General features: G+C 47.0%; 2 protein-coding genes and 3 long non-coding RNA genes across 7 annotated transcripts; 2 read left to right on the top strand and 3 right to left on the bottom strand.

Annotated features, from left to right (window-relative positions):
• Positions 1-65,749: 65,749 nt before the first annotated feature.
• On the bottom strand, positions 65,750-69,186 carry LOC138845169 (uncharacterized). Its single transcript, XR_011381975.1, has 2 exons — positions 68,095-69,186; positions 65,750-65,799 (listed from the first exon to the last, which is right to left on the bottom strand). It is a non-coding gene; the product is annotated as an uncharacterized lncRNA (long non-coding RNA).
• An 8,762-nt stretch (positions 69,187-77,948) lies between these two features.
• ANKH (ANKH inorganic pyrophosphate transport regulator) lies at positions 77,949-223,143 on the top strand. Its single transcript, XM_002713969.5, has 12 exons — positions 77,949-78,395; positions 164,133-164,349; positions 176,004-176,122; positions 179,722-179,805; positions 183,531-183,701; positions 185,094-185,228; positions 186,542-186,634; positions 190,106-190,204; positions 215,499-215,628; positions 219,304-219,427; positions 219,875-219,974; positions 221,715-223,143. Exons 1-12 carry the CDS (start codon positions 78,300-78,302, stop codon positions 221,826-221,828), a joined length of 1,482 nt encoding a protein of 493 aa, XP_002714015.2. The 5' UTR covers positions 77,949-78,299; the 3' UTR covers positions 221,829-223,143.
• LOC138845170 (uncharacterized) lies at positions 209,984-219,307 on the bottom strand. Its single transcript, XR_011381976.1, has 2 exons — positions 218,154-219,307; positions 209,984-218,104 (listed from the first exon to the last, which is right to left on the bottom strand). It is a non-coding gene; the product is annotated as an uncharacterized lncRNA (long non-coding RNA).
• Positions 223,144-240,645: 17,502 nt separating the features above from the next.
• OTULIN (OTU deubiquitinase with linear linkage specificity) lies at positions 240,646-280,894 on the bottom strand. 3 transcript variants are annotated; one of them, XM_051853562.2, is made up of 8 exons: positions 280,592-280,717; positions 271,836-272,034; positions 270,031-270,107; positions 265,335-265,429; positions 261,777-261,920; positions 255,833-255,958; positions 246,165-246,434; positions 240,646-242,457 (listed from the first exon to the last, which is right to left on the bottom strand). In XM_051853562.2, the coding sequence occupies exons 3-8, from the start codon at positions 270,095-270,097 to the stop codon at positions 242,263-242,265; spliced, it is 897 nt and encodes a 298-aa protein (XP_051709522.1). In that variant the 5' UTR covers positions 270,098-270,107; positions 271,836-272,034; positions 280,592-280,717; the 3' UTR covers positions 240,646-242,262. The 3 variants fall into 3 exon arrangements, with proteins under 3 accessions (XP_051709522.1, XP_051709520.1, XP_051709521.1); XM_051853560.2 differs by lacking the exon at positions 271,836-272,034 and having other exon boundaries at positions 280,592-280,885; XM_051853561.2 differs by lacking the exons at positions 261,777-261,920; positions 271,836-272,034 and having other exon boundaries at positions 280,592-280,894.
• Positions 280,895-281,043: 149 nt separating this feature from the next.
• Positions 281,044-287,724, top strand: LOC108177276 (uncharacterized). The gene is made up of 3 exons (XR_001794098.3): positions 281,044-281,386; positions 284,818-284,921; positions 285,516-287,724. It is a non-coding gene; the product is annotated as an uncharacterized lncRNA (long non-coding RNA).
• Positions 287,725-288,358: the final 634 nt, after the last annotated feature.

The following is a 288,358-nucleotide window of genomic DNA, read 5'->3' as shown; positions in this document are numbered from 1 at the left end:
CAAGGTGGCATATACCAATGCCATCTCACTAGTCCAAGTGATCAATTTCAGTTCACAATTGATCATAATGATAGGACTAAGAGTCAAAGAGATCACATAAACAAGACTAGTGCCTGCTAATACTAACTGATAGAATAAAAAAGGGAGAGAACAATCCAACATGGGAAGCAGGATACACAGCAGACTCATAGAATGGCAGATGTCCTAAACAGCACTCTGGCCTCAGAATCAGCTCTTAAGGCATTCGGATCTGGCTGAAGAGCCCAAGAGAGTATTATAGGCATGGAAAGCCAAGACATTCTGGCAAAAAAAAAAAATAATAATAATAATAATGACCTAAATGAAAGATCTCTGTGAGTGAGATCCCAGCGGAAAGAAGGGGCCATCAAAGAAGGAGGTACCTTTCTCTGAGGAAGGGAAAGGGGAGGGACAGAGAGAGAGAGAGAGAGAGAGAGAGAGAGAGAATCTTCTATCTTATGGTTCACTTCCCAAATGCCCACAACAGCAGAGGCTGGGAAGTCAGGGGCCAGAAACCCAAGCAATGTCTCCCATTCAGTTGGCAGGGACCCAGCACTTGAGCCATCACCACTGCCTCCCAAGTATGCATCAGCAGGAAGCTGCAGTAGGAAGCAGATCCAGGACTCAAACCAAGCACTCCAACATAGGATGCAGGCATTCCAACTGGCATCTTAACCACTGTGCCACATGCTCATCCCTGGTGCTATATAACTCTACATGCAACTTTGTATGATTGGTTATGGAGCTATAGGCTTAATAAATGCATGTGTTTTAAAGATTAGAATGTGGGCCAGTGCCGTGGCTCACTTGGTTAATCCTCCACCTGCAGCGCCGACATCCCAGATGGCTGCCAGTTCTAGTCCCAGTTGCTTCTCTTCCAGTCCAGCTCACTGCTGTGGCCCGGAAGGGCAGTGGAGGATGGCCCAAGTACTTGGGCCCTGCACCCGCATGGGAGACCAGGAAGAAACTCCTGGCTCCTGGCTTTTGATCAGTGCAGCTCCGGCCATAGTGGCCATTTGAGGAGTGAACCAGCAGATGAAAGAGCTTTCTTTCTGTCTCTCTCTCTCACTGTCTATAACTCTACCTGTCAAATAAATAGATAAATAAAAAGATTATAATGTTTCTCTTCAAGGACATCATTTATAGTTGATAAGTAAGGTATCTTATTTCCATGAAAAACTGAACAGCAACACAATTCCTTCTCAAATTAATATTTCAAAGTACAAATCACTCAGATAATTATCCCTTTCCTGAAATGCAAGCCCCTCAAGTGGTACATATGTATTAGTAAATGTCCATTTGAGTCTTGAACAAAAAAACTCATTTAAATTTAAGCTTCATGATTTTTAATTGATTTTAGAAGTCTACTAAATAACGTGATCTTGTCATTCTCTCATGCCAGGATTTGATAAATGTCACATTGACAGGCAAGGTGAAGAAACCCTACTATATTTAACATGACAGATGTAAGGTGCTGTCAGCTTGGGAATTTGAAGTCATGTAATCCTTTATTTCTCATCTCTGTGAATCCCTCATGATCATGCAATTCTCTTAAGACCATAAAATTAGAAGGAAAACTCTACAAATATGGGGGACATAATCAAACAGAGTTCAAGCTTTCCAATCATCTTAATCATATTTTTATTTGGTGCTGAACAGAACTAAAGCATAGAATGAAAGTATGTCGAGTGACCGTTCTCTCAATTCCTTCTTGTTGAATAGAAATGGGATAATGAATCTGGGAAGTTATTTTTGAACCATGCTGATGTCAGTTTCTAACCTGCTGAGCTGTCATTTAGGCTGAGAAGTGAGAATAGAGCCCAGAAATAATGTGTAAGATGAAAAGCACATTTGATTCGATAGGATGGGTTAGTTTTCCACAGAAAAGGAAGAAAGCTCCCTCCATGACTCTAGGCACCTGAGTCTGACAGCACAAGAGGTGAGTTTTTCATCTGGATGTGACCTCTTCATTTATCCACAGAGGTGCCGGGCAGAAGCAAAGCATCTGGGGACCGTGGCAGGATATTACACCAGATACTTTGCTTCTTTGTACCTTCAAGCCTTGTACCTTGTGCTCTGTGAGAAATTAATTTTCCCTTGATACTAAATATAAAGCTCAAAAGATGACTGCAGTCAATGAAAGAAATGTCTACCACTTTTATCTTCTTAATCTCAAAGCATAATGGAAGAATATCGTCTAGCAGAGATCTCTGCCTCTGTATTAAAAATGCAAGTCAAGAGACATCGCCTGAAGTTGAATTTGCAAAAATATTTTCACAGGAGCATATGACATAGCTGTCGTTCTCAACAGGGAGAAAAGTTATTAACAGTAACTACCTGAGTTAGGAGTATTTCAAATAATCTCTTTTGACAAATTCAGATAAACTCAAGCTCCTAATTTTGATTTCTTTATGGCATAATGTTACTGAGGACAGTATTATAGATCTTTTCAGAAGGACATATTCCAGTTTATACAAAGGAATTCTTTCCAGGCATTTTGAAATGAAGTTAGAGTAAAAGGTTCTGCAAAGCAAAGTAAACTACTCAATTGTTACTGCTAGGAAACACTGAGCTCATTTTTCCAATGAATGCCTTGGAGTCATTAGCCTTAGTTCCATTTAGATAACTGTTAGTCATGGTTCATGGTTAAACAATTAGCAGATATTTTTCTAGACAGTCTCTGTGCTTTGTCATAGGCATAATCAGTTATTCTTGCTGCAATATCAAATGTTCATTCAGATGTCAAAAATGGACAGAAGTCAGTAAAGGACAAAGCCAGAGGCTGAGTTGCAGTGGTATTTTACATCAAGGTCAGTCAATCAGGGAAACAAGTTACAAAGGGGATAGGGAGACTGAATAGACCAGGAATTTTCCAGAAGATTATTTCAGTTGAGAGTGGAAGCTCTGGACTCTCAAATATTCCTTTCAGGAGGCTGAATATACTGGTGTGGCTTGAATCATAAACACCATGAACAGCTGCTGTGGTAGGTTTATAGAACACATAAAACGAATAAAGTTGTGTCTTATTTCAACAAGCTGTCCTCAGGAAGAACACTTTCCATTGCACCAAAAGTATATAACATCTTGCCAACTACCCCTGTTGTATCATACAAGAACTGTTCCCTCTACCCAGGAACAGATAGGTATGCCTCCTAACTAGTTAGTTGTCCTTCTGAACTGAGTCATAGTATTCCAGTCTGGAATAACTACAGGCTGCTACAAGGTGACAGCTAGAACAGAGACATCAAATTTCCAGGGAGGAGATGTAGGGCTTCAAAGCTGCCATTTCTGTCTTGTCAAGACTTTGAGGCTCACTGTGTTGTGTAAAAGTCATTTTCAAGTACAACCAATCCTTTCTGGAATACTTCAGCTGTAACTTACCCCCTGCAAGTGCAAAAAGAATGTCTTAATGTCTTCAATTAAGATTGAAGAGACTTGGTCTAACTGAAAAACAGACATTGAGTGCATGACTTAAAACACATTACCGGGCCGGCGCCGTGGATCACTAGGCTAATCCTCCACCTTGCGGCGCCGGCACACCGGGTTCTAGTCCCAGTCGGGGCACCAGATTCTGTCCTGGTTGCCCCTCTTCCAGGCCAGCTCTCTGCTGTGGCCAGGGAGTGCAGTGGAGGATGGCCCAAGCACTTGGGCCCTGCACCCCATGGGAGACCAGGATAAGTACCTGGCTCCTGCCATCTGATCAGCGCGGTGCGCCCTGCAGCGGCCATTGGAGGGTGAACCAACAGCGAAAGGAAGACCTTTCTCTCTGTCTCTCTCTCTCTCACTGTCCACTTTGTCCAAAAAAAAAAAAAAAAAAAAAAAAAAAAAAAAAAAAAAAAAAAACCACACACACACACATTACCACGCCACTTTGTCCATCCACAGATGAGAGTCAGGCAGGTCCCATCTCACTTCCTACTTCTTATTTCCCAAGGAAACCATAAGTTTGGTGGTGATACAGAGCTAATTAGCTCAGTTATCTCCCTGACCTCTGCCCCACACATCACACCATAAAAAGACATTGATCTTACACTGCTTTTTCCATCAGGACTGTGCACCCTCTGGCAGACAGTACTAAGGGTAGGGATGGCAGGAGTAATCACAGTAGTAGAAATCATCAGTAGTTGGTTGATTTCCATAGGCCATCACTGAGCTAAAACCTTCCACAAATTATCCAATAATTTCACAGAAACTTATTAGTAGGTGTTATTAATATCTCTATTTTTCCAGCAGAAACTGAGGCACAGAGAAGCTAAGTTACATGCTTCAGCTCACATAGGCAGTAAGAATGGACCACGAGGATTTTAACCTAAGTAAATGAACTCCAGCATACCCCACTACACCACTTTTGACAGTTGAGATGTACTAGTTTGAGCAAATTAAGAAATGAAAGGAAGAGGCGCCTACAAAGGGCTCTTCTCAAGGCTTCCCTGGCTATCTTCAGTGTTCTTTGTGCTTCCAGGGTCTCAGCATTGACGAAATATTGTTCACACGAACACTCAAACATTTTAGAGTTTCATACACATTTCTGGAAGCTAAGATATAATTTCTAAAAATAAAGTTTACCTTGAAATTTGTGTGCTAAATTATGGGAACAAAGGCATCTGTATCAGGATGAGTATTCCAATTGGAAAAAAATTGGAATTACTTCCCACCCTTCCCGTGCCTCCCCAGAAAAACTACATGAAAGCATCCAAAGACACTAATTAGTGTGGCAACAGAGCAGGGATTGCAGTGTAAGTTTCTTCACCCTGTTCACAAGCCTCCTTGGTGACAAGAATGCCAAGTTGCAAATGCTTTACCATCTCCACCCACCAAGCAGCCTTGTGAAGAGTCTACTTTGCAGAGTTTGAATGGAGGTTTCAGAATGTCAACTGTCTCAGTCCTCCTTTTCCACCTGTCTTATTGCAGTGGTCTTGGTGGTTGACCCACCAAATATGCTCTACCCAAATGATCAGCCATGGTGATCCCATTTCTTTTCCTGGCAATTAGTTCAGAGGAGGCATGCAATCTGATGCTGGCCAAAAAACTTCAGAGAATGTCCCTTCTTCCTGGGAATAATAGCCTGTATCATCTCTACGTGGAATTACAACCATGAGGTCAACACATAGTGAAGATCAAAGCAGACAGAATTGCCCAAAAGCAAACTTAGGACCCCGAGATACAACAGCAATAGCTGTTCTGTGTATGATTTTGTTTTTTTGTTTTGTTTTGTTTTGCTTTTCGTCTGCTGGTTTATCCCCCCGAATACCTGTAACAGCTCAAGTGGGATCTGGTAACTCAATGCAGGTACTCCAAATGGGTTGCAGGAACCTGATTACTTGAGCCATTATTGCTGCCTCCCATGGTCTGCCTTGGCAGGAAGCTGGCTTCAGGAGCCAGAGCTGAGAATCAAACCTGGGTATTCTGATATGGGACAGACATCTTAACCACTAGACTGAACGTCCATTCCCATCCCTATGAAATCCTTGTTAAGTGAAATAAAAAAGTTCCCTTTATTTCTTGATGTTTAAGTAAATTTGAGTTGCAGATTTCTATTATGTAAAACCAAAGTGATACTAACAGTTTCACTTAATACTTAAGATCTCAGGGATTCTTAATAATACCTAAGGACAATAGGGTGCATTCAGAATTGTGCTATACCGCTAACGATTAATACCTGCAAACAACTAATAAAGTAGCCAACTAAAGGCACCTCCATAGAAACTACTTTGAAAAGTTGTTTATGAAGAATGCTTGCGGGAGTGGGCATGTGGCATAATGGTTAAGACACCAAATCCCAAATCACAGTGCCTGGGTTCAAGTCCACTTCTCATTCCACCTTCCTGCTAATGTGCAGCCTGGAAGGCAGCAGGGAACAGCTCAGGCACTCGGTTCCTACCGCACAGTTCCTGACTCCTAGCTTCAGCTTGGCCCAGCACTGGCTATTACAGGTATTTCCGGAGTAAATCAGCAAATGGAAGAGTTCTCTCTCTCTCCCTTTCAAATAAAATAAAAATAAAATTTTTAAAAAGTAATAAAGTTCTTATATGCATATTTATTCTTAAAAAAAGAAATACCTACAATGAGTGAGGAAAAAATATCTATTATCCCTGTCTTCCACACATCTAAAACCAAAGGAAATTTAAAAAGTTAAAATATTTTTTCCTAAATGGACTAAGACACCCACCGTATTTTAAAAGACAAAGATAAAAAGTCAATCTTCTTCCCACACTCCTGATTCCCAAACCTGCTTTAGTTGTTTTGGTTTTACTTTTCCCTGAGCAACTATCCTCTTCTACATATACATAATGTAATTGTATATTATATTATTATTCATTCTCTGTATCTCCCCCTAGAATGTAAGTTCCACGGGGAAGAGGGATTTTTATCTTCTACACTGATTTATCCCACATTTCTAGAATAGTCTACAGGTACATGAATATTCATGGAATAAGCTAAAGAATTTTTAATTCTGGGTAGAGTATAAAATACACTTGAAACAATATTTTGCAGTTTTTAATTTCTTAAAGTAAAAAAATCTGCTTAAAAATAAAAATAATTTTTCCTAAAGGTCATGATACAAGGTTTGAAACTGAATCTTCTGATAATTTTCTTCACAGAGCATTTTCTTAAGACTTATTTATTTATTTGAAAGACAGAATTAGAGAGAGAGAGAGGTATTCCATGCACTGGTTCACTCCCCAAATGGCTGCAATGGCTGGAGCTGGGCCCATCTAAAGCCAGGAGCCAGGGTGCAGGGCTCCCGAGTAGTGCCATGAAATCCCCCAGTGTCCCACTGGTCTCACCTGGGTGTCAGTCATCCCTTTGTTCGGTGTATCCATGGCTGTAGATGTTAATAATCTGTCAGCCACCTAGCGCTTGTCTTGGTTATCAGATCAGTGGCCACACTATTGCAGTGCTGATGTCCCAGAGCAGTTATTTTACTTACTTAATAATGATGTCAAAGCACAAGAGTAGTGATGCTGGCAATTGGGATTTGCCAGAGGGAAGCTGTAAAGTGCTTCCTTTAAGTGAAAAGGCAAAAGCATAATAAGGCATTTTGAGAAAGAGAAAGAGAAAACACATTCATATAACTTTATTATAGTACTGGTCTATACTTGGGGCCCAAGGACTTGGGCCATCTTCTACTGCTTTCCCAGGCCACAGCAGGAAGATGGATCGGAAGTGGAGCAGCCGGGACTCAAGCCAGTACCCATATGGGATGCTGGCGCTGCAGGCAGTGATTTTAACCAGGACACCACAGTTCTGGCCCCCACAGTGCATTTTACTGAGACAAGTATTTCCTAAGTTCCATTTGGTTTTCATCACCATCCTGAGATTCAGGTAGGACTTGTCCTAACTGCCTTTAGCAAATGAAGAAGCCGTGACTCACCGTGATCATATGCCCTACCATTGTTGAAGACAAGTCTGTGCCCAGGACATAGGCCCCTGTTTTGTAACTCAGTGCCATTCTCATTATTTATAATGCCTGTGGTTCAAAAGAGAAGTGTGGCGGCCTCAAACTTCTCCAGCTCTGCTCCTCGCCACCACTAACTGACCCCATTACTTTAGGCAAACTACTTGTGCCTGGCACCTAACTAACGTTCACAGGTGACTTCCATTTCAGGAGACACCCCACTTACTGGTGGTGGATACTTTCTAAGACCCCTGCTGAACATCTGAAACTGCAATTAGTACCAAGCCCTATACTTACTACATTTGGGGCTTGGTATTATGTACCTATGATAAAGTCATCATGGGTATTATATACCTATAATAAAGTTTCATTTAAAAATTAGGCATAGTAAAAGATTAACAACAATAATAGTAAAATAGAACAATTGCAACACTGTACTATAATAAAGTTATATGAATGTGTTTTCTCTTTCTCTTTCTCAAAATGCTTTATTATGCTTTTGCCTTTTCACTTAAAGGAAGCACTTTACAGCTTCCCTCTGGCAAATCCCAATTGCCAGCATCACTACTCTTGTGCTTTGACATCATTATTAAGTAAGTAAAATAACTGCTCTGGGACATCAGCACTGCAATAGTGTGGCCACTGATCTGATAACCAAGACAAGCGCTAGGTGGCTGACAGATTATTAACATCTACAGCCATGGATACACCGAACAAAGGGATGACTGACACCCAGGTGAGACCAGTGGGACACTGGGGGATTTCATGGCACTACTCAGGACTGCATGCAATGGTAACAAATTCTTTGTAACTGAAATCAAGGAAAGCAAAAGAGTGGATTCTTAGTATTATTCCAATAGTCATCCTTAGCCATTTTGACTTTGTGATAGGGACCCAGATGCAATCACATACTGGAAAGTCATTATTTCCAGTGAGATCCTGCTGAAGTCGGGCAGGTAACCTTTAGAAAACGTGTACCTGACCTAATTTGTGTCTGATTTTAAGCATTATTACCTTTAGCCCTTGGAATCATAAATGACATTTACATGTTCATGTAATAGCTTTTATTATTTTGGTGATCGCTGTGAAATTTACTTATCAATGAAATGAAAGGGAATGAAACTGTTCCTAATGAGAATTATCCTGCTTAGTTCCTGATAATCCCTGGAAGCGAGTCCAGGGACAGCCAACTCCTAGGACCCTTCCACACTTTCCTGGCCCTAGTAAAACAGAGGAGGTCTCAGGCTGCCTCGGAGTGTGGGTTCTAAGGAAGCCACAAGAATGGCCCAGGAAATCTGGGCTACAACCTCCTCCTCATCCTGTGTGAACCCCAGCCCAGCAGGTAGCTGTCTTGCCTACATGCTCAGTATCCAACTGGTGCCAACACCAGAGGTGGTCACTCTGGAAAGAGCAGTCACTGTAACAGTGAACCTGACCTCATCTCCCTCTCCACTGAAAATCTTAGCATGGTTATCTCCCTGACCTCTGCCCCACACATCATACCATAAAAAGACATTGATCTTACACTGCTTTTTCCATCAGGACTGTGCACCCTCTGGCAGACAGTACTAAGGGTGGGGATGGCAGGAGTAATCACTGTAGTAAGAGATCATCAGTAATTGGTTGATTTCCATAGGCCATCACCGAGTTAAAACCTTCCACAAATTATCTAATAATTTCACAGAAACTTATTAGTAGGTGTTATTAATACTTCTATTTTTCCAGCAGAAACTGAGGCACAGAGAAGTTAAGTTACATGCTTCAGCTCACATAGGCAGTAAGAATGGACCACGAGGATTTTAACCTAAGTAAATGAACTCCAGCATACCCCACTACACCACAGGAAAAATGTATCCTGGTACACTATTGGTGGGAATGTAAACTGGTGCAGCCACTGTGGAGGACTGTATGGAGATACCTTAGAAATCTGAATATAGACCTACCTACCATATGACCCAGCCATCCCACTCTTGGTAATTTACCCAAATCCAAAGAAATCAGTATTTGAAAGAGTTATCTGTACCCCCATGTTCACTGCAGCACAATTCACAATAGCTAAGATATGCGATCAACCCAGATGTCCAGACCTCGCTAACAATTAAGAGTGGGAATGTGAGAGGGAGGAAGAGGAAGAGTTGGAGCATGAGCAGGAGGGAGGGTAGCAGGGAAATGTCACTGTGTTCCTAAATTTTTATGTATGAAGGGCCAGCACCGCGGCTCACTAGGCTAATCCTCCGCCTTGCGGCACCGGCACACCGGGTTCTAGTCCCAGTTGGGGTGCCGGATTCTGTCCCGGCTGCCCCTCTTCCAGGCCGGCTCTCTGCTGTGGCCAGGGAGTGCAGTGGAGGATGGCCCAAGTTCTTGGGCCCTGCACCAACATGGGAGACCAGTATAAGTACCTGGCTCCTGCCTTCAGATCAGCGCAGTGTGCAGCTCGCAGCACGCTGGCCGCGGCGGCCATTGGCAGGTGAACCAATGGCAAAGGAAGACCTTTCTCTCTGTCTCTCTCTCTCACTGTCCACTCTGCCTGTCAAAAAAAACTTTATGTATGAAATACAAGAAAATTGTATAACTTAAATAAAATTTCAAAAAAAGAAAAGTCTGACAGTTGGCTTTGAAGAATAAAAATGTATCCTTTTACTAATTTTTCTATGACAAAGCATTGGCAGCAACAAGAATAAAAACTCAAGTGGTCCTGATCATTTGACCTGGAATGACCAAACATCCGAGTTTGGCCAAGACAGGATGGTCTGCACCTCCATTTCTGGCATAATAAATAGTGTATACCTCCTTCCTCAAATCTTCCTGGTTTGGGCAATGAAGTATGTGGCCCCCAAGATTTAGGTGCTTGAGAAGTGATCTTCTGTTTACTGGTCTAAATATATACTGGTTGACAGGACAGGTGCTGTGGTGTAGGCTAAGCCTCTGCCTGCAGTGCCAGCATCCCATATAAGAGCCAGTTTGTGTCCTGGCTGCTCCTCTTCTGACACAGTTGTCTGCTATGGCCTGGGAGACCAGTGGAAGATAGCCCAAGTGCTTGGGCCCCTGCACCTGTCTGGGAGACCCAGAAGAAGCTCCTGGCTACTGGCTTCAGATGGGCACAGCTCCAGGATGTTGTGGCCATTTGGGGAGTAAACCAGCAGATGGAAGACCTTTCTCTCTGTCTCTCCCTCTCTCTGTAACTCTACCTCTCAGATAAATAAAGAAATCTTTAAAAATTATATATATATAAAATATGATTGAACTACTCAGTTACCCCCATGAAGACCTCTGTAGAAGAAAATCAGCAGCCCATATTCACAGGGATAGGTATTGTTATGTTTCACATCTTTTCTCTATCCCCCTCATCAGAAACATGGCCGATAAACTCTTTTAAAAGACTTTTATTTCATAGAGGGACTGATTTCCTTGGTATTGGCAAGGGATGGAATACTTCAAAAAATGTGGGGAGCAACTGGGAGCAATTCGGACTAGACTAAGTTACTGGAATTAAGACTTATTCTATGCATCTGCTCTCCCACAATATGGCGCTGGGAGAGGAGGAAACAGCTTCTACACAGCTGCCTCCAGTTCAACCAATAAACTGTAGGACCTGCTCCTGATTGGAGGAGAGCAGCACACTCGGCGTGTGGGTAGCAGAGTTGGGATTGGTGGAAGAGGACTATAAAGGAGGAGAGAGACAACATGCACCAGGAACATCTATCTGAAGGAACACCTGTGCAGCCCCCGAGAGAGCCGGCCGGCGGTGTGCCACTCTCCTGCGGAAGTGGGGAAAGTGGCTAGGGGGAACCGCCCTTCCACGGAGGTGGAAAGGACGGTAGCCAACCTGGGAAGAACCAGCAGCAAACCTGGGGAGGGCCGAGCAGACAAAAGAACAGCGCAGGGTCCTGTGTCGTTCCTCCACGAAGACGGGGAGCGACATAATGGTGCCGTGACTCGGATATGAAGCCTAGGCAGGGTTTAGTGTCGCTCCTCCACGAAGAGGGGGAACGACAAAAAAGATATGTACACATTCATGAACACTTTAATGATCCTTCATACACAATGTGACTATAAAAATCCATGAAAGTAAAACTTTTCCTTTGGAGAATCTATTAATTCTGTGTTGATAGCACTACTTGTGAAATGTCTTGGATGGGTTACACTAAGAGTAATTTGATCTTTCACCTAACTCAAGGTCATCATAAAAATCAAGTGCTCCCACTCCTCTCACCTGCACAGGAGGTGGGGCTGCAGCAGGGACGCCCCAGAGAGTGGGGTACAGGGCTGGGTATGGACTCAGTCTTTACACGAATTATTGATCACTCCATGGGGTGATGCAAGGATGCCAGGAGGGCCAAGAGGCACTGAAGAAATGGGCATTTAGCTTTCCTTTTACTGAATTCCTCTGAACTCTACTTCTGCTCTACATTCTCTTTTATTGCTAAAATTTCTCTGATTGTCAACTACTAGCAATTCCCTATTCCCAACCCCCCCCACACACACACATACTGACACTTTTAATTCATTATATATTATAAACTAAAAAGAGCCAGAAGCTTCAGGAAAATACCACCCATACTAAACCAGTGGCCCTGATTTTAGAAACAATTCTGATAATCTCTTATCAGAAGTAGATCGGGGAGCAGGGCAGATGTTTGTTTAGCCTCATGCTTAAGACATGGATCAAGATGCCAGTGTCCCATATTAGAGTGCTCAGACTGGATTCCTGGCTCTGGCTCCTGACTCCAGCTTCCTGCTAAAAATGGAGACCCTGGGAGACCGGGGTGATGGCTCCTGTGATTGAGTTCCTTCCGCTCATATGGACCAACTTCCTAGTTCCCACTTGCAGCTCTAGCCCAGTCCCAGCTCTAACAGGCATCTATGAAGTGATTCTGCAGATGGGAACAAGCTCTCCCTGCCTCTCAAATAAATAAATAAATATTTTTTAAAAAGTACCTATTGACCACTACAAAACTAAGACACATAGCATTGAGACAGTATTGTATTTCTAGGAGGAAATATTCTAATATTTCTGTATTTTAGATATGTGTATTTTCTATGGCAAGCTTGCCCAAAAGTCTAACTTCAGAAAAAATGGGACATTATTGAACCACTGACTTTATTTGTGCATTGGAAGAGATGAGATTTTTCTGCAAAATCCATTACTTTCAGTAGAGTGTTGAAGAGCAGTGGTGAAAACAAGTACCCTCATCTCATTCCCGGTCTCACCACTGCTATGCAACATTGGACTGGAGTCCTAGGCAGAGCAATTTGGCAAGAGAAAAATTTAAAAGTATCCAAATTGGAAGGGAAGAAGTAAAACTATATTTATCTGCAGATGGCATGATTCTATATATAGAAAATCCCCCAAACCACAAAAAACCTACAAAAGCTAATAAACAAATTCAACAAGTTACAGGGTACAAGATCAACACTCAAAAATAAGCTGTGCTTTTTATCCATCACCAATGGACAATCCAGAAAGGAAATTAGAAAGAAAAATAAAATTCCATTTACAACAGCACCCCAAAGAATAAAAATTGAGTAGTAAAGTTAACTAAGAAAGTGAAAGATTTGTGTACTGGAGACTACAAAATCTTAATGGAATAAGTTACAAAAGACCTAAATAAATGAGAAGACAAAATGTTCATGGAAACAAAGGCTTAATATCATTATAGGCTGGCATTGTGATGCAGATTAAGCGGCCAACTGTGACACTAGCATCCCCATATGAGTGCCAGTTCCAGTTCTGGGTACTCCACTTCTCATCCAGCTCCCTGCTAATGTGCCTGGGAAAGCAGCAGAAAATGGACCATGTACTTGGATCCCTGCCACCCACGTGCGAGACCCAGATGAAGCTCCTGGTTCCAGCCTGGCCCAGCTCCAGATATTGTGGCCATCTGGGGGAATGAACCAGCTGATGAAAGATGTCTCTCTCTTTCTCTCTCTCTCCCACCTACCTCACTCCCATTTCTCCCTCCCTCTCTGATTCTGCCTTTCAAATAAACAAATAAGTCTTTAAAATACACACACACAGACACAGACACAGACACACACACACACACACACATTGGTATGATGATGATACTCTGCAAGGCTATCTATGGATTAAATGCAATCCCTATAAAAATTCCAATTTTGCCTTTTTTTGCAAAAATGGAAAATCCAATCCTCAACTCCATTTGGAGTTACAAACAATACTGAATAGCCAAAATAACATTGGAAGAAGAAAAGAAAGAAGTTGGAGGATTCACATTTCCTGCTTTTAAAACTCACTTCAAAACTGTAGTTAGAGTGAAAACAGTGCAGTACTGATATAAAGATACACAATAAACCAATGGAATAGAATTAATAGTGCAGAAACAAGCTCAAACATCTATAGAAACTGCTTTTGAACAAGGGTACCAAGATCATGCAGTGGGGAAAGAATAGTCTCACAGCTCTGGAAATTCCTTATAAACAAATGCAAAGGAATACAGCTGTATCCTCATCTCACACCAAAGTCAAAATTTAACTCAGACAAGATAAATGACCTGAATATAAGAGCTAAAGATATCAAACTACTGAAAGAAAATACAGGGGTAAATCTTTATGACTCCAGATTTGGCAATGGACTCTTGGATTCGCCCCCAAAAGCATGAGCAATAAAAGAAAAGTTGCTTTGGATTTCATAAAGTTTTTGTGCATCGAAGAATGTTATTAAGAGAGAGAAAAGACAACCTACAGAATGGGAGAAAATATTTGAAAATCATGTATCTGATAAGTGTTTAGTTTTTGAAACAAGTGTTTCAAAACAAAAACAAAAAGGCATAAAATCTAGTTTAAAAAGAGTCAAAGAATTGCATAGATATTTATCCATTGAAGATATTCTAATGGCCAACACCACATAAAAAGGAAATATAAATCATAGCCACGTACTACTTCATACCTACTAGGAAGGCTAAGAGAGATAAGAAGGAAGAGGAGGAGAGAAAGGAAGAAAGAGAAGGAGGGAGGGGAGGGAGGGAACAAAGAGGCAGTGTTGGTAAGTATTTGAAGAAGCAGGAACCTTCATATATTGCTGACGGGAATTTAACATGTTACAGTTACTGTGGAAGACAGTTGGATATTTTCTCAAAATATTAAACACAAAATTATCATATGAGCTAGTAATTCCTCTCATAGGAATATACTCAGAATAGAAAATAGGTTCTCTTAAACAACTTGTTCATAAATGTTCAGAGCAGCACTATTCATAATAACCAGAAAGTAGAAATAACTCACATATCCATCACGGGATAAATGGATAAACAAATGATGATGTTTTCATGCAATGAAATACTATTCATTCATTAAAAATGAAGAAGTACTGACACATCTACAACATAGATGAATCCTGAAAACATTATGCTTAGTGAAAGAAACCAGGCTCAAAAGGACACATATTGTATGATTCCTTCTATGTGAAATATCAAAAATTTGCAAATATGTACAGACAGAAAGCAGATTAGTGGCTCCCAGGGGATGGGACAGGAGGGGAACAGGGAATGATGACTTAATTGTACAAATTGTTCTGAGGTAATGAAAAAGTCACACTTGAAAGAAGTGATGGTTGGGTGACGTCGGGAATGCAATAAATGTCACTGAATTGTGCATTTTAATATTGTCAGTTGTAGAGTTTATAAATTTCATTTCAATGTTTAAAAACAATAACTTTATTGGCAAGTGGCAATATATTTCTTAAATTCCAGCTCAGTGTTCCTAGGTCTCAAATTCTTTCACATTAAATAACAATCAAATCATTGGCTTTTAAAAATCACTTTTTGGGGGGCAGGTTTTATGGCACAGTGAGTTAAGCCACCACTTGAGACACCCACATTCCCTATCCTGCTAATGTGTCTGGGAGACAGCAGATGATGGGCCCCTGCTGCTCACATGGGAAACCTGGATAGAGTTTTAGGCTCTTGGCTTCTGCCTGGCCCAACTCTGGCTGTTGCAGGCATTTAGGGGTTAAACCAGTAGGAAAGCTCACTCACTTATGTGCACTCCTTCTCTCTGCTTCTGTGTGTGTCATTCTGTCTTTCAAGTAGATGAAAATAAGCAAACAGATGTAATTTGAAAAAAAAAATGAAAAGGAAGAGCATGAATAAGAAGTGTATATGGGAAACAGATTTCTTTCACAATAACTCACCTAAGTTACATATTCATTCCTTGTCTTCATTAAAATGCCTCCCAATTAAGTACAGTCCAGGAGGTTGAGGCAAAAATGTCTAACCCATTTCCTAAAGCAGGGATTCTGCTAGTTTACTGGAAATAATTTGGAGAAAAGCAATTTGGGTCAGATGACCACTGGATCAAGAGGATAAATTACTTGAAAACACATCTCCAGCTGAAGACTTTTCAACACTTTGGAGTTTGAGAGGCAACATGGAGTAATTTTTCTGGTTTCATTGTGGTAAATACATAGAACATAAAATGTTCCCATTTTAATAATTCAAAGTGTACCATTCACTGCTGCTTCACACATAAGCACATACACACTGTTGTGCAGCCATTATCACTATCAAGTTCACAAAGTTTTGTGGCTTTTTTTTTTTTACAATTTTTATTTATGTAATAGGCAGAGAGATAGAGAGATGGAGACTCTCCAAGAGTTTTCCTTACTCCAAAAGCAAACCCATTCTCACTAAGCAAACCTTCCTGTCACCTCCTTCAGCCCCGGGCAGCCAATAAGCTGATTTCTGTCTTGGATTTACCTGAGTAGTCTTGCTTTATCTAAGGTTTCCCTTTCTGAAGTTTCAGTTACCCAAATATTAAGTGGAAAATTCCAGAAATAAACAATTCATAAGTTTAAGATGGCATGTGGTTCTGAGCGGTGTTACGAAATCTTGCACCATCCCATCCTGCTGTCTGGGATGTGAATCACTGCTTTGTCCAGCACAGCCTTACTGTATAGACTACCTGCTGGTTAGCCCCTTAGCAGCTGTCCCGATGGCCAGACCCACTGTCATGGTGCCACTGCAAGGCTTATGAACAGTAACTTTTTTTAAGATTTATTTATTTATTTGAAAAGCAGAGTTACAGAAAGGCAGAGGCAGAGACAGAGAAGGGGTGGGGGGGATCTTCCATCCACTGGTTCACTCCCCAGATGGCCACAATGGCCAGAGCTGTACCCATCTGAAGCCAGGAGCTTCTTCTAGGTCTCCCACGTGGGTACAGGAGCCCAAGGAGGTGGGCTATCTTTGGCTGCATTCCAAGGCCATAGCAGAGAGCTGGATCTGAAGTGGAGCGGCTGGGACTTGAACCGGTGCCCACATGGGACTCTGGCACGGCAGGCAGCAGCTTCACTCGCTATGCCACAGCGTTGGCCCCATGAACAGTAACTCTTACCTAATACAGCAATTTTTTTTATCTTGTTATTGTTGTTGTTCATCTCTTACTGTGCCCAATTTATAAATTAAATGTTATAATACAAGGTATGCATGTATGCATAGGAAAAAACATAGTACACGAATATTGAGGTCTCAGCGCTATCTGCTGTTTCAGGTTTGCGCTGGGGTTCTTGAAATGTATCATCTACAGATAAGCAGGAACTGCCGTATTTAAGATACTATAAATAGAATCTTTCAATACATGATCTTTGGCACCTGGCTTTTTTCATTTGGCATATGTTTTCAAGGTTCATCTCTGTTGTAGCATGTATCACTATTTCATTCCTTTTTAAAGTTCAATATTTTGTGGTACAAATATACCACAATGTGTTTGTCCATTAATCCCTTGATGGGCATTTGAGTTGTTTGCACCATTTGACTATTGTGAATAGCAGTCTGAACGTTTCCTGTACAAGTGTTCATATGAACATCTGTTAGCTATTCTCTTGGGTCTACACCTAGGAATGGAAATGCAGGGTCATGCGGTAATTCTATGCCTAACTAACTGAAAACCACCAAACTGTTTCCCACAGCAGCTACACCATTTTATAACCCCACTAGCAATGCATGAGTCATGCTTTTTATGTCTACATTTAGGGGTTCATTTTATAGTCATTCAGGAAAGTTTTTCAACAAATATGATGTTTTCTTATGTTTCCTACCAATTATGCAAGTTCTGCACTAATTACATATCAAAAGGTGAAACAACTATAGGAGACTCTTTGAATCAAGCACAGTATATAATGGCATAGAAAAGGCATTTCAATTTTATTATTCTACCTAGTACTTTTTTATCCCAATATATATGAGTAACGACTTATCTCACCATGTCCCCAAGTTTATCTGACCAAGAAACACTCTTAAAACCTGATAGAAGCTGATATAAAGTACTCATTTGAGTTGACTATAAGAATTACCTCAAATTTAATTGAATTTGTAAACTTTTTAATAAAGAAAAAAAATGTGCTCCTGATTTTTTTTAGTTTCTTTATGCTTTTTTTTAAAGATTGATCAATTGATTGATTTGAAAGGCAGTTACAGAGAGAGGGAAATACACAAAAGAGAGATTTTCCATCCACTGGTTCTTCCAGCAGTTGAGCCATTGTCTGCTGCCTTCCCAGGCACATTAGCAGGAAGCTAAACTAGAAGTGGAGCAGCCAGGAACTGATACGGGATGCAGGTGTCCCGAGCTGTGGCTTGAGCCACTGCACCAAAAGTCCTGTCCCCAGCTCTGGAATTTTTCTAATCTATAAACAAGAAAACAGCAACTTAACAAGGCTAAATAACTTCCTTAGAATAAAAGTAAGTAGTTGGAATCTGAGTCTGAACTCACTTTGTCATACTAAACCCCTGGATCTCAACAACTGTGTAAACCTCCTTGTTTGTGTGTTTTGTCTTCACACAGTATAATAAGAAAAAGCCCGTTTCTGGGGCATGCATTTGGCAGCAGTGAGGCGCTGGTTGGGATGCCCTTCTTAGAGAACCTGAGTTCAATCCCAACTCTGCTTCCTACCTCCAGTTTCCTGTGACCACAGATCCTGGGAGGTAGTGCTGGTAACTCAAATAAGTGGATTCCTGCCACCCATGTGGAAAACCTGGATTGAGTTCCAAGCTCCACTGGAGGCATATGGGGGTAAACAGCAGTTGGGAACATTCTCGCTCTCTCTCCCTAAGAAAATAAATATTTTTTAAATCCTGGTTTTTAAAAAAGATTTATTTATTTATTCGAAGGTCAGAGTTACAGTGAGAAAGGGAGAGATAGAGGTATCTTCCATCCACTGGATCACTCCCCAGATGGCCTCAACAGCTGTTATTGGGCCAGACCAAAGCCAGGAGCCAGGAGCTTCTTCCTGGTCTCCCACATGGGTAGCAGAGGCCCATGAACTTGAGCCATCATCTTCCATTGCTTTCCCAGGCCATTAGCAGGGAGCCAGACTCTCAGAATTGGAGCATCCAGGACACAAGCCAGTACCCATATGAGATGCTCGCTTTCCAGGAGGCAGCCTTACCTGCTAGACCACAACACTGGCTCCTAAAGTCAAATACTAGCAAATGGCAAAGTGTGAACTGCTGGTGTGATACTAACATAATCGTGACTTAGGCTGCCTTAAAAATGTATTGTTTATCTTGAATAATTTTTACAGAAGCCAAAGACTATGATGACTAACATTCTGTTTAAAATATTCCCAGAGGCAGGTTTAGCACAGTGGTTAAGATGCCACATGGGACACCCACAACCTAATTAAGAGTGCCTAAGTTCAGGTCCCAGATCTGCTTCTGATCCCAACTTCCTGCTAATGTGCACCCTGGGAAGCAGTAGGTGGTGGTTCAAGTGGTTGTGTTCCTGCCACTCATGTGGGAAACAAGGGTTGAATTCTCTGCTCCAGTTTAAGCCCAGCTCAGCAGGCATTTGGGGAGTGAGCCAATAGATGGGTTCATTTCTCTCCCTCCCTCTCTGCCTCTCTCTCTCTTTCTCTCTCTGCCTCTCACAGATGGAAGTGTTCTCTCACTCTCTCTTTCTGCCTCTCAAATAAAAATAATTTTTAAACATTTAAATCATTCTGATTGCATCTCATTTATATTAGACATAGTTTGAGTGTCATAATATTCCACTTATTTGTTTTATTTTTCTGTCAGCTATACATCTTAGGAAATGGATATGTATAACATAGTTGTTTAGTACCCTAAGGGCCTGAAATAATGTGACTAACATGGAGTGAAGTTTTGGGCGACAGCGCATCATGTGGATCAATGGTCTTCAAAGAGAGGACTCATGTCAGATGGACAACAAGCCAATAAAAAGCTGTGCCAGCAACACTGAAAGATGGAATGCCACATGTGTTCAATAGTCTTATTAAATCTTATTACAGCTAATTTTAAAATACCATGGAGGGCCGGTGCCGCGGCTCACTAGGCTAATCCTCCACCTTGTGGCGCCGACACACCGGGTTCTAGTCCCGGTCGGGGCGCCGGATTCTGTCCCGGTTGCCCCTCTTCCAGGCCAGCTCTCTGCTGTGGCCAGGGAGTGCAGTGGAGGATGGCCCAAGTCCTTGGGCCCTGCACCCCATGGGAGACCAGGATAAGTACCTGGCTGCTGCCATCTGATCAGCGCGGTGCACCGGCCGCAGCGCACCAGCCGCGGCAGCCATTGGAGGGTGAACCAACGGCAAAAGGAAGACCTTTCTCTCTGTCTCTCTCTCTCACTGTCCACTCTGCCTGTAAAAAATAAAAATAAATAAATAAATAAATAAATACTATGGAGAAGGCAGAAAAATCCATGGCTGGTATTTCCTTTTAAGAATGACCTACGGCATCTCAAAAATCTCATTTGGGAAAATTTAATTTCAGTTAAAATCCTCTTTGAATCCTGGAGTGAGTCTCTGTAGCCGAGAAGCCATTGATGATGGGTGGTGTTGGGCAGGGAAATCCTATGGTGTCTCCAGCTAAGGTTTGCTTTCTTCTTTCACTGCAAACATAGTCATTAATTCTCACCTTTAAGGCTCTGTATTTCCAAATTTCCTTTATCTCACTCACCACCTCTATCCAGAAGATCCCATAAATAGAGTTGTTTGGAAAGCTCCAAGAGAAGATAAAAATGGAGTTCACTTTCTATTTTTTTAAAGGGGAAAAAAACATATAAATAAGTCATTTGGGTACATTCAGAATTTAATCTATTTACAGAGAAATTTAATTGCACATAAATCCTGATGGGTTGTCATAATTTGACATTATCCAGAATTAGAAGTCAATTTTCTTATTCGGGTAATGAAAACGTCTCAGGACAAACGAGGCTAAAAGTAGTTGAGCACCCCCTTCAACAACAGTCTCGGCTTTTAGCCATCTTCCCTAATAAGATGGTCAGACAACCTTACACTCAATTTGACCAAGATGACACCTATCCCAAAGGATATCTGACTTGAATGGATGCCAGCATCCCAAAAGAGTGGGTCTCTAATACAAAGAATTCTAAGTAAATAGAGGAGTGAGGCTGGAGAGGTAGAAAGGAAACACTGGAAGACAGGAAATCAGAAATTACTTGGACTTGACCGTAAGACTTTTTCCATCATCCATAAAGCAAGGGGTTCGGAGGGGATGGCTGAGCTCCCTTCTTATTCTAGCACAGGAAGACCCCAAAAGAACAGGGAGCCTTCCTAATGCTGGTGAACTGAGGTGGGGTGCAGCAGCTCTGCCTATGGAACAAAAATTCAGAGACAGGGGATGTGACTAGGTACCAAACACAGGGTGAGTCAGCCCAGGAAGGGCCAGCCAGCCGGAATACAGCCCACACTGGGTAGGGATGTGTGGGTGGAGGACAGCAACTCTCACACCAAACCTCTCACCACAGCTGGCTGCATTTCACCCTCCTGCCATCCTCAGGGATGAGACGCAGTGAGCAGAGAAACATTTGGAAGGCAAAGTGGTGATTAAGCCCTGTAATTACAAGGGGGACTCGACCAATGTCTACAACTCATTAGCTTTACCGTAGCTTCCCTGCCCCTTTTAAATAAATTTCTTGACTCCATGTCCATGATGCCATGCTTTCCATCCTGAGTCTAATGACCAATGCAGTAAAGAAAACGTTGAACAGATTCCCAGGTAATTCTGATTCTATTTCTTGCAAAGAATAAAGGAGAATTTTCTAAAAAAAAATTGTCAACCTCATCCATCATACACTACAAATTGTCCCTGTACTTGGAGAGCAGTGTTCAACATTAGCAAACCTCTTCACCTTCACACCTGCTTTTAAACTTAAGCTTAAGAGTAAAAAGCTGTATTATGTGCTTGTTTTTAATACTCAAATGTTTACAACAGTGGGTGAGTATTTAATACTTTTTGTTTGTAATGGAAGCCACTGTTAGACATTTAAAGCAAGTATAACGGGCTCCTTCCTGTGGTTAAAATGATAGGAAGTGATTTATAAACTGTCGTCAGAGCTAGCTCTAGCTAAGCAGTACTGGCTTTTATTGCATTTGGTTAGCATGGTCTTAAACTCTTGGCAAACTAAAATAAAAAGTGTGAACTTTATTCATCGTCAAACAACGAGATTCATAACCCCCGAAAGCCAAAACAAATGAGGATATGTAACCAATTTAAAATTTGGATTTATCTATGTAACCAAGAGTTAGGTATTAGTGGTTTATAGCTCAAATCCTTTGGGCCTAAGCTAATTGTTAGAGAGACCAAGGAGAGTTTGACAGTAAGAGGCTAATGCTATTTTACTAACCTCTAAAAATCAAATATGGGCTACACTTGAGTGCAAAATTCTATATGCAGTAATTGCAATGAAAGTTTTAATAAAACCATAAAAAACCATATTACTGAGCGGCCAGGCAGCCCAACTTTGAGAAGGCTCTCGGCACACCAGGGCCCTCAGGCACGTGGCACACACCTTCCCCGCTGCCAAGATGCCCAAGAGGAAGGGATGCCGAAGGGGTGCCAAAGGAAGAGCCCAAGAAGTCAGCACGGTTGTCGGCAAAGCCAGCCCCCATGAAGGTGGAAGCAAAGCCCAAGGAGGCTGCCAGGAACTATAAGTCACCAGACAAAAAGTGCAAGCAAAGGGGACAAGAGGGGCAAAGGGAAAACAGGCCGAGGTGCGCACCAAGAAGCTAAAGTGGACCTGCCTGCAGAAAATGGAGAACTAAACATGAGGAGCGCCCAGCTGCTGATGAAGCAGAAGAGGAAGGAGCCAAATCTGATTAATATCATACACCACGTCTTACCAGTGGTCCCTGTCTCCCTTCCTGTACAATCCAGAGGAATATTTTTTTAAAGATTTTATTTATTTATTTGAGAGGTAGAGTTACAGACAGTGAGAGGGAGAGACAGAGAGAAAGGTCTTTCTTTTGTTGGTTCACTCCCAAATGGCTGCAATGGCTGGAGCTGCGCCGATCCGAAGCCAGGAGCCAGGTGCTTCTTCCTGGTCTCCCACCCAGGTACAGGGGCCCAAGGACCTGGATCGTCTTCTACTGCTTTCCCAGGCCACAGCAGAGAGCTGGATTGAAAGAGGAGCAGCCGGGACTAGAACCGGCACCCATATGGGATGCCGGCGCTGCAAGCAGAGGATTAACCTACTGCGCCACGGTGCTAACCTATAGAGGAATATTTTTATCAACTATTTTGTAAATGCCAAGTTTTTTAGTAGATCTAGATACACTTTTAAGGAGGGATGCCTATTTTATCCCATTTTCTAAGTGTAAGTGATTTTTGCTAAGAGATAAAATCATTTGCTAGTTGTTTATATTTTGATAAAACCAGTAAATAGTGGCATATTGAATTATGGGAGGCTTTGACTGTCTTAGGTGTCAGCTTAACATTCCTTAAGTGGGGGTGGTTTTTATATACTATAATACAAGGCATACTAAATGGCAATTTGGAGTCTCAATTGTGTATTTAACGTCTTGAATATTTTCAATTACTTTTCCCATTTTTTGTTTTGCTTTTTATAAAAATATTTATTTATTTAATTATTTATTTATTTGAAAGGCAGAGTTACAGAGAGAGAGAGAGAGAGAGAGGTCTTCCATCCACTGGTTCACTCCCAAGATGTCACAATGGCCAGAGCTGTGCCAATCTGGAGACAGGAGCCAGGGCCCTCCTCCAAGTCTCAAATGCAGGTACAGGGGCCCAAGGACTTAGACCATCTTCTACCTCTTTTCCAGGCCACAGCAGATATCTGGATCAGAAGAGGAGCTGCAGGGTCTCAAACCAGCCCCCATATGGGATGCCGGTATTGCAGGTAGCAGCTCTATCCTCTAGGCCACAGGGCCAGCCCCTCCCATGTTGTTTACTAGAATTGCTTTTCTACAGAAAACCAATCCTTGTTCTGTCAGAACCATGTGTACTCTGTAACATCTTTGATTGTGGTTTCAGTTTTCCTAATGATTTTTTTTAATGTGTCATGAAAATTTGAAAATTTGAGTATGTCATGTATATGATATTAAATTGTGAATGGGTAGGATTTATTTTTTTAAAGATTTATTTATATATTTGAAAGTCAGAGTTACACAGAGAGAAGAGAGGCAGAGATTGTGTGTGTGTGTGAGAGAGAGAGAGGATCTTCCATCCACTGGTTCACTCTCCAATTGGCCGCAATGGCCAGAGCTGCGCTGACCCCAAGCCAGGAGCCTCTTCCAGGTCTCCCACATGGGTGCAGGGGCCCAAGGACTTGGGCCATCTTTTACTGTTTTTCTAGGCCATAGCAGAGAGCTGGATTACAAGTGGAGCAGCCGGGTCTTGAACTGGCACCCATATGGGATGCCAAGTGCTTCAGGTCAGGGCATTAACCTGCTGTGCCACAGTGCCGGCCCTAAATGGGTAGGATTTATGTAACAGCAACATCTGAAAATACTTGTACTTGATAGCCTCTTAAGGAGAAATTGCCTCCAAATTTGAAGCTGGAAAGTCACTGGAATAACTTTTAAAAAAGGAATGACAATTCACGGCTTTTTATATTTTTGGTATGTATATTAAGAATTGTGTACAAATTAAAATGTGTGTGCTGATTCTCAACACCAATAAAATCTCAATTATGAACCAAATAAAAACCATACTACCTTATGAATAGCAAGTCCATTTTCAACAATTGATTAATTCAAATAAAAGTCTTTACCTTCTTGATTTTAGCCCCTTTTAGCATTGCCACAGAAAACTGCACAAGTCCTAGTAAAGAACTTTGTGGCAAACAAGTAATGAAAGTAAAGTTTGTATCATATAACAGAGAGTCTCAAATATTTGTTAATTATTCTACAGTGTTACTGTACACCATTCACATTAACCAAGGAGTATTGTCTTGGCCCTAGAATAGAATAATGTATTTAAAGTCATTATAGGGGCTGGCGCTGTGGCCCAGCAGATTAAAGTCCTGGCCTGCAGTGCCGCCATCCTATATGGGCAGTGGTTCAAGTCCTGGCTACTCCACTTCTGATCTGGCTCTCAGCTATGGTCAGAGAAAGCATTGGAGGATGGCCTAAGTCCCTGGGGCCCTGCACCCGCATGGTAGCCCAAGAGGAAGCTCCTGGCTCCTGGCTTAGGATCAGCTCAGTTCTGGCCACTGTGGCCATTTGGGGAGTGAAACAATGGATGGAAGATCTCTCTCTCTCTCTCTCTCTCACTCTCTCGCTCTACCTCTGTCTATAACTCTGTATTTCAAATAAATAAAATAAATATTAAAAAAAAAAGTCATTATAGGGGCCTGCGCCATGGCTCACTTAGTTAATCTTCCGCCTGTGGCGCCGGCATCCTCATAGGTGCCAGTTCTAGTTCCGGTTGCTCCTCTTCCAGTCCAGCTCCCTGCTGTGACCCAGGAAGGCAGTGGAGGATGGCCTAAGTGCTTGAGCCCTGTACCCGTATGGGAGACCAGGAGGAAGCCCCTGGCTCCTGGCTTTGGATCAGTGCAGTGCCAGCCATAGTGGCCATTTGGGGAGTGAACCAACGGAAGGAAGACCTTTCTCTCTGTCTCTCTTTCTTACTGTCCATAACTCTACCTGTCAAATAAATAAATTAAAAAAGTCATTATAAGTAAATGGGAAAATGTAGAAACATTAACATCATCATGTAAATGAAATATAACTCCTGGGGCCAATGCTGTGGTGCAGCAGGTTAAAGCCCCGGCCTGAAGCACCAGCATCCCATATGGGTGCCAGTTCTAGTCCTGGCTGCTCCTCTTTCAATCCAGCTCTCTGCTATGGCCTGGGACAGCAGTAGAAGATGCTCCAAATCCTTGGGCCCCTGCACCCACGTGGGAGATCTAGAAGAAGCTCCTGGCTCCTGCCTTTGGATCAGTGCAGCTCTGGCCATTGCAGCCATCTAGGGAGTGAACCAGTAGATGAAAGACCTCTCTTTCTCTCTCTCTCTCTCTCTCCTCCTCCCTCTCTCTGTAACTCTGTCTTTCAAATAAATAAAATTAATCTTAAAAAAAAGAAAAAAGAAATGTAAATCCTAAACTTATTTGAAATACAGAAAATATAATAAGTTTTCAAATGACAGTGGCCAAATAACCATCTCCAAAAATCAGGAAAAAAATGAATGCTCAAAACTCTTGCAAGTGGATGAATGAATTATAATATGACACACAATGGAATATATCACAGTCTTTCGAAAGTGTAAAGAAGTAGGGCTGGCTTTGTGGCATAACTAGTTAAGCCACTGCTAGCAACACTCGCACCCCATATCAGAGCCCCTGTTTGAGTCCCAAGTGCTCCACCCACATGGGAGACTCAGAAGTTTTTTTATTTTTTTAATGTGACTTTAAAAAATATTAGTTTATTTTTTGAAAGACAGTTACAGAGAGAGAGAGAGTGAAACAGATCTTCCATCTGCTGGTTCACTCCCCAGATGGCCACAAGGGCCAAGGCTGGGCAAGGAGCCTAGAGATTCATCCCAGTCCCTGACATGGACACAGGGGCCTACAGACTTGGGCAATCTGCTGCTGCTTTCCCAGGCACATTAGCAGGAAACTGGATGAGAAGAGGGTCAGCCGGGACTTGAACCAGTGCCCATAGGGGATGGCAGCATTGCAAGTGGTAGCTTAACTAGCTACACCATAGTTTAGGCCCCTCAGAAAGAGTTCTTGGATCTTGGTTTCAACCTGACCAAGTTTGGTTGCTGTGGCCATCTGGAGAGTGAACCATTAGGTAGAAGATCTCCCCCTGCTCCAAACCCTGCTCTGACTTTCAAATAAATAAGTCTTTAAAAAAAAAAAAGTGAATAGGAATTATGACCATTAACTGGGAGAATTTGCAGGAGGTGGTAATAAGTACAAAAGATAAAATGCATGGTAGGCAGCTGTTAAGACATCTCTTGGGACACCCCATACCCTGTGAGAGTGCCTGGTTCAAGTCCCAGCTAATCTATTTCCACTCAAACTTTCTGCTAACACACACCCTAAGAGGAAGAAGTAATGGCTCAAATAGCTGCATCCCTTCCACCCATGTGGAGTGACCCAGATGGAGATCTGGGCTCCTGGATGCAGCTTGGCCCTGCACTGGCTCTTATGGGCAAAAAGAGAGTAAACCAGCAAATGAAAGAACACTCTCTCTCTTTCTCTCTCTCTCTCGCTCTCGCTCTCGCTCTCTCTCTGCTTTCAAATAAAATAAACATAAATAAATCTTGTCCCATCTTTGTAATATAAAAAAAAAACCTTGTAGGTGTATTTGCATATGTATGTGTCTAAATATTTGTAAGCATGTATAAGAGGTCTTTGAAATTGTATGGGCCGGCACCGCGGCTCACTAGGCTAATCCTCCGCCTTGCGGCGCTGGCACACCGGGTTCTAGTCCCGGTCGGGGCGCCGGATTCGGTCCTGGTTGCCCCTCTTCCAGGCCAGCTCTCTGCTGTGGCCCGGGAGTGCAGTGGAGGATGGCCCAAGTCCTTGGGCCCTGCACCCCTTGGGAGACCAGGATAAGTACCTGGCTCCTGCCTTCGGCTCAGCGCGGTGCACCTGCCGCAGCGCGCCAGCCGCGGCAGCCATTGGAGGGTGAACCAATGGCAAAGGAAGACCTTTCTCTCTGTCTCTCTCTCACTGTCCACTCTGCCTGTCTAAATAAATAAATAAATAAATAAATAAATAAATAAATAAAAAAGAAAGTGTATGAAAAGTGCCTATTATGGAAAAATCATGCATGGGTTTGAATGTTGATTTGCACAAAAAGAGACTAATTTTTTATTTCAATTTCCTATGATATTTTGAAGTCTCCTGTTCTGTGTACATGATTCACGTGCCTATATGCATAGTCATACGTGGTTACTTGCTATATAGTTATATAGAGAAGAATATCGAAGGGCACACACCAGCCTGCCAGTACTTTACCTAAGGAAATAAAGGGTGGGGTCATCCAGGGGAAAGGGAACAGGTATAAGGATAAGGAAAAATGGGACAGAACACAATTCTAGTTGTATAAAAGTATATATATATATATATATATACATACATACATACATACATTAAAGAAGCTAGAAAAAGGAGATTTCTATCTATAGACTTCTAAGGATGCCCTGGGAATGTTAACGTGACAAAGGAACGTGTCTCACATGATTCTCTCTTGTTTGCATTATGGGAGTCAGCTTTACTTTTTCCTTTTATAAAATTAAAACTTTCTCATTACAAAAATATATTAGAAAAATTGAGCAGCAGAAGGAACAAAGTCAAGATTCTCTATGATTCCACACCCAGTGCAACCACCATCAATTCCTGAATCACATCTTTCCAGGTCTTGTTTTCAAGGAAATTGGCATCGTGTATCCTCTATGATAATCGTCCTAGACCTGAGCAGGGGTTCCTTTCCCAGTGACTAGGCACATCCTCTTGGAATCTAAGCACATCCTCCCAAGCCCTTAGCCTGTGTGATCCATCCATGGGCTCTGGGCCCTCACAGTGGCCCTGTTACCACTGACTTGAACTGAGGAAATTTATTCCATAGACAACGAAGCATGAGGCCAATGAATGAGCAGATGAGAAGGACATTTCAGCATAGTTTGTTGAAAAGTGAAGAGATAGAAACTCCTACTACTGATAGACCAGGGTGGAGTCCCAGTAAAGGACTGAGAGCCCAATGTGTGTTCAGACTGGGGTTTTTATGGACTTGAGTATGGGTTCCCCATTTCCCCTCCCCCTATGCCCTCTCTAGCATTCTACTGGGTGGAGGACTTTCTGGGCACAGAATTCCTCCCAGAATATCTCAATAGTCACCTCCGTGAAAGGCAGATGAGATTCCACTGAGCTGCCCCCAGGGAGAGGGCTGAAACTCATCTAAAAAGGTTGTAACACAAGATCAATTACTAGCAGACCCCTCTGGACAATGACAGTAATTAAGATTTTTTTTTTTTTTTTTTTTTTTTTTTTTTTTTTTGACAGGCAGAGTGGACAGTGAGAGAGAGAGACAGAGAGAGAAAGGTCTTCCTTTGCCGCTGGTTCACCCTCCAATGGCCGCCGCTGCAGCCGGCGCACCGCGCTGATCCTGGCAGGAGCCAGGAGCCAGGTGCTTTTCCTGGTCTCCCATGGGGTGCAGGGCCCAAGCACCTGGGCCATCCTCCACTGCACTCCCTGGCCATAGCAGAGAGCTGGCCTGGAAGAGGGGCAACCGGGACAGAATCCGGTGCCCCAACCGGGACTAGAACCCGGTGTGCCGGCGCCGCAAGGTGGAGGATTAGCCTATTGAGCCACGGCGCCGGCTTAAGTAATTAAGATTTTTATCTATTGGAGAAACAAATAACCAGTACAGTGGTCAGACCCTTGTCCACCAAGGTGTATCACTTGCTCCAGTCAGTGAATTCCTTTTGATAAAAGAGAGGCAAGGCCACCTTGGGCTGAGACAGACCACAGGCTGAGTCCTGCTTTCAGAACTTGTTTCCTTGTTCCACTGCACCTAAACTTACTTTCTTTAAAACTTCTCATTTTCTTCAACCCCTCTTACACGTACAGGCTAACATCTACCTAGCAGCCTCAACAGTCCTTTGGACTGCCTTCAGCACCTTCCTGCCCACATAAACCCCAGAAGGCGAGGGCAATTCTAGGTGCATCTGTACCTTTCCAGATACAAAAGCAACTCAGATAAATTACATCCTGGCCCACTGTTTCCTGGTTTAACGTCAATGTGGAGTCTCCCAGTCTTACAAGGGAGCAGCCTGCACAGCTGGAGAGAGCCTCAAGCCCCGGGCATCCTCTTCAATTTTAGTGACTCTCCCCTTCCTCAGGATTCTCTCCTAAGTTTCAGTTTATAGCAGGTGTGAGGGGTGGGGGCCACACATTTGGAGTAGCTGTCCCGTATCACAGTGCCTAGGTGGGAATCCTGGCTTCTCTGCTTCCATTCTACTTTCCTGCTAATGCACACCCTGGGAGGCAGCAGGTGGTGGCTCAAGTACTTGGGTTCCTGCCACCCACATGGGAGACCCGGACTTAGTTCCTGGCTCCTGCCTTCAGCCTGGCTTAGCTGAGATATGGACTTCCAGAAGGGAAAGTTAAGAGTCCTCCTGGATCAAAGGGAAAGTTAAGGACTCTCTCAGAACCAAGGAAGGGAAATGTGGCCTAACCAGTAACTATGTACCTATGCACAACCTCATAGCTACTTTATAGCCATCCTGTAGCCTTAAAGTACCCAGTTGGAACAATGGAGACAAAGGAACTGAGATTGTTTATAAGACAATTCCTGCTTTGTTCAGGGCTCAGATTTTTGGATGTGAATCCAGTGGTCCTTATGCTGGCATAATTAAATCCCACTTCCTGCTAAAGCCTCGGTGTCGCATTTCCCTGTCCAAGTATCCCTCTCTCTCTCTCTCCCCCCCCCAATATCCAACTCTGTTTCTCTGCCTTTTGAATTAATAACATAAATAAAAATTGGTTTTAAAGCTGGAGTGAGGGCAAAGAGGTTTGCTAATGTCTTCAGTCACAAGGATGATTGAACTGTGATATGTTAGTGGGACTCTGCTCTTTGCAAAGTCTGGCTTGCAAACCTCCTGTTTGGCAGCAAAGTCTACTATATTTTAAGCAGTGATAGGTATTGTGGCACAGTGGGTGAAGCCATCACTTAGGGTGCCCGCATCCTACATTGGCAAGTCAGCTGGAATCCCCACTACTCTGCTTCTGACCAGCTTCCTGCTAATGCATCCCAGGAAGCAGTAGAGGATGGTTCAGGTTCTTGGGTCATCCTGTTAGGTAGTCTGGTAGACATTAGTCTATGTGTGTGAGGGGTGTGGAAAAAAAATGGGAATTTTTGTGTGGATGGATGAGAGAAGAATGTAGAAGCAAGCCTTCAGAGCAGATCAGCATTGCATATCTAAAGTCTTGCTCTAGTTCAGTAACCTTGATGGGTAGGTCTTTTGTGTGGTTGAATAAGGGAAGAAATATAGGGGCTGGAGTTTTAGTGTAGAATGTTAAGCCTTAGCCTGCAGTGCCAGCATCCCAAATGGGCCCCAGTTCAAGTCCCTGTTGTGCCACTTCCTATCCAGCTCCCTGCTAATATGGCTGGGAAAAGCAGTAGAAAATGGACCCTTGCACCTATGCGGGAGACTTGGAAGAAGCCTCTAGCTCCTGGCTTTGGCCCAGCCCAGTGCCAGCCATTGTGGCCATTTGGAGAGTGAACCAGCAGATGGACGATATCTCTCTCTCTATCTTTTTCTTTTTCTTTTTTTTTTTTGGACAGGCAGAGTGGACAGTGAGAGAGAGAGAGAGAGAGACAGAGACAGAGAGAAAGGTCTTCCTTTTTTTGCCATTGGTTCACCCTCCAATGGCCTCCGCGGCCGGCTCACTGAGGCCGGCGCATTGCGCTGATCCGAAGCCAGGAGCCAGGTGCTTCTCCTGGTCTCCCATGCGGGCGCAGGGCCCAAGCACTTGGGCCATCCTCCACTGCACTCCTGGGCCACAGCAGAGAGCTGTCCTGGAAGAGGGGCAACCGGGACAGAATCCGGCGCCCCGACCGGGCCCGACCAGGACTAGAACCCGATGTGCCGGGGCCACAAGGCAGAAGATTAGCCTATTGAGCCACGGCGCCGGCCATCTCATTCTCTTCTTCTCTCTCTATATTTTTGCCTTTCAAACAAATAATCTTTAAAGAAGAAGGAGGAGGAGGAAGAGGAGGAAGAGGAGAAATATAGAAGTAGACCAGCATTTATGTATCAAAAGTGTTCCCATAGGTTTAAGAGGACCTGTTTCTGAACACATGCTCTCTTGAGCTCTCTTATACTTTCTTACCCTCTCTTTCTCTTTCTCATCTTTCCCCCCTGGCTTACCCTACCCTACAATAGACCATTCCTCTAAAAAAAAAAAAAAAAAAAAAAAGTCTCACCAACCCCTCGCCAGGGAGCAGCTTAGAGGAATCTTCCCTACTGTACACTAAGGGGGCTATTGGGTCCATATGAAGCTCTAGGAGGAATTTTAGGAATTCCATGCCCAGGAACCACTCCACCCAGCAATATCCCAGGAAGGGTATAGGATGAGGAGAAATGAAAGACCCTAACTCACATCTATAAGAACTCCAGTCTGAATGCACACGGGGCTCTCAGTGCTTTCCAGAGATGCCCCCGGTCTGTCGAGTGTGCTCTCTTCTTTATTTCTCTTCATTTGACTTGGCTATTGTGCCTACTGCTACTCTGCCTCTTATCTGGATTCTTTCTTGTGTGAAGACAAGATTCTCTGGAGAGTTACCTCTGGTAACATTCCCTGTCACCCACGTGGGAGACCTGGAGGGAGTTCTGGGCTCCTGGCTTCAGACTGGCCCAACCCCAGCTGTTGTAGGCATTTGGGGAGTAAACCAGCAGGTAAGATTCTCTCTCTCTCTCTCTCTCTCTCTCTCTCTCTGCCTCCTTCCCTCCCTCCTTCTCTCCCTTTTACTCTGCCTTTCAAGTAGAAGAAAATAGACACAGGAGCCTTTAGAAATGAAGACACAAGAAAACAGGTAAATTTGTGTATTTTTCTTAATGCTGGTAACATGGAGGAATATGATTGGAAAAAAGAGACATGGTCTAATGGTAACTAACAGGGGAAACTTAGCAAGACCTGTTTTTCCTATTTTCCTCTGTTCTTGTGACTTCAGAGGGAGGGGGGTTTCTTTCCCTCAGGAATGGAGAGGACTCTGCTCATATCAGCTTGTCTCCCTCTGCTCCAGAGGTGAGGGATCTGGGGAGCTGAAAGTGTGGCCTCCTTACTTCTGTTTCCACAAACACTGAGGTGCTCAATTTGCAGGTGGCACCTCTTGAACCCCAACATAGTTAAGAAAACAGATACACTCCTAAAGTGTGGACCAATGAGTACAGCTTACATGAAAGGTGCAATCAAGGTAGTTTGATTCTTTGAATAAAATTTCTGGATTTAAATGGGGTTTTGAAATTCGACTAACAATGGAAGAGGCAGAATTTAGAAATCTCAAATTCCAGTGTGTAGTGATAGAAAGGTGCCCAGAGGGGACAAGGCCCAGCTTGGCTTTTAGCCACACAGAATTACATGGGGACAGTCAGGTCAAAGGACTTCCACTGCCTTGCAAGGATGTGAAGCACCACAGGACAAGAGTCGACAGAGACAGGCCAGAGCCCTGGACCCCAGGCCAAACCAGAGGGCACAGAGAAGTTCCAAGTCCTCATCGGTAAGGGGAACAGAAGTCTGCTCTATGCAGTGAGGTACACGTGGGAACATGTGCCAAGCTGAGGCCAGGAAGCCAGCACCAAAGCCCACATGGAGCAGAACAGCAGCACAAGGCTGGGCCTGAGCACAGAAAGCTTGTCTTACAAGATGCAAGTGCACAGAGGAAGGACGAAGTACATTCTTGGAAATGAATTGACCAGTCTGCCATCTGCCTCATTTTAAGTCATCTTTAGCAGGTAGGTGTTACCCCCCAGCCCAGCCCCAGGTCCTGAAGCCAATGGCAATTGCAGCAAGTGTCTGGGGAAGCTTCCTGGTTCTGCCCATGTCACTGGAGATGGTTGCTCCGAATTGCAAGACTTCAGACATGAGTATTCAGAGACAGCAGTAAGCATCTAGCCAAGTTTAAGGAAGACAATACATCTGCAGATAAGGAACTGAGAGCACAGTCTGCATGCAGACTGGAGTTTTTATGGATGTGAGTTGGAGCTCTCCATTTCTCCTCCCCACAAGCCCTTTCTGGGATCTTGTTGGTGGAGGGCTTTCTGGATGTGGAACTCTGGAAATTCCTCCCAGAACTTCATAATTGACCTAATAATGGACATTATGGAACTTCATAACGGACAGGCTCTTGGTGTAGGGACGGGAATGCCCCCCACACTGTGCCCCAGGAAGGGGTTGGGACCCTACTCACCGGTTATCAAACAATGGCAAGACTTTCTGGTACATCAGTCTTGGTCTACTTCTACACTTCTTCCCTTATTCAGATACATAAAGGACTCATGCAACAAGAGCAATCCTTTAGATAGGTAATGCTGGTCTGCTCCCAAGGCTCACTTCTACATGTCTTCCCTCATCCATCCACATTAAAAAAATCCCATTTTTCTTTGGCCCCTGTCACATACACAGACACACATATCTACCTAGCTACCTAACAGCCATGAAATAGTGACTTCTCAGGAGGAGCACAGGAATGTGTGAGAACCTGCCCACTGGACACCAGACATATTGAGTCCCTGCCAAAGCCACAAACTCCTGCAGCCCTGTGGATTAGGGTCAGGCAAGACACAAATGCATGTGAGGGTGCCCCTGAGTGACAAAGGTTTTCCCTTCCCAGCATTAGAGTTAGAGTTTGCAGAGCAGGTGCTCCTGAAATGTATGGAGTTATTCACAGCTAAAGGAGAGAGAAAAACAGAGACAGAGGAACTATAATGCTAGGAAAAGGTGGCAGTGACTTCATGGTGCAAATATGCTGAATTAAACATCAATTGAATGGGTCTCTAATAAGAATGGAAATACACTGTAGAACCCAACAGATGGTACTGAGAAATTCAAAAAGAATGAATACAGTGGTCATTCTAAAAAAGCCAGTTCCTAGCAATAGCTGGTGGCAGGCCAACATTCTCAGCTGGAAGCTATAACCTCTCTTTATTTGGGGACACCTCAGGCCTCGGGGCAGGATGTGAAGAATCCAGTAAGTGCTGGTGAGCCTCCCTACTAATATTTCCAGAACACCACACCTCCAAGCCCTGCTTGCCACCTGCATTTGAACCCTCACCCAGCTGGGCTCTCACCTGATTTACTGGAACAACTTCCCAGCAGGTCTAGCTGGGCCAAGGTCACCCCCACATCCCTGTCTCCGGATGGATGCCACAGAGCACTACTGGATCTTGAAAGTGACAGATGGCTAGACCAGGGACCCACCGAGAGCCCTCCCGTAGGTCCCGTGTGGGTGGGTCCCCCGTCCACACACTGAGCACTCATCCTGGAGAGGGGCAGAGAGGGAAATCATACAGGGTCCTTGCTGAGAACCTGCCATTCACATGGCCTGCTGTGGTCTCTCAGCCAACTGCCCTGGGGACACACTTGGCCTCTGCTTGGGGACACAGGATGGTGCTCATTAAGCACCTCCAGGCCTCGCCTGGCACGCAAAGCCTTTATTCATTAAGTCCTATCTCCCTGCCTCCCTGCCTCCTCTGTCCAGGCATTCACTTCATAAACATCAGTGAACACCTAACCTGAGTAAGCTGGGAGTTGGGGTTTCACACTGAGCAAATATTGAGAAGACTGTGAATGCTTTTATTCTGGGTGGCAAACTGCCACCACCCACAGCCTTTCTCCGCATGGTGACCCCAGAAATGCTTTCAACACAATGATGGTGGCATGCGGAAAGGCAGGACTACCTCACTACCGGCCTGCATCAACACTGCGTGTCTGCAGAACCCACTATGAGGGTTCACCCCTAGAGCAGGTTTTCATCCTTGCCTCTTGCCCTTGGCACCACAAACTCATCTCTGTTTTCTCCTGGTCCAACTGCAGGGGCCCTGGACAGTAGAGTCAGGATGTCTCTACCATCCGCTTCTGCCAGGCTGCTCCTGGTGTTAGCATTCCCTTTTTAGATCCCAAGGCTGTGTCAGGTCATCAAGTGGGCATCATTTACTTTTAATCATGATAGCTCTGCTGTGTCACCCTTTTCTGGCCAAAAACAAGAAAAGAGCTTTGACTTTGCACAGACTTGATTTCTAATCCCAATTCATTCCCTTGCTAGCCCTAGACAAGTTAATTTGCATCTCTGAGACTCCAAAAAGTGGTGCTTGTAAGAATTGTCACTAACATACAGTTTCTATTGTGCAAAGCACTGTTCTCAGCACTTTACATGTGCAGGGTTTGCCAAAACTTCATGAAAAATGCAGATTATGAAACTGCATGGATATGAAAAAAATTTTTGTGGAAAATGTATTTTTCACACACGCAGGGTTTTCAAAAAGTTCACAGAAGTGCAGATTGTGAGAAAACTATGCATGGATTCTGAAAATTTTGTGGGCCAAAATTAACTTCTCTTTTAATTCCCTTTTCCATAAACATGTTGCACGTCCTTGTCCATCAGCTAACAGCAGCCTCTTCGGATGCAGGTGCTTCTTATTGTTGCTTGACAAGTAAGGGACTGAGGCCCAGGGAGACAGGTGCCAGGGCCACACTCTTAGAAACTCCTCCCCTTCGCTGGCTTCTCAACCACAGGCTCTGAGAAAACACATGCAGAGACCCCCAGTGCACCTCATTCTGGGTACTGTCCGCCTCCCAGCCACCAGCCCAGTGGGAACTAATTGTCCAGGGCTGGGTCATCCTGTGGAATGCAACCTGCACTCAGATAGGCACCTGAGGAACACAAAAGATTGAACAAGACTTGCTTTTACCCTCCACATGGGAGCCTGTTGCCTTGTTTGCAGGCCGTGGAAAATGGAGCTCACCTCTGTGCATGCCGAGTGGAGGCTACCGTTTCAAGGCAGCTCTCCAGGAGTAAGTACAAATTATTGCTTTCATTATCCGTATCCCCTCCAGCTCTAAAATCCTGTGAATCATTGCACAGCGCGGCGAGGGGCTGCCTGGCAAGAAGGCTTCCTACCATTTCCTGCGGTGAAAAGTTCAGTCCCAGGATGTCGTGGCGTGGCGACTGCCAGCCATTACCATGAAGGATTGTCCTGCAGGCTAGTGCCAGGCCGTGACACCCTTGTGGTGGGTAATGACACACAGCCGTGCCTAAATCATAAGAATCAGTCCCACCTGGGAGGAAGGAACACAAAGAGAAGCGTTAGCCGCCATCGCCAGCTAGGATTAACCTCTCCAGGGTCGCTGAGCAAAGCCAAGAAGCCCTGAGTTCTTGAGCCCCCTCCCAGCAAACCCTGACCGGCAGCTGGTCTCGTGCAAGACTTAGGACTTTGGAATCAAACCGGTCTGGCCTCTCCTCCAGGTTTTCCCCAGGCAGGTGTGTGACCTTGGTCCTGTTACTTAACTTCTCTGAGCTCTACAATAGAGATAATAAAACTGGCTTTGTTAGGTGGCTGAAGATGAGAGGAAATGTGGTAAACAAATCATTACAGTGCCTGGGACGTGGTTGACTTTCAACAAATATTTCTGACTTTGCTGAAAAAGCACAAACTCCTTAAAGGGTAATTTTCTTGGGTCTCTATTAGTTACATTGCAGTTTGCATGAGGGTTCTTACAGTAGACACACAGGATTGTGGCAAAGTGTAAAAAGTCCTTCTCTCTCCTGCCCTTATTAACCAGACTTTCCGCACATCCTTGGTACGGTTATAATCATTAGTCATAGCATGACCCCTGAGACTCCACTGTCTAGTGTCCTCTGAATCATCCCCTAAACAGATCGAGTTATGTTTTCAATGGCACTTTTTCAGGCGCCTTTTATGATGGTGTTTTTTTGGACACATATTTGCCAAAGAGCCACTCTTCTCTGCTATTTGAAGACCCAGTGATATTACTCCTCCCCCGTTGCCTTTCTTGTTAATTTCTAATTACAGTCATTGAGAAAGAATACAATATGAATTGATGAAGTTGTCTCACTCATGCACCAGCGGAACAGATATGCTTGTTTAATGAGGGTTCCCACCTCGCCTGGCCCCACTCTGCAATCTCTTTCATTTGCCTTCCATCAGCTGAGCCTGACGGAAGACCTGACGGCTAAAGAGCCAACTTAGATGCCTCCAGGCATCTGGGCCCAGAACTTACTGGAAAAGGAAGAATGGATTCAAAGGGGTTGAGGAAGGACATTCAATATCACATTCAATATCACAATCTTAGCCCGCTACCCACACATGAGGGCGACGTGTGTGTGTGTGTGTGTGTTTTTATTGCCTCTAATGTGAGGGTTTTTCCTTGTTGTCAACAGAAAGTTAAAAAATAATAATGCTGTTAAGTGGATAAGTCACTTTCCATTTAACAAGCAAAAAATTTTTAAATTTTTTTCCCAGTTTATTTGAGAGGCAGGAAAAGAGATAAATAGCTTCCATCTGCTGGTTTGCTCCTCAGACGCCTGCAAAGAGTAGAGTTGGGTTAGGCCAAAGCTATGGCCCAGAAACTCAATCCAAGTATTCTACGTGGGTGGCAGGGCCCCAAGTATTTGAGCTTAGTGCCTCCCGAGGTTTGCAATAGCAGGAAGCAGCGGCAAGGAGTGAGGCTGGGACTGTAATCAAGGTACTCCAATATGGGGTGCTGGCATCTAATATGGGGTGTAGGCCAGACACCCACCCCCAGAAATAATTCTTAAGGCATTTCATTCACTCAGCAAGTCTTCATGTCATGTCTACTCAAGATGTGAACATTTCTGCTGGGTTACAACATCTACATACCTGGTCACACCTCACAAAAATCATGCTTCAAAATAACTGCCTTTATTGGAAAAACAAGATAAGACAGATCACTTCAAACTTCTACAGCTTTGTAAGCAGAGTCCTCCCCAGAATAGTAATCAGTTCCTGGGGAGGAAATTAGAACAGACCAGATTGGCAGCTGGGCCTGGTGGAAGTTGCCACTGGGCTATTAGAACTTGCCCCTGAAACAACAGGCTGAAAGTGTTGTCAATCCTTCGGTTACAGCCCAGCTGGGGTGCAGACTGGAGGGAAGCTCAGAGCCCATGCAGCCACCACCTTGAAGACAGGTCCAGAAGTCAACACATTCTAACCCAGCCCAGAGCTGCCTCTCCAAGGGAGGGGAACCCCGGACGCAGGACCTCACTTCAATTCTCTGAAGATGCAGCCAGAGGCCGCACCTGCTTGGCAGCAGCTGAACTGGGTTTTTCCCTCCCTAATCAACGTTGAAATTCCACTCACATTATCTATTCTGGCTTCCTTTGTGCAGGAAAAATAACCTGTGAACCAAAATGACTTCCGTGTTCTTCTACTGGCATCAGTTACCTGGAAAACAGCTGGGAGGCCAAGCTTGCAGGGTGCAGAGGGAGCTGGAAGGTGCAGCGTGAGAGCCAAGGCAGAAGCAGGAAGGAGAGAACACATTGCAGCTTGTGTGCCACCAGATGACCACAGCCTGGTCTCTGAGTCCCGGAGACCATCTCCTGTGAGCACATAGGGAACCCTGCAGCTCAGGAGACTGGGACTCAGAGGCACACGGTTGACTGCCAACATCTTTTCTCCTGTCCTGCAGAGTCTGCCTCCGTGGGCCTGGATTCAGCTTACCTCTGGTTGAGTCACAGCCTCACCCCGCCCTGCCCTCTTAGCAAACGGAAAACCAGAGCAGCTGAGGATCCAGCTGCATGGAGAGGCTGCTGCAGCTGCCACTGCTCCTAAGCCTGCCCGTCGCCAGTGCACCCGGGACCAGCAGCAGCACAAGCCGCCACTGAGGCCTCTTCAGCCAGGAAAGAGGTTCTGGGGGTGCTCAGGTGATTCAGAAAGATGCCAAAGTGGGTGCAGTGCTGATGTTATTCCCTCACTTACAGACTGTATATGAGCAACATTGGGTCCTAAAAGCCCACGTTACAGCAAAACAGCCATCAAGAAGCAGGTGCACTCGCCCCCCAGGTATTGTGTTCTCAACTACATAACAGGTTCCCAGGAGGCATCCCATAACCCCACCCACCGACCTACGCCTCAGCAGCTATGAGAACCATCTCGGTGCATGTCAGTTCATATCAGTCCTGCTGAAAGGCCCTCAGTGCCTCTCCAGTTCCTCGTGGAGGTCAAAGTCAGGCTTCACAGATCCCCGTGTGAGTGAGGGGCCTCTTCCAGGCAACCTTTCCAAATCAGCAAGTTTTCACAGATTAAAGAAAAATGAGAAGGAGGGAAGCAAATAAATTTGGGAGGGACAAACTAATGCAAATACTAAGGCATCTTCATTGCAGGACTTCTCAGGGCCTTTATGTGACCATGAGTGGTGATTTCTCCCTCTGTAAAACAATGACAACCGGCAGCGCCTCTCTCCCCAGACCCCAATATTTTAGATGAGATTAGCCTTTAAGACAGTGAACTTTGACCAAAGCAGGTTGCCCTCCATACACGGTGGGCCCCATCCCAGCAGCCTGAACAGAACAGAGCGGCCTCCCCAAGCAGCAGGGGATTCTCCAGCAGATGCCCTGGGACATCAGCAGCACCATCAGCTCTCCTGGGTCTCAAGCCCGTGGCCCACAATGCAGAACGTGGACTTGCCCAGTTCCAGAGTCACGTGGACAATACCTTATAAGCAATCTCTTTCTACACACACACTACCAATCCTGTTCTGGAGAGCCCTGACTCAGCCAGGAAAGTTACTCTCTCTCATGAAAAAACTGCTAACATTTTGTGAGACACTGGGGTTCTGAACAGAATAATGGGTGAGGGAAACGCCATGGCCATGGCCTTGTAGAAGATCTGTTGCCTGACAAGCACAGAATATTGGTACAGAGGAACTCGGAAGAGCTATTGTTATCTCCTTTGGTTGTCAAGCTTTCATATTCCTGGATTCATTCATGGGATAATTTTTACACCACAAAACAGTTGCTAACTCGTTCGCATACCTCTGAAAAAGGACTCGGAGCATGATGATAAACAGGATCTCTGCCATCTTTCAAAGAGGTTTTTCCTCCAGCACACCTGTATACCTATGCACACACATCGCAAGTTTTCTCTGCATGGTAATTCAGCGGTGTGGTGGCAAGAGCCCGTCTGTGACACACGGGTGCTGACAGAAGTTCCGTGTCGGTGCCGGGATCTGGCATGATTCACACACAAGTGCAGACTGCACTTCTATCCCTCTGTGTGCTGAAAGACAAGTTGCACAACAATTTTAAGTTGTCTTCCTTACCCACCAGCAACTAACAATGAGTCCCTGGGTCAAAGCCAGTATCAGTACCAGCTGGGTTACAACACCAGGACAAATATGAATCCTTTGCTAAAATGCATGACAGCATAAAGGACTTAAGGTATTTTGGCAGCACAATTACCAATAGCTTTATTCTTTTTTTTTTTTTTTTTTGAGAAGTAAGCCTTTATTTCCTTGTTTCGCAAATAAAGCTGGCTCCTTTGCAGTGATTAGTCGTGACAGGCAAAGTTAGACAGTGAGAGAGAGAGACAGAGAGAAAGGTCTTCCTTCCGTTGGTTCACCCCGCAATGGTTGCTATGGCCGGCGCACTGTGCCGATCCGAAGCCAGGAGCCAGATACTTCCTCCTGGTCTCCCATGCGGGTATAGGACCCAAGCACTTGGGCCATCCCCCACTGCACTCCCGGGCCACAGCAGAGAGTTGGACTGGAAGAGGGGCAACCGGGACAGAATCTGGCGCCCCCACCGGGACTAGAACCCGGGGTACAGGATTAGCCTAGTGAGCCGCAGCGCCTGCCACCAATAGCTTTATTCTAATCTTAAGCAAAAACTGTAACACTCTTTTTGCTACAGCTTGGAGGAAAGAGTGCTTCTCTGTTGGGATGGATTGTTTCAGGCACTGAAATCCTAAGAATAACTATGTAACTCTAAAATATTCTGAATCTCCAGGAAGTTCTTCCCATGGGCAGAGGGGGGAAAATTAAACGTTGACTCACGAAATGTTTTTAAGAAAAAAGACATTGCTTTGGAAAGCCTATTTTGCTAGGACAAGCTCTTTTCTGACTATACAGATAATTACTCGTGTATACCATGTGCTTTCCTCTCTTTACATACAATATTCAAAACTTCCTTGATACAAAGCAAGCTTAAATATTTTAAATAAAAGGTGCTGAAACTGCACAAGCATTATCTGAGCTCCAGGAGCATTGGGGGCCAGGCTGGAGAGTACTCAAGCCCAAGCACAAGGCTGCACTAGCTGTCAGGTCACTCCCCAAAGCAGGTATCTGCACTGGATTAAGCAGACCTGTGAGTAGATATGCTTTGCAATCTAGGGGGAGGGGGTTGACTCACAACGCTCCCCCAGCGAATATTCCAGGTCTCCCCAAAAGCCAGCAGCTTTCATGTAAGTGTAAGTAAAAGGCAACTGGGAAAACGTAGCCTTCAGAAGTGTTAGCCCACAAAGCCAGTCTGCAGGAGGGGTGCCTGTCGGATTAGACAGCTTGGTCATAACTTCCTCCAGGTCATTAAGCATCATATCATGCTCTTCCCAGGATGCTCTTCCTGCTCCAGCCCCATGCAGAGTGATCTTCAGCATTTCCCAAGGAGCAGCAAGCTGCTATTAAGACTCTGGGTACTTTCTTTGCCTATTATGTCTGGATTTTATTAATACAGCAGTAGTGTATTAACATAGTCACTGTATATCACCATATCTCACAATGGCAGAAATAGTCCTTGAATTGGAGTTTAAAATATTTTCAAAAATATTTTTCAAAAATCTTCAGTCTCCAGCAATGAAAGTAAGTACATAATGAGAAATGTATTATTTCAATTGAGAATCTTTTAGAGGAAAGGAATGGGTTTGGAAAGTCCTTAAGGCAAATAACTCTTTTCTGATAAAAATCACAAGTCTCAGAAAAAGCTAGAGAATGAGATTTTTCATTAAATAGCTTCTACTCAGGAAATTGGGCAAGTGTGATGAGAGGTCACTCACCTGTTGATTTCCATTAACATTTGGTTAAGATAATGCAAGAAAAATTAGACTCAAGAGTGCCTTGCCCTAAAATCTCTCACCCTGGAGAAGTTCTAGAATTTACCATTATCCATGAGACTGCCGCTGCAGAGGGGGAAAACGTGCCAACGAGCCAATCACCTCTTCAGTCTGGGGCACCTACCTGCTCTTGGCTAGCCAGGGCTGAGGGAAAGGTGTAGAGAGGGGATGGAACTCATCAAGGCAAATGACCATTCAGATGATGCCTGCCATTGAAAGTGAGCCTAACCAGGAAGATGATAATGCAGAGAAGGAGGGGAAGATCGATGATTTTATAGAATAGTCATGGCAGATGAGCAACTTGTCATGTGTCACTGACATACAAATGTTACATAAGGTATCCACCCAGAAAGAACACTCAAAAACAACTTTGAGGGTGGACTTTGGTACAGCAGTTAAGACACCTTTTGGGATGTCCGCATCCCATAGCAATGTGACTGTTTTGAGTCCTGGCTCCTCTTCCAATCCAGATTCCAACAAATGCACACCATGAGAGGCAGTAGGTGATGGCTCAAGTACTTGGGTCCCTGCCACACACATCGGAGACAAGGACTGAGTTCCCAGCCCCTGGCTTTAGTCTTGTCTCTCCCTCATTGTTCCAGGCATTTTGCGGAATGAACCAATAGACGAAGATCTCTGTCTCTCTGATTCTGTATTTATGTCTCTATGCCTAAATGAATAAGTTTTTAAGAAATTAGTTTATATATAAAATCTTTGAAAAACAACTTACATTCACAATTAAATTCAAGTTCACAGACGGCCTTGGTGCTCAGGATGTCTCCATGCACTGTGTTCGTTACTTGACATCGCTGGGATGGGGAAGGGCTGCCGTCATCCTTTGTCTGTTTGCCAGGCAGATGTTAGAGGAGAAAGTCACTTACACGAGCCCCAAGTTCAGCCGGCTTCACACTGAGGGTGCACCTGTTTGAACACTTACAAGTGTTTTTCTGCCTTTTTTTAATTCAAAATGTAATTTTGACTTTTTGGTGATTAAAACAAATTTGAAAATCATCTACCAAGCAGTAAAACCATAATGTCTATTGTTCCGTGACTGTTGGTACTTGAGGACATATTTGCCCCACAATAAAGAGATGGATGTAATTTGGCCACTGAAAAAGAAAACAGATGAGATTTGGAAATTATTTTTGTAAATAATTCTTAAGGGTGCCAAAAAAAAAAAAATCTGGGGCCATCATTGTGGCATGGCAGGTAAAGCCTCCACTTGCAATGCCAGCATCCCATATAAGCACTAGTTCTTGCCCTGGTTGCTCCATTTCTGATTCAGTTTCCTGCTCATGGCCTGAGGAAAGCAATGGAAGATGGTCTAAGTGCTTGGGCCCCTGACACCCACATGGGAGACCCAGATGAAGCTCCTGGTTTCTGGCTTCAGCCTTGCCCAGCCCTTGCCATTGCAGCCATCTGGGGAATAAACCAGCAGATGGGAGATCTTTTAGTCTCTCCTTCTCTCTCTGTAACTCTGACTTTTAAATACATAAATAAATTTTTTTAAAAAGTACAAAAAAACACTGCATTCACAAGAACATCTATAATTCATCGGATCCATAAAATGAAATATAGAAAGCTCAATAGCTACGTGGCTTACTAAATAATTTTCATAGGGCACCGTAAAATCTGTGAATTTCCACTTGGCTTAGAATACTCCTCTCTGACACAATCTGCTTGGAAGCTGGTAGAGTAGGCCTAGATTTTTTTTAAGGTTTATTTATTTATTTGAAAGTCAGAGTTACACAGAAAGAGAAGGAGAGGCAGGGAGAGAGAGAGAGGTCTTCCACCTGCTGGTTCGCTCCCCAATTGGCCGCAGCGGCCAGCGCTGTGCCAGTTTGAAGCCAGGAGCCAGGAACTTCCTCTTGGTCTCCTACGTAGGGGCAGAGGCCCAAGGACTTGGACCATCTTCCAGTGCTTTCCCAGGCCATAGCAGAGAGCTGGATCAGAAGTGGAGCAGCCGGGGCTTGAACTGGCACCCATATGGGATGCCGACACTGCAGGCAGCGGCTTTACCTGCTATGCCACAGCACCAGCCCCAGCCCAAATCTTAATGACAAGGTCATCCAATATCCCCATCCTACACCCCAGGAGCTGCCTAGGCGGTTGGTGCCTTGTCACGCTGGAGGCTGCATCCACATCTTTAAGCCAGAGCTGATCCTACCTTCGCCTCCTGTCCTCACATCCAAACTTGACCCACCCATCACACAGCAAAACCCCAGTATTGATGTAAAATTGTGCACCTGCTGCGGGCCGAGCATCCGGTGCTTGCATGAATGGACACACAGCTGAACAGCAAAGTGTGACAGCATCCATACCTCTCCTTCACCCATCAGAGGAAGGAAAGGCCACTGCACACCATCAAATTGGTTTAAAACAAGAGCACACAATGAGAGAAATGACAGTCGCAAAGGAAAGACCCTTTCATTGCACACGGTTTTTCTTCTGCAGATCTCATTCACATAACCAGTGATGGCTACCTCGTCACCACCCTTCAGCACCCGAGTTGAAACCCTCTAATAAGTTCTTTTTGTTGTTTCAGTTGCCAGAAAGAAATTTGCTCGTGTGTGTGTGTGCGCTATAGGCCTGTGTGACGGCTATGAAATAAAGACAAATAAAGCCCCCGGCTCTCAAGATCGTAGTCCAGAAGAGACACAGCTCTCTGCGTGTCTGATTGCACTCCAAAGTAAGGAAGTGTTTTCAGGATCAGCAGGGCAAGCCTATTGCCACAAGCTGAGAGAGGCGAGAATGCGGGAGATTATTCTAGAAATCGGAGGGGATTTAAGTTTGCCTGAATGGATGAGATTAGAAAAATACTGGGCCTGAGCAGAAGGGAGGCTGGCGAGTGGGAACAGGGACTTCAGAGAGCTTGAGAGGACCGGACCAACTCCTCCCTATGACAAGGGACAGCGCCAGGCTCCGGCCTTCCCGCCTCACATGAGGCTTAGCCACACTGCAGGAGAGCAGACAAGGCGAGCATGCCCAAGCACACCCGTGACTCAGACAGAGGACTCCGGGAACTGGACGCCCTGGCTCGTTTACGTGGACCTGGAGCAAGTCTGGACAGCTTCAGGGAAGAAGGTGTGGACACCGATGACTGCCGGGGCCCCGTGGTGGTCGTGGCCCTGGGAATGGCAGCAACTGCCTCCCAGGACAAACACAAGCCCACATTATTCCCCGAAAATGCAGAACAGACAACAATAACATCCTGACCACAACAGAGCAGCAGCCAGAGTGGGGGCCACCCAGCCGGGGCCTCCCTCCCTCCGCTGCTTCGCAAAGGAGCCGGAGACAGCCTGAGGAGGCCGCATCCACCTGCCAGCTCCAAGGGGCTTTGGTCAAATCCCTGCGTTAATCTACACTATCGACATCCATTGTGTGCTCTCTCTAACTGAATCCTAGGAGGGATCCAATGTGTAAGGAAAAGGAGACATGCGCTCCTTAGTGTTGGCGGGAACATACATCCCACAGGCTAACGACAAGCTGAGAGAAAGGAGTGATGATGGCATCCCAGCTCCCAGGGACTTGTCCCTTTGAGCAGTGATGAGCAGGCTTTGTGGTCGGTGCTTCCACATTTGGCCTGAATTCAAAGATGTGCTTTCTAAAAACATGTCAATATGCCTGAGAGTCGGTTGTGTTGCTTAACTAATATGTATGTTTACTCTGGGAGCAACAGTGAGGACTTTTTTTTAAGTATGATTTTTTCACTGAAAAGTTATGCAGCAATGGTCCAGTTAAGGTCAACCATGTCTTAGGTTGAAAGAATTGTGACAGTATCTTCCCCACTTTAAAATGAGATTGTGACCAAGGTGGTAAGGAGGTCTCATCAATAGGAGGTGAGAAAACCTGCTGGTCTGTTTTATAGCTGCTTCTCTTAATGGCACTCTTACACAGCATAAGAAATAATTTATCCCCTTGCAAAGAGATTTCATGCCAAGACACTTAACCACTTTACTGCCCCAACCAAGCCATCAGCCATATTGTGTCAGTCTCCATTTATTCGTTTATTAGGCATCGATTCGGCACCTGTCTGCCTGGCATTGAGCTTGAAGCTGTGCTTATGCTAGGAAGGAAAAAGCTCTCCCTTTCTGCACAGAGCATACAGCCAAAGGGAGAGACACACATCAAACCCCGACACCACAGATCAACATGGAACTACAAAGCCACACAAGCAAAACCACAAGATCCTATGGTGATATAAAGGACATCCCGTCATTGTCTGGGGCACTGGGGACAGGCTTTCCCGAAAATGTGAACTTCAGTTCATCTGAAGGGTTCCAGTAAGACTAGGGTGGGATCTGCCTGGTCAGGGGCAATTTCCAGGAGGAAGTAGACTATTCTAAGCAAAGGAAATGTGCATGTGCAAAGGCCCTGAGGCTAAGGGGAACATGCTAAGTCCAAAGCCTAGAAATGAGGTCTTGAGGGGGAGAGTTTGCATAAAGCAAAACCAGACAGGCTTGTGGCTCTGGGTGAGGATGTGGCTCTTTGTGATGAGGGAAATAGGAGGCAACCATGTTTTTATTTTAAAATGTCAAATTGGAGGAAATTTTATGGTGACAGTTGGGCATGCAAATAAGTCTTGCTTTACACAGGAGAATGGGCAGTTAGCCTAACCATTGAGATGCTCATGTCTCACTGAGTGCTTGTGTCTGATTCCTGGCTCTGGCTCCTAACTCCAACTTCTTGCTGATGCACACCCTGGGGATCGGCGGTTATGGCCTAAATAGCTGAGTTCCTGCCACCTCCATGTGAGACCTGCAGTTCACTCTGGTTCCCAGCTCTGACCCCAGTCCAACCCTGGCCATTGAGGGCATTTAGGAAGTGAACTGGCCAATGAACACTCTTTCTCTCTCTTTTCCACTCTCTCTCTCTCTCTCTCTCTGCCTCTCCAAGTAATTATAATAGTTAATTTTTTAAAAAATACAGTATTGTAAGATAAAAGACTCTTTTAAAATATTTGTGGCTTATGTCTACAAATACCCTTTCAATAAACATGTGGGTTATAACTAACACAGGAGTCCTTCAAAAAGTTAATATAAAAATAGAATTAAAAGATAGTACATGTGGTGGCTGTTTGAGTCCTGCCTCCACTTTCAATCTACTTTCCTGCTAACGTGCACCCCCAAAGGCAGTGGTGATGGCTAAAGTGCTTAGATCCCTGGGATTCACATGGGAGACCTGGATTGAGTTCTGGGCTCCTGGCTTCAATCTGGCCCAGTTCTGGATATTGTGGGCATTTAGGGAGTGAATCAGTGGATAGAAAATTCTCTCCATCTGCCTGTGTGTCTCTCTGCTGCTCTCTCTATCTCTATGCCTTTCAAATAAATTAAAATTTTAAATACTCATTTATTTGTCATTAGAGTTTTCTGACTTTCTAAAAATATATTTATGCATTTATATATTTGAAAGGCAACAGAGAAGAGATAGAGACAGAGAAAGAGATCTTCAATCCACTGGTCCAGCCCTCAAATGGCCACAACAGTGGAGCTGCACCAGGCCAAAGCCAGGAGCCAGGATTTTCATCTGGGTGTCTCACAGGGCTGTCAGGGGCCCAAGGACTTGAACCCTCCTGCAGTGTCTTCCTGGATTGGAAATAAAATAACCAGTACTTGAACCAACACTTCCAAATAAGATGTCAGCATCATAAGCAACAGCATAACCTGCCAAACACCAACTCCAGTCCCTAAATTTCTAACTTGAAAGGTAATGTGTGCTTTCCATGAACTTACTTTCATACATGCTACATGTGAATTAACAAGCCAAACCATTCATTCTCTTACTGAGCCATATGATACGCCCTAGCCCCTTCAGGAGAATCGATTTCAGATACTGAGAGGTCTTCCCTCTTGGAAAGGATGTTTGCCAGTTGTAGTGCACACCAGCACACCAGTGCTGAATTATCACTTTCAGAAAGGCACAGTGCTGGGGCTGGCGCTATTGTGCAGTGAGTTAAAGCCATGACCTACAGTGCTGGCATCCCATATGGGTGCTGGTTCAAGTCCTGGCTGTTCCACTTCCAATCCAGCTTCCTGCATATGCACCTGGGAAAGCAGCAGAGGACGGCCCAAGTCCTTAGTCCTCTGCACCCACATAGGAGACCCAGAAGAAGCTCCTGGATCCTGGCTTCAGCCTGGCCCAGCCTTGGTCTTGAGGCCACTTAGGGAGTGGACCAGTGAATGCAAGATCTCTCTTTGTCTCTCCTCCTTTCTCTCTGTAACTTTGCCTTTCAAATGAATAAATATATCTTTAAGAAAGAAAGGCACAGTCCTGGGCTGAATGGCCTTTCTTGCTGAGAGTGTGATCCTTGGCACCCTACCAACATCAGGCCTGGACAACCACAAAACAGCAAGCTGCCCTTCCCCTGTGCGGGAGGACAGCAGTGCATGATGAGCCACAGTGTAGGAGGTGGTGAGCAGGACAAGACGGGCGTTCAGCCCAGTGACTGGAAGTGACTGAATGGGCAGAGGGAGGCGGTTGGCTCTGAGCTTCCCACAGGAGCAAATATTAGGGAAATCACCCACCAACCCTGTCCTCCAGCCAGAAGCCACTCCCTTCCTGAGGACTGAACTACCACTGGGGGAAATCCAAAAGAAAATAATCCTGAGGACCAGCAAAAACAAATTCACCAAAGAGGTGGCTTCAGTTTAGGATCTTAATGTTCAAGTAAAGGACTTTAAAATCAGCAAGTTCCCATGCACTGCTGATAGGAAAACACATTGATCTAGTCTTTGGAAAACCAGTTTAGCAATGTGTAGCAAGGGCTGTAAAATCACCCATGCATTTTGAACCTATAGTTCTATTCCTAGAAATTTATCTCAAAAAAATAATGAGAAATACACAAAGCTCACAGCTTCATTCATTCCATTGACCAAAATTTGGAAAAGTGTATATATCCAGCTATGGACAAATGATACAACAAACTTTAGTGTGTTTGCCAAAGATTAACTATTAGCAGCCACTGTTAATAATATTTTTAAAGAACATTTAACCACACCATATGAGACATTGTTTTTAAAATGGGACAATGTTTTTTTTTTTAAAAAAAGACAATGTTTTTAAATGCTATAAGCATTTTACATAACTGTACATACAGTCAAATTTCAGTTATATCCACATCCACATCACTGTAGCAGAAATTGATGGTAGCAGTTCTATCAGAACACTATCTACTTGCTTTGGAAAAAAAATTTTATTTTCTGAATGACCATGCAAAGGTTTCAGAAATAGGGGAAAGTGGGCCCAGTCTTGTGACCAGTGGGTTAGGCCGCTGCTTGAGACACCAACACTCCATATAAGAGCGCAGGTATGAGTCCTGCTGTTCTGCTTCTGATCCAGCTCCCTCCAGATCACGCACTTGGGAAAGCAGCAGAAGATGGCCCAAGTCCTTGGGCCCCTGCCGCCCACAAGGGAGACCCACAGGGTAGAGTCCAGGTTCCTGGCTTCAGCCTGACCCAGTCCTGGCCATTTGGAGTGTGAACCAGCAGATGGCAGATCACTTTCTCTTTGTCCCTCTCTCCCTTTCCCCTTCCCTGCCTTTCAAGTAAATAAATCAATTTTTTTTTTTTTCAAATAAATGGATTCCTTAAAAAAAAAAAAAAAACGGGGGAAATTACTGGGAAGTAATACTTCCTGCCATAATGAACTGCTGTTTCAGTCGCAAGTATTTAAGAAAGGGAATGTCCCTCCTTCCTAGTGATGCAACCCCTGGGTCTGTGTGCAAATACTTTTCTATGCTCTCCTGCTTTGTGAACATCCCACAGTGTCAATATTGTGTTCTTCAAAAGTTACGTAAATCTTAGCACACTGCTGCTTTTCTCACTCAACAGTCGATTTTTAAGAGCCACTCAGGGTATCAGTTTGGACCCGATTCATCTATTTTAACTGCTGTATTCATCCAAAAATATGCCCTAATCAAAATATCCATTCTCTTATTCACAGCCATTTAGGTTGACCCCAATTTTTTTCCTATTCTAAACAATGCTGCGATGATTCTGGGTCTTCATAATCAGAGAAAAAGATCACGAAGGTCAGAACATCAACACTGTAGCCTGAGAGATGCTGCGGCTCCCGCTGAGAGTGCGGACACACTTCCACTTCCCAGACTCCGGCTTCTTACTCTTTGTCCCAGAGCCCCTTGGAGGTCACCTGCTCCTGGCTGTCTCTAGTGCTTTGACCCAGCCACCCCTGCCCTGCCCTGCCCTGCACCTGTATCTCTACCAGGAGAGCTTCCCAGCATTGCCCCTCCCAGAAGTTGCAGGCATTCAGATCATTTGAACACAACTAACTTATCTACTTGGCTAGTCCTCCCAACAAACTTATCACTGTGGTCAATCTTCACAACAACCTCATGACTCAGTACCATTGTTATTCCCATGTTTTTCAGGTGTGGGGGGTGAGGTACAGAGAGGTTAAGTAACTTGTTCAAGGTCACACAGCTGAGCAGGTGGAGCTGGACTCAAATCCGGACAGCAGGGCTCCAAAGTCCACAGTCCTAAGCCTCATGGGCCTCCCATATCTTCCATGGACTCACCCTATCCTATTTCCCTTTTGCAGCCCTGCTGTCTCTTCTGTCTCCCAGCGGGAAGCAAGGCTGTGCCCGGTCTATGCTCTGATTCCCCGGCCTCACTGCTGTGCAGCCTCTGTGCCTGAGTAAATATTAGTATTTACAATCCTGATCTTACGCCCTTTTGATATTTCTTGAGCCACTCAAACCCTAGGCGTCCTGGTCTCTTCCCCTCTGCCTCCAATGCTGTGCTACTAAAGCAATGGGGGATGAGAAGCAAAGTAAGGAAACTACAAACTTTCCCTGCTCTGCCCTGAGGGAAAGTCTCTAACTAGTACAAGAAGTCTTCCCCACCATAAAATAAATTCAAAACCTGCCAGCACACGGGAAGACATCGCCTGCTACCAACATCTGCCAGTGGGGTGCAGGGATTTTCCTGCAGTCATTCAGCTCATTGCTCTGTTTATGTCAGTAAGGTCAAATTGCAGTGCTCAAAAAAAAATTGTTTTTAATGTGGACTGAGTTAGATTTCCCGGCTTATTCCAGCAGCTCCTGGGAGAGCTGTGCAGTGAGCATCTGTAGCTGTGCTTTGTTCATCTCTTGCTTCGTGTAGCTTAACACTTTGTTAGCAGATCTGCACACGGCAGGATGGTGTGTTCCTGTCCAAGAGCTGCTTCACCAGTAAGAAATGGCCCTCTGCTCTGGTGTTCTTTGTCTTTAGAGAACTGGATATTCTTTAAGATTATTTATTCATTTGAAAGAGTGACAGAGGACGAGGGCAGGACCCACACACACACACACACACACACACACACACACATCTTTCTGTTGATTTACTCCCCAGTTGGCCACAACAGCCAGGGTTGGGCCAGACCAAAGCCAGGAGCCAGGAACTCTATCCTGGTCCTGCACATGGATGGCAGGGGCCCAAGCACTTGGGCCATCTTTTGTTGTCTTCCTACATGCATAGCAAGAAGCCACATCAGAAGCAGAGCTGCTGGGACTCGAATCATCACTCCAATAAGGGATGCTGGTATCACAAGGGGCAGTTTAACCCACTGTGCCACAATGCCGGCCCCTCTGCTCTAGTTTGAATGTGGTTTGTCCCCTCTGAACTTCACAGTGACATTTCTTCCCTATGAGGCAATATCACTAGGTGGAACTTTTTAGAGCACTCTGCCTTCATGAAGGAATTGGCTCATACCTGTGACTAGCAGGTGCATGGCTTATGTAGAGAGCCAGACTGCCATGAAAGCCAGTTTGGCCAGGTCTCTGCAGGCCCCTTGTATCTCCTCACACAATGTTCTGCACCACTTGGATTCTGCCATAAAGAAGAGACCTGATACAGTCTCTAGATGCAGCCTCACAACCTTGGATCTGGACCACAAGCCAAAATGAACCTTTTTCTTGATAATGGATCCAGTGTGTGCTATGGTGCATTATTAGTTGCAGAAAATGAACTGACATTGCCTCCTCTGACGGGTCTTCCCTTCAAGTCTACTCATTCTGATGCTCACATGGCCACAATCATCTTCCGCTGCTGGTGTTTGCACAGTGTATTATTGTCCATTTATTTTTATTTTTTATTTTTTTGACAGGCAGAGTGGACAGTGAGAGAGAGAGAGAGAGAGAGAGAGAGAGAAAGGTCTTCCTTCACCGTTGGTTCACCCTCCAATGGCCGCCGCGGCTGTGGCTGGCGCACCGCACTGATCCGATGGCAGGAGCCAGGTGCTTCTCCTGGTCTCCCATGGGGTGCAGGCCCAAGCACTTGGGGCCATCCTCCACTGCACTCCCTGGCCACAGCAGAGAGCCGGCCTGGAAGAGGGGCAACCGGGGCAGAATCCGGCGCCCTGACCGGGACTAGAACCTGGTGTGCCGGCGCCGCAAGGCGGAGGATTAGCCTAGTGAGCCACTGTGCCGGCCAACAGTGTATTATTGTCCATTTAAATATTCAACCCAAGCCTCTTTGTTTAGGACATCAGCGTTCAATGTGTATGTCAAGTTTGCTGAGGCTGCCGCTGCATATGGTCACAAACCTGGCAACTTGTGACAGCAGAATTTCATTTTCTCAAGGCTGGAAGTCCAAAATCAAGCTGTCAGGACGGCATTGGGCACAGGGGGTTAAACCTCTACCTGGGATGCTAGCATCCCATATAGGAGCCACTTCCAATCCAGCTCTCTGCTAACGCAGAAGATGGCCCACGTACATGGGCTCTGCACCTACATGGGGGACCTGGATGAAGTTCCTGGCTCCTGGCTTCAGTCTGGCCTAGCCCTGGCCATTGCAGCCATTTGGAAAGTAAACCAGCAGATGGAAGGTGTCTCCCCAACCCCTCACCCCTTGTAACTCTGCCTTTCAAATAAATAAATAAATCTTAAGCAAAAAGAAGAAGAAGAAGGAGGAGGAGGAGGAGGAGGAGGAGGAAAGAAATCCAGGTGTCAGCAGAGGCATGCTCCCATGGAAGGCTCTAGGGCAGGAACAGGGAACCTTGTCCTCTTTTCCTCCCAGGGGCATTTGGGTATTTATCACATCATTCATGAGCAATACAAAATCATCAACTTAAAAATTAACCTGTTAGAGATGTACTGAATTGTGAGTCCTGCCCACGGTCACCTTGGCAGGGTCAGGCAGATGATTTCTCAGGCCTTATACAGCCTGTGGGCCTGACATTCCCACCTCTACCCTAGGGAGAGTCCTTTTTCACCTTTTCCTAGATTCAAAAGGTTGTGGCAACCCTCCACAGCCCTGGGCTTGTAGCAGAGCAACACCACGCCCTCACCCCCCTGTGTGTTCTCTACTGAAATTTCCTCTGCTTTGAAGGGAAGAAGTCACTGGATTTGAACCCATTCCAACATGGCCTCATCATGAGTTGTTGACATCTGCAAAGAGCCTATTTCCTAGTAAGGCCATATTCACAGGTACTGGGGCTCAGGACTTGAATCTATCTTTGGGAAACACAATCCAGCCTCCTACAGTCTCCTTAGAGTTAACAGAATTACTGATACTGTTGATGGGGGACTCTGCCAATGGTATGGGTCAAAGTACATGGTGGGAACCTTCTGGTTGGCCACCTTCCTTGGTTAGTACAAACAATGATCGCGGAAGTAAGAAGCTATACTAAAACCCTTTAAGTTCTGTGGTGTGGTTAAGCTGCTCATTAGAATGAAGGAAATCAAAATGACTGTGTTATCATTGCAGTGTGGTCAGGATGTTATTGTCTTTGCAGTGTTTTGTGAAGGGACGTTTGTGTGTGTTATTTATTCTGGAAGGTTTTCAGTTATGTCTGATGGGTACTCCTCTTCACTTGCACTGCTTGGCTAGCTCCCTTTTGTACTATCTCCAGAGCTGTCCATAGAAAGGAGTGCGGTCTCATTGTCAAAGCTGCCTACAGTCTAAGTCCCTCCCATCTTCCAACCCAACACCCATAGGCAACCGTCTCTCTATTCCATCAACCCTGGACTACTCCATGGAGAAAGCCCTGTGCTTTCAAACTGTGCTGGTTCATCTCACAGAAATGGACTTCCCTGCATTTCCATCTTCCCCAGACTTAGTTACTGAGATCCTCTTCCTGGGTAAACACCTCATGCTCTCTGAAGCTGCCTCAATGAGCTCACCAGAGCACCTCTCCCCTCTCACTTTCTCTGCATCTCTCTCAACACCTCCTCTTCTACCTCCTTCCAGAGTTTTGCACTCACATGTCTAATACCCAGTTGATGCTAAGCTCCCTAACAGAGGCTCCATCTGACTTGCCAACATGCTGCCAAATCTCTCTTGCTTTCTGGAGAGACAGCCTTGGAGGGTTTTTGCCTGGTGTTTTGACTTGGTATCCACCTACATGTACAATCAATGACTATTTCAGTTCTGTTCTCCCCAACAAGTCAATAAAGACATTAATGCAAATGTATCTCAGTCCTTGGATCAGTGTTCTCACACTGAAGAATATTCCTGGAACATCTACTCCTTTCCAGAGGAGAACTCCTTGTCTCCTTATCATCACTGGAAAATTTATACATGAAAGCGCCACTAGATGTGATACCTGACCATTGCTAATTTTAACCATTATCTGGTTCAGCAAAAAGTCATTATGCAACAGATGTAATAAATCCATTACGTGGCAAGATAGTTCCAGGTGACTTCATCGCATGCAACCTTTCCGATGATGCTTAAAGCTTGTTATCTCATAAAGGTGACTTTGTAACTTTTGAGCTACTTAGTAGCAAGGGGTAGTTTTATTGCCATCATGGTGAATACCCCTGGTTATAAAGTGTGTTAAGAGTTTATTGGGTTCAGCAATTTGGGACTCACCCAAAGGCAATAAACAGGAGGCCAGCCACACACCAAGCCCTTTCTGGGGTCACAGTACATGTTTAATTGTGCATTTTATTTTGTGATCTGCCGCTTTATGCAGGGTGTTCTCTTTGTAGTTGTGGGTACCAGATCAATTCTGTTGTGTGAGGTAGAACACTGTGAAATGTGTGTAGGGAAAGGATTATATTTCCCTGTATTTATCATGTCAATCACGTGAATCACCAAATAATGATATGAATACAATACGACAGATTTTCCATGTGACTCTGCTCTTTCAGAATTAAAGCAACTATAAGAATTCCATCTCATCTGCCACTTCCATGTAGAAACTGGCCTGTTTCTGATGAGAGTTTTGGGGGACTTTTTGTTTGTTTGTTTTTGGTTTCTTTGGTTTGTTTGTTTGCTTGCTTTTATTTTGGTTGGAGTTTTTGCTTTGAAGTATATCAGTTGTAAAAATGAACCTCCCCAGTCTTTGTGTTTAACATCACTCTGGATACTCTCATTATTTAAGACTTGATTTTGGGTGGGCATTGTGGTCCAGCAGGTTAAGCTTCTACGTGGGATGCCCACTCACCACATCAGCGTACCTGCTTTGAGTCCAGGCTATTCTGTGGTTCTGATCCAGTTTCCTGATAATACACCTATGAAGCAGCAAACTGCACTTCAAGTGCTTGAGTCACTGCCACCCGCATAGAAGACCCAGAGAGAGTTCTTGGCTCCTGACTTCCATCTGGCCCAGCCCTGGCTGGTGCAGGCCCTTGGGGAGTGAACCAGCAGGCATAAGATCAATCTCTCTCTCTCTCTCTCTCTCTCTGCTTCAGTCACCCTGCTTTCATATAAGTAAATAAATATTTTTTGAACAGAGGATTTGCTCTCAGTCACCCTGTTCCCTCAGCTGCACCTGGCCTTCCTAGGCAATGCTCCATACACTCCCCCTTCTCATCTCTTCCATTTTCCTACCCAGAAATCCAAGCTGCCTTGCTCTAAGCCCTTAGACACATATGCTCTCTAGGCAAAAGTTTTCTAGCCCTAAGAAAATTAAGTAGCTTATATGCTCCAGTCTGAACATTTACAGCCCCTAAAACTATTCTATGGAAATCCTAACCCCCAAGGGGTTGTCTTAGAAGGCAAAGCTTTTAGGAGGTGATAGGTCAGGAGGGCTCCACTGTCGTGATTGGAATTGGTGTCCTTACAAAAGGGACCCCAGAGGGCTGGCCTGTCCCTTCACACGTGAAGATACAACAAGAAGGCACCCACCTCTGCAGAGCAGAAGGAGCTCTCAACAGACAGCAAATCTACCAGCAACTTGACCTTGGGCTTCACAGCCTCCCAAACTGTGAACAATACGTTTCTATTGCTTCCAATTAACTCAGTCTGGGCATTTGGGGAGTCAACCAATATATGGAATATCTCTGTCACTCTGCCTTTCATATAAATAACCATTTTTAAAGAGAAGAGAAAGAGGAGGAAGGCGATGCCTATGATGTCTGCATCCCACATGCAAAATGCCTGGCTTCAAGTTCCAGCATCACTTTTAATTCCAGCTTCCTACCCCTGTGCATCCTGTGAGGCACTGGCTGATGGGCCAAGTACCTGGGTCCCCCTCACATGTGTGGGAGACTCAGCTGGAGTTCTGCACTGCTGGCTTTGGCCTGGCCCAGCCCTGGTTATTGTAGGCATTTGGATGAATCAGTGGAAGGAAGATCTGACTGACGTTAGTGGACTCATCAGGTGTTGTGTTGGGGCTTCTCATGTCTGGACCACTTTGATTTCCCAGGGACAACCTGCATCCCATCAAGACTCCCATTTCAGAAATGACAAGTTTGGGGGCACCCTAAGGAAATTTCCAGGACCGCACAGCCGGTAGTTGGCAGAGCCTGTGTCCACCCAACTATGTCTGACCCAGAGCATACTCCCTTCACCAATCCCCCCCATGCTGGGGGACTCAGACCCCTGTAGGGAGGCACAAAAAAATGGGCTCTCTCTTCCTCTCTCTCCCAGAGTGGCTGTGAATGACTCTCTTGCCTTTGTTGTCTTCTCTCTCTCTCTCTTCTTTTTTTTTTTTTTTTTTTTTAAGATTTTTGACAAGTAGAGTTATAGACAGAGAGACAGAAAGAAAGGTCTTCCTTCTGTTGGTTCACCCCCCAAATGGCTGGTACGGCCGGCGCACTGTGCCGATCCGAAGCCAGGAACCAGGTGCTTCCTCGTGGTCTCCCATGGGGTGCAGGCCCAAGCACTTGGGCCATCCTCCACTGCGCTCCCGGGCCACAGCAGAGAGCTGGACTGGAAGAGGAGCAACCGGGACAGAATCCGGCGCCCCAACCAGGACTAGAACCGGGGTGCTGGCACCGCAGGCAGAGGAATAGCCAAGTGAGCCACTGTGCCATTGTCTTCTCTTGAATAGGGTTCTGTGAGTAAATGCTCACATCTACTGGGTAGAGAAGGCTACCCAGCTCCCCCACCCCCACCCCACCCAGACCTAACTCCTTCCCACCACTCCCAGGTGTAACACTACACGATGGGGTGAATGGTGGCCTCCAAAATACAGGTCCCAAACCTGTGCCTCACAACTTGTGAATGTGACCTTGTGACCTCGGAACAAAGGTATTTGCAGAGATAATTAAGTCGTCCATCTCAGGATGAGATCATCCTGGACTTAGGGCCCATCCTAAATTCAGTCACGATGTATTTCCACAGGAAAGGCAGGCGAGGTTCAGCACAGAGATACAAGGACCAGCTACGGGAAGCTGGAGCAGGAGACCAGGCCAGGCCTGCAGCTGCCAGGTGCTGAAAAGCCTACAGAGGATTCTCCCTCGAGGCCGTCAGAGGGAGCAGGGCCCGTTCACACTCGATTGCTCACCTGAGCCTCCAGAAGCGTGGGAGAATGAATCCTTGTGGTTCAAAGCCATCCAGTTTGTGTGAGTTTATTATGGCAGCCCTGGAAATAGTTTACACTGAAATGAAGACTCTTCCGCTTTGTAACTGTCACCTACAACAGTGTGTTGGCACCAAGAGCCTAGAAAACTACCCAACTTTGGGTTGGGAAGCCTGAATTGAGACTCTACAGTCAGAATATTGAGAAATTTTAAGAGTATGATGGTCAGACAATAATATGAAGTAGCTCAGTTCGCTAGCTACTTTTTTCCCTCAAAAAGATAAGAAAGATAATGTGTTCTCATGCAAAATATTTTGCAGTGAATAGACAGCATTATTTAGGGGTGAGGATATTTTATGCTATTTCTGTAGTATCCTAATGAGCTTTTCTTTAATGTGCATTCAGCTTACAAGAGAGACAATGAGAAAGAGCAAACATAAGAGCTTAGGTTTCCTCCACAAATCTATTCGGTGTTGCAGCCTGAGATCGCCCAGAAACAATGCAAGGTTTTTCTTATAAACAATTTCATTTTGAGCCTTCCCTCCCCACCCCACCAGCCATGCTAATCAGGAGTTTTTAAAGCTATAATAAGCTAAAACTAAAGAGAAATGACAAGGCGGGCTTCTCCTAAGTATTCTACATTAGCCTCCCTCTGGCCTCATTTCCAGTCATTCTCAGAAAATTCTGCAATAATCTATCATTCTTCAAATGGGGCTGAGCCAGGCTTCTTTGTGGGAACACTGTTGCTGCTGGTCTGGGAGCTGAGGTAAAAAGCCTGAGGACTGTGATGAGTATCGCGACGAATGAATGAATGAGACAACCCACATCAAGTAGACTCATCTCAATGAAAACACAGCCTGCTGTTGTGCCTCGTCTTTGGTTCATTATTATTTGTCCAGGAACTTTACACACCATGGCTTTCTTTAGACCTTCATTCAGCCTTGTCTGCCCTCCCACCAGCGTGCCCATTTTCTCCACTGGGAACCCCAGAACAGGAAGGAGAAAGAAGTAGAGATTACTGTGGCAAGGAAAACGTCTCTGGCCAACTCTCCTCTGTTGTAACTGAGCTTGGCTGTGCCAGGTGGCACACACAAGGAGGGTGGTAGGATAGAATGGTCTTCAAGTAGAGCCATCAAGTGGCCTGGATATATTTTTTGGACAACCTCCATTCAAATGAGGTGTTCTGTGATTTTTTTATATATGCCAGCCAAAACTTAAATATCTCTGCCTCCAATTATGTCTTCCAGACTAACTCCCAAAAGTAGCCTAAGTGTTATTTTTCATTCACAAAAAAAAAAAAAAAATCAACTTTAATGACTATTACACAAAATTGGAGATTATCCAAATTAAATATATGGAATTTTGTGGGGGAAAACATAAGCCCTGGGAAAAGAAAAACCAAACAAACTTGTACTAGTTGCACTGGAAACTGAGCTACAAATCAAACTTGTCAACAGTCTACACATTTTTTGAGCTTTGAGCTACATGTTGTGTGTGAGCACATCAAGGAGCAGCAAGCACACATTCAGCACATCTTTGGAAGTTTGCTGCAAAAGTACTTAAGAGAGTCCTCGTGAAACACTGGAGCAAGAACAAGATGCTTTTCTTTACCTGTGGGTTGGAGCCTCCCGCAGTCAGCTCCCATCGCCTGATCAGCCACCCAAGACAAGGGCTGTTGTTGGCAATGTGCATGGATACCTGCATGGCAACTGTGCTGACAGGGTTAGCATCAAGGTCACGGTTAATGACCACCTGTGGACCCCGTGCTGGGAGGGAAGAGGACTGGGTCTTATTCTAGAGGCGCCCGAGCCCTCATCCACACAGAGGGCGGAAGCCTCTTTTGGAGACAAGCCGACAGTGTTCTTAGACAGAAAGAGACAAAAATCGCTGACTCCAGGAAACCAGACACTCTCTGGAGGGGCTCAGCTCTTCAAAGTGTGACTGAAACATCCTTAGGTGGAGAAGTTCCCTGAAAAATAAACAACTTAGCACTTCATCTCCATCCAAAACCAGTCTGCCTGGGAGCAGTCCAGCCACTGCCTCCCCCTCAGACCTGACACACCTGATGGCTTTTCTGAAGCTCCAGTCTTTACCTTGGCCTCATGGGCCACACCCTGATTTGTCCCAATTCCTGAACTGCTCCTGGTCTAACCCTGTCTGCATGCAATCCCACCTCAAGCCAGATTAGCAATCCCCACCTCAGTCTGCTTCGGGAATTAACCCCAGCCCAAACCCTGTATCAATATGATCAAGCCAGAAAAAATAGAAGTGTATAGTAGATAGATAGAATGGCTATGGACTGAGAGAGATGGAAATACTCTTTCTACCATTTTTAAAAAGATTTATTTATTTATTTGAAAGTCAGAGTTATACACAGAGAAGGAGAGGCAGAGAGAGAGAGAGAGAGAGAGAGAGGTAGGTAGAGACAGAGAGGTCTTCCATCCACTGGTTCACTCCCCAGTTGGCTGCTATGTCTGGAGCTGTGCTGATCCGAAGCCAGGAGCCAGGAGCTTCCCACGGGTTCCCCATGTGGGTTCAGGGGCCCAAGGACTTGGGCCATCTTCTACTGCTTTCCCAGGCCATAGTAGAGAGCTGGATCAGAAGAGGAGCAGCCGGGACTTGAACCGGCGCCCATATGGGATGCCAGCACTGCAGACGGCTGCTTTACCCACTATGCCACAGCACTGGCCCCTCTACCATTTTCAAATGGGAGCAGAGCAGGGCTGCCTGTTGAGAGGCTAGAGAAACTTGTCTGCATTTGCACTTGGGGACTACTAGGTAGTGTGATCCAAAGACTCCACCTTGCCAGGCCATCCCCTGCACACCACACACACACACACACACACACACACACTTGTCAGAGAAAGAGGCTGTACTTGAATTCAACTTCCCATGGGACAAGGTACAAGCAGGCAGCTGGCCTTTCCCAACCTTCCTCTAGACAGCTGGGACATCGGTTTAGTGCTTCAGACAACTGAATCCAAGTTGTTTGTCCCTCTGGGCAAACACCTCCTTTCCCTATAAACACAGAGCCCTGGGTAGGGTCCTTCTATTGGGCCATGACCCCATAGTGTGTGCAATTTTACCCCGGCACAAAAGACACTCATCATGAGATGCAGAGAGAACAGGGAACCTGTGTACACACACAGGATTGTCAAGACCTAGTAGGGAAAAAAAAATGGAAATTGATCCATTGATATTTTTGTGTTGGATACATGTTCTAATAGTAATATTATAGATACATTCAGTTAAATAAGAGTATATTAAAATTAATTCCATCTATTTTGTTTACTGTTTTAATTTTGTTTATGTGAGAGGCAGAGTCAGACAGAAAGCTCCTGCCCACTGGTTCACTCCCCAAACACCTGCAATGGCTAGGGCTGGGCCAGTTTGCAGCTGGGAGATAGGAACTCAATCTGGGTCTTGCATGTGGGTGGCAGGACCCAGCTACTTGAGCCATTACCCGCTGCCTCCCACGTCTGCATCAGCAGAAAGCTGTAATCAAGAGACACAGCCAGGGCTCAAACCTAGGCACTGTGTTACAGGATGTAGTCGACCCAGGTGGAGTCTTAACCTCTGTGCCAAATGACTGACCCTGTTTTTACCTTTTTAATGGAAAGACTGTTTGTGACAGGCCAAATAATGCCAGTCAAAGATACCTATTTTCTAATCCCTGAAAACATCACCTTATTTGGAAAAAGGATCAATGTTCTCTCTCTCTCTCTCTCTCTTTTTTTTTTTTTTTTGAAAGGCAGAGTGGACAGTGTGAGAGAGAGACAAAGAGAAAGGTCTTCCTTTTCTGTTGGTTCACCCTCCAATGGCAGCTGCAGCCAGCGCACTGCTGCTGGCACAACCGTGCTGATCCGAAACCAGGAGCCAGATGCTTTTCCTGGTCTCCCATGGGGTGCAGGGCCCAAGGACTTTGGGCCATCCTCCACTGCCCTCCCAGGCCACAGCAGAGAGCTGGACTGGAAGAGGAGCAACCGGGACAGAATCCAGCGCCCCAACTAGAACCTAGAACCTAGGGTGCCGGCGCCGCAGGCAGAGGATTAGCCTATTGAGCCATGGCACCGGCCTCAATGTTCTCTTCCACATGAAAGAGGAGGAGATTCTCTATGGTCCCTGGTCCAGGACATCAATGTTGCAAAGACAGACTGGACATGACCTTGAGTCATCTTTTGTTGGGGAAGAGAGTGCTCATTTGCAGTTTTAGCTGGAATCACTGGGCTCTGATAGGCAGAGGCATCTTTGGAAAAATGTACACATGGGGTGGTGTGTCTGTGTCACACAGCCATGCGTCAGAGTGGTATGTTCAATCTGCCTTTCCAGTTGTCTGCTTAGCAGTTCCTCTCCAGGGTATCCAGGATTCACTACAGACAACATGACCCTCCGTCCCGTGACTCATCTGATTGAATCAGCCAGAGTGCCTAACCCAAGCCAAGGCACTTGGGTATCTTTGTTGAAATATAGACTTGAAAACAAAGCAGATTGAATATCTAAGCTAAGGAGCTATGGGATAGGCATTTTCTACTCTTCATCTAGACCAGGAAAGACAGAGGATAACAGAAAGGGGGGGGGGAGAGAGAGAGAGAGAGAGAGAAATATTAGAGATGCACAGAGTCCTGGAGTCCTGGCGGTAGTTCCTGGTCCCAATCCCTTCCTGAGGCCACTTTGCTTGCTGTCTTGGTTTATGGGACATGGCTACAGCTTCACCTACATCTTCATGTAACCTTTTTCAGGTTAGGCTAGTCCATTAGCCCACTTTCTGTTACTATAATAAAATACTTGAGGCTAGGTGACTCACAAAGAAAAGAGATTTATTTTGGCTCATGGTTCTGATCCAAAGTCGAGGAGTCATGTCAGTGAGGGCCTTCTTGCTGGCAGAATCTGAGGTGGCACAGGGAATCATTTGACAAGAGACAGAGCACACATGTGTCTCCTCTCTGCTTTTTTGTTTTCCACAGTGAGTCCTGTATAGTTACTTCATTTCTGTCTTAGACTTTAAGTTTTCATTGTTTGGGGGTTGTTTTATGTTTGTCCTTTTTTTTTTTTTTAATGTGGACTTCGTTGAGTTGATATTTTGATAATCTGCACCTGGATAATTTGTACTGCTAAAGTTTTAATGAACTTGAAATGAGAAAAACACTTTGGTGTAATACCGTGTGATGTGTTAAGCTATTTAAGGTGTGCAATTTTGTATTGCAGCAGTCAGCCATTAGTGTGGGGAGCAACTCGGACTAGACTAAGTTACTGGAATTAAGACTTATTCTATGCATCTGCTCTCCCACAATATGGCTCTGGGAGAGGAGTAAACAGCTTCTACACAGCTGCCTCCAGTTCGACCAGTAACCTGCAGGAGCTGATTCTGCTCCTGATTGGAGGAGAGCAGCGTACTCGGCATGTGGGTAGCAGAGTTGGGATTGGTGGAAGAGGACTATAAAGGAGGAGAGAGACGGCATGCACCAGGAACATCTAACTGAAGGAACACCTGTGCAGCCCCCGAGAGAGCCGGCCGGCGGTGTGCCGCTCCCCCGCGGAAGTGGGGAAAGTGGCAGGGGGAACCGCCCTTCCACGGAGGTGGAAGGGTCGGTAGCCAACCCGGGAAGAACCAGCAGCAAACCTGGGAAGGGCCGAGCAGACAAAAGAACAGCGCAGGGTCCTGTGTCGTTCCTCCACGAAGAGGGGGAGCGACACATTAGCATCAGATTTAATGATCATTGGAATACATTGTTTTAAAAAGTTCTTCTTTTCGGTACCTTTCTCTGAAGGGAGGAGAGAACTTCCACTTTGACTATGACCTTGTCTAAATATGATCAGAGTTGGTGAACTCAAAAGGCTTCCATAGCCTTGGCAACTCATGACAAGAGCCTAGGGTGATTACTGATGCCATAAACAAGAGTGTCAATTTGTTAATCAACAACAGGAGTCACTGTGCACTTACTCCTCATGTAGGATCTCTGTCCTTAATGTGCTGTACATTGAGATTCAATGGTATAACTAGTACTCAAACAGTATTTTTCACTTTGTGTTTCTGTGTGGGTGCAAATTGTTGAAATCTTCACTTAATATATGCTAAACTGATCTTCTGTATATAAAGAGAATTGAAAAATGAATCTTAATGTGAATGGAAGGGGAGAGGGAGCGGGAAAGGGGAGGGTTGTGGGTGGGAGGGAAGTTATGGGGGGAAGCCATTGTAATCCATAAGCTGTACTTTGGAAATTTATATTCATTAAATAAAAGTAAAAAAAGAATATTTTATTAATGTCAATGCTGGTGCATAAAAATAATAGGTTTAATCAGAGGAAGTTCAAAAGAGGGAACCTTCACAAACTGAGTAGGATTCCATGCAGATTAGAGCCTATAAGGATCAACAGTCCGATTGTTCATTTTGGGGATATATGGCTTCCACCTGACAATTTTCACTAACAGTTCTCACAATAAAAAGTTCAACTAGTCTTTCACCGGTCACATTAAATCAAAAATAAAGCAAGTAAAACAAAACTTCTTTAGTATAGGAAAGTGTGAGAACACTTGTTTTCTATGTACTTTCACATTCATTCAAATGTCTGCATTTGAAACTTTTTAAAGGTTATCTTAAGTTTTTATTTTAAAAATGATCATTTCAATGGATTTTCTTTTTTTTTTTTTTAAAGATTGATTTATTTATTGGAAAGTCAGAGTTACACAGAGAAGGAGAGGCAGAGAGAGAGGTCTTTCATCTGCTGGTTTACTCTTTAATTAGCCACAACGGCTAGAGCTGTGCCAATCTGAAGCCAGGAGCCAGGAGCTTCCTCTGGGTCTCTCACACTGGTGCAGGGGCCCAAGAACTTGAGCCATCTTCCACTGCTTTCCCAGGCCATAGCAGAGAGCTGAAGCAGAAGTGGAACAGCTCCGTCTTGAACCAGCACCCATATGGGATGCTGACACTGCAGGCGGTCTCTTTACCCACTACCCCACAGTGCTGGCCCCTGGATTTTCTTGAATCATAGATCACAGCAGCCTGGTAAACAATCAAGATGAAATTTGTACAAACATAATATCAGATGCTCTGAACAGATCTTAAGATATAGCATATGTGATGAATATTTCTCTTTGAATTTGTTTATCCTTTTAGGTAATGAAGAATACTCAATTTTTCAAAAAAAAAGATTTATTTTACTTATTTGAAAGACAGAGTTACAGAGAAAGAGGTAGAGCCAGAGAGAGAAAAAGGTCTTCTATCTGCTGGTTCACTCCCTAAATGGCTGCAATGGACAGAGTTGAGCTGATCTGAAGCCAGGAGCCAGGAGCTTCTTCCAGGTCTCCCATGTAGGTACAGGGGCCCAAGCACTGGGGTCATCTTCTACTGTTTTCCCAGGCCATAGCAGAGAGCGTGGTTAAAAGTGAAGCAGCTGGGACTAGAACCAGCGCCCATATGGGATGGCGGCGCTGCAAGTCAGAGCTTTAACCCACTGTGCCACAGCACTGGCCCCAGAATACTCAATTTATCTTACGCTGACAATGTAGCCTTTGATACCCTGGCTTAAATAGATCATAATGTGTAACTTTCAAAGTTTTCTCAGCAGGAGTTCAGTCCAAATAATCTTGCAAACACTTTTTTTCATTATATAATTATTATCAATGGGCTCTTATATTGACAGTTTGTCTTGGTTGTGGATTACTCCTGCAAAACCCTCTTTTCAGTCAAACAAATATGTAAGACATCTTCCCCAAGCAAGGAACATCATTTGGATGAACAGAGTCGTAAGCAGTGGGTATTTCAGGGTGTTCTTGAAAACAGACTTCAACAGTCCTGCTCCTTTTTTTCTGATGATTCTTTTCCTTCGTCATAACTATGCAGTCACTACTTTATTATTGTCTTCTATTCTGAAAAACAAGGTTTTTATTGGAGATCAAGTTTTGCATTGGCATAGAACCTATTTGGAACAAACCCCAAAGAAAATTGGGTATCTGCTAATGTCATATCCTCCCCTTTTGTCAGCATTTAGCTACTCTTTATCAATATTCTCGTTACAACTGTAGATTAGCAGGCACTTAGCAGGAAGCTGGAGCCAGGGATTGAACTGACACGCTCCAGTATGAGATGCAGGAGCCTAAACCCTTGTCTTACCTGCTAGGACGAATGCTTGTCCCTTCCACCTTTTTCAGACCTGACAACAAGGATTCAATTCTAGCATGAGTTTCACAGGGCACAGACCCCATTCAAACCACAGCAGCCACTGAAGTTGATGTCTCTACATTCTACCAAAAGAATCAGTCAACACTCCTACTCTTAGATCAGTCTTGTGAAGTGACTCTAATTGGTATGATGAGGACATGGCAAGCAATGCCATTCTCTGGAGCGGCTGTCTGTGCAATTACCATCAAGCCAATTTCATCACTGCTCCAGCTGGTGACCTGAATTTCCACTGTCTCTTCCTCATGCCTGCAGCATGGGCCCCAGCCCCCAGCTATCCCTCAAGTTCCCCTTTTTTTTGAGAGACCACTCCCATGGCTGGGCTTCCTCTAGGAACATTTTGCCTTTTCCTCTTTTTAAGCTATAGCTCAGGCTAACGTCATCTCTGCAATACTCCAAAGCCTTACTATTTTCTGATTTTGAATCTCTTTCATGATCCACATCATTCCCTGTACTTTAGCTGGACATGCTCTGGAATCTCGGCAGCATAGTCTTCATTTCTAAACAGCCCTCAGTTCAGCTTCACGTGCAAAGTATCCCCAGACAAGAGGCAGCCCAATGTAGTGGTTTGGAGTTAAACTCTCTGTAAAATGGAGGTGATGATGAATAGTCCTTGTCTTGGGGAGATGTCCTGAGGACTTCACATAACAGCACATGTGGTGAGCACAGTTCCTTTCCTGGTACACGGAAAATGCTCAGTGCACCTGTTGTTAGTGATAATGGTAATACAGGCAGTGCACAGTTTCACACAACAGTCTCTCCGTCTCCCTCATCCTTGTTGATCCTTCAGTGGTTACCTGTGTTCTCAACATGCAGCCACCAAAGCTTATCCCCCCAGCACCTTTCCTGAGCTCTGAACTCACTCTCCAGGACCTGCTTTTTCCCTTGACCCCCCGGAGTTTTGGTTTTCCCTGGGGAGCTCCTTCCCTGGGTGTTCTGTGTGGTCCCTTATATGGAGCATGGCCGTGGGTCTCACAGAAAGATCAGCCTTTTCAAATGTTGCCTCTTCCTGCCTGCTTGGCCATAGATCCTACCAGCCTCTCTTACAGCAATTACAGCTTCCCTTTATATCCATGGATAAGACCAGAAAACAGTTGGATTGGGTCCTATTGAGCGTCACTGCCACCTGGAGAGATCATTTTCCCCTGGTTAGAGTTACTGTCTGACATAGCATTTGCATATAGAATACTGTAGACAGAAGTTCCCTCTCCCCTTATCTGTGGTTTTGCTTTCCATGGTCTCACAGTTGCCCACGGTCAACTGCATTTTGAAAATACAGCACAGCAAGATAAGATATTTCGAAAGGGAACAAATTCACATAACTTTAATTACAGTGTGTTGTTATGATGATTCTATTTAATTGTTTATTTATTGTTGTTAAGCTCTGACTGTGCTTAAATCATAGATAGATATGTATCATGTGCTTTATCATGGCTATGTAGGTATAGGAAAAAGCATAGCATACTCAGATTTAGGGTTTGTACCATCCAAGGTTTCAGGCACCCCCTAGACGGACTGTGCATACACAGAACATGTGGTCCACACAGTCAGGAGTTCACACGACCAGCATCAGGATTTGGGTAGGTGTTTTATGGAAGCACAGCTCCCTAGGAGCTTTCCCCTATTCTACTCAATCACAGGCCATGCAATAACAGGAATGGTTCCATATTCTAAGTCAAGGTTAAGAAGCCCTGGCATGAAGAGTAATGTAAGTCATGCTTACCTGGGTTAGAACACCAAATTTGCTGCATATTAGTGTAAGACATTGGCCAATTTGCTTAATCTATGCATTTATGTATCTGTTTATACACACACACACACACACACACAGAGGAACAGAAGCAAATTCATTGGATTACTTTGAGGATGAAATGAGATGATGACAGTGCATCCTAAGGCCTTGCTAAGCTCATATATTGTTCTGGTAGCTTTCTTGTGGAACCTGTGACTAAAAGATTGTTTTTTCTTTTATTTCTTATACTTACCTGGTTGCACTGGTGAGGACCTCCACTTACAGTTTGGAATAGGAGTGGTGGGAATGCACATCTTCCCTTGTTCCTGGTACAAGAGGGATCATGTTTTGTTAAATACTGTAACATATAGAGCATCTTGCATCATGCTTGGCATACAGTAGGCCCTCAAAATAAATGCTGAATGAATTAAAACTAAGTTAACTGATCGCTATAGAGATAAAAATGACATTGGTTTCATAAGCATCTTGTCTAAACAATCCACTGAGTCAGAAGTAACATCCAGTAATAAGTAGGGGGATATCACCAACTAGGAACACTTGCAGGTATAAAAACCTCTAATGGGGTACAGCAATGTAGGGGTAAGCTACAAATCTAATGTGAAGGCGATATTGTACTACTCACTTGTCTGATGAATTGATACTTAGTCTAACCTAATTAGTAACATGGAAAAGAGAAGCAGGATTTGATTAAAATGCAGTAACAGTTCAAGGAATCATTGTTTGTTTACCTCTCCTCTGAGACAGAAAGTCTGAGAAGCAAGACAAGTGGATTTCTACATATTACCAAAACACTAAAGATGTCCAACAAGTATTAACCATATTACAAGAAGGATAATGCCCTTGTCAGCTTGGAGATTAGACATAAACACATTAACAACTAAGGAAAGCTCAATTCAAAACACCATTTAGTGTTTATTATTGCTCAGGGATGGAGGTGAGAAGTGAGGGGGTACAAAGATGTAACTGTACTGCTTCACATCAAGAAATTTAGTATTGGGGCTGGCATTGTGGGTCAGCAAATTAAACTGCCACCTGCGATGCTGGTATCCCATATGAGTACCAATTCCACACCTGGCTGCTGCACTTCTGATCCAGCTCCCTGCTAATCCACATGGAAAAGCAGCAGAGATGGCTTGAGTACTTGGGTCCCTGCCACCCACATGGGAGACCAGGACAGAGTTCCAGGTTCCTGTCTTTGTCCTGGCCTAGCCCCAGCAATTGTGACCATCTGGGGAGTGAACCAGTAAATGGAAAATCTCTCTCTCTCTCTCTCTTTCTCTCTCTCCCATTCTACCTTTCAAATAAATACAAAAAAATAAGTCTTTTTAAAAAATAAATTTAGTATTTCATATTTTATTTTTTTTTATTTTTTATTTATTTTTTTTTTGACAGGCAGAGTGGACAGTGAGAGAGAGACAGAGAGAAAGGTCTTCCTTTTGCCGTTGGTTCACCCTCCAATGGCCGCCGCGGCCGGCGCGCTGCAGCCGGCGCACCGCGCTGATCCGATGGCAGGAGCCAGGAGCCAGGTGCTTCTCCTGGTCTCCCATGTGGGTGCAGGGCCCAAGCACCTGGGTCATCCTCCACTGCACTCCCTGGCCACAGCAGAGAGCTGGCCTGGAAGAGGGGCAACCGGGACAGAATCCAGCACCCTGACCGGGACTAGAACCCGGTGTGCCGGCGCCGCTAGGCGGAGGATTAGCCTAGTGAGCCGCGGCGCCGGCAAAATTTAGTATTTCATAATAGGCACACTAAAAATAGAAACTTTTGCAGTTCTGACTCTGCCAAAATATAAAATGGGAGAGAGGTGATCAAAGTCAGTGAGAGCACAGGGATTATTTATAAAAGACATCGGATTGGACCCGGCGCTGTGGCATAGCAGGTAAAGCTGCTGCCGGCAGTGTCAGCATCCCATATGGGCACCGGCTTGAGTCTCAGCCACTATACTTCTGATCCAGCTCTCTGCAATGGCCTGGGAAAGCAGCAGAAGTTGGCCCAACTCCTTGGGCCCCTCTACCCATATGAGAGACCCAGAAGAAGCTCCTGAGTTCAGAACAACCCAGCTCTGGCCCTTACAGCCATTTGGGGAGTGAACCAGTAGATGGAAAACCTCTCTCTCCCTCTCTCTCTCTCTGCCTCTGCCTCTTTGTAACTCTGACTTTCAAGTACATAAATAAAATCTTTTAAAAAAGTTTTTAAAAAATAGACCTTGGATAAGTAGCAAGGATAATAATTTAAGTCTTATTAAATATTTTTATTATATGCTATTTGGGTCATTTAAATAAAAGAAGCAAAAAAGTTTGAAAATAAAAAGTAGCTCCAGTTTATGCTCAGTGACATCTGTCCAATACATTCTATTCCTGCAAAATTATCAAGACCTAAGTTGGTAGAGTAAGGATGAATTAGGTACATAATCACTTTTTTGTTTTGCACCATATTATAGAAGTTAGAAAATCATCAAATGCTCACCTGTGCAAAGTACCTGACTTCCAGAATCCTGAAAGTCAGAGGTAGTGGTGGTGTTACTTTTGTGTGACACAAACAAAATCCAGCCCCTGTCGCTCCCCCTCTTCGTGGAGGAACGACACAGGACCCTGCGCTGTTCTTTTATCTGCTCGGCCCTCCCCGGGTTTGCTGCTGGTTCTTCCCGGGTTGGCTACTATCCCTTCCACCTCCGTGGAAGGGCGGTTCCCCCTGCCACTTTCCCCACTTCCGCGGGGGAGCGGCACACCGCCGGCCGGCTCTCTCGGGGGCTGCTCAGATGTTCCTCAGGTGTTCCCTTTAGATGTTCCTGGTGCATGTTGTCTCTCTCCTCCTTTATAGTCCTCTTCCACCAATCCCAACTCTGCTACCCACACGCGGAGTATGCTGCTCTCCTCCAATAAGGAGCAAGATCAGCTCCTGCAGCTCAGTCAATCAAATTGGCGAGAGGCAGCTGTGTAGAAGCTGTTTCTCCCTTCTCAGCGCCATATTGTGGGAGAGCAGATGCATAATATAAGTCTTAATTCGAGTAACTTAGTCTAGTCCGAGTTGCTCCCCACAAGCCCCCAAATTACTCATTTTTTTTAAAGTTCACTTTTAGAGGTATAAGTAAGTTAATAATTATAGATACATTATGTCATCAGGTTTAAATAAAAAATAATATCATCAAGTTTCAAAATTGGCCTGGGAGCTGCCTCTCCAAATATTTTATTGTCTAGCAATTGTGGAGACATTGAAATCTATAAACATGCATAAGGCATATATCAATGTTCTGACTGAAGCTGCCTCAAATCCTTTCCTCAGAATAAGGGGAAAATAAACAAGAAAAAAATTTATATATTTGCTGTCCATGCTTTTTATTTTTTTTTATTTTATTTTTTTTTTTTATTTTTTTGACAGGCAGAGTGGACAGTGAGAGAGAGAGACAGAGAGAAAGGTCTTCCTTTGCCGTTGGTTCACCCTCCAATGGCCGCCGCGGCCGGCGCGCTGCGACCGGCGCACCGCGCTGATCCGATGGCAGGAGCCAGGAGCCAGGTGCTTTTCCTGGTCTCCCATGGGGTGCAGGGCCCAAGCACCTGGGCCATCCTCCACTGCACTCCCTGGCCACAGCAGAGGGCTGGCCTGGAAGAGGGGCAACCGGGACAGAATCCGGCGCCCTGACCGGGACTAGAACCCGGTGTGCCGGCGCCGCTAGGCGGAGGATTAGCCTAGTGAGCCGCGGCGCCGGCCTTGCTGTCCATGCTTTTTAAAATTTGTTTCTTCAGTATATAGAACATGAACGCTTCCAAGGCCAAAGGAGATAAGGTGCACTCAGGGAAGTCTTCCTCCAGCCCTACTCCATCCTGTTCTTCTCTTTCCCTCACAGATAAACATTTAATTAATTTTTGGCTTATCCTGCCAGGGTATCTTTTCACAAACACAGGCAGATTCACATGCACATTCACACCCATATTCATATTTCTCTCTTTTTGGCCCCCAAAATAGCACGCCATTTCACAGCTTGGCACCTTGCCTTTCTCACTTAAACTATTCTACAGATCTCTCCATATCAGGGTGCAGAAGGCTTTCCCATTGCATTGTGCAACACATTTTGAAGCATCTATGTGGTGGTCCCTTTAGAAGTCTTATTAAAGAAGTCATTAAAAGTGAGAATGATAACTTGGCAGAATTTAACCAGCTAACTGGAGCTCATCTGTGGAAAATGTCAATTTGGGGATGATGTACAAGCCACTCACCTCCTACCTTCAGCTCCTGGCTGGTGCTGAAATACACAGGCTGGTCTTGATAATTTGCCCAGAAAAATGATGACTATGCTTTGGACTAGAATGACACAGAGATGGCAACAATAAAATTTACAATGGTGGGGAGGGATGGTCGACTTATTTTTTTCTCCCAGGATTCCTAGAAATGATGACTTCATCAAGAGGGCAACGTTTATATGAATACAATTAAGTAGGCTGCAGCTGGAGGTGTCCCCTCATCACAGCCCCAGTGAACCACGGAGTTAGTCTACACTGAGCACAGGTGTAGAGCTGTAGGGCTTGAATTTACCTCTACTCTGTTTTGGGGAGCTCATGACTGTCTGGAAACTAAATACTAATCTCAGAGACTAAATCTTCCATCAAAACTGTTATATAAGTTGTTTACACTAAACATATGATACGGAGTAATTAAGTATGGCCTTCATAGGCAACTCTGTAATGCCGACTTACACAAATCTCTGTGGCATCTGCTTCCCAACATGTCCATCACTACAGTGTCAACCTGCTGTCACTGGGGCCCTCCGTTCACAAAGAAGGCCTAACTTCAAAGTTCTAGAGTTGGATCATCTGCGATGTGACTTTTTTATTCCAACCTTCGCAGCAAATGTTCCCTGAGAGTAATTTGAACCTACTCATTTAAGATCAATCCCAAGGGACTGGCGTTGTTGCATAGTGGAATAAGCCACCACCTGTACCACTGGCATCCCCTATGGGTGCCAATTCATTTCCTGGCTGCTCTATTTCCTACTAGTTCCCTGTTAATGCGCATAGGAAAGCAGTGGAAGATGGCCCAAGTATTTGGGTCCCTGCCACCCACATGAGAGAGACCTGGATGAAGCTCCTGGGTGCTGGCTTCAGCCTGGCTCAGTCCAGTCTGCTGTGGCTGTCCGGGGAGTGAACCAACAGATAGAAGACCTTTCTCTTTCTCTGTCTCTCCCTTTCTCTGCAACTCTTTCAATTTAAATAAATTTTTTTTAAATCTTTCAGGAAAATCAGACATGTCTGTAGCTCATAGTCTATTTTTTTTGGATTAGTTTTTCTAAACAAATTACTGGTCATCTATGAAATTGTTTAGCAAAAAGTAACTTTTTCCATACTCTGAAATCAATGCTACCTGCACTTACAATGAAGTTTTTTTAATTTAAAATATTTTTCATTTATTTATTTTATTTGACAGGCAGAAAGAGCTCAAGATAGGGAGCTCTAGATGAGAGCTGAGAGAGGAGAGAGAGAGAGAGACCTTCCTTATGCTGGCTCATGCCTGAAATACCTGCAACAGCCAGGGATGAGCCAGATAGAACTCAATCAGAACTCCCATGTGGGTGGTGGAGGCCCAACTACTTGAGCCATCACCTGCTGCTTTCCAGGGTGCACATTAGCAGGAAACTGGAATGAACCAGGAATTGAAGCCAGGCACTCTGATATGGGATGCAGGCATCCCAAGCGATATCTAAACCACTACACCAAATACCTGCCCCTATAAATATTTTTCCAGTATGTGTCCATTGTATGAAACACTAAAAAAATCTAAAAGGAACGCAGTGATCACCTACATGCCCGCCCCACAGAGGTAACTATTGTTGTTGTTTTTTTGTTTTTGTTTGTTTGTTTTTTGTTTTTTTTGACAGGCAGAGTGGACAGTGAGAGAGAGACAGAGAGAAAGGTCTTCTTTTTTACCGTTGGTTCACCCTCCAATGGCCGCCATGGCTGGCGCGCTGCGGCCGGCGCACCGCACTGAGCCGAAGGCAGGAGCCAGGTGCTTCTCCTGGTCTCCCATGGGGTGCAGGGCCCAAGCACTTGGGCCATCCTCCACTGCCCTCCCAGGCCACAGCAGAGAGCTGGACTGGAAGAGGAGCAACCAGGACAGAATCCGGCGCCCCAACTGGGACTAGAACCCAGTGTGTCAGCGCCACAAGGCGGAGGATTAGCCTAGTGAGCTGCAGCGCCGGCCCCAGAGGTAACTATTGTTACAGTCAAACCCACTCTCTTCCAGTACTTTTTCCTGTATGCATAGACGCATAACATTGATTGCAGGTCGGTAAATCTTGTAATGATCTTTGACCAAAAACAATAAAATCTAAGATTTAAAAATAGAAGATAAAGCTGTGCCTTCCAAACCTATCACCATCTGAATTTAGGTTTGGTAACTTTAGGATGTCTTTTTTGGTTTCGAGGTCATTTAGAAAACTTCCTTTTCATCAGCATCACTTACATTCTGGAGTTATCTTTTCAGATACTAAGGAGACAAAGATAGACCAAAACTCCTGTTGAAGTCTGTCCTTGATTTTGAGCCTTTGGCAGAAGAAAAAAAGTAATTAAATGTCCCATTCATCCCACGTTGTCTGGTGTTGTTGAAATACATAAGCCCACGAGGCCGGCGCCGCGGCTCAATAGGCTAATCCTCCGCCTTGCGGCACTGGCACACCGGGTTCTAGTCCCGGTCGGGGCGCCGGATTCTGTCCCCATTGCCCCTCTTCCAGGCTAGCTCTCTGCTGTGGCCAGGGAGTGCAGTGGAGGATGGCCCAAGTGCTTGGGCCCTGCACCCCATGGGAGACCAGGAGAAGCACCTGGCTCCTGCCTTCGGCTCAGTGCGGTGTGCCGGCCGCAGCGCGCCAGCCATGGCGGCCATTGGAGGGTGAACCAACGGTAAAAAGGAAGACCTTTCTCTCTGTCTCTCTCTCTCACTATCCACTCTGCCTGTCAAAAAAAAAAAAAAAAAGAAAAAAAAAAGAAAAAAAAAAAAAAGAAATACATAAGCCTGGGAACACGCTGGGGCACAGCAGGTTAAGCCGGCTTCTGTGATGCCAGCATTCCATATGAGTCCCAGCTGCTCTACTTCGGATCCAGCTCCCTACTGAAGCACCCGGAAGGCAGTGGAAGACGGCCTAAGTGCCTGTGCCCCTGCCACTTATGTTGGAGACCCACATGTAGTTCCAGGCTCCTAGTCTCAGTCTGACCCAGCTCTGGCTGTTGGGCACCATTTGGGGGGTGACCCAGTGGATAGACCACCTCCCTCTTGCTCTCTCTGTAACTCTGCATTTTAAATAAATAAAATAAATCTTTTTTTAAATTCATAGGCCTTTGAAATCTAAAAGTGCTCCTTATCATAATTAATAATGACTCCCCTAAATCACTCATGTAGAGGAAATACATGTTCAGAGTACTCACAGATGACGACCTTTCATGGATTCACCAGAGTTTTCGAACCATAGTCCTTGAAGACCAGACATGTGCGTCAGCTCAGGCAGCTGCAGGAGGCAGCAGTAGCAAATGAAGGAAACTGGGCTGGATGAGGATCGATCTGGGACCTCATCAATGCCACCACCTTCTAGACAAAGGTCAGTGTAATTACACTGCTTTATGTAAAGGGGCCTATGAACACCTAGAATAACAGAATGGATAAACCACATGGTGATATTTTCTTTAGAAAAGAACTCTTTCCCAGAGACTTGCTTTAAATAACAGGCTCCCAGGGCCGGCTTTGTAGCACAGCTGGTTAAGCTGCCATCTGCATTCTGTATGGATGCCAGCTGGAGTCCCGGCTGCTCCACTTCCAATGCAGCTCCCTGCTAATGCACCTGGGTAAGCAACAGAAGATGGTCTGTATGCTTAGGGCCCTGTCACCTACGTGGGAGATCAGGATGGAGTTCCAGGCTCCTGGCTTCAGCTTCAGTCAGCCCTGGTTGCACAGTGAACTGGCATATGGAAGATTCTCTCTCTCTCTCTCTCTCTCTCTCTCTCTCTCTCTCTCTCTTCTCTCTCTGTAATGCTATCTTTCAAATAAATAAACAAAACAAATCTTAAAACAACAACAAGCTCCCTCTGCAGACTTAAACCAGTGGTCGACTTTATTGAAATGCACTTTATGGGAACTGGCTCCCAGGAGTCTTGTATACAAAAACTTCCTGTTTTGCTGCGGAATCTTTTAAATATTTCTGTTTGACACATTTAACACAATATGTACTTACCAAAGTTTCATTTTAATTAGAGAGAAAATAACTGTCAGTTAAGAGAGGCAAGTTCCATTAGCTTTCTACCTCAAGGCCTTTTTCATCCTGTGTGGAATATAAAATGGTATTTTTAAAGGCATAAAACATGGAAATGCTGTATACTTTCAAAATAGTTGTGAAATGCCTGCACCCAGGAATTTCAGGTCTCAAGTTCACTAATTTTTTTTAATTTATTTTTATTTGCAAGTCAGAATTACAAAAAGAGTGAAGGAGAGGAAGAGAGAGAGAGAGAGGTCTTCCATTCGTTGGTTCATTCCCCTATTGGCCGCAAGGGCCAGAGCTGCGCCCATCAGAAGCCAGGAGCTTCTTCCGGGTATCCCACGCGGGTGCAGGGGCCCAAGGACTCAAGCCATCTTCTACCGCTTTCCCAGGCTGAGAATCCCGCAAAGAGCTGGATTGGAAGTGGAGCAGCTGGTACTCGAACCGGCGCCCGTATGAGATGCCAGCACTGCAGGCGGCAGCTTTACCCACTACGCCACATCGCTGGCCCCTTAAGTTTACTATTAACACAAGCTTCACAAAACTCATGCGAGGTAAAGTGTTCAATTCCTAGGCACAAAAATCCTTTTGTAAAAACTTACTTATTTGCAAGGCAGAGTTACAGAGTTACAAAGAGAGCAGCAGAGACCTCCCATCTGCTGGTTTACTCCCCCAATGAACGCAACAGCCAGAGCTGGACCAGGCCGAAGCCAGGAGCCTGGAACTCCACCCTGGTCTCCCTTGTGGGTGGCAGCGGCCAAAGTACTGGACCATCTTCTGCTGCTTTCCCAGCCGTAAGAAGTAAAGCAGCTGGGACTCCAATCAGTGCAGGAGGTCCAGCGGGCGGGTAACCCATTGTACCAGAACGCAGGCCCCTATTGGTTTTAATAATGAATCACTTTAATTCTTTATGTAATTTTATAGGCACAAAATAAGGCATGAAGGGTTACATAATTTGCCAGGCCCAGTACAAAACGAAAACGAAGGGGCCCTTGTTTCAGCAGAACTTCAGGAGGTCAAAGCAGAGACACTGCACAGGTCCAGAACCAGGAGGGTCAGGAGCGGCGCTCCAGCCAGAGGGTCTGCACATCCCCGGCCCCACCCCATAGCGTGCTGGGGGCCGGATGGATGTTGGCCTCTCAGCACAGCCACGGGTCACCCCCAAGTCACTGGGACACAGAACCATAAACCAGAACAGTTTTCTTTCCCTTTATTTAAAAAACACGGGCTTTAGGACGAGTTGCCTTACAGAAGCGGCACATGGTTGGCAAAGTGCTGGGGCCCCGGGCCTGGGAGCTGCAGGGGCCCCGTCCCTGTCGCCCTCAGGGCACTTCTCCCCAGGGACGCCGGTCGCCATCGCCCGTGGAAACCCTGAGAGAGATGTTGCCTTGCTGGAGACCTTTCCCCGGCTTCCGCCCGCCCAGAGCGGCACCTCGGGCTCACCTGGGCCCTTAGCTCCCCACGCAGGTCCCCAGCGCGTCCCTGCCAGCCTGCAGGCCGGCCGCCCGGCCCCTGCGCGCCCGGCTGCCTTCCCGCGGGCCTCGGCCTCGCTGTCCGCTCCGGGGGACAGCACCAGGACCCAGGACCCGGGCGGCAGGGTCCGGCCTCGAGGTGGCGCAGCGCCCCCGCCGCCCGGGTGCAGCCCGCGTCCCCCGCGCCCCGAGCCCCGCTCCCCGCTGCGGGCGGGAGCCGAGCCGCCGCCCCTGGAACGGCGGAAGCCCCGCGGCCTGAGCGTGCGCAGCGCCCCCCGCGGCCGCGCCCGGCCCGCGCGCCCCCTCCCCCGCCGCCGGCGGTGTCCGCGCCCGCCCCTGATTTCCTCCGCGCGGTGGCGGCGGTGGCGGCGGCGGCGGCGCCTCGTGAGCACGGTTATTTATTTATTTCCGGGCCCCGGAGCGCTTATAATGGAGCCGCTGTCAGCACAGCCTCCCGCCGCCACCGCCGCCGCCGTCCCTCCTCTTTTTTTTCCCGGCAGATCTTTGTTGTGTGGGAGGGCAGCAGGGATGGACTTGAGCTTGCGGATCGCTTGCTAGAGCAGCCGCGCTCGGAGAGGGCGCCGCCGCCGCCGCCGCCGCCGCCGCCGCCGCCGCCCGAGGCCCCGCCGGACGCGGCCTCCGTGCACTCGCGCCCTGCTCGCCGCTCGCCCCTCGCCTCGCGCACAGTCCCCTCGCGGCAGCAGATGTGTGTGGGGCCAGCCCACGGCGAGGACTATGGTGAAATTCCCGGCGCTCACGCACTATTGGCCCCTGATCCGGTTCCTGGTGCCCCTGGGCATCACCAACATCGCCATCGACTTCGGGGAGCAGGTAAGCCCCGGGCGCGCCGCCCCGCGCCGGAGCCGGAGCCCCAGAGCCGGCGCCGGGCGCGCTCCGCCTCGGCCTCCGCCGCCGGGCGCCGGGGGAGGGGGCGGAGGGGAGTCACCTGCTCCGAGTCCCTTTTCATCCAGGAGCGCCGGGTGGCCTTGGCAGCGTGTCTGGAGCGACTTTTCCCTCACCCCAGTCCCTTCCTTCCCCCCCAAGATTCCGCAGACTTTCCCAGCTCGCGCTGGAAAATGTTCAGCAGACCGGCTGGTGGGGAAGTTCGCCTATAGACGGATTCCCAGTGCACGGGAGTCTTATGTAATTTACAATTATGTAAACCGCAGGTCTGTGACCCAAACGTTGTTCCTGGGAGCTCCAGTGCTGGGTTTCTCTTTCCCCGGGGCGATGGTGATGGGGAGCTTTCGTAGTATCTTGTAGCCGAGTTGATTTCCCAGGTAGTTCTCATGAGATGTGTTTTGCAGCTAAAGTCAGCCAGTCTTGGGGGTGCCCCACGTGTGTCCTGATGAGCCCACCCCTGGTCATGTCTAGTTCGGGTTGCCTTCCCTCCCTATCTCCTTGAGCCCCCGAAGAAGGGGAGCAATGTGCGTGTGCGTGTGCGTGTGAGAGAGAGAGAGAGAGAGAGAGAGAGAGAGAGAGAGAGGTGCAGCCTCCCTGTCCTTGTTTCTTTTTCGCGTTTTCTCCATGTGGCGTCATTGCAAAGGCGATGCTGCAGGCTCTCCGGTGGCGGTGGCCCCCTGGCACTGGTACCCTGCACTCTGCCTCTAGGGACCGTTTGTTGCTGGGCCTCCGGCGGGATGCGGTTGCACTCCAAGGCCCAGGAGAGGATTTGGGTATGGGAGCTGCTTATTTTCACAAGTCTAACATAAATCTACTTTTTGCAAAGCGGTGCATTGCTCCTCTCTGCTGTGCTTCAAAGCAGTTGGCGTAAAATGCGGTATTCATTACGAGTTTTTACGGAGGAGTTCTAGACAGATGGACACAGGCAGGTCCTGCCACCGCGTGGGCAGGTGCGTTCCGCCTCCCTGGGAGTAAATGATGACTCATATGTCAGAAATTTACGAATCCTCAGGTGGAGAGGTGACACGGGAAGGCAAAGGTAAACGCAGCGTCTGGTTCTCATGCTTTGGAGCTGATTCAGAAAAGCAAAATGAAAAAGTCTTGGCTTTTAAGTCTCTGACTTGTCAGGAACAAAGGGGTAATAAAATCTCTTGAAATATTTCTTAGATGAGCTTTATTTTGTTATAAACATCACAGTTTTGTGGTTTCTTTATAAACCATGGAAAGAACTTTTAAAATGGAAATCCAGCTACATTCAAGATTCCACCACAAGTCCAATAAGCTGCATGTATTCCACTATGCAAAGGGATTACCTGCGAATGGTCCCAGAGCTATTAGTGTGTGTGTGGGTGGAGGGGGTGATAGGAAGCCCTGGTCTACCCACAGCCCCCTGATACTCTGCATGAATGGTGTCTGTTGGATACAAAATTCTGTCATTTTATCGCTCACTCAGGAAACCCATTCTTGCAAAACTAGCAACTCTTATTATCTCCTTTAAAAAAATGTTAGTGGTGGTAGTCTTTTGAGAGGGAAGGATGGAAATAAATTCTATGCAGAGAAGGGGGAAATGATATGGAATAGAATGAATAGAATAGAATGACCTGCTTTTTTTTTTTTTTAAGATTTATTTTATTTATTTGAAAGAGTTACAGAGAGAGATAGAGCCAGAGAGAGGTCTTCCATTCTCTGGTTCACTCCCCAAATGACTGCAACAACCAGAGCTGAGCTGATCTGAAGCCAGGAGCCAGGAGCTTCCTCCAGGTCTCCCATGTGGGTGCAGGAACCTAAGGACTTGAGCCATCTTCCACTGCTTTCCCAGGCCACAGCAGAGAGCTGGATCGGAAGTGGAGCAGCCGGGACTCGAACTGGCACCCATATGGGATGCCAGCACTGCAGGCAGTGGCTTTAACCCACTGTGCCACAGCGCCGACCCCAATGACCTGCTTTTAAAAAACATGAGCATCATAGAAAGAATGGGAATTATTGTAAAAACTAATATGTAGGATCCTATAGGTAGGTAAAACACTTTCTGATGATTGTATATATGGAGTTATCATTTTGTCTGCATTCTTACAGATTGAAAAATAAAAGTGTACATCGCTTGCATTCATTAGTCACCTAGTAGATGCGTGCAGTGTCCGAGCACAGGTTGCATATGAGGAAAGAATGAGAGGCCTAGCGATGGTGAGTCGTTCGCCCAGGATCACAAGTGGCACAGCCAAGGCTCGCCCCATCACCACCGGCTTCGTCCAATCACACTTATGTGCTGAGATCTGCCCAGGAGTTCTTAGAAACACAGGAATAAGTTCTGTCTTTTCTGATTCTCAGCCTGGGTTCAAATGTGATATTCACTATCCTATATTGAATTCTATAGACTCAGCAGATATGGGACAATCATAAGAAGGGCTCCGGGGTAAAAGGTGACCAAGAAGTTCTTAGGAGAAGAGCTGATTTGCCCAGGTAATTAAACCAACATCGGATCTTAATTTAACAAATGGGCAGAGCCCCTGATCAAGAGGAGAAAGAAAAGATAAGAGACAGCTGATGCCTCACAGGGACAGTATTTGGAAATCCTTTAGGCTTTATCATTGCAACAATACTGATTGCTGATGAAAGAAAGTGTCCTGAGATGTGTTTTAAACTGTTCATTTCCTTCACTTGTCTGCAAGTGTCTTTGTCATCTCACCGTGCTCACCTGTTGTTTCTGTTTAAAGCTGAACTTGGTACAAAGTCCCTGATTGCCTTAAAAGCCACATTTACTTTGTTTAAGGGTCTTGATGAGTCTTAAAATGTTAAAGACAGCTTTGGCAAGGAGACTGTGAAAAAGAGAAGAACATTGCTGCTGTTCTCGCTGAAGAAGAAATGTGTTGTGCCTGGTGCTAGCCAGTGCCCTCTGTCGCCCTCAGGTGATAACAGGATATTTCCTAGTGTCCTGGCTGATTCACTGACTTAGGTTGGGTCCAGTCTGGTAATTCAGGGACCTGCGGTGTTTATCTCTGATGGGAAAGTTTAAAAGTGTGAGTAGGAGTGTTAAAAAATTTCCCAGACTCCCCATTTCTATTTTAGGAGAGCCTTTTCTAGTTCAGTAAACCCAGATGTGGGCCTCTACAGTGTAAGAGGGTCTGGAATTTTAATATCACAAAATGTGAAAAAAATGAGAATCCCAGGAAAAGAGCTTAATAAACGTTCTTGTTTACCAAGTAGACACATGCACCTTCTTCCTCCCAAAATCAACCAAACCCAAATTTTCCACCAGAAGAGGAGTTATGGGAATAGAAAAGGGTGGATGTGCTTGGTGGCACTGAGGGAACTCTCTTTAAGGTCCTTCCTACTGGGAAGGGACTCCCCATCCAGGGCCACTGAGCTGGGAAGACAGCTCCCCAGGCCGCGCTGGCTTTGAATAATCAGTGTTTGTCATGTCCCACTTTCCAGAGTACTTAAAAATAGAAATGCAAAGGCTAAATTTCTAAGTAAATGTAGGGGAAACTCCCCCCACCAGTCTATTCTATAGCAATAGAATAAGCTTCAAAATTATTATTGTTTTTTTCCACTTATGAATTATTTGAAATTGTACATTTTTAAGATGAGTATATGTGTAGTGTGTGAACTATAATATATATAATGTGGTATGAATGTATATATGAAATGTTTCACAGAATAGGGAAACATTTTCCCCACGTCATTTAAAAGTATTTGAGCATGATTATAAATGGCAACCCTAAATTTGATTATATGAGCATATGGCAGTTCCTGTTGCTGCGTGTCACCCTATTGTTTAAACACTGAAGTATTTTGTTTGGTTTTTGCAATGGAGAATTTCAGTGGGCATCTTTGTGTGGTGAGTAGATAATGTGCTTTCTCCAGCTGCCTTAGGCTTTCTGCCTGGTGGACTTTGGTGCCTATTTCAGTTTGCCATTCATACACAGAATATGAGGTCACACCGTGTCAGTGTCCATATTTAGTCAAGGACACTGTGACCTCCTTGGTCCAGTTGATCCTCCTGTGCCTACTGTTTCCCAGTTGTCTTGAGACCACATGCCCACTTAGAGTACGTCTCTTGGGTGCTTAGGTAAGCAGGTTGTTTTGAGAACCGCAGAGGCTGATCTACTGCTTGTTGGCTTATTCAGTGAGGTGGTTTGGTGGCCAGCTTAAACACCACCTGTCCATAATGCTTCCTTCCAGGCACGTCTTTCATACCTCGAGACAATAACTATGTCACTTTCTAGTAATAGCACAAATTCTTTAAAAGTCATCTTAACATGTACAGTGTGATATTGCTTACAGTACATAGCACTTTTTTATTATTTTTCACATTTTCATTTATTTGAGAGGTAGAGAGAAAGAGATCTTCCTACTGCTAGTTCACTGCACAGATGCTCACAACAGCCACAGCTTAGTCAGGCTGAAGCCAGGAGCCAGGAATCTGTACTTGAGCCATCATCTCCTGCCCTCCCAGGATGCACACCGGCTGGAAGCTGAGGAGAAGCTATAGTGGGACTTGATCCTGGGTATTGTGATACGTATACACAGGCATCTCAAGCAAGAGGGTTGACCTTTCATACTGCAACGCCTGCCCCATTGCACCTTTGAGATGGAACAAGCCCAGTTTTACGTTAGTGGTAGGGAATTTGGTCTCCATGTCTTTCCATGTCTTCTCAGGTTTGAGATGATGGGTGGGTTATGTTTGGGTGAGAAGAAAGACCCTGGATGGAGAATCAATCCTCCATTGGCCTTGTAAACCCTGGCCTAACATATCAGACTGACCTGGGTGATGCCTACAGTTACCAAATAATAAATGTGTTTCTGAGCCTGTGTAACTCTATTATTTACTGTGAAAATGCAACAGAGAAAACAACACTTTTCTGTAGAATTATCTGGGTCTGAGCTACCCATAAGACTGAATGTGTTTGACAATTGAAGATTATGATTTTTTAATTTGAAAGGGAGAATTAGAGAGAGAGATCTTCCATATGCTGGTGCACTCCGCAATTGACTACAACAACCAAGGCTGGGCCAGGTGGAAGCCAGGAGCCTGGAATTCCATCCAGGTCTCCCAGGTGGATAGCAGGAGCCAAGTACTTGGTCCATCTTCCACTGGTTTCCCAGGCACATTAGCAGCATACAAAACATCATGAAACATTTGGGGGGTGGGGGAGGACTTGTGAATGTCTATCATTGTGCTATGCAATCATGTGACATTGAAAATACTTAAGAGAGTTTGGCACTGAGCAATGGGAACTGACTTTGTCCGGTCCTGATCTTGCAGAACCACCAGGCATATGGGCTTCTTGAGACCCATAGATGTGTGATACAGTTTTAAAGAGTTGTGTGTGGGCACGTCTGGCACAGCAGTTAACATGCTGCTTAGGACACCCACATCCCATACTGGAGTGCCTCGTTTCAAGTCCCAGCTTCTCTCCCTGTTTCAGCTTCCTGCTATTGTGTATCCTGGGAGGCAGTGCTGATGGCTCAAGTACTTGGGTCCCTGCTATCCATCAGGGAGATGTGGACTAAGTTACCAACTACTGGACTTGACCTGGTCCAACCTGAGATGTTGTAGGCAGCTGGGGAGTAAACCAGCAGATGGGAGATCTCCATCTTTCTGCCTTTCAAATGAAAATTAATTTGAAAAAGCCTTTTAGGTCATGCATCTGCTTTTATAATTTTTCTGCTAACCATTTGCCAGCCAGTATTCTCTTTGTGTTGCACAGAATGCCTAACAAATTCAGTAATAGTAACAAAAGTACAGTGAAAACAACCATTCATACCTTGAGTTCATGCCTTCTGGTTTGCTGCTTTGAATCTGCTCTGCACCCAGGAAGTGGAAATATATTAGAATTCCAGCAAAAATGAGGGAGAAACAATTTGGGGGGCCTCCTTTGGGAGGAGCATGTATAGTTTGTGATGCTTATTTTCCCCTGCTAATTTGTTTCTGACCTGGAGAGATTCTGGAGTGAGTGTCAGTGAAGTGACCTTGGAATGAAGGGAGGGAAGCATTGCCCTATTTGACACAGCCCTTGCCCTCAAATTGCTTAGATCCTCATTAAGAAAACACACACACAACACCTCTGCAATCAAAGCAGCACAGAGTGAAATGTCTAATTGGACAACACGGTTTAATAGACGGATGCTGGAGTGTGCAGCAGTTGCAGTGGAGCGGAGATGGGCCACAGCATCGTGTTTGCCTTAGTTCTTATCTGGATGTGGTAGCTCCAGCCTCTTCTCTGTAAATGTCCTTGTCATCTGAGTGGCCAGCACTGGTCCGCAAAGGTGAAGGCAGAGTCGCATTTAGGTAAACTAGCAGGGTTCATATCAAGTGGTACAAGCCAGGTTTGTTCCTTTGTTCTTGCGTTTTGCATGACTTTGGGATCCTTCAGTTCCTAGCCCAGCCACCAAATACCATGTCCTGATGCTTAGAATGACAAAGATGACATTTAAGAGTTATCCCGTCAACTACTAGGCTCGTGCATCACAGCTCACTGTTTCTCCTCCATGAGAGATCTTCAGAATGTTCATGGAAAAATGCATACTACAAAAAAACTGTGTATGGATTTCAAAAAAATGTTTGCACCAGAATAATCTTATCGTTGGATTCCATTTCTGCAGACTTTTGAAGTACCCCTTTATGGCTACCTCTTCATAGCAAAAATGCTTTGAAAGTCCATCCTGGGAAGGGAAATGTCTTGATTTTTTTTGTCAGAGCAAAGGAGGTATTTGTTCCTCTGAATAAAGAGTTATCTAAACAGCCTGTACCTCTGGGTAAATAAATAACACAGTGTCCCAGGGACAAATTGGGCAGCTTTAATTCTAGCTGGAGGGCCGCATTCTGCTTTGAGATAGTCATAGCTCCTAGCTGGGTTGGTTTGTGTGTGCATGTAAAATTTTATCTTTTGTCCATTTTATGTGATAAGCAGAGAGACAGAGGCAGAGAGAGAGAGATCCTCCACTCACAGGTTCACTCCCCAAATGCGTGCAACAGTCAGGGCTGGGCCACGCTACAGCCAGGAGCCCAGAATCCAATCTGAGTCTTTCCCAAGGGTGATGGTTGGGGACCAAAGCACTTGAGCTATCACCTGCTGCCTCCTGGGCTGCACATTAGCGGGAAATTGGAATGGCAAGCAGAGCTGAGCCTGGAATCAGACCCTCCAGTGTGAGATGTGGTCCTCTGAAGGGGCAACTTAAGCTGCTGCACCCACCTGGGTGCTGCCTTGATTTTTAAGAGTATTTCCATAGGACCAATTTGGTGAAGCTTTTGGTAACTGGGATGCCTTTGACACTGTGGAAGGATTGCTTTTCTGTATGGAGGTCACAGAGGTAAAATTTTTTTTTTTTTTCAGTAAGAATCTGCAGTCTTCTCACCAGCATGAGCTGACGTCACCATTTCCCAGCTTTGGGGAGCCCAAGACAGGGTGTGTGAGTGTGTGTGTGTGTGTGTGTGGCTCCTTATCCTGGAGCGCTGGGGAGGTACCGCCCATGTCCCCTTGTCATCAGTCTCTGCCATCTGCTGAGAGGTATGGCTCGTGGTGAGGACTTCGGATGCAAGATTGGGAGGAAATTCAAAGAAAGAGCAGGAATCCTTGGGTAGGAAGTGTTCAGGGTGACTCAGGACATTCAAGTGGAATGAGATGGCTGGGAAGCAGAATGTCTGCTTCAAGGGAGGACGTTGAACCCAGAGCAAGGAAGGCAAACGTCACCTTGTAATTATAATCTTCTGAGCCTGTGAGAAGCGAAGATAACGAATTCGACAGTGACTGATAAGGGGATAGTTTTGTGTGGAAGCTTCCAGGTTCCATCATCTTTGAGCATTTTGCTGGCAGAGCTGCTACTCCAGGTTATTGTCTTCAACCAGAATTATAGTGAGTCCATAGCAGTGGCTGAGCTTTTCAGAATCCCTCCTTCACTTTGTAAAATAGATCATTAGGTTAACCAAAGACTGAATCCTTGACTGTCATTTCCTTTTCTTCTTTTTTTTTTTTTTAAGATCTATTTATTTACTTGAAAGTCAGAGTTACACAAAGAGAGGAGAGGCAGAGAGAGAGGGAGAGAGAGAGAGAGGTCTTCCATCTTCTGGTTCATTCCCCAATTGGCTGCAACGGCCAGAGCCGCGCCGATCCAAAGCCAGGAGCCAGGAGCTTCTTCTAGGTCTCCCGTGTGGGTGCAGGGGTACTTTTCCAGGCTGAGAATCCAGCAGAGAGCTGGATTAGAAGTGGAGGAGCTGGGACTCGAACCAGCACCCAGATGGGATGCTGACACTTCAGGCAGCGGCTTTACCCGCTACACCACTGTGCCAGCCCCTCCTGGACTGTTTTTAAAATAAGAAGCTTGTGTGCTCTACACTGATGCACTAAACCCAAACCTGCAAGCTGTGAGCCACTGGGTCACACATTTTAATAGAGAGGAATAGTTGTTGTAGAGAAGCTAAAGTAGCAGATTCTGAGAATCAGAGATTTCCCTGACTTTTCAGCACTTAGAGTGGTTGGGCAGGAAATTCACCATGGCTGGGATGCAAGGCCTCCCATGACATGAACTTGATGGTTTAAAATAGAGACCAACTACACAATGGAGAGTAAGAAATAACCACACTTAATAAGAAAGAGATAACTCAGACCTCTTCCTGGCTCTTGCCAAGTTCAGTGCTACCAGAAGATAGTTTTACCAGAAGATAGTGTTACCAGAAGATAGTTTGTAGCCTGCCTGATAAGAAAGTCTCAAGGCATGGCCCTCCTCAACCTCAGAGTTGACATTGGCTTGTGATCTGACCCCTCGTGGCCTTCCAGAGACTTTGTCTCTTTGGGATTAGGTGATATTTTCAGATGCAGGCTTGCTTTTCATGGGAAGACTCCCATTCTGGACACTGACAATGTAACAGGGTGTACTAGGACCTCGTTTCTACTCCCACACCAAAGCCTTACACCACCCAGCACTCATGCCTATTGGGCTGTTTCCTAGTCTGGGCAGAGTTCCTTAGCATTAGAGGTGGTTGATCTACTTTGCATTTACCAGACCTTCCCAGGCCAGTGAACAGAGAGGAACTTGGGCTTAGATACAGGGACAAGGAGAGCCACTACAACAGTTGCTGGCAGTGAGCATCCCTTGTCAAACTGTGGTGTAGTAGGCTACACCTCCGCTTGTGGCACTGGCATCCCATATGGGCACTGGTTCTAGTCCAGGCTGCTCCACTTCCAATCCAGCTCCCAACTCATGGCCGGAGAAAGCAGTGGAAGATGACCCAAGTGTTTGGGCCCCTTTAGGAAGTGAATGAGCAGATGGAAGACCTCTCTCTCTCTCACCCTCTCTCTGTTTGTAACTCTGCCTCTCAAATAGATAAATAAATCTTCAAAAAAAAAAAAAAAAAACCCACAAACTGCAGAATCTCCTAGGTTTTTCTAAAACTACTATTGCTAATTTCCCTTAGACTTAAGGGGGATGGTAAGCCTGTTTTTCTTTTCTTTTCAAAAAGTATTGTATGATTTACATGTAATGAGCTCTATAGATCTTCAGTGTCCAGAACCATGAGTTTTGATGAATGGCAAAGGCCCGCCCTTACAAATGTAATTCAAACCTATCAGCAGAGGGGCCATTTGCTGTCTTCCTGACCCTCCCCCAGAGGCAGCCCCTGACCTTACTTCTGTATAGGCATTTAAATTTTCTCATGCAACGTGACTCAGCACATTTAGTCCTTAGATAATTGAGTTTGGGACCGCTAACAGGTTTTCAAAAAATTGTTTGAGAAACAGAGGGAGACAGAGGGAGAGAGGGAGAGAGAGAGAGATAGCAAGCTTCATTCAGTCTGCCCGTTCACTCCCCTGTTGCCTGCAATGACTGTTGCTGGGTGAGTCTGGGCCAGGCTGAAGCCAGGATTCCAGAATTCCATCCAGATCCCCTGTGTCAGTGTCAGGGATCCAGATCCTTGAGCTATCACCTGCTACCTTCCAAAGTCTGCCTTAGCAGGAAGTTGGAATCAGAAGTGGAGCCAGGAATCGAATCCAGGCGTCCTGACGTGGGATGCAGGCATTCCAGGTGGCATCTTAACTGCTGTGTCACACACCTGCCCCTTCTCATTACAGTGTATAGTATCAGTATCAGTTCCTTTCTGTTGCAAAATATATTTTAATATTGAGTATTTAATGGCTTTTGGGCAGGTGGAGCATTTGACTCTCTACATAGAAGAACTTTTCTCCTTAATTTATGCAATTTGTTGCTTTTAGTTCTTCCAGTACATCTTAAATGATAGGAACTGCTGATCATTCTGATATTCAGGCATGGTTAAAAATTAAAATTTGTTTAAAAAAATCATAAAACAAAACATGAGATGTTGATGCATTGTAAAGGGATGAAATTGTGATGTGTGCTACAACACAGGTGAACCTCAATGGCATCATGCTAAGTGAAATAAGCCAGATACAAAAGACAACTTTTTTAATGATTCCATTTATATGAGATACCTAAAAGAATCCAGTTCATGGTGATAGAAAGTGGAATAGTGGTTGCCAGGGCCAGGGTAGAGGGGGCTAAGGAGTTGTATGATGAGTATAGTTTCAATTTGGAGTGATGATGGAAGTTCTTGTGATGGCTGTACAATAATGTGAATTATTTAGTGTCACTGAACAGTACACTTAAATTGTTAAAATAATGTTGTGTTATCTCTATTTTATTAAAATTTTGAAAATTAGCTCCACCAGCTGCTGGAAAATCCTGTGGTTTTTGAAGAGGTTTTTTAGAAGATGGAATTTATTGATTTTATTCTAATTATACATGTAGTTTATTACATTGTAAAAAGAAGGGGAAAAAAATCAAGAAAAAGATAAGGGGCAGACATCTGGCCTAGAGAATAAGATGTCCTTGTCTCATATCAGTGTGCCTGCATTCAGTTTCTGGATTGAGTCCTGATTCCAACTTCCTGACAGCACAGACCCCAAGAGACCACAGTGATGACTCAAGTAGTAGTTGGGCCCCTGCCACCCATGTGGGCGTTGACTGTTGTAGGCAACTGGGGAATGAACCAACGGATGCAAGCTCTCACTTTCTGCTCTCTATGTTTCTGTCTCTTGGATAAATACATTTTTAAAAGAAGAAAATAAGAATCTTACACAAGCCCTCAACCTAGAAATGTGTGTCTTATTTTAGAGCATATTCTTCTAATCTCTTTTCTATGCATCTATTTTAGAAAAAAATGTAATCTATTTCCATTTTTATGTGATAGGCAATTTCCCTTGATTTTAAATATTCATTAAAAATGGGATGATTAATGTTCTTAGCATACTATCACATGAATATACCATCATTTATGTAACCAATCCTCTGTGGTTAGATGTTCAGGTTTTTTTTGTTTGTTTGTTTCATTCCCATTACACATAATGCTGTAAATGTTTTAGTATCAAAATCTATGACCACGGCCGGCGCCGCGGCTCACTAGGCTAATCCTCCGCCTAGCGGCGCCAGCACATCGGGTTCTAGTCCCGGTTGGGGCGCCGGATTCTGTCCCGGTTGCCCCTCTTCCAGGCCAGCCCTCTGCTGTGGCCAGGGAGTGCAGTGGAGGATGGCCCAGGTGCTTGGGCCCTGCACCCCATGGGAGACCAGGAAAAGCACCTGGCTCCTGGCTCCTGCCATCGGATCAGCGCGGTGCGCCGGCCGCAGCGCACTGGCCGCGGCAGCCATTGGAGGGTGAACCAACGGCAAAAGGAAGACCCTTCTCTCTGTCTCTCTCTCTCACTGTCCACTCTGCCTGTCCAAAAAAAAAAAAAAAAAAAAAAAAAAAAAAATCTATGAGCACATCTGATTATTTCTTGGGATTAACACCTAGGAACCCTAGTTGCATGTGTGCGGCTTTTCAAGGCTTTTTTTGAGTGACACAGCTTCTCTGTAGAGACTTGTTCCAGTTTCCCTTGAAGATGCAGAGTTCCCATGTGTTCCTGGCCCTGGCACACAGCAGGGGCTCCCTCCCTTGAAGCTATTTATAGCCCTGGGAGTTCTGCAGTGAGAATCTACATCTTAGTCTCTTTTCATTGTTGAACAATTAGCTAGGTATTTTCTTAATCTGATACTTTCAAATTCTCTGGACTTTCATTCTTTTCAATAAGCATATTTTGAACCAAGTGTGTATCACACATATGTGCTTTGTGGACATTTGGAAAGTAAACCAGTGGATGGAAGATCTCTCTCTGTGTCTCTGTTTCAAATAAATATACATAATTGAAAAAGAAAGATGGAGGAGCTACTGGGGTGACTGATGGCCAATGCATACCATCTTGTAGGTGAATATTTGGGATTGACAGTTTTCTAGAGAAATGCAGAGCTAGGGATATTTAAGAGAAATGGAAGGGAAATGGTCTCTTTCCTGTTATGTTGATCATGGCTTCTCCCAGGTACCCTGGTCTTGATGTTCATGGTCCACCTTGTAGAAAAGGAGCAAGAGAGGAGTGATGGAAATAACAGAGCCTTCTCCTTCCAAAGGGAACTGTTTCTGTGGCCTGTCGCCTGCTCCTGTGTGGCAGTGGTATGGGCTGATCACAGCATGGTGTACAGAACGAACACCAGCTCCTGATGGCCAGGGTCCCTGGGTGTGACTCTCACCTCCCTTGAGCCAAGAACTGGACCTGTGTGGCCAGTGGGGAAGAAGGGTTGATGTACCTTCTTCTGGAAGTGTAGACCAAGCAGATGGATGCTGAGTGCTTTGAAAGTGTGGAGTGCTGCATGTAGATGAGATAATCTCACTGGGACATGGAAAGCCTGCTATTCTGCTGCCTCACCTTTTCATCTTTTTATATATTCACCACCAGCTGACTTTTCTTGAGTGATTTGCATGAAGGAGATGTCTTGAGCAAGAGCCAGCCGGGTTGGGGCAAGCAGAAGCATGCACATGGCACATGCTGGGAATGCTTGGAGTTTGTAGCATATACGAGGAGGCCAGCTGCTGGTATTTTTTTCCCATTTTGGGCAAAAGATATTTAAGGTTGGATTTTCTCAGTGGTGGTTTTTTGTGATGGGACTTCAATTGCATGTGCTCTTTGAAATAAACCATGTTTAATTTTAATTACTGGCTACTGTTTCACATGGCCTTATGGGGACAGGGCTACCATAAACCGCAGACCCCTTCTCTAATGTAGATGTGCACGTGGGACCAAGCCCTTGTCAATTTTTTGACAATTATGACAGTAAAACGCACGACCTAACATTGTAATTAACTTCCCCAGGTGCTCCCTCTGCTGTTCTGGAGTTGCTTTCCTGTGGAAGAATGGAGAATGTGGAGTACTCAGGGCCAAAGTCTGTTCATGAATTTCTTCACCCAACAAATGTTTCTTAGAGACATAAAGCATTTGACATTGCTGGCCTGAGAGAATACAGGTTCTGTCCCAGACGCAGTGCTAGTCACTGAACATGGGTCTGGTAAAAGGCTCATGTAGTCCTTGCTTTCAAGTAAGTAGGCCAGCAGGCACTGAGCAAATCCTGGGATCTGGGCTTAGAGAGGGGAGAATGCTGTTAGCTTAGGGATCCTGCAGGAAGAACCTTTGAGCCCATCCTGCGGGTCAGGGGAGTTTTCCATTTAAGCTGTCACCTAAAGAGGGTAGGGTGTCCTGTCTCTGGAAAGCAGGAGGCTTCCAGGTGAGGAGGGAAGATGGTTAGCATAAGGAGCAGGGAACAGGACCCAGCAAGTAGCAGGTGAAAGGTGGCTTCAGACCAGGAAGGGCCCTTGCAGCCTGCACTAGACCCTGAGAGCAGCAGGGAGCTTCGTGGGTTCTAAGTAGGGTGCAGCATACTTGAATTTGCATATTTGAAAGATAAGCTTGGGTTCAATATGGGTGGTGAATTAGAGGGAAGTGAGTCTAGAAGCTGGAAGATCAGTTAGGATGCTGTTGCGGTAACCCACCAGAGAGGAGGTGGTGGTCTCAGTTAGGGTTAGGGTCTGGAGGGAGGGCCACTGGTGGTGGGGGTGGGCGGATGATGATGAGCCACCAACCTTGAAAAGGGCTGGGGCAGAGGGAGCAGCTCTGTTTCAGTCATGTTGATTTGTTAATTGATTTAGTGAAATGTTTTAAGTTGCTGCCTCAGAGAAAACAAACCATGAACAAACAGGAGGGAGCTACAGTGAATGCTTAAGTGCCTGTGTCGCTGCAGCAGCCTCAGTCTCTGGGAGCTGTTCGGGAGTTCATTTTTACCTGAACACAAATGACATGAATATTCATTTATTCTTTTAACATCATAAAATGATGTAATTTAATACAGTCACTTCTCACCCATGTGACTTAACAAAATGGAGAGATGGAAAATTCACAGTTGCTTGTGAATGTTTGGCATTGGAATCCGTTATGACGCTGGGGGAAGCAAATTTGTCTGCATCATCATTGCGCTGTGCTGACGGTGATGTTAGAGTTGGGCCAGGTGCCCGCTGACAGCAGAGCGATGCCATCTGGAATTAAATTTCAGGAGGCCTCTTGGTTTGCCCTGTCTTTCTGTATATTAAATGTTTGCTATGTAAACAGCAGCCAGTGGACTAACCTTGCAGTGTTTCCTTTTATGGTTTTATGTTTGTTTGTTTTCAGTGCTGTCTACAGCTTACAACCTGGTTGTAATTCATAACATTGACTTAGAAGACATTTTCCAGTAGACTTAGTATTATAAATGGTGGTTAGGTTTCCAGGCCACTCCCCCATAGTTATTTAACCACTTGTGTTATTATAATGTTATATATTTGCACACAGAATAGGAGAAAACTACAGTGTTAGAATAGCCACCAATCGGAAAAGCAGGATTGTTGGAAGGTATCATTTGTCTTGATGAATGGCACTTTAAGAATAGTTGGCTTAATTATGATGTGAGGCAGGTGATGGCAGTCTGGGGGCCAGGCTGCGTGCCCAGAGCCTTTGGGATGTCCTTAGTTAAAACCAGATGTCTTCTGCGTGCAGTACTCCTCATTATGGTTAGAATCATATGAAAACTCATAAATGAGAGGTGTGTGGGAGGAGGGCTTCTGGGGGTACCTTGAACCTGGAAACCAGGAGGGTGGATGTGAAACAGACCTCCTGCAGAACTGATGGGTGGGGTTGGGATGAATTTGCTGGGTGAGGTTGGGCCCGCTGCCGGATGCTGTAGGACTCCTGTTCCCGCTGGCAACTTGCACCAGCTCCCCTGTGCTGGCAGGTGGCTCAGAGGAGGACTGTGCCTTCCAGCATTTGCGTGTGCAAGACCTTCTTTCTGGGCATTGATTGTAATGAACTTGCTGGAATCTAAAGTATGGTAACAGTGAGTTATCTACTGCCAGGCCACATGGAGAGCAATTTTCAGTGTTTTCACATGGAAAGTAATTCTCATTTCTTTACAGTTAGGGAAGTACTTGTTCTGATTGTCACTCTCAGTAGCTACCTGCTCTTTAAAATTCATGTTCTCTGCCCTGTAATTTACTGTGATCTAACCCATGTCTTATGTGTCTGGCTAATTTCCAGGGGCCTTGTCATTTCCGTTTCAGGTTTCCTTTTCCTTATGAGTCTATAAGTGGCATTCAAATGCTATTTTTAAGTGGGTTACTGCTGTGTTTTCTACCGATAATAAAATTTAAAAACACCTACCTGTGCCCCTTGCTGTAGGCTTACCTGTACCTCCATTCAATGGATCTTTCTCGCAAAATAATGCACCATGCAGCATTGAATAGTGAGAAACCCCCCCAAGATGCTAGAAACTGAGCACTGAAATGAAAAATTGGGAAGTGAAGATGTTTTCTGTCACTGGACCATATCCATTGTGTAAAAGGATTATCTCTGAGTATTACATGCGAACGTTATTTGGGAGACTCGATCTTGTTGTCTCTGATGTAAGACGGATGCTTTAGATTGAGGGTATGGAAAATGCATGCTTGGTCCACTATCACTTCCTTTTCATTCAGCAGAAGCGGGCAGTTTGTTCTAAGAGGCGGCAAAACGGACATCGCCCTTCCCCGGTGCACGGTGTGAGTCCGCAGCCCTGGCCACCCTCAGTGAGCGTCCTCTTCCTGAGCCCCGGGGGCTGCTGCTTGGCAGGAGGAGCCTGGAGTCCAGTCTCTGGTCAGAGAACTGCCATGGGGCCCCCAGAACTGCAGTGAGAGCCTCACAGCCCATAGTGTGGCCAGTCTCCCCTTGCCGGGAGGGCGGCGAGGTGTCCTCAGCTTACACCTCTGTTGTCATAGTGACAAGGGTGCCTTGTGGGTCCCAGTAGAGCCTCAGCAGGCTTCAAGGTCGTCCCTGGGCATCACTCTCTTCCTCCACACAAAGAACAGGTGGTTGTGATCTGCTCCCTGCCTGCCCCCCCTCCCCCCTCCCCTCCCCTGCCCTCCCCTCACCCGCCCTCCCCTCCCTTGAGCCCTTGCCTGTTCCCTGTGCAGACCCACACCACAGAGGGGGACTTTCCTAAACTTTAATCATCAGGTAGAAAAGGAACACCTGTGCCTTCTGCAAACCACAGTCTCTGCTTTTCAGCGCCTCTTCATAAATTGGGGCTTTTTTTACAGATTCTGTTTTTTCTTCCAAGCATTCATCAGTTTCGGGTTCAGTTGCCCAGGCTGCTGCCCTGAGGGATCAGTTTCCTCTTCTTGGCAGCAAGCTTTCCAGGAGAGAGGGAGTCCACACCATGTCCATCCCTCCCCTGGAGGGAGGCACCAGGGCTGCTGTTGTCTCCAGAGTGGTCTCCTGTCTGTCCCCTGCTCCTCTTGCCATGAGCCCCCAGGACAGGGCTGCTGTGTAGTTCTGCCTGCTGCGTGCACTTCCTGGCTTCCTTCTCCTGCAGCCGTCAGCATGCGGCAGGAACTTGATAAGGGCTGGCATGAATAAGTGCATGAAGTGAACGAATGCCCGAAAACCCAAGTCTGTGTGATGAAGTGCACAGCGTTAGTGCAGGCATCCCCCCAGCTCCCGTCCACCTGAGCACATTTTTCCCTCTAACTGGAGTGATGGCAAGCTGACTTTATTAGGCTACCTTCTACACCCAGTACCTGGGTGCACAAATTGAGTGCAGGATATGCGACAGGGAAGCTGACCACACCTTGATGTGCAGCCGGAAGGCCTCCCTCGCACACCCACAGAGGAAGGCAGCTCCGCTCCGTGCTGAGTCTGGAACCACATGGAGGGAGTCGGCAGAGGCCTGGACTTTGAGGGGCAGGGCCAGCAACTGGTCATCATGTGGATGCCAGTGAGACCAGCTACCTTGAAAAGCAATTCTTGTGTTTGGTGAGAAGTGATTTTCCAGTGAAAGGAAGCGTGCAAAAATAGGCCATTAGTGTGAGATGATTTGACCCTAGGGAACAAAGTCGGGGTGATCTCAGTGCTGTAGAGGTGTTTCTGGGTCGGAGAAAGTCCTGGGAGGTCCATTGTCGGGAGGTGAGAGTATGAGGCGGCTCCTGAGCAGCCCTGGTTGATGTCCTCATCCCAGCCCCAAAATCCCCAAGCAAACCAGCTTCTCCTGAGGATGCCCGTCCATGTGACCAGGAAAGTCGTGACTTCCGGGATGGCAGTTTTGTTTGATGGACAAGTCTGTGTCTTCATCCATGGCAGAGGGACCCCCCTGCATGCCTGTGGTTAGTATGGACTAGACTGGATGTGAGGAGCAGCAGGCACGCGAAGAGCATTCTGTGCCGCACTCTGCACTGTGGATCATCCCAGTGGGCTGTGACAAACCCGAAAGCTTTCGGTGTCTGTCATACACCTGTTACGTTAGATGTCATGGCAAGCGGACCTGAGCAGTCACCCTGGAGGAATAGTTGGCTGGTTGCTAGCAAACAGTGTTGGTTGTTGAGCCCCTCCCTGCCTATCTAACAAGTGGTGTAATAGTCACAGCCACAACCACAGTCGAGGGACTGCTTATGTACCAGCAACGTCCTGGGAGGAAAAGCCCTGTCCTTAGGGATTCTGACTCTGTTTCCTCTCCTGTCATTACACCAAGGTCAAAAATAGAACCAGAACGCTCTCCTTCCCCCAGGTCCGGATGGGAAGATGGAAGAGAAAAACTATTGGGGGTTTCCTCACTCTACAAATCCCATCAAGCTGATACCTGTTCTCTAGTAAGGTTGAGGGGGCAAGTCCAGGGGAAAGAGTGAAAATAAGTGTGGTTTGTTTTAAAAACACAGCACCATTTTCAAAACTGAAGTCCTCCCCCACCCTAGACCAGAATTGCAATACCTCTTTGTTTGGGATTATTGTAAAACCACATGTTTCCATGTTGAGGTTATTACATCACTGATTACATAATCTTGGCAACGTTTTGATAGTTTTCTGTTGAGGGTTCCCTTAGCATGATTTAAAATGTTTACAGACTCTTTAAAATAAGTCAAATTATTTTAAAAATGGGATGGAGTTCAGTTAAAAAATAAAAAAGCAAAGAGGGCTGGTACTGTGACGTGGAGGGTTAAGCCACCGCCTGCAGCGTGAATATCCCACATGGGTGCTGGTTCAAGTCCCAGCTGCTCCAGTTCCAATCCTGCTCCCTACTAAAGCACCTGGGAAAGCAGTGGAGGATGGCCTAAGTCCCCAGGGCCCCTGACCCGACGTGGGAGACCTGGAAGAAGCTCCTGGCTCCTGGCTCCTGGCTCCAGCCTGGCCCAGCCCCAGTCATTGCGGCCATTTGGGGAGCGAACCAGCGGATGGCAGATTTCTCCCTCTCTTTCTCCATCTCTCTCTTTCTGTAACTTTTCAAATAAATAAATCTTTAAAAACAAAGCAAAAAACATAGTATTTATGGCAAGCCCGTGCTTTGCTGCAGTGGGGCTTCTAAAATAGTTTCCAAGCCAAACGAGAGGAAAGTGCAGTGCAGTTAGTTTTAATGGCTGCGGAGTCCATGCAGTGACAGGTCACTGTGGTTTCCCTGCATCCAAACACTCTGCTGAAGCAGGTGCCCTTGCTGTCTCCAGAGTGGACAGCTCCTAGGCGTGACAGCAGTTTTCTTCCTATGTCCTCCCTTTGAGGGTTTTGGTTTTGTTTGTGGGGCTTTTTTTTAATCTCTTGTTTTTGAGGGGATAGAGATGGGGGAATAATAGAGGAGAATAAATCACTTTCTTTCAACCAGTGACTAAAAATGTCCAGCTTACTTCTATCTCTTATAATCACAGTCCTCTTCCTAATCCTTATTACTGCGTACTGCCAAAAAAATAAAAAAGTGCAATAGTGATGTTGAAAGTTTTCTCCTTAGAGAAGAGTGTAAAACTTTTTTAAAATTTTAAAATCCTGGGGTCATTGTTGTGGTGTTGTGGGTAAGCCTCTACCTGTGATCCCATATGGGCACCAGTTCATGTCCCAGCTGCTTGCCTTCTGATTCAGCTCCCTGCTAATGGTCTAGAAAAACAGCAGAAGATGGCCCCAGTACTTGGGCCCCTGCCACCCACATGAGACCTTACTTTGGCCTGGCCCTGGCCTGGCTCAGCTTTGGCTATTGTGGCCATCTGGAGAGTGAACCAGCAAATGAAAGCATAACTGTAACTCTGACTTTCAAATGAGTAAATCTCATTTTAAAAATTAAAATTCCTTATTGATGTTCTAACGTCACTGTCCTAGTGTCTCATAATGACCAGTGGTTATTTGAGAGCATAAGGTGCTCCCATATTGAGTGGGAGAAAATCTCTTAGGGTTAGCAGGGAGCCTGGGTCCCTATGCACAGACTCAGAAGATGTAGATTCTGATTCTGCTCCACGCGCTGTGGCAGCCTGTGCAGTGGCTGTCACTCAGCTGACGCAGCCCCAAGCAGTTGTTCTGGATCTAAAGGACCTACAAGGAAAGTCCATCCCTGCCCGGAGTCAGTTCACAGGAGCAACGAAGAAGCCTTGATGTGTCGTCCCTCTGGACTGCAAGCCTTTGTTCATGTGGCAGCCCTGTGAACTCGCCGCTTGTCTGCTGGGCAGCCGGCTGGTCCCCAGGGAGGACAGAGCAGTTCCTGCCTTCCACAGCCAGGCATCTCACTCAGGGCGCCACCCCCACAGCCTGCGTGGCCAAGGTGACTTTCTTTCAAAACCAGCAACAGCTGCTTGTTTTTTTTTTTTCCTTTAGGGATCTCCGTGTCTTTACTGGCCACATCATCATGTCAAGGCATCTGCTTTGCTTTCCCTTCTTTCTTTTCCCCAGGAGGGGTGTAACTCTCCCAGCAACTTGTCAGGCTTTCCTGGTTATGGGCTGGGCTCCGCGCACCCTCAGAGCACTGTCCTGCTCTAGATAAGGCACTCTTCATCATCACACATGGCAGGAAGAGCCTTTGAAAACCACACGCTTGTGCTGCGTTCTCTCTCCCAGTGTCACATGTGTGTGCTCTGTCCTGAGGTGGTTGTGTGGACGGTGTTAAGTCTGCAGTGGGGACAGCCAGAGAGTCAGTGACTGGCTGCTTGTGGGATGCTTGGCCATCTGCTATCCAACTACCATTCCATTGCCCACAAATGGACCCATCTAAAAGTCATATAAATTGATTGTTAAACACCCTGCCGTCCATTTCTTGCCATAGTCTGCACCGTGCTGTATCTGAAGCTGTGTGTACTCTAACGTGGTTGTGAGCATGGTTTGCATGTCACCACTGTACGAGGCATGTCAGCCTCACAGGTTGTGTGGAAATCCAAGGGGAGTGGTGGGAATGCTCCTCGCACACCTGACTCGGAGAAGGGGTGGCATAGACACTGGGGAGACAGCCTCTAAGCTCCTCAAATTGTAACCCCTTCCTGGCCTCTGGACATGCTGCCTTAGAAATGATTTGCCCGAATATGCGCAGAGGTTGGAATTTTGGTTGCATCAAGAGTCTCTTATTTGGTGAAAAGCCTATGAAGGGATTTTCTGTAGCCACAGTTGGCAGCGCTGGCATAGGAATCCATTATCTTTCACTCACAACCAGTTAGTTAGACCCTTGGTCACCCCTGACCACTGTTGTAGGACACTGAAGCCCAGTGCCGGGAGGCCAGGTTAGGCTCTGCTGGCTCCCTCTGTGGACTGGATCCCGGGGGAACCCTGGTGTTCCCCATGTTGCTCCTCCAAGGCTGGACCCAGTGTCACTTCCCCTCAGGGCCTATCATCCTGAGTCCTTGTGTTGGGAGCTCAGAAGACCCTGTAAGCTTGTGGACGTATATGGTAAGGGCTGGAAGTATTCAGATCTTATGGGAAATGTCTCTGATGGCTCTTCCTGGACACGCACCCCTAACCACACACACCATATTTTTACCTTATGCTGTCTCCTTTTCTTATCCTTTCTTCCTGACATTGAAAAGTTCAAAAGCAAGCAAAACCCACCAGGTTTTCTTCTACCAACAGCCCTGTCTTCCACCATCAATATAATGCTTTTGAGCACAGGAAGAGAACAGCTCTGGACACATTTATTCCTCCAGACAAGACTCCTCTCGCACATACTTACCAAAGAAAGAAGTGAGACAATGATTATTTTTGTCCTTTAACAAAAGAGGAAAATGGAGCCATTCTTGGAGAGCACATTCCTGTCAACACCATTAATCTGGATGGTACATCGTCAGGTAGCTTCCTAAAGTCTTCTGGGAAAATTTTTCTAGAGAAAGGGCTTGCTTGCTTGCCTTTTTTCTTGCATGCTTAGGTAAACAGGAATAGAATCACAGGAAGAAAGTGATAATATGATAGGTTTGTAAGTAGTTTCTCCCTCTGCAGGAAACATTTTTGAGTAGAAAATTAATACTGCAGTTCCAAACCTTCCTGGAAGACGCTCCCAGGCATTTGAGAGTTCTCTGAGACCAAGAGAAGCAAAGAGCCCGTTTTTCATGAAGAAAAGAGGGGAGAGGGACTTGAAAGGCCCAAAAGAAGTCTGAGAAATCCTCAAGTCTGAGGAGTGTGCCAAGAAACCAACCCAGAACCGCAAACCCTTGTATGCCACCTGGGCAGAATGTTAGAGATTGTCCAAAGGGCTCATCTTCGAACAGCCACACGTGTCCAGATGGCTTAGCTTCCATTTGTGATTGGAAACTGAGAAGATTGAAGGCAACCCTTGACCTCTGTAGCTTCTGCAGAGTAATAAAATCTAAGTGGGCACATCGAAAGCTTTGCAAAGGGAGAGCAGCTCTCGAGCTGGACAGCTGCAGTTCACATGGAAATAGTGTTCACGTCTTCCTCTAGGTGAGACAGCCACCTGTCCTAAGTGGATGTCCCACGGCTGTTTTTGAGCTGGTAGCCAAGAAATTTGACAAAAGCACTGAAATCCTACATATTGCTAGAACCACCTTAGGCCAAAAGAGGTCAGAGGAACTTGGCCGCTGAAAGCTAACTTCAGTTTTTAAGAATAAGCCAGCCTCGGTGCTCTGTGTAGAGAAATGGTCTGTGGGAGAGGTGCAGAAGATACCAGCATTGTGCCAAGACTGCCAACCATGGGGGTCCTGACAAAGGGTGGTGTTCGGGGGGCTTATACCCAAGTGTTGTGCCAGGGAACTAAGGCACAAGGCAGGGTGGGACAAGTCGCTGCAATACAGCACACAACATTGTTCTGCTCTCCAGCCAAGTTGCTTGTTTGCTCTACTGCGACATGAACTTGGCTCCAGATGATGCAAGATCCCTTGATTCTTCCCATCTACCCTTCTCTCTCTCTTTTTTTTTATTTTTCTTTTTTTAGAACCCAGGCTCTTTTTTTTTTTTTTTTTTTTTTTTTACAGGCAGAGTTAGAGAGAGAAACAGAGAAAGGTCTTCCTTCTTCCATTGCTTCACCCCCCCCCCCAAGTGGCCACTACTGCTGGCGCGCTGTGGCCGGCACACCGTGCCGATCCAAAGCCAGGAGCCAGGTGCCTCCTCCTGGTCTCCCATGCGGGTGCAGGGCCCAAGGACCTGGGCCATCCTCCACTGCACTCCCAGGCCACAGCAGAGAGCTGGACTGGAAGAGGGGCAACCAGGACAGAATCCAGCGCCCCGACCGGGACCAGAACCCGAGTGCCAGCGCCACAGGCGGAGGATTAGCGTAGTGAGCCATGGTGCCGGCCTACCCTTCTCTTCTTACACTTAAAGGAGGAAGATGACAGTGTAGTGTCCATTACAGAAAAGTCTCATTCGGGGGTCTAACATAGCTCATGCTTATATTTGCACACCTTACGGGTCAAATGTGTTCCGTGTGTGTGAGTGGTGCTGCCTACGCTCAGGCTCAGAAGTCAGGATTCGCTGTTGCTACCCTTGCTTTACCCTTAGTGCTCCCCTTATGTGTTTCTTTAGGGATGACCCAAATCCTCCCTCACCCAGAAAATCAACCAAGAGTGAAGATACACTGAGGAAGCAAGTGGAGGCCATAGGAAAAAACTCACATTGAACTTGAATTTCCTCTCTTCTTCCTGCTCAGGTATAGTCTTCTGCCCGGCAGCCTGCTCTTGCTCCAGCATTGCCTGGTTCATCTTTTCTGCAGCTGTAGGCTGGAATCTCTTCTGCTGCCGTTCTTTTCGGCTGACCCCTGATGTTTGTTTGAGGTCTGATGAGTTATAGAAAGTGAGAACCCTGCCGGCTTATTTGTTTGGGAGCTGAATGGCCAGGGGGATGGGTTTTCTGCTACTTCTGAGCTGTAAGAAATTACCATAGTCAGGAAGCAGTGTCTGAAGATCTAATCAGCCCAGGGTATCTGGCCACAACGGGAAGCCCCTCTGACCTTGAAGCTCTGAAAACAGATTCTGCAGAACCACAATGGGAACAGAGCATGCCGAACGTGGATCGGCTGGGTGGAACAGGTGTTCTGTTGAGGAAGCGTCACATGCACTGCCAAGGTGATGGTCAGCACACTCTGCTCTGGTACTCTGAGAGAAGAACGGGAGGGCAGTCACCACTCACGGGTGACATGACTGCTTCTGCTGGCCTGGGAGTTCTTCGTGAAAGGACAAGACGCTTCTGCATTTGCCTTTCGGACTTTTACTCGGAGAGAAGGAAACTCCCCCCTGGACCCTCGTCAGCTTGGTCTGTTCCAAGTTCAGCTCAAGAAACTTAGCTGGGTGTTTTCTCAGGATGCAACACACTGGAGTCATTGATGTTCCACCGTCCTGGACAGTCAGTTCACTTTAGTTTTCCCAAGTCTTAGGCAGATGAAGAAATAGCTAGTCCCTGTAGAAGGCCCTAGAAAAGGTTTTATGTTTCAAATGCCAAACTATGCTAAGCCAAGACTGAACAATAGGACTACCATGGGACTCCATAAGACATTGTCCACCTGGTTTGGGCCCTCCAGACTGGTCTTGGTGTGTGGCTGGGTCAGAACTGGCCTCTTTCCTTGGCCTGTACATTTGCCATTGAGCTGAGCCTTTGGTGTATTTGCTGCTACCTGAAACACCTCAGTGGTCTTCAGGCCTGGCAGGTGCAAAAATGATTGGCAAGGCACTCAGCCAATAAGAAACCACAACCCCACCATCAACCAGCTCACAGGTGAGGCCAGTGTTAGAGAGATGGTGTTCACCATGTCTACCTTAAAGCAGGCTGAAACGATGTTTTGCACTGCCTCTCAGTAAATAGCCTCTTGTGCACAAAGGCACTTATTTAAAAATGGAAATAGGGATAAGCTTATTTTGGTGCAGAAAATCTTGAGATCCATCCATGGCTTTTTTATAGCATTACTTTTGTGAACTGTGAGAAAACCCTTCACATTTTTTTCATTTGCTTTTTTTAGCAAAACTTTTTTTTAGTTTTTCATCCTATTCTAATCATTTTGTTTACCCAGTGCTACTTAATAATTGTAAAACCTTGTAAATGCAGTAGCCACAATTAGTATCCTCATGCATGGTGGTCATACTCCCCCTCACCCAACCTTTTAGGACAGCTCCAGATGTAGATTGAAGGAGGCTACATCATGAAGGTGTTGGCCTGTCAAGTTCTAAACCAAATGGCATGCTAATGTGGGGCAGCTGTGAAATTCTTTCTCTGAGGTCCCACTCCGAAATCCCATTTTCTCATTCACTTACCATTTCCTTTTCTTTTTTTAGACATTCTTTTCCATTTTAATTTATGAGAGAGAGAGAGAGAAAGCACACCCTTTCACTCCTCAGTGCCTGCAGTGGTGGAGGCTGGGCGAGGGCTGGAACAAGGAACTGTAATCCGGTCTCCTGTGAAGGTGATAAAAACCAACTACTTGAGCTGTCACTAATGCCTACCAGGGTCTACAGTGGCAGGAAGCTGGAGTCAGGAGCCAGAGCTGGCAGTAGAAGCCAGCACCCCTGAGGTGGGATATGAGCATCTTACTCACTAGGCTGAACATCCATTCCCTTCATTTTCCATTTTCATAGACACCCTTGGACTCAGCTGCTAGGGTGTACCTTGGGTGCTTTTAGATATCAGAACCTTCTCCTTTTGGAGGGACAATGAGTCAGGCTGCCTGAGCATTACTAGAAACCTCATAAATCAGTAGAATTTTGAAGCAGGTAATTTGAAAATGCAGCCCGTATTGAATCAAATCACTTGTCATTTCTAGAAGTTATCTTATGAAACAGCTTTGTAGCAATCAACTTTATTATTTATTTGAGAGGCAGAGAAACAGAGAGAGAGGTCTTTCATCTGCTGGTTCACTCCCCAAATGACCTCAATGCCTGGGACTGAGCCAGGCCTAAGCCAGAAGCCAAGAACTTCATCTGGGTCTCCCATGCGGGTAGCAGGACCCAAGGGCCTGGGCCATCTGCTGCTGCCTTCCCAAGTACATTAGCAGGTATAGAAAGTGGAACAGCTGGGACTCTAACTGTTGTCATATGGGATGCTGGAATTGCAGGCGGTGACTTAACCCAGTATCCCAAAGCCAGCCCCTCAGGCGTGAATTTTGGAACTAAATGAACCATTAGAACACCTGTGATAATTCAAAAAGTAAATAAAATAATGGATGACTTACTTTACCTTCAGCCCAAGTCTAACATGGTGAAAACCAAACTAGAAAAATTAGATGGGGCCGGCATCATGGCGCACTAGGTTAATCTTCCACCTGCGGCACCTGCATCCCATATGGGCACCGGTTCTAGTCCCTGCTGTTCCTCTTCCAGTCCAGCTCTCTGCTGTGGCCTGGGAAGGCAGTGGAGGATGGCCCAAGCGCTTGGGTCCCTGCACCCACATGGGAGACCAGGAAGAAGCACCTGGCTCCTGGCTTCGGATCTGTGCAGTGCCGGCCGTAGCAGCCATTTGGGGAATGAACCTATGGAAGGAAGACCTTTCTCTCTGTCTTTCTCTCTCTCACTGTCTGTAACTCTACCTGTCAAGTAAATAAATAAAAATTTAAAAAAAAAAAAAAAAAGACTTTGGCTGGACTCTGAATCCAGAACAGAATAATCTAGGTTTTTTGTTTTTTGTTTTTTTGGACAGGCAGAGTGGACAGTGAGAGAGAGAGACAGAGAGAAAAGTCTCTTCCTTTGTTGTTGGTTCACCCTCCAATGGCTGCCGTGGCCGGCTGATCCGAAGGCAGGAGCCAGGTGCTTCTCCTGGTCTCCCATGGGGGGCAGGGCCCAAGCACTTGGGCCATCCTCCACTGCACTCCCTGGCCACAGCAGAGAGCTGGCCTGGAAGAGGGGCAACCGGGACAGAATCAGGCACCCTGACTGGGACTAGAACCTGATGTGCCGGTGCTGCAGGCAGAGGATTAGCCTATTGAGCCGCGGCGCCGGCCAGAATAATCTAGGTTTGTGATTGTTCTGTGTTGTTCCTTCCTAGAAAATCATGGTAGAAGTAACTGTCTTAATGTGGTTCTGTCCTGGTGAAAAATGGGTGATGCACGTATATTCCCTATGAAATAACCTAGCATTTCTTCTTTAACAACTATTGAAAAGCACCGTGGATGTAGGCATTGTGGCACTGCAGGTTAAGCTGCCACTGGGGACACCCACATTCCATACTGGGGTGCTGGATCAAGTCCTGGATACTCTGCTTCCCATCCAGCTCCCTGCTAACTGTGCCTGGGAAGCAGTTGATGATGACTCAGATGCTTGAGTTTCTGCCACACACATGGAAGATCTCTGATGGACTGACTGGCTCCTGGTGTCAGCCTGGTCCAGTCCTGGATGTTGTGGCCATTTGTGGCCTAGCTGTTGTGAACCAGCCAATGGAAGATCTCCCTCTGTGTCTGACTGTCTGTCTGTCTTTCTGCCTTTCAAATTAATAATCAAATAAATCTTTAAAAAAAGGCAGACCAGAAGGCACTGTGGAAATTCCTCGCCCTGACCACGAAGGAGTGTAGTAGTCCCTTCCTAAGCAGACCTGAGGTGTTTGAAGGCAGTGTGGGATGGGTGAAAGCCGGGTTATCCCTCATGGTTTATACAGCAAGAGGCCACTTTTGACAACACAAAGAACTTCTGTCTTCCCTTGGTTATTCTTAGAAGGTTTCTGTGATGTTCATAGAGAAGAGTAACTAAATGTCTTGGACAAAGTTAACCTGGGCATTTATTAGGTTCAATCACAAAAGGGTCAGATATTGGTACTTTTTATGTCACTGGCTAAATGGTCCTTTGCCAGTTGAAGTGAAATTTCTTTTTAAAATATTTATTTATTTATTTGAAAGGCAGAGTTACACACAGAGAGAGGGAGAGAGACAGATCTTCCATTGTTGGTTCACTTCCCAAATGGCCACAATGAGCAGAGCTGGGCAGATCCAAATCCAGGAACTGGAAGCTTATTCTGGTCTCTTACTTGGGTGAAGGGGTCCAAGGACTTGGGCCATCTCCACTGCTTTCCCAGGCAACAGCAGAGAGCTGGATCAGAAGGAGCAGCAGAGACTGGATCTGGTGCCCACATGGGATGCCGGCGCCACAAGCAGCAGCGTAAGGTGGTATTTTTACGTCTGATTGGGAATGTTCTTATATTTCATTGTTCTTATATTTCATTGCTTCCCAGGTCAAAATAAATACTGGAGCCCACATACATCCACGCAGTCATAAGGTTTCTTACTTATGGGGCAGTATTCAAACATTGAGAACAAAGGCTGAAATACTAGAGTGAGTGATACTGGAACTTTCATTCCGTCCTCTAGTTCACTGCAGTTTCTTCTAGGAAAAAGAAATCTAGGGCTTGGAATTTTGTTGTCTTGATTTCAGCCTGAAGGCAATAGGAGTTTGAAGTCTGATCAAAATCTACTCAGCCTTGGGGAGGAAAAAAAAAAAGAGAGAAAACAAAAAGCCCTTTTTGTCCTTAAGGGAGTGAAAAGGGCCTCTGTGGGTTTTGCTCTTAACCTGATCAAAGTGGCTCGTTCTACACTTAGCCTTGGAGGAATAGCAGGTGTGTGAGTGCTGTTCTTTATAGGAAGAACAAGGAAGTCATTTGGCCAAAACTCGGAATTTCAAGTTATAACATTATTTTCCTTTTTAATTTATTTATTGGAGAGGCAGGTACACACACACACGCGCGCACACACATACACACACACAGAGTGCTCCCCCAACTGCTGGTTCACTCCCAAAATGTCCACAGTGGTTAAGGTTGGGCCAGGCGAAAGGCAGGAGCCAGAAACTCAGTTTCTTAAACCATCACCTGCTGTCTCCCAAGGTCTGCATTAGCGGGAAGCTGGATTCAGGAGCCAGAGTTGTGTATCAAACCCTCTGGTGTAAGACAGCCTGTCTTTTTTTTTTTTTTTTTTTTTTTTTTTTTTTTTAAGATTTTTGACAAGTAGAGTTATAGACAGAGAGAGAGACAGAGAGAAAGAAAGGTCTTCCTTCTGTTGGTTTAACCCCACATGGCTGCAACTATGCCAATCCAAAGCCAGGAGCCAGGTGCTTCCTCCTGATCTCCCATGTGGGTGCAGGAGCCCAAACACTTGGGCCATCCTCCACTGCTCTCCTGGGCCACAGCAGAGAGCTAGACTGGAAGAGGAGCAACCAGGACTAGAACCCAGTGCCCATATGGGATGCTGGCGCCCCAGGCAGAGGATTAACCAAGTGAGCCATGGCGCCGACCCGAGACATCCTGTCTTAACCCATGTCTTAAACCACTTGGCCAAATGCCCACAAGTGCTCTCGCCTGCAAGTGGTGAAGTTGTAACCTCTTTATATTAACTTGTCTTCTCTGCTCTCAATGTTCAGGATTAGAATGAAAGACATTTCCTCCTCCTTGCCAGAAATGACCTAGTTTAATTCTTTCTGAATCCAGCCCTTTGGTTCAAGCCTAAGGACTCAAATCAGGTTGTGGGAAAATGCTAGAGCTGTGCTTGCTGCAGCCCCACTCCCATGCCACTCGCCCCTGTGCCCCACACTGCACTCTCAGGACCTTTCCCTCATTAAACGGACATGGCACTGGGCTCAGTTTGCAGAGTAAGGTCCAGATCTACAGGGATTTGGATAACTGGGTCAAAATCACTTTAAGGGTCTTTGCTAAGATTTTAATGAATTGTTCTCCACTTGGGTCATTGCTCAAAGAACCTAACGTTGTTCAAAAACACCTGGCTCCCCTGTGCTCAAGCCCTGGGTGGAGGGCTTTTTTTGCCTGCACCTGAGTAGGGATTTCACTCCTTGGCCAACTTAGGCACCATATTGTGGCAGGTGTGGGGAGCAATCCGGACTAGACTGAGTTACTGGAATTAAGACTTATTCTATGCATCTGCTCTCCCACAATATGGCGCTGGGAGAGAAGTAAACAGCTTCCGCACAGCTGCCTCCAGTTCAGCTAATAAACTGTAGGACTTGCTCCTGATTGGAGGAGAGCAGCGTACTCGGCGTGTGGGCAGCCGAGTTAGGATTGGCGGAGGAGGACTATAAAGGAGGAGAGAGACGGCATGCACCAGGAACATCTAAGGGGAACATCTAGCTGAAGGAACACCCGTGCAGCCCCCGAGAAGAGCCGGCCGGCGGTGTGCCGCTCCCCTGCGGAAGTGGGGAATGTGGCCAGGGGGAACTGCCCTTCCACGGAGGTGGAAGGGATAGTAGCCAACCCGGGAAGAACCAGCAGCAAACCCGGGGAGGGCCGAGCAGACGAAAGAACAGCGCAGGGTCCTGTGTTGCTCCTCCACGAAGAGGGGGAGCGACAGCAGGGACCTTGCTAGGATTTTATCTGGGCACACCTGCAGTTTGTGTACACTGGCAGAAAAATTCACAACACAGAGCGTTTTTGTCATGCTCATTCAGTGATTTATTGGAAAGATGAACTGTTTCTAGACTTCCCTCTATCAGAAAGCGTGCAGGCCGGCGCCGCAGCTCACTAGACTAATCCTCCACCTTGCGGCGCCGGCACACCGGGTTCTAGTCCCAGTAGGGGTGCCGGATTCTGTCCCCGTTGCCCCTCTTCCAGACCAGCTCTCTGCTGTGGCCAGGGAGTGCAGTGGAGGATGGCCCAAGTACTTGGGCCCTGCACCCCATGGAAGACCAGGAGAAGTACCTGGCTCCTGCCATCGGATCAGCAGCGCGCCGGCCGTGGCGGCCATTGGAGGGTGAACCAATGGCAAAGGAAGACCTTTCTCTCTGTCTCTCTTTCACTGTCCACTCTGCCTGTCAAAAAATAAAAAAATAAAAAAGAAAGCGTGCAAAGAGTCATCTTGCCAAAGCAAATAATCCCGCTGGAATTGAGCAAAGAGCCCCTTGGGGCTGAGTTGTTTGTGTTGCAGCTTGTACCACCCACCACCCCCACCCTGGCTCTGGAGCTGGGGCGTGGCCGCCAGCTGCTGGGGCTCACAGGGGCTCAGCTGGGCTTTCCGATTTCAGTCAGAGGCCTGGGAAGTTCATGGCTCTGGAGTCCGAGAGACCTGCAGTTCTCTGGAGTGGGAGCAGATCGCCTGGAGCGTGATCCTCTCAGGAGACAAAGAGGAGACTGGTGAAGCAGAAAAACAAACAGAAAAAGTAGCCAGCAGGAGCGTCTGCCAGGATCTGGCCAGCCCCAAATACACAGAAACACGGTGTCAGTCTCTGCACAGGAGAAGCCAGTCAAGGAGAGCTGAGATTCTCACTGCTTTTCCCGCTGCTGCACCAGTGGGCGATTGTAAAAATGGTTTTCAAGCCACCAGTGGTGGACATGGGGAAAGTTTGTGTGTGCCCAGCTGGCCACGGGCACCGACTGGCAGGCTTCCCTGGGGGTTCCTTGGTTCCTTTGACACAAGACAGGTTATTCTAATGATTAACCAGAGGTGCAAGTGCAACATTCATCTCTTAGCAACATTCACCCTTTAAGTCTCAACAGAATTATAAATTGGCATGGAAGCATTTTCAAACTTAACAAGCTTTGTGCAAACTTAAAAACAGAAAACCTTATGGAGATCGTATCACATAAATATAATGCGAATTCTTCTGGTATTAGAAGTAATGATGAGGGACAGTGATGTGGCACAGCATGTTAAGCCTCCACCTACAACACCGACATCCCATATGGGTGCCAGTTCGAGACTCAGCTGTTCCACTTCCAATACAGCTCCCTGCTAATGAACCTGGGAAAGCAGCAAAGGATGGCCCAGGTGCTTGGGCCCTTGACACCCACATGGGAGACCCGGGAGAAGCTCTAGGCTCCGGCTGTTGTGGCCATTTGGGGAGTGAACCAGCAGATGCAAGATCTCTCTCTCTCTCTCACCTCTTCTCTGTAACTCTGCCTTTCAAGTAAATTAAAAAGTAAAAATAAAGAAGTAATGATGGCTGTGGCTTCATTCATTAATGTTAGTGAAATAAAAACCCTTTCCTTTCCTACTTTGGCTGTCTTTGAGAACAGTGCTTCCGTTTATTTTGAGCAGTTCTACAGTCCAGACGATAGTCCTGGTGACTGCTCTGAGTTCTTTCTCTATAGTAACTGTGAATCTTCTGCATAGCCCTGGAAAATTGCTCCCGATATCATCTTCTTTCTCCAAGTAAGGAAGTCAAGGGGCAGGGTAATACGTTGACTTGCTCAAGATCACACAATAGACCTTTATATTTTTAAAGAAGCTCCAGAACTTCTCAGATCAATCCTCAGTGTCTGTGGGCTTTCTCTCCTGACATAATGGTGTCTTTCTCCCTGTGGTCTCTGACGATGCTTGCCTTCACTCAGTAGTGATAGTAATTATAGTAGCCCTCACCATTTCTGGAGGCCTTACTGCTCTAAACCAGAGGTGGGTAACACCCAGCCCGTGGGCCACTTAGGGCCTGTGAAATCATCTGGTGTGGCCCTGCCAAGCCAACCACAGGTGGAACTCAGAATTCAATAAATGAATAGCAGACTAAATTCTAAGTTGATAATTTTGTATGGCCTGTGAATGATGTCAAAAATATCCAAATAGCCCTTGGGAGAAAAATGGCACCCTACTCCTGCTCCAGCCCATGCACGGACCAAGCATTTTTAAAGTTTTTGATTGACACATGACAATTCCGGGTATCTTTGAGAAGAGAAAGCACTTCATGGATGCAGGGCCCGTGATCTCCATTTTACAGATAGGAAAGCTAAGGTTAAAGATGTGAGGTAACTCAGGCAAGCGTCAGATGGGTGAACGGTGGAGCTCATGTTCTCGACCATTTCAGTAGTTCTGCTCTCATGGTATTTTAGATTTTGTAGGAAATCCTCTAGTCTGCTTCACATTCCAAATGTAGGCCAGGGCATGGCAACGAGAATGCATGGAAGGAGGGACCTGTGTTTGGCTTTGGAATTCCTCTGTGCTTCTACTGTCTGAACAGAGACTCGACATGAGAGAGAAAAGGAAGGGCATAGCTGGAAGACTGCAGAGGCCCAGCAGTTCCTTGGCACTTCCGTATTTATGTGGCCAGAATAAACGAATGATATATCATTATGCAGGAGGAAGCTTTCTGTTCTGCATGGTAGTAGAAGCCAAGCAGGCAGGGTCAGCCTCGCTCTCCCTCAGGCCAACACAAGCAGCTCACAGAGAGTAGCACCTTGGCTGTTTTGAAGGCCTCTGGCAAATGTCACCACTTCCTGTGAGGTTGTACAGGCGCCTGCTCGATCCTGAATGCTCAGCCTAACCTTCACCCTTTATACTGTAGCTTTGGGACTGGACCCTGGACCTCACATGTGTCCCCAGACCAGGGCCAGAGCAGGCAAGAATCTTGTTATGACCTCTTTTGCTCCAAGTGTTACAAAGACTGGTATCTTTTTTTTTTTTTTAATTGACAGGCAGAGTGGACAGTGAGAGAGCGAGACAGAGAGAAAGGTCTTCCTTTTCCGTTGGTTCACCCCTCAATGGCTGCTGAGGCTGGTGCGCTGCAGCCAGCGCACCGCGCTGATCCGAAGCCAGGAGCCAGGGGCTTCTCCTGGTCTCCCATGTGGGTGCAGGGCCCAAGGACTTGAGTCATCCTCCACTGCCCTCCCAGGCCACAGCAGAGAGCTGGACTGGAAGAGGAGCAACCGGGACAGAATCCGGAGCCCTAACCGGGACAAGAACCCAGTGTGCCAGCACTTCAGGCAGAGGATTAGCCTATTGAGCCGTGGCGCCGGCCCAAAGACTGGTATTTCTGACAGCCCAGCCAGCCCTAGGGAGTCCATGAGAGCTTTTACTAGTCCATTGCCCAGAACCATGAAGAGCTAACATTTGTGTGTGAATGAAACCCCACCAAGCCTGAGCTGTGGAGGGCAAGAGTGTCAGATGACTCATTTTTTGTAAGATTTATTTATTTAGTTGAAAGGCAGAGTTATTGAGAAGGAGAGGCAGAGAGAGAGAGAGAGGTCTTCCATCTGCTGGTTCACTCCCCAAGTGTCTTCAATGACTGGAGCTGTGCCAATCTGAAGCTAGCATCCAGGAGCTTCTCCAGGTCTCCTACATGGGTGCAGGGGTCCCAGGACTTGGACCATCTTCTACTGTTTCCCAGGCCATAGCAGAGAGCTGGATTGGAAGTGGAGCATCTGGGAATTGAACTGGTGCCTATATTGGGAGGCCGGCACTACAGGAGGTGACTTTACCCACTACACCACAGCAACAGCCCCAGATGACCTCGTTTTAATGAGTGTGTTACACCTGTTCTTCCTTTCAGTCTTAATTCTCTGATTGGATTTCCAGTATGTATGGCCATGCTATGATGTAAGAATGTGAGTCTACTTGTTCAGGAACATCTGAAGATAGAACCCCCTGCAAGCCTTCACAGGAGCCTCGGGATGTGCTTGCTGCCTTACAGATCCATCCTAGATGGAGGAATAATGGTCCAAGCTGATGTCAGCCTCCCCTGTGGGGCAGGCTGGCCAAGCTTGGAGCTACCAAAGCAGCTCTGTCAGGAGGTTAAAGCCATACCAAGCACCAGAAATTGGTGCTCATCCAGTTGTGACTTACTGCATTTTGTCACTTAGAAGGGAGGCTGGAAATAAGTTATGTAGACTAAATTTCTCCTTTGCAGGATGGCTAGGGGGTGGTATGTTTTGCAGTATCTTGAAAGCCATATTCTTTCCAAAGTTTTCAGGGCTTTTCTAGTGGAACAGTTATTCTTACCCTGTCCTTACCTCAAATGGTATAAAGGTTGGAATTTGCAGTAGCCCCAAAAGCTCTACAGGGTAATAGATAAGAGCCTGAAAGCTAGGAATGGAAACATGAATAGGAATTAGTTATTTAATCTTTGTTGGAAACCTACCTCCTCCAACTCCTTTTCAGCCATTTTTAAATAAACCTGTTAGAATTTACTTTTGGTTCTTGTTTTTAATTAAGAATGCTTTAAAATGTTTATTTATTCACTTTTTAAAAATTCATTTAAAAGGCAAAGTGATAGAAAGAGAACAGTCATCCACTAGTTCACTCCCCAAGTGCCCACAATAGCCAGGGCAGGGCCAAGCTAAAGGCAGGAGCCAGGACCTCCATCCATGTATCACACTTGGGGTGTTATGGACTCAAGTACTTAGGCCATCGTCCTCTGCCTCTCAGGCACGTTAGCACAAAGCTGGACTTAGAAAGTGGAGGTGAGACTCCATCCTAGACACTCTGATACAGGATACAGGCATCCCAGGTGGCAGCTTAACCCACTGTTCCACAACACCCACCCCTAGAACTTGGTTTTAACTCTCATACTCTTTTTTTTATTAGATGACTTGAACAATTCTATAATCACATTTGCTGAATATAATTTGCTTATTTTATTTCCCCTTGGATACCATTAACTAGGAATTCAATCATTGACTTTGGTTATTGATTTTTTTTGGAAAGGAGACTGCTTGTTTACAGCCCAGCAATATTTCCCCCTCATTGCAACTACTTGAGAAGCTTATAAGTTGCAGTGCGGGAATAATTTATATTTTTATGTGGAAAACAGTAAGAATTGCCACTGAGCAATAAAATGTCTGCTTCAGGAACCTTTTAATAACTTCTAAATATTTTTGTTAATGTTTTTGGTTTTTGAATTCTGTTTTGGAAAGATAATTGCTCAAAGACTGATTTCTTTTTTTCTTAAAGATGTATTTATTTATTTGAATGGCAGAGTGACAGGGACAGGGAGAGTCACGGAGATGGAATGAGGGGTGCAAGGTCTTCCATCCCTGGTTCAATCCCCATGTAGCCGTTACAGCCAGCGCTGGAGCAAGCAGAGGCCAGGAGCCTGGAACTCTGTTCTGGCCTCTGATATGGGTGGCAGTGGCCCAAACACTTGGGCCATCACTTGCTGCCTACCCAGGTGTGTGTTGGCACGAAGCTGAATGGGAAGCAGAACAGTTGGGACTTGAATTGGCACCCCAGTATGGGATGCCAGCATTGCAAGTGGCATATTACCACAACGCTGGCCCCAAAATTGATTACTTAGTATGATTTTCAGGCCAATAATCAAAGGCAAAAATAAACTAACAAACAAAACAAAATAAAAACCTACATTTGGATGTTATTAATCTAAAAATTAATTTTGAGTAGGGTGTGTCTGTTGATACTATGAACTGTTTGTTGGGAAATACTGTAGACAATTGGATATTTTACTGGGCAAGAATTTCTACCCCCACCATCTCCCAAAAAAGTGGGGAAAGTTTTAAAAGCAAAACATCTTTCATGAATTATTAGTTTTTGTTTCTTAAGGTTATTCCTTTTCTCTTTACTAGTCCTTTGGTGATGAAGAAGATTCCTGTATGGGACGTAGTCTATGGTTTTCTAACTGCTTTTGCTTATTCAGCAAGATTATTTGTTTTCAATTCTGCAAAGCTCTTACATGGGCAAGTTTCCCCAGATATGCTATGGGATAAGAAGAAGTCTTAGGGTGAAAATCAGGCCCCTGTGACCATGACTTTGGGCAGTATTAGGTTGAACACAATGAAGATGGATTCCTATCGTGGGGCTTCTCGGGGCTGGATACTATGCAGGACACTCTTGGGCCTTTGACTGTGAACCGCTTTTGCCCCGTGGTTAAACAGGAGCCTAATTTCCTTAGACACCTCCGGGGGCTTATGGAAAACGTGTGATACAGCTTCGTAAAAGTCATTCTCAAGACACCTGCGAGCTCCATTGTAGCAAGGTACAAAGAGATGTGAGGGTCACAGGAAGTTGTTCCTTGTTGGGTATTAATTGAGTGACAAGAGAGGCAATAAGAGTAATCAGTAACAAACTGTGGAATGTTTGGACAGCTTTATACTCAAGCAGGCCCCTGTACAAGCATCCATGATTGAATAGTTGTTGAAACTGCAAAACCCCTTTGATTAGGAGTTAAGAGGGTTGGCTGACCATCCTTTTGGGTTCTCTTTATTCTTGGGATCCAGTGCCAAAGCCAGGCAAGTCCTAGGCAAATCTGCATTTCATTTCATGAAGTTTTGTGCCAACCTAAACACTGGACTTTGCTAACATTAATTCATTCCTCCAACCATCTTAGAGATAAACAGTAGATAAGTGGCTCTTCCCCCAGAAATTGCAAAGCCAGGGTCAGAAATCACTTGTCAGTAATTCTGGTTAATATCACATGGCTCACTTGCTACTGCTGAGAGTGATCATTTTAGAGACTGGGTTGATGTATTTCTGGGTGAAATGACTATTTAGTTAGGAAACAATGAACTCTGAAAACACTGACCTCACCTGTGTATTGTGTCTTCCACTTACCCTAAGCATGGCAAGTCCAACTTATAGAGGACTTCCCAAAGTTCACAGAAACATGGAATTTGAAGATGTCTGTTTTTGTGCAAAAAGAATTAAAATTGTATATATGAGGGGTCTTCCAAAAGTTTATAGATGTGTATTGATAAAAAAAAAAAAAACTAAACCTATGCATTGGGATTTCAAGTTTTTCTGCACCAAAATCAACTTAACATTTAACTCCATTTTTCTGTGAATCTCCTGAAGTACCCTTATATTTGTCTCAGGGTCCTACCTAAATAAAACACAGAAAGAATGCAACAGCCCTTTGTGTTTCCCCTGATTTTGTGAGGCCCCCTCCCCCGTTCTGGGTCTCCCGACACACGTGATGTTCCGTGGCTGACAGCACCAGGCCTGGCAGAGGGAGTTCTGCCTCTGACGTCAGGCGTCCCTGCTGATCTGGCGCACGAGAGCTGGCAGCTTGCCAAACAGATCCCTCCCAAGCGTTTGGTAGCTTATTTATGAAGCGTACGGGTTTGACACTGTTCCCTTTCGTACAGCCAAGCCTGTATTATTTGTAGAACCTTGACGTTTTCCAGGAGAAACAGAATCCTAACAGCACCACACATTCAGCTTTTGATCATTTGATGGATTAGAGTCGTGCATCACTTGTTAGACCTCTAATATGCATAGATTTCAAAATTTTTGCACTCAAATAAAATGATCTTTTAATTACATTTCTCCATGAACCTTTTGAAGTAATCTCATAGAGTGCACTTACACAAACTAAGATGGCCATAGCCTCACTAGGAGATATTGTCTTAGAGGACCACCATTGTGTATGCACTCAGTTATTCACAAAACATCTCATATACAGTGTATGACTTGATTTCTGGGAATCTGACCACAGTGAAAGAGGAAATGAGAGGGGCTTTGGGCATCTGTGTAGCTGCTCCTACACAGTTCGGTAGTTGTTACAAATCAATTAGCCTGGGCCAGCGCCGCGGCTCACTAGGCTAATCCTCCGCCTGCGGCACCAGCACACCGGGTTCTTGTCCCGGTCGGGGCACCAGATTCTGTCCCGGTTGCTCCTCTTCCAGGCCAGCTCTCTGCTGTGGCCCGGGAGTGCAGTGGAGGATGGCTCAAGTCCTTGGGCCCTGCACCTGCATGGGAGACCAAGAGAAGCACCTGGCTTTCTGGCTTCGGATCAGCACAGTGCGCCAACTGCAGTGGCCATTGAAGGGTGAACCAATGGAAAAGGAAGACCTTTCTCTCTGTCTCGCTCTCTCACTGTCCACTCTGCCTGTCAAAAAAAATAATAATAATCAGCCTGAGTTCAAGACCTGGCTTTACCACCCGCTAATAATGTGACCTTGGGACTTAACTTTTCCCCACCTGCTTCCTCCTCTGTAAAGTGATGGCAAAGAGGTGAATTTTTGACTAGATAAGGTGAGTGGAGTGCTCTCCTGGTGCTAAATCAGTCCTCTGGATTCTGCTGACTCCTATTGTCTGTTACAATGAAGAGAACATCAGCTAACTGCAGTCACAGTGAAGATCCCGAGTTTGAAGCTGCTCCTCCTGAATGATTGCCGTATCAGGAAGTCAGATCTTCAAGACAGGCGCATTTGACCCGGGGCAAAGTCCTCCCAGGCTTACTCTCTGCCCCTGATTTCAGTGCCCTGAAAAGGGTTGTGCCTTATTGTAATAAGCTGATATTATCCAAGAGCTCATGTAGAGTCCAGGCCATGAGGCCTTTTCACAAGTGCATTCCGTTTAATAAAATCCTCACTGGAAGGCGTATTGCTGATGGTTCTAGTCTTCTTGCATGTAGGAGTACAATCAGGAGACATAGAGGTGAGCAGGAAAGCAGGATTTATTGAAAAACATAGGACAGTATATACTCAGATGTGGAGGGAGAATTGCCCTGCTCAAGTGGGGCTCCTCATTTTATAGAATAAGGGGTGGTGCTCAGGGTAGGGCTTGATTGAAGATTCAAAGGAGGCAGGGTTTGGGGGTGGGGCTGCAGCACACATGGTCTCCAGGAAGGCATCATGGCATCTGGTGCATGATGGGCAGTGAGGTTTAGCAGCATGATGAGGAGTATGTGTGCCAAGACATGTTGCATCAGCACAGAAGGTGATGGGATTTGGGCAGTGCATCTGGCTTGGATATGGCCAGTCCTTAGCTCCTGGCAGCTCACTAGCTACCTGCATACCCATGGTAATTCCATGGTGTGGGACCATTGACTACATATCATTCAAACAAACAAACAATGCTTTTTTTAAAAAAAAATTACATATTTATTTGAAAGGAAGAGTGATGGGGAGTAGAAGCAGGAGAGAGAGAGAGAGAGAGAGAGAGAGAGACAGAGACACAGAGAATATGAATTAATATTCCATCTGCTGGTTCACTCTCCAGTTGGCTGCAATAGCCAGGGAATGCAGAAGCCAGGAGCCTGGAACTCCATCCAGGTCTCCCAAGTGGATGACAGTGGCCCAAACACTTGGGTCATTACCCAACACCTTCTAGAAGCTGAATGGGAAGCGGAGCAGCCAAGGCTCTAACCAACACTCCGATATCGAATGATGGTGTTGCAAGCAGCAGTTTAACTCACTGCACGACAACACTGGTCCCACCAAACTTGTTAATGTTAGATGTTATCTTTGGGTGGTGTCCACGCTGACTGGTCATGTCCTGCTTCTTATCTAATTATGTGAAGAACTCGCCACGGTTCCTTTTTCTAACTAACATGAAGTAGAGGGTAGTGCTTAAAGCAAGGGATTGCAGCATCAGTCTAGCAATGATACAGTGTGCTTTACACTTTGTAATTAATGTGCTTTATCCTGTGCTAGAATAGGTGCCCACATAGTATAATCTGGGGTATGCCAGTAGCTCTATAATCAAACAAATGTGGCTCCTACACTTGCCTGGGGATGTTGGGAGCTCTTGGCAATCACATGACCGTTTCCAGTGATGACATTGTGTCCCCCAGGCTGTGCTGAAAGATCATCTGAGGGAAGTAGGGCTTCGCTGTCATGTATCATGTTGCTGAGTTATCAGCTTTCAGTGAGCTGGTTCCAGCTCTCAGTGAGCAGGACAGAGCAGTTGTGGTGGAAGGTGAGATGAAACAGCAGTCCAGAGAGTTGAATGCTGGCCCCCAGGGCTCCTGAAGTTGGGAGCCCAGGAATCCAAGGGAGGTGATGCGAGACCTGATTGCATGCTGATGAGACTTTGGTTGACAGTGGAAATGGGGTGTGTTAGAAGAAAGTGCTTTGAGGATCCCTTATTGACAACCAGCTTTCTTCTCAACTCTGCCTGGACTGATCCCAAAGGGGTATGAGTGGTACATGTGCATTTTAGAAGTCAGTCTAGCCCGGCGCCGTGGCTCAATAGGCTAATCCTCCGCCTGCGGCACCGGCACACCGGGTTCTAGTCCCGGTCGGGGCGCCGGATTCTGTCCCGGTTGCCCCTCTTCCAGGCCAGCTCTCTGCTGTGGCCCGGGAATGCAGTGGAGGATGGCCCAAGTGCTTGGGCCCTGCACCCGCATGGGAGACCAGGAGAAGCACCTGGCTCCTGGCTTCGGATCAGCGCGATGCACCTGCCGCAGCGCACCAGCCGCGGCAGCCATTGGAGGGTGAACCAACGGCAAGAGGAAGACCTTTCTCTCTGTCTCTCTCTCTCACTGTCCACTCTGCCTGTCAAAAAACAAAGAAGTCAGTCTAGACTAGCAGGTGTGGGTGTAGACCCTGGGGCTGGACTGCAGACTGCACCCTAAACCTGGTTTGGCTGACCTTGGCTATGTACCGTAGAGAAATTCCTTCAACTCTGTTTCTCTTTCCTTATTTGCAAAAAAATTCCTGGCTCACAGGGTTGTAGACAGAATTAAAAGTGCTAAGATGTATGTCAAGTACTTCCAGCAGTGTTTGGCACATGGTAAAAGTACTGGCTGTTTGAAAGATGTTAGCATTGTGCCTAAGGAAGGGAAGGAAGGGAAAAGGAAGATTAGAGTTGGTGATTTCCAGAGCACACAGTGCTGGTTTCTCAGTCACTAGCATACTAAAGGTTTCTCAGTGAGGTGACCTCATGCAGGCATCCAGGAATCTAGCTCCCTTTGATCTAAAAGTTCTGCTGTACCATAGGACCTCTAAGATCCTTATTGATTTTCAGCCTCCCACTGGCCAGTGAAGAAGAGAAAGTTTGCACAGGAGTTCTTGGAGGCCAGACCACTCCCATATTCCCACATAGCCACATTCTCACATCTCCACATTGCCGTGTTTCCTCTCTACTTCATTGCTTCTCCCATTGGCCAGAACTGATCACATGGCCCAACCCATAAAGGATACTGGGAAATGGAGTTTAGCTGTGTACCTAGGAAGCAGGGAAGACTGCACATTGATGATTTTGACTTTGGTTTATGGTTTTGCTATGAAACAAAAGGATTTTTTTAGATTGATTTTAAAAATTAATAGGAAAATCTACTCTTATTTGGTATGCAACATTTAAATTCTAAATGCAAAAATTCAACTACATTATCATTTCTGAAAAAATGATGAAAATTGATGTCTATGAAGCATTGACTTTGCACCAAAATATTAAGCATTTTATATTCTTAGTTGATCTTACTTGATAAGATGAAATTATTTAATTCCCACCATCACCTCTATGAGGTAGGTACAAGGATCAGCCACATTTGATGGATGAAGGAACTTAATTACAGAAAAGTCATGGATCCAAATGAACAAACAGGAGTTGATAAAGACTCATAAACAGGATTAGCAAAATTGCTAGTTGGTCTTTTTCACTGTCCCTTTAGCCCATTACCTGACAAAATTTGGTCATTTGCATTGGGAGACCAAGTCCAGACAGACATACTGCTGAAGAGACTGAATCTAGCACAGGGTGTTCAGTGTATCTCATACAGCACCCATTACTCTCTCATGACCTGGGTAGTTTGTCAAGAAAACTGAACCTGCGTGTGCACGGGAAAACACACATCAGTGTGCACGTTGTCATCTGATGTACTGTATTTGCTTCGAGAAACCTGTGCTTATTATTGGGTTAGCCGTGCATGCACTGCATTAATCTGGAATAATGGCTTTAATGATCTAACCTTTGGTACATGTTTCATTATTCCTTGAAAAATCAATTAGGTCCCTTACTTGGATGTACAGTTAGTATTTTGATCATAGAGGTTAAATGACCTGTTGCCTTTGGTATTTTTGGCTTTACTTTTTGAATATACCATCATAGAGAAAAAAAAGTACAGGCACAATTTTTCCAGCACCTGTAGATGGACAGCATGAAGACTGATCTTTAAATTAGGCACTTATTTTCTTAAGCGATTTGCCTGATTGGTTAAAATGAGTCAGCTCATTAACCATCTTTATCAGTTCTGTAGATAAAGAACTAAGAGCTCTCTGTGGAACTAAGAAATGTTTGCAAAAGCTTTGAGAAGTAGAAATTTAAACAGATGTCAGATGGAAGCCACCACAGATGGGTGATGGTACAAAGAACACTGATAGGCCCTGGAATAGCTGAGTAGTTAGTCTTTCTGTGTGCAAACGTATTTACTTAAACACTTTCGACCAAACCACAAGGTGGTTGGGTGTTTTGCCCAGCTGCCTGTGGCCTCATCTGCCTTTTGAAAATCTCAGCAGTGGCAACAGAATGAAGAAAGGGCCTATCTTCACTATGTGTTCTGCGGCTGTGTGTGTTTTGGTTTCCACGTTACTTTATTTTGGTTTTATAAAACCATAAGGAGCAGCTAGGCAGACCATCCAACCTGTCCTTGACTAGCAGGTGATAATGCCTTGTTCACCTTTAAATCTCAAAGCATTTTCACTGTGCAGTTATAGTCTCTTATCACATTTGTTCATCACAGTTATTTTCATTGAGTTGAGAAAATGATACTGCTCACCTTTCAGGGTGTGTGACTCGAGCCACAGGGCTCCAGTATGACCTTTCACAGGCCAAGCTTAGGTTAGGAGCCAGGCAGAAAATAGAGGTCTCTGGGGCCAACCTTTGGGCTATAACGGGGGTAATTTAGAAAGGACCTTGCACTTGGGACCTCATCCTTGTCAGCCAGGTATTCTTTTATCCGGGTGTTGGCAGTCACTCAAGTCAGCTCACAAACTGCTGGTCTTTCCTTTTGTTTCTGTTTAAAAACTTATATTTCTTCTTTTCTAATCTGGATTTTTTTAAGATATTTATTTTCATCTACTTCAAAGGCAGAAGGAAGGAGGGAGAGAGGGGGAGAGGGAGAGAAAGAAGGATGGGAGGAGGGAGAGGGAGACATATATCTTTCATCTGTTGGTTCCCTCCCCAAATGCCCATAGCAGCCAGGGCTGGGTTAGGCTGAAGCCGTGAATCTAGAACTCCATCTGGGTCTCTGATGTGGGTGGCAGGGTCCCAAGCCCCCATCATCGCAGCCTCCCAGATGCATCAGCAGGAAGCTGGATCAGAAGCTGAGTAATGAGGACAGGAACCAGCATCAGATCGGAGACGCAGATCTCCCAAGTGATAGGTTTAACTCAGTGCGCCACAACACTCGCCCCTGCAGCTCTTTTCACTGTATTAAGTAACTCGTGTTGTTTCAGAAATGACTGTTTACTTTGATTATGATTAACATAGTTATTCTCATCCCATGCACCATAGACCTATGTTATCATTCCTTCCTAAATCAAATGCAGCATGATTTTAACATCTAAAATGTCTCCATTCTTGGAGGAAAACAGTACCAAAGCAGTATTGCCCTGTTGGCTTCTAGTCCAGTTGTGGGGTTTTTTGTTTGTTTGTTTGCTTTTTAATGTTTAAAAAAAATTTGTTTGAAAGGCAGAGTTGTAGAGAGAGCAAGGTGGGAGAGGCAAAGAGAGAGAGAGGGAGAGAATTTCAATCTGCTGGTTCACTCCCCAAATGGCCGCAATGGCAGGAGCTGGACCAGTCAAAGCCAGGAGCCAGGAGCTTCATCTCAATCTCCCATGTGGGTGCAGGGGCCCAAGTACTTGGACCATCTTCGACTGCTTTCTCATGTGCATTAGCAGGGAGCTGAACACTAAGTGGAGCAGCCAGGGCTCAAACCAGCACCCGTGTGGGATGCTGGCACCACAGGCTGAGACTTAACTCACTATGCCGTAGCACTAACCCCCAATTGTGGTTTTGATTTCCAAACAAGAATAAGTTGCATGCAGCAGACAGATAACTTCTGGGTAAGATCAGCTGGACTGTCTTTCTCTCCCCATCAGAAATCTGAAAAGAAATCCATTTCCAGCACTTTTTAATTTTTCCCTCTTCATATTTTATCAGAACTGATCATTTTTCCCTCTTTCAAGGAAGGGCGAACCTGCTGGAAGCAGAAGGTTCCAGGCCGTGCATCTGTGAAGCTGAAACATGAGGGAGATGGTTTTGTCCTGTAAGCCAGGTGACAGTGGGTTCTGCAGGCTCTTGGTCAGGGTGAGATATTCTTGCGCACCGCCTACTCGTTTGGTGGGTTCTGTCCACTGCCTGTTTATCTGGGCAAGCACCACAGGAAGAGAGGAATGTTTAAATGTGGAACTGACTTCTTATGCGTCAGAGGCTATGAACTTGAAAATCATTTGTGTTTTGATCTCCATTTTGCTTGAAAACACCCACTTTTCCTCTCAGTCCCCCAATGACTGCATTGTTGAAGGATCGATCACTCAAAGTGATCGTCTTTTCACCATAAAAACGGAAATTGTTCACTTCCATAGAAAGTTTCCCATGTTATAAACAGGACTTCTCCTTTTTAAAAATTACTTTTGCTTTTTTACAAAAAGATTTTATTTATTTGAATGGCAAGTGTTACAGAGAAAGGGGAAGAAATATGGACCTTCCATCTGCTGGTTCACTCCCTAGATGGCTGCAGTGGCCAGGACTGGGCCACGCTGAAGCCAGGAGCGCAGAACTCCATCCAGATCTCCCACGTGGATGCAGGGGCCCAAGCACCTGAGCCATCTTCCACTGCTTTCCTGGGCACATTGGCAGAGTGCTGGATCAGACTTAAAGCAGCTGGGACTTGAGCTGGTGCTTACATAGGATGCTGGTGTTGCAGGCAGAGCACCACAACACTGGCCCCACTTTTACTTTTTAATTATTGTTCTTCCCAGGGTTCTGGGAGGTGGACACACTGACACTCAAATGAACCACAGTTTAAAGCATTTAGGACCAAGAAAGTAAATGAACTAAGGTTATTTTCTTATAATATAGGCAAAAAAATAATGTAGCTCCTGCTTGCTGATGACCTAGGCAGCTGTTAGCAGCAATCCCTGAAGTTTGTCCTTTGTCCTTTGCAACAAATCTGATCAATGTCAGATGTGTTATTTAATGCTGGGTTTTACTTGGTGTTGTAAAATTACGTAATAGTGTGCTTAATATCACCAAACCCAGGTAATCTCAGGCTAATTATGATAGTGGTATTGAATAGCAGGTAATTAAGGTACAAGAAAAGCACAGAAGTAGTGTTCATGTGTTTCTTGGACTTGAAGATATGTGGTCGTGAAATTCCCGTCGTTCGTCGGCAGAGTCTTTGCTATTGCAGCCAGCATTGCTGTGGAATGTGTGCTGTCTCTCATGAAAAATGAAGGCCACTACCTCTTACACACAGTAAAAAGATGGTAAACCAGAGCTGAATCCATATCTGAGCAGATGGACCCGTTGCAGGTCATTATGTGAGTTTGCCGGGTGCTATTTCTGAAGTGTGAAATACTCGTTCTGTTCAGATGGCTTGGAAAAACAGCCTCCCCCAAGGAAGTGTCTCATGCAGCACCATCCAAAGATATGCAACAGGAGCCACATACGTAATCTTAAATCTAGGCGCCCATTTAAAAAGTAAAAATAAACAGGGGAAATCAGGTGTAGCACTGTATATTATTTAACTCAGAATATCAAAAACACTATCATTTTTTTTTTTTTTTTTTTTGACAGGCAGAGTGGACAGTGAGAGAGAGAGACAGACAGAGAGAAAGGTCTTCCTTTTTTGCCGTTGGTTCACCCTCCAATGGCCGCCGCGGCCAGCGCGATGCGGCCGGCGCACCGCGCTGATCCGATGGCAGGAGCCAGGAGCCAGGTGCTTTTCCTGGTCTCCCATGGGGTGCAGGGCCCAAGCACCTGGGCCATCCTCCACTGCACTCCCTGGCCACAGCAGAGGGCTGGCCTGGAAGAGGGGCAACCGGGACAGAATCCGGTGCCCCGACCGGGACTAGAACCCGGTGTGCCGGCGCCGCAAGGCGGAGGATTAGCCTAGTGAGCCGCGGCGCCGGCCCAAAAACACTATCATTTTGACATCATCCGAAGTAAAATTATTATGGAGATACTTCTTAATTTGGTGCCTGACAAGTCTTTTAATTCAGCGTGCATTCACACTGACAGCACATCTCGGTTCAGGAAAGGCACTTCGAGAATGCTTGGTAGCTCCTGTGGTCAGGGGTTGCTGCATTGGAAAGCACTGGCCTGATGTTTTCATCAATTAAGTCCATTAATAGTTTGATTGCAACTTCAGGTAGGGAGAGAGGGAGTGTATGAAATGTCTCTTCATTCATGGAAGAACACATGTCAGTTCTTGAAAAGGGAACCATTGACATGACTTTCTGGAAACTTTATTTCTGATGTTTGCACAGGTCAAATGCTGTTCCGTAGCAGATGGACTTTATTTTCATAAGGAAAGAAACACAATGATTTAATGTTAGTCATTTCCTAGAGGAAATGAAACATCCACATCAGAGAACCTTAATGTAAAAGATGTTTTTTATTTTTTCCCACTCATTTATCCAGGTCTGCTGTTGCCATTGCCACATGGATGAGATACAGAAGAATTAAAGTCCCCACTTAGGGTCACAATGCTTTCTTTAGTTACTGGATTGCTTTTCAGCTAGAGCCTGCGCCTACTGTATTGGGTATTCTCCCTTGAAAATATGGAAGTGTTGCTTAGTGAATGTCTGCGCTTTCGTTTGGTTTGGCCAAGGGAAAGATGGCATGTTGGTGCCATTTCAGATGCTTTGAAGCCTCCATGGAAAGTATAAACCAGAATTAACAGCAGTCAGTGGTAGCGCATAACCAGAATGGGTCATGGAGTCTTCATCTCATCTGATTTCCGCCCTCAGTGCTTTTCTGGAATGTGGGCTATTTGATGTCTTTCCATTTTCAGAGTAAGAGCTGTCTCGCTCTGTCTTACTTACTGTCCGCTGGCCAGTTGAAAGTGTTGTCATCAATCAGATGACCGTCATTTTGAAGAAGCCCTGGCCTGTGGTTTTTCACTGTTGTAGATGGAGATTTTGCTAGATGATTACTCTCAAGGGATTGGTAATAGAGACACGTGCTGGGAAGGCAGCTGCTAGAGCTCTCTCTAAAGTCTTGACGTGTTTTTGAACTTTAATAACTTGAATTTGTCATAGGGTAGAAATTGACAAAGGTTCTCTCCTTGACTGAAGTGAAGTTTTAATTGAACTGAGCCCTTTCCTGAACCTCTACTCTCTGTATCAGCGTGTGCCTGGCCTGCATTTGGCAGACATCCTGCTGAGTCAGTTTCATGAGAATGTCCCCCACCCCTAGTATCTGATCACATTCTTCACCCACACACCCCACCCCACCTTTGATGTCCGGCCTTTGGTCCACCTTCAGCTAGACTCCCCCTCCCCTTGATGACTTCTCTTAGAGTTTTCCATCTGCAGACCCCTCCACCTGCTCATCGGCTGTGAATCCCTCCTCATCTGGTGCACAGAGCTGCACTCCCTCTCGTTCCCCTGATGAGGTGGAATTGGTTCCTCCTGCAGTACTCCTCAGTGGAGTCTTTCTCACCATTTAAACAAACACCAGAATAGCTTTTGCCTTGAATGAAATAATCAACTGCATAGAAAGCCCAGGTATTAAAACTTTAGGACAATTTTGTTGTAGAGTGATACACAGTAAATTCTTAGGTCATCCCATTCCAGAAACTAAAACACACTACCTTATGTAGGTTAAACTAAATTCTACAGCTCGAATTGAAATTCATACTTAATTAAGGACATTTGTTTGCTATTATCATATTGTCTAATATTTTCTGATGCTTACAACTAAAGTGTAAAAACTGACCTAAACCTATATGAAATATTTATTTATAAAATATAAGCATACTTCAGAAAATTAATGAAAAATGAAATCAAATGATACTTATGCAAAAATTTTTGAAATCCATAGCTTTTTTCATAATATTTGTTTCTAGCAACTCTTTGAAGACCCCTCGTGTGCATGTATTTCAAAAATTTTTGCATCCAAATAAACTTACCTTTTTATTCCATTTTTGTGAAATTTTGGAAGTACCCTTGTACTGAAATCGCCTATTCTGAACAGCATCTGCAGGACTCTTGTTTTCTCAGTCTATACCATGACATTTGACTCAACACAGGTGAGTGTGTGTCTCTCATTGATGCTGTATGTTGAGTAGCAAAAGTTGTTAGACATTAGGCCTAATGGATTTGAATCAGTTTACAGGTAGTCAGTGGGAGTGTGCATGGAGAGTGGTCTCTCTCTCTGGCAGAAATAAGCCTGCAGAAATGAAGGTGACAGGGGTTACATTGCAAGCTTATTGGACTCTTACTGCAGAGAGGTCCTCCCTGTGCAATGCCACACCCCTGGAGAGGGTTTATTTTATTAGCACGGACAGCCCTGGCCCTTGTAGTGGATTTTCATGACCCATGACAGTGGCACGGTCCCATATGGATGCAGACCACTTTGGATCAGCCTCTTCCCTCCCCAAATCTGTCTCCTTGGTGTTGAGGCATTTCTCAAGTTAGGCAACAGAGAGAGCAAGGTGGAGATAACAGAATAGGAGGTAGTTTTTGCATTTCCTTTTTCTGACAGTGACAGTGACAATGACAATGACAATGAAAAACCTCCAGACAGTCCCTTTACAGGACAGCGTGGGCTCTTCCTGGGCACTCTCCCAGGGTGTGGCCTTTTCCATATATGAGTCTGCATCACTCTCCACCAGACCCAGCCAGGGGAGAAAGTTGGTTCCCCTTTTACCTCTTCCTGCCCTTCTGATGCTGTTCCATCAGCTTCCTTTTTGTTTTGTTTCTGTTTTTGTTTTTCAATGGAATAGAAGCAGAAAAGGATCACATTCAAGTAACTGCCTCTGTGAAAATTGGCTTCCACACTTCCACTGGTCACAGTGGAAGAGAATAGAAACTGTAGCAACTCTACCCTGGATTCTTTCCCAGAGAAATAAAAAAAGCCACTCTGGAACATTGTCATTCCGTTTTAAGACTTTCTGAGATAGGCACACGATGGACACTTAGCAAGGGATACCTTCAGCAAAGGCCTTAACCCAAAACGTACATTTAATTGCTTCTGAAGAGCTACTTTTGGAAAGAGCCAATTTATTTAAGCCATGAAATACTGTATTCTAAAGACTATTGTACAGAAGTGTATCGAGGTTTGAACACAGAGATTGGAAGTGGCTTTGCTATCAGGTGCTAAAGGCTCAACTCTGAGTATCGAATGACTGAGATAATAACAAGATAGCTAGCAAACTGTGCCTAGCCATGGTTTCTCTAAATCTTGCTCTCTTTGCATCCACTTTTACATTTTAATAGTTAGTTAGAAAGAAAAACAGAGAAAGAGGATCTCCTATTCACTGGATCACTCCCCAAATGGCTGCAACAGCCAGGTCTAAAGCCAGGAGCCAGGAACTCCACCCTGGTCTCATTCATGGTGGCAGAGTCACAAGTACTTGAGCCATCTCCCCCACTAGCAGGCACATCAGCAGGAAGCTGGGTCAGAAACACGATAGCCAGCATCCGAAATGGCAGCTTAAACTGTGGCTCTACCATGCTGTTCCCTACTTTACATTTTACATCTCCCAGCTTCTATTTTTTTTTTTTTTTTTTTTTGACAGGCAGAGTGGACAGTGAGAGAGAGAGAGACAGAGAGAAAGGTCTTCCTTTGCCGTTGGTTCACCCTCCAATGGCCGCTGCGGCCGGCTTGCTGCGACTGGCGCACCGTGCTTATCCGATGGCAGGAGCCAGGTACTTATCCTGGTCTCCCATGGGGTGCAGGGCCCAAGGACTTGGGCCATCCTCCACTGCACTCCCTGGCCACAGCAGAGAGCTGGCCTGGAAGAGGGGCAACCAGGACAGAATCTGGCGCCCCGACCGGGACTAGAACCCGGTGTGCCGGTGCCGCAAGGCGGAGGATTAGCCTAGTGAGCCGCGGCGCCGGCCCCCAGCTTCTATTTTCATGCGCTCTTTATTTTTTATAATGAAAGTGTGGGTTAACATCTCTATGCAGCTGACATCTATCTCTGCTGAATGTATGTTATAGGTTACACAGCCATGTCAGAGACAGCACTGCTACCAGAGAATGGTCCCAGGCAGAATACCCAGAGGAAGAATAAGCAACCATTGGTTGTTCACACTGAGAGCCTAAACACGGAGGTGACGGCGGCTGTCAGACTTTGGGAAGCCACGTCTGCCTCTGACTGGCTCTGCCTACAACACGACAGCAGAGGAGGAAGAAAGCTGCTGAGACAGTCTGGGGAATGCAGAGCACGTGATGGGGAGGAGAGAGCACGACACATGGATTCTCCTATTCTTTCTTAAAACTCATTTCTTTTTTTGTCTTTTGTTTCCTTTTCATCTTCCCATTTCACTCATTTCCACTCATACTGGACAGTTGCCATCATGTTTGCATCTCACATAGAAACATGTGCAGACAGTCCATGACACAGCTCACACAGGGCTGCCAGGACGCACCCTGGACCTTCGAGCGGAACCCGTGAGCTTTGCCTCGTCTCTGTACCATGGCACCCAATCCTAGATATGAACGAGACATCCTTTCCATCTGCCTGTTTGGCAAAAACAACAGATAGGAGAGCTCAAGTCTAAAGCAATTGAAGCATTCTTTTTTTTTTTTTTTTTAGGATTTATTTTTAATTTATTTGAAAGGCTGAGAGAGAGAGAGAGGGAGAGAGAGAGAGCGAGAGTAAAGCAAAGGTGGAGAATCTTCCATCCACTGGATCATTCCCCAAATGGCTGCAATGGCCAGGGCTGTGCAAGGCCAAAGCCAGGAACCCAGAATTTCTTCCAGGTTTCCTGCATGGGTGCAGGGGCCCAGGCACTTGGGCCATTCTCCGCTGCTTTCCCAGGCACATTAGCAGGGAGCTGCATTGGAAGTGGAGCAGTTGATCTCAAACTGGGGCCCATATGGGATGCCCAAGTCTCAGGCAGCAGTTTAACCTGCTATGCCACAGTGTCAGCTCCAATTGGAACATTTTATCCAGTGAAATATCTAAGTTTAGAAGACATGCTACTAAACCATCAAAGAAGACTTTATACGATTTTTAATCGTATCCAGTAGACACTCGTAACAATACTAGTAGACAGACTGAGATCCACAGAATCAAGTAAAAGCACAAGCTGCAGGCCTGTGCCCCTTTCTTTCATCACATTGTAAATGAGTGCTTTTCTCGTCCCTGTGGGGGAGTTTGTTTGCCATCCCATTGCTTGTGGACCAAAGCCCATGGCATGGCTTGCAGTGTTGGCTGCCCTGCCTCTTAGCTGGGTGAATGGTTGAGAAGCTTTTCTTGGTGCCAGAGCAGCCGATTACAGAGACTCAACAGAGGAACAGGCAAATGCACTCGACATTAAAGTGCCAGAAAAAGACAGCTCTTGAAAATATCAAAAAGACAAAATCCTGGTCAAAACCAAATTGAAACCTTTAGTGGGAGCCCCAAGTTGTCTCCCAGGCTTTGCATCTTATTTGCAGACAGTCATGATTTGGTCTCTTCTAAGTTTGATGATTTTTAAACAGAACGGTTCTGTTCCTCCCCTGCTGGGACCTGCTCCTGCCTTACTGCCCCAGTCACTGTCGTGCCAAATCTGATTTGGGAGTGAGAGTATTGTAGGAAAAAAAATCACCAACACAACCATATGAGGTTTAGACGAAATCTTAGAGTTGTTTAGAGTAGTTTCTCTCCCCCTTCTTAGCGTGTCTACACCCTCTTCTATTTTGTATATGAGGAAACTGGGGCCTGGGGGATACTCAGGCAGCACACTGAGACGCGGCAAATCCAGAAGCAGACGTCCACTCTTAAACAGTGGCATCCTCCCTCCAGCCACTTGAGTGAAGTCCAAGGTTGGCAGGTTTAGGAAAGAAAGAAACCAAGCGTAATGTGCTCTTCACATTACAATGACGACTGGGGCCAGGCGTGCTTTTTGCCTGATTTGTCCCGAGTGCATGATCAAAAACTACCTTCAGCTGGAAACCAGAGTGGGCTGTCTAGTGGCTGGGGATGTGCAGACAGAAAAGGGAGCTCAGAACTGGGCATTCCCAGCAGCACACACATCTACCCTGGGCCGTGTGACTGGCCTATTGGCCAGAGCCCTTGATCTTTATGTTAAGAGTGGCTAGACTCAGGCAGGCATCCTGTCTGACTTGTGTTCAGCCATATAGTTGGCCTTCTGCAGCTGTGAATTCAACCATGTGCAGTTCTAAAGTATTTGGGGGGAAGAATTGCATCTGTGCTAAACATGTACAGACTTTATTCCTTCAACAATACAGTGTGACAATTATTTGCATGGTGTTAGTATTATGAGTAATCTAGAGAAAATTGCAGTTATATGGGAAGATATGCATAGGTTATATGCAAATGCTGTGCCATTTCACACAAGAGACTTGAACATCCATTGATTTGGGGTCCTGGGTGGGAGATGTCCTGAAACCAATCTGAGGGATGGCTGTATTTGATCCCTGCATCTGCCAGTGGCTCTGTGCCCTTGGACACTTGTGGTCACTATGTCTGTCTCCTTGTGGGCCCACCTCTGTGGATATACTTAACATTCTTTTTCTGTTTGTCTGGAATAGGCTTGACCTTTGTTATTATCTTATAAAGCAAGAATACTCCTCAGTAGGGGCTGCTGACTGGTTTGCCATCCGTGGGAACTAACCTGGGCATGAGAAGCAAAGGACTGGCATGACACCAGTCGCAAGGTTCTCTGGAGATTGCTGCAAACGTCAACATCTCTGTGCTTTTATAATGATCATTGGGAGAAAGTAAGATAGCCGAGACTGTGAATGATGAGCAGTTCAAGGCGGTAGCTGGGTCCTTGTTATGCAGACACACGTGTACACATACAGGTGCTCACGCATGTGTATGGATGCTCCTCAGCGCAGGCACCATTCATCAGTAAAGGTACAGGGAAGAAAAAAATGCCTTCCATTACAGCACGACAGGCATCGATTTTTCAGTGTTGGCCTGCAGTATAACCCAGGAGTCTCAGAGTCGCTCTCAAAGACGTCAGCCCCGAGGCCCTGCAACAGCCCGGGAGATGTCATTAGGTGGAAGATACTGAAAGTGAAACAAAATGTTCCCCCGCTTTTCTAGAAAGCCACAGACCTGGAATACTGTGCAGTTTATCTCGGTAGAATTACAAAATTTCCGGAGAAGACAGCAGCAAGATGCCGGTGTTTAACAGTGTAGTTCCGCGGCTCACTAGGCTAATCCTCCGCCTTGCGGCGCCGGCACACCGGGTTCTAGTCCCGGTCGGGGTGCCAGATTCTGTCCCGGTTGCCCCTCTACCAGGCTAGCTCTCTGCTGTGGCCAGGGAGTGCAGTGGAGGGTGGCCCAAGTGCTTGGGCCCTGCACCCCATGGGAGACCAGGAGAAGTACCTGGCTCCTGCCATCGGATCAGCGCGGTGCACCGGCCGCAGCGCACCGGCCGCGGCGGCCATTGGAGGGTGAACCAACGGCAAAGGAAGACCTTTCTCTCTGTCTCTCTCTCTCTCACTGTCCACTCTGCCTGTCAAAAAAAAAAAAAGAGTATAGTTCCAAGGTTAGGACACTTCAGATGAGAAAGGCCGAAGCTCTGTTACACCTCCCAGTTCTGTTTCTAAGAATGGGGGGAGGAAAATGTTCTTGTTTAGATAATACTGGGGCTGTCAAATTAGGGTCCCCTCCAGCCCAGTGAAATTTGAAGGAGTACGTTTTTATTTAAAGAGAAAGGTGGGAGTGGAAACTTAAGGGAACTCAGTGATGCCAGGAGGTGGTACAGGTTCAGAGTATGTGATGCCCATGTAGATTACTAATTACTTGACACTGAGACCGAGTAAGGAAAGCCGTAGATGCAGACTATTGAGCTGTGATAACAATAATGTGATCTGACTTAATAGATCCATCCTGAGGTCCATTCATTTACAATTTTTAGATAGTGCTGTTGGCCAGAAGCTGAGCTTGTACATTGATGTCTCCTAGACTTCTGGTGTTGCAGGCAAACCTCAATACCTAACTTTATAAAGCTACACAGGGAAGAAGCAAGTGTCATAATGTCTAAGCGTTGTCTTGTGAAAGGCATGGCTGATTCTGGGGTGAGAGAGGGGAAGGCAGCCTCAACAGCCTTAGCCTCCAGACTTCACCCTGAAGGGTGAGAGGGACCAGGATAGAGCAAGTGGAAAATGAGAGGAATTGATCCCAGGAGAACGGAAGTAGCAAGTGTGATACGCAGGGCTGGCAGGAAGGCAGAGAGAGACAAATGGGATGAGAAACTGGAAGAATGTGGCACAAATCCTCCATGGGCAGGAGTTTGCATTTATGTTGTAGGCAGTGGGAGTCCCTCGTGGGTTTTTGACAGAAGTGGCAGTAGTGTCCATGTTTTAAAAAGATGCTGGAGCAGTGTGGAGAAGCCATTGGAGAGCCAAGAGGTTAGAACTAGAGTTGAGATGTTAGAACGGAACAGATTGGAGGCCAAGTCCCAGTGAAGCTCAGTCTTTGGGAAGTGGCCCCAGCAGGGGCCCACGGGGAGGGTCCAGGCATGGGTGGTCTTCCTGGAACACATCAGCACACACCTTCTTCCCTTTCACCTTGGCCGTTTCCAGAATGACATGGAACTTTGTGACCAACTCAGTACAACAAAGCTGAGGACACTGTTCAGACATTTTAATTTCATTTTCTCGTTTCTTCTTAAGACTCTTCTAAATTTACCTTTTTGTACAAAATAACTCTTTAATAGCCACCTGAATGCAGCATTTCCCTAGGTAATCCAGGTGACAGTTTGTATTATAAATCTGCATAGTGGTTTTGCGAAAATTCATGCTGCTATCTGTGGATCTATTTTTAACACTATCTGGTATCATCCACTGTAAAACCTTTACATGCTCTGAAAAATGGGTTATGCTAATAAGGACCTATTCAGCCCTATAAAAATAGTACCAGCATGATCACACCACAATAAAAATAAGATACAGCACTGCACTTGTTCTGTCACTGTAGGGGGCAGTCCTTTTCATGCTGCCTTGCAGTCATGTTGCTTTATTGCATGCCTGTGTCTAGACAGACTGTCCACAGCTTGAAGGAAAGAACTGTACCTTAGTCAACGTTTGATTGTCCCTGGTGTTAAAGGGAAAATTATCTGACACCTATTAAAATGATAAGAAAGGGAATGAGTATTTAGCCAAACAGACACTTGTATTCCATATCAGAGTGCCTGAGTTCTATGCCCAGTTCTGCTCCTGACCCGAGCTTTCTGCTAATGCAGACTCCAGGAGGCAACAGACACAACTCAAGTTTTTGAGTGCCTACCGCCCTCGCGGGACACCTCAGTCGAGTTCCCAGCTCCCAGCCATTGCAGGCATTTGAAGGATAAACGAGGGGATGGGAGCTCTGTCTATTTTTATTTCTCTGCCTCTCAAATATATTTAAAAATAAAAAGCAACTTTAAATAGTGAGGAAGACTTTATTCAAGAATGTGCCATAGGTGTCAAGATTATCCCAGTAGCAGAGAGAGATGGGGCTCAAGTCCAAGCCAAGGAGGAGTGGGGATTTACAACCAGCAGGCAGCATGAGTGGCTCCATGATGGAAAATGACTAAGAGGAGACATCAGTGGCAGGGGATCCTTGCTAAACCAACCTAGCAGGAACTCTTGCTGAAGGGCTTAGGCATGAGGAGAAGGGGATCGGGAACGTGACCAGATATTGATTGAGGTGGTCCAGTGTCAAGGGTGAAGAATTGCTACACTGACTTAGAAGGATTCTTGCCCCAGCTGGACTAAGCAGGCTGAAGTCAGGGTCCAGGGTCAAGAGGGCTCAGAGGAGCCTGATCGAAGGTTGGTCCGGGAGAGAGTCTTTGTCCTTTGTAAGCCCTAGAACTGCTTGTTTGGTTACAAAACTGGGAGGCACGTAGAGCAATGCTCCTGGGTGAGCATGCTCTTTGAGGCCCACCTGCAGTCTGTTTCCACAGCAAGAGAGGCCGGCAGAGTTTATGTCAAGGGGTGCTCAGTGTTAGGAGGCAGCGGAACCTCACAGGGCACCTGGGGTGGGGTGGGGGGGCAATCAAAAATACTGGCCCCAGTCTGCCTGCTCCATTTACTTACATTTCAGTTTTAAAGATGTAAATTTGGATTTGGGGTGTTTTTTTTTAATTATTTATTTATTTTTGAAAGGCAGAGAAGCAGAGATAGATCTCCCTTACGCTGGTTCACTCCCCAGATGCCCACAGTAGCTGTGACTGGAGCCAGCAGAAGCCAGGAGGCAGGAACTTAGTTGGGGTCTCGCATGTGGCTGAGACCACACCACTCATCACCTGTGGCCTCCCAGGGTGTGCATTAGCAGGAAGCTGGAATCAGAGCCAGGCAATCCAGTACGGAATCCAGCGCCCCCAAACACCGGGTCTTAACCACTGCATAAAATGCCTTCTCTTGGTTTTAATTTGAGGCAACATCAACACCAGAAGAGAAATCTGTTTTCCCATGTAGTTTTCAAACTTCCTGGAACCTTTTCATTTCTTTTTTTTTTTTTTTTTTTTTTTTTTTTTTTTTTTTTTTTTTTTAAGGCAAGTACTCTAACAGAAGCGACAACCTGAGGATTAAGGAATTAAAAGCATCCCAGCAAGACATTTGTAGCGGCAAGTAGAGAAGGAAGGATGGACCATGATGATATCATGGATTGACCCAGGCAAATGTCCTCTTTTCTATATTCAGATTTGGAAAAGGGCTTCTGATGAGCCGTAGGGGAACCGTTTATATGTCTTGTGGTCTTCCCATCTTGAAGAATTAAGAATCAAAGAAAAAACTGAAGTAGGGTGGATTATATTGAGCATACGCTCCTTATGAAAAAGTAAATGAGATAGCCACACCCCAGGGCCCAGCCACCGTGGCTGATTCGGATGTTTAGCTTGGAAAAGGATTAATAGCACTCAGGAATCTGTTTAGCAGAAAACAGGAACTCAGAAGAAAGTGATAAAGTTCCCCTTTGAGTTAGACCCTAGGGATTCCAAGGAAGGAGGATTTGAGAGTTCATCTGACACAGAAGTGGGTTAGAATATCAGGAACCTGACAAGTGAGTGGATTGAGCATGGGAGTTTCAGTACTCTTTTTGTTGTTGCTTTATCACACAAGGTTGATTGCTTGTATTTGGGATGATGTGGAACATAATCAGAGTGCTCTTAAGCCGTTGGTTCCAATGGCACACACCCACAAGGCCATTCAAAAGGGTCCACTGCACACTGGGGCTTTTATGAGCCGGAACCAGCGAGCCTGCCTCCCACGGCCAGCGTGCAGTTGTACACAGCAGGCAGTTGCACACACAGCCTTCATCTGGAAATCACAGCATCAGAGAGGCGCGTCCTGGTATCCAGCGAGACCACAGGTTTCTCCTCTCTTCCTGCTTCCTCTGTCTCTGGTGCTGTCGTCCCTGGTCAGCCCTGCTTCTGTTTTGGTTTGTTTTTAGCCTGTGAGAACAGGTAAGAAGTGGCTGAGCTTGTTTCATGAGCAGAACTGGGGTTTTGAAAGCCAAGTGACTGTTTCCAGCCACAGCACAGTGTGTGGAGTGCACGCAGCCTGCGCTTGCCCTGGGCAGTGGGGCTCTCATGTAGGAGGCTGTGTGGGCTGCACCAGGGGGTCACGAGCTGCACTTGCACGCGTGTGATTCACCCTTTGCTTTTTTAACACCTGCTTCTTTCCCACCCACGCTCCTCACCCCCACGGAGCCTTGTTAAAATCATAATTCTCCCTGAGACACTGTGTAGGGTAGACTCTGGACTTGAATGAGTGCACCAACCCAGCCAGTAGCCCAGGTTAGAAGAGGCAAAACATGGCTTTGACAAGAATTTACAAGTTGGAGCTTCTGCTAAGTCTTCTTTCTCCTTTTTCTGTGGAACTTTATGAGCAAGAAGTTCATCCTGGAATGCTAAGTCAGGGAGCCCGGGTCCTGCAGTGGCTTCCGGGAGACAGAAGGTAGACCTGACAGACGGCAGCCGCGGTGGTGTCCTAGTGCCACACGACCCGTGACCTGGCAGTGCTGGGAGCAACCTGCAGGCAGTTGCTTCAGAGTGACTGTGCTTCACTGCGTCACGTGGCTTCTTTAAACTCAAAATCAAGGGAGGTGAATCCAGGACCGACTTTCTGATTTGCAAACCTTACTGTTGACAAATATGCCCACCGTTAGTCTACGCCACACTGTGAAAGTTACTGATTGTCATGCTTTCGGAATCGTTACTTCTCTCATGAAATTCAGAATTGCACCTTGCTTCCTCCTTCCTTCCCTCAGAGGGACTGAGCGCTGTTGGTGGCTCACAGCACCAGGCCCCAGACTCACAGGCACCAAAGCAAACAGAGAGTGACAACCAAGTCCCTGTCTGTGGCTTGAATTCTGCCGGCGTCCAAAAATGGACTTCCTGCGTAGACTCCTTTCTGAGCATAATCTTGGTTTCAGATCTGAATTCTCAGTTTTGACTTCAGGAACTCGGCACCCACTCCAAGGTCACACAGGGACCAGGCTGACTCAGAGGAAGGAGCCCAGCTGCTGAGTCATCACCCCACTGCCTGTGCGGCCACACTTTTCTGGAGAGGCCCCTGGACTTGGCTGGAAAGTGTGGGGTATGCAGAGAGATGCAAATTGAACACCTGCAGGTCACACTCACAGAAAGGCTTATGGCATCCCAGCAGGCTGGCTGTGTCAAGGAGGGATAGAGAATGGGGGAGACAGCAGCACTTCCTGCTGTGATGTGGACACATCGCATCAAAGCCTGCAAACACTCTGCCTTGCTCATGCCACTCTCCTGCAGGTGGACACAGGGCCTGCCTTTTAAAGATAGATCTAGGGCAGCTGCTTATTAAGATGTGCATGCAAAAGCAGAATACATTTTAATAGGTCTATGTGCTCATGACTGGTTCAGCCTGAGGATAGGTATCCAAGGAGATGATGTTCATGGGCTGTTCTAGCCCTTAAACCCTCCTGATTCACTGTGTGACCTAACAGTGCAGCGTGGGGAATTGTGGCAGATCACGCAGCAGAACAGCTGCACAGCTGTCTCCAAGTGGCTGTGACCCTTAGTGGGAGCTGGTTTAATGGCTGGCTAGGAAGAAGAGATAAGATGCATTTTAACACATGGAATTCAAAAAATTTCATGAGTTTTTTTTTTAAAGCAGAAGTGTATTATCTGAGTGTATAATAACCAACATTGTTCAAGATGTAGAGTTCACATAATGTCTAAAATAACACAGTTTCCTTATGTAGAGAATTCTACAGTGCAAAGGCCCTGTGCCCTGTGCTGCTGTCACATATGTTACTTTATCAGGTATCAGTTTGGGAATTCACCGCTTCTGTTCCACCATTTTTTCTTTTTGTGCTTGCAAGAGGTCATGACAGGACAGTTAGAGCTGTTGGTTTCCCAGGACACTTCCCATATAATACAACGCGTTCCCATCAGAAGGGCCTCCAAGAACAACACACAGAGGAACTTGCCTTGTACTGTTCCTAGTGTCCTCTGCCCTCCTTGCAGGAAGATGACCTCCTGCCATAGCCTCAGCCAGTCCTCCCTGACCTCCTAAGAAAAGGGTTCAGTGCCAGTAGTGACAGAAGAGCAGCTACTCATCAGGGTGCCACGTGTGGGTGGTGTGCTGCTGTCCCAGATAGCAATTATTAAGATTGGGGTGGACACTTTTCATTTACAACCTTGAACCTCTCATTGTAAGCCTAAAAAAGCAGCAGGTTTATGCAGATGTGTTACCTGACACCACAAAAATAAGTTTATTTTTTTTTTTAAGATTTATTTACTTGTTTGAGAGGCAGAGTGAGAAAGAGAGAGAGGTCTTCCATCCACTGGTTCACTCCCCAGATGACTGCAGTGGGCGGAGCTGGGCTGAGCCAGGAGCTTCTGCAGGTCCTACACAGGTGCAGGAGCCCAAGCACTTGGGCCATCTTCTACTGCTTTCCTAGGCCATTAGTAGGGAGCTGGATCAGAAGAGAAGCAGCTGAGAATTGAACTGGCACCCAAATGGATTGTCAGTGTCACAGGCAGAGGCTTAACCTACGTGCCACAGTTCTGGCCCCCCAAATAAGTTTTATGATGGGATGTTGAGGTGGTTTTGTGAAGGCAACTGGTTGTGAGGTGCTAAAGGGGAGATAACTCTTAAACTGAATAACATTTTAATTTTATTAAGCAGCTGTTAAATTAGGCATCTTTTACCTGTAATGTTTTGAGACAAACGTGTTAGGATGTCAGAAATATGAGAAAATGGAAAATTATGGTTTCAGTGTTGGACCAAATTGCATATAACTGTGTTATCTACTGTGTAAGTTCTATACATTCAACTGCTTCTCCCCACCTAGGTGTGAACAAGTAGAAATCACCCATTAGGGTTACATGAATCTTCTCAGAACACACTGGAACCACAGCAGGTGGAAGGAGCAGGGACCCAAGTACTTGAGTCATTACCTGCTGTTTGGCAGGGTGTGCATTAGCAGGACACTGGAATGCAGGGGCAGGGTGTGGAGCCAGGCCTCAAACCCAGGCACTCCAATATGGCATGCAAGCATCCCAAGTGGAGTCTTAGCCACTGTACCCATTTATGCACAGTACCTGTTAATATCTGGAAGAAATAGTGTTCCTTATAACATACCTTCAGAAACACAGCATTAGGTTGTCAGTTTCCAAATGCAGGGTATTTCAGAATAAATGCTGATAATCACCAGAGTAGCATTAGGCAGCAGTTAGAAGGAGTGGGATTTGTTTTCAGTAAGGTCATAGAGAATTTAAGGACTTGAAGATCAAAAGGCATCCAGTAAGGTCCTCTATAAAGATGAGGGAGAAAAGAAATGACTTGGCAAGAAGCCTGTTCGTCCAGTGATTCTGTCAAATCTTCCAAGATGTGTACATCAAATTATACTCAAAAGGCACAAATATGAATTTCTCTTTAAAAATGTTACATCAAAACCACAGAGCTTTTTCTGCTGACCATCCAGAAGGAAAATGTGTCCAAAATAATTGTAACTATAAATGGTGTCCCAGAATAAGGTGTCTCATTGCCAAGGAAAAATTAACCAGTCCCACCCTCTCTGGGTTCCTCTTAGGATATTTGTGGGTTTTTTTTGGGGGGGGGGGGGCTGTAATCTCCTTTTGTGACTTCCTTTGTGTTATTCTCCTTTGAAAAGGGTGATGGGGGGCTGGCACCATGGCTCACTTGGTTAATCCTCCGCCTGCGGCACCAGCATCCCATATGGGCACTGGGTTCTAGTCCCGGCTGCTCCTCTTCCAGTCCAGCTCTCTGCTGTGGCCCGGGAAGGCAGTGGAGGATGGCCCAAGTGCTTGGGCTCCTGCACCCGCATGGGAGACCAGGAGCAAGGACCTGGCTCCTGGCTTCAGATCGGCACAGCATGGCAGCCATTTGGGAGGTGAACCAACGGAAGGAGGACCTTTCTCTCTGCCTCTTTCTCTAACTCTGCCAGTCAAAAAAAAAAAAAAAAAAAAAAGAGAGAGAAAGAAAGAAATGAAAAGGGTGATGAATTTGCTTAAAATATCCAACATTTTCTTTCTAGATTTTTCCATATTCTGGTAATCAATTTCACATGATTGAGGGGTTATTTTTCCCCTAAAAGGAATTCAAGAACCCCCAGCGATTACTGCAGGGATTTCTCTAGTTCAAGATAAAAGCTGCATCAGTTAGAAAATGCTACCTAGAAAATAGTGAGCATCAGTGTTTAGCAGGCCACAACTGCTTTTGCTGCCATTGTTGAAGGGAATTTCTTTCCATCTTCTTGTTGCCAACTAGAGTTTCATGTTAGGTCTTCATAGTTCCAAGTCAATGATCAAACTTTGCTTTGCCATTAGCCCATTAGCATGGCACAGACAAGATGGGAGAGTCTGCGCATAGACAGCCCTGGGGAAGAGCAGCCGCTTGCCCTGGTGTGTCCCGGGTGAGACAGTGGATCGGTGCACACTGAAGCAGACGTGGTGCAGACATTACCATCTCAGACCATAAACACGTTGCTTCTGTGTCGCAGCTGTGGGTTCCATTGCCTCCAAAGACACACAGCACAGCGGAAGATGGCACAGGAGCCTGCATTCCAGAGCACGAGGGAATTCTGTCCATTTCCGGGGCCTCAGCCTGTTTTGAAGCAAAGGCAGTGTACATTTCTTGGAAGTCCTAGGACTGCTTAATGCTAAATTCAGCCTTTACATACTTCCAAGAAAACTGGCCACTTCCAAATCTGGGTTTACAGTCTTAATCTGCTGAAAAAGCAGGTTATTATTCAGTGACATGCAGCAGTAATCTCTCATTTGCTTATTTTGCCTGTCACCTCTGTGGGAAAGATTTATACTGTACCTAAAGGACGGATCTGTCTATGAGGCCAGCTTTCAGCCACAGCACGTTTCCAAATTTAGAGCTGTTAGTAAAACTGGGGACATTTGTCTTTAGACTGTGACCTAACAGTGAGCAGAAGGAGTGTCTGTGGAAGGAGATTGTCAAGTCATTAGGGTGAAAAAGAAGAAAGGAGAGGGAGAGAAGGGGCCTTTAGTTCAACATCGCCCAAAGCCACTTGAGTCCCTGCCCTGCTCTGCACCCAGCTGGCCCTAGTTGATGCTCACGGTCAGGGCCGTTCTCTGCAAGCCCAGTGCCTCCTTTCCAAGCGTCCCCACGGCAGCTGCACCCTGAATTTGCCATCCGTGCTGGGCACCAGGACGCTGCAGCTTGAGCAGTTCAGCCTTTTTTAGCTCTTTACAATGGCTAAAATAAGTGTTCTTTGAAAATGGCTTCTGCTACCGCAGAGCAGGCTGGTATTCCCAGCACACTTACCCACAATGCTTTGCTTCCCCAAACTGTCAGGGCTTGCTGCAGTCTACACTGCAGTTACCCACTGCTTGGGAGAAGAGAGATGTGCAGTTAGTTGCACTAACATGGTCTACATCCTGAGAGAGTTGGTTCTCACCAGTGTAAACAGATCCTGGTGATATTTCTGTTTTTCCCCCACAGAAGTTTGCCATCAGATAAGTGTTGGCTGAGCAAATACATTTGCTTTGCAGGCCAGAACGGATCATTGGTTAGCATGACTTCTTCACTTAGAGAAAACATTTTTCTCCCAGTAGGCGGTCACCCTGTTCATTGTTCGACGGTCAGCAACACAGAGATGTAATGATAGCAGATGCAGAGGGAGAGAACTGCCTGCCTGCAAGACAGCAAGTGGGCAGGAGACTGCTCCTTCCAGGGCCACCCAACTGGATGGCACACGACAAGTCACAGGCAAATTCCAAAGACAAACTCACTTGGTGCTGGCTTTCTCCAGGGCTAGAGGAGCCGAGATGGAGAAGGCAGGGGCTACAGTAGTACTGAGTGTGGAGCAACCATTCCTGATTCCGGCGGCTTGGCCCTCTGCCCTGCTATTCTTCCTCCTTGTCCCGTGGACATCTGGTTACTCCCCTCATACCATTTACCCCATTGCACCTGTGGGGAGCTGTTCCACTGGGTGGTCTTCCCTGCCTCTGACTCCCTGCAGACCTTACCCTGCTGCCAGTTCTGCTCAGGTGCAACCCCTCTAAGTTGGGAATTCCCATGATCCACTGGACAAAGCCACCAGAGGCAAGAGGTCAGGTCTCTGGCTTTGCACAGTCCAGGATAAAAGGACCCTGTGGGCTTGATGCAGGCTGAGTGACAGTGGTGCATCCTGGTCTGGTCTGCAGCATCTCATGGCCTTCCTGTGGGCATCCTCCAAGCCCAGAGTCCTTAGTGCTATGGTTAAGGCAGACTGCGTCTGGAGCAGCCTGACTCTGCTGGTGTATCCTTCCCTCTCTAAACTTCAGTAAGGACAGCCACCCTGTCTTATTGTAGATGTTGCTGTAGTCAAGTTTTTAGTTGACGTAACCAGGAGTGGGGAGTGAGTCTCACACGGTGTTTCCAGCTTGTTCTCGATCTGCCAGCTCCGGGCAGTGGTTCCCCACTGCTCCTTTGCTAGAAACCCTGAAATGGGTGACACCTAGATACCGGGATGGAGGGGGCAGCCTCACCCTCTGAAAGGTTAATGTGGAGAAGAGGAGTGCTGGAGGTGGCCAGGAAATGGATCTGATTTCCTGCACTGAGTTACTCTTCGGCTCCCATCCTCCTTCCACGTCCCTATCACCCCAGATGCCAGGCAGAGCGCGTCTTTCCTGGGAGCTGTAATGGGACTTGGCATCTGGCTGTATTGCCTGGCTCTTGTAGTCCATTGTGCACAGTCCACCCCATCAGTCTTCACATTCTCTGCCCTGCCAGGCCCACAGTCTATCCGTCACCTCACATCTAACCTGAACTCCCCTGCCTGGTACCCAGGGGCCCTCCTCTCTAGACACCTGACCTAACTGCCTCTCACTCCACCATGTTGCTCTGAGCCCCGGCCAGGCTGTGCTGGGTCACCCCCTGCAGCCCATCCAAAGCCCCTACCCTCCACCTGCTCTGTAGGGAGCCAGGGCTTTCTTCCTATCTCCAGCACAGGGAACTTGCTGTGCTATTCACATCTGTACCCTCAGCATTTCAGTTGTCCTTGCCTGTTCCTTATTACCACAGTAGCTTCCTCAAAGGCAGGGACCCCCTTTTTTGAGCTCTGTGTTCTTGCCAGAACAGCACCAGACACATAAGAGATCCTGAGCAAATACTTCTCATTCATTTATTTATTTGAGAGACAGGGAAAAAGGGAGAGACAGAGAGAGCTCCTGATCTCTAGCTCGCTGTGCAAATGCCTGAAACATCCAAGACTGAACTGGATAGAAACCAGGAGCTGAGAATACAATCCAAGTCTCCTACTGGGTGACAGGAGCCCGGTTACTTAGGTCATCACCACTGCCTCCCAGGGTCTGTAATGGAGTCAGGAGCCGAGCTGGATGTCAAACCCGGGCACTCTGGTGTGAGATGCTTGCATTTTTTTTAAGATTTTATTTATTTATTTATTTGACAGGTAGAGTTACAGACAGAAAGAGAGAGAGAGAGAGAGAGTGAGACAGAGAGAAAGGTCTTCCTTCTGTTGGTTCACTCCCCAAGTGGCCACAATGACCAGAGCTGTGCCGATCCGAAGCCAGGAGCCAGGTGCTTCTTCCCTGTCTCCCATGTGGGTGCAGAGGCCCAAGGACTTGGACCATCTTGCACTGCTTCCCCAGGCCATAGCAGAGACCTGGATTGGAAGAGGAGCAGCTAGGACTAGAACCGGTGCCCATATAGGATGCCGGCGCTGCAGGCAGAGGATTAACCTAGTGCGCCATGGTGCTGGCTCCGAGAGATGCTTGCATTTTAACTGCTAGACTGTAAGCCTGCCCCACAAAATACTTCTTGCCTGCTGGGACTGAGGAGGCCCACTGCAGCACCTGCATGACAGAGTGCCAGCTGGCACTGGGAGGGCCCTGTGGCAGAAGCCAGGTAGGCTTCTGACTTCAGGAGGTGTCTCTGGGAGCTGCATTTGAATATGGAAAACCAGGGTTTTGCTTTCCCTTCTAGTGCTGTCGGGTTAATGTGGATAAATACTGAGTAAGGAGAAGTTTGCTTAATTTTGCATAGATTTTGACTGGGTGGCTGAATTGGTTCAAAACTGATTTCACTCATTTTTTTCTTTAAACAAAGGAACCTTGTTTGTTTAAAAAAAATGGAAATAAGAAGATTTTGAGTCTGCATGTTGGCTTTTTTTTGGAAACCACACCCGGGGGACCCCAGAACTTCCCCTTACTGAAGGCAGTCATTAGCTCCCAGGCAGTTCGGGTCAGCGTGGTCACTTCTGGAATTCCCTGCTCATGCATTCACCCCTGAGTTAGGGACCTTCACATCCCTTCCAGGCCACCTAAGGGCTGTGTTGACTGTGACCACCACGATCTAGGAGGTAATTTTTTGGCTTGACTGTGTCCACAGGCTAGGACTATTCTAAAAAAGAAGTAAATCCCAGATTTTTGGATATGCCAGAAGCCTTCCAAGCTAATATTCCCTCTGCCCTGAACTAAAACCACACTGAAGCCGCACAGGGGCCCTGTGGTTCCAAATTTCTGGTTTAGGACTCACAGCTCCAAACCATTGCATCTCCCCTGCTCTTGTTCAGGGGGGAGTAGAGGGTTGGTGGTTTGCCTCTGTGGGTGTATAATCTCAGTTAATCCTAAAACATGTCCTACAGGAGAAGGATTTGGGTGTGCATCGCTGTTTCACCGAGGGAACTGAATCTCCGAGCAGTAAAGTCACGTGTCCCAGATATCACAGCTAGAATGTGGGGAAACTCAGATAGAATGAAGATGGTGGCCCATTCACTTTCCAGCTTATGTGGCCGGATTTAGAGGCCAAAGTCCCATTTCTGCTGCCAAGGATCTTCATGACCCTGGGCAAGTTGTTTTTCCCTTATGAGAGCCAGTCTCCCTGGTTTTCACAAGAGCCGAGATGCTATGTGTCGCTGGGCTTTCGGGAAGATGAGCTGCAGCATGGTCGCAGCACTGACCTGATCCACATGCAGGGCGCTGCATGGAAACAGATGGACAGTTCTGCAGTCCATCCAGGGATGAGCAGGGAAATGGCTTCAGATTTCCACTGGGCACTTTCTTTAAAGCATTCTTTACAGAAAGATAGGAAAAGAACAGAACCAGTGACTAAGTGATTTGAGTCTTGTTCCAGAGATATTTTAAGACTTTATCCCTTTTGACAATTTACAGCCAATGTCAACACATAACTTTGTTTGTCTAATCTTTTTGTGGTTTGCATCGAAGGTAGATTGAGTGTTTTCCAAAGTTAGGGCTTCCTGTTTTTCCCTGATCAGTGTTTTCCGCTGAATTTTGCATCAGCCAAGAAAACATGCAACACAGTCATGTGGGGTTGATCTTAAATCCCATGTCTGAAAGAATTAAAAACTCGGTGGTAGGAGACTGGCACTTGGCGCTAGCAGTTAATGTGCTGGTTAAGATGCCTGCATTCTATATCAGAGTGCCTGGGTTAAGATTCCAGCTCTGCTCCCAATTCCAGCTTGTGCACCCTGACAGGCAGAAGTTGATGGCTCAAGTAGTTAGGTCTCTGCCACCCAGGTAGGAGACCTGGATTGAGTTCCTGGCTCCCTGCTTCAGCTCCATCCAGAGCCACCAGTTGTGGCTGTCTGGGGAGTGAACCAGTCCACCAGGGCACCTGCCTGTTTCTCTCACTCTTCCTTTGCCTCTCAAATTAATTTTTTAAAATATTAGGTAATAAAATAGTTTGCCATATTTTATCTTCACATGGAGTAAGTAACTATTAAGCTATAGTTTTAGAAAGACAAGAAAAAGGGTTGTTACTGCAGTTTAGCATGTGACGATGCATCAGATTCCATGTTGGTGAGCTGGAAGGTTTTGGAAATCTTACTTTAAAGCAGACCCAACTATGTTGTCAGAGCCATTGCTTTTACACAATGAGAAAATCTATGCACTATTTAATGTCCAGAATTATTATTGTTTCTGTCCTTAAAGTGTAATTTTGAAATTGAACATAAAAACTTGGGAGTAAAATGAGAAGACATGTTTTCTGTGGTGTGTTGCTTGGTGTGAAGGAAGGGCTACCAGGTGAGAAATACTGAGTGCCTCAGCAAGTGTCGGTATGGACACAGCTTTGTGCAGGGCCTCAGCTTTTTTGCCGCTGCTCTCTGGGAAGCACAGCGAGACTTTAGAGAGCCTGAACTGGACGGAAATGTGTTACAAGGAGGTTGAATTTGCTATCAAAGAAATGCACTGAAGGCCGGCGCCATGACTCACTAGGCTAATCCTCCGCCTAGCGGCGCTGGCACACCGGGTTCTAGTCCCGGTTGGGGCGCCGGATTCTGTCCCGGTTGCCCCTCTTCCAGGCCAGCTCTCTGCTGTGGCCAGGGAGTGCAGTGGAGGATGGCCCAGGTGCTTGGGCCCTGCACCCCATGGGAGACCAGGAAAAGCACCTGGCTCCTGGCTCCTGCCATCGGATCAGCACGGTGTGCCGGCCGCGGCGGCCATTGGAGGGTGAACCAACGGCAAAGGACGACCTTTCTCTCTGTCTCTCTCTCTCACCACTGTCCACTCTGCCTGTCAAAAAAAAAAAAAAATGCACTGAAGTCAGAGGCAGCTCATGGCTGAGACCTGGTAAGACAACTCCAGCACTGGGATTGGAGTGGTTCTTGCAGCTGAATGTGAATGCTGTGATGCACAATGCCAAATGCACCCAAGTGTCCCGGTTACACCATCTCAGCTCCGTAGGGCAGAGTCCACACCTTATTCTGAAGTTGCTTTTTCCATTCATTTTTTAAAAAGCTTATTTATTTGAAAGGTCGAGTTACAGAGACAGAGGGAGAGATGGAGAAAGAGAGAGAGAAAGAGAATCTTCCATTCCCCAAATGGCCACAATGGCCAGGGCTGGGTCAAGCCAAAACCAGGAGCCTGGAGCCAGGGCAGCAGAGGCCCAGGCACTTGTTCAATCTTCTGCTGCTTTCCTAGGCACATTTGCAGGGATCTGGATCAGCAGCGGAGCATCTAGAACTCAAACCAGCAGCACTCACATGGGGTACTGGTGTCACAGGTAGCAGCTTAACCTCCGCACCATGATGCTGGCCCCTCCACTCATTTTTTGAAATTTACTTTGTATTTATTTGAGAGAGGGAGAGGGAAAGAGAACACACTTCTATCCATTCCCTGGTTCACTCCCCATGTGCCCACAACAGCCAGAGTTGAGCTGGCCAAAGTCAAGAGTCAGGAACCCAACCCAGGTCCTGCATGGGTGGTGGCAGGGGCCCAGCTACTTGATCCATCGCTGCTGCCACCCAGGCTCTGCATTAGCAGGAAGCTGAAGTTAAGAGTCAGAGCTGGGAATCGAACCTTGGTACCTTGATATGAGGTGCAGACGTCTTGTCTGCTAGGCCAAGCACCCACCCATCCACTCATTTCACTCAGAATTATCCTGTGTGACTTCTCTCAGCCTTCCTACTGCCTTCTCATCCTGTTTTTTCCATCCTCAGCTCCTTGAGTTAACACAAAAGTGCCCTGATCCTTACTCCAATTAATCAGTAATTATTGCGTGTGAGGCTCTAATCTTAACATCTGTGATGTAGATGAAGAAATGTACCAATATATTGGCAGTTACCCTCTGCCTGCTTGGCACTGTGCTCTTACTGATCCACACATGTGATGCTGGCCCCTCCCCTCGACATGTGCACAGGCAGTAGAGAACAGGCCATACTCTCCAAGTCCATGTGGAGGAATGAAGGAATTCTCGGAAGGGACCATGATGAGAACACCTGCGATGGGAGGGTTCCTGGAAGAGGAGTGACTTGATCTTGATCCCAGAGGGTGAGCAGTAGGTGGGGGGAAGGCGCTTGTGAGCTGATGAGGAGGCAGCAGGACCCAGCTTTGTACAAGAGCAGCAGCCTTCCCTGGCTGGCGGACTTGGTGGAATGTCCTGTACTCCACTCAGACTGCATTCGAGTTGTTTCATTTGATTGTAGACAAATCCTAACTTAGGTGCTGAAGTCAGAAAGGGAGGTGGGCAAGTCAAGAACAGCTGACAGCAGCAGCCAAGGAGAGTGAGTTCAACACAGGGAAGACTCCCCTGTCCTCGTGCCCCAGCGGTCTGCATTTGGGGGCCTCACAGATGTCTTTGGACTAGCACACAGCTCTTAGTATTTGGCCTTATGTTCAGAATGGTCAGAAATCACAGCATTTTTCAAACCAGATGAGCACGGAGGCTTCTGCTTGGGTCGGCACTGCAGGGTCAGTATGTGTGGGTGTCAGTGGCCTCCTGACCTTTGCTATGTGTGTGGTGGGAGGGGGAGAGTTATTGGGCTGTATTTTCTGTGCATGTTGCCATTTTGACTAATAAAAGTGAGACCTCCTTGTAATTAGTAAAGCAAGACAAATGTCTGTAAAGTTAAAAATGTCCCTCTTGGTGCTCTGGCCAATCCCACCCCCTTCCCCCGCTTTAAACAATCAGTGGTAATAGCTGAGTCACATGGTACCCTCCAACTGGCCCTCTGCTCCTACAAGTACATTGTTTGTCAGTATTTTTTTTTACTTATTTTTTTCCCCACACAGTTAGAATATGCTTTATGGCTGCAATGCAGTTGCTTCTATTTAACATTCTATCATGAGCTGCTTTCCAGTTTGATAATGTTTAGCCCCACCTCATGCCTTGAGTGTAACATTCTCCTTTGTGGATGTCCCATTGTTACTTAATCTTTCTTGTATTGGTGGACAGATAACATTGTTGCCAGCTGTCTGCCACTACACCCAATGCTCTTAATGAACGGCAGATACATTTCTAAGGGGATTATCGGATCCAGGAGTTGGCACACCTTTCTTTTTAATGCCTTCTTCTCCAGAACAGTGCAGCTGTTTACACACTTGTCAGTACTATAGGAAATTTCCTGTTAGGCCTTTTCTCTCTCAGCCTGGGATTGTATCCATTTTCATTTTTTAATTGTTTTAATCTGATAGCAAGCAGTCTTGTGAGTGTTCGTGTCTCTGATTCCTGTTGAAGCGGAGCAGCTCTTCCTAGTATCCTCACAGGTAGTTCTGTCTGAGCTGCCTTCCGCTTGTCTGCTCCGTGTCTGGGAAGGCAAACGCACACTCGCTATGCCGCTTTATCAGATTTCTCTTGACTTTAGTCCTATACGAAGTTAAAAATAATTTTGCCCAGATCCAAATGAAAACTTACATCATTGGAATTCTGACCAAAATGCCAATAAATATACAGAGGAATTCAGAGAGCTAGTGCTCTGACATGTTTCTAACTTTCCCTTCTCATCATGGAATGTAGTTTGCCTCTCTCTGTTCAAGTTTTGTTTCTGTACTTCTATACAATGATTTTTCTTTTCTTTTAGGAATCACTTGTTGAATTTATCCCCAAGAATTCCATAGTTTCTTCTCTCTTATGGGAGAGAGGCAGTTTATTAGTTTGCCATTGTTCTAATAAATTATCTATTTAATAGGACACAGAATGTGCCATCAGAAATAAGGAAAGATTGCATTTAAATAATTCCTTTTAATTAAATTAAAATTCCTTTTCATTCCTATAGTAAGCAATTTTATCAGAGAAGACTGAGAATTATTCTCTTAACACACATTAATTAATGTTTTCCTAAATGATGTTGCAAAATAAAAATGTATATTTCAAGTGGTAGGATTTAGTCTGTATTTGTATATATAGGTCCTTTTCTTTTTGGGGTCTTTGAGTGGAAACCTCAGATTCACAAGCTTAATTAACACCATTTGGAAGGTGAGTTTTTCAGGGGATTTCACTGTGTGTGTTTGGCCTTCAGCTGTCAGAAAGAAGGGCAGAAGCTGGGATACCCCCCACCCCACTGGGCACAGAAGATGTGGCCTGTGATCTGAAGCCACTATGCCTGCACTGGGCATGACCCACAGACCTTTCTGCAGGTGGCAATGCCAGGCCACTGTCCTACTGTCTGAGGGGACAGTCAGAAATCACTGCTGCATTTGGAGTCATTCGGGCCTTGCCTGTGGCTGTACTGACTTCAGCAGAAGCCTTCTGTAGGACCATGGGCCTGTTTCAGCTAAGTGAGGAGTAGAGGCACAGAAGAGGGACATGCCATTGAGATACTTCCTGTTTCCTTGGGGATCTCCCAGGAAGCCTGTGTCAGGAAGCTGCAGTGAGCCTCTCATCCTCGGGAACTTGGTCTAGCCTGCAGAATCGTGCTCAGGCCTGGGCTCCAACCATGGGTGCTGTTACCCTGCACCTCGCTCTGTGTAAAGAGAAGAGCCTCCATCAGAGCTTTAACTCCACCTAACATGCCCTCCTTTTTTTTTTTTTTTTTTTTTTTTAGAGATTGATTGATTGGGTTTTTGTTGTTGTTAAGATTTATTTTATTTTTTGAAAGGAAGAGAGAGAGAGAGAGAGAGAGAGAGGTCTTCCACCTTCTGGTTCACTCCCCAAGTGGCTGCCACAGCCAGGGCTGGGCCAGGCCGAAGCCAGCAGCTTCATTTGGGTCTCCCATGTGGGTACAGGAATCCAAGCACATAGGCGGTCCTCCACTGCTTCCCCAGGTGCCTTAGCAGGGAGCTGGATCAGAAGTGGAACAGCTGGGACTTGAACTGGCACCCATTTGGGATGCCAGCATTGCAGAGAGTGGCTTTTACCCACTAACCAGAATGCCATCCTTGATTGATTGATTTTAAAGGTAAAGCATCAAAGAGAAAGATAGAAAGATCTTCCATCAGTTTATTTACTCCTGAAGCCAGGAGCCAGAAACTCCATCCGGTTCTCCCACCTGGGTGACAAGGACTCAAGTACTTGAGTCATTACCTGCTGCTTCCCAGGCAGCCTCAGCAGGGGCTGGCTCAGAAGCAGAGTAGCCAGTACTTGAACCAGATTCTGACTTGGGGAACCAACAGCACAAGGGATAACCTGCTGTGCCCCAGCCCCGGCCCTCCATGTGCTCTCTTTATAAGGGCACCCACAGCTGAGAAAAGAATTGAGGTCTGGACAAGTTAATGACCCTGGCATGGTGCACTCTCCCATGTACAAAGGAGCCCATAGCATCCTTGTCCCCACCTCCAGGATGCCAATACAGAGAGCATCTGTGGTGGCTGAGCAGGGGCTGTGCTCACAGGTCTCCCACCTGTCACCACGCTGCAGGTGCTAAACGTCCCTGACCCAAGGGCTTTTTCCTCCTTCTATTGGTGTGGTTCAGACACACATGTCCTTAGTTAGCCACACTCAGCTCATTTTCCACATTTACACTGCAATGCTTGTTACATAGTATTATTTAAAAAGTAATCTTTAGGATCTTCAGAATTTTTTGTAAGAATAGTCTTAATCCAGAAATTACCTTTGATCTCAGTTTCTCCATTTGAAGTATTGCTAGGTACTGGTGCTGTGGCATAGTAAGTTAAGCTGCCATCTGCAGCACTGGCATCCCATATGGGTGCCAGTTTGAGTCCTGGCTGCTCTGCTTCTGATCTAGCTCCTTGCAAATGCTCCTTGGAAAAGTAGCAGAGGATGGCCCAAATACCTGGGCCCCTGCCATCCAGGTGGGAGACCTGGAAGAGGCCCCTGGCTTCTGGCTTTGGACCAAACTAGCTCTGGCCATTTGGGGAGTGAGCCAGCAGATTGAAGATCTCTCTTCTTCTCTCTCTCCTTCTTTCTCTCTTTCTCTCTCTCTCCCTCTCTCTCCCTCTCTCTCCCTCTCTCCCTTTCTATAACTCTGCCTTTCAAATAAATAAATAAGCCTGAGAGAGAGGAAGAGTCCCTGCCCTTAATCACCAGAATGTAAACTCCGTAAGGAGTTTAGAGACCAAAAATAAATATTGTTGATAGGCACAATTTGTCACCACTATGATATCTAATTCAAGGTGAAGGGAAGGTTTGGTTCTAGTATAATAGTGTGAGGGTTAGATCATAAGCTCTGAGGTCAAGGTCCCTGGCTTCCTCTCTTAGCTCTGTGCCCACTGAGTTCTAGTGAGTTTGTGTCTACATACCCCAGCTTCCTCACCTCACCGAGACATCGGGAGGAGTAAAGTCCTCAGAATAGTGTCTGCCACAGAGCTGGCAGCAAGCATCATCACCAAGTCCTCCCCGTATCTCATGAGGTCAAAATGCAAGAGGGCATCACTTTTGCTTCACTTCATATATGCATTCAGAAACATCCATGGAAGCCAACAGGTGACAGTCAGTGTTGCAGTTGAGTCAGTAAAGAGTGGGGATCCTAAGATGCTCAGAGATGCACAGCCAAGGTCAAGGTGCTGGAGTAACCAAGAAAGAGAAAGCCATCACCAGGCATGGAGGGTGCAGGTGTGGAGATGACCATGGAGTTAGTCTCATCTTCCAGATTGTTTATGGAGCTGTTTTTAAGTATAAGAGCATTCAGAATTCAGTTCAGGAGTGAACAGGCATAATCTTGAGGTGCTAATAAGAAATACCATTTGGGGACCATAGATCGTTCCAAGTATCACAGAAAATTAATAGGAAGCATAGGCATTTCGGTAACAGTAATGATGAAGGTGAGAAGTAAATGAAGGTTCTGAAATGTCACAGGGAGCCTTTAGATTTGAATGAACATTAGAATTTCCAGAGTAACACACAGGTGCTTCTGAAAGTTTGTGGAAAATGGAATTAAAAGATAGGTTTGTGTCTCAGGTCACTGGAATAACACTCATTAGTGAGGCAACGTTTTCCGAGAAGGTCATCCCATGATACCCTGAAGAAAGCAACAGGAGAAAACAGAGTGTACCACACCCTGCTCAATATTTGTCTCCATTCTTTACAGAAACTTCTCCAGGTGTGGAAAGTGCCACGGAGCACCAGTGCCGTGTTTCAGCTTGCCCAGGGTTGTCTCCGGGTTTTCAGGAAGTGCTAAATATGGACAGCGCTGCCTGGAGCAGAAACTCTGACTTCAGAGAGCCCAGGTTTCACCTCATTGCTGCTCCCCTAAAACCACAACCTCATGTGTGGGTGTCAAGTTCTTGGCCACAACTCCATCTAAACAGAGTGAGGTGTCTCATTTAGGGAAGTATAGAGTCCTGAGAAAATAAAATATAGCTGGAAAACTACCGGAAAGGACAAATGATCTCACTTAGCTCAAGCCACTTTTTAAAATACAGAGAACCAGAACAATAACAATGGAAAATTACAGGAACCCAGACTGCTTGGGAGGATTGAAATACAGAATGGCTGGCCGTGGAAGAAGCTGTACCCATAGGGAGCTGTGGCCAGGTGTGTACTTCTGAAGGTTCCACCCTTCTAAAAATGTACATTCCCTGAAGATGTTGAGTCTAAGCAAGATGTTAAAAAGTGTATTTCGCCTGCTATGGCAGTCAGTTCCACTTCATGTCATAATAGCTGTAAGAGGATCATTGAAGAGGAGTTGTCTTTTATCAAAGGAATCAGGTGACGGCCTGAGCTGTTTCCTCGCAAGACAAAATCATTACCTACCCTTAGATCTCCGTGGTTTCTCTAATCCAGGATGAGGCCAGTGAAGGAAGTAGCTGTCTTACTAAAAGTTGAAAAAGGGAGGGGGCTTTGAGCATTTCAGGGCATTTCTAGCTTGATTCTTTTTTGTAGGAGAATTTTGAAAGCTACTTCCAGAAGAGCAGCAGGATTATTTTTCACCGTGTAACCAGGAATGTCAATTTCAAGATCAGGGCCCCTGGAACCTTGGCACTTCCCCATTGTGCCACCACCTCCCTTGAATGCCTGGTTGCCCCTACAAGCACCTGCTGCTTGGAATCTGAAGATCCCTGCCCTTGTGTGTGTCGATGGCACACTCAGCTCTTGGCAGGGTTCTCTCAGCTCCTCCAGGATCTGTTAAGAGACTTCTCCTTTGGATCCAACCTTCTGATTTTCTTCTTACTGCAGCTAACTTCTGTTCCAGGATTTGACTCCAAGAGAGAACAGTTTGTTCTGTATCCTGGTTGACATCTAAAGGAAGTGGGGGAAAAAAAGGAGTCAGAAAAAAATCTTTGCTTTAGCTTTACACTCAAGAGGCTGATCACGTGGCCCAGCACAGCAGTCTGTTTGTGTCTGTGTCTGCAGTCAAGCAGGCCATGGTGTCCAGTGTGGGCACAGCAGGGGAGGCTTCTGTCTGTCTATTGAGAAAGTATCAGACTACAAAGAGGTAGACAGTGCTACCGTCACCATTCTGCATATCTCAAGTACGTACGTTCTACCAAGAATTGGGGTTTTCATCCAGAAAATGAGATTTACAGTTGGAGAGTTTCATTTGTGAATGGCATAACTTATAAATCTCGGTTAACATGGTCACCTGCTCATGTATTAAATTCCAGGTATTGTGTTAAGTAGATAATGGGAAAACTGGTGACAGATTAGCCCAGCCTTACCCCAAGGAGTTAACAGTCTAGGAGGAGCAAGCAAATAAACGGAACCACATACACCCCGGTGAGTTATTGAATGTGGCTGGGTCCTTGCTAGGTGCTGCAGAGTGCAGAGGAGGGGAGTTGAGAGAGAGACAGCAAGGACTAGAGGAAGCATGAAGCCAAAAGTGGGTTTCCTTTTTAAGATGGGAGAGCCTTGGGCAGGTGCAAACAAGGACGGGAAGACGCCAGTCAGGTAGCAGACATCTGACAGGAGAGAAAGCGAGCAAACTTGATTGGGGCTCCTGAGAAGATAGGACGACACACCAGCTGGGCAGCCCAAGATGTGCCCTGGCCAGAGAGAAGAGGGGGAGGAAGAGTTTGGGACAGTGACTTGTGTTGTCTTAGGGAGACAAGCAACAAGAAATTACCTTTCTGCCTCATAGATTCTGTCTTCCAGATGGAGTAAGATGAGATTGCTGAGTCAGAGGGAACGGGCAGCCTAGGCTACTGAGCGCAAGGAATGGGAAAGACGTGAAGAATGACTAAGCAGCCACGAGCCCCGAGCCCCACTGAGGTTGCAGACCATGGTGTTGTGTGCTTGGTCCCAGCAGCTCACAAATCCCGGGTTGAAATCTACAAACGTAGAAGAGAGTGGACTAGGTAAACAGATGAACCCAAGATCAGAGTTTTGCAGATGCTGAGTTGTGGGTACTTGCAAGGACCTGATTATAGTGATGGCCTTGAGAAGTAGGCTAGAGTAATACGAAGGGGAAGATGGGAGGAGCCAAGAGAAAGGCAGAGGGGTCAAGAGAGTAGTAAAGGACTTGTCACACCTTTCTCCTCCTCCCTTTCCTCCTCCTCCTCCCCTGCCCCGCCCCACTTCCTCCCTTTTGTGGAGATCCTTGGTACCTAACCAGATCCTTCTCAACTCCTTGCAATGCAAATGGCAAAGCAGATAAGCTGCACAGGGCAGCTATGAAACAGATGAGAAGTTCCCTGAGACTTTAAAGAGCCTGGTACTCTAACACCAGCTGCCTCCTACCCCTACCCCTGATAGTGGTAAATTCCCTCCTAACCAGGTAAAAACCTGGGTTCTAAATGCACCCGGTGTTCTCACAAGAATAGACTGTTGCCGACCTCTTTGCTTCAAATAAAGCAACCTGTCTCCGTTGAGGTCGGTCTCCGCCTCCTTTGTCCACCTCTCTTTTCTAGGAGTACAAAAGGCCAGAACCCTGAGCTATTCTATACCTAACAGTAGCAAGGTGAGTGAATTTTAGAAGCAGCAGAGGGGGAGAAATGGAAAGTAGACATGGCAGGATACAGCGGGCAGAGGGCTGGGTTTTCATGGCCATTCAGGAGATGGAATCTAGGCCTGGGGTCAGAAGTGTGACCATAGAGTAGGCAGCAGAAGCAGAACACAGGGCATTGGCATGGAGGGCGTCAAAGACTGAGCATTTCAGATGGATTGAACATGCAGCCATCGTAACTTCCCTGAGATGAAATGCAAGAGATTATGAGCCACGTGGCAAAATGTCCAGTGACAGACAAAGGGGCCAAAAGGGACTTGACTTTTATCTGGAATTGGGCCATATGAGGAGTACAGTGAAGACAGGCGGGGGCTATTCATTGGAGCAAAACCTTTAGGCTCTTGCCTAGGGCCTTAGCGCTGGGATCAAAGCTGTAGGACAGAGGAGTCTGCTTGGCTCATCACTCTGTCACTGTGGCCCTGCCTGTAGGTCATTAGTTCAGCTTCTGTACTGAGACCCCCAAATTATCTACTTATCAGTGCCTTGCGGGTCTCCCAGACTGGAGATGACTGGGCAGCCCAGGCCTAGGCCTACTCCAGGGAGGAGTCATCAGTGCCTGGGCCTAGGCCCCAGGGCTACAGCCTCCTTCCCTACTTGCATGGAACGCTTGTTGCTTTCATGGGCACCAAATGGTCAGCAGGGTTGGGGGTGAGTCGGTGCTCCCTGCCTTGCAGAATCTTAGGCTGCAGGTAGAGAGTTTCTGGTCTCCAGATACCACTGCAGATCCCCGGGTTTACAGATCTGACACTTCGTACCGACAAGGTCAGTGCATGCCTGTGGGATTAGGTAACCATTTCCCTGAAGGCTTTAATCTGTACTTTTAATATCCTGTGGTTTTGAAATCTTACTGTAAAAAAAAAAAAAATCAGGCAAGAGAACACCATGAACCTGGCAGATACTGGGAGACACAGAAGCATGTGTGATCCACTCACTGCTTTCTGAAGGCAGATACATTTTTATGCATTTGTTATTATTGTTAGTAGTAGTAGTAGCATTTGATGAAAGAGTGTGCCCCCAGCTGCTGAATCCCTCCCCAAATGCTATAAGGGCCCCAGACTAAGAACCACAGCTGGGAACTCAGTCTGGGTCTCACATGCGGGTGGCAGGAATCCAATCCTTTGAGCCATCCCTTGCCATCCCCAAGGGTCTGCATTAGCAGGAAAGCTGGAGTCAGGAACCCGACCTGGAGCTGACTTGAGCCCACTCACTCCTGTGTGGGATGCAGGCACCCCAAGTGATGTCTTAACCTCTAGGCCCAATGGCCATCTCCAGATCCATTTTTAAGTCAGATTCCCTGCGTTGCAGTGTGACTGGGGTGTGAGGAGAGCCCTGTGTGGTGTCATCTGTGACCGAAATGGGCCAAGGGAAAGGGCAGCTGTGTGTTTACAGCCAGTACAGTGCTGCTAGATCTGGCCCCTGTGGTCAGCGACGTGTCCGCACTTGGGAAGTCCCACGAACGATTAGAAATTTGCCTTTAAACAGCAGGTGAACCTCTGTCACTGTGAATGCCTTGGACCCGATTTGTCCTGGAGCTATCTCAGACACTTTTTAAGCTAAACTTCAAGAGCATTGCCACTCCTCGGTAGTTGCTACAGCAACTCTTCCTGTTCTGGGCCAGCACCACAGCCGTGTGTAGCGTGAGGGTGCCGGGAGCACAGGACCCAGCTGGCAAACACTTGACACTGGGGTGGTCACCGTGCAAGATGACGAAGAAGGCTTGAGCATCCCCACCTTTTAGGTTTATTCCTTCAGTGCTGTGGTGCCAAATCTTGGGCTCTGTCTTCCTTTCTATATCCTTTCTTCTTTTTTCTTAAAAGATTTATTTATTTATTTGAAAGGCAAAGTTACAGAGTCAGATACAGAGGTCTTCCATCTACTGGTTCACTCTCCAAATGGCCACAATGGCAGGTGCTGGGCTGATCCGAAGCCAGGAGCCAGAAGCTTCTTCCAGGTCTCCCACATGGGTGCAGGGGCCCAAGCACTTGGGCCATCTTCTGCTGCTTTCCCAGGACATGGTAGAAAACTGGATCCTAAGTGGAGGAGCCAGGACTTGAACTGGTGCCCATATGGATGCTGACACTGCAGATGGCAGTTTTACCCACTGCAGCACAGCACCGATCCCTCCCTCTCTAGTTGATGCCCTTGAGCCCTCTGCCTTTCAATCCTGTCTGGGCAGTTGGCCTCCTAATCTGTCTCCACAGCTCCGCTTGTTCTCCTGACTCCAGAAGTACGAAGCTAGAAGTTCCACTGTGCATCACAAACCCAGGAAAATGCTCCCAATGGAGGCTCTTGCTGTTTCCTCCTAAGTCTTTCCTCCCCTGGTCTCTCATCTCAGCTGCCCCATTTGGCCAGTGCCTCCAACCCAAAGACTCAACCATCATCCTCAGTTTCTCCCTTTCTCTCGTGGCCAACATGCAGTCCATCACCAGATTAGTTTACTTTATCTTCAAAAAAGTTCTGCCACCAATCTGCTTCTCCTGGTCCCCACTGCTCTACCCAATCCCAGCTACCATGTTCCCTGGGCTGGATTCCTGCAGAACTCTCGGTGGCCTGGGTCGTCCCTATCCTCCCATGGCACTTCCACCACCCAAGCTGGCATAAGCGTATGTCCTACCTCTGCCCAGGTGTTTTCACATCTTCCCACTGCTCTTGGAACAAGACACATGCTCTTCATTGTGACCTGGAATAACCTTAGCATTGCCTACTCTCCCAGACTCACCACCGTCTCCCCTCTGCCTCTCTTGTTGTTCCTCCCGGCAGGCCTTGACCTTCCCCCAGCCCTTCACCCAGATGCATTTTTTTAATTTATTTATTTGAAAATCAGAGCTAGAGAGACAGAGAGAGAGGAGAGACAGAGAAAAACAAAGAGATCCTCCATCCTTGCTTTACTCTCCAAATGGCTGCAATGGTTGGGGCTGAGCCTGGCTGAAGCCAAGAGGCAGGAGGCTTCCTCCAGGTCTGCCATGTGGGTGCAGGGGCCCAAGGACTTGGGCCATCCACCGCCACTCTCCCAGATCATCAGGGAGCTGGATTGGAAGTGGAGCAGCTGGGACTTGAACTGGTGCCTACATGGGATGCTGGCACTGCAGATGGTGAATTAATCCACTGCATCACAGCACAGACCCCTAGCTGGCTCATTCTTTTTCTTCAGGCCTTAGCTCACCGCCACTTCCTTAGAGGAGTTGCCGTGTCCATCTAAATAAGCTCCTCGAGAAGGGCCCAACTCACTGACATGTTTTCTCTTCAGCATATGTTGCAGTGACTGTATTGTTTGTGTGCATTTCTCTTCATTCTTCCAATTTTTTATCATCTGTCATGTGATAGCCTACTGTGTCATTGGTCTGGAGATGTTGCAATGAAATGAAGTTCTCCACTCTTTGGAGCTTTTATGTAGGTAGATGATATGATAATGAGACAAATTATGAGTAAGTCTATGCTACAATGTCAGGGAGTAGACATGCTATGAAGAAAAGCAGAGAGCAAACTGAGACAGAGGAAGCAGTCAGTGATAGAAGGACATACGTGGATGAGAACCCAATGGGTGGTAAGAAGACCTCACAAAGAAATGGGTTGTGGGTGCTTTACTCAATAAATGGTTTTGAAGAAATAAACTATCAGGAGGAAATTCATAGTTCACAGGCTGTTCCAGGAAGATTGAAAAGTTAAGTGTGCAAATGAACTTACAAGCCCGAGCAAAATTATCTTATCAGTGGCTGGGTAGGAAGGAAAAGTTTACAAGTATTATCTGATGACTGACTAAAGAATATTTCGCAGCCATTACAGTGAATGAAATCCTGATGTTTGCAACAAAATGGGTGCAACTGGAAATAGTTATGCTAAGTAAAATAAATGAGACCCCTCAAGAAAAATAGCATGTTTTCTCTTATTTGTGGCAGTTAATATATGGAGAGAGGATCTTAAAAGGAGGGGATTAAAGAATGGAGGGAAGTGAATATTCTTAGAATTGAATCTGTGAACTACGTTGAATCTGTTCTCTTTGTATTCATGAGAATTGTGTGTTAGTAACATGCTGTGACCCTGAGACTGTAATGTATTAAATTCCTGTTAAACAGTTTAAAGGTATGAAAATAAGCTGATTGGTTGACTACATAGTGACTTTCTAGTATCAAAAGAAAGTCATGAGATTAAAAAATTAATAAATTAGTGGAAATAATTGTCACACATAGGAGCCATTTAGAGCTAATAGCCTGCACGTAGAACAAACCCTCAATATGAAGCTTTTTTCTTACATTTCAATCAAGATTGGTTTTTCAGAGAATGTCTACATTTAATGTAGTCATTGAAAACATTGGATTAGTGGTAGATCTGACAACCAATTAAATCTTACCTTTGTGATTTATTTAAAGTTCATAGAAGTCAGTATGTACTTGAAAGTTCTTGGTAGGAAATAGCTAGTTTGGCATCCATTTAGCAAATGTTGGAGTGCTTATAGAGTGACAAGGTAGTGAGGGGTACAGTGTTAAAATAGACAAAACCCCTTGCTCTGGGGCCTTCCCTGAGCCAGTCACTGCTTGGTGCCTGTATGCTACCTACCTATAGCCTAGCTCAGAGTGGCTAGGTTATTTCAGGGAGAATAAGTACCTTGGCCCAAGCCACTCAGCACTTAAGTGATAGAAGAAGATTCCAGCTCAAGTCTGCAAGCCTCTGAACCCAGTGCACTCTGCTCAAATTACCGTAATTGTTGAGCTAAATGAAACTTTCTCACTCAGCCTCACTGACAGAGCTATCATTACCTGTTCCCTTCTTCCTTCACACCTGCCTCAGCACTGGAGTTAAGACTCAAATCAAGGAACCGTTGGTGGAAAATAGAAAGCTTTGCAGTGAATGCCTTAGACATGGGTGATGTCTTGTTGGCTATATATATATTATATTGTGTTATTATATATATAAAGCTTGGCCAAGAAGATACAGAAACAGCCTCATCCTGCATTATTTAGTCCTGCAGAAGATCCTGTGAGGAGCTTTGGTACTATATGTTCAGTAATATATATCATTTAAATTTTAACACATTTGCACAATATAAACAAGTAAAAAGTCATCCTCATAGGTTTGAGGAAGGGGGAAAGAAAAAGAACAAGAACATATATGGTTCTTCATGTCTGAGCAGCAATTAGGAGCTAATTTGAGTTCTCTAGAAGAAAAACTGTGTGTGAATCTTTGTGTGTTGTGATTTAATGAGCAAATGTTTTCCAAAGGGAGGAAGCAGAGTAGGGTGGTGGGCTAAGGTTAAGTAAGGGTTGATCAACAAGGATTGCTCCTCACTGGAGTCTGCTGCCCACCGCTAGCCTCTCATCCCCTAGAGAATGCTGGAGAATGAGTTGTATTGCAGAGGCCCACAGTGGACACTGGGGAGCTCATCCTTTATGCACTGGGTCAGCCAGTCACTGGCTTTATGATGCATGGGGATTTGGTGAGGGCTGGGGACCTGGAGTCAGATATGCTGGACCAACCCAGAGTGGCTGGGGGTACCTTGCCCTAAGAAAGGGGGCAGCTGTGAGCATTAGTGGCCAACTCCCAGCAGTTGGGGATGGATATAGTGCCCACCCTTGGGGGTCTGGATGGGAGATCAGTTGTGTTTGCTGCCGAAGTCCATAGGAAATTTGGTGAATGACCAGATAGTGAGTTTTGGTACACAGCTGGAGCCCTCTGACTAGATGCCAGCTGAGCACAAGGTTTATCACCAGGGAGCTTCTCCATCTTTGCTTTACTTAAGGGTGTAATAGGTGTGCAGTCAAGAGGCATCATGGCAGGCATTCCCTGTAGAAGCTGAGAAGTTTGAAAAAAGGAGAAAAGAGAAATTGAGACATAATTGGAAACAATTGTGAGAAATTAGTTTATGTAATACCAACTTAGAAAAATGATAATGAATTCCTACAAGTCTCAAACATTTTTATTCCAGATTTTTCCAAAACTTTTTAAAAATATTTATTTACTGGCTGGCGCCACAGCTCACTAGGCTAATCCTTCACCTGCGGCGCTGGCACACTGGGTTCTAGTCCCAGTCGGGGTGCTGGATTCTGTCCCAGTTGCCCCTCTTCCAGTCCAGCTCTCTGCTGTGGCCTGGGAGTGCAGTGGAGGATGGCCCAAGTGCTTGGGCCCTGCACCTGCATGGGAGACCAGGAAAAACACCTGGCTCCTGGCTTCAGATCAGTGCGGTGTGCCAGCTCGGCCGCAGCACACCGGCTGCAGCGGCCATTGGGGAGTGAACCAACGGAAAAGGAAGACCTTTCTCTCTGTCTCTCTCTATCACTGTCCACTCTGCCTGTCAAAAAAAAATATTTATTTACTTATTTAAAAGGTACAGCAACAGGGTGTAGGGACAGGGGTGGGAGACAGACAGATTCTCCATCCACTGATTCACCCCACAAATGGCTGTGACAGCAAGATCTGGACCAGGTCTAAGCCAGGAGCCCAGAACTCTGTGCTGGTCACCCGCATAGTTGGTAGGAGCCCAAGCACTCAGGCCGTCTTCTGAGTGCTTCCCAGGTGCATTGATTCCCAGGGAGCTTGATTTGAAATGGAGCAGTTGGTCTACAAACTGGTGCTCTGATATGGGATGCGGGCATGGAACACAGTGGCGTAACCCACTGTGCCACACTGCTGACCCTTCTAAAATCGTTTTTACATATGGGTATTTTCCTGTAAACATTTTCCCCCTAACATTGCTTTGCAAAGAGTTTTTCAGCTCTGCAAGCTTTCATTCTACTGGTCAACAATGTTTCTTCATAAAGAGAATGCAAGAAAGAATTTGAAGACCTTGAGTTTTGCTGATTAGTTCTACCTGTGCTTACATAGACTGTGTGTTTTGTTTATGGACCAAATCATATATGGGCCATTAAACCAAGGAACAACCTCAAGTGAAACATGAGCATCCTCATTTCATAGGTTCTGAAGCACCCCTCAAATGGCCACTATGGCCCGCGCACTGCGCCGATCCAAAGCCAGGAGCCAGGTGCTTCCTCCTGGTCTCCCATGCTGGTGCAGGGCCCAAGGACCTGGGCCATCCTCCACTGCACTCCCAGGCCACAGCAGAGAGCTGGACTGGAAGAGGAGCAATTGGGACAGAATCCGACGCCCCAACCAGAGTTAGAACCCTGGGTGCCGGCGCCGCAGGTGGAGGATTAGCCTAGTGAGCCGTGGCGCTGGCCGTGCCTTTCCTCTTTCAAGCACCTGTTGCCTCAGTTTGTGTTGTGCATCTTAGCTTTCAGCAACCTAGAACCCAGACTATAGCTGTAACCCTGTATTTGTGGAGAAAATTATCCAGAGCAATTTGATTGACAGAGATAGGAATTAGACAGGAAAAAGATGTTTCTTCTTCTTTGGGTTAACGTAACAGAGACTGAGTCTCTGGGTTTTATGAATGGGATTCTGTCTCTCCTGCAGGAGTGACACATGACAAATGACTGTAGCATATTTTTGAGAAATACGACTACGGTGGTGGATACATGTCATTCTACACTCGTCAAAGCCCATGGAATGCACAGCTGCAAGAGCAAGCCCTGACGCAAGCCATGGGCTTGGAGCGAGCACAGTGTGTCAGTGCTGGTTCATCGGTTGTAGCAAACGCGCCACTCTGGTGTGGGATGGTGACAGTGGGCGTAGCTGTGTGTTTGTGGGGCAGAGTCTACGGGAGCTCTTTGTAATTTCTTCTCAGTTTTCCTGTGAACCTAAAACTGCTCTAATGCATGAAATCTATGTTAAATATATATCTACCAAAAGCTGACAGTGACAAAACAGTGGCCTGTTTTGGGGGTGGAGGTGATATTCTAGAGAGTCCTGGACACACATTCCTGTCCCTCAGCTGTGACTCGTCTCCTTGGTGAGAAAGTTTGCAGACGCTGTCCCTTCAGGGCTCCTGTGCCCAATAGACTGTCCCGTGGAGGGTGCCGAAAGCGGCCCAGGTATTCTGTGAACACATCTCCCTGAGCAGGCATTGTACAGAAACGCTGCATGTAGTCTGATGGTGCCCTTTCCTGTTAGTGTGCTACAGAGTTCCAGTTAACCTACAGTGCAAATCAGGTGTACGGTCTCCACTGATGATGTAGTACATCCCTCCTCTACCATTTTCCATAGCTCAGAACTTACCCTGTGCCAGGAAGGGTACATACTAACACAGGCACAGAGTTTAAGATATGCGCACGTGCATAAACATGCACACCTTCCTTCAAGAGGCCATCACCCACCCAATCGAAACTGGGTGACTCATTTCCAGAATGCCTGTTGCTGTCATTAGATTCAGTATACAAATTGACTTAAACGTTAGATTAAAAAAAAATCAAGTAACTTTTAACCAAAACTTCCTAGAATTATTTTCTGATATTGACATAAAATGTTTGTTGTGGTTTTTTTTCCCCTATCATTTTAATCTCAGTGGACAGGTGTGTCCTCCCTACCCCCTAGAGATATTCAAGGTGAAGTTCACGTGGATGGAACTGCAGTGAGGTTTACCCTGCGAGCTGGTGGTCACGTGTCTGCAGGAACCTGGGCTGCGGCGTCTGGTGCTGGCAGCGTGGTCCCGGAGCCGAGGTGCTGTTTCTGACTGTCGCTGTCTTCTCCCTACACAGGCCTTGAACCGGGGCATCGCGGCTGTCAAGGAGGATGCTGTGGAGATGCTGGCCAGCTATGGGCTGGCCTACTCGCTGATGAAGTTCTTCACGGGTCCCATGAGTGACTTCAAAAACGTGGGCCTGGTGTTTGTGAACAGCAAGCGGGACAGGACCAAAGCTGTCCTGTGCATGGTGGTGGCCGGCGCCATCGCCGCCGTCTTTCACACCCTGATAGGTAAGGCTCCCGGCGCCACGTGAGCATCTGGCTACCCTCAACTCTTGCTCCTTTTCATTGATGTAATTGTTGAGCATGGAATTGTCAGATGAGTTTATTTCAGTGCAAAAATATTTTGAAAATATATGCATGGGTTTTTTCATAATATGTATTGTACATGACCTTTTTGAAGACCTTTTGTAGGCATGGCTTTCAAAAAACTTTTTGTACCAAAATGAGCTTATCTTTTTATTTCATTTTTCCAGGAAAGATCAAATTCATTTTTCAAATATTTTTTAAATAGCCACAGATTTACTGGAATAAGTGATTTCTCTCATAATTATCAAATATTTCTCATGAAAATGTCAGGGGCTAGAAGGAAGGAAGTTTATGTTCCCAGCTCACAAACATAAAATGTGGTTTTTCTGGAGAGCTGTAGATGTGTGTCTCCAAGGCCCAAGATCAGAGAGGGAGTGCTCTCAATGACAGGCAGTAGTACCTAGGAATTGTTCTCGTTCAGGTCAACAAACACCGTGTGCTTTTATTAGTGACACGCATGCATTCTGGTATGATCTTATGTAGTACTTTTCAAAATTTTATTTATTTGAGAGGCAGAGAGACAGAGTTCCCATCCATGGTTCACTCCCCGAAAGCCTAAAACCGCCTGCCCCAGGGGGAAGCCAGGAGCTGAGAACTCAGTTCGAGTCACATGGGTGATAGGGACTCATCCACCTAAGCCGTCACCTCCTGCCTCTCGAGCTGTGCAGTAGCCAGACAGAAGCTAGAATCAAGAGCAGAACCAGGACTCGCACCCAGGAACTCCCAAAAGGGACGCAGGCATCTTAACCTATAGTCTAAATACCCACTCCTTATTTAATCTTAAGAATAAAAATAGAATGGTTATTTAGAATTAATACTTATCAGTGCTGAGAACAAATGACATTATTTTGTTCATTAAAATTAATTTGTTCTAGGGTTTCATCATGTTATGTTATTCAAGGACAAGACTTGTCACCCTTGGCCTAACTTTTTTCCAGGAAACCCACACGCTGTGAGTGGCCTGCAGGTTAACCGAGACCTCATAAAGCACATTCCAGCTGGGCTGCCTTTGTGGTGGTGACACAGTCCCCAGGGCATGGTGTCAGAACCTCTGGCTTAGAAGCAGCTTTGCTTACCTGGCATAATAATTGAGTGGCACATCCCCTGAAGCCAGTTGCATGAAAGACACTGAATAAACCTATTGTGTACCTTAAAACTGTTGCCAGTTGTGTGAGAAGCGTGAATGCCAGTGGTGAATAAAAGAGCCAGAAGATTAACCTAAGCCACTCATCGTACTCCAGTGGCAGCAAATGTTTGCTCACTTCATTTTGAATCTGCAAGTAAATAGTGTGAGGCCTTTGTGGTTTCCCCTTTTAATGTGGCATAGAGTTTTGTGCTAAGAACAATGTGAAAGGGAGCAGGGCTGCTGATGGGCCACATGTGCAGGCACAGTGTTGATGTGAGCTGCCTACGTGGGGCTCAGAGCTTCAGGGGTGGTAGGTGGAGAGTCCATGTCTTTCTTTCCCCCGGGCTATGTCCCAACGCCAGCCATGGACAACGTGAAGAGCGTTTCCGCAGATAGATTTGAAAAGGGTCATGTTCAAAGACAGCAGAGGGATTGAGAAAATTCCATACTTTTTTTTTAATTAAGGGAATTATCTAAATGGGTAAATTTGCTCCCTTTTGCAACTAGTCTTTTTACTTAGACTGCCAGATAAATCTAACATTCCCCATTCTGGCCACAGCTGGATGAAACTTTGGAACTAACAGATACTTCCAAGCTGTTAATAACAGTGGAGGAGAAGTGCAAGGCATCCTGTTACTCAAATTGTTGTGAGAAGCCCGTGGTCACTGAAAGAAAAAGCAACATCATTTTTCAAATTCAATCAAAGCTTTTCAATCTTAAAGTGGAATCATGAAATCTTAGACCTTAACCAAAAAGGTTCAGCATCCAGATACGTTAATAATTGTTTTTGATCACATTTGATATTTGTGCAGTCATCGCTCTTATTCCGTGCATTAAGGAAATGTCTTCTTCAATGCTGAGAAAGTATATATGAATTTCTTTTGTACATGCGGGTGTTAAGGATCCCCCCCATCCCGTCATGAGCCTGTCCAGTGCCCAGCTGCTCCCTTACTGTCTGCTGCATCCTGTGGCTCTGCTCTCCTCCCGCCCTCCTTTCCTGGGGATCTGTGTGTTACCATGCCCAGATCCTGCCCATTCTTGTTCCCATAACCTCCAGCACAAGCTCTATGATGTCCTGATAGGATGTTGCTCTCTCAGCGCCCCCCACGGCTGCCTCCCCGTGTCGGCTTCTACCTCCTGTCACCTGCATTACTCACTTCCACCCATTTTCACCTCCTAGTGATGCCGAGGACAGGCGCTTACAATTCTCTGGGGTAACTGCGCTTGTGACAAGGAACATTGACAGATACAACAAAGAAGCAAGCGCTCCAATATATTTGACTTAAGCAGCCATATCTGAAATCTCAGGTGGTCTTCCTAATTGTCTTCGCCTGGGCTGATGCTAGAATGAGCATAGAGTCCCATGTGAACAGCCCTCGAGTGGAGCCCATGGAGAGTAATGTGAGACCGTGTATTACAAAGACACCAGGCTTAATTCACACTGTGGGAATACGAAGCAGAGGAATCTAAGTGTGAATTGAATTTTTCTGTGTTCTTTAGTTCAGGAAAAGCTAGTGCTATTTCCCATCACCTTAATGAACTTCAGACTTTCTATCAAGTTGTGATTTTCCATGGCATTTATGTCGGTGCACGTGAGCACATAGAGCAGAAAGAGATTATTTTGGGGATTGGCACTGAGGAGCCTCATGGACTGAGTCTTTTTTGTTTTTTAAGATTTATTTGTTTATTTGAAAGGCAGAGTTAACAGAGAGGCAGAAGCAGAGAGAGACAAGTCTTCCATCTGCTGATTCACTCCCCAGATGGCCGCAAAGGCTGGAGCTACACCAATCTGAAGCCAGGAGCCAGGAGCTTCCTCTGGGTCTTCCACATGGGTACAGGGGCCCAAGGACTTGGGCCATCTCCTACTGCTTTCCCAGGCCATAGTAGAAAGCGGAATCAAAAGCGGAGCAGCCAGTACTCAGATCAGTATCGATATGGGATGCAGGTACCACAGGTGGCATCTCCACCTGCTATGCCACAGTGCTGGACCCTGGGTCATTTTTTAACCAGCTCTTAACTCTTGAGTTGTATTTCAGCACAACCTGTACTCATTTGCCCCTTATGTTTGCTATAAAGTAAAAGCAAGAATTTTACTCTGTGCTCTAAATTCATATTCTTGTGTATTACATTGCTGTTAATTCTGTCTAGCATTAGATATGATTTTTTAAAATTTATTTATTTGAAAGGCAGAGCAACAGAGGGGGAGATATATATAGAGAGAGATCTTCCGTCTGCTGGTTCACTCCCCAGCCAGGTCTGGGCCAAGCTGAATCTAGGAGCCAGGAACTCCGTGCTGGTCTCCTACACGGGTGACAAAGGCCCATTTACCACTGCCTTCCCAGGATCTAGCTTCCCATTAGCAGGAACCTAGATCAGAGGCAAAAGATACAGGATTCAAACCAGGTAGTTATATATGAGACTCAGGCATCCCAAACAGTATCCTAACTGCCTCACCAAGCACCCATCCTGTTTTATTCTTGAAAATATTACTTTTCCTAGCATGACACCCTCTATACATTTAACACATATGCAAAAAAAAATTTTTTTTTAGTTTCTCAAACACTGGCAAAATCCACCCATTTCTCAGGTAATGACGATAATACAAACATGAGTCTAACTCTAAAGTGAGACACCAATGGTGTTAATAGAGATCGTCTTCCTGCTTTGAATGTTTGGAGCTCTTTTGCCTTAAGTCATTCTTCCCAGGATGAAGAAGGAAGTACCAACTGCCTTTGCTTCAGTGCATTTTAATGTGATCCTGTCCCACTTCTACACAGTGCTCCAGCAGCAGGTGTCCTGAGGCCAGAGCCTGCCCTGTCCGTGAGAGCTCTGTGATGGTGAGCAGACACCAGAAGAGAGCGGGCATGAGGCTGGGAGGAGTCCAGGGCTGCATGTCCCAGGGCCTAGGGTGGCTGCCACGTGCTGGGGACAGGGAAGGATCACCAGGTGGAGGAGGTTTGGAGCCTGAGACTAGGAAGAGCTCAGCTGACCACATGGGAAGTCCAAAGGAAGGGGGAGGGGAATAGGAAGAGGGCAGCGGGGCTGGGAGAGTCCTGCACAGAGGGAAACCGCAGGCTGAGCAGCGCAGCAGTGCGCTAGGCTGTGTGGGGCAGAGTCTCTGGGAGACCCTTTGACACAGGCGGGCCTTGGATGAGGCAGATTTATTAGTGTTCATGTATGGTTAACACAGCTTTAACTGCATAGCTTCTGTATATTCTGCTTATTGGCTTCTTAATAACATTACCACTGCGTCGTCTCCTTGCCTGTGACGGGTTCCTTGGCTGTTGCATGAGGCTCCCAGGCCCTGGGGGAATCCTGGTTCCCAGAGTGATAGCTGGCTTGGGTTTTTCCCCAGTTTGGATGAACCTCGACACCCCACACTTTGCAGTATTTATGGAGAATCTGCCACTCCCTGCACAGTTGTCACTGAGAAGCAATTTCAGATGTGGCCATCTGCAGCTGTGAAAAATAAGCCACAGAAGCAGCTCCTTCCACCAACACCATGCCCTGTGTGTGTCCGTCAGCGGGGCTCAGTGAGACACAGAAACAGGCCCAGGGCAGGGGGCACTGAAGCTCTCTGCAGCTTCGTGTTATCAGTTGTGCATGTCCCAGGGCAAGGAGGTCCTGCCACTGGCTCATTCTCACTACACTGGCTGCAGTTAAGGAGATCTTTTTCCCTGGGTTTCTTTTCTTCTTCTTTCAGGACCTGATGGTGAGAGAGGCATTCTTCCCTCTTTTAGGACCTGGGGGTGGGTGTCCCCAGACAAGCGGGTGTGGATTCCACAGGCACCTCGCAAGGAATGTGTGGCAGAGATGGTGAGGAAGGGTGCCTCCAGAAAGTGCACTAGCAACACCCCCAGCAACCCAAACCCTGTGGGTGTGTTGGATCAACAGATTGAAGGCTAGAAGATTCCCTCTCCCCACCGTCACTGTCTCCTCTCTGTACACCCATAGCCTGGCTCCAGATCTGAACTGAAGGGACCATTCCTCGGCCTTCTTGGGCAGCTACCAGTAGGCGTCTTTTAGAGCTTAGGTGTAGCCGTGACTTCTGGATTCATCCACGAGGCCCCCTTTATAAAAACTGCAGAGCACAGTTTGCCACCCCACAGGCCGTGGCCATAGAGCAGGTGTTCTCTTGTCCCTGGTTTTGACTGCATCTTGAAATAGCAAAACTTGCTGACCTTGTATTTGGTTTCATTTGGGTCCAGCTTCATTGCACCCTCATAGAAATTGGCATCGCCTGCCCTCCTGATTGACGGAGATGTGGACAGCGTTACTATGGGTTTTGGCCTTATTTACACGTGTATTTTCAGCAGGGAGTTGTGAGGCCTCTCTCATGTTCTGAAGCAGCCTGGACAGTCAGCACAACTCGGGGAACACAACTTTTGCAGGTGCCTCTGCTCCTTGTTGAAGTAATTTCTACATTGGTTCTGTTTGCCAGTCTTTTCAAACTTTTCCATTATTCACAGGATATAAAAGAGCTCTGTACAGAGTGACTGGATGCAACTTGACATAATTTATACCAATCAGGGTGGTAGGAATGAATAGCCCATTTCAGGAGAGTTTCACAATTTGTTATGTAAAATAAAAAACCACACCGGTACTTAGTGGCTCAAAAACATAAGCATTTAATTTGGTTCACCACACTGTGGGTCAACTGGGTGGTTCTTTTGGGCTTGGCAAGGCTCTGCCTCTGTGGTCAGCTGAGGGCCATGAGATGGCAATGCTGATCAAGGCTGGCTTGTGGGTGGTGGACTCCCTGGAGGGAGCCAGGTGCTGGCCGCAAGCTGGGCCAGGGTCTCTGCCGGGTGCCTGCGCTCCCCTCCACAGTCTCTCCTGCTCAGCCAGGCTCACCTGCACTTCCTTAGTTGGCTGTGGCCAGGCTTCAAGGAAGAAGACAAGGAGATACGCAGGCCTCCTGATGCCAAGAACTGGAAGGGTTCACCATGGCCCCTGCTGCGTGGGCTCACCAGGAGTGGCAGGCCAGACAGAGTCCAGGGTAGGGAAGTGGAGCAGCAGAAACCCATCACAAAGAAGGGGCTGTGAGGAGGAGGGGACAGTTGGGGACATTTTTGCTGTCAGTCTACCCCAGTCACTTCTTTGGGGGAAATAACAGATTTTTGCATTTATTCAGTCAACGTTTATGGAACACATACTCCAGGATTAGTGTTCTCTATCTAGAAGGCTTGGGACAGAAATGGTTAAGATTTCTTTTTCGACTTGGGAATATTTGCTTAGGTGTATGATGTATGTCTTAGGGACAGGACCCACATCATTCATTAATGTTTCATGTACACCCTAGACACATGGCCCAAAGGTAATTTTGTGTAATATTTTTAGCGGAACCTGTGTTCTCACTGCGGTCCATCAGGTGGGAACAGATGTAGAAGATTACACTTGTGCCATCGTGCTGGTGCTCAGAAAGCTCAGAGCTTGTTACATTTCAGATTTTGAGTTTTCAGAGTAGGGATGCTCAACCTGCACGTGGTAAACACGGGGCTAGATCCTGAAATGGAGCCATGACCAAGATGCGTTCGCTAGAGAAGCAGTCCCATGCCTTAGCACCAGGCGCAACTTCTGCTCTGCACTACGACCTCCCATTTCCGTCACTCATGTTACACGCAGGCGTGGGACCCCTCTCTCAGGCCTCAGCAATGCCTGCACCGCCTAAGTGCATACTTTGCAGACAGTGCTGTATCCTGCACTGGTGTCGCAGCTGTCACACAGGAAGCCATCCCCTCCACAGCTGTGCACGCTGGCCCAGTGCCTCATACCTGCAACACACTTAGCATGTATCTATTGCTGTGATTTAAGTGTGGCCTGTCTAGCGCATATATACACACACACGCACGCACACGCACACTTGAGACAATACATTAGGAACACAGGGGATGAGATGACCCGCCCCAGAAAAGCCTTGCAAACAGGACCCAGTGGGTTAATGAATAGTATCTGTGGGACATCTGAATGTTGAGGAGTGTGAATTAGGGTGAAGGTTCCAGAATTTGCCTCCTAGGAATATGTGTGCTGTTCCTGAGCTGGGTGGAGGAGGCCCTTGCCCTGGTGGGAAGCTACCTGGGTGGAGACCTGTGGTGACTAGCACTTGTCTTTCCTGGTTTGCAGCAAGCATGAGTAACAACTGCATGAACAGGTTTGAGAGCCACTGGCCGCAGGAGAGGCCCGTCAGCCTGGCTGGCTTTGGCAGCTGCTCGTTGTTCGGGCGAGATCACAGCTGTGTACCTGTGCATGGGCCACGTCCACGTCCTCGTGCTGTCCGGCCGTCGTGAAGTCTGTCTGTTTGTGTTACGTCTGTTGGTAGACTTGTTAAATTCTGGGTGACAGTGTTCTGCTCTTCTTGAGGAAGACACACAGTGTCAGGACAGGCTTACCAAGGCAGCCTCTACAAGTTCAAGGTTACTAAATGTTGCCAAGGCAGCTAGCCTGGTAATTACCCACTGCCTGCAACATGCTTCAAACAAATTGCCCCCAGTCAACAGCTCTGGCTGGAAATAGCTCCAGGCCATGGGAGGAGGGAGCTGGGGGCAGGAGAGGCTGGACAAGAACAGTGGCTGGGAATTTTACTGCACAGATCCTACGGTGAAAACAACCTTGGCAGCTGACAATCTGACTCCTCTGCCAGGTAGGGCAGGAGTTAAGAAAATCAGGGAGCAAGTGTTCCTCTCCTTGGCTTGCAAATCTTTGCTGTAGTAGCTGACAGAGACTAAAATGAATAGAAGTACAAAGAAGCAAATCTGTCTCCTTAACATTGATCGTTTCTTCGTGGTGATAACACTCCAAATCCCCTTTCCAGCTCTGGTGAAAAGCACAATGCATTCTTGTTAACTGGTGTCCCCCTATTGTGCAAGAGAACTCAAACCTTATTTCTCCTAACTGTAGCATTATTCCCAAAGCATCACCTAGCACCCCCTAAATACATAGTTATTATAAAGCCAATAGAAAATTTTAAATTAAAAATAAATTATAAAAAAGAAGCAAAAGCAGCCTTGAACCCAGAGAACAGCCGAGCCTGCCCCACATGCTGTGAACAGCAAGAGTCACCCCTGTCCCCACGCTGTCAGGGGAAAGTGAGAGCCCCCTGCAGTGCTGCAGACCCCCGAGGACTACAAGGGTTTATGTAGAAGCCCCATTTTTGGTGCTCTGGTTAGAATCTCCTATTCAGCAGGTGAAGTTACAGGGCAGAGGGCAGCCAAATCCTACTGGTTCCTGGATTCCCGGGCAACAGATGCTAACCGCATGCCCTGCTGCCACCGCCCAAATGCACACGTCCGGTCACCTCTCACCACCAGCCCAGACTCCAACAGGGAGCTGATTCCTTCTCCCTGTCTCAGAAGCCAGCTGTGTCTGTTCCCTGGGGCTGCCTGATACAGTGCAGCCAGGGCCACACAGCAGTGCAGCAGTGGGCACCTTCCAGGAGATGTGTTGGCAGCAGGTGAATGCGTGATTGTGTAAACATCACAGAGTGCACTCCGCAAGCTGAGACGGCCGCGGTGTCCTGGGCAGGAGGAGCTCCTGGCCCAGGCGTTGGCTGAGAAGTAATAAGTAGCACGACTACCACGGCCTGGGCGTCTTGCACAACAAAGTGTGTCACATCAGTGCTGGAGGCCACAAGGCGGGGATCAGGGTGTCAGCGGGCTGTTTCTTCAGAGGCTGTGAGGGAGGGGCTGTCCCAGGCCTCTCCCCTCATGTCTGGGGCTTTGCAGCCATCTTCGGTGCTCCCTAGCTTGGAGAGCCATCACCGTGCTCTCTGCCCTCTTCCCACAGCGTCTCCCTGTGCACCTGTGTCTCTGTACCTGGAGTCCCCCTTTATCTAAGGACCCCAGTCATGTGGGGTTGGAGCTCCCCTGCTCCACTGGACCTCACCTTATCTAATGATGTCTGCAGTGACCCTGGTGCTGGAGTAAGGTCCCCTCGTAGGGCACAGGGGACCAGGACGTCAACATCTGCATCTTGAGGGGACATCATTGAGCCCCCAGCACTGCCGTTCAGCGCCTGAGCCTTTCCGCAGTTCTGTGGTCTCTGGCCACTGCTGTCGAGGCCACTCAGCTGGCATTCCGCAAGGAATGTAACCTTTCTCGGGATGTTCCAGCTCCTGCGCTATTCATAGCCAGCCCCACGCTTCTGCACTTGTGTCGCTCTGTTCGCCCAGCCTGGCTGCCTTTCCCATGGCCAGTGGCCTTTGCCCAGGGGCACCTTGGTGTGGGGAGGCCAAGATAGTCCTTGAAGGTCCCTGCACAGTGAGCATCTGGTGACCGACTGAACGCAAGTGTGCAGATAAACAGCACAAGGATAAACCCCGAGACAGAGTGGCCACGGCTTGGCTCCCCAGGGAGGCCGTGTGTGTGATTGACATCCCTGTCGGCTTAGGTATGTGCCAGTGCATGTCTTTGCTGCTAACCCGGCTGGCACTTTCCCCGCCCATCTTTCCCAGGTCAAGTAGAGATGCGTCTAATCCGCTTTGCAAGGCTTCTGAGCCTCCTGCCTTCATGGCCTGCACCTAACCCGTCCCATCCCCCAACATCCCTTCTCTCTCTGCCAGGTCAGGCCCTCTTCTTCCTCGGGGGCTCTGATGCCCCCCACTCTCCTCACACCTGGCACCTGTGCCTGCCTTTGCTCACCTTTGCATCAACCCTTTTACTTTTCCACCTCTGCCCCTTGGCTGGGGGGACCTGGAGCTTCCTTCCTGCCCCCTGCTCTCTATGTCAGAACCATCCCAGGTGCCTACTCCTGGAAGTCACTTACCTGAACCTCTGCCCCTCCTGGAGTCCCGTTTGTGCACTCATTGTCCTGAACTTCAGCACAAGACTCCGCTTGTCCAGCAGTATCGTAAGGCAGGACTCGGCCTGATCTTGGCTGCAGGATTCTTTGTTTCTGCCAGTCAATGCAGTCACGAGTTGCCCTTCACACTTTGAAATGGGAGGGGTCTTTAGTAGCCCACGAAGCAAAGCTGTCTCTGCTCTAGCTCCATTCTGACTCCTCAGCGTCCTCTGTCGTTGGCCATAGATATAAGAAAACAAGAGGCACAGGGACATGTGCTGTTAGACTTCGTGCAAACACAAAGACGATTATTTTCATTTCTAATATAAACCTATGTCAGGGAGGTAAAAATAGCTCAATGTTTTTGTCTAATCTTTGCTAGTATTTGTCAGAATGCCTATCTTGTACAAGGGCACTTCAAAAATTTCATGGAAAATGGAAGTAAAACATCAAGTTTATTTTGGTGCAAAAGAAAATGTTTGAAATCTCTGCGTGGTTTTGTAACAATTCGCATTTTGCCTGAACTATCAGGAAGATCTTTTTCCTCTCTCGCATCTATCTAGCATGTCGCACCCAGTTGCACAACCTGTACTGACTGACTATGTTCCAATCAGGTTGGGAACGAATTCTGACTTCAAAAGCATGGCCTGGGGGCTGGCCTTGTGATGCAGTGAGTGGGTTAAACCACCACTTGTGACACCAGTATCCCATATGAGCACCAGCTCGGGTCCTGACTGCTCCACTTCCCAAACAGCTCCCTGCTAATGCACCTGGGAAAGCAGTGGAACTTGGCCCAAGTACTTGGACCCCTTCCACCATGTGGGAGATCCAGATGGAGCTCCAGGCGCCCAGCCAGGCAGTGGCTCACTGGAGAGTGAACGAGCAGATGGAAGCTTTCTCTCTCTTTAACTCTGCCTTTCAAATAAATAAATTAGATATTAAAAAAAAAAAAAAAAACATTGCCTTGATGTCATTTTCTGGCACTCAGGACTATACCCAGAGTTACCATCCTCCTCCCCAAAAATGAAAAGGACTAGCAAGTGTGAAAAGGTACCCTCGGTTTTACTGAAAAGGCATATTTAGCATCATGGAATCTTCTTTTAGTAAACACTACAGAACATGTGTATATCTTTGGCTTTAGGCCCACCCACCGTGCATTCTTTTCTTTTTTCAAAATGATAGAAGCCACCCAAATGTGCAACCCAAGCGACTGAGTAAGTCGATACTAAGGGAACCTGCAAAAAGGAATTCAGCTCACTAAAGGGAGTCAGATGAATTACACTGCAGAAACACATCTTGGCAAGATATTTAAATACAAGGGTATTTCAAAAATTTGTGGAGAAATGAATGACCAGTTTATTTTGGTGCAAAAATCCATGTAGCTTTTTCATAATATGAATTCTCCATGAACTCTTTGAAGATCTCTTATGTAAAATAATCTCATTTCCATGTGAAAATACTTGCATAAAGTGACTGGGCTACTGGAACCAAGATTTTCTCTAGGGAAAGGGGTAAGATTGTACGTGCTTTTCCATTATTTGCTTATCTAAATTTTCAGATTTTTTTATACAAGAAGAAAATATGACATTTTTAATTGGCTTTAAATTTTGGAGATAAAAAAAATGCCGAGGTTTCTTTTTCTAAAAACTGCGCTGCATGTGTTTGACCCTCATAGCTTACAGCGACCTCGGCTACTACATCATCAACAAACTGCACCATGTGGACGAGTCCGTGGGGAGCAAAACGAGAAGGGCCTTCCTGTACCTCGCGGCCTTCCCTTTCATGGATGCCATGGTGAGTAGAGGGACACCGGCTTCCTTTCCAACGGTGGTCCAGTACACGCACACGATCTGCCGTTCCAGTCCTGTGCATGTGCGGCTGATCTTCAGAGCTCTGTTTCTCTTGCAAAACTGAAATTCTGTTCCCATTAACCAGGAACTTCCCGTGTACCCCTCCCCAGCTCTGGAAGCAACCATTCTGCTTTAGGTCTCTGAATTGGACCCCTTTAGATGCCACACAGAAGTGAACTCATGCACCATGTGACTGGTTTATTCGACACGACAACCTAGTGTCCTCAAAGTTCATGCCGGTTGTGGCAGGTGTCAGGATTACCCTCCTTTTGAAGACTGAGTAGTATTCCATTTTATACCACGTTTTGGTTTTCTGTTTATTTGTATTGCTTCTACATTTTGGTTCTTGTCTCTAACACTGTTATTCTGCTGTGAACATGAGTGTAGAAATATCTTTAATACCCTACTTAAGTTCCTTTGGGTATATATATATATATATATATATCCAGAAATGAATTTCATAGGCCAGTTGATATTTCTGTTTTTAATTTGTTGAAGAACCATCAACCATCATAACTGCTTTTTCTAAAAAAAAAAGATTTATTTATTTATTTATTTGAAAGGCAGAGTTACAGAGAGGCAGAGGCAGAGAGAGAAAGAGAAGTCTTCCATCTGCTGGTTCACTCCCCAGATGGCCACAACAGCCAAAGTTGCTCCAATCCAAAGCCAGGAGCCAGGAGCTTCTTCTGGGTCTCCCACGTGGGTACAGGGACCCAAGGACTTGGGCCATCTTCCACTGCTTTCCCAGGCCATAGGAGAGAGCTGGATCAGAAGTGGCGCAGCCGGGACTTAAACCAGCGCCCATATGGGATGCCAGCACAGCAGGTGGCAGCTTTACCTGCTATGCCACAGCACCAGCCCCTGTACTTGATTTTCATAACAGCTATACCATTTTATATCCCCACCAACACTGTAGAAGGTTCTAGTTGACTTTTATTTATTTTTGAAATTCATTTTATTTGAGACAGAGAGAGAGTGAAAGCTTGCATCTGGTGGTTCATTGCCCAAATGCCTATAACAGCCTCAGGTGGACCAGCAGCCTAGAACTCAATCCAAGTCTCCCATCTAGGTAGCAGGAGCCCAACTATTTGAGCCATCACCTGCTGCCTCCAAGGGTCACATTAGCAGAAATCTGGCTTGGAAGAGGAGCAGCCAGGACTCTGATGTGTGATGCAGGAGTCCCAAACAGCAACTTAACCACTCTGCCAAATACTAGCCTCAAGAATAGCTTTCTAACAGACTTACCACTTACGTGATAGAAGCACCCAGAATTTTACAGCAAAAATCTCTTGATCATACTAATCTATGTCTTTCTTGGATGTCCTCAGTTTAATAACCAGCTTTACTAAAGTAGCTCACTTGTCCTGGAAGTAGAATGTTCTTTGGGGTTTTTTGGTTGTTTTTGTTTCTTTTGTTTTGTTTTTGTTTCTGTCTTTTCATCTGTGCTATGGCTATAAAAGAGATCTTGGCAGGGAGACAGATTTCCAGTAATGTCAAACGCTGGAAGATAAACCCTTTCTTGAAGGGTTTATTTAAAATTCAAACCTATTGGCTTGAATAAACCTATAAAAAATCAAACCCTATTTGAAGTCCTAGGAAGGGGACTTTGAAATCCATTCGTCCACCTAGTTTTTTACTGTCTAGGTTTTAGAGACCTTAGACATATGAGGTAAGTGGACCTCCGTGGCTGAGGTGAGACCCCAGGCCCAAACCCCTGGAGAAGTGGAGCGAGGTCAGCGTATACACAGCCCATCTTCTGCTCCCTCTCAGGAGTCTGCTTTGTGTTGGATTTTAGGCACAGCCTCTCTGAGCCTCTGACCACTTCCTGCCGGTCTGCCCTGTTGCCTTAAATATTGAACTCTTGTGTCAGAAAGGTTCTGGCTCTTGAGTGCTGGGATGCCTCCGTTAACATGGGCCACCTGAACCCCTGGGTGTCCTTTTCTTACTGGCTGCCTGGTGTGCTCGCTCTGAGAGCAGGTGCAGTTCACTCGGGAACATGAAGAAGGCAAGGGGCTTGAGGTCTACACAGACAGCCTCCCACAGGCCCGCACTGATCCCAGCCTACAGGGCTTCTAAATGGGCTCATTAGAAAACTGAATGTAAAAGCATCAAGGCCCAACTTCCTAGACAGAGCCCTCGACACTGCCCTGATGTCTGTCCCATCCTCTGTTTCGGGAGTGGAAATCCAAACACAGGGAGGAATCACAACCACACAGTGAGTTCTGAGAACTCGGGGCTGTGAGTCAGTGTGCAGCAGGGATTCCGGATACCCCATTCCCCACCTCGCTGCAGAGGTATTTGTCTGCCACAAGAGGGTTTCTGGGACTCGGTATGAGCTGAGCATCCCTCATCTGAAAATCCCAAATCCCAAATGTTTTGAGTGCCACCATCATTCCACGCCGGACCCCATATGTGAAACTTTGTTTCATGCACAAACTTATATCCAATACCGTATGAAGTTACTTTTCGTGATGTGTGTGCAAGGTATGTGTGAAACAGAAATGAGCTCTGTGACTAGGCTTGGGTCCCAACCCCAGGATATGTCATTATGCACATGCAAATATTCCAAAACCTCGCAAAGTCTTAAATCCCAAACATTTCTGGCCCCAGGTATTTTGGATAGGGGTTATTCAAGCTGGTACCCTTTTCTTCTATGTCTTTCTTGTAAATTACCCCCCTCAAAGATCCCAATGAAAACCAAAATAAGGAGCATTTATAAAGAACAAATCATCTCTCCCACTCCCACCTGCACACACATGTAGTATTAGAAACCATAAGGCTCCCATCAGAATGGCCACAACCATAAGGTGCTGTCTACAAATGTCATCACACTGCATTTCTCAACGTTTGGGACCCACAAGCTGCCGAGGCAGCTGCTGTACAGTCTTGACACTGACCCGCGGAACAGACCCTACTTGTCTGGTTGCATTGAGCTCGGATGAAATGTGACGTCTGTGTCAGCCCCAGTCGGCCTTAGCGATAAGCAGGACAATGACCAACGTCAAACCTTCTCCAAACCTTCCGCCCCTGGGCTCTCATCTTCAGCTCCCATAAGAGGACGTTGCTCTCAATTCCCCTCACTGACTCAGAGCATCAGAAAGGATCCTGCCCCAATGTGCTGGCAAGAAATGGCAGCGCTGTAATTGGCCCATGCAACCCTGCAGTGACACAGCCACTGAGAACCAGCCGGAACCCTGGTTTCACCTTCGTGGCAGGTTCTAGCCATCCCCACAGCTCCAAGAGAGGGAGGCTGTCGCCTGGTGTCCGCCCCATCCTCCTTCCAGGCACACAAGTCTAGCAAGTACACTCGTCTGCGTGTAACTGGCACTAAATAAGGAAATGCAGTCATACATTCCACTTACATGTCCAGCCTGTACCTAGTCACCTGTTAGGGTCACCCTGCCAACCAAAGACAACCTGTGCTCTAAGGCTGTGGTGGTACAAAGCATGTCCCAGGGATGGCACGTAAACCATAGTGCAGGGAAACAGTGTCTTCCCTGTCTTCCCTGAGCGTGTCTCATGCCGGTCCTTTCTCTCTGGCAGGCGTGGACTCATGCTGGCATTCTCCTCAAACACAAATACAGCTTCCTGGTGGGGTGTGCCTCAATCTCTGACGTCATAGCTCAGGTAAGTCAACCTGCGTGCCACTTGGAGCTGGGCAGTCAGGTGCATGACCCTCCCCGCCCCCTGCCCCATACCCCATTCACGTTCACCCATGGTGCGGCGCCCTCTGCGTGTGACCCACCTATAGCAGCGCTGTTGCACAGAATACTGCCTTCAGCAAATGTTTGCTAAATGGATGAGAAGAGGAAGCAACTGCCTGCAGTCGAAGTCTGTGTCCCGCTTCCAGGCTGAGGGTTGTGTGGGTTTGAGTTTAGTGTCTGGGGTTTCTGTTTAAAGAGCGTGCCTGTGAATGACCACACCTGGGACGTTCTCGGGCTGTCACAGGGTCACTATGCACTGGCTGAGCACCCTCTGTGTGCACGCACTCTGCCCCTGGCTTCCGGAGACGCGCATAGAGACAGTCCTGGAGGGCACTCACAGCAGTCCTTGTTGATGTGGCTTCTTAGGCAGCTCCCACCCGGGTCGATTCCCACACTGGAAATGACCCTGGAGACCAGTTCACTTGTCTTCCCACTGTCTGAGTGGAAGGCCAGCATCCCCCTCTGTGGGTTCAGTTTGCTGAGGTCCAGCCCCAGCCTCCGCTTTCCATTCCTCCCTTCTTCCTCCAGCAAGGAAACCACATGAAACACACCCTGTAATTTATAAATCAGGCTGAGTTCCTGCAATCAGAAATTCAAGAAAATGTCTACTTGGAGGAGGAGGTTAGCGATCTTTGCACTTCCTTCCAAATTCTCAGTTCTGTTCTGTGAACATTTCTACACATTTCCCCCTTGGTGTACACTCTAGCCTTGTTAAAAACATTTTTAAAGATTTTTATTTATTTTTGTTTGAAAGAGTTACAGAGAGGCAGAGAGAGAGAGAGAGAGGTCTTCCATCCACTGGTTCACTCCCCAAATGGCTGCAATGGCTGGAGTTGTACCGATCCAAAGCCACAGCCAGGAGCTTCCTCTGAGTCTCCCACACAGATGCAGGGTCCCAAGGACTTGGGCCATCTTCCACTGCTTTCCCAGGCCATAGCAGAGAGCTGGATCAGAAGTGGAGCAGCCGGGACTCAGACTGGCGCCCATACAGGATGCTGGTGCCATAGGCAGATGTTTAACCTAGTATGCCACAGTGCCGGCCCCCCTAGGCTTTTTTTTTTTTTCTTTTTGACAGGCAGAGTGGACAGCGAGAGAGAGAGACAGAGAGAAAGGTCTTCCTTTGCCGTTGGTTCACCCTCCAATGGCCACAGCGCGCTGATCCGAAGCCAGAAGCCAGGTGCTTATCCTGGTCTCCATGGGGTGCAGGGCCCAAGCACTTGGGCCATCCTCCACTGCCTTCCAGGCCACAGCAGAGAGCTGGCCTGGAAGAGGGGCAACTGGGACAGAACCTGGCGCCCCGACCGGGACTAGAACCCGGTGTGCCAGTGCCACAGGCGGAGGATTAGCCTATTGAGCCACGGAGCCGGCCCCCGCTAGGCTTTTAAAAAGGCTCCTTTCCTAAAATAATCTGTTGAGTTGTGAGTGCTTCCCTAATGACCAGAATTACCTCTCTGGGGCAGGCATTTGGTGCAGCAGTTAACACGGTACTGGGGAAACCCACTTCCCTTACGGGAGTACCTGGGTTCTAGTCCATGCTGTGCTCCAGATTCCAGACCCTGCCACCATGTGCCCTCGGGGGCAGCAGGTCATGGCGCAAGCACTTGGGTCCCTGCACCTACACAGGAAACCTGTTTTGAGTCCCAGGCTCCATGCTTTAGCCTGGGCCAGCCCTTGCTGTCAAGGGCATCTGAGAGTGAACCAGTAGAAGATACATCTCTTTCTCTCCCTCTCTTTCTGCCTTTAAAATAACAAAGAAAATAATGTTAAAATATTTTTTTAAATCTCCAGATAAATGACGTTTACTCCATGGATCACCGTTAGGAATAATTTGAATTAATTCCTGTGTGAATGCCTGAATACTAACAATCCTTTGATGCTGGTTTGTTTTCTTGTACCATTATTAGAGTTTTCTCCTGGTCTTACTTTCACTCTCTCTGAGAGGTGAACTGAATTGCCTTATTCATTTTGATCACTTAATTTGAAATTAAGGAAGCCCCTCTTGTGTCAAGCATTGGTACTGACAAAGGGAAAACTAAATTTAAAAAATCCTCACCTTTGCCTAAGATAAATACAGTATGCATCTAAGGACAAGAAGATAAAGCTGTGTTCCTGAGAAATTCTCTGCCGGTCCGCCCACAGTCGTTTTCCTTCTCTGTTCTAAACCTGATCCGGGGCCTTGTCTGCAGAAAGAGGGCCTCGAGTTTGGAGTAAACAGATGTGGTCAGTGGGAAGAGGCAGGACGGACGGGTTCAGATACCATCTGGCCTCGGGCAGTTCCTGGTGCAGTGGTTATTTCAGACCTTGTTGTTGGAGTTCCTGCCACATCTTGGTTGGGAGAATAAGTTGTATTTTTATTCTTAAGTCTCTTACCTCCCTCATGCTTCATTCCGCTCCTGGCCTAAAAGCGTTTGTCAGCCACCTTTTTTGGCGATGGGTAGACAGATCCTAGGCAGGGTGCCGCGAGATTCCACCCTGGCACAAAAAGCGAGTAGTCACCAATGATAAAATGAAAATCGGTTATGATGCTGCAGATTTCAGTAGCAGCTCTGCTTTTTTCCCCCTAAGCCATTCGATCTCAGACACAGAAGCACAAAATCTTTAGGTGTGGTTCAGACACGCAAAGCTTCTTGTCCCACCGTGACTGTAATGGCTGCCTCTCCAGTCCGTTGGATTACCGAGGGAGTGTTCCTGTTATATCTCGTGCGCATCTGGACTTTCTTGGCTTGCTGGGTATCCCGGTGAGCATTCTCCTGACCTCCTTCCTCTGGCCTCTGTGCTGTCATCTGCCCTTGGCTCCTGAGGTCAGCTGAGACCCCACGACGGCCAGGTCGGGTCTCTGCACTGCCCAGGATAACCTGTTGCCCAGCAGCACTCAGCGGCATCTTCCACACACCTGCTTCTCCATGGCTGCTTGGTCATTAAGGTTGCTATTGCTCCAGATTACCGCCTTCCCCCGTCCCCACCCCCTGGTTATACCTTGCTTCCAGGGTCTCTTGGATCAGGGGGTGTGGGCAGGCCCTGGACCAAGGCCCTGCAGAACAGGGCAGGTTGATGTGGTTTTAAACTTTTGTGAAAGCGTAGCACTCAATAGAGGTGAACACGTCGTTATGATTCCAGTCTCTCCCAACTTTGATTATTTCAACCTATTCTGCTTTTATAAGTTAGTATTTTAAACTTTCAGTTTAGGTTGATTTGTAACCATCGCTGTGAGTGCCTGTTTCCTTGCATCTTCAGTGATTCTGTGCTATAAATGCTATGTTCATTTTCCCTTATCCCCTCGTCAGTTGGCCACGGTGAGGTGGTGGGACATACATACGTGTGGCTTGCATGTGCACCCAGGATCCAGCCTCAGGAGGGAAATGGGAGGAAGGGCTGGGAGTCCAGAGTCGCTAGGTAAGTCTTAGGCAGTAGTTTCACCAGATAGGCGGTGCTGTAAGAGACTCTCGGCACGGTGGGCACACCAGAGTGACCAGGACGTCCTTCCTTCCAGTGAAGCCCACACCCCTGCCCGTGAGTCACAGGGACAGCATCACTGAGCCTCAGCCCACGTTCCGGTTCTCCCTGCAAAGTCAAGGTCAAGGCTCAGCCATGTCGGGTGGCCGGTTCGCTCTCCTCCCCTCTGACCTGCTCCGTTTTCCCGTCTCTCAGGTTGTTTTTGTAGCCATTTTGCTTCACAGTCACCTGGAGTGCCGGGAGCCGCTGCTCATCCCGATCCTCTCCCTGTACATGGGCGCACTCGTGCGCTGCACCACGCTGTGCCTGGGCTACTACAGGAACATCCACGACATCATCCCCGACAGGAGCGGCCCAGAGCTCGGGGTACGTACGTCCTTACCAGCTCGACTGCAGGCTGGGTCTCCATGTGGGGTGGGGTTGTATTCCACCTCGAGATAAGAGCCCATGGTGTCATCCGCAGAGGCCAGGCGCTGCGTGGCGTCCATGGGGAAAGACAGCCAGAGATGGGAGTGACTTAGAGGAAGCCGAGGGCGCTGTGTCGGGCTGAGGAGGGGCTGCGACATCTGCAGTGTCAGCAGCCGTGGTGTCTTGGAGTTCACGTCTCCTTACTGTTAATTTCACAGCTGGATCCAGGCTTTCTGCTGTTTTCACTGTCCAGTCAGAGTCTCTGATTCAGGTTCTTGCTGGGCACCAAGCAGGGCATCAGGGGCCACAGGGCAGTGTGGAAGAGGGTAAGGCCTGATCTCTGCCCTTGAGCCGCTTTGCGTCCCATTGAAGGGCAATACAGAAGCAGCAGTCAGACGTAAATCCCGAACAGCCGTGAACTGGGGGGAGGACCGCCGTCGTGTGTTCTGAGGAGCGGAGTCTGGCCTGTGCCTTGAGTGTCGAGGAAGAGATGAACAAGGTGCACGCCCTTGCCCACATGACCAGGCACTCTGTTCAGGCATCGACCCCTTATGTAACTCCGTGTGTGGTCAGCCCACCAGTGAAAGCCTATCTAGTTATTTCCACCACTAGGCCAACCTCATTAAAGCCGTCTTGACGATAATCACCTATCTCTTAACACTCAGCCACAGCAAAGGGGAACAGGTGGTAGTGGCTGAGACAGTCCCATGACTTAACTCCTACCGTCTTTGTTAACTCTTGGTATCAAAACCACAATTGCCAGGGAGCGCCAACCTGGGAAGACGTCGCCCACCTTGGCTGCAGAACCTTAAGGAACTGCTTTTCTTTCTTCCCTGTGCTTAATGTCCCATAGGCTTCTGAACAATTGATGTGGCGTCCGTAAGAGCTTTTAAAGAACCTTATACGATGCTTAAATAATTAGGTACATTTATGTGAGCTGACTGACTCCAAAATAAATCATACTGGTTTTTTATTTCTAAGAGTTACCTCCTACTGACCTGGCTTCTGGCCAGTCCGTTTGATGATGTAAACAAAGGCCAGCTTCAGACGGGCTCCTCGGGCCATGGCACAGGGCTCTACCTTGGTTGGCAATTTCCTGTATGGAAGATCCTGGTGGGATCCATCAAGCTCCCACGTGTGTGCTGATTGCCCTGTAGTTTGCCAACTGTCTGAGTTGATTTCTAATAAGATTGTATGTTTCATTTTAATTCCACCTGGCTCTTCTGCAGACTTCTAAGTATAGTGCATTGACTCATGATTGACATACAGAGGCAGAGCGTTGGTTCTGCACCGTGTTTCCCGTGCGACTTCTACAGTTTCATAAACTTCTGTCTCCCTTCCTCAATGCAGGGAGATGCAACAATAAGGAAGATGCTAAGCTTCTGGTGGCCTTTGGCTCTGATTCTGGCCACACAGAGGATCAGCAGGCCTATTGTCAACCTCTTTGTCTCGCGTGACCTTGGAGGCAGTTCTGCAGCTACGGAGGTAGGGACTTGCACTCTTTGGATCATCTTAGCCGGGAAGCGTGGGTCAAGTTAATTCCCAGGTCATCTCGCCAGCTCAGGTGATCCTGAGACATTAAATTCTCTGACATAGTCACACTAGCAAGCCATTGGGATCGCTCGGAGGCCTCGAATCATGGTATTTTATCTTTTTGTGATGATGGAAGGAAACCTCTAACTCCTACCTCTCATTTATCATATGAAGAACAGACAGAAAAGAAGGGTAAAGACACAGAACTAGCTGGAAGCTGGGCTGGAGCGGGACCCCAGGTTTCTTGAGTCCCTTCCGTTTCCAGGGAGTCAGCTTGTGACCCTGTCCCTGTAGTTGCAGGGGGTGACGGCCCGGGCCTCGCGGTCGCAGAGGTGACAGGCCCCCAGGGCTCAGGCTGGTGCCTCTGTTTTGGCCCAGCCTTCCCTCTCCGGTTCATCGCCAGCCTCCTGCATGTCCCACCCACTTCAGCACCACTGTCCCTGCTCCAGTACTCACACCCCAAGACATGGATCTGGGAGCGGCCAGCTCCTCCAAAGGAGTTGACTCACCTTTTCCCTCCTTGGAGTTGAGCATGAACAAATCCGGTGACTTCCTTTGTTTCCTATCCCAGTGCCCACTGGAGAATTCATTCCAGCCCTGGAACTGGAAGGCTGGGGGCCGCTCACTAGGGCCTCCTGTTAGTGCTGCTCTTGCAGAGGGGCAGCCTAGAGCCTTGACTGGGCTGTCAGATAGCTGCCAGGCCCTGCCTGCCAGAGTCCTTGCCCTGCAGGCTGCAAAGGAGAAGCCCACAAACCCCTCGCCTCGGCGCGTGCCTGGATTTGGGGTTTTGAGTCAGGAGTCATCTTGGGTGGCTTCTAAGGCCCAGCAGCTTCTTCCCTTGAATGAAGTCCCCCAGGCAGCAGTATGAGACCCCGTGACCTGGGCGAGAATTCCAACTTGCATTTTTAAAAAATGAGGACAGATGATATGAAAGGCTTCTTCAGAATTGCACTCTGTGGCATAGCGGGACAGCACTGAGGTGCAGAGCTGACCTCTGCTGACTGTCGACTTAGGGGCTGGGCATTCACGTGCCCCTCGTGGTCACGCTGGAGGACCTGTGCTTCACACACACACCTGCTTCATGATGAGGTGTGCTTCGGACTCAGGGCCACCTAATGGAGCGCTCTGTTCTGTCCTGCCACGTCACAGTTTCTTCATGCAGCTGGGGACTTGCCTCATGTTCCTGGCACCCTGGGCATTGCTGTTGTGTTCATTAAAATAGGTGAAGCCCGCCTTCCTAACCCTGCTGGCTCCTCCTGTTGCAGGCAGTGGCAATTCTGACAGCCACATACCCCGTGGGACACATGCCGTACGGCTGGCTGACGGAGATCCGCGCTGTCTATCCCGCTTTCGACAAGGTGAGGCCCATGTGGGCGATGTCGCCCGCACTCTTTTTAAAATTGCCATGTGATAGACAAGGGTCTCCAAGGAGGAAGAGCTTGATGCTTCTCAGTCCCATAAGGTTAATGTGGCTGGGCCGGGATTGTGACTGGGGACTATTTCCCTCCAGAAACATCAGAGGCGAATCTCGGCCAACCTTGACGCGGCTTCTGTAACACTTTGCACGTTGCTGTTTCCGTGGTCACTTCTAGGTTATTCCTGCGGAGAAACGGTTTGTTTGTGGAAGGGAAAATAAATTCTCAGGACATTTAACATATCGGATTTGATTTCTGTGGTTGGATTCTTTAGTTAGACTCGTGCTTGCTGACCTCGTTCAAAAACAAAGCTGAGAGCCACAGCTCACAGGTGCACAGGCCCGCTCCGGGGGCCAGTGTCTGTGCCTGATCACGCTGGCCGTGCCACGGGATGTGGGGCTGGTTTGGCTTTGAGGTGGCGGTTTTCCAGCCAGAAGCCTCTGCTCACTGCAGTTCTGCACTTTCCCCGGCTGCTGTGACCTCTGAGAGAGCCACGGTAGCTTCTGACCTGTAACCTGTGGCCTCTTGTTCTCCTCATTCAACGAATGTCCATTTCCTCAACAGCTTCATGATTTGAACCCATGGGTTTTCACTCTAAAATAAATGGTTGGCAAAGCATACCCCAAATAGTGCACAGTGTATTAAACTGAAAAATTAGAAGCCGTCTGCCACTCAGAGCAGTAATAGCAGCTGAGGCTTTTTTGCTTGAATTTTTGGAGGACAGGCTCAGGACCATTGCCGATATCATTTTATCATCTCCCAAGGAGAGCCCCGGGAAATAGGTCAGCCCTGGCAGGATGGGTGGGTTGGGCTCTGCACCTGCCTAACGCTGGACTCCTCCTTCTTACTTCCCCCAGACTAACTCCTTGTGGGGCCAGGCAGCCACACACATGGGGCCAGGCCATCACATGGTCATGTGATTCTGAGACTCCCCTGTAAATGTTTGTAGCCTTCTGGGAGGAGGCACGGCCCGTGGAGTGGGCCCTAGGTGAGGTTTCTTATCCTCCACACTGACCATGCCCTTGACCTGAGAGTATCTCTCCAAGCCTCTTGGACAAGGCTGACTGTCCATCTTCCTCCTCTGTTCCTGTTAGTGCCTGCTTATCCAAAACAGGCACATGTGTGCACACGCATGTGCACACACACTGCTGTTCTCTGCCCACCCTGGAGCCCCTCCCTACTGCCCAGCCCCTGTGATGTTGTCCAGATCCCTCTCACCTGTCTCCTTTCCCATTTGCATGCTCACCCAGGAGGAGGAACTCTCACCTCCCCATATACAACCTCGTCGGGGGGGGCACCCTGCTCAGGACTGTGCCACGCCTGGCACTCCCTCCACCTGCTGCACACCTTCGGTGGCAGCCTTGGAATGCACAGCTTCTCTTAAAGCGTGCTTTTGGCTCCTGGCACACCAGCCTCTGAGAATGGGCACAGGTCCCTCCCAGGAGAAGCAGACACTTCATGTTTGAGTGAGTCCAACTCAGGCTGTAGATAGAAAGTCTCTGTTTTCCTTTCAAGGAACACGTGTATAGAACTCGATCCTAGAAAACCATGCCTTGCTACGTTTCAGTCCTGTAAGATTTTATAATGAACTTGGATCAGAGGAGCAGGTGCCAAAGGGTTAGACCCTCTGGGCTAAGAAAGTCCCAGGTGAAATTGGTTTTGGCCTCCTTATAGTAATAAAACTTAACAATGCCACACACTGGTTTCAGCAAGAGCAGCAGAGAAAAGCATTGTTTTATTGCTAATCACAGGATAGGAACTATGCAAAAAAAATCTCTAGCAAACGTATCTCTCTAGCCAGAAACTCGAGCTACTCAGAACTCTTTTGGGTGTCCACCCATTGCTTCCAGACATCCCGGGGAGCTGTAGCTTGCAAGCACTTATGGGAACACAGTCTGTCTCCCGGTATCATAGACACCTCTGGGTGCACTTCTAGAATGGGCCGCGACAGCCGCTGAACTTCGTAGCCCTCTTGTGTGTTCAGGATGAGAGACCGAGTCTCTCAGTGTTGCCCAGGGGGTTTAGCTGCACAGGAACGGAGTGGCCCCCACTAGTGCAGGTTCTCTCTGATGCTGGGCTATCTGCAAGTGGAGTTTCTGAGCAGAGGAGGCAAAGAGAATGAAACACGGTGCCGCTCTAATGGCGGCTGATCATTTGTGTCCATGACGTTTGCAGTCACCTTGGCTGTGTGACAAATGAAAGTGGGCCTGGAGGAAGGAGCCCCAGCCCCCTGCCTTCCATGTGGGTGCTGTGGGGAGGTGGCCTGACTCCCCCCAGCGCGGCCTCCTCCCTCTGTGCCCCAGGGCCCTACTCTTGCAGAGCTTGGGGACAAGGACAGGCACGGCTCCCCTACATGCTGCTGGCCGCAGTGGCACCCAGTTATTCAGAAAAGCAGGTGGGTTGTAGAGGCTGGAATTAGTAAAAACGTGTGATCCCCAAGGGGCCTGGGCCGGGGGCAGCCACAAGGGGAAGGGTTTGCAAGATTCCCTCGGCCTCCGAGGTTGAGGCAGGGCCCAGAGCTCGCTCCGGGTGGGTCCCCTGCTAGCTGTACAGGTGTTATGCTGCAGGGGGAGCCAGGTGTCAGGACTTGTTTTTCCCTCAGGCCTGGGCTTAATTGGACCCAGAATGAGGCACAGGTTCTTTTTCCCCGATGGTCGTCATGGTGGGGGGTGAGGCGTGTGCCTGGCAGCGGGGCTGGGAGGAAGTCAGCCTCTTGCAGTGCTGGCGGCTCTGCTCCGTGTGCCGGGTGTGCCGCGGCCCTCTACCTCCCAGCACCACAGCCTCGCAGGGAGCTTGAACACACAGGACCGAAAATGGGGCCCAGAGACAGCCTGGAGGTCAAAGGTCAGAGAGGCTGCAGGATGAGAGGGGCTGTGAAGACAGGTGGGGGTTGCTGAAAATCCGTAGGCCCACTGGGAAAGGCAGAAACAAAACACAGGAGCTCAAGGGGCAGGGCAGGAAGCCCCGTGTGGCTGGCTGCAGGTGGGGAAATTAGGGTAGGAAGGTGAGCCTGGGCCAGGGAGAGCAGGCCTGGAAGGCCTCATGGGACGGGACCCCGTCTGGTAGGGAGGAGAGCCGGGAAGTCTCCCTACAGGGCCATGTATGTCAAGTGTGCTGGGGCCAGGGCTGGAGCATGCAGGGCCTGGGGTTGGGCCAGGTGGCTGGTGCAGCGCCAAGTGGGGGGGCCTGACTCGGTCCAGAATGCACTCTGGTTGACGTTCAAGTGCAGGAACCTGACAGCTGCCTGAGCGAGACTCAGCATGCCAGCCGACTCCCAGGCTGTCACTTGAAATCCACACGTCAGGCGCAGCAGAGGAAACGAGACTAGACGCTCTTTGCCGTCGGCGACAGGGCAGGGGTTCGGCCCAGGTCAAGCCAGAGCCCAGTCCTCATCACCGCTCTTCTCTTCCCCAGAACAACCCGAGCAATAAACTCGCCAACACGAGCAACAACACGGTCACCGCGACCCACATCAAGAAGTTCACGTTCGTGTGCATGGCCTTGTCTCTGACGGTAAGGACAGGGAGCTCGCTCCTGGTCTCCCCTTCACCTGCTATTTTCATGAATGAGATCTCCATTGTCTAGGGAGACATCTGGTGTTCTATCACATGATGCCCGGTTAGGCAGCCGCCTCTTCAAAACGTTTTCCTCCCAGCTTGGGAACCACCCTTAATCAAGGAGGCCGTTGGCTCTCAGGCTCCGGAATGGGCTTCTGAAATTCCTTGGGACCATATTCTTTGTCTTGCTTAAAAAATGTGCAGCCCGTGTGTTAAACAGCCAGAGTCAGCTTTACAACCATCTCCGTCCTTTTCCCAAGTGTAACTGGCGTTATTTCAGTTTCCCTAGTAAACATTCCTTTCCAGTGACGTTACAATGACACGTCCTGCTTCTCTGGCCGCTATGCAACACATACTCATAGAGCACCTCTCGGACCCCAAGCCCCGGCCGTCCCCCAAGAATACAGCGCCAACGGCGTGGGTGACATGACGCCATCACAGAGTCTGTCAGCCTCTCCGTGTACACCTTTAAAAACAGCACGAGGCATCCTGCCTCTATCAGACTCCCGCGGGAACCGCACGTGTAAGGGAATGTTCAAAGTGCGTGTGCTTGCTTCAGAACCCGAGGGCCGAGCCGTTCAGCTCAAGGTTGTTGAGAAGGGTTCTCACGGGTGGCAGGAAACCCCACCCCGACTGCGCCCTTTGGGTTGTAAAGCTGCAGCTGAGAAGTGGTACAGGGAAGAACGGGGCTTTGGAATGGAGCCTGCTGTTTCCTAGGGAGTCCTGTTGAGTGTTTCCATGCGTAGATGAACTGTGCAATGCAGTGGTCTACATATGTGACTCGGAAGGCGTGGGTCATGCTGATAGCACGAACGTGATAACTGTGGTCCTTGTCATTATCCCAAGAGCATTAGCTTGGCGAGTCCTGTTAGTGGTTTTTAAAATCAAGCCCTGCATAGGTCATTGGATGAACTTTTTTTTCTTTCCCAAAGCCTACAGCTTCCTAGTTGATCCATTGCTCCACCACCGGAGTAGATTGTAACATGGGCAACAGGAAACAGAGGCCTGCCCAGGGCACCCCATCACTGTGTGACCTTGTGAACTCTGCCGCCCTGTCCCCACCAGCCCAGCGCCCCCTCCAGTCGCCTCTCCCTTGTGAGCTGGAGAAGAATTTCTGACAGTGATCCCAGATGACCCCGCACCCCTGTTGGCCTGAACTTTCCTCTGCAATGTGCAAGTTTTTTCCATAGTTCCCTAAAGTATGAGCAAAACACGGGGCAGCATTGACACAGCGTAAAGGAGTATTTTAGGAACGAAACAGAGGGTTCTATTCCAGGCACAGACCTCAGCCTCTGGAGCCTGTGTTAAGTGCCTGGAAGTTGAAAGGGGAGCAAGCTAGAGGCCAGGCTCTGTGACTTGGATCTCATCTGCGCATACAGCTCCCAGCTGTTGCTGGCTGTGCTGCCGGGAGTCTCCCCTGCTCCATCTTCCTGCACTCTCTTCAAACTTTCCCTGCCAGCTCGAGACATGTTTCACCAGCCTGCATGGGTGCAGGGTCTTCCTTCTTACCTCTAGTTCATGGGAAGTCACTTGTGCCTCAAAAAAAAAAAAAAAAAAAAAAAAAAAAAAGTACAACAAGTTTATTTTGAAATAACTGCTTAGGATCTGGAGAAACGCTGAGCTGTCCTTGGAAGAGGGTTGAGTTGGTTTTTAGATTTAGGATTAGAACAAGTATCTGTATCTGCAAATATCTCAGGGCAAATTTAAACCTTAGAAAAGGCCCTTGGGGGCTGGTGCTGCAGCTCAATAGACTAATCCTTGCCTGCGGCGCCAGCACCCCGGGTTCTAGTCCCGGTCAGGGCGCCAGATTCTGTCCCAGTTGCCCCTCTTCCAGTCCGGCTCTCTGCTGTGGCTCAGGAGGGCAGTGGAGGATGGCCCAAGTGCTTGGGCCCTGCACCCCATGGGAGACCAGGAGAAGCACCTGGCTCCTGGCTTCGGATCAGCGCAGTGCGCCGGCCGCAGCGGCCATTGAGGGGTGAACCAACGGCAAAGGAAGACCTTTCTCTGTCTCTCTCTCTCACTGTCCACTCTGCCTGACAAAAAAAAAAAAAAAAAAAAAAAAAAAAAAAAAAAAAAGGCCCTTGGAGAGGAGCTGGTCAAAACTTGCAAGTTTTCAGAAAAGCAAATGACTCAGCCCAAGTGACTGTTCAAGGAGCAATAAAACAAGTGTGCTCCAGAAATGGAATTAAAAGATGTTTGTTTTGGTGCAAAACAATTTTGGAAATCCATGCTTATGGAATAGTCTTTAACAAGTTCATGGAAAAATATTGGTGATGAGAAACCATGCATAAATTTTGGAATTTTTTTGCACCCAAACAAACTCACCTTTTAATTACAGTCACCGTGAAGTTTCTGAAGTGCTCTCCTGGGACCAGCTGGAACCCAGCCTTCAGGGGTCATCCTCCATGTCTCTGTTCCCCGGAAGCAGGGACAGGTGTTGGCCCTGGGGCCTCCACAGACGGGTTCCTCACTGCTTGCTGAGACAGACAATGGTTTCTTCACCAGGAAAAGCCTTTGAGTTTGCAGCTCCTTACCCTTTTATACTGATTCACTGAGCTGCGCCATCACCTTGGCTGGAGGAGCTGTTGTTCAAAGACACAAAGTCAAGGGAGATTTTTCCAGATGGGACCTTAGCACCACTAGAATGAATACGCACCCTTAGATGCCACTTATCCTCACCCGCACTCTGTGCAGCCGTTGCTAATCTTCACTGGGAACCTCACCCCCAGGGCCCAGGACACAATCATGGGTGATAAACACGTGAGTCAGCTAACTCCTAGCCGGCAGCTGACAGTGAGGGAGGCACCACCCTGGGTGAGCAAGTCTCCTTTCTCAGCTGACCCCAGTTTTGAAGCTGTTCAGAGGTGCTTTGTGCTCATGTTTTGAATTTTTTTTTTGAAATGGGATGGCAGGATAGTCACAAGCAGGGGCCACGGAAGCACTCCTGAGCAGCATGCACTGTGCCCATTCCGGTGGGTGGTTCCCGGAACCAGGCACGAGGTTTCCGGGTGATTCCCCAGCTCCCTACACTCACCCGACGTCCTTGCGTTTTTCTGGTGCGTGGCTCCTCATAGGGGCAGCTGGCTCTTGGCTGGAGCCTGCCCAGTGACTCAGTAATGCTTACTGCATTTCAGAGGGAAATATGTACTGGCCAGGACAGAATGAGCCCCTTCTTCAGGCCCTGAAATTTTGGGTTCAGTGTCTGCCTTTGCCCATGAAAAATACAGTTGTCACTTTGGACGGTAAGAGACTAATGTGTCAGCATGCCACTGTGACCTGTTTCCTTATTCCCTATTAAAAATGTTTAATTTAATCTTGGAGTCTGTGTTTGACTCCAAAAGTTGATTCTGCTCATACTGTTTTTAAATTTTTACTTATTTGAAAATAAGAGCTAAAGAAAAATATCATTATCTTCCATCCACTGTTCACTCCCCAAATGGCCGCAATGGCCGCGGCTGGGCCAGGCCAAAGCCAGGAACCTGACACTCTGTCCACGTCTCCCACATGGGTGCAGGAGCCGAGCACTTGGGCCATCTTCTGCCCTTTCCCAGGCCTTTAGCAGGGAGCTGGATCAGATTCAGTGACATCAACACATCCAGCTGCTGAATTTATCAACTTAGCACATTTTCTGATTGACCCCAAACAGACCTTAAAAAAAAAAGTCCTGAAGTGCACAGCAAATCATATTAAATGGAGAGGTTTCAATAGCTTTGGCTGCTTTACCAGTTTCCATTTTGACTTCACAATGGCATTTTCAGGACATTGGGTGTTTCTCTTCCCGGGCTCCCTGCCGCCCAAGCCTTGGGGAACAAATGCCGAGAGAGGGAAGTGCTCTGCTTCAGGAGAGGTGGGGAGGAATCCAGGCAGGACACAGGCTCGGCTACTGCTGAGGTCCCCACAGGCCTCTGTTCACAATGGAGATGGGCGTACGTCCAGAGGGCTGTTGGCAAGCAGAGCCAACAGGGTGTTTTTGTGCAGTGGGCAACCTGCACAGCCATACCCAGCAGCCCTGGGGCCTGACCCAGAGAGAGAGTCAGAGGAGACAGGGCCCTGCATGTCAAGGAACTAGACAGGCAGGAAGGCCAGGAGGAAGGGATGGTGATGGGGATCATGGGCAGAAAAAGAAACAAGAGGTTAAGTCAGAGAAAGAAGGGGCAGAAAGGCAGAGGTGGGGGTTACAGGCAGGGAGAATGTGGAGGCTCAGACACTGTGGAGCCCTCGCCCTCCATGGCAGCTGCCAGGCCTCCCAGGCAAATCGCTGTAGACTAAAAGAGTTTAAATTTGGTGGGGTTTTTTATGTACATTTTTTAAATTACTTTTTTTTATTTTTGATTTTACCTCCTATCCACTGGTTTGCTCCCCAAATGCCCACGACAGCCAGACTGGACCAGGCTGGAGCCCCCAGAGCTCAAACCAGGTCTCCCACACAGGTGGCAGGAACCACTGAACCTGCACCTGCTGTCTTCCAGGTGTGTATTAGTAGGCAGCTGGATTGGGAGCAGAACTGGGATTCAAACCCAGGCATTCCAGTGTGGGATACAGGCACCCCTCTCCTGGGCAGGGTCTTCTATGTCAAATACCTGGCCTGTTTTGTTTTTTAAAGATTTATTTATATTTCTGAAAGGTAGATTTGTAGAGAGGCAGAGGCAGAACAAGAGAGAGGTCTTCCGTCCACTGGTTCACTCCCCAGATGGCTAGAGCTGGGCTGATCTGAAGCCAGGAGCTTCTCTGGATCTCCCACATGGGTGCAGGGGCCCAAGCACTTGGGCCATCTTCTTCTGCTTTCCCAGGCCATAGCCGAGAGCTGGATCAAATTGGAGCAGCCGGGACTCGAACCATATGGGATGCTGGCATCGCAAGCAGTGGCCTCACCCACTATGACACAGTGCTGGCCCCTTGCCCTAGGTTTTTAAGAACTCAGTAAATTTGTTATGCCATGGTTGAATTTTGCTGAACTGGCCTGTTTGAAAGTAGGACTCTCACCAGTCCTTGCACACTCACATTCAGTTTTTTCAAGGTCCCCAGACTGTACCCACTGGCCTCCTAAGAGCTGGCCTCTCCTGCTTTACCAAATGAGGGCTGGTTGGTGTGATGGTGGTGGTGCTAATGGGGCATGTGCCACTGTCACTTAACACAAACAGGAAGCCTGCCAAGGTGCCATCAAACTATACGGCTTCCTACAAAAAGATGTGTGCAAGGGGATCTGAAGTCAGTGGCTGTCAGTATTTAAAAGTCCTGGCTGCTCCACTTCTGATCCAGCTCTCTGCTATGGCCTGGAAAAGCAGTTAATGATGGCCCAAGTCTTTTGGCCCCTGCACCTGTGTGAGAAACCTGAAAGAAGCTCCTGGCTCCTGGCTTCGGATGGGCACGGCTCCGGCCATTGCAGCCACTTGGGGAGTGAACCAGCAGATGAAAGACACCTCTTTCTCTCTCTCTCGCTCCCTTTCTGCCTCTCCTTCTCTCTGTAACTCTGCCTTTCAAATAAATAAATCTTTTTTTAAAAAAATCTGGTTCTTAAAAAGTGAAAAAGTTAGAGGTTTTTACTCTGACTCCTTCTGAGCCTTGGTTTTTAAGGTCAATGGATGGTAAAGGGAGTTCATAAACAAATCCAGAACCTTCTACACTTAGTTAGGGATTGAGTTGTATCTGCCAAAAAATGCCCGTGCTGACGTCCTGACCCCCTGGATGTGACCCTGTGTGGGAAGGCTGGAGATAAGGTTCCGGAGGGCAAGTAAGGTACCTGGTGTTCCTATCGGAGGAGGAAATCGGGGCCAGGCCTGCCCACGGGGAAGACATCCTGTGAAGCCAGGGGGCCACCAGGAAGCGGGAGAGGCCCGTCCAGATCCTGCCCAGCACCCACTGTGGCCATGGCCCCGCCTCCCCATGCTCTCAGTAACACGGCCGACTGGCCAGACTGTGACACTTTGTTCCAGCCGCCCTGGCCATCTGACCCAAGGATGTTTCTGGAAGAAGGGAATCTTTTTTTGTCACTTCAGACCACATGGATTGGTGACCCAGACTTTTAGCTCTGTAACTTTCTCGCGTTAATCCTCCCTCCCTGTGGTTTCTGCTGTTGTGTTTCCAGATCATCTGTACGAGCAGAGCGTTGGCTTAGAGCTGGTTTTCACACACGCTGGGTGTGAGTCTATCTGCTTAATTATGTCTTTGCTGCTGGAGTTTCTGGGGAGCGTCCAAGCTGTTGGCATCATAGCGTTTGATGGAAGCACCAATGACAGGGTCCGGTGACTTTGCTTCTTGTTTTTATTCTGAGTTTTATTACCTAAATAATCCCAGTGCCTCTCAACCGGGTCCTTGCAGCACCCAGGACCAACCCACACCCGTAGCGACTCTGAAAGGTAGAAGTATTTCTTAGCAGTCAGGAAGAGGAGTGTTCTAGCCCATGCTGCTAGTATGCCATCCACTTGGATCTGTCCTCCGAGATTGTCTCAAGTTTTGTGTCTCCTCTACTTTTCCCCACTTGAAACTTACAAATTATTCTAGTCTGCTTTCCATTGCCAACCACACAGTACCAGAGACTGGATGAGTTTTAACAAGAAGACGTTTGCTTTGGCTCATGGCCCGCGTCTGGTGACGCCTTCTTGCTGGTGGAATCCCAGTGCAGTGGCGAGCGGGTGTCACGCGGCAAGGGGCAGGGTGCATGTGCATGTGTCCTCTGTTCTCCCTCTCCTTACAAAGCCCGGGCAAGCCTCCACCCTGCTGACCTTGTCCGAGTCCTCCAATCCCCTCCGAAGGTCCCTCCTTGACCCCATCATAGATCAAGTTCCCACCCCTTATCCCCTGCACTGGGGACTCATCAAAGCACAGCCGAACCAGAGCGTCAGTGGGACCCGACGTGGCACCAGACCACTGGTTTTCAGCACCACCTGTCAGCATGCACCCATGTTCTAAAGGAGTGTGAGAAGCATGGCCAGGGAGGGGAGTGGGGACTGCTCTTAGACCCCAGGCCCACTGGGCAGTGACTCCATGCCCTCCCAGGCCATGGGTGGTGAAGCCTGGGCCCCCCGGCTCCCTGCACGCGCCCTGTGGTCTGAGTCCCCCAAGAGAAGGCTCCCAGGCTGTGCCCTCACGCCGCGAGAACAGGTTCATTTTCTGCTCCCAGTGGTTGTTCTACAGAAGGGGCAGCATGACCCAGGAGGGCTTAGTGAAGGCTTCCAGGAGTAAGACCCTCCCCCCCCGCTTGTCTGTGGCTTTGCTTAAAAATTGCTTCTCGTAGTCTCTGCATATGGATGTGAAGGAACAGTCTGCTGGGCGATTTCTCCTCTCCTGGCGGGCGCATTACAGTGTAGGGAGCAAGCCCGGGTTCACTTGGTGCCAGCCTGGACTCCCCAGCAGCTGTGCGCGGGACGTCGTGGCGAACACAGGGGCGTGCAGGGCTGAGGGGGCTTCCCCGCTTGCTGAGGTCAGCCCTGCTCAGCAGCCTTGAGGCACTTGGACCTCTGCACTCAACGATTTTCCTGGGGTGGGGCCCTGAGACTCCAGATGGCTTCACCAGCCTCCGGCACATGGGGGACCCCAGCAAAGCCCAGGTGAAACATCTCAAAATACTTCTGTGTAAATGATCTCAAAATGTCCCAAAAGTGCCAAAAATATGTATCTGCACTGCAAGGAGTTCATGCCGTCACAGGATTAAGATAGGTTTATTTTGGTGCCAGTCATCTTGAAAGCCACGCATATGTCTTTCGAATATGTGTTTTCCATGAACTTTTCTGAAGATGCCCTCATGGTTCCCTCAAGCTGTGTATGTGGGAGGCACGCAGGCGGGACCTCAAATGCCCGAGAGAGAGCCCCAGGGCTGTTTGGTATGCTTGAAGCAGGGAGCGCTCACTTGGGAAGACCATCCACTGTGTCCCTCCTGCGCCCAACACCCTGCAAAGCGCATGCACCTTCTGCTCTTGCACGCACGGCCTTTGCTCGAAATGTCCCTTTCTAAGCACCGCGTGTGCGGCACTGGGCAGAGCAGCCTCCTGTTCAGACACGGTCCACAGGTTTGAATTTTGCCATGGAGTTGTTCTCTGAGCCCAGTGCACCTGACAGATCCAGAAATCCGTGCCCACGAGACCCACTCAGCCTTACCTGGCGCCAGCAGCTGGCATGGGCCTGTCTGGGATCCTCCCTGGGGAGGCCACTTTGCTGATGTGGCTTCAAGGACCTTCCCAGAGGGCCCTGGGTGCACACACCTCTGATCCCCCACAGAGCTTCACCCTGGACAGGGCCGCATGTCATGCTGTGTTACCTGGGCCTCTCCTGACCCTTGGCTGCCCTCTCTTGATTCCGAAGGGGAGCAAGGGCAGGAACAGATGCAGAGGAATTTTGCTGAAATTGAAGTCGGGGCTACGGAGCGTGTAGGGGTGAACCCTGGAGTTACAGGGTCTAGGTTCAAATCATTGCTCACTCATTGGGTGGCTTTGGGAAAGCCATGTAAAACTGAGGGCCTCGTGGGCCAGTGTTGTCGCCACCTGCAAAAGCGGCATCCCATATGGACACCAGTTTCTGTCCCAGCTGCTCCACTTCTGATCCAGCTCCCTGCTGGTGCTCTGGGAGGGCAGCAGAGGATGGCTCAGGAGCTTGGGCCCCTGCCACCATGTGGGAGACCCAGATGAAGCTCCTGGGTAGGCCTGGCTCAGCCTTGCAAGTTGTAACCATTTGGGGAGTGAGCCAGCAGGTGGGAGATTCATTCATTCATTCATTCTCTCTCACCCCGCACATCCCCCCACAAATAAATAAATCTTAAAAAACAAAAACTTTTTGGCTTCAGCTTCCCTCCATGGAGATGATAAGAGTTACCCACCTTGTAAGACTTTCAGAAGCAGAGATCACTTAGCCACGTGCCCGGCTTGTGCTGTGAGCAGAGTGCTGGCGATCCTCAGGCACAGGAGTCAGGAGGGGATGACCGTGTGTGTATTCACAAATGGCTGTTGGTGTATTTGATGCCAAAGAATAATTTCAGGAAATATATACGAGGGCAATTCAGAAACCTCATGGAAGTAGAATTAAAAGTTTATTTTGCTATAAAAATTTTGAAATCCATGTATCATTTTTATGCTATATCTTTTCCATGAAGTTTTTTTTATTTTATTTATTTTAAAGAGCTACAGAGAGAGAGAGAAAGAGATCTTCCATCTGCTAGTTCATTCCCCAAATGACTGCACTAGCCAGGGCTGGTCCAGGCTGAAGTCAGGAGCCAGGAGCTTCATCTTGGTCTCCCCCAGGAGTGCAGAGGCCCAAGGACCTGGGCCACCTTCACTGCTTTCCCAGGTACATTAGCAGTGAGCTGGATCAGAAATGGAGCAGCCGGGGCTTGAACCGGTGCCCATATGGGATGCTGGTGTAGCAAGCGGCAGCTTAACCTGTTATTCCACAACACCTGCTGCTCCATGAGGTTTTTGAAAACTCTTTATATAGTTGTCTAATTTTTTTTTTTTTTTTTTGGTGTTTTGAAAACTGCATCCCTTAACAGGCAGATGTAGTCAGACACTCCGGAGACAGACTGTGCAGTGGACAGGAGACACAGACATCAACCCTCCCTGTTTGTAGCCACCCGGCTCCAGGCACAGGCCATGCTCACCCAGCCTGTAGGCCTCTTGGTGCCCCACAGCCCTGAGCACAGAGAATAGGAGTTAGCATGTGTGCTCTCTGACTTGCTGTCAGATGGAGCTTAGACTCCACCAGAATGCTGGAACATGCCAATCTGGACAGGGTGCATGCCCTGTGTTTATGGAATCATCAGAGCAGAAAGAACACGGATAGCTAGAAATACCTTCTCCTGTGGGGCACGGCCCAGTCACCAGAGCCACGTGAGGGCATGCTGCGGGCGCCTGCCTCATCTCTGACCCCATGCGCTCACTCCCACAGCCTGACCTCCCCAGTGCTCGAATCTGTCCTCACGCCACCCTGTCCCGTGTCAGGACGGATGCAGGCATTGCCAAACACACCTGACCCTGTGCTGTGAAGCAGAGACGCTGCCAGTGGGGACTGATGGTGCGTGGAGATTCTAGGAGGAAGAGCTTGGACAGGTGTATTTCTTCCTTCAGCCAGCGTCCGAGCTCCTACTACACAGCCCCTTCCCTGGGGAAATCAGTGCTGGGAGGAAGACTGTCGGGCAGCACAGCTCCCCGAAAGGTGCTGGGTGGTGTGTGTTTCCCAGGAGCCGCTGTAGCAAATCGCTGCAAACTTGGAGGGTTTAACCAACAGAAATGCACTCGTCTGCAGTTCCGGAGGCCCAATGGGGTCCACTGGGCTGAAATCAAGGGGTTGGCAGCCCCGCCTGCCTACCTGCCCCACCTCCCACAGGGCACTAGGGGAGAAACCCCACCTTTTCTAGCTTGCCTTGGCCTCATCGCTCCAATCTCTTGGCCTCTGTCTCCGTGTTGCCACCTCTTCTGTGCATCTTTATCAAATCTTCCTTTCTTGGGGCTTGTATGGAGTCACTTAGGGCCTCCTCACATCATCTCACCTGGAGATCCTCCGTATAGTCACTTCTGCCACCATCAAGGTCACCCGTGGCTGCTACATCCACAGGTCGGCTGACCTTGCTCCAAAAATAATCAAGGAAAAGATGGTGTCTGTAGTGAACATGGACAAGCATTTTTCTTTCATACATCCTCAGTAATGTGGAAATGACTTAAAGCGTAGTGGGAGGTGTGGGTGGGTTCTAGGCCAGCACTGTGCTGCCTTACTTAAGGCACTGGAACATCTGGGGAGTTTGCTGGCTGCAGGGACTCCTTGAGCCAGCCCCCTGCGGATGCTGAGGGATGACTGTGCCGACCACTCTGCAGGTGGGAAGGGAAGCTGTCTTTGGGTGGCCTGGATGCAGCTACTGCAGTAGTAGCAGGTGCTCTAGAGAAAACTAAGGGAAAGGAGGAGGGTGGTGGGGGAGATGCTACCTTAGACAGGACAGGGAGGGGAGCCCTCTGTGGGGACCAGCAGCCCTGGGCTCCCTGTGCCTGGCCATGGCCTGCTCCCTACACACCCGGTCACTGTTCAAGGTGTGAGCACTGTGTCTGCTGTTTCGTGGCCCCCATGTGGAAGAAGTGTTAGGTTGCCTCAGGAGCAGAGAGCACGGATGTAGGCGATGGTTTTGCTATCCTACTGTCTGTGGAGAGGGCCATTGTTATCTGCGTTTCCACACTGCATCTCCTCTGAGAACGTGGACGTCAAGATTTGGCTGAGTCTGGGGGACTGGGATTGTTCAGCTTTATCATTGCCACGAATGCAGCGGAAGGCCACCCTGGCTTGTCAGTTATGCACGTGGCACCATGAGCAGGTCACCTGGGAGATTCAGGTGACTGGACTCTTGGGGCAGTCGAGGCCCAGCCCCTTCTGGAACACTTTCCTGGGTACTTGGCAGCCTGGAGGCCGCGGGCATCTCCCTGCGCCTCTGCTTCCTCAGTCCTGTCCACGAGCACCTGTGGCAGGGAGGTTGGTGAGCTGACCGGAGTGCGCTGCGCCCTCTCCCTGCTTGGGTCTTCAGATCCCTCTTCAGCCAGTTTGCTGGTGCCACCACCCCCATCCTTCCAGCTGATCTTGACCCTGGCAGGAATAAAGGGGCGGATCTGTGGTCCACACCAGCCCCTGGTGACTCTGTCTTCTCTTTCCTGGTCTTAGCACTTTGTCCTTGCAGCGTCCCAGGCTCACTTCCACCTCCTCCTCCACGCCTTGGCACCACCGTCCCCAGGCCTCTGTTCACCCTGCCCGTTCCCTCTCAGCAGCTGACCTGGCCCACGGCCCACTGAGAAGTGACAAGAGTCCTCGGGAAAGGAGCCTCTTAGCGTCCACCCCCTTCTCCCCGCAGCACCCCTGAGGATCGTCCTGCAGCTCCCAGGGGACACGGCGGCCCTGTGCTTTGCCCTCAGCCACCGCCCCCACCTCACAGCCCCCACGGTGCGTTCCAGCTGGCAGGTGTCTTTCCCAGCCCCAGGTCTGACTCTGGGCACCTTAGCACTGCCTGTGGGACTCGGCCACTGACTGCAGCCCCTGCAGGCAGCAGCTCTGGACTTTCGTCTGAGCCTGCCAGGAATGCTGAAGAGAGCCCACAGGGGCAGGTGGGGCCAGGGGTGCTTCGCTGAGTCATCGGCACCGCCTCTGGCTCTGGGGAACCCCGACACCCTCTGACGCCTTCTCTGCCCACCCCCACCCCCTTGCTGGCTTCTTTTCTGGCTGTGTTTTCTGTTTTGAGAAGCTCCCTCTTTTAGAAGCCCTGCTGCCATTAGGGCAGAATTACCGTTTCCACAATCTTTGACATTAGTTTCCTTAATTCCTTTTTAAAAGACGGTCCTGGTTCCTGACCATCAGAGAGGTCACCCAGCCTCTCCCGGCCCTCCCAGCACCGTGTTCCTCCCTACCTGTTGGAATCAGGCCGAGTGAGCGAGGCTGCTCCCGTCTCGGGCCGGCTGCCCGGGGTGAGGCTCATTGTCGAGGTGTGAGGGGGGTGCCTGCTGCAGAGAGGAGAGGGGGACTCCCTGGCCTGCTAAGGAGCCCCTGAGGCCCAGCTCTGTAGAAACCTGGGCCACGGACCAGTTGGCTGCCTCTGCCGGGCTGTGCTGCCTGCCCAGAGACCAGGAGGAAAAGCAGGGCTCCCAGGGAACGTAAGGTGAGGTGCTGGTGTTGACATCTTGGTCCCAGGCGTCAAAACCTCAGAACTCAGACCAACCCAAAGGGGAAGGAAACAGACTGTGGTAGTGGCAGAGGAGGAGGCAGCCCGGGAAATCCGCTGTGGCAGGACCTTCTCCCGGGGACAGCCCCGAGAGGGGCGGCTAACCCTGAGACTCGGGGTGAGCTGCTCGTGAGAGGCCTGCACCAGGAGTTCCTGCCCCCCGCCCCCTCCCGAGCCTGTGCCAGGTCACCGTCAGTGACCAGCGTCAGTATTTATAGGCTTCCTAATCCCCCTCCAGATCCGGCCACCTGCTCCAGCCGCGACTTCTGAGCAGCTCCTCTGAGATGCTGTTGGCACAGAGAGGAGAGGCCTGGGCAGCAAAACACCCACCCAGAGGCCTCCTGAGCCTCCATTTCCCCAGTTAGGGGACTTTCATGCTTTCAGGACCAGCTCCTTCCTCGGCCGCGGCTTTGTATGTGATCTGCACACAGCAGGGAGGGGCTCCGCCATGTGGGCAGCCATGGCTTCCCCTATGGCCACCTCGCGGGACAGCATGCCAGGAGTCCCTAGTCCTGGTTAGATCCCATTGTCTGCAGTTGCCTCTTGGTAGCTCCAAGTCCCTCAGTTTTGTGCTTGAAAGCAGCAAGAGCCTAGCCAACAGAGTCAACCCCACTTGGCCACGTTTTCCAAGTTCAAGTTTGGTTCTTGAGAATGACCCCGACTCACCTTCCTGTTGCTCAGCTTACCCACAAGCCCGCACTGTCCCCCCGCCTTCCTGGGCAGATACTTACAGCCTTATTCCCGCCGTGGTACCACGCTGACCCTGTGTCTGAAACAAAGGCAGCCTGTTGGAGCTTTCTTTCTGCCAGGGTCCCCGCCCCCACGCCATGAGGTGGAGACTGCTGCCCATTGTCCCATTGTCCAGGGGAAGAAAATGACTCTCTTGTGCACAGGGCATGGCCCCAGGATCAAAGGTAAACCAGCAGCGTTCACGACTGCCCCTGGCGGAGGGTGAGCCCGCACAGCAGGAGGCGCTGTGGCACACTGGGCCAGCGCTAAGGCATCCTGGGAATGAGGGAGACAGTGAGGCTCCCCGGCTGAAATCTTAGTCCCACCCTTTACCAGCAGGCGACCTGGTCCCTAGAGGCCCTGTGTCCTCATCAGCAGAGGAACAGAAAAGCAAGGCAGCCATCCAGGGAGCGATTAAGGATGAAGTATAGCACGGTATGGGAAGCTCTGAGCATATGAGGCACAGTTTGGTAGGGTCAGTTCCTGCCCACTTCTCTCTGGAAGCACCCGTTGTCCAGCGTGCACTTTTTAAGTCAGCACGCGTTGCAGATTTGAAGGCTTGATTGGTTTGGGGGGTGGGGAGGTGATACAGGAGAGATTAAACCAGTTAAGACTGGTTCCTACCTCTAAGCACCCTTCATAAAATGCCAGTGCATCAGTTCACACACATTCTGAAAATGCTTAGCAGGTGAGCAGCCTGTCGTGCTGTGAGGGGCAAGTTCCAGGGTTTTGAGGTGTAAAATACATGTAGGATCTTAACGGGCTTTCAGTGCACATTTAAATGGTTCGCACAGTCGTACCTCTGTCACACCATGCATCCACTGGGCTTTTCATTGTGCAAAAATGAAACTGCCCCCATTACACTGTACCTCCCCATGCCCCTCTCCTTGGCCACACATGGGCTCCAGGCTGTTAACAGTCAAGGGAAAGGAAAGGCCAAAGAGAAGCTGGGCCATGGACTTTCTGAATATTCCTCAGGCTGGGTAAGAACAGGAAAGAAACTTTCTTTAGATGCAAGGACTGGGCCGAAATTTGAGCCACAGCGCCCTCTGCAGGCTCGGTGCATGGCTCCCCCTGCTGTTTGAAGTCTGTGTTGGTTCTTGGAACCCAGGCTGTGTGTGGCTTTCAAGAATTTGAGTCAGGCAGGCAGGACTTTCATGAAGTCTGTATGGATTTGATAATTTCACTAAACCTGGATGATAGCAGCAATGATTTGGGTTTCATGTTCTTTAATATGAGCTACATCGGAAAGTGTTTTTTTTAACCATGAATACGCTATAAACATAGATGGTTGTACCAACTCCTTATGGAAGTATTTAAGACAGATGTAGGAAGGTACTTTAAAAAGTACAATTAAAAGATGCTATTTGTGGTGCAAAAAATATTTTTTAAGATTTCTTTGAAAAGCAAGAAAGAGTGATTTCCCATCCGCTGGTTCACTGCACAATAGCTCACAGCTGCTGGGGCGGGGCCAGGCCATAGCCAGCAGCCTGAGAGGCAGCCCCGCAAGACAGGAGTCCCTTCCTACCGGGGTCATGCAGGCTTGCACAAACTGGGCTCCATGGCTGCTTTCACACATCATGTCTGCTGCAGGCCTTTCCACCCGGGTAAAAATGACAGGTGATTTTATTTCTTCAAAATTGGGAATCCCCCTGATTCTAAGAATCAGTCGTGATGAAATGCTGAGTCATCTCACTGGGGATGTGGTGACTCGTCATGTACTCCATGTCAGTTCTTTGAGAGGAACCATCCGGCCCGTGTGACAGCTGGCAAGGATAGGCCAGCGGCATCCCCAGAGGGTGGCTGCATGTCACTACACCCCCCAGCTCCTCTCCCTCAGGCTTGCCCCTCCGCCCCTCGTGGACTTCTGCCCAGATGCTTCCGCCCTGCTCGCCACCTCAACACACACCTGCACACGTACGCCCACGCGTGTGTCAGTCTGTGGCTCCTGTCTCTGTCGGACTGGAAGCCAGAGTCAGGATCCTGACATGCAGAGCCCTTCGTGAGCTGGTCCCCTTCCCACAGGTGTACAGCACACAGGACTGGACACTAAGACTCAGAGGGCCAGGTGAGGCCCCTGCAGTCAACCCCAGCCACCTCTGGAATGGTGCGTGCTCTCTGATAGGGTCCTGCCCTGTTTTGGCTCCTCCGCCCCCAGGGATGTCAAGTCAGTGTGCCTTTGGCATGGAGGGACGTGGGACACAGTTTCCCAAGATGCTGGCTGCTAAAACCCAGCTGCCGGCCCCTCTGAAAGCTGCACATCCCTGCCATGAGCCCTCACCTGTGAGGACATTACAATCAAAAATGCTCTATGTGGAAACCATGAAAAACTACAAGGAGGAAAATGAAACCAGTCCTCTCTGAGCACCCACAGATGACTCCACTCTTAGCCTTTTACTCTGGGCTCTGCAAACCTTGCAAAGGAGTCACCACTGACACTGAGGGATGTCACTGCAGGGTGCCCAGTGCTGGGAGACACACCATGTGTGTGGCACAGTGCCCTGCAACATGGGCTCCACACATGTGCCAACCGCTATGCATCTGTGACATGCAGGGAGCCGGCACTGCTCCGTTAGATCCCGAGTCCACCCATACTTCAGCTGCCATGCTGTTGTCCGTGAGCAAGTGTAAACAAAGGAGCACCACACATTGATAAAATTTGATGGCCCTTTATTGCTGGCAGTGGAGAGCAGGCTCATGCCCTAAAGAACTCTTGACCCTGAAGCCCAAAGCAACAGGGTTTATAAAGGCAAAAACCACAAAATAGGTAGGGGAATACATGGTTACTGAGGTCAAGCTGACCTAAAACCTAAGTGAAACTAGTATCGATTATAATCTTGGCAATACCAGTTATAATTAACAATTTTAATTATAATATCGACATTAATCCAGGTATTGGTTTTAATCATATGTAGGACATAGACAAATTACATTTTTATCATTAACCCAGGTGCAGCCTATCCACTTCCAAGCTTGAGCGATCATGCTAGGAGGTTTCTATGCTCTGCCAAGTGTGATGTAGTGGACTGCTATTATTTAACTGTTTTAGATCATAGTTTCAGACCAGAGTTTTACGGTGTGGGGGGGGGGGGGGGGGCACCTTCCCAGAATGGAATCTCAGGTTCTCCAAAATGGAGTCCCTACTGTCAAGGTGTTACTTCAGTGCTAAGGGGCAGACTCTCAGGGAAGCAGAGCACAGACTCAGTTTGTGGAGCCAACTCCAGACTGCAGTGTGGACCAGTGCAGACAGCTGGCAGACGGACCCTCTGGGTAGCACTGCCCTCACAGCCGCCCTGAGAGGGATGCACCACCTCCACAGCACAGAGGCTAAGTCACTAAGAAACTGACCCGGAAGCAGACTTCAGAGAAAAGCGAGGTGGGAACCAATCCAGGCAGTCCCCGGGGCCAGATTTGTAACCACCTCTGGATTTCAGTGTTGTTGAAGGTTCACCATGGCTTGCCCTATGAGGACTTAGACCCAATTAAGCATCTAATGAGCCTTTCTAAGTAAAAGCTCCAAGTAAAAATGATGTCCAGGGCCAACTGTTTTAATTCAGAACAGCCACGTGTGTCTGGCTGTTTTTGTTTAACTGCAGAGGATGAGAATCTCTCACTGGCTGCTGATCCTGAGTATTCTGGGTAGTGGGGAAAGCTCTGTGAGTTTCCCAGAAGCACAGGCAACAGCTTGTGGAAATTAAGTCAGACCCACGAGCAGAACGGAGTCCTCTGGGACATGCAAATGGCTGCTCCCTTGTTTGGAATCCAATGCCAAAATCTTGGGAAAGAGACTTGCAGTGTCCCCAGGCAGCTCAAGGTCCACTGGGAGGGTGGGGGGTCGGGTCTTGCTCAGAGTCCCCCTGCCATGGATCCAGCTGCAGGTGACCCAGCCTGGACCATCACAGATGCAGGGAGGTGTTGCCCTCTGCATACTTTGTTTCCTGACACTCCAGATACTCCAGGCTGATTATCTTACATATCCCTGGTCCTATCTGGGGACCTTCCTATGTGCTAAAACTTTGTCATAACATTTTTTTGACAGGTAGAATTATAGACAGTGAGAGGTAGAGACAGAGAGAAAGGTCTTCCTTCCGTTGGTTCACCCCCCAAATGGCCACCATGGCCGGCGCGCTATGCTGATCCGAAGCCAGGAGCCAGGTGCCTCCTCCTGGTCTCCCATGTGTGTGCAGGGTCCAAGCACTTGGGCCATCCTCCGCTGCCTTCCCGGGCCACAGCAGAGAGCTGGACTGGAAGAGGAGCAACCGGGACTAGAACCTGGCACCCATATATCGTAACAGTTCATTGCTACACGGATGTAGGAGCAAGTGGCAAGTATTATCCCCAATGCAGAACAACCATCAACAGTTAAAACCTGGGGAGAAGGTGAACTTGCACATCCATCTGCCCAACCAAGTCCTCATCAGGAACCATGACCGTGGCAGGTGCACGGCTGGGAAACTGCATCTTCAGGTTGTGAATGAGTAAGGCACAGCCCAGTGGTGGGCCGTTTCTAAAGAGGGGCTAATGCCACTAAAGACATGGGGACAGTGCCCAGGGACCACAAGGGCGGCACAGAACTTGAAACACAAATGAGTCTCTCAGAGTTCAGAGTGGACATCTCATGGTCAGGACCTGGTGCTTGGAAAAAGAATCTCAATCAAAGAAATGAGGAGTATGGGTCTTCATTTTCCTTTAACAGCATTTTTTTAAAAAGAAAGAAAATTGTAACTTTAGATTTACAGAAAGATGGTAAAGGTCGCACATGAAGTCCCTGTCTGTCCCCAGGTCTCCTTCACATCTGGCTTGACTGTGGCACATTTGTCATAAGCAAGGAGCCCACATTGCTGCCTGTGAACCAAACTGCATCGTTTATTTGGATTTCACCAGTGTTTTTCCTCATGGCCCTTTGCTGTTCCAGGATCCCGTCCAGGAGACTACATTGCGTTTAGTCACCGTGTCTCCTCAGCCGCCTCTGGGCTGTGACGGCCTCTCAGACTTTCCTTGTTTTCGTGGCCTTGACAGTGTTGAGGAGTCCTGATCAGATGTTTGGTAGAGCGGCCCTCAGTGTGGCTCTCTTAGAGGTTCTCCTCACTGTGAGACTGGGAGTTTGGGTTTGGGGGCAGAAGACCACGGATGTGAAGTGCCCTTCTCATCTTAAGGGTATGAGCTGTGGACATGAGTGAGCACAATTGACTTGACCTTGGTCATCTGGCCGAGGTAGTTTGGTGGGGTTCTCTATGTCTGCGCTGTTGCCGCTCCCACCTCAGAAGGGGCAGTTAAGGAATTACTTAGCATTTTCTCCAGCAGGGATAGGGAATGTCCAGCCTGTGGACCATACAAGGCCCATGAAATCATGTGGTCTGGCTCTGCCAAGGCAACCACAGGCAGGACTTGAAATTCATTAAGCCTATAGCAGGTTAATTTTTAAGCTGATCATTTTGGGTAGCCCACAAGTGATGCTGTAAATATCCAAATGGGTGCCTGCATTGTGGCACAGGGGTTTACACTGACATCTGTGATGCCAGCATCCCATATGGGTGCTGGTTAGAGTCCCAGCTGCTCCACTTCCATTCCAGCTCTCTGCTAATGATGGCCCAAATACTTCGATCCCTGCCACCCACGTGGGAGACCCAGATGCAGCTCCTGGCTTTGACTTGGCCCAGCCCCAGCCATCCTGGGCCATTTGGGAAGTGAACCCTCTCTTTCTATAACTTTCAAATAAACTAATCTTAAAAATAAGTAATTACCTGGCTGGCACCACAGCTCACTAGGCTAATCCTCCACCTGCGGTGCCAGCACCCCGGGTTCTAGTCCCAGTTGCTCCTCTTCCAGTCCAGCTCTCTGCTGTGGCCCGGGAACAGTGGAGGATGGCCCAAGTGCTTGAGCCCTGCACCCGCGTACGAGACCAGGAGGAAGCACCTGGCTCCGAAGCGCCAGCTGCAGCGTGCTGGCTGTAGCAGCCGTTTGGGAGGTGAACCAACAAAAAAGGAAGACCTTTCTCTGTCTCTCTCTCTCTCTCTCTAACTCTGCCTGTCAAAAAAAGAAAAAAAAAAAAACTAACTATACAAATGGCCCTTGGCAGATAAAATGTTGCCCACTCCTATTCTGCAGGCTCTCTGTCCCTTTTATCTAGTTTGTTCATTTAAGTTAGTGTGGATTCATGGATGTTGATCTTACACTTGGGTTTTCCTTCAAGACTACATGATTCATTTTGTTGTTCAAACTGTCCCAGCATTGGGAACTTTCTAGTGGGCTCCCATATCCCTTAGACATGCCCCATTGTTTTGCTTTTTGAGCATTTGCTTGCTTTTTGGCACTCCCGGTAATGACAGACTGATTATCTTCTGTATCTTATGTTAGGGTTAGGGTTTGGCTGCTGGGGGTGGGACTTCTGGTGATGCACTTCTGGTGAGGAGGAGTGGTGGGGCTCCTAGGCTTTAGGCATTAGGGTTAGGGTTAGGCAAAGCTCAAATAGGGCCAGGCACTGGGTCTGAGCCAGGCAACCAGGGGTGGCTCAGTGGGTTAGGGCCCTAGGTTAGGGTTAGGGTCCTAGAATGAACCATTGTCCTGGTTCTTTTGGATGATGAACAGAAAAACTGAGATCTGGGCCCTGGGTGGGTTGTTCTGTTTTGAAGGCTGCTTCCTCATGAGATAATATTGACAGCAAGCTCTGTAGCCGAAAACCTGGCACTGTAGCTTCTCAGAGGAACAAAACATGTTCATTGTCAATAGTTTGCTGGATTTATGTTCTAGCTTGGAGAAGTCAGTGTCATTAGACTGTGCAAATATTTGAAGAGCACAGCATGTCATGGTCACCTGAGGGCACATGTTCTGAGTCAGGACTACTGTGGGTGAACTCCGTAGAATGACACTTTCCTAAAATATTCTCTGCCGGGTTAACTCCCAGGGCTTCTTATTTTCTGGAACAGACTGGTTAGCTGTGGTCTGGGGATTGTGTTAGGACTCAGTACTTTGCGTGGAGAAAGCTGACCTGCAGATGAGGTGTTGTAGCTTTTAGCCAGCGCCATACCTACTTCGAGTTCATGTTCTCCTTTCTGACGACGCAGGAACTGTTCTTTGGTTGAAGAATTTGCCAGAAGGCGAGGCAGCATTTCCATACTGGAAGCATGGCCCCAGCTTCAGATGTATTAGGGAAGAAGAAGGAGGTTCCTTCCTTTTACTTTTCTCGGACTGCTCAAGCCCTCGTCCGCACTGAGAACTTATACTTACAGTATCCCTAGGGGCCCTGTCTAGGCTCAGGGTATGTGGGGTTGAAAACTCTGGGTGCCTCTCTGAGCATGTAGGGTGTGCTTGGGCACAGAGAGAAACCAGATAAGGAACACAGTGATTGAGCAGTGCCACATTAAATCATGCTGTGGACGTTTCAGAATAAATTTGAGATTGCTTCCCATTAAGCTCCTGTTAGAATTCAACCATGTTGACTTTGCGATTGTATTCAGGGTCCCCCAAGTGTGGTCGCTGGCCCAGATGAGCTGTTGTGCTGTGACACACTCACTCTGGTCCTGTCCTGGTTGTACTCCTTCCTCCAAGGGTTGATGGATCATTTCCTACAAGCAGTAAAGAGCCTCCAGGGGAGCATTACCCAGGCAGAGAGGCCACAGGGAGAAAGCACTGGCTCATGTGCTGCAGAGGTGTGATGGCACCATCCTTCTGACAGACGGCCACATCCTCCTCTTTTCTTGGGTGTCATTTAAAAGCCACTTTGATGATCTTGCAAAGCCCAGAGAGACTGCAACATTAATTTGAGGCATTGTCTCATATTCACATGAACAATGGCTGCAAATTAAAGCATGCTAGTGACTCTGCTAGAAGCGGAGGTTGGGAGCAGGGTTGCCCAGGTCTCTCACTTTTCATCACTGCAGTAACACAGGCTGGCTTGCTCTCTGCAGCTCTAAGACACAGATTCTTCCCAGACTTCCAGGTGCTCTCTTACCTCAATTCTCTCCAGCTTTACTCCCATGGGAAATATTGGGAGTCTCAGAGCAAAGCTGGAAGGAGGGATACTCCATCTATGTGTTGGGATGGGGTATAGACAGGGTACTAAATCGCATCTTGATGCCATGCTCAGCGTTTTTTGGAATTGTTATATCAAATTGCCTCCACGGCTGGGCTGTCGCCATGAATGATGTCTCACCATTTGGGGCTGGCAGCACTGCAGTGGGAAAAGATGACAGGGCCACTTGTCCAGGGCATAGAAAATAAAGTCCCTGAAGTATTTTTCCCTTCATGTCAAAAAAGGAGAGTACTCACACCAGCCAACAGGATTACACAGCAGTACATCTGCTGGTTTCAAACACCAGTGGCATATACTCTCCTGATGCTGAAATACGTAGGAAGAGAAAACTATTCCGTTAATAAAGTGACATATATTTACAATATGACATAGTAAATAAGACCAGCCTAGTTCCAGGGAACTTAATTCACCCAAAGCCTAGGGGATGTTACGTTCTCAAATTTCAGTGTTCCGTTTTTATATGATGAATTCATTTTAGAGTGTATTCTGCTTTATTTCAGAAAAGAATCACTTCCATGTAAAGCAGGTAGATATTTGATGGCGCTGGAATGGTTGTGACATCACTTTCCAAAGTTGTATCAATACTTTCAATTCAGTTTGTTAAATGAGCACAAAATGTCAAGTCAGTTCTACAAGGATCCCCAGTAGCAGTACCCACGCCGCCTACCGCCGCCTACTATCTCCCTTCCCAGACTGCTACCAAGATAACCTTCCCCCAGGTCCAATGCTTTACTTAAGCATCTTTGGTTTTTCCAGGACTTAGTGACCATCTTAATTGTAATTTCTCCTGCTCTTAGTGTATTAAATACTGATTTATCATCATACTGTCCCTCCATCACGTATACCTGTGTCATGAATTCAGACCTAGTAGCAGTGCCACTTGCTCACGTTCTTCAAGTGTCAGCCTCCTGACACCCGCTGCACTGCAGATTCACTGCCTGTGGGCCAATCCAGCCTTCCTGGAATATTTTTTCAATGATTATTTATTTTCATTTACTTTGAAGGCACAGTGAGAGTGCGAGATTGAGTCCATCTGCTGATTCATTCCCCAAATTCCCTTAGCAGTGAGGTCTGCCCAGGCTGAAGCAGAAGACTGGAACTCCACCTGGGTCTCCCATGTGAACAGCAGGTACCCAAGCACTTGAGCCATCACCTGCTTCCTCCCAGGATTTATTAGCACGAAGCTGGATGGAAAGTAAAGCACTCAGGACTCAAACCAGCACTGCAGTATGGGTGCAGGCACCCCAAGCTTAAGGCAGGCTCAACCTCAGGCACCACGTGTGCCCCTCCTAGGATCTTCTTTTCCCTTCACTCTAGAGATTCACCCCCCCCCTTTTTTTCCTGTGGTTTCCTCTTTCTTTCCCTGTGACAGAGCCTACTCTCAATACTTTTTTTTTTTTTAAGATTTATTTATTTACTTGAGAGGCAGAGTTACAGAAAGGCAGAGAGAGAGAAGTCTTCCTTCTGCTGGTTCACTCCCTAGATGGCCATAAGGCAGGAGCTGCACTGATCTGAAACCAGGAGCTTCTTCCTGCTCTCCCATGTGGGTGCAGGGGCCATCCTCCACTACTTTCCCAGGCCATAGCAGAGAGCTGGATTGGAAGTGGAGCAGCCAGGACTTGAACTGGCACACATATGGAATGCCAGCACTGCAGGCTGCAGCTTTACCTGCTACACCACCACGCTAGTCCAATTTTTTTTTAAAAGTACATGTAACAGGTAAATATTTTGAGACCTTGAATATTGAAAATGTCTTTTTTTTTTTTGACAGGCAGAGTGGACAGTGAGAGAGAGAGACAGAGAGAAAGGTCTTCTTTTTGCCGTTGGTTCACCCTCCAATGGCCGCCGCGGCCGGCGCGCTGCGGCCGGCGCACCGCGCTGATCCGATGGCAGGAGCCAGGAGCCAGGTGCTTCCTACTGGTCTCCCATGTGGTGCAGGGCCCAAGCACCTGGGCCATCCTCCACTGCACTCCCTGGCCACAGCAGAGGGCTGGCCTGGAAGAGGGGCAACCGGGACAGAATCCGGCGCCCCGACCGGGACTAGAACCCGGTGTGCCGGCGCCGCTAGGAGGAGGATTAGCCTAGTGAGCCGCGGCGCCAGCCTTGAAAATGTCTTTTCTAAAACCACTGTTGTCTCGCAGCTGGTGCAGAGTTCTGGATGGAAATCATTTTCCCTCCAAACTCACTACTTGGTATCTGCTAGCTTTCAGTGTTGCCAGGATCCGTGTCCCCAGCACTGCCTGGTGATGTGCCTGGGTGGTGGTGGGGGGGGGTGTCTTTTCCCACCCACTGTACTGCCTGCATTCCAGCACCGAGATTTTGCTGTTTTCTTCTTTCAAGAAACCCTACAATTTAAACGTTAGGCCTTTATTTTTATTATACCTGTTTTTGTGGACTTCTCCAGCTTTATCTTACTGTCTGTTCATAAATTTTCCATTTCTGCCTCCATCTTCTTAATTACAAAATCTTCTGTTTTGTTCTGTGAATGCTTTTATATAGCATTTCCATTCTAGCTTCATCCACGCAGTGTCTTGTCTGTGAGAACATCAGCGGGGAAGCTTTTTCCCTCTCTGTGTTGTCCGCTTCATCCCTGATTGTCTCATTTCTGCAGGTGAGCCACCTGCAGCTGATTAGAGGCTGAGCACTTGGGTGAGATTCGTCCCCTGTGGGCCTCCCTCAGGCTGGTCAGGCGGGGCTGCCTCTTGAAGAGCCTGTCATTTTCAGAGACTTTAGGTCTTCCCTCTGGGGCTGGTCAGACTCTCAGAGACACGCAGGGCTCCTTTTGGGGGCACTGAACTGGCTTCCTGTATACTGGGAGCCGAACAGCAGACAGACAGGGTCAGCATGTCCTGCTTCCCTTCATCCCTGGCACCTGGGTCATGGCTGGGCCTCAGTTGACCCTGTCCAGGGACAGTCCTGGCAGGTGCGGGGAGACTGTGGATGGACCGCCTCCTAACTGGACTTCCCGCCAGCCTGCTCTGGGCCCCCCTTCCTGATCTGTGGGGATGGACAGTGGGCAGAGGGCTCCGCATTCACATCAGCTTCGGGTTTCATCTGCCCTTGACCATCTGCTTCCAAATTTTGTCGCTGCTCTTTTCTTAATCTTGAAAAGCTAACAGGCTAATAAATACTCTAAATATTAATATGCCACGGCGGGCACATGGGGCAGCAAGTTAGGCCAAAGTGCCACTTCCAACTCAGCTTCCTCTAATGCACCCTGGTAGGCAGTGGATGATGGCTCAAGTGTTTGGGCCCCTGCTACCCACATGGGAGACCAGATGGAGTTCTGAGCTTCTAGTGTCAGCCTGGCTATTGTGGGCATTTGGGAAGTGAACCAGCAGAAAAAGTCTCTCTCAGTTGCTCTGCCTTGCAATTAGATGAAAATAAACATTAAAAATACTAGTACTCGTTTTTCATCATGTGTGCTAGTTCAGTGCGGTTCTATGCACACCAAAATCTTTTAGGTTACTTTTTACTATTTTGGTAAAGTTGTAAAAATTGTCTCATGGCGTCCACCCTGAGCTAAGCTGTGTCACAGCCTAGCTGAGTGTCGATGGGAGAACACTGGTCTCCCTCACTGGCCCAGTTACCCATTCAGATGCTGCCACTGTTGAAAAGTGCCACATCTGCCCTGCTGTGGTGGGTGAGCCAGATGTGGCAAATGGACCAGAGCCTGTGAGCAGGGACACGCAGCTACCTGCCGGCCAGGTCCGCCATCTTGCACAACTCCGCAGCTGTCAGGTCATGCCTGGCGCGTTCATTTCACTCATTCATGCCTTTATCTGACGACCGGCCTCCCTGTCTTCTTGCCCCCAGCTCTGTTTTGTGATGTTTTGGACCCCCAACGTCTCCGAGAAGATCTTGATTGACATCATCGGAGTAGACTTCGCCTTCGCGGAGCTCTGCGTTGTTCCTCTGCGGATCTTCTCCTTCTTTCCGGTTCCAGGTAAACAAAGCGAAAACAGCATTCCCAGTTACCTTCGTGCCCCATGAGCCCTTATTTCTTTGGAAATATCTGTAGTCACATCACCAACAAAAACGTAAAATCCCACGTGGAATGGAAATATCCAGACATTAGACAGTAGGTTGAAAGTTTTAGAAATGAATCAAACAGGCATTTGTTTCTTCTTCAAAAGTCAGAGAGGAACAGACAGATCTTCCATCTGCTGGTTCATTCCCTAGATGTCCTGCTGGGGCAGACAAGAGCCAGGGGCCTGCCGGCGATGCGGCTCAATAGGCTAATCCTCCGCCTGCGGCACCCCGGGTTCTAGTCCCAGTCGGGGCGCCGGATTCTGTCCCGGTTGCCCCTCTTCCAGGCCAGCTCTCTGCTGTGGCCCGGGAGTGCAGTAGAGGATGGCCCAAGTCCTTGGGCCCTGCACCCACATGGGAGACCAGGAGAAGCACCTGGCTCCTGGCTTTGGATCAGTGCGATGCGCCGGCCGCCGCACGTCAGCCGCGGCAGCCATTAGAGGATGAACCAACGGCAAAACGGAAGACCTTTCTCTCTCACTGTCCACTCTGCCTGTCAAAAAAATAAAAAAATAAAAATAAATTAATAAAGAGCCAGGGGCCTAAATACTTGGGTCACCTTCCACTGCTTTCCCAGGACACTAGTAGGAAGCTGGATGGAAAGCAGCCAGGACTTGAACCAGCACCCACAGGGGATGCTGGCATCTCAGGTGGCACAGTGCCAGCCTCAATTTTTTTTAATTGGGTTTGCAACCACTGCACTTTAAAAAACAAAACAAAAGCTGTTCCCAAGTTGAAACAATAGATAGAAATAGATCCTCCATCCTGATTGTGGTACTCAAGTCTGTGGATGTATCAGAACTATATCCCAAAAGGCCAAGTGTACGATATGTTAATTTTTGAGAGGAAGAGAGAAAAGGACAGAGCAGGCTGGTTAACTCTTCAAATGCCTGAGATGGCCAAGTTTTGGTGAGGCAGGGGCTGGGCAGTCAATCCAGGTCTTTTATGTGGGTGGCAGGAACCCAATTACTTGAGCCACCACTGCTGCCTCCCAGGAGCAGCGTTAGCAGGAAGCTGGAGTAGAGGCAGGCATCCTAACTGCTAAGGCAAACACCCACAAGGGGATGTGTCCCGGACAGCAAGTTATCTTTAAAAGTAAAATTGAAGCCGGCGCAGCGGCTCACTAGGCTAATCCTCCTCCTAGCGGCGCCGGCACACCAGGTCCTAGTCCCGGTCGGGGCGCCGGATTCTGTCCCGGTTGCCCTCTTCCAGGCCAGCTCTCTGCTGTGGCCAGGGAGTGCAGTGGAGGATGGCCCAGGTGCTTGGGCCCTGCACCCCATGGGAGACCAGGAGAAGCACCTGGCTCCTGCCATCGGATCAGCGCGGTGCGCTGGCCGTGGCAGCCGTTGGAGGGTGAGCCAATGGCAAAGAAAGACCTTTCTCTCTGTCTCTCTCTCACTGTCCACTCTGCCTGTCAAAAAATAAATAAATAAATAAATAAAAAATAAAAGTAAAATTGAAAAAGCTGCTAAAACCTGGACATGTAAAAGAAAGGACTACCGGAGAAAAAGCAGAATCCAGGGCCAGAGTGAAGGCTGGGTGGCATTTGGTCTAAAAGCCAATCTGAATAATCACAGGCTGATACAGTATCAGGTTGTCACTATAAATACCTGAAAAGAGTTTATCTTGGGCTGGCACCGCGGCTCAATAGGCTAATCCTCCTCCTAGCGGCGCCAGCACCCCGGGTTCTAGTCCCGGTCGGGGCGCCGGATTCTGTCCCGGTTGCCCCTCTTCCAGGCCAGCTCTCTGCTCTGGCCAGGGAGTGCAGGGGAGGATGGCCCAGGTACTTGGGCCCTGCACCCCATGGGAGACCAGGAGAAGCACCTGGCTCCTGGCTTCGAATCAGCACGGTGCCGCCAGCCGCAACATGCCAGCTGTAGTGGCCACTTGGGGGGTGAACTAACGGAAAAGGAAGACCTTTCTCTCTGTCTCTCTCACTGTCCACTCTGCCTGTCAAAAAAAAAAAAAAAAGTTATCTTGGCCCCTGGTTCTGGTCCAAAGTTGAAGGCCCACATCTGGTGATGGATGTCCTGCTGGCAGTCAAGACAACACTGGGTGAGAGACAGGAAGTGCTTCCGTGTGTGTGTGTGTGTCCTGTGGTCTCTCTCCTTAGACATCCACCAGGATTCAATCCTGGGGGCTACACCCTGATGACCTCGTCAAAGCAGGTTTCCACCCACTTTTTTTTTTTAATAAGAAATTTTTATTTGAGAGGGCAGAGAGTACAAACTCCCATCCAGTGACTGACTCCCTAAATGCCTGTAAAGGTCCAGTCTGAGTCAGGCTAAAGCCAGGAGCTGGGAGCTCAATCCAGGACTCCCATGTGGGACTTCAGTCCTCACTGCTGCTTTCCAGGGTGTGTACTAGCAGGAAGCTGGGGTTAGAAGCCAGGTCTTGAACCCAGGTACTGCACTGTGGGGGTGAACTTTCAACTCTCAGAACATTGCAGGCTGTGCTCTATACCCACGTCGGGTATGCGATACAAGAATCAGGTAGTTCTAGGTTACATGCTACAGAAGAGTTGATTGGTCTGTGACCACTTCTGTAACAAACATATGTACATGCTGCGTGCTTGTGCCTCTATTTTCTATTTCTAGAAGGAAGTTGTCAAGCAGGGGCTGGGGCTGCCTATGGGAAGAGGACAAGCGCTGGGAAGTCAGAACTGGGACAGAGAGCTCTGTATACTCTTCCCCTTTTGCAGCTCCAGCATTAAATTGAGAATCCTGGGGTTGTCACCTCCTGGCCCACTCCAGCTGGGTGTGGGACTTACCTGTATTCTCATCCCAGCTCCTCTCCCTCACCTGGGAGACTGAGGGCTTCCCAACAGCAGTCAGGCCCCATCTGCCCTTGGCTACATGTTAGGATTAGGCCAGCCAGATTAGCATACACCTGCGACCCATACCCTGTCCCAGGACCACAGCCAAAGGGGTGTGACTGTGCCTAGGAGAAGTAAACCTTGGAAATACAAGGATTCCAGGCCCCTGAAAGCAAATGTTTTTCCCAGGACTGGGCACATTCTCCCCCCAACAGCCTGTGCTGGTGCTGCCCATGGGAGGGTGCATGCTTCCTCCCTTCCAGGCACTAAGTCTCAGGCTCTACCTGATGGCAGACAGACTCCATATCAGCACCTCTGACCGGCTAGGTCTGCACCCTGCAGGGCAGCTAGATGCAGTAATTCACAGGTCTGGGTAGGGGAAATAGATGTTCAACTGATGTGACAGCAGCACCTCAAGTGAGTGTGGCAGGGCCGGCTCCGGAGGGCCTAAAGGAAATGGGGATAAGAGCAGCCCCCTCCCCTTCTCCCCTGCCCAGTGGGAGGGAAGACAGCTTCTGGGCCCAGCTTTTCTGCCACCAGCAATTTGCTGCTTTTCCCTGGGTCCTGTCTTTGAGGAACAGATGAGCAGAGCTCGGGCCCAGCCCATCCTGGAGGCGGCGGCCAGGGTGGAGCAAAGCAGCTGCCTGCAAGTTGCAGTCTGGACCCCGAGGACATGCAGCAGGGACCAGCAGCCCCGGCAGGAAGGCAAGGTGACCAGGCCTGGCTCTCAGGGGTGCTGCAGGGCATGGCTGACGCGTCCTCCGCTTCTCCCCACAGTCACCGTGAGGGCCCATCTCACCGGGTGGCTGATGACCCTGAAGAAGACCTTCGTCCTGGCCCCCAGCTCCGTGCTGCGGATCATCGTGCTCATCACCAGCCTCGTGGTCCTGCCCTACCTGGGGTAATCAGGGGCTGGGGGTACTTTGGCCACTAAAGTGCTCTGCCCAGAGGTTGAAGGCCCAAGCACATCCAGACATTCAGAAGTGTGTCTCGCCTGCCTGCCAGGCTCCAGGTCGAGGCACTTGAGCCCCCACAATAGTCTGTGCAAGTCACTCTCTCCAAGCACCTCCTGCTCAGTGACAGACAGCGCCAAGGCCAGAGAAAGACGGAGGGCTGTTCTGTCCCCCGGGTGCTCCCAGTCTCCTGGGGGAGGGCGGGAAGTGCTGGGAGCCACGCTGAGCACAGAGAGGGAAGAGCCGCTGGCTGTGCTGGTGCCTGAGCGCCTGGCTCCCCCATGCAGACAATGAGAGCACCACACGCCTCAGCCCCTGTCCTGGGTTTTAGCATCGATCCTCTAGTGCCTCAGCTGAGCTTTAACTCAGACATCGCCTTCACCTTCTCACCCCAGAGTACACGGAGCCACCCTGGGCGTGGGCTCCCTCCTGGCAGGATTCGTGGGAGAGTCCACCATGGTGGCCATCGCAGCATGCTACGTCTATCGGAAGCAGGTGAGAGCACTGTGCCACCGCCTCCCACCGTGGGAGGATGGGAGCCCGGGGCCCACACGTCGGGGCAGCCACAGTGGGAGCCAACTTACCTTCGCCCTGGGCATGAGCATGGCACCGCCCCCTGTTTCACCAGGGCTGCCTTCCTGCTTTGTCGTCACATGGTTACTCCTTAGGCTCGCCTTGTTTGAAAAGGCAGTCCCATCTCAGGACAGATGAGCCAAGGGTGTGAGCTGCAGGGAGTTAACGTAGAAACCGAATCATAGTTTTGAGCAGGTCGGAAAATCCTGCAAAGGTGATCACCGCACTCCTGCCCAAAGATCTTACAAACTCAGACTCTTGCTAGGAAAATGCCTGGGCTAGAAAAGACATGCACAGGACAGACACCCTGTCCCCTGCAGAGTGTCTGCTGTCCATGCTGGCCAGCTCAACATGCAATTAGCAAATGACCCGGGGGGTGTTTCTTTTCTGAGATCTATGGATTCTCAGACAGCAGGAGCCCCATCTTGCTTCATTCATTCAGCGGAAGCCGGATGAGCCTGACCAGAGAATGAATGCAGGCAGAGGCGAAGAGGCCCATGGATGGAGCTCAGGGCCTCACCAGCACTCACAGGCTGAGAAGTCAGGAAGAACCAAAGCCCATGAGCAGAAAGGAGGGATGTGGCAGGCAGCCAAAAGCGCAAGGGGACCCAACACATGATCTGGAGGAGGGGGTGCAGCAGTCTCGGGGTCTGGAGAGAAGTTGAAGGCAGCAGTGCAGCTGGCCCTTTGAGAAATCTGTCACAAAGGAGGTGGGGGGCAGGGAGGTAGATTTCAGAAAACCACTTAAGATGAGTGCAACTTGGCAGACTGTGCTTGGGGAAGGATCTAGGAGACAGTGACACGAGTGGGTCCAGTGCACACAGGAGGAGCCTCCCTCCACAGTCCCAGGGTAGTGTGGTCTGGGGAGCTGGTGCAAGCACTTTTCTGGGGGGGAAAAAAAAAAAAAAAAAAAAAAGGCACCCAGAAGAGTAGGAAGCCAGTTCATCAGCTGAGGAACAAGGAGGATATACAAGGGGTGCAGCAGTCGGCCAGGAGAGGGAGGCAGAGGCCAGGCGGGTGCATGGCAGGATAACAGCCCTAGCCCTGGAGCTCCAGAGCCTTGGCAGCCAGCTTGGCACAGATTTGGGCCTAAACAAGGTCAGGGTTTTGCAGGCCAGGAGGTGGTCATAATTATTGAGCATTTCATTTAAAGGAGAAAGCACAGACCTGGAGAACGGGGGGCTGGACTGGGAGGGGGCAGAGGCCAGTCTCCCAACAGTGGCACTGCTGACCAGCTCGGCCATGAGCCCAGCAAGTGGCTGAGGACCCAAGCCCTGAGAAGTGTTTTCTGCAAGAACGGGCAACATGGCAGGGAAGCAGCAGGACTTAGGATAGGTGATGAGCAGGAGAGAATGACAGTGAGCCTGGAGCTGCCCCAGAAAGGACCAGCTGATGGCAGGACAAAGAGGGATGTTCTGTACCGTGCAATCCCAAGCCGAGGCAGGGGGGTGGGTGGGTGGGGGCATGCCCCAGGAGTGCCTAACACGGTGCCAGGTACACAGCAGACGTGTGAGTAACCCAGCGAAGAGGAAGGTGCTAAACCAAGAGGTGCCCATGGTGAACCAAGATCTTGGTCTGCAGTGAGGGCCCCTCCTTACTCACGGTTCTGCTAGCATGCGTCCCTGTCCACAGCCCCTCACTGCTGTGTCCTCTCTGATCTAGAAAAAGAAGATGGAGAACGAGTCAGCCACTGAGGGCGAGGACTCTGCCATGACCGACATGCCACCGACAGAGGAGGTGACGGACATCGTAGAGATGAGGGAGGACAATGAATGAGGCCCAGGGCGCCCTGGGCACTGCAAGGACCGCTGGACGACACTTCAGCATCATCGCCTCTCCTACTGTGGGTTTTGGGTTTTTTTGTTTTGTTTTGTTTTGTTTTTGGGTTATGAAAGAGGCCTTGATTTAAAGGTTTCGTTGTCAGTTCTCTAGCATACTGGGTATGCTCACCTTGACATGAGGACCTGAAGAAAGGCCTTTACTGTCGTATCATCAAAACGACGGACGCCACGCCTCTGCTTCACGCAAACCCAAGACACAGAGCTGCCTCGCAGTCCAAGCTGTCTCCTCCTGCCTCGGACAATCTCCACTTGGAACCAAAGGACCGCGGCTGTGCCACCGCCTCTAGGGCACTGCTGCCCAGCAGGCCGGACGCTTGTCCCTTTCCACCGCTCTTAAGAATCAGCAGGTTCCAATTTGGCTTCCTTGACTTGCTTCTCAGTAACACGGTCATAGGCAGAGATGCACCCTGGGATTTTAAACTGTCTGCCGCACACACAGAGAGTCAGCAACTGGCTGCAGCCTGGAGTCACCACTCGCCCTGAGGAACAGACTGTGACCTTGCAATCACCTTCTGCGGAAAAGTGAGCGACACTACAGGAACAGCACTCCGGCCCGGTGGAGCACCCGCAGCCCCTCGGCGTTCTCCCAGCTCCGAGTGGGCTGGCGGCACTCGCACCCGCACTGTGTAGATACGTGAGCGAACTCTTTAGCATTGTCACAAACGCACTGTCCAAACCGCAGCATTCTTCCCCCCGCATGACTTTTCCCGAAGGCTTGCTTTCCACTCGCCTTCCTGAAGGTGGCGCTGGGGCGAGGCGGCGCCTTCTCACTTTACGTTTTAGTTTTTACAGTGAACTGAAGCTTTAAGTCATAATCCAGCATTCTAATGCCAGGCTGCTGCATCGCTAACCTCTGGAGTAGATTTATGACCTGGTTCTGCCGCTTTTAGTCTCGACTGCGGTACAGGTAGCCTGGAATGTACTATGGTACTTCCCTCTCACGCCACACAGTAAAGCAAGACATTTTATAAACGCTGTTGACGTCACTATGGGATACTCCCTGAAGTAACGCATTTGAAATCCATTTAGTGCAGTATATTTTTCTAAGTTTTGGAAAGCGGGTTTTTTCCTTTAAAAAAAATTATGGACACAGTTCACTAAATTCTTGATTTAGTCAAAATTCCTAGACTGAAAGAACCTAAACAAAATATTTTAAAGATATAAATATATGCTGTATATGTTATGTAATTTATTTTAGGCTATAATACATTTCCTATTTTCGCATTTTCAATAAAATGTCTCTAATACAACATGGCGACTGCTTGGCGTACTGCACCAGTGACCAGGGTACACGGCCCATTATTTGCAGATGAGTGTCCAGGTCAGGAGTGATCACTGTTTTTCATTACCTGGGAAGAAATGGATCCCTGAGAGTAGACAGTAGTGGGAATGGAAGTGCAAGCTGAGGCGGCACGAGGGAGACAAAGCCAGGCCTGTTGGCTGTGTTTTCTGTGCTGCGTCATTGTATTCTCACAGAAAACAAGAATGTAGGGCCAGAAAGTCAGCTGTGGACGTCATGGGGTTCCGGGGCCGTGTGCCCCTCGGTGTGCCCCTTAGGGACAACAAGTCCTTCTGTGCTTCCTGGGAGCTTTTTGCCTTCGTTTGTGTCAGTGCTGAAAATTAAGATGCAGAGTTCTTTTGGTGGGGGGGGGGGGGGTAGACTTCAGAGGCACATTTAAGAAAATGGGGGAAAAGCTAATTGTATCAGCTTTTTTAAAACCATATGAGTAGAAAATTAAACAGCAGTATTTTTTAACATGTGTGCCTGTGGTTCATGCTTCTGAGGTTGGCATTTAAAGATCCAGTGGAAAAAGCAAATTCTTTCCCTCAAAATCCAGCAAAGATCAGCTGCATACTCTTTGCTGTGGAACTAAAACACGTAATTAAACCCCAGCGATGGCAGTAAATGAGCCATCACTGTGTTGGGGTTGCCGAGAACGCGGGAGGCGATGCCAGAACATGACCACAGAGCCAGGATTTCCCCAGGACGTGTTCAGACCTTTCACCTGGAAGCACACGACCCTTCCGCCGTGTCCTTCACTTGGGCTGCTCAAGTCACAGCCACACAAACCCCTTAACATCCAAAGCAGGTGTGGAGCTGGCGTGTTCTGCATCTGTTCCAAGAATCCTGTCATCCAGAAGCTTAGCACAGAGGCAGGGAACATGTCCCCTGCCCACATTAGAGTTGTTTGGGGGGCAATCCCCTGACACGTTGTTTCTTTTCAGCTGACAGATGTATTTAAAAGGGCACTGTGCCTGTGAGATTCAGGTCAAGGCCCATGGAAGAGCAGGTGTGACTTTCTCAAGGTTGAGTGACGGCTCATAGACAGACACTATTAGAAATCCAGAGTACCGAGCAGTTTGTCATCTAGCTGCTGAGAAATGAGCTGGAGTACCTCAAAGCATGGCCTCCCTGCAGTGTGGATTTCCTCTGAGGTCCAGCAGCTCCGCTGGTGGCCTGTTCTAGAGAGGCCACCCCGCAGGCTGACACAGGAGATCATTCTCAGTGTGGACTGCTGTGGGGAGGACATTCAAGCACTAAGCAGAAAGAACTAGATGAGGCTCGCTCCAGGGAAGTCACGGGACTGGGCCTGCTAGCCACGTGGTTCAGGGGGTGTTGAGCAGGAACCCCTCACGGTCTGGAACTCTCACTGGGACCCTGAAGGCATCTGTTCACATCTCTGGGTCAAAGTCAGTCATTCTCCCTCAGGGCCTGCCACAGGCTTGTCTGTACCACAGGTGCTCTTCTGGTTTTTTTTTTTTTTTTTTTTAGCATCAGCCAGTGGTCTGGCCAGGAGTTGTCCATGGATGGCTGATTCCCTGAGACGCTGCGCTGCTTATTGTTGGTTTAAGATACCTCCCGTGGGGCTGAGTAAAGCTGCTCTGGTTAAAGCACTTTACGCTTCACTCAGTCTTCCTGCAGTAATCCTGGGAGGTACAGCAGGCAGGAGGCCCAGCAGGGAGGCAGGCCCGCGCTTCCCCAGCCTGCAAGGCAGCACCAGTGGTCTTCACTCGCAGTCCCTTCTGGGTCTCAGGGTTGGGAGAGTCATGACTCTTCTGAGGAGGAAGTGAGAAAAGTCAGCAGTTCCCCATCTGCATGACTGTTCCCCATTTGGGGAGCTTTTCTTCTGGATGGAAGGGGCCAGGGAAGGAAATTTTTGTACCTTTGGTTTCTAAAAAACATCAACTGTAAGACTCGGTAGCTCTCTGGATTTTCTTTTCTTCCTTCAAACAAGCAGGAGGGAGAGCATGACAAAACAGGAAGCATTTGTATTGTTGTCAATTGCATTACCCCGTGAAGCACTCTCTCCTATTTAGAAATCTTTCTACGGCAGTGCATCTCTAAGCAGACCCATGCCCAGGACAGTGCGTGCTGGTTTGTGTCACCCGGCTGTGGTTGCTGGCCAATGGCTGCAGGTGAGCTCACCTCTACAGATAGGTAGAGCAGGGCCTGGCCCAGGAGCAGGGATCTGGTATGTTCCAAGTCCTGCCTTCCCTGTTGGGTAACCCAGTTGGCAATGCAGCACACGAGGTCCTTGGAAGAGGTGGTGGGGACTTGGAGCTGAGCTTTCTGCACCTCTGTGTCCTCGGCCAGCCTGTAAGCCAGCTGCTGCTGCCCACGCTGTACAGCCAGCCACCCTCACTCGGCCCCCATAAGGCTCTTTTTATACAAAGCACCTGAACTGTAGAAAAACAGGTTTTGGAGCAGTGTGTTTGGTAAACACTGGAGATACTCTTCTGCAGGGTTATTTTGAATCTCTATTTCTGTTGTTTGGAGCAGCAAAACATCATGTGACTCATCAGCTGCCCTCACCACACATACAACAGGATATAGTGAAAACCTGAGGAAGCAGGCCTGGCCGAGCGTCAGAAGTCAACTACGCGATGCTTGAAACGAGAGGCACTGCAGTGTGCGATCAAAATAACCCTGACTCCACTGAAAGGGGAGGAAACGGGCAGCAGATGGCACCGCTCACTGACCTCAAAAGGGAAAAGCAATGTCAAGATGGGGCCCTGTTGTAAGTTTAGACTTCGTTTCTTCCCAAGGGGAGGGGACACTGCTTAGCACTTGCAGCCCCTGCCAGGGAAAACTCCCAAGCTGAGCCTCCTGAATCGTTAGACAAAAGAAAGCTTCCCTGTGCCAAGCCCACGGGGTTCTAACATCATAGCCAATACCTTCGAATATGTTTTAGTGATGAGTTTTTCTCTGCTTCATTTCCAGTCATCCTGGGTCCCTAAAAGATTGCAAAAGATCTATGTGCTTGTGTAGCTGGCCATCAGCTACGCAGAGCGTCAGCAAGCGGCTTTCGCGTGGTACCTTTTTAAGTTATTAACTCCAAGCACACTTTGCTAACTGGGCTTAACATCAGTTTCCTAACATGCACACTCAGACAAAAGCACACAAGGACCAGGAACGCCCCTCTCTCTCCAGATGTGAACAGAGGTTTCCTCAGGTTAAAGGAGAGGGAGGTGGGGACAGACAAACCAACTGAACACGGCTGCACCGCACACTGTACACCTTTGCAGAAATTCACTGACGTGGAGTTGGCCATTACCCAAAGATTTAGAGGCAGGTGTTCCCCAGCTATGAGCAGGGGACAAGAAATGGTGCCTCAGGAGCTGGAGAACAGCCAGGTGGCCTCTGGCTTCCTGCATGAACTCACAGGGACCCACAGTTTAAATGAACAGCCCTTGAAAGCACATTCACACACCACCCCCTCACATCTCAGAGGAGGAACAGGGTACACATCACAACCCTCCTGTCACCCAGCACCCTCTAGCCTCAGCCACATCCCTGGGAGGCAGGCCTATTACCCCAGGGGCACATCTGCTACTCCTGGGATTGGATTGTCTATTTCCATTTGCTGAATGGTGCATGGTAGGGTAACCATCTAAAGCTGGTTTGACCAAGGAGCCAAAGTGCTCCAGAGAACTGGAGAGAAGCACCCACCTGAGATGGCTCATTCGTGAAGAACTTCGACACCACAGGCTCCAGGCCCATGTCTTGGCAGCCTGTCCTTCCCCTCACTCGCGACTCCAGCCCGGCCTTGGTCTTCTTCAGCCCCATGAGAGGCTTAGCCATCATTGCTATGGCTCCATCCTGGTCTAACATTCTATATATGATCCAGGATGTAGAGCACAGGATCCTACAAAGGAAAAACAAAATTACCTCATTCTTCATTTCAGATCTGAACATTAGCAGGGTGTGTATTTTTTTCTAACAAAATTCAGTGTCCTAGGAGTCATTTCTCTACAGGTACTGTGGCTGTCAGCTTACAGCACTTAACAATTTCACATCACATTTGTGGACTTCATTGAAACTGCTGGATCTGGCTGGCACTGCAGCTCAATAGGCAATCCTCTCCCTGCAGCGTTGGCATCCCGGGTTCTAGTCCCGGTCAGGGCGCCAGATTCTGTCCCGGTTGCTCCTCTTCCAGGCCAGCTCTCTGCTGTGGTCCGGGAACGCAGTGGAGGATGGCCCAAGTCCTTGGGCCCTGCACCTGCATGGGAGACCAGGAGGAGCACCTGGCTCCTGGCTTCAGATCAGCGCAGCGCACTGGCCACAGTGGCCATTGGAGGGTGAACCAACGGCAAAGGAAGACCTCTCTTCTCTTTCACTGTCCATTCTGCCTGTCCAAAAAAAAAAAAAAAAAAAAAAAAGAGAGAGAGATGGATCCAACCACACTGAAATACTTTTGTCACTTTTGATTGAAATTGATTACAGAGGTTAGTATAAAATCTGTGTTGCGTTAAACAAGAGTTGTCTATGTATTTAACACATGTAAGTTTTTGCACTGTTCAGAGCACCTACACATGCTTTTGTTTTGAGGGAATTTTTTGGGGATTTGTACTTATATATTGTCAAATGGGTTTTATACTCTAATTTCACTTTAAGTAAAGCTTATAAACACAGTGGCATACTATTGAGATCATTTTCGGTTCCTTGATTTTTTTATTCTAACCATGAGTCTATTTACTGGCCAGTCACTTCATGTCTGAATCTTGAACATTTCCTTTTTTAAAAACTCACTGGGATACTAAATTTTGACATCTGCCTTGGGAGCTAAAACCTCTCACCACCAGAATATTTTTCAAAACTTCCTGTCTTATTTAATAATTTAAACATATCCCATTTCTTCAGAGATTTTTGCATGACAGTTTTTCCTTCTCGTAACTTTTATATTGAATACTGAATAATAATTGAGTAATATTGAAAGTACTTCTCAGGTCCGGCGCTGTGGTGTAGCGGGTAAAGCCACTGCCTGTAGTACCAGCATCCCATATGGGCACTGGTTCGAGTCCCGGCTGCCCCACTTCTGATCCAGCTCTCTGCTATGGCCTGGGAAAGCAGTGGAAGACGGCCCAAATCACTGGGCCCCTGCACCCGCGTGGGAGACCAGGAAGAAGCTCCTGGCTTTGGATCGGTGCAGCGCCGGCCATAGCAGCCATTTGGGGAGTGAACCAACAGAAGGAAGACCTTTCTGTCTCTCTGTCTATAACTTTACCTGTCAAATAAATTAAAAAAAAAAAAGTATTTCTCTGGGGCTGGTGCTGTGGTGTAGTGGGTAAAGCCGCCGCCTGCAGTGCCGGCCTCCCATATGGGTGCGCCGGTTCGAGTCCTGGCTGCTCCACTTCCAATCCAACTCTCTGTGATGGCCTGGGAAAGCAGTATAAGATGCCCAAGTCCTTGGGCCCCTGCACCCACATGGGAGACTAGGAGGAAGCTCCCGGCTCCTGGCTTTGGATTGGTGCAGCTCCAGCCATTGCTGCCATTTGGAGAGTGAACCAGTGTATGGAAGACCTCTCTGCCTGTCCTTCTCTGAGAAGGAAGGAATGAAGGAAGGAAGGACTTCTATGGAGCTCTCCAGCTTCTCTACGTTCCTTCTGGAATGGAAACATCAATATGGACAGGTGTCCAGTGGGTCTGAGAAGAGCAAAGCCAGTCCTCCAGCCCACATGTTACAGTTTTGGTCTTAGCCATCTTTATGTGAAAAGTATCGCTCTTTCCAAAACACATGTCCTAGCCTCACAGAGTATGGATTTAATACTTTAAGTTCTGAAGAGTTTATGCAGTGTTTTTTCTTTTTTTTTTTTTTTCTTTTTTCTTTTTTTTTTTTTTTGACAGGCAGAGTTGACAGAGAGAGAGAGAGAGAGAGAGAGAGAGAGAAAGGTCTTCCTTTTCCATTGGTTCATCCCCCAATGGCCGCTGCAGCCGGCGTACCAGGCTGATCCGAAGCCTGGAGCCAGGTGCTTCTCCTGGTCTCCCATGCGGATGCAGGGCCCAAGCACTTGGGCCATCCTCCACTGCACTTCCGGGCCACAGCAGAGAGCCGGACTGGAAGAGGAGCGACCAGGACAGAATCCGGCTTCCAGACCGGGACTAGAACCCAGTGTGCTGGTGCCGCAGGTGGAGGATTAACCTATTGAGCCATGGTGCCGGCCATTTTTTTTCTTTTCTTGAGATTTAAAAGTACTTATTAGAGTCAAAGGCTACCAGCCAGAGCAGCGTGGAGAGGGGCTTCCAAGAGAGGAAAAACCCAAAGGGATTGGTGGCAGTGCGCTTTTTAAGTACAATTTTGAAGGGAAAAAACACTTGACAATCATTGGCATTCAGTTACCAGGTGGGGTCAAAAACCATCCAAAGACCTCACAGTTCTTCTCCATCCTGCCTGGCCTGCTGAGGGTGGGATAGGTGACTTGCTTTCACAATACGCTGTGAGCTCAGGAAGTATGCAGTGTTTCTCTCCATACCCATAATCCAGAAGATGTCACACGTTCCGCTGACGGGCCTTCAACTGCGTCTCCTCCTTTCCTGCCCTGGGACAGGTCCTTCAGTGAAAAGCCCACCTCTCAGTCCTGTCGGCTGTCCTCTCACTGCCTCTAACTCTGAGCACGGTTCTGAAGTCTTCCACCCACAGTACTTGACATATGGCACGCTGTATTAGTCCATTTTCTGTTAGTGTAGCAAGATGCTGAGGCCGAGAACTTGTGCTACTTATAAAAGCAAGAGATGGATTCAGCTCACAGTTTTGAAGGCTAACAGTGGAAGATCAGCAGCCACCTGTTCAGCCTATGGTGAGGGCCTCCTTGGCTGTGTCACAGCGTGTCTGGTGGCATCATGACGAGACCACCTGTTGAGACAGGAAGCCAGGGGATGGGAGGGGCCGGACTCTACAACTCTTGTAGGAACTCACTCACTCCACATTAGCCCCTCCCAAGGGGAAGGCCTCCAACAACCTGATCACTTTGCACCAGCCCTCCTAACCCCCTTCTAAAGGCACCATCACCTCAGCACCACCACACAGAGGCCCAAGCCTCCACACCACACAAACCCTCACAGGACACACTCAAACCGTATCCCGACCAAAGCACACGTCTTCAAGCATTAATTGTCCCCATGGGGTGTGATGCTGCCACAAGGGGCAATCTGCACCCCTCCCACAGCTTCCCGATGAACTGCATCACCTATCTAGAAAACCACTCCATGACACCCCACTGCCAGGGGGTCAACCCACCCTGGTTCACGCTACTTCCTGGGGCCTCTCATGCCCATCCCTCCCCATCCCCTGCAATCTCACTGGCATGGCTCAGGAGGGCCTCGTGGAGAATTTGTGCAGTGGAAGACTACGCCTCCCTTGCATTTTCCTTACTGACACCATGAAAGGCCACGCTGGAACTGAAGGAAAGCTGGCATCACCGATAGTTTTAATTCGGCCCCCAAGAAGCTCCAGGTTTCTTACCTGGACAACACAAGCCAGTAAATACCATGCTGACGTCCCAGCTACATACACTCTGTTAGGAAACAGTAAGTCAGGTACAGTGGGGCCTCGCTCTGACAGGTGCCTCCGGCCCAGCCTCCTCTCCTCGAGAGCAGGATCTGTCTGCTTCTAATGCCGGAGACAGCAGGATTTGCAGTGAGGACGCAGCGGCAGTTCAGAAGGGGCCACATGTGTTTGTTAAGCCACCATGGAAGCACCCTGGCCAATTCTTCTTTTAACAGAGAAAAACGCTGAGAGCTTTTGTAACCAAAACGAAAGTAATCTTATCTCAGGTTCAGAAGCTTTTGAATCCAAAGATCAAAAACAGAATTTAAAAACTCTCATTGTGTTCAAAGTCTACAACTTACAACAAAAAATTGCTTCTGGGTCTCTCCTCCGACTCAGAGAGAACTCTTATCCCAAAGAGAACAGCCAAGGAGAGCTATGGTCTCCACTGTCCAGGCTGTTAGAAAGGACAACAGCTGGGAGCACGTGCCACCATCCCATATAGGCACCATTTGTGTCCTGGCTGCTCCTCTTCTGATCCAGCTCCCTGCTAATGCACCTGGGAAAGCAGTGGAGGATGGCCCAGATGCTTGGGCCCCTGCACCCATGTGGGAGACCCAAAAGAAACTCCTGAGTTCGGCCCTGGCCATTGTGACCTTTTGGGGAGTGAACCAGGAGATGGAAGATTGATCTCTCTCTCTCCCTCTGTAACTCTTTCCAAAATAAATCTTTAAAAAAAAAGGGGGGGGGTGTGACAGAGAAATAAGAGGAAGAGAGGGGAAGAGAGGAGAAGGGAGGGGAGGGGAGGGGAGGAAAGAAAAAAAGAATGAACAAATGAATGCTGGCTGCAAGCTCACAGGACACAACGAAAAAGCACTTCTTCCACTGTGCCTTCAAGGCTGCCTCCCAACCAGCCACCTGCCTTTCTCCCAAATGCCCACACCACTCAGAGAGCAGCAGCCTCCCAGCGCCCTGCAACTATGTTCCTCAACTGTTCCTCAATGCTCTTCAATGCCACCCTCTCAGATGCAGCAAACAAAAGGCCCCAGCACCCTCCCACCTTAGTTGGGAATCCAGTTCCACCCGCTCCCTGGTAACCTAACCTGGGCTGGTCTCCAGTTCCAAGTACATGCAAGTGAGCCCCGTGTGTGGGTTCCAGCCCTGACCTGGGCCCCACCTTCAGGTGGGCGTGTCCAGTTACCACCCATCTCCTCAGGAGTCTCACAGGAGTCATGGCCTAGCACCCCTCTCTGTACACTTCTTCCCCGCTCCCTCCCACGTGTTCTCCTGACTTCCTGGCCACATTAGCACTCACCCTCTACAATTCACTCAGTGCAGCCTCCCTCCCTCCATCCTGTAGCCCCAGCAGCTCAGCTCTGTACTCCTGCTCACCCTGGGCCTGGATGCTACAGCAGCCTCCCAGTCTCCCTTCTCCAGACTCCTGTGTCCCCTGCAGTTTTGTGGCGCACAACCCATACATCCACTCCCTGCAGCCTGATGGCTCCCCCAGTGCACACTGGGAACTGCAGAGATGCTTCTAGAACATCCTGCCTGAGCAGCACCCTGCTTTTCCAGGATGGACCTTCCTCCCACTCTGGGCACAGGCCCAGCATGTCCATGGCTGGGCACTAGGCCATGCCTGAACTATGTGCAGAAAACAAGAAACCAGCCAATGAAAAGTAGCAACACAAAAAGGGACTCCTGCCACCTGCTTCAGGGGTTGTAACGCTCCGACCACTGACAGTGAGGGCCGAGAACACATATTTCATGAGTTTGGGCCAGTGGTTCCTTGCAGAGCTGCACTGAGTCCCACTCCTCAGGGGGTATGTGCTTGGCTGTATCACAGGTGGGGGTGGGGAGGGACCCTTGATACTGGTCACCAGAGAGGGCTCTTCAGTAGACACTCAGAAAGCCTGAAAGGAGGTCCTTCAGGGGTGGGGACTCTGTGGGCTGGACTCCGACTCACCTGCTAAACCTGACGGAAGGGCACCGTGGCAGCTAGCACTTCCTGGTGCAACACAGCAGGTGGCTTACAGTCTTCCTTGGCCCAGACCTGGTGGCACAGAGCCACAAGCTGGCATGCGGGTCAGCTTCGGGTCTGTACAACGCAGTAGTCAAGAAGGTGAACAGGGCTCAGCACAAAGCAGGCGAGGTGGCCCCTCTGAGGAGGTAGGTCAGAGCACATCAGCATTTCAGGGAATTGCTAACGAGAGAACCTGAGCTCTGAGCAAGAGGTGGGGCCCAACGTACCTGCAAAGATTCCCTGAAAGAATCCATGGGAGAACGAGAGAACCAAAACTAAACCACAGCCAGGCCCAGGGAAGAGAGCTGGCTTGGGAAAGTAACTTATTAAGCTCTTTGCTCCCTCCTCCTACTCCACCTGTGGAGGGACAGACAGCAGTTAGCGATGAGTGGCAGCTCCACAACAGCATACGCAGCCTCCGAACCAGCAATGCAGACCAAGTAGAAGCTCTGCATTACCCTACAGTGCTCTGGCACATCACCAGAGGCCCCGATTGAGGTTTCATCCATTGGTAGGCGAATACGTCTTTTTTTTTTTTTTTTTTTAAGATTTATTTGAAAGAGTTACAGAGAGAGAAGGAAAGGCAAAGACACACACAGAGACAGAGAGGGAGGTCTTCCATCCACTGGTTCACTCCCCAGTTGGCTGCAATGGCCGGCGCTTGTGCCAATTGGAAGCCAGGAGCTTCTTCTGGATCTCTCATGCGGGTGCAGGGGCCCAAGGACTCAGGCCATCCTCTACTGCTTTCCCAGGCCATAGCAGAGAGCCACATCGGAAGTGGAGCAGCCAGGACTCGAACTGGTGGCCATATGGGATGCCAGCACTACAAGCGGCAGCTTTATCCACTACGCCACAGTGCCGGCGCCGGGAATAATGTCTTGAGCAGAAGACACAGAGCTGCCCTGTGATTCCATCCCTGGAATCTTGTTCTTCAGCTGACCTATTACAGATGCACAAGAACTCTGCAAAGGTCCTCTGGAAAACAGCAGCCGGGCCTTGGCCAGCTTGTCCTCGCATCCCAAAGCTAGAAGCATGCCTGGCCCAGAGGAGCCAATCTGGGGGACCAGAGATGGCCTTCCCACGTTCCTCTCCTGAACATGCTCTGATCCCAGGACACCTGCACAACAGCAGTCCTTCCATCGTTCCTGAAGGTGGCCAAACCCTCCAAACTAAAATAACCCAAGTGAGTTCTTGTTACTTGAATCCAAAGAGCCCACGTGTGACAGCACACCAACGGTGATGCCAGCCTGAGCCTCACTAGCCTAGCTGGGGCCATAGAGCCTAAGTGCTACCACAAATCCTCCAGATAAGGACTTGGACCAGCAGGAGACCTGAGGGTCCAGCTCCTAAACATACACAGAGGAATGCTGTAAAACCACCTTCTATTTCGGCAGCTACTGAATTAATGTATAAGACTGTTCCTGTCTGCAAAACTTGCTGCAGGGTCTCTCCAGATCACCTGTCACCTCAGTCTGGAACCCTGTATTTCAGTTGCCCTAATAAGTTCTTCTATTCTTAGATTGAGCTTCCTTCTTTCTTCTTTGGCCTCAGGACTCCTCAGTTTAGGGAAACACTCAGCCAACATTTAGACACCACGGGTTACCAATTGCCCCTTATCTGTCTTCTCTTCCTGCTGCTCCTACCCTTTGAGAGTCTCTCTTCTTTGTAATACATACAAAAACCCAAGAGTTAGAAAATATAACTGATAGGCAAAGAAAACAACCTACAAATGGCTTATATAAATGAAAACATTTTCAATTTTGTTCAAGTAAGGAAACAAACTTCTAACCACAAGCCTACCAAAGAACAAAAAGCTTGATAAACTTTGGTTTTTGGGAGGCCAGCACTGTGGTATAGTGGGTAAAGCTGCCACCTGCAATCCTGGAATCCCAATGCTGACTACTCTGCTTCCAATCCGATTCGCTGCTAATGCCCTGGGAAAGCAATGGAAGAAGGCCCAAGTGCTTGGGCCTCTGCCGCCCGTATGGGAGATCTAGATAAAGCTCCTGGCTTCAGCCTAGACCAGCCCTGACTGTTCCATCTATCTGAGGAGTGAACTTGCGGATGGAAGATCTCTGTCTTTCAAACAAATCTTTAAAAAAATAAAAATAAAAAAAAAAAACCTTGACATTGGCAAAGACCAAAGGAATCATACTCACACTTGCTCATACAGCAGGAATGTACAACAATGGTATCACTCCTGAGGGCCATTTGGCAAGACTACCACTCAATAAGTAAGAGAGCACAGACCAAAGGCAGGGGTAGGAGCAAGAGCAAGGTGAGAGAGACAATTCAGAGAAACCTGCAGAACGCCCAGGTTTTCAGCAAGACAGAAGTAATAAGTGAGCACACACAGTATCAAATATCCTCTCATTGGCCAGCACCACGGCTCAGTAGGCTAATCCTCCACCTAGCGGTGCCGGCACACCGGGTTCTAGTCCTGGTCGTCCCTCTTCCAGGCCAGCTCTCTGCTGTGGCCAGGGAAGGCAGTGGAGGATGGCCCAAGTGCTTGGGCCCTGCACCCCATGGGAGACCAGGAGAAGCACCTGGCTCCTGCCTTCGGATCAGCGTGGTGCGCCGGCCGCAGCGCGCCAGCCGTGGTGGCCATTGGAGGGTGAACCAATGGCAAAAGGAAGACCTTTGTCTGTCTACTCTGCCGCCCCCCAAAAAAAAAAATCCTCTCATCTAACACAATGTGGCTGGTGTTGGTGTTGTCTTTACTATTTGATGGTTATAAAGATCTTCACAAGGGTTTCCATAGGGCTTCCAGTCTGGATCCCTGTTTTCCTCTCCACTTTCTAGGGTTGGAGAAGTGCAGGAGGAAGAAATGCAAGAAACATCGTCCTGAGTTTATCAGAGCACTGTAACTCAAACAGGTAGGGGGAGAAGGGGCATTTACGCTTCATTCTCTACCCTCGAGATACCTCTAAATTCCTCTGTTTTCTTTTTTAGATAGCTTCTTTCCAAGACTGCCTGACTGCCATGCAACACATGCACACGGTTCTTGCTACCCCATTTCTGGGTCCACCCAGCAGTCCGAATGGCTCTTAGAGACCTTAGAAAGTTTGCACACAGCAGGCCTCAGAGCAAACACACAGCAAGCCTGAGTGAGGACTGCACTTGCAGGCCTGGACATCCTCCTCCTCCTCCAAGCCTGTGACGAACTGGCACCTTACCTCGTCTACACTACACCCGAGCCAGCCTGTGGATGGTGGAGATGAAGACACTCAGAGTTAGGGAGGTTCAGTAACTTGCCCAAGTTCACCCTGTTAGCAGGTGGTGGGACTGCTGGGGAATCCAGACCCAAATCCAACACTGTGCACTAGTTCTGCTGAAGCACTTAACACACAGGTTAGGCGGCAGGCGAGTCACTTCATCTCACCTAATTCTTCAGCACCCAGATATCTCCTCCCAAATCCTTCATTTACCTCTGACACCAGGAGTCAGCATGTGACATCATGGACCTGCCTCAGGGTGCTGGAAAGTTAAAGCCAAAGTCCTCAAAGGCAGGCATTTAACCACAGCAACATAGTCAGGCTTCTGGGTTTTATTCTCTAAGTTTATTTTTAGTTATTTATTTTTACAATGCAGCCTCTGACAGTGACGATTTGAGGCTCAGCAAGTAACAGAGGAAACTCCTGCCCCATAACCCAGGCGTCTGGTCACGTTTGCAGGTGGGCCTCGGGGACATGTTTTTCAGAGCAAGCGACATCTCTGACATAGGCTGCCACCTTACAGTGTGAACAGAAGAGATAGCACTGAACGAGCCAAGAGGAGCACAGCCAGGTTCCCCCAGCCAGCTGCCCGGTCACCTCCCTCCATGGCGGATCCCCCTGGGAGGAAAAATGCCACTGCTACATCACCAGCACAAGTTTTAAAAGTGGCTTGTTTTCCTCCCGAAATTCACAATCCAGAAAGTTTGAAGGTTGTTAAAATGCAGGTAACAATACCAAAAGTATTTCTGTGAACACAATGGAAATGAGAAGACAGCCCACCCAGTACATTCGTTTTGGCTTTGTTCTCACTGAAATACTCAGAAGTAACGTCTCCATGGACTGATGTGCTTTCCAGGAAGGGCACCATATTTTTAGCACCATTTATGTGAACACAGATCAAGGCATTTTTCAATACATAAATGAAAACTACTAAAATTAAGTATAAAAAATTATCTTGATGTTTAGAATTAAGCTCAAGCACCCCGGTTAGTGAGAAAGCATCTGCCAAGACTATGGATACCTCAAGCTCCATATTCCCTTCCTTGTAATTGACGCGTGTCTTGGCAATTCTATTCCTTATCCAAACTTACACCCAAGAAAGGAGATGAACTGAAATAAAACTTCAGTTCAGTGCCCTCCACTAATGCTACTGAACATTCTTCGGGACATTCAAAATGCTTCAGTCTACAGGGAGCATAAGGTATGCAACAGTCTTAATCATACACTGATGTATGTTTCCTGATTTAATGGCTACCCTATATATTTTAATTACATAAACCAACCCATTCCACCAGTCCCCAGTAATGATTTTCAATTTACCATCAAAGAAAACACAATTACATGAAACAGCTCACCTCCACTCTCACGGAACATGTTAAGCGAGGACATGTTGTGATTGCAAACTACATACATACACTCCTCTGGGCCATGGTCAAACGCGCCTCACCCTTTCTGCTACTGACTGCCAGGAAGAGCTAGAGGTGTCAGGCCACTGAACCAGTTCAGTTTTGTGCTGTTCATAGCTCTTGAGTTTTTCACTGAAGTTCATGAATGTGAATCATTAGTTGCCTGTGTCTACTCACACATCCAGAAGACCAAGGCACAGCTCAGCACTAGCTGTCCACTCCCTTAGAAGAGATCACAAATGAGGTTTCCCAGAACAGGTAATCATTAAACATTTCTCTTCTGTTAAGCAGAAGAAACTTATTAAATCTTTTTTTTTTTTTTTTTTTTTTTTTTTTTTGACAGGCAGAGTGGACAGTGAGAGAGAGAGACAGAGAGAGAAAGGTCTTCCTTTGCCGTTGGTTCACCCTCCAATGGCCGCCGCTGCAGCCGGCGCACCGCGCTGATCCTGGCAGGAGCCAGGAGCCAGGTGCTTTTCCTGGTCTCCCATGGGGTGCAGGGCCCAAGCACCTGGGCCATCCTCCACTGCACTCCCTGGCCATAGCAGAGAGCTGGCCTGGAAGAGGGGCAACCGGGACAGAATCCGGCGCCCCAACCGGGACTAGAACCCGGTGTGCCGGCGCCGCAAGGTGGAGGATTAGCCTATTGAGCCACGGCGCCGGCTCAAACTTATTAAATCTTAGAAATAGGAATTTGCATAATACATGTACATAAGTCTTTCCACCATTTAGATTTTTATTCTTTTATAACTGAAGTACAGGAGGTCCATTGGGCATCTGCTATTTTGTTTATAAATGGTACTTTATAAATTTCAGTCTAAAGTCAGTTTTTTCTCTTTCAGTCTACTACTTTCTTACAGTTCCTTAGACCTTTCTTACTACACTTGATCTTAGCCAAAATGGCCAGGAAGTGATCCTTTGACCTCATTTTTAAAAATTATCTGATATTATGCCTTGCATTCGCTAAACTATCAGAGGATTCTACTTGTTTCACTTTCTGGATTTGCTTCACATACTGAAGACTTTAAATACATCGTTTTGGTAGTCACATATTTTAAATAAAGGCATTTATCTTTATGCATACCTACAAGTAAGATTGTCTGATGGTTTGTTTATGCTTCCAAAAAAAATTCTGGCTTTCAACGGGGAGTACCTACAAAGTATTGTTTAAGAAAAAGAGGTAAGAAAATTATTAACTGTATTTTGTCATGCACAGACACAGCCAGGAGATCTATGGGGATTCTACACATGTGTATGTTCATGATAGGAGTGTTGTTATCACTGGACAATAGCACTTCCACTGTTACCTGGAAGACCTTTAAAAAAAAATACTCTTCAGATAAAACAGCCCCTTGTGGTAAGGGGTGGACAGAGAAACAGCCTCTTATAGAAAAAGACCAAGTACACCAAAACCTATGAATGTGTCTTCTAACAGAGGTGTTATCAGTCCATGTGGCCAGAGACTTTACCTGGAACGTTCTAAAATTAGAGAGAGAAAAAGAATCAAAGAATACAATGGCCATGTCTATCTTCCTTATCAAAGAAAAATCTTATCAGACACTAAATTAGTACACACTTTAAAAGGCTTGTGGAAAAAATGGAAATAAACGTTTTTACTGCAAAAAAGTTTTTTGCATTATATGCGTTCTGCTTCAACTTTTTGAAAACCCCTCATATAACAGCATAATAAAAGTGTTAATTAATGGCTACATCTTTTAAAAAGCAGGACTAATCCAGTTTTGTGCATTTAAGACATTTTCATAGTGCTATATTTTAAGAAGAGGAAGTGCAAACATTCCAGATCTGATAAGCTGGAGACCACATGCTGGCTCCTAATTCTAATGCCACCATGACTGCTCCATGTATATAATCAAACTCAGTGGATGTCAGAGATGCAGAAGTGACTCAGGAGGTGAGGAAGAGAACCTGAAAATGCAAAGTTAATTCTATGTAATGCGATACGGGACGACTCTTTCAGGCTTAAATGTATTTTAAATGAGCTCAAGGTATAAAGTCATGTCCATTTAAAGTAGAGAATTTTTCTGCCAATGCCAGAGAGTCTAAAACCTTTAAACCTGCAGTAAGCTCTGGGATAGAAAGTGAGCACGGTGCAGTTCATACTGCCATCTCTTCTTCCAGAACAGGAATGCAGAACATCTGGCCTGCGTGCCACATGAGGCCTACAGAATCATTTGCTCTGGCCCTGCCAAGGCAACTACAGGCAGGACTCAAAATTCAATTAATCTATAGCAGACTAATTTTTAAGTTGATAATTTTGTATGTGAACGATCTTATATATACCCAAATGGCCCCTGGCTAGAAAAATGTTCCACCATTCCGTTCTAGAAAATCTTATCATTTGAGAGATTCCTCCAAGCACATTATTTGCCTGAATCCATTGGAAACTCAATTCAGCTGATGTCACACCACCTGCTCAAGACTCTGGGCAACTGAAATTGTATATTGCATAGGATACCTTTTTTTAAAGTGGGCCAATCACTTCTATTTCCTGAAGTGCTATTTGAAAGCTTTACTTTTCTGATGCTATGATCCTACCAAGCTTGGACCACCTCTGACAGCACAGGCTGGCAAGGTCCTGGCACAGGAAGCATCATAAAATAGATGTACACGTGTGAACTCTTATCAATATGGTGCTTAAAACCACAATTTCAGGCCGGCGCCGCGGCTCACTAGGCTAATCCTCCGCCTAGCGGCGCCGGCACACCGGGTTCTAGTCCCGGTTGGGGCGCCGGATTCTGTCCCGGTTGCCCCTCTTCCAGGCCAGCTCTCTGCTGTGGCCAGGGAGTGCAGTGGAGGATGGCCCAGGTGCTTGGGCCCTGCACCCCATGGGAGACCAGGAAAAGCACCTGGCTCCTGGCTCCTGCCATCGGATCAGCGCGGTGCGCCGGCCGCAGCGCGCCGGCCGCGGCGGCCATTGGAGGGTGAACCAACGGCAAAGGAAGACCTTTCTCTCTCTCTCTCTCTCTCTCTCACTGTCCACTCTGCCTGTAAAAAAAAAAAAAAAAAAAAAAAAAAAAAAAAAAAAAAAAAAAAAACCACAATTTCTGCACATACTCTAACAGTATCATACTCAGAAATAAGAAAAAAATTTAAAAAAAAAACACTTCAGATTCACTTAGAACACTGTCAAAATGCAGAGAGTCACGAATGTTTATAAAATGCAGCAGCATATATGAAGCAACAGATTCTAGTTGCCTGAAGAACACAGATCCCTAGGGCCTATAATCCAAACATTTCAAGTGGTACTTTAAAGTGCTCAAAAACAAGTGCTAAGCATTTCCTGTTGTGCAGTTACAAACATTAAAATGACACATGAAAGCCAATAAAAAGTCGTTATCACTTTAATTTGGCTTCTGGGCACCTCCTTGTGGGAGGCACGGCTGCATTTCACAGTGGAAAACACAAAGCCTCTCTCATGCACATTCAGAGTAGGATTTGATTCCAGCACTCTATCAATAAGCATCTGGCAAAATCGGGTCAATATCATCAATGAGGTAATGGGATAAATAAAAAGTAACAGTCTAAAGCAATTTTGTGCATCCTGAGTTTTCTCAACTAAGACTTAATTTTCAAATATAAGCAAAACTTGAATTTTCAAAGGTTTGTCCATACTGAAACAGATAAGATAGCTTATACATTAACTTAGACCAAATAAAGATTTTTAATTTTAAAATAACTTTAGTATTTCAGAAAAAAACTACTTCACAAACGTTAAACCCATTCAGAACGTGTAGACCAATCCCACTGGTTCCTGTGAACAATCTCCACACTCCAGGCCTCTAATGGGCAATGTGGACCTAAGACAGACCCTGCTCAGCAGGGCTGCCCCCATTCCACCCCTAGGTTCCATCCAAACCTGTGTCAAGCAGGCGAAGTCGCGCAGGGCCCACTGTCTCCCAGTCTTCCCAAGTCAAGTCAAGGGCACGGGCAGCCCAGCCCCACCTTCACACTCATGTTTACCACCTGTTTCTGCAGAAACTTACTCATGAAAAAAACCTCAAGATGGGTTACTATCACTCATCCGCTGTGCCAGATGAGTTAGGTGGGACTGACAATAAATGTACTCTGAAACACACGTGAAGTAGGCATCCAGGTTGGCCCCACCTCTGCACTTACATAAGTGACTACAACCATTTGGCCTTGGTTTCTCCTCTAAAACCACAGGTGGCAATAAAATGTTCTGCCTATAAAACCAGAGTCTACAGAATAGGAGAACAGTGAACAGCCCCCAGTAGCCTGGCACTACTGCAAGCAGCGTGCATTCACACTGAAAGGCATTGCCACACAGACTCAAGTACACTGGGGACATCGGACACCTGTCACAGTGACATGGAGCGAGAAGTTCTTGGTTCCCTCACCACTCTCTTTAGCCTTCAAATAACTCACTTTTGGACCCAATTCTTAATTCTCACAATCTGTTTAAAATAGCCTTAATATGTAAATCCAAGCCACTCTTCTTCCTGAGACAGTGAGAGGATGTTATGACTGTGCCATTAACAGATCTACCCAGAACTGTACCACTTAAGCTGACTGCACAAAGATCACTATAGAGACCCATTACCACCAAAAAAAAAAAAAAAAAAAAATACTGTCTTAAAAAAATTAAAAAGCCAGTTCACCATTACAGTTTTGATTTGAGACATAAGAAACATATTATTCTCCAAGATGAGTCTCCTCTGATACAAAAGAATTTGCCTCCTTGGGAAGTTGTCATTTGCACCTTCCAGCAGATATATACTGAAGACCCTCCCTGCCCCCCAAAACGTACTGTATCCCACACGAAGGGAAAGACTTGTTAGTCTTTATTAGCAAAAGTCTTCAGAACATTCCAGTCTAGTGCAGCGCTCCCATAGACTGTTCTCAGAGACCTGCAGGCCTGAGGCCAAGCAGAGGAGCTGCGTGGACACCTCTGCCATGTCGCCAGGTTGTACAGGTGCATCTCTCAAAGACTCGTCTCCTCACACACTCTGACAGGGACATTATAGTGTCGATCGTCCTCAGTGATGAGAGTCACCACAGGCCAGTCCTTGGGTGGGTCAGTGGGGTAGACTGTGATGAACTCTTCAGTGTTATACTTGGAGAGCCGGTACACCTGGATGGTGTGGTGCACGGCATAGGCAAGGAGGAACATTTCAACCTGGGAAGAAAAGGGCAAATGAGTATCCTGAGGGAAGCCATATGGGAACATGTAGCTTAGCATGGAGCTCCACCCATTGTCCCACATAACACATAACAATGGCAAAGCCCCAACCTTTTTTTCTCCCCTTTGGGAAAGCCCCAACCTTTGCTATACAAAAAACAAACAAACAAACAAACAAACAAACAAAAACAACATAAATAGGCAAGCAGATAATCAAGAATGGATGCTATGGCTCACAAGGGTATTTTAAAAACTTATCCAAGGGTATTTAAAAAGCTTGTGGAGAAAAGAAATTAAACAGTCAGTCTATTTTGGTGCAAATGCTGAAATCCATGTACATGGTGTCTTTTAAAAGTTCATGGAAGAGGCCAGCACTGTGGCACAGGAGGTTAATCCTCTGCCTGCGGCACCAGCATCCCATATGGGCACCAGTTGTAGTCCCAGCTGCTCCTCTTCTGATCTAGCTCTCTGCTAATGGCCAGGAACAGAACTGGAAGATGGCCCAAGTGCTTGGGTCCCTGCACCCACAGGGGAAGACTGGAGGAGGTTCCTGGCCGACTTAGAATCAGCTCAGCTCCAGCAGTTGCAGCCATCCGGGGAGTGAACCAATAGATGGAAGACCTTTCTCTCTTTCTCTCTCTCTTTTTTTCTCTCTCTCTCTCCTCTCTCCCTCTTTCTCTGCCTTTTCTTCTTCTTCTTCTCTCTCTCTGTAACTCTACCTCTTAAATAAATAAAATATTTTTTAAAAAAAAGTTCATGGAAAGCATTTCTTAGGAAAAAACTTGGCATAGATATGAAAAAAATTTTTGCATGAAACACATCTTTTAATTCTATTTTTCCATGAATTTTTTGAAGTACCCTTCCCTGTATAAATATAAAGAACTCCTACAACTCAATAACAAAAAATAACCAGTTTAAAAACTGGCCAAGGGGGCCAGCACTGTGGTGTAAGGGGTAAAGCTGCCGTCTGCAATGTCAGCATCCCATCCAGCTGTTATGGCCTGGGAAAGCAGTAGAAGAGGGCTCAGATCCTTGGGCCCCTGCACCCAGAGGGGAGGCCTGGAAGAAGCTCCTGGCCCCGGCCAGCTGTTGTGGCCATCTAGGGGGTAAACCCCCTGATGAAAGACCTCTCTCTCTACCTCTCTGTAATTCTGCCTTTCAAATAAATAAATTAAAAAAAAAACTGGCCAAATGATTAGAAGAGACATTTCTTCAGAGAAGATATGCAAAAGTGCCAATAAGCATGTGAAAAGATGCTCAACACAGGTTCATTAGAGAAATGCAAATCAAAACCACAAGGGAGGGGCCCAACATTGTGGGGAAGCAGGTTAACTTGTCAACTGCAATGCTGGCATCCCATAATCTCAAATGAGTGCTGACCCTGCTCATATGCCTAGGAAAGCAGAAAATGTCCCAAGTGCTTTGGGCTTCTGTCACCCACCTGGGAGACATGGATGAAGCTCCTGGTTTTGGCCTGGCCCAGCCCTACTTGGTGCAGCCATTTGGGGAGTGAAACAATAGATGGAAGATCTGTGTCTCTCCCTCTTTCTCTCTGCCTTTCAAATCAACAAATCTTTAAAAAAAAAAAAAAAAAAAGAAAAACCACAAAATGCATTTTCAAATGGTTAGGGTTTCTTTTTTTGCTAATGTGAACTTCACCTCAAATAAAACTGAAGCCAGTAAGCAGTGCTGGCAAAGATGTGGAGAAATGGACTTGGATGCACTGCTGGTGAGAATGCAAGGTAGTGTAACTGCTGTGAAACACTTTGACAGATCCTCAAAATGTTTAAAAAAAAAAAAAATCACATGACCCAGCAGTTCCACTCCTGGGTATAGCCCAGACAACTGAAAATTATGTCCACACTAAACAATGGTACACAAATGTGCATAGCAGAGTTATTCATAATTAAAATAGGGAAACAACCTAAATACCCATCAAACTGATGAACAGATGAATCAAGTATGATATAGTCATACAACAGAATTTTATCAATAAAAAAGAATGAAGTACTGGCATGACAAAATCTGGGTCAATCGTAAAAAACATTACATTAAATGCAAGAAGCAAGTGACAAAAGTCCACATGATAATGATTCCATTTCTATGAAATGTCCAGAATAGGCAAATCTTGAGAAAGAAAACAGATAAGTGACTGCCAGAGCTGGGGAAAGGTGTGATTGTAAGGGGATCTCTTTTGAGGGCTTACAATGGTCTAAAATTAGACGGATGGGACAGTTTAAAAGGGTAAGTTTCATGGTACGCAAGTTTTATTTCAAAAAAGCTGCTATTTTATTTTCAGAGTTAGAGAGAGGGATAGACACAGAGAGAGATCTTCCATCTGCTGGCTCACTCCCCAAGTGGCTGCAACAGCCAAGGCTAAGCCATCATGTGGGTCCCCAATGTGGGTGGCAGGGGTCCAAGTACTTGGGCCATCTTCTACTGCTGTCCCCAGGCCATTAGCAGGGAGCTGGATCAAAGTGGAGCAGCCACTTGACATGCCGGTATCACAGGTGGCAGAATTACCCACTACACCACAATGCCAGCCCCCAGGCAGCTATTTTAAGACATGGATTTCTCATTGCAGCAGGCCTTGAGAAGGTCTCCAAAAGGAGTAACTTCAGTCTAATATGTGAACCATGCTCCACCAAGCTTTTCAACACAAGGTATTCACTGTGGTTCAGGAGACGTATGTAATCCACGTTAGAATTACAGACAACTTTCTAAAATAAACACCATCCATCCTGCCTGATGCAGCAGTGATCATCAGCCTTTGCTCTTTGCTACACTCTAGGACTAACAAAGGAACAGGCATGTCCTTGCAAGATGACATCCAGAAGAACCCAACCCAATGAGTGCTCTATTCCATGCCTTTTTAGGAATGGCAAGGGCAAGAGTCAGTCATGTAAGTAAGAAGGTAGTACTTTGGACAACCTCTCTGCCACTTCAGTCGTGGGCTCCTGCACTAAAAACTTTTTAGGGAAAAACACACCAAAGAGAATATACCGAATGGTGACTGATCTGTTGGTTTAAGGGACAGTACTGCACTGGGTCTCTGCATCAAACTCCAAACTGTCGATGGTTCAAGAGCAGATAGGCTCTACTGTCTAAGGTGACTCCACTTCTACCTTTAATCTGGGTGCAACTGCCATGATTAAATAAGCCCCTTGAAATGGCTCTTCCAAGTGCTTTACCTATTTGCAGCCTCCCAAAGCCAATGGTACTGATGCCATTCAACAGCTTACAAAAGCAAGCCCAGGTTGAGATGACAGTGGTGGTTATAAAATTTGTGTAAAATTCTTTGATGTTCCCTACTTGAAAAGATGGAGCCCAAATCTCTTCCCCTTGAAAATGGAATGGATAACCTGTCACAAAATGTGATGTGCAGCGTGACTGCCACTTACATCATGAAAAGACTAGACCATAAAAAGCACTGTGGCTTCCTCCTTGCTCTCTGCTCAAATTCCTCTGAGAGAAGAAGCCAGCACCTCTGTGGAGAGGCCCATGAGGTGAGACACAGGAGCCTCCTGCCAAAAGCCATGTTAAAAGTAGATCTTCTAGTCCCGGTCACAGCTTCTGATGACTGCAACGTCATGAAACCCTGAGCCAGAGCCACTCAACTAAGTGGCTCCAGAATTCCTGGCCTATAAAAATAGCAAAATCATGATTGATGGTTAAAGCACTTTTCCCCCAACGGCATAACTCACCTGTTCAAGGCCACCAGTGTGTCCCACCTGGTTTAGGTGGTTCCTCAGCAGCTGTCCAGGGTCATTTGATGTGTCCCGGGCAAACAAGAGCACAGAGAAAAATGGTACCTCCTTTCCCTTCTCTTTGTCATCATATAGTTCAATGGCTCTGTTTAGCATTAGAAATTTTACAGCTTCATAGAAGCTGTATTCCTCCTCCTCATTTGTGAACAGTTCATCACATGCTCTCTGCCTTGCTTCAGAAGTTCTCATTTCAGCCAAGCCTGCCCACTACAATAAGAAAGTTACACAATAGTTAGAATGGTTACTCTGAAAATCTCTGGTATCTCCAGACTATGAGCACAAAATTATTTTCAAAAATAGGCTACCACATGCTGGTGTTATAGCATAGCAGGTTAAACTGCTGCTTTCCAGTCCTCACAGCAGACTCCTAGAATGACATTCGCTGTAAATAACACTCTGACCTCAGAATCAACCCTTAAGGCTTCCTGGTCTGGCTGAAAGGCCTGTGAGAGCATCTCAGGCATGCAAAGCCAAGACTCTGTGGCAAAAATTATCATACACAGAGAATCTCTGTGAGACCTCAGTGGAAAGAAAGGGCCATCAAAGAAGGAGGTACTTTTCTCTGAAGGGAGGAGAGAACTTCCACATTGTTTATGGCCATGTCCAAATACTGACGGAATCTATGGTCACAAAAAGCTTCCATAGCCTTGGCAGCCCATGGCAAGAGCCTCGGGTGATCACTGACATCATAAATAAGAGTGTTAATTGTTAAAGGAACAACAGAAGTCACTGTGCACTTACTCCCCAAATAGGACCTCCGTCCTTAATGACTTGTACTATGAGAATCGACTGCAAATCTTGTTCTCAAACTATGCTCTATATGTTATGTGGGGGGGAGGGGGGTGCAAACTGTTGAAATCTGTGCTTAACATGGAGATGGTCCTCTGTATATAAAATCAAACTAAAAATGAACCATAATGAAGAAGGAGATGGGAGAGGGAGAGGGAGAGGGAGGTGGGATGGAAATCGGGGTAGGAGGGTCGGTATGGGGGAAAGAACCACTATATTCCTAAAGTTGTACCTATGAAAAAATGCATTCATTAAATAAAAACTTTACAAAATAAATAAATAAATAAACTGCTGCTTCCAATACCAGCATCCCCTATCAGAGTGCCAGTTCAAGTGCCAGATATTCCACTTCCAATCCAGCTTCCTGCTGACATGCCTGGGAAGACAGCAGAAGATGGCCCAAGTACTTGGGCTCATGTCACCAATGTGGGAGACCTAGATGGAGTTCCTAGCTCCTGGCTCCAGCCTGGCCTGACCTGGCTATTGCAGTCATGTAGCGAGTGTACCAGAGAATGGAAAATCTCTGTTGCTCTGCCTTTCAATTAAATAAATAAGTCTAAAAAGAAAGTAGGCAACCATGAGTCACTTACCAATGCTCATAGCATCCAAGTTTCCAGCTCAAACAATGGTACTCTTCAGATCACATAACTCCTTATTCAGCTTTTCCCCCCAACTAATTTGACATAGAATTGCAGAGCAATAAGCAGAAGCACTGAGGAATGGAAACGTCAACTCCCTAAGTTCCCTGGAGAAAGACTTAAGTCAACAAATAGAGATGCTCATCATTAAGCTAACAGGCAGATGTAAAGCCGGCAGGGGCATGAGGTGTGCACCTACACTGACTCCACCTTCCAAAAGGTTTACAGAAGCAGTTTCCATCCACAAACACAAAGCTACGCCTTCACAACAGAAGACAGGCAAGGCAGATGAGGGGTCTCCTGAATATCAAGTCTACACAATTCTCCCCCTCTAGCCTTTTAAAAATATACATAAGCATCAAATGATTAAATCTTCTCAGGAAACTTTTATGACTCCTGATTTAAGAATAAAGCAATTGTGTGTTGTGCGTGAGGCATCCAGCTAACATAGGCAAACCCCAATAAGTGGTCAGGAAACCCCTATAAAACATACGTGCTCTAAGTTAGAGTGAGTGAGAATCAGAGATGCCAACATAAACACCAATCCTTATGAATAACCAAACACAGTGCTCTTCTGAAAAACCATTACAGAATTTAAATTCAAGAGTAAATTTTAACGGTCATGAATTATACAGAACTCTCTCTCCAATATGTAAACTAAAAGCTGGAATATGCCGTATCTCATCTTCGAGTAGACAGCTGGCTGTCAAGAGCATGAATACAGAATCAGACAATTGGGATAGAGTCAAGACCTCACCACTGAGAACTGGCAGTTTTCTCAGAGCATCTAACCAACCACTCAGCCCTGGTTTCCACAACTGTACAGTTGTGGGGAATACTACAGCAACATCTTTGTAGTTGTGAGTTAAAGAACTTTTAGGAGAGCCTGGCACAAAATAAGTCTTATTAATCCTGGCTCAGAATATCACAAAAAATAATCTTGGGGCCCTCATTGTTGCATAGGTTAGGCTGCCGCCCAGTATACCAACATCCCATAAGTCCCAGTTTCTCCACTTCTGACCCAGCTCCCTCCTAATGCACCCGAGAAAACAACAGAAGATGGCCTGAATGCTCAGGCCCCTCCCTGCCAGCCATTGTGAGACCTGAATGGAGTTCTCAGCTCTTGTCTTCACCCTGACCCAGCCTCAGCTGCTGTGACCATTTGAGGAACAAACCAGTAGATGAAAGAGTCTAACTCTGCCTTTCAAATAAATAAATCTTTTAAAAAGTAATAACTTGGATGTGACACAGACGACCAGCAGGGAGAGCAGGGACACCCAGGGCTCCGAGTCCACACATCAGTGCTGGAAGGGGAGGTGAGCAGAAGTAACCCGAGACATTGGCGGGGAAACGGCGGACAGAATCTAGAGGGAAACGGGCTTGAAGCGGGAAAGTTCACCAGACTGACTACAGGAAAGAAGGAAAAAAAAAAAAAGGTGGGGGGTACTGGTACAGACGAGTTTCTCTCTCGGCCAACCTTGCAAAGGTGAGCAAGAGACAAAGAGCAGGACCAACTCTAGATATACATAACAAAAGGGGAGAGCTAAGGAACTGAGGCGCTACAATTCAGTAGCCTAGGAAACCCAGTGGGAGTCCGCAGGAGAAACTGAGCCCACACAGACTCTTTAGGTAGAAGCCAGAGATTGGAAGCTAAATACCATCAATTCTGCTCAGCTGTGCGGTATTACTTACCTCCTCCTGAATAAAAAAATAAAATAAATAAATAAATAAAAAGAGAGATTTACCACGTATAACCTGAGGGTGTCACCTCTGCACACCCGTAACCCAGAAGAACCAAGCAGAGCTCTCAGGCCACACCCATCTCAAGCCTCCAAGGCTCCTCCAACAGCAGACAGTCCACTTAACACAGACATAGCATTAAAAAAAAAAAAAAAAAAAAAAAAACTCACAGTGAGGGAAGAAGAATTAACAATGCCAACCAACAAACACAAACATCGAGGAAACAAGATCAACGATGACACTATGATGCCTTGAAATAAACAAAACACCCCAAGCCAAGATTATGAAGATGATGAGATAGAAGAAATGCAAGATACAGATTTCAAAAAATTTATCATAAGAACATTTAGAAGTTTTCAAAAGCAAATCCTTGAACTACAGAAATCCTTATTGGACAGGATTGAAAATCTCTCTCATGAAAATGAAATTTTAAGGAAGAATCTAAATGAAACTCAGAAACTAGTAGAACAGGAAAGTGTGATAGTGAAGAGAAATCAAAATGAAATGAAGAGCTCAATAGATCAAATAACAAACACATAGAAAGTCTAAAAAACAGAGTCAGTGAAACAGAAGAGAGAATAACAGACTTAGAAGACAGAGAACAGGAAAGGATACAGTCAAACCAAAGAAAAGAAGAGGAAATTAGAAATCTAAAAAATATCATTGGGAATCTACAGGATACTATTAAAAAAACAACATTCGAGTTCTAAGAGTTCCTGAAGGCATGGAGAGAGAGAAAGGATTAGAAGGTCTCTTTTTAGTGAGATACTAGCAGAGAACTTTCCGGGTTTGGAGAAGGACAGAGACATCCTAGTACAGGAAGCTCATAGAACCCCCAGTAAACATGACCGGTTGAAACAGTAATAAAGGCCCTCCCAACAAAGAAAAGCCCAGGATCAGATGGATTCACTGCTGAATTCTACCAGACATTTAAAGAAGAACTAATTCCATTTCTTCTCAAACTATTCAGAACAATCAAAAAAGATGGAATCTTCCCAAATTCTTTCTATGAAGCCAGCATCACCTTAATCCCTAAGCCAGAGAAAGATGCAGCACTGAAAGAAAATTACAGACCAATATCCCTGATGAACATAAACGCAAAAATCCTCAATAAAATTCTCGCCAATAGAATACAACAACACATCAGAAAAATCATCCACCCAGACCAAGTGGGATTTATCCCTGGTATGCAGGGATGGTTCAACATTCGCAAATCAATCAATGTGATTCACCACATTAACAGACTGCAGAAGAAAAACCATACGATTATCTCAATAGATGCGGAGAATGCATTCGATAAAATTCAACATCCTTTCATGATGAAAACTCTAAGCAAATTGGGTATAGAAGGAACATTCCTCAATACAATCAAAGCAATTTATGAAAAACCCACGGCCAGCATCCTATTGAATGGGGAAAAGTTGGAAGCATTTCCACTGAATCTGGCACCAGACAGGGATGCCCACTCTCATCACTGCTATTTAACATAGTTCTGGAAGTTTTATCCAGAGCCATCAGACAAGAAAAAGAAATTAAAGGAATACAAATTGAGAAGGAAGAAGTCAAACTATCCCTCTTTGCAGACTATATGATTCTTTACTTAGAGGATCCAAAGAACTCTACTAAGAAACTATTGGAACTCATAGAGGAGTTTGGCAAAGTGGCAGGATATAAAATCAATGCACAAAAATCAACAGCCTTTGTATACACAAGCAATGCCATGGCTGAGAAAGAACTGCTAAGATCAATCCCATTCACAATAGCTACAAAAACAATCAAATACCTTGGAATAAACTTAACCAAGGATGTTAAAGATCTCTACGATGAATTACAAAATCTTAAAGAAAGAAATAGAAGAGGATACCAAAAAATGGAAAAATCTTCCATGCTCATGGATTGGAAGAATCAACATCATCAAAATGTCCATTCTCCCAAAAGCAATTTATAGATTCAATGCAATTCCAATCAGGATACCAAAGATATTCTTCTCAGATCTAGAAAAAATGATGCCGAAATTCATATGGAGACACAGGAGACCTCGAATAGCTAAAGCAATCTTGTACAACAAAAACAAAGCCGGAGGCATCACAATACCTGATTTCAGGACATACTACAGGGCAGTTGTAATCAAAACAGCTTGGTACTGGTACAGAAACAGATGGATAGACCAATGGGACAGAATAGAAACACCAGAAATCAACCCAAACATCTACAGCCAACTCATATTTGATCAAGGATCTAAAACCAATTCCTGGAGCAAGGACAGTCTATTCAATAAATGGTGCTGGGAAAACTGGATTTCCATGTGCAGAAGCATGAAGCAAGACCCCTACCTTACACCTTACACAAAACTCCACTCAACGTGGATTAAAGACCTAAATCTATGACCTGACACCATCACATTATTAGAGAGCATTGGAGAAACCCTTCAAGATATTGTCACAGGCAAAGAGTTTCTGGAAAAGACCCGGGAGGCACAGGCAGTCAAAGCCAAAATCAACTATTGGGATTGCACCAAATTGAGAAGTTTCTGTACTGCAAAAGAAACAGTCAGGAGAGTGAAGAGACAACTGACAGAATGGGAAAAAATATTTGCAAACTATGCAACAGATAAAGGGTTAATAACCAGAATCTACAAAGAGATCAAGAAACTCCACAAAAACAAAACAAACAACCCACTTAAGAGATGGGCCAAGGACCTCAATAGACATTTTTCAAAAGAGGAAATCCAAATGGCCAACAGGCACATGAAAAAATGTTCAAGGTCACTAGCAATCAGGGAAATGCAAATCAAAAGCACAATGAGGTTTCACCTCACCCCGGTTAGAATGGCTCACATACAGAAATCTACCAACAACAGATGCTGGTGAGGATGTGGGGAAAAAGGGACACTAACCCACTGTTGGTGGGAATGCAAACTGGTCAAGCCACTATGGAAGTCAGTCTGGAGATTCCTCAGAAACCTGAAGATAACCCTACCGTTCAACCTAGCCATCCCACTCCTTGGAATTTACCCAGAGGGATTTAAATTGGCAAACAAAAAAGCGGTCTGCACCCTAATGTTTACTGCAGCTCAATTCACAATAGCTAAGACCTGGAACCAACCTAAATGCCCATCAACGGTAGGCTGGATAAAGAAATTATTGGATATGTACTCTTTAGAATACTATGCCACAGTAAAAAACAATGAAATCCGGTCATTTGCAACAAAATGGAGGAATCTAGAACACATCATGCTGAGTGAAATAAGCCAGTGCCAAAGGGACAAATATCATATGTTCTCCCTGATCGGTGACAACTGACTGAACACCAAAAAGGAAACCTGTTGAAGTGAAATGGACACTATGAGAAATGGTGACTTGTTCAGCATAGCCCTGACTGTTAATGAACAACTTAATACATTATCCCTCTTAGTATTTTTTTTTGTCTGTTCTACTTAATACTATTGGGTTAATTCTGTAATTAATACACAGTTATTCTTAAGTGTTGACATTTAACTGAAATGTGATCCCTGTTAAATATAAGAGTGGGAATAAGAGAGGGAAGAGATGTACAATTTGGGACATGCTCAAGCTGACTTGCCCCAAATGGTAGAGTTAGAAACATACCAGGGGATTCCAATTCAATCCCATCAAGGTGGCATGTACCAATGCCATCTCACTAGTCCAAGTGATCAATTTCTGTTCACAATTGATCATAATGAAAGAACTAAGAGTCAAAGGGAGCACATAAACAAGTCTAGTGCCTGCTAATACTAACCGATAGAATAAATAAAGGGGAGAGTGACCCAACATGGGAAGCGAGATACACAGCAGACTCATAGAATGGCAGATGTCCTAAACAGCACTCTGGCCTCAGAATCAGCCCTAAAGGCATTCGGATCTGGCTGAAAAGCCCACGAGAGTAATTCAGGCATGGAAAGCCAAGACACTCTGGGGGAAAAAAAAAAAAAAAGACCTAAATGAAAGATCTCTGTGAATAAGATCCCAGTGGAAAGAACAGGTCTTCAAAGAAGGCGGTACCTTTCTCTGAAGGGAGGAGAGAACTTCCTCTTTGACTATGACCTTGTCTAAGTAAGGTAAGAGTCAGTGAACTCAAAAGGCTTCCATAGCCTTGGAAACTCATGACTGGAGCATAGGGAGATTACTGATGCCATAGACAGGAGTGTCAATTTGTAAAGTCAACAACAGGAGTCACTGTGCATTTATTCCTCATGTAGGATCTCTGTCCTTAATGTGCTGTACATTGAGATTTAATGCTATAACGAGTACTCAAACAGTATATTTCACTTTGTGTTTCTATGTGGGTGCAAACTGTTGAAATCTTTACTTAATGTATACTAAACTGATCTTCTGTATATAAAGAAAATTGAAAATGAATCTTGATAAGAATGGAAGGAGAGAGAGAGTGGGAAAGGGGAGGGTTGCGGGTGGGAGGGAAGTCATTGGGGGGGGGGGGGCAGTGTAATCCATAAGCTGTACTTTGGAAATCTATATTCATTACATAAAAGTTAAAAAAAAAAAGTAATAACTTGGGGGCCAGCACTGTGGTATAGCAGGTTAAACCACCATCTGTAGTGCTGGCATCCCATACAGGTGCAGTTCGAGTCCTGGCTGCTCCATTCCAATCCAGCTCCCTACTAACATGCATGGGAAAGTAGCAGAAAACAGCCCAGTGCTTGGGCCCCTGCACCCATGTGGGAGATGAAGCTCCTGGCTTTGGTTTGGCTCAGCTCTGGGTGCTGCAGCCATTTGGGGAGGGAATAAGTAGATGGAAGATTTCTACCTATGTCTCCCTCTAATCATGACTTTTACAGAAGTCCTTAATAATTTAAGTGTAATTATGAACTGGCATCACTTAAGCCATTTTTCCTCCAACATGATGGTCTATTTGTAGTAGACTTGCCTAATAATACAATTAATACAATAACAGCAATTTCACAAGACCTTAAAAAAGACGAAAATGAAACTGCCCTGGGGCTGAGCTGAAGCGTTCTCCCTCAACCCTTTACCAGCTCAGAAACTGGGTATGCTCCAGTCCCTACCCCCCCCCCAAAATCATGTGTTCTACTCATCAGGTAATGAGAACAGAATTTCTCTTTCCTTGTTTCTCTTCCATTTCTTTACAATTGAAGATAGATTTAAAAACTACTGGACTTTGACAATGTACTTTCCAGTAATCATTTCCTAACTTTTTAAGCAAAATCTAGGTGCCAGGATATCATGGCCTCAGTTCATTCACTCAACAAAACAGACACCAAATGCCTGTTATGTGCCAGATACTGGCTGCAAAGGACAGTCTCTCATGGAGCCAGAAGTCTAACAGGGCAACATGGTCCGCTCTCAAGTAAACAGATCCTACCTGGATGCAGTAGGGGCTGAGAAGGACCTTTAAGTCCATGTCTGACCCCTCCTTACCTGCCATCCTCTCCACTGACAAAGCCTAGAACAACTGACAGGCCCTCAACTTGGGGTTCCTCATAAGGAAGGTTCTGAGCTGCTCTGAGCCAGTGACCCAGGGGTCAGTGCAGATCAGTGTGCAACTGGGACATCCAATCCAAAGGAGACAGTGGAAAGCCAGAGAAAGGTAAAATTTTAACACTAATTCAAGGGGAAATAAGCAGATCAAGTTCTCTCTACAATTCTGTGCCAAAGAAACCCTTACAACAGTTTTCAAAAGACAAGTTACTGAATCTATTCATCGGAAAATCAGAAAAGAAATTAAGCCAATCTCATGGACAGAATTTTCAAACATGGGAAGAATTTAATAAACCAATATCACTGAGAATACTACAGTATAAAGATAGATTGAGGTAGGCATCTGCACAGTGATTAAGGCACTGCTTAGGATACCCATATTCCATATCAGAGTACCCGGTTTGATTCTTGGCTACTATACTTCTGATCCAGCTTTCTGCTATTGTGCACCCTGGGACCAGCAGGTGATGGCTGAATTACCGTGGGTCCCTGCTATCCACAAGGGAGACCCAGATGGAGTTCTGAGCTTGTGGCTTCAGCCTGACTCAACCCTGGCTACTGTACGCATTTGAGGCATAAACCAGCAGATGTAAGATCTCTGTCTCTCTCTCTACCTTTAAAATAAAATGAAAATAAAGAAAAGTAAATTCTAAAAAATGGACTAAATGTTATCCCTGAAACTTATAATTATGACTTAGAACAAAACTACACTTAAGAAAACTAAACATTTCATTAGCCAATATATTATTTCATGGCATCTCCTCCAACAATATATAATGCTGATTTCTCCATTTCACCAAAGATCTCATTGGAATAGTTTGTGTTCACTTAAAATTATGAAGCCTAAAAATGAGCCACGAGCATTTGACAATGTACTGAGTCAAGACAGAACCAGCATGCTAAGGCCTTCAGGGGCAAGAGCGTCACACTGCTCAGAGACAGGGAGCCCCATGTTCCACACCTTCTTCCTCAGTAGAGTAAGAGACTCCTTGATTCTGTCAACCAGGTCTTCACTCTTCCCATCAAATTTCAGTCCAAGTTTCCATTGTTTGATCCAGTTGTATCTGTTTATAAGTTTTTCTGGTAACTAGAATATCAAAACACAGATAAAGAGCCGTTAACATTTTAAGAAATCCATCACACAATCCAAGCTGTAAAAAACCATGAAGCAGATAAAGCCTAATTCCATTCCTAGAATTAATCCCTGCAGATCGGGCATATGGGTTTAGGGTGGAGGATCTAAATCTATCAACCTAGATCCACAAGGCACTACTCTGCAGAGGGATGCTGGAGTGAAACAGGGCCTTTGGTTTAAATACAATAGCATAGTCTATCCCACAGAACACCAACCACAGCTAATCACAGCCAAGGATGTCCTACACAGCTTTAATAGGATAAGGCAGGGGACCTACTGCAACTTCTCACAAACCACCTGCAGGCTACTGGGCTCACTGGCCACCTCCTAACCCCTCCCTGGTGCACTTCTGGGCATGGAAGACAATCCTAAGTGAGGTTAAAACATCAGTCTACCAAAAAGAGGTAGAAAATAATCTTTTTGTCAAATAATATTAACATATACTCTAATGTTTGGTATTCAAATATTATATTCAGTTTAGTTGCCTAATAAACACAGTAAATTTTTGTAATGCAGCTGAGAATAAGCTACAGAACTAAGGAAGCTATAACGACTTCTCCCGTAAAAGAAGTGATAGCTGAACTACTACGTTGCTTCTTTCCTTCCCCACACCCCTGGAAGATTGGTTATTTTGAGTCCCTCTAGTTATCAGTATTATCTGGAGTTTGAAAGGCAAGCTGAGACACAGTTGATGAATGGCAGCATGGGAAATTAGACTCTCCCAACAGTCCAGGGTGTGTCCAGAGAAAAATCATGTAATTAGGCTGGGTATAGGCATGTCACTTCACCACTATAAAATTAAGAAATGAAATTCACCTCCAAGTCAAAGGGTCATTAAAGAATAATTAAGTTCTGCAACAGTCTACGAGGAACTGCAATCTAACAGTTATAAATACAGTTTCTGATGAAGCCGTATGGAAGCTAAGGCTCAAAAGACCCTTTCACAATGGTAATTCTGGTTGCACCTCCACAATCTATAGCAATCACATGACATGTAGGTGGTTTCATATCTAGAAAAACAGAGCCAAAGTAGGAATGTAAATTATGCTTCCCTGTTACTACAGAGGCGGCAACCTACATCAGTAAGAGGGAGGCCGAGCCTCGTCTGGTTACAACAAATGACCTTCCACGGAGCAGCTGCAGCAGCTCAACTCACAGGCAGCTCTGCTGTCAAACTCTTACTGCAGTCTCTCAGACTGATCACCAGAACCTAACATGCCCCCGGGTGGCAACCAGTTGGAATTACAACTGGGCACAAAACCACAATGGAACAAAAAACACTGGTTATGCAGAAGTGGGCTTGGGGAGGAGGAACAGAAGACAGGCCGAGTGTCAAGTAGCACTGTACAGCATCTAAAACACAAGTACAGTCCTCAGCTGAACTATTTGATGCCTCCCGAAGGTCTGACTACAGAGGAAAACAGAATACAAGTCAGTTTCCTAGTCCTGTTCATATATGGGTCACACTGTTGCAAGAGTAATTATCCAGTTCGAGGCTGCATACTTCCAGCAGATGAGGAAATCTGGGAGAAATTCCTAAACATGAGGCATAAGAAGAACTATTATAAAATAGTGAAGTTAGAATCACTTCTCGGCCTTTTGGCTAAGACCAAGTGTAGAAAATAGTGAAGTTAGAATTATTCCCCCCAAAATGAACATTATTTTATATGCTTTCAAAGCATAACATAAAATGCATACATATAGTCATTCTTTTCTACTAAGTACAGAGATTGGACTTCTGTTAGAAAAAGGGAGATTTATGAAAGAAATAATGATTAGAAATATTTAATACAGTAAGTATTAGGTGTCATTTCCTTCATGACTGAACTAAAAAACACTGTTTCTCTAGCAACTGCCTGTAATAGCTGACATCACTACTGAGAAAACAACAAAAATGTGTCATGCCCAACTCATAAAAAAAAGAGTTTGATAGAGCACCTCTTATGCTAGCACACGCTGTCAGAGGTCCTAAACATTCAGAGATACCCCAAAGTTTGGCAAACTTAGAAACCAATGGACCTCTGTTTCAAAAGACCCCCTCTTAGGCACTGGAGTACTGCTGGGGTGGGCACTTAGCCTCACCATTAAGATGTCCGTATGTCACTCTGGAATACCTGATTTCAATTTCAGGCTCCACTCTAATCTGCTAATGTAGATCCTGGAGGCAACAGTGAGGGCTCACAAAGTTGGGTTCCTGCCATCCATATGGGAGACCTGGATTGAGTTCCTGGCTCCTAGGTTCAGCCCAGCCCAGCCCAGCCCAACCCTAGCCACGTGGGTATCTGGGGAGTAAACCAAAGGGTAGAAGGACTCTGTCAGTTCTTTCTGCCTCAATACAGCTAAAAAAAATGAAGTAGGAAAATAGCCACACCAAGCCATTTCTAAAGGTTGCGTTTGGAGTCAAATGACCCAACTACAGTCAAACACAGAAACTAGAGTCTGTACAGAAACAGGAACAACAAACAGGAAACCCAAGCAGGATGACAGAAGACGAGGGGACAGCTGGACTGCCAGAAGCCACAGTAAAGACAAAGCTCAACTCACAGGCAGAGAACAGGGCAAGGCCAGAGAAGCTGAGCCAGCAGGCAGGAAGTCCAGGGTCTCTTCCACGGAGCCTAGGTTAAGGAGAAGGCTGCTCAGTCTAGCCCTCCTGCTTCCCTTCAGTATCCTCAAACCAGATGATGTTCTAGGAGAAAGAGAAGATGGCAAAATGCCACAGAGCAACTCTCCATCTGCAGATGGAAGCAGGTTCAACTAGAAGTTCCAGCCCTAACTTCTTGCACTGCACACTTGCTCACTGGAGGAACCCCTTATCAGAGGCGACTTTCCAAGATAATTGCCGGAGGAGGGTTCTGAGTAAGAGAGAAATGGAAAGGCTACCACAGAGACTCTGAGGGACAACTGGAAGGAAGTTAAAAAGCAGTCTGGTTAAGTGATGGAGTTGTGGTACAGTGGGTGTAGCTGCCATTTACCATGCCTGCATTCCATACTGGAGTGCCAGGTTGAGTCCCAGTTACTCTTCTGATCCAGCTTCCTGCTAATGCACCTGGGAAGGCAATGGAAGCTGATCCAAGTACCTGGGATCCTGCCAACCATGTGGGAGACCAGGGTGGAGTTCCTGGCTCCTGGCTTTGGCTTTGACCAGTCCTGGCTGTTGTGGTCATTTGGGGAGTGAACCAACAAATGGAAAATCTCCCCCCTTTCCCTTCCCCTCAGTCCCTCTCCCCTTCCCTTTCTAGCTCTTTAAAATAAAATAAAATAATTTTTTTTTTTAAAAAGGCAGTCTGCTTAAGTATAATCAGACTAAGTTTGTAGACTCTTTCCGTCCTCTACTGGCTCCTCAACTACAAAGTGGATGGTCAGTCTGTCACCTGTCAAGACATGGAAGCCAAATAACATAACAGACTGTGTCAATCAAATGTTCACACTATGGTAAATTGCTGGGGCCTGGGACATCAAAACAAGGACAAGGCTTCTGGGATGAGAAGTTATCTCTTCAGCTGGTATGAAGCAGACCCACAGTATATAGGAAAGGTAAATACTAAACTCGCAGGCTGAACAGTGTTTTTCCCCCTTGACACAGGCCTCCTGGCATTCAATAACAGAAGATACATAGCGCTTTGACCAACTAACTACTCTGTGCTCCTCAGAGCAAAGCATGACGGCTGATATACTTAGAAAAAGGAAGAAATTAGAAAGACACTTGAGAATTTAAATACTATTTTCACATCCCTCAAATTAGGTCAGGAAAACCACCTTAAAGGCCCCTCACTCACACATGCAACACTTTCTAATACTGTTCAGAGACCAAACACAGCCTACTGTGTTCCTGACCTATTTTTAATGTGGCAAATGATGTGATCACACAGGGATGCAGAGCTTTACTTTCTTTAGGGTGTATTTTATATGCTTAACTCTCTAAGGCACTATTTGCACCAGTTTCTTGTAAAGAAAAAGTCAAATTCAGTGTTAATTAAGTCCAGAAATCTAATTAGCCCCATAAAGTTAAGGGCTCAAAAACAAAACAGCCTAAAATTCTTAAAGAGGATTTATGTCACCATCTATAAACTAGGCTATGGTTGTCAGTGCCATCATTGTTAGTTTTTCTAGCAGTGTCCATCCACGGGCATGCATTTGCCAACTAAGTAACAATTCTGAAATATTATTTATTTCTAATGTCATTTACAAAGGAAAAACAACCTAGTCTAGCAATTTCTTTTGCCTCTATATCAAAGAAATATGTTAATACTGAAAACTCCACCTGAGATTATATATATCTTTACTTAGAAGAAAATTTCATTCCCAAATACTGTGTTGACAGTTTATATAGATGCTGATTTTATACTGCTTTTATAAACTAGATACCTGCGGGACATCACAGACCTCCACCTGAGACTCCTGGTTTTGCCCTTTGGAGTTAGGTGATCCCTTGTGCACAAACAGACCTCTAACTAGCTGAGTAGGCAACAACTTCCCTCAAAGTCTCTCTATTCTAGGCAAATACCCCAGTGCCTTCAACTGCCCCCAAAAATATCACGCACATGCTCATCTGCTCCTGGGTACTGCTGACCAGCCCAGCTAAAGGTGGGCAGCCACAGCCTGATTCTTAAAATTTTCCTTTTAAACTGCACCAGGGCTTCACTAAAATTTCAGGTGGGCTCACAGTTGCTGCAATCAATTAAAACCCAGACTTCCTTCTCTTTTCATAAACTATTAGCTCTCCCACAGCTAGCACTTCTGAGTTTGTTTTGAGCAAAGGACTTCAAATTTTTTTTCTCCTTTTAAAAAAGATTTGAAAGGCAGCATTAGAGAGACAGAGACAGAGACAGAAAGCAATAGTTTCCATCTGCTGGTTCACTCCCCAAATAGCCACAATGAATAGTCAGGGCTGGGCCAGACCAAAGCCAGGAGCTTCATCCAGGTCTCCTAGGTGGGTGCAGGGGCCCAAGGGCTTGGGCCATCTTGCACTGCTTTCCCAGATGCCTTAGCAGGAAGCTGGATTAGAAGTGGAGCAGCCAGGACATGAACTGGTGCCCACATGGGACACCTGGGTCATGGGTAGCAGCTTAATCTGCCTTTCCACAACACCAACCCCAGGCCTTTCGATTTTCTTCCAACTGATGTCACACTGTCAGTTCTAACCAATCATTCCTGCCTACCCAAATCCTTCAGGACATTCTATCATCCAACCTACCATGGGACATAACTGTGTCAATACAACAACACATGACTTTCTGGTCTATCTTTCCCACGTGGTGTATATAAAAGAGTAAAGAAGGCAAGGCCAAGGACATAGCCCCTGACACTTGCCTCCTCAGGAAGACTCTCTCCCACATGCTATCAATCATCTCTCTTCCAGTTCAGTCGCCTACTAAACCAATCCTCACACTACTCCAGAGAGTACTAATTTTGCGAACTGCAGCTAAAACCAAAGGAATGTATATTCTAAAATTCTGGCCAATTTTCAAATAGTAAAACATACAGCCCACTTATTACAAGTATCAGAACTAAAATCAAGCTGTTCCTAAGTGCTTTCTACAAAAGCTCAACATCTAATAATCAGCTGAATTGTTCAAATAACCTTCATTGTTCTCTTGGAGAAATACCAGTTATTTCTGGTCATTTTACTATATGACATCATTCTACATGTACAAAATTGAAAAATCCCACACACTTGCCTCTTACTGCAGACCACACGCACAGGAAAGGGGGAGTATTCTCACAAACACGAGTTGAAACACTGTGGACTCAAACCTGCAGCGCAGCGTACCAGCATGAGCTCCGGGTCCTGCAGCCAGCGGGGCAGCTCTGCCAGCTGGCTCATCGCCTGGAACAGTGTGGCCCTCAGTGCACAGTAATTATCTCCGCGGACTCGCCGAATGGAGGTGAACTTCTGAGAAACCTCCTCGTAGCCCTGGGAGAAAGCACCAAAGAATTCAAAATGTTCATGACAGACCACAGACAGCAGGGACCATTCATTTCTATCGAAAAGAGTGGTCCCAAGTTGCTGGAAAGATGGGAAACAAGACGGACTGAGTCCCTAATAACCTAATAACCAAAAGGAGTTAAATTTAGTATTATAGAGTATGTGTACAGATGCATCTGACTAGACATACAAAATTTTACAATTTAACCTTTAAAGCCCTAGCCATCCCCAAAGCTGGGTCATCACAGATAACCAACTTTGAAGATTTTCATTTGTGTTTAAAATGACTCTAAATTTCTTAATAATCAGACAGGAAAAAAAGAGATGTATTAACTTTATATCATATTTAAAACTTTAAGAAATCCCATTTCCAAAGGTATATGCATATGTATAAAAGCCTATGTGCTAGGCCGGCGCCGCGGCTCACTAGGCTAATCCTCCGCCTTGCGGCGCCGGCACTCTGGGTTCTAGTCCCGGTTGCCCCTCTTCCAGGCCAGCTCTCTGCTCTGGCCCGGGAGTGCAGTGGAGGATGGCCCAAGTCCTTGGGCCCTGCACCCCATGGGAGACCAGGAGAAGCACCTGGCTCCTGGCTTTGGATCAGCGCGGTGCGCCGTCCACAGCGCACCGCCCGCAGCGGCCATTGGAGGGTGAACCAACGGCAAAAGGAAGACCTTTCTCTCTGTCTCCCTCTCACTGTCCACTCTGCCTGTTAAAAAAAAAAAAAAAAAAAAAAAAAAAAAAAAAGCCTATGTGCTAAAAGATGTCTGGATAACTGTTAGATTTTTTTTTTTTTTTTTTTTTTTTTTTTTTTTTTTTTTTTGAGGCAGAATGATGGAGAAAGACACACAGATATCCTTTACACTGGTTTACTTCCCAAATGCCCACAAACCGCCAGGGCAGGGCCTCAAACAGACTCAGGAGCACAATCCAAATCTCCTAGGAGGTTGGAAGGAATCCAATTATTTGATCACCACTGCCTCCCAGGGTCTGTGTTGTCAAGAAGCTGGAGCCCAGGCACTCTGATATGGGACACAAGCATCTTAACCCACTAGGCTAAACATCCACTCCTGTTAGACCTTTTGAAAAAGCAGATTGAAGTGTCAATCTTGCCATCTAGAAATAAAAATCAGGAAATGAAATTGTTCAGTGGCAGGCTTAGTCACTCAAAACAGCCAATCAAATGGACCTCTTTGAAGTACACCCCTAAAAGGACACCATTCAACCCTAGTGACTGTGGTCCACAGGCAAGTGTGATGCTGAGTTCTCCAGTCAATAAGACTGACTTCACAGACCCCAAGCCTGGCTTCAGTCAGCCTATCACATATCCCAAAATCCTATTTCCTCCCCTGCACAAAGAAGCATTTCATCATGGAGTGGGCACGACACAGACCACCTCATCCTGCGTGTCCAAGTATTAGGGTCTTCAAGTCACAGGGTAATGTCCTAAGTGAATATAACAGTACCTCTTTTCAACAGAAGTTTGAGAGCTGATTTTGTACAACCACTGCAACATGTAAAGGCTCACCCTGTGTCACACCTAATATACATATCTCTTCCTTTCAGTGGATCCCAATCATGCCAAGAATTCGTAACAGCAAATTCAACTGCAACTGTACCTTTGCAAATGCATCAATCACTCATGCTATTTCAGAGTTGAATCAACCCTTCTTAAATTAAATGTGAATTGATGCACACTTACTTCGAAAAGAATATTCAAAACAAAAACAGAAAATTGAGGCAAATAAGGACTACAACAGAACAAGATCACAGATGTAATCAAGTATCTGAGGTGCTCTATCTCCTGAGTGCAGATGAGATACTCCTCTAAATGCTATGCCGTTGATTACCTGATCACCAGTAACAGTGCAACTGCAGGATCAAATCCCTCCTTCTATGGAACTAACAAACCCATAGAGGAATAATTTTCACATGAGTTCCAAAATAAGGAATGTTTGGACAACTCATATTCAATCACAGGCTTTAAAATACCAATTATTAGAAGAGACTCCCTGAAGAGACTACAGTCAGAAAATTTTAAGTAATTGAAAAGAATTTCTGGGGAGGATGAGATAATACAATTCAGACATCTGACATTCTGGTTATCTGGTTGGATATAGGGCTGGAGGTTGGAAAGCCTACCAGTGGTAAATAGCATATTCAGCAGACAATCTCATATACACAAACGTTTTCAACCTCTGGCAGGAACTAAGGGCCAGGCATCTTGTAATTGCATTCTCTAACTCCTAAAGAGTCAATATACCAGACCTGCAAGGAAGAGAGCTGACACTTGTGCTCAGAGTTTTATAAGTAGCAGCGACATTTGACTAAGGTCAGCCCATGAGCAACAGAAGTGCATCGTGAAAGATGAGTAATATTTTTTATATTAAAAAAAAGTTCAATGGGCCAGTGCTATGGTGTAGGATAAGCCTCATGGCTGCTCCACTTCCCATCCAGCTCCCTGCTAATGATCTGAGAAAGCAGTGGAGGACTGCCCAAGTGCTTGGTCCCCGACACCCACATGGGAGACCTGGAAGAAGCTCCTGGCTTTAAACAGGTGCAGCTCCAACCATTGTGGCCATCTGGGGAGTGAACCAGCGGGTGGGAGACCTCTCTCTCTCTCTCTCTGCTTCTGCCTCTCTAACTCCTTAAGTAAATAAATCTTACAAAAAAAAAAAAAAAAAAAGTAGCAATTCCACACGGTTCAACCTACTAATAAGGAATGCTGGATTCTTTGGGACAGCCCAGAGGGTCTGCTGCTGGACAGGTTGTGTAGTATGAGTAGGCCAAGGTCTCTGAGCTGAGCACTGAATGGGCCCAAACATCTGCAGTGAGCCCACATCATGGGAGGCCCCAATATTCCTGGCCTTCAAGACTACCTTAGGGTCACCCAGCCACACAATGGGACTGGGAGAGGGCAGATCTTGGCACACACCCGAAATGAAGGAATCCATACTACATCCCTGTGCATTCGGAGCGTAAGAGGGTCCCAAGCCCCCAGGACTGGAGGGCATGTAACCAAACCTGGGGTGGAATGGAGGACAGACATATGAAACTACCAGCCCCATCCCTGAGGTTTCTACAACACCAGGCCAAGAGTCACTTCTCAAGTGGCTTCAAAAGGACAACAAATGACCAGCTGAACAGCACAGTTATTTATGGGTTTCACAAAGAAAATATATTACCAAAGAACTGATGCTGGTTCTATATTAATATTGTGACTCCAAATAAGTACCTTATCTTTGGGGTCTGTTTCCTCATCTCTAAAATTAGAGCACCAATATTTACACAGTCTAATGGTGGTTGTCTTAAGCAATGTCTAAAAATACAAAGTGACATATTTCGAACTTATGACAAACTACTTGAAAGATCTGAAATACTTGTATGTGTGCTTCTGTGTTGTACCTTTTTCATACATGTTGCTTTCTGTGTATTTCCCCTCCATTCTTTTTTGCAGTAGTCCATGATATCCATTTCAGGAGCCACACTTAATCTGGGTTCTGTTGAGGAATCAAAAGAAAAGCAAACAGTCAACAAAGCATAATCAGAGTAACCATACTGTTTTAATCCCAGGTCATTCTTTACTCCTCACCTTGTCTCATTTCAAAAAATCTAGAATTCATTACTGCCTCCTGGGCCAGACCAGCACCTTACCCCTAGCTAGCCATGTGGGCACTCAACTGGTTCCCCTTGTCACTATATCCTCCATTGTACACATGGTAGTTAGCAAGGTGATCCATCAAAAAGTCAGATGACAGCCATCACTCACTCCTAGGTTCGGAGAGCTCCAGGGGCTTTCTGTTGCACTTGAGAGTTACATCCATGTTCTTACTATACACAAGGCGCCTCTAACTGGGCCTACTCTGCCTCTCTGGCCTTCACTGCCATCACTCCCTGCACTAACTCTACTCCAACTCCACCTACAGCCTTCCCTTAGTCCCCAAGTCACCCAACAGGTCTGATCCCTCCCTGCATGCAGGCCTTTGATCCAGTGCCACCCAACGCTCCTGTGTCATAGTAACACACACACACTTTTGCTCTCTTGTCCTCTTATAGTCTTTTGTTTATCTTGATGCTGACCAACACTTAACATACTTCTTTTTCCCCATCTCCCCACACACCTCCACACAGAAGTCTCGGGGGGGGAGGGGTGCTTTGGTTTCTTGGCTGTTGACCTCAGCACCTAGAACTGCACTCACACACACGTGTCTGTGAATATTTTTCTAATCCTATTGCAGATACAAAAGTCTGGGGCCAGGTCATGGGGCAGTGGATAAAGCCACCGCCTGTGATGCCAGCATCCTGTATATGCTCTAGCTTGTATCCCAGCTGCTCCACTTCTGATCCAGCTCTCTGCTAATGCATCTGAGAAAGCAGTGGAAGCTAGTCCAGGTCCTTGGGCCTCTACCACCCATATCGGAGACCCAGAAGGAGCTTCTGGCTCCTGGCTTTGGACCAGCCCAGCTCTGGCTGTTGAGGCTATTTGGGAATGAACTAGCAGATGGAAGACCTCTCTCTTTCATGTCTAACTCTGTCTTTCAAACAAATAAATCTTTAAAAATATGCAAAAGTCTGAACTATGAGAAAACATCTCTGTTGTCTTGTAGTTTTTTATATCCAGTATATAAAGAAATAAATCCTGCTACAACAAAAAACTACATTTGTCAGTATTTATATCCTGCCCTGATCCCAAAAGGCTCCAAGTTGTCAGTAATAACCAGAAACAGAGTTCTCAGATTAGTTGATCCATAGACCTCATTTGGCTCTATTAACATATCCCCAAGATTAAAAATACAACTATTATCAGACAAATGTTAGAATTTTTAAAACGACTTTCAGGTTTTCTTTGTGTAATGTATGAGGTCTGGTGTTTGACTTTGTGATATACACACATGCCTATGGTTGGATGTGTGTTTTAGGAAGACAATGAGGCACATTCTCTTGTACATCTTGATTCGTTAAACTACTGAACAGCTAGGTGTCAGCAATGATTTTAAAATATGAATATAAAAGTATCTTACAATGCATTTTTTCCTGTGGAAGCTACACATAAAAATGTTTTACTCAATTCAACTAATATTTACTGAGTGTCTAGTATGTGTCAGGCATTGAGCTGGGTGCTAGGATATGGACGCAGAAAGATTGTGTCCTGAAAGAACTTTGAAAGCACTGACAGCCCTCACAGTCAGCCAAGAAGCCAGAGTAATCAGGGATAAGGATGGAAACCCCCCTTGCAATGTAAGCAAATCCAATTTTTTTAAGTCAAGTACAAGAACTGCTTATTTTTCAAAAAATCTCATCGTCCAAACACTGTGGCATAGTATGCTAAGCCTCCACCTGCAGCACCAGCATCCCATATGGGAGCCAGTTCTAGTCTCAGCTGCTCCTCTTCCAATCCAGCTCTCTGTTGATGGCCTGGGAAAGCAGTGGAAGATGGCCCAAGTGCTTGGGCTCCTGCACCTGTGTGGGAGACCTGGAAGAAGCTCCTGGCTCCTGGCTTCAGATCAGCTCATCTCCAGCCATTGCCACCATTTGGAGGGTGAACTAGCAGACAGAAGACCTTTTTGTCTGTCTCTCCTTCTCTGTAACTCTGCCTCTCAAATAAAATCTTTAAAAAAAATCTCATTGTCAATCTTTTTAGAAAGAAAATCAATCTTTTACATGAAAGGGAAAATAATGTGTATCCAGATAACAGACATTTAACTGGGCGCACGTCGGGATTAGTTTAAATGTGAAACAGACTCTGAGGTATGATATACACATACCAGTGGTGCTTAGCAAATCTGTACATAAAAACCCTTCCATTTTAAATTCAAGAAATATTTTTTCACTGCTTAGCGGAGGATCATGTTCCCATGTATCTGCCTTTCCACTCAGCGGCCAAGAGCAGAAAGAACTGCAAAAGGACAGAGCCAGGATACATACTGGCCACATTTTCCCTCCAGGCAGTATCAGGGGCCTGAACAGAGAGCACATTTCCACTCAGGAAGGGCCTCTCAGGAACAGAAGACTCCATCCTGCTCTCTTTGCGGCAGTATTCCTGCACACACCAAGACAAGCCCTGGCCCTCTAGGTAGGGCAGAAGAGGCCCACCACCTCAGAATGAACTGGGGAGCACCTCACGTGGGCCAAGAGGCTGGGCCTGGGTCACAGCCAGATGCAGAGGCAGAGGCTACATGGGGCAGTGAGGGGTGGGAAGATGGGGTTCTTACACACCACCATCATACCTCCCAGTCTGCTAGGGTTCTTCAGGAGGAGGGCTTAAACAGCTGCTACACACCACACACAAGGACCAGACCAGGGGTTGACCTCAAGCAGCTTATCAACAGTTCCATTCATGGCAAACTATGTAAACAAAAGAACATCTTAAATGCCCCAAAATAAGAAAGTTGAAAGCCACAAGGTACACAGGAGCTGAAATGACCAAGAAGTGGTCCTTAACCACTACCAGGTGACAAAGACAAGAATCAGACCCTCAGAAGGTGGGAAACTGGAAATACCTCCAGAAAGCTGACTCTTGGACAGAGTATACACTAGGACAGGGAACTCGGTCGTCTTCTGTGATGGGCCAGATAGGCAATAACTTGGGCTTTTGAGCCATAAGGCTTTTGTGACAATGACTCAACTTTACCAGCCATGAAAGTTATCACAGACACTATGTAAATTAATACATTCCATTAAAAGTATACTGATAAAATCAGGTGGCAAGTCAAATAGGGCCTAGGACTGATAGCTGATTCCTAGAGGAGGCGCAGAATGTGAGAGCAAACACCAGCTGACTCCACACCTTCTCCTTAGGAAGACCCCAGGCGTCCTCTGAGGTTTTGTGGCAGCCTGGGACAGCGGGACCTGAACACACCAGGACCACTATACAGAACATCTGCATCACCACCACAGAGCAACAGGTCACCAATTCCTTGTGAGGAGACTCAGAAATGACCAAAATCCCCACTGCAAAACATCTACCCCTGATTACACACATGACAGTGCCATTGTTGATCATAAAATAAAGAGAAACCAGGACTCAAAGCCAACCTGTAGAACACACATAATGCAAGAGAGAAAATGACACTTGTGAATTATCTGTGGTGCATCCCCAAATCGGAGGGTCCTCACACAGCTCCTACATGAGGCCCACCAGGGAAGTAGGAACCCACTTCTCCACAGGCAGCCTGCCCGCCCCACCTCTATGGACCAGCAAAGGCGGCAGGAATAATGCCTCAGCCAGCAAAGGGCCCTGGTTATTGTGAGATGAGCAGACCTGACAGAGGAGAAGCCTGATTGGGAAATCACAGAAAACAAGAACAAGTGCCAGGCATCCAGCAATCATTCTTTCTTACTAGTCCATCAGATTCACCTGGCCATCTGCATGCAAAAGCATCTACAACCTCAATTTGAAGTGAAAAACACATTCCAAATCTGAATCCTTCCCTAAGATCACAGGAAAACCAAGAACTAAGAGAGGGTTATTTTAAGAGATTCAACAAAACAATCCTCACAGTTACAGAAATGGTGTGAATGTAAAGAATGTGAGAATACATGCATTAAAATTTATTAACTCCAGAAATAAAAACTTCTAAAAAAATTTATTAACTCCAGGACCCGCACTATGGCGTAGTGGGCAAAGTTGCCACCTGCAGTGCTGATATCCCACATGGGCCCTGGTTCGGGTGCTGTGGCTGCTCCACTTCCAATCCAGCTCTCTGCTATGGCCTGGGAAAGCAGTAGAAGATGGTCCAAGTCTTTGGGCCCCTGCACCCACATAGGAGACCCGGAAGAAACTTCTGACTCCTGGCTTCGGATCAGCCCAGCTCCTACCATTTGTGGACAAACCAGCAGATGGAAAACCCCTCTCTCTGTAACTTTGCTTCTCTGTAACTCTGCCTTTCAAATATATCTTTAAAAAATTTTATAGACCTCAGGAAACCATCTTCACTAAACATTTCATCAAAACAAAATAATCAACACAGATGAAACAAATACACATGAGAATATTCCCTAAGAAGTGTATGTTAGTGTTTTATGAACACAGACAACAATTTAACTGCATTTTCTACTATAAACAGTAAGAACTCTATAAATAAAACAATTCCAAACATACCTGATGCCCCTCTTTCATGTATAAGCAATGCTCTCTCCTTTTCTATTTCATCTGCAGCACGGTACATGTCCTCCTCGCTGAAATCACACCAAAGCAGACATTTTCAAACACTTGTTACACTGACAGTTTCTGTCGTATCACAATATACAGCTGCTTACAAAATGCATAAGACACTCAAAGTTTAACCCTTTTCACATCACATGATGACCACCTGATAAAATATGGGTCTTGTATCTTGGATGCCGTTTCTCTCTCACCACTTTCACTTCAGAATTTCTTGCTTTACATGAGACAATTTACATCACTTTGCTTCCCAACTGGCTCTGATGTCCCTTTAACTGTAACATCTATTAATGCCTCAGCCATCTACCAGCAACCTTAGCATGTCTTATCAGTGAAGCTTCCGAAACAACTGTCAAGGCTCAAGATCAGAGACAGTGCTAATAAAAATATTTATATAGGAAAGCAAGCCAATTGCCAACCTTTATGTCATAAAGCCAATCTAACAATAGCTACTCTATAAACAAGGATAGCAGAGCACTCACTCATCACTTACTGCAAGTCACCCAAGCTAAAAGCCTCCAGGCCCCGCCTACTTCTTGAACCCCACATTCCATCAGCCCTCCAGGGTCTGCTGTATATATACGCCCATGGAACCACATACTTTGTTACGACTACTATTGATTTGTTACTTTAGGAAGTGTAAGAGCTTCCTAAATAGTCACCAGTTTCTTTAGAGAACTATTAAGACCTTAATGAGTACTAGAAAAGGAAGAAAATCCCATTACGAATTAAATAATTTGAAGAACTGGACTCCTGGTTGAGGACGCTCTCTTTTCCCCTCAAGATTCACCCCATAATGACAACAAACAATAACAGAAACACTCAATCTTTGCTGTGAAAATTCAAAAAGAAAGCAGACAGAATGATGAATGCCACAACAGGAAGCCCAGGGCTAGAGAAGAGGCATCAGCACAAGGCAAGCCAGCAGAATCCCAGAAAGGCCCTGTGAATGGAAGCACCAAATTCTTCAGAGCATAGGTAGCACATCAAGTGAAAACAAGGGGACTGGCTCCTCCTATGGAGCACTCTGACCCCCAGTCCCCACACTGGACCTGGGGCTCCAAACACAACGAACAGCTCCTCCTGCAGGTGCCAAGCTAGAATAAGGAATTAGGTGAATGCCTGAGACACCCCTACCCCAATACCCTTGCCATCCTACCTCTTAGTAATGGCCTAGCAGCGCTCAAGGAAAGAGGAGGGGCTCAGAGACAGAGGCACACTGAAATGGAGAGTCTAACATGTACCCTCTGCAATCCTTCAATGGTTCCCAAAGCCAGGGGAACTCATGTCAAATCTGGATCTCACACACCACCCCAGCCTGGTCTCCATTATTCCCCTATGAGCTACACATGCTGGGTGCAAACACCTGATCAGCACAGCTCTGTGCTTTGCTTCACAAGTCCCTCTTCCGGAATGACTCAACTCCCAATCTGCCTCTTGCCTGAACACATCCCAAAGCAAGCTGAGGCGGGGGAGCCCTCTGCAGAGTTCTATGGTCACAGTGGGGACTCTGGAGTTAGGCAGTCAGCACTTAACCACACCTCACTTCAGCCTTTATGAGTTACACAACCATTACTAGGGAACTGTTTCTCTGTGTCTCAACTTAATAATCTATAAAAAGGACAGTAAATACTCATCTCAAAAGACTACCAGTGGAGGCCAGTGTTGTGTGTAGTAGGCTAAGCCTCCGCCTGTGGTACCGGCATCCCCTCTGGGTGCTGATTCACGTCCTGGCTGCTCACCTTCTGATGCAACTCTCTGCTGATGGCCTGGGAAAGCAGCATCAGATGGCCCAAGTGCTTGGGCCCCTACACCCACGTGGGAAACTCAGAAGCAGCTCCTGGCTTCAGATCAGTCCAGCTCCAGCTGTTGTGGCCATTTGGGGAGCGAACCCGTGGATGGAAGATCTTTCCCTCTGTCTCTCCCTCTCTGTAACTCTACCTACCAATGGAAACAGACTCATGTAAAATAATTAGTACTCAAAAACCAAGTTAACTACTCCTTATTACTTCTTATTCTGTGTATGGTGCTGAATATTATATCTGCCCGGTGACATCTCCTACTCTTTTTTCCCCTTCCCAAATATAAGAGAATACTTCAAAAAGTTCACACAAAATGGAATTAAAGGTAAGTTAGGGCATGTCATTGGCCCAGCAGTTAAGCGGCTGGTTAGAATGCCTGCATCCTAAATCAAAGTGCCTGGGTTCCAGCTCTGCTCCCACTCCAACTTCCTGATAATGCACATTCTGGGAGGCAGCAGATGATGCTTAAAGTGGCCGGGGCCCTGACATCCACGTGGGAGACCTGGATTCACTCCCAGGTCCAAGCTTCAGCCTGGCACAGCCTGCTGTAAGCATACCAGAGGACAGGAGTTTTATACTCTTTAAAGGCTAAGCTTAATTGGGGGAAAAAATATTTTGAATTCCATTCATACAAGGAGTCTTCAAAAAGTTTATGAAAATCATCACTGGGCCGGTGCTGTGGCATAGCAGGTAAAGCCACCACCTTCGGTACCAGCATCCCATGTGGGCACCGGTTCGAGTCCAAGCTGCTCCACTTCCAATCCAGCTCTCTGTTATGGCCTGGGAAAGCAGACTAAGATGGCCCAAGTGCTTGGGCCCCTGCACCTGTGTGGGAGACCCAGAGGAAGCTCCTGGCTCGAAGCAGTACAGCTCTGGCTGTTAAGGCCAATTGAGGAGTGACCCAGCAGATGAAAGGCCTCTCTCTCTGCCTCTCCTCCTGTGACTTTCAAATAAATATTTGAAAAAAAATTACAAATTTCAGAATGTTTTTGCACCAAAAAATTATCTTTGATTCTATTTTCCATAAACTTTTTGAAGTGTGTATGTTTGTGTACACACATATGAAAGAGACAGAGAATTTTAATGCTGTGGAGATGAGGGGACAAATGTTAGGGAAAAGGTACTTTCCTTGTACTCTGACTAGACGAAGATTTCAAGTAAAAGGTGTGACATCACCCATGAAGACTGTGCCAGAATTAAAAGCAAACAAACCTGATTCACTGAGACCATATATCAAAGACCTAAAATAAAGTGACCAAATATGTTCATTCTTCTAATAATCCTTTCTTGCATTATTAAGAGAAATTTTAATCCTCTGAAACATTTAAGCAAGTAACTTTCAAAATATCACAATCAGAAACCTTTGGACAAGTTACTTCCTCAGTTTTGGCTTCAGTTTTCTCATATTCAGAAAGAGAGCACAGGACAAGAACTCCATGATCTGCAGTTCCTCCTTCAGTTTTTTTTTGTGTGTGTGTTTTTGTTTGTTTGTTTTGACAAGCAGAGTGGATAGTGGGAGAGACAGAAAGGTCTTCCTTTACTGTTGATTCACCCTCCAATGGCCGCTGTGGCCAGTGCACCGTGCTGATCCGAAGCCAGGTGCTTCTCCTGGTCTCCCATGCGGGGGTGCAGGGCCCAAGGACTTGGGCCATCCTCCACTGCACTCCCAGGCCATAGCAGAGAGCTGGACTGGAAGAGGGGCAACCAGGACAGAATCCAGCGCCTAGAGTGGGACTAGAACCTGGTGTGCCAGCACCGGAGGCAGAGGATTAGCCTATTAAGCCACAGTGCCAGCCTCTTCAGTTTTTTATTTCTAACAGTACATACATATATTCGTCATTTGAAATTGTACTTTGGGGCAGGTGTCGGCCTCATGGTTAAGATGCTAGTTAAGGCATCCCTGTCCCACACATCAGAATACCTAGGGTCAACTCCCAGCTCTGGCTCTCAACTGCAGCTTCCTGGTGAGAAAGCAAAACCTCAGGACATCAGTGAGGGCTCCTACAACAGGGTTTCTGCCACCCACAAGGGAAACTGAGTCCCCAGGTCAACCAGTGGATGGAAGTCCATTCTCATTCATATTCATACTTTCCTTTGCTTCCTCCCACTCTTTCTCTCTCCCCACCTTTTTTTAATTACATTTCAAGCACATTCTGTGACTTTCCTGCATACACATTTGGCTCCACTTATGTTCTTTTCCTTTTTGATCTAAGAAATAAAGTGCAATCAACACAGTGCTCAGAGGAAATTCTCTGAATGAAGATCTGTACGGGCACAAATAAAAAATCCTAGAAGGTCAACAGGATGAGAACAAGAAGAAATAGAACGAACAGGAGAACTAAATGCCAAGGAAAAAGAGAAACAGAAAGATTATTCGAAATAAAAAGCAGTATGATTCAGGATACACCAAAGCAACGAAGTGGAAATTAATAAGCAGTCTAGAACCAAATTAACTGAGTCACAACTCGATTACACTAGAATTATTTTCTATCTCTCATGGCCACCAAGGACATACAAAAACTGTAAAACAGCTCCTAAATATGATACCAAAGCTGTGTCTCCCTAAAGAAAATTTTTACATTTAAGTAATGAAGCTCAATCAATACAGTCAGAAAGCAAGACATTTAACAGGCCTGAATGAAATCCTCATCCATCCAATATGACAGTACTTCAAAAAGTTAATGGAAAATGGAATTTAAAATATGTCTATTTTGATGCAAGTATTTTTGGAATCCATGATTTTTTTTTCTTTCCATAATCCATATTTTCCATGTTTCTTGAAAAACATTCTTCATCAAAAACTTTTTGGTACCAAGATGAACTCATACTTTTTTATTTTTTTAAAGATTTACTTATTTATTCGAGAGGCAGAGTTACAGAGAGGCAGAGGCAGAGATCCTCTGGTTCACTCCCCAAATGGCTGCAACGGCCAGAGCTGGGCCAATCTGAAGCCAGGAGTCAGGAGCTTCCTCTGGGTCCCCATGCAGGTGCAGGGATCCAAGCACTTGAGCCATCTTCTACTGCTTTCCCAGGCCATAACAGAGAGTTGGACTGGAAGAGGAGCAGCCAGGTCCTGAACTGGAGCCCATATGGAATGCTGGCACTGCAAGCTATGGTCTTACCTACTATGCCATGGCACTGGCCCCATTAACTCATACTTTTCTTTTTTAAAGATTTATTTATTTGAAAGTCAGAGTTACACAGGCAGAGGCAGAGGCAGAGAGAGGTCTTCTATCCGATGGTTCACTCTCCAATTGGCTGCAATGCCGGAACTGTGCCGATCCGAAGCCAGGAGCTTCTTCTGGGTCTCCCACTTGGGTGCAGGGGTGCAGGGGCCCAGGGGCCCGGGCCATTTTCTACTGCTTTCCCAGGCCATAGCAGAGAGCTGGATTGGAAGTGAAGCAGCCAGGTCTTGTACTGGCACCCATATGGGATGCCGTAGCTTCAGGCCAGAGCGTTAACCCAATGTGCCACAGCACTAGCCCCAACTCATTTTTAAATTACATTTTTCACAAATTTTTCCAAGTGCCCTCCTACAAGTATAATCAACTACAGAAAGAGAAAAATAAAATTTAAAATACTTCACTCGATAAATTTGCTTTTAATTTTTAGTATTTAGCTGAAAACAGTGACATTATTATATGTAAACCCAGCAATCTGAAACAGGCAGAAAGTTGGTTTAAACTTTTTGTTATAGTAACAGAAGATAGTAAAACCACTGAAGGAAAAGGGATATAACAAGATAAAATCATCACTGTGCAACAGTTGCAGAAACCTGGCAATATTTATGCGTGTTCAGTCAGGGTGGGACAGTGTCCACAGATACCTACAGCGTCAGATGATCGCACAGCAAATTTTCTTGTTGAAAACAGCTAAAAAGTGGTGAAGAAAAGACAGAGTCTTGAACAACTCAATTACACTGTTAAAATTTTGAAAGCAAAATGCTAACAATTCCTAATTAGAAAATTCTTAGTTTAGCACCATGACATTATTTTCCAGTCTGTAGTTGCAAGTTCCCATTCAACAGTATTTATCCGGTTTCTCTTAAACAAGAGATGAAATATTGTATTCTTCATATTAAGGCAAAATACCCAACTGAGAAAGCTGTATGGCCCTGCATATTAAATCATAACCAACATTTACTCAAAGATCTGTACAGCACACATTTTTGAAAATTTTAAAAATGTTCCCTATATTCAAACAAAATTATACTATCCCTGAGGAAAAAAGTCGTAAGTTAAAAAGAGTTCAACGAAGTAAAAAGATTTTTCTGTTAAGCCAACTTCTGATTCAGATAAACCTGCAAGGGGTGGTGAAGGAATCAATTCTCAAATTCTCATATATATAGAAAACTAACAAGAAGTCATTTAACCACGTCCCATTTTGAAACTTTGCACCAGGTTCCCCCGAGTTGTGTACAAGAACTGAGTATAAGTTTATCCATCTCCCTGGACTTGGGCTCTGTAGTTCATGTTTAAGTTGGCCTGAAAGACTAACATCCCAGGCAGCATTAGTGAGACAGTGTCAACCAGCATGACACCAAGGTACCCTCCCTTACAGACACAGGAAGAGCAGAGACCACTCAACCTAGCTTTTCTCCACTGGTTAGTAGCTGCAGAGGTACGTGAACAACACATCAAATTTAGGAAAGTACCAGCACCCAGGCCAACATTCCAACTCCCTTCACCAACAGGACTCTCCTTGACTGGCCACTCCCTCTGATTTCCAAAGACATCTTGGGGACAATGCATGCAGTCACCCTCAACATTAAGCTCTGACCCTTAGACACCAACTCTGGACCCTGAAGCAGACTCTTATCAAAGTCAGGAATGAGATAGGAAGAAGTTGCTGTTATCCTATGGAGCACACCTATAAGATGATAGGGGCAGGGCAGAAAACATGTAACACAACAGTATGCCTAGTAACACCCAAAAACAATAGTTTAATACTTTTTTGTTGTTCCTGGCCCCTTTAAAAATAAAGCTTTCAGCAGAACCTTGGTGTAGAAACATAAATACACAAAAAGTTTGCTTTCAATTTCAGAGAGCTTTACAGATGTTATCTTCCCCAACACAGCCAGCCTGGGGATCCCAGATACAAACCCTGACCATTCTCAGGCAAACCAACAAGGGCCATAGGGTAGTCTCTCTTCTCAATTCCCTAAGCATTTCTGGCCTGGCCATGACCACATCCGAGGACAACCTTGGTCCTCAAAGAACACAGTATGGATTAGCTGAGCTGAAGACAAGGAGGAGACAAGAGCCTGGTGTTGGGGGTGGGGAAAGCAGGGGGCAGAACAAGAACTGCTGACAGGAGCTACAAGAGAACTTCCAGAAAAGTCAGCTAATCGAGTCTGACAAGATTTCTTTGGGACCCAAAGTTATCTTCTGATTTATCCTTGACGTCTGTCCAGGAGATGCCAGCCAACCACAGCTCTCAAATGAGCTGATGGGGAAAAAAAAAAAAAGACCATAATGAGGTTTAGAAAGTGGCTTATCCGTGTGGTTTATATTTTTCCCCACTTCTTTCCCCTGTGAAATGGCAGAAAACTTGGTAGAATCAGAGCAATCGACTATTATGTAAGACACTCACACATTTCAAAGTCACATCCCAAATATGTAATTCAGCTGCGAAAGTTAAGCTATGATTTATATTCATAATTACTGACCACTGAATGTATTCAAAAGGAATCTGGGATACTGCAAAACATGTACAGCCTTCTTCTGTTTCCTGTTTCTAGGTGTAAACACTGAGTAGAAAGAAAAGCCTTGGCTCCAATGAATCCCCCCAAAAAAATTTTTTTAAGATTTGAGAGGGAGGGAGGGAGGGGGAAACGGGAGGGAAAGAGAGAGAGAAAAAGAAAGAAAGAGAAAGAGAGGTCTTCCATCTACTGGTTGACTCCCCAAATGGCCACAACATGAGCTGGGCTGATCTGAAGCCAAGAGCCTCCTCCGGGTCTCCCACGTAGTGCAGGGGCCATGTAAGAATTGACATGCATACATTAAATTTCACACTATATAGTGCTTATGTGATACACGCAGTACAGTTTCTCTAGCCCATGAGAAAACATCACAGAGCTAAGAAAAACAGCCTCAAGAACCAACCACTACTGATTCAGAAAGACAAAAAAGGGCTAGAACACCCCAAACTTAAGCTACAATGTTCAAAGTTGACATCTGAGCATTAGTCTCACCTCTTTTATGTCTCCTAAAGGGGAGCAAGATAGAGGCAACAAAAGCAAGTAGAAAAAGAAATTAATCAATCAAAAACTCTAACATTCCAGGAAAAAGAAAAATAAACTGAAGGTCGGTGTCATCAGAAATCATGTCCTCTTGCCTTATTTCACTGAGGAAGCCAGGAAGAGGTAGGGAGGCTCCCACCCAGGCATTAGGGAACACTGGAATCTACTACCAGTGTCTTCCTGGCTAAGCAGCACACAACTCTGAAATTTCCCAATAGCCTCTAAATAACAGTGATTAGAAATTCACACTCACAAAAAAAGGCTGTAATTTCACATCATTCCTTTTCCTCACTCAGTTCTTTCCACTCCCCATTTCCAGAATGTTATTTAATGCAATACATTTTTATATAAAACTCTTATTACTTAAGTTTTATTAGGACAACCAGTAGTAAAAATGTATCAAAGTAATAAACTATATACACAAAACTTTACTGGATAATCTCAAACTCATTTAAGAATGCTATTAATTTTAGAAATAATAGGAATTCTATTTCTACTTTTAGATTTTATAGGTGTAATTACTAAGAAATATTGTTCTCATAAATAGATGGAAATGGGGTTTTGTTAAAACAAATTCTCTGAACTTCTGAATTACATGCCCAAAGTATCATAGTAACTGCTCATTAAATGTTATTTTTAGGCAACAGCTAACAACTCCCAGGTTCTCCAAATGTGCTGAAAACAAAAATAAAAGAAACCACCTGAATTGCAGGGGGCTGATTATCTGGTTATTAGAGCTGATGACCTTCTGTTTTCAGGAAATGTAAGACAAGTGTCTCTTTTGCAATTCTTTCCTAATGTGCAAAATAACAAATCTGTACGACTGAGTAGAATTCCTTTCAGCTTTAGGTCTGTAATCCTACTGACAGTGGACAGAAGAGGCACCTGTGCAAAGAGCACTCTTCCCACCACGGTCCACTTTCCCAGGGGCTTGGACATTGGAGAACCACATACACCAGAACATCTGCCACAGAACCATGCATACTTTTAGGACTGATTTTGGAGTTTTCTCCAACCCTCAATGGGGCATGAAATTGCTCAGGCACAGGCAAAGGCACAGTAAACAGAAGGCAAGCCATCTAAGTGGGGACAGTTCCCCCCATCAGGCAGGAGGAAGGCAAAAGCAGAACCAGCCCTAAACACCAGTTCGAGTCCCAGTTGCTCCACTTCTGATCCAGCTCTCTGCTGTGGCCTGGGAAAGCAGAAGGAGATGGCCCAAGTCCTTGGGCTCCTGTACCTGCTTGGGAGATTCGGAAGAAGCTCCTGGCTCCTGACTTCGAATCAACCCAGCTCCAGCAGCTGCAGCCATTTGGGGAGTGAGCCAGAGGATGGAAGGATGGAAGACCCCCCCCCCTCCCCGCCTCTACCTCTAACTTTGCCTTTCAAATAAATCCTTAAAAAAAGAACCAGCCCTACTTAACTCTGTACAGAACTACAGAATCAGAGTTGTTCTCTAACATGGAGAGCAAACTGGAGAAGCCACAGGCCCCATCAGCTCACACATGGGCTTCTTCAAGGGGTTCAATTAAAAAAGTCAGGTGCTACTATTCAAAAATCAGGATATTAAGTACAGAAGATTCAGCAACTATACGTTGGCAAAGGGATCCTCACCCTAACACAGAAATACACAACCTCTTCTGATCCCCTTGGTCTATACCTGCCAAGCTAGGGGGAGGGGTCGGGACGCCAGGAATTCGAAACATCATGCTCTAAATCGTGCAGACTGTTCCGTGCCTGTCCCGGGTCATTAACTACTGAAGTGAATAACCCCTTAAGTGCACCACCATCATCGCGCTGGGGGGGGGGGGGGGCAGTAAATCAGAGTATGCAAGTGTGATCAAAACAAAGAAGCTGCCTAACTGCCTCCAAGCGCTCCTTTCGAGGAAAGCCAAAGTGGAGGGGGTGGAAGAAGTGCGTTAAAAGCGCACCTAAGCACGTCTTACAGTGCAACTCTCCAGACAACCAACATAAGCGTCAAACTGGCTGCGAACTGAATTCTGGCATTCCGAAGGCACCCAGGTTTCTCCCGGGTTCACCTGCGCGCCCGGTCCCGCGCAGACACCACCAACCTCCCCTGGTCGCCCCTGTTTGACCTAACTAGCTCAGGGGGAACGGGAAATGCGGCCGGGCCAGCTGAGGCTAAAGCGGAATGGGAGAGACTCCAAGTCGGCCCCGCGTCGCGCGGCTCGGGTCCCCGTGGCTGGGGCAGAGCCGACCTAACTTCCTCCCCGCCCCGGCCAGACCGGAGGCAACGCTGAGGGGGTCGGACCCAGAAGGAAATGCGCCCCGGGGGTGCTGCCCAAGCTTCTCCGGAGCTTTCCCGAACTTTGGAAACGCGAAGTCAAACGGGGTGGTAGGGGCGCCCTCGGGAACACGTCTGGACCCCGCACAGGGCAAAAGTCCTTGCCTGAGGAGCGAAGGGCTCCCGCGCCCGCCCCGCGTCCCGCGCACTCACTGCTCGGCCGGGCACCGCGTCGCGAGCCGCGGCTGCCCGCTGGCCGCCGGCTTCCCGCCCTCCCGCGCCGCGGCCCCCGCGTCCCTCGCCGGCGTCTCGGCGCAGCTAGCGCCCGGCCACGCTCCGGGCTGCGGCATGGTCTCCCGGTTCATGCGGCCTTCTAAGCCGAGAGGGTTCAGCCGGCTTGGCGCGACCCCAGAGCCCTTCAGTCTGGGCTCTCGGCCCCGGCAGCAACCACTCAGCAGCCCCGGCGGCCTCGAAGGGTCCGCTGGACGCTTCCGCGCCAGTCACTGCGGCCCGCCCCGCGGCCCTTGACCCGTAACGGAGGGGCGCGGCCGGAGGCGTGGCGGCCGGAGACGCGGCGCATGCGCAGGAGCGAGCGGAGGGGCCTGGGAGAGGCAGCGCGGTGCGACTCCTGCGCATGCTCTGTCGCCGCGCGGCGCAGGCGTGGAGGCATGGTGCTGGGCCCGCTCAAACGGCGGGGCGCGTGGAGGTGGCGAGTCCGAACGTCCCGCCCCGACTTTCCCAGCGTGAAAGTTCTGGCTCGCTCGTTCCCGAGCCGGCAGCCCGTGGCATCGGCTCCCGCGTCGGGCTTGGCGTCCTGACCCGGATGAGGGTGGGAAGGACGGGCCGGTTCAGCTCCACAGCTGAGCGTCCTCTGCTCTCGGATGCGCTGTCCTCCTCTGGCAGTTTTGATTGAAGAGGACTAATGCGAAGGCGTCAGAGATCCGAAGGCGAAACAGTTCATCTCTGGAGGAAGCAGCCGAGTAGCCTTGAAGCGTGAGAAGCGGCTGGGTACGCGGGGTACTGTGCCAGCTAGGCGCCCCCGCCCGTAGTGGGCGTGAGGGGAATAGCCGACCACCTGACCCTGCGTGGTGAGAGGCGGAACAGGGACACAGCAGAGGACTTGAGAGAGAGGAAAGGAAGGGGAGTGCTGGAGACCACCTCGGGGAAACCATGTTGAGCGAACTGAGCAGCGTGTGCTTGATCCTCACTGACAAATTTTGAGGTCAAAGATTTATGTAACCGGCGCCGTGGCTCACTAGGCTAATCCTCCGCCTTGCCGCGCCGGCACACCGGGTTCTAGTCCCGGTCGGGGCGCCGGATTCTGTCCTGGTTGCCCCTCTTCCAGGCCAGCTCTCTGCTCTGGCCCAGGAGTGCAGTGGAGGATGGCCCAAGTCCTTGGGCCCTGCACCCCATGGGAGACCAGGAGAAGCACCTGGCTCCTGCCTTTAGATCAGCGCGGTGCGCCGGCCGCGGCGGCCATTGGAGGGTGAACCAACGGCAAAGGAAGACCTTTCTCTCTGTCTCTCTCACTGTCCACTCTGCCTGTCAAAAAAAAAAAAAAAGATTTATGTATTTGCACGGCAAAGAAAGATCTTCCATCTGCTGGTTCGCTCCCCAAATGCCCTCAACAGCCAGCCCTGGGCCAGCTTGAAGCCGGGAGCTAGGAGCCCCATCCTGGCCTCCCACATGAGTGGCAGGGGCTCAAGTATTTGGGCCATCATCAGCTGCCTTGTCAGGTGCATTAGCAGGAAGCTGGGAGGGAACTGGAGCAGCCGGGACTCATACTGATATAGGATGCCAGCGTGACGAGCCGTGGCTTACCCGGCTGTGCCACAACACATACCCCATGGAAATAATTTTGAAAGAGCTCTACAGTTAGAGAATGGGTGGGAGAAGGCAAGACTGGGAGACTAGATTGTAGGGGGCATCAAAGGGAGAAACTGGGTGGAAAAAACGTTTGCATTCAACGTTTGGAAAGAACTCTGGGCTTGTTTCTTCCTTTTATTTTACTTGAAAAAGTTCTAAATATACATGGTGAAAAATTCAGAGCATATGAAACAATTTCTGAATTTATGCACTTTAAAGATGTGGGATTCTAGTGGGTTGCATAGTGTCCCTAGCCCCACCCCCACCCCGTGTAAATTCATGTTCATCTGGAACCTCACAATATCATCTTAGAAATAGGGTCTTTGCAGATACAATTAACTAAGATGGCGGCTGGTGGTGTGGCACCACAGGTTAAGCCACAGCTTGCCAGTATCCCCTATCAAAGTGCTGGTTTGAATCCTGGCTGCTCTGCACTCCATCTAGCTTCCTACTAATGTGCCTGGGAAGGCAGCATCAGATCGTCCAAATACTTGGTCCCTGTCACCCACATGGGAGACCAGGAGGGAGTTTCTGGCTTCTGGGTTCAGCCTGGACCCAGCCTTGGCCCACTGAGGTCATCTGTGGAGTAAACTAGCAAGTATGAGTTCTCTCCCTCTCACTGTTTCACTCTTTCAAATCAGTGAGTAAAATCTTAGTCTAATGACTGGTGTCCATGAGGACACACTGATTCTAGACACAACATAGGCCCTGTGGAGGCACAAGAAGAGATTGGAGCATTACAGCTAAAAGCATTGCAATGCCAGGAGCAACCAGAAGCCCAGAAGAGGCAAGGATTACTCCAAACTGTCTTCAGAAGAAAATGACTGCCAACAACCTGATTTCAGACTTCTAGCCTCCAAAATGTGGAAGAATACATTTATACTGTATTATTTTGTAATGGCAACCCCAGGAAACTAATATAAGGATCAAGATGAAAAGATCATAAAATCCTATCGTGCCATCACACAGATTCTGGATTCACCGTTTTATTTCAAAGCATTAAAGAAGGTTCTGACAGTATGTTTGGTGCTGACTTGTCTTTTCCCATTATGTGTGTCTAATGAAGAAAACCACTGGATAGGTGTGGGGATCCACTGGCCTACTGTGAGAAGGAGCTGAGTGAAAACTCCATTAATCACTAGACTTCCAGCCGTGCTCAAAGTGCTTCCATGAAATGAAGTGCCAGGGCTGCTTCTGTCTACTGGAAAGGAAGGTATCCAATGGCTTAGGGAGCTTGCAGTATTCGGGAAGATTTATCATATAACACCTGCTTGCCCAGCTGGTCTCCAGTATGGCAGTGGTAAGGTGGTGGAAGCTTTATGATGGTAGGTCACTGGGGGTGCTGACCTCAGAAGGGACTAATGCAGTTCTAGCAGGATGATGACTAGTTCCTATGAGTTTGTCCCAATGAGAGCAAGTTGTTATAAAAACAACAGGCTTGGCCCCTGAATCTGTCCTGTTTCCTGTTTGCATGTGATCTCTCCCTCCTGCCTCTGATCCTTCCATGATGCCATCTGCCATGCTGTGATGTAGCTAGAAGGCCCTTACCAAAGTCAAGTAGATGCTGATTCTGTGCTTTTGAATCTCCAAAACTATAGGTCATGTAAACCTCTTTTCTTTGTGAAGTACCCAGCCTCAAGAGTTTTGTTAAAACAGCAGCAGAAAATGGACTACTACACCTCTCATTGGAACCATTAGACCATGAACCCATCCTGTGGTTCCCTCCCCCTTTCCTGAATGCATAATTAAGAATACATATTTAACAAATGGCAAAACCTCCACACTGATTCCCTGACCTGAGTGAAGACTGGCATCATAGAAATGGCAAAACAGAAGCCTCTAAAACTGATTCTGCCTTTAAAATAATCAACAAAAAGCAGTACCACATTCATAGAGGGATTGCAGAGGTTAGTGCCACTGTCAAGGACTTGAAGAGATGATGATATCCACCACAACTATCTGTTTATTTGAAAGAGTGACAGGAAGACAGAGAGCTTCCATCCGCTGGTTCACACTATAAATGGCCACGACAGCCAGGGGTGGTCCAGGCTAACTCCAGGAACCAGGAATTCCATCTGGGTCTCCCATGTTGCTGGCAGGGGTCCACATACTTGGGCCATCACTGCCTTCCCAGGCTGTATTAGCTGGATCAGAAGTGGAGCAGCCAGGATATGAACCAGCTACAGTGATATGGGATGCTGGTGTCACAAGTGGTGGCTTAACTTGCACCACAATGCCAGCTCCTCATCACATTCCTGTCTAACTCACTGAGTTGGGTACTGAACACAGGTGGGTCTTGGAGAATGGCAGTAGATTCTCATAAACCCAATTATGTGCTGACCTAGTTGACAGGGCCTCACTGTGGAAAAACAACACATCTCCTAGTGCTGCATATGGAGTTATTGCTCTAGCAAATACTTGGCCTCTCTACCTAAGGGGGAAAGGACCCACTAGAAGGAATTTACTCTCAACTGCCAAGACCAGCACTATACCTTCTTGTTCTGCTACAGGGATAATATCAACTCACCAGTCCCATGCTACAATCTGGCCTCATTTACCTTCTCCCTCCACAGAATTCCACATGGGTCCATTGATGAGAATGTGCTGATTAGTCTTTTTGAGCAGGACATAGCCATTATTCCAGATATATTGATGTTTGTGCGTCAGAGGATACGAAGTAAGTCTCACCAAACTTAAGGGGCCTTCTACCTCAATGAAATTTCTAAGTGTGCAGTAGTGTAGGATATATCAAGATATTAATTCTAAGGTGAATTGTTTCTGGCCCTTCCTACAACCAAAAATGAGGGCGGGGTTATGCCTAATAGAAGAGAAGGCTGTATAACAAGTCCAGACTATTGTACAAAGTACTCTGCCACTTGGGCCATGCAGTCTGACAGCCAACAGTGCTTGATGTGATAGTGGCAGATCTAGATGTTACTTATAATCTTTGGCAGGCACCTTCAAGTATAGGTGAATCACATACCAACCCTGAGGATTTTGGTGCAAAGCCCTGGAACAGCTCTTGGTTTGCTCCTGGGCCATGGTAGAGACTGAACATGTGATCATGGGCCACCGTGTTACCATGTGGCCTGAGCTCACTGATATGTCAGGTTATACAGTGTATCTTGGTATGCTGTGATAAACATGACACAGTACCTCTGTGGCTTCCCTCCCAGAAACCCAAGCACAGGGCCAACTAGAAAAAAAAAAAAATCAGGCAATTCCATCAAATGGAGCATCTTACAAAATACTTGACCAACACTCTTCACAGCTTTCCGGCTCGTCAAAAGCATACAAAGTCAGAAACCATCCCAGCCAAGAGGAACCTAAGGAGAGCTGAGGATGAAAGGTATGGTGGTCATCTGAACAGAATTCTGGAACAGAAAAGGACACGGGGTTAAACAAGGGAAATTTGAGCAATGTATGAATGCTGGTTCATCAGTTGTAACAAATGTGCTTTGCTAGCACACTGTGTTATTATGGGCACTCTGTACTATCCTCTCAATTTTCCTGTAAATCTAAAACTATTCCCCAAAAAAGTGTATTATACATTAAGAAATCAAAAATCTAACTCAGATCCCACTTTATAAAGTGTTAAACCAAGACTCTCCAAAGCAATGAAGAATGTCCAGTCATGTTGTTCTTATTTTGTACATCAATTTTAAAAATTGTATTTAAATATTAATGTTTTCATATTTTAATGTTTATTGTATGTTTCTTATATACATAACACATACATCCATACAGAAGTACATTGTGAGCTTTAAGACATGCTTGCTGGAGGTAAATTTGTTACTACTGACATTATAGAACTTATTAGAGAGCTGTGTTAAACCAGTAAGTCAAAACTAGAGTTTCTTAGAGGCAGTCATGAGAAGAAAGCTCATGAACTATGATATAATTAAAACAATTTACCTGTATTTTGCTAAGATGAATAACTAATGACATCTAAAAACTATAATCTTAGGGGGCAGGTATTTGGCCTGGTGGTTGACACCCTTTGGGATACTTGCATCCCATGTTGGACTGCCTTGGTTTGAGTCCCAGCCCTGTTCCTAATGTCAGCTTGCTGCTAATGCATACCCTGGGAGGCAGGAGGTGATGGCTCAAGTACTTGGGGTCTTGTCCAAGTCCACATGGAATACTGGATTAAGTTTCCAGCTCCAGGCTTCAGCTTGGCCCATCCCTGGCTATTGCAAGCATTTGGGGAGTGAACCAGCAGATGGAAGATTGCTCGCTCTCTCTCGCCCTCTCTGTCTCTCTCTCTCTCTCTCTCTCTGTCTCAGTTAAATGAATAAATATTTTTAAAAGTAACTATAAGCTTAGGTAAAATCCTACATAATAACATTGCTAAAAAATAATTCCAGTTTTCAATTTCCTCCTAGAATCAAATATTGGGTAACACTGAATAACTGATAGTGATATGATGGCATTATAATCTGGTAACTTATACTTTGAATCAAAACATCAATTTCAGTGATCTTGCCTAGAATAACTAATATGTAAAAGATTTCAAGTTCCTTTGTGTTGAACACTGCAACCCTCACTTGTAAAGACTGTTCGTGAATACTGCTGAGCTTGATCTTTTGGTGTTGTAATTCTCTTTAAGGAACTTAGAATAAGTCGGACACATTGCCCTCCCTTCCAAATACCATACACATATTTTATAGCTAAGTCAAACCACCCTATATTTTAATCCTATGGAATTCCCCAATGTCAGAGCAATAAAAAAATAGATTTCAAGTGTATTCTGTAGGTCAATTTCAAGCATTCACAGGAAAGGTACTTTTTCATTTATTAATTCTACTTTCATAAGTTCACGAAGTGTATCCAAGCTTGAAAGGAAGTGTTAGTTTCACTTAGAAAGTAACTACTCCAGGAATACCCAAGCATTAATTTGAAAGACTGCTTTTTTGCAATATGCCTTTTGATTATGGAATGCTCATTAATTAAAAAAAGAATGATGCTGGGGGTAGGAACTGACTGTGCCTTCAGTTCTGATACTGAAAGAAATAACTATAGAGAAAAAATAGGGGAAATATTTATAGCCCAATAGAAAAAATATCTTATAGTAGTGTTAGTTTATCTGGAAAGCCCCAAAACTTTCCCCAAGAGTTTTTATTGGGAGAAGTATGGGTCATAATGAAATTTATTTTATTATGAAAATGAAACCATTTTGTACATAAGGAGACGAGAGAGAATGATGCTGTTATAATTTACAGACTGAAAGTTCTGGAAAATATTAAGCCAGTTATTTGCCTCCAGCTAAACAGAATTTCATCCTAAAGACATTATCCAGGCAGATGGTAATCTTAATTTATTTGGAGAGCTTCTACACTGGAATTCCAAACCATTAGTTCCTTAGTGTCTGCAACAGACTGAGTGTGTCCTCCAACCCTCCAAATTCATATGTTGATTTCTTTTTTTATTTTATCTTTCTTTTATTTTTGACAGGCAGAGTGGACAGTGAGAGAGAGAGAGAGACAGAGAGAAAGGTCTTCCTTTGCCGTTGGTTCACCCTCCAATGGCCACCACCGTGGCGCGCTGCGGCCGGTGCACCGCGCTGATCCAATGGCAGGAGCCAGGAGCCAGGTGCTTCTCCTGGTCTCCCATGTGGGTGCAGGGCCCAAGGACTTGGGCCATCCTCCACTGCCCTCCCGAGCCACAGCAGAGAGCTGGCCTGGAAGAGGGGCAACCAGGACAGAATCCGGCGCCCCGACCGGGACTAGAACCCGGTGTGCCGGCGCCGCAAGGCGGAGGATTAGCCTATTGAGCCACGGCGCCGGCTCATATGTTGATTTCTAATCCCAATAGGACTGTATCTGAAGATAGGGACTAGGAGGAAGTGACCAAGGTTAAACAAGGCCGTAGGGTATGGTCCTAATCCAATGAGAATGCCTGCACCAGAAATTGAGTCAACTGGCACCCTGATCTTACATTATCAAGAGGGAAAATAAATAACTCCTGTTTAAGCACCTAGTCCTCAGTATATTGTTATGGCAGCCACAGTAGACTAAGACAGTATCATACAATACTTCCCTACCTTTACCTTTTTTTTTTTTTTACAGGCAGAGTGGACAGTGAGAGAGAGAGACAGAGAGAAAGGTCTTCCTT

Source organism: Oryctolagus cuniculus, chromosome 14 (genome assembly GCF_964237555.1).
Source record: "Oryctolagus cuniculus chromosome 14, mOryCun1.1, whole genome shotgun sequence".
NCBI classification, from domain to species: Eukaryota; Metazoa; Chordata; class Mammalia; order Lagomorpha; family Leporidae; genus Oryctolagus; species Oryctolagus cuniculus.
The sequence above is the reverse complement of the archived record's forward strand: the minus strand, read 5'-3'. Positions and strand labels throughout refer to the sequence as shown.

Excerpts from the sequence above, each read along its gene's own strand:
- ANKH (XM_002713969.5), top strand. The coding sequence starts at position 78,300 with ATGGTGAAATTCCCGGCGCTCACGCACTATTGGCCCCTGATCCGGTTC. Across the intron at positions 186,635-190,105 it reads TCTATCCCGCTTTCGACAAG|AACAACCCGAGCAATAAACT; the intron begins GTGAGGCCCATG and ends TCTCTTCCCCAG. Across the intron at positions 219,428-219,874 it reads GTGGTCCTGCCCTACCTGGG|AGTACACGGAGCCACCCTGG; the intron begins GTAATCAGGGGC and ends TTCTCACCCCAG.
- OTULIN (XM_051853560.2), bottom strand. The coding sequence starts at position 280,743 with ATGAACCGGGAGACCATGCCGCAGCCCGGAGCGTGGCCGGGCGCTAGC. Across the intron at positions 270,108-280,591 it reads ACGCGGTGCCCGGCCGAGCA|CGAGGAGGACATGTACCGTG; the intron begins GTGAGTGCGCGG and ends GTGTGATTTCAG. Across the intron at positions 246,435-255,832 it reads TTACTCTACTGAGGAAGAAG|TGGGCAGGCTTGGCTGAAAT; the intron begins GTGTGGAACATG and ends TTCTTATTGTAG.